Source organism: Capra hircus, chromosome 25 (genome assembly GCF_001704415.2).
Source record: "Capra hircus breed San Clemente chromosome 25, ASM170441v1, whole genome shotgun sequence".
Classification (NCBI taxonomy): domain Eukaryota; kingdom Metazoa; phylum Chordata; class Mammalia; order Artiodactyla; family Bovidae; genus Capra; species Capra hircus.
In genome coordinates, this window is record NC_030832.1 from 32,669,260 (window position 1) to 32,953,849 (window position 284,590).

Sequence of the window (284,590 nt, forward strand, 5' to 3'; positions counted from 1 at the left end):
GTGTAGAAGGAAACTTAAGACGGAAAAGCCATGGAAGGGCGAGCAGAAAACGTGATTTGCAGCCCGTTTTGTTCTGTCAACCGCTAAGCAATTTTCCTCAAACCCCACCCCCCCGGTGGGGTTTTTTTTTTTTTTTTTTTTGGCATCTCAACTTTCATTAGCTGGCGAATTTCGAAAATGATGATATTACTGTTCACCCCAAGTTAGAAGTTTAAAAAACTCGAGGCCAGAGATTTTAGATGTTTATGTAAAAACACAAAATCGGGTGATTATGTGATGTTTCTCCCTGCCGGAGATTCGGGCCACGCCGGCCATCCTCCCCCCACCCCCTCCTCCTCGGTAGGTGGCGACCACGGCGCTTTTTCCAGCCTTTGTCGCTCGCAAGAAAACTTTCCGAGCAGCTAGTCTTTTGATGTAGGGCCAAGACCTTTCCTTTGAATTTGGGTTCGCAGATTAGCCTTCCCCATCTTCTTCCGTAGACCGCACCCATAAAGCCTCATCTAGAATGTCCATGTTGGATTTCTTTTTAAACAGATGGAGAATTTAAAGATCCCTGCGAAGCAATCTGATTCCAGAAGACGTCTACATTTTCCCGATTTCCCCTGCAATCTTTTACTGTCATTTTGTCCTCGATTAATTCAATTAAGAATTTTTCTTTGTCAAGTTTCTGCACAGTGTTTAGTTTTTCATAAGAACAATTTTCTTTTTGCAGTCTTTCTTCATTAACATTTGAAATATTTAAACTCCATCTTCCCAATACCAAGTACAACTGACATACTTAGGGATAAACATTAACTCTTGAGAAGCCTAAACTTCAGCTGGTAATAGCAACCACCCCAGGAGCTGCAAACTCAGCTGCTGTGAGCATCAGTTGAGGATATTTTATGGAGGGATAGGAACCCTGAGGGCTTACCTGGTGGGTCAGAGGGCATAGAATCCTCCTGCAATGCAAGGGGGTCCAGGGTTTAATCCCTGGTTCAGGAAGATCCCTGGAGAAGGGAATGGCTACCCACTCCTGTATTCCTGCCTGGAGAATTCCATGGACAGAAAAGTCTGGTGAGCTTCAGTTCATGGGATTGCAAGGAGTCCAACACGACTGAGGGACTAACACAACTTTTTTTTTTTTTTTTTTTTGGTCTTGAACGGATTATTCAGAATACTGAGAAGTTGAAGACAGTGATGGGAGGATGCACTGGGTGTGGTGGAATAATGGAGGAGCTTTGGAAGGGTGTTAGGAAGTAAGACGAGTTCATTTAGTCACGATTACCCTTGTCATTGGAGAAGGCAATGGCAACCCACTCCAGTACTCTTGCCTGGAAAATCCCAGGGGCAGAGGAGCCTGGTGGGCTGCAGTCCATGGGGTCACTAAAAGTAGGAAACCACTGACTGACTTCACTTTCACTTTTCACTTTGATGCATTGGAGAAGGAAATGGCAACCCACTCCAGTGTTCTTGCAGGCAGAATCCCAGGGAGGGCGGAGCCTGGTGGGCTGCCGTCTATAGGGTCACACAGAGTCGGACACAACTGAAGCGACAGCAGCAGCAGCAGCACCCTTGTCATTAAAAACTTATGTGGGAGATAGCCCCCCCTTTTCTGAAGTTAACAGTTCCGTGTGGAATTTTGCTGCTACTTCATGAACAACTCCAGCTTCCTTGAGGTTGAGGTTGAACTATCGAACTGGTCTTAAAACTTTAGGTGGCTTTGAATTGCCTCTGGACAGAAAGCTGGCCCTTTGGGGACAATGAACAATGTATAGAAGTCAACCTTTTTTCCCCATGTACTGCTATTAGCAGGTTTAACCCTCAAATTGATACTTACAGTCGTAAATATCATACATGTTCAGTCTTAAGACCCGGCTCACCTTGGCTGTTGTGTTGGTTAACCAGTTTTTCCCTCACCTCATTGGTACAAGTGCTATGTTAATGGTGATCAGAATTACATGCCACTTGAGATACCAACTCAGCACAGCCAGCTGTTTTCCAACACAAGATTACACTGCTGTTTTAGGGGTTGAGCAACAAATGAAAAATACAAAAACAAAATTGATTTGTATATTTCAGAATGATTTCTTATGGAATCCTCCTTTGTTCAAATCACACTCAACTTTTGTTTAGAATCACATTCAACATAACACGATGTGTGTACCAAGACTGAGACTGCAGTCTGACTGCACCGTGCGGCACGTTGGATCTTAGTTCCCCAACCAGAGATCACACCTGTACCGCCTCCAGTGTAAGCTCAGAGTCCTAACCACTGAACTGCCAGGGAATTACCAGCTGGCAGAATCTTGCAGGTTATTTCAAATTATTTCATATATATCTCTTTTTATGTTTAACCTACCATATGCAGTCCTGCAGGTGACTGTCCAAAAACAGGACACTCCATTCTATTGCATACAGTAGCCCCTCCTTATCTATGAGGATAGTACTGAATTCTCTATATACTATCTTTTTTTCCTGTATGTACACACCTATAATAAAGTTCTTTGTTTTGGGGGTGTTTTTTGGCCATGCATGAGGATCTTATTTCCCTGGCCAGTGGTTGAACCCAAGTTCCCTGCAGTGGAAGCACAGAATCTTAACCATTGGACCACCAGGTTAGTCCCTTATAGCAAAGTTTAATTTATAAATTATGCAGAGTGAGAGATTAATGGGCTTTCCAGATGGCGCAGTGGTAAAGAATCCACCTAGCAATGCAGGAGACGCAGGTTCCATCCCTGGCTTGGAAAGACACCCTGAAGAAGAAAGTGGCAACCCATTCCAGTATTCTTGCCTGGAAAATCCACGGACAGAGGAGCCTGGTGGGCTACAGTCCAGGGGATCGCAGAGAGTTGGACACAATTGAGCCAACATACACAAGAGGTTAATAATAACTAAGAACAATATAACAATATGTATTGCAATAAAAGTTACGTGAATGTGGTGTCTCTCTCTAAATATCTTATTACACTATACTCACCCTTCTTATGATGAGGTGAGCTTCCAGGTATCACCAGAGCTAATCTGTTCTTCCGCGTTTTACGCCTTGGTGCCTCCTTTGCACTTTTATGAATAAAGGTTCTATTGGACATCTTCTTCCGGAAGAGCCCGGTTTCATCACAGTTGAAGACTCTCTTTGGATAACATCCTTTCTCCTTAATCAACTTCTTCACCTCCGCTGGAAACAGGGCAGCAGCTGCTTCCTCAGGAGGCACAGCCTGTCCAGTAATTTTTATATTTTTCAGTCCAAACCTATTCCTGAATCTGTATAGCCATCCCTTACTGGCAGTGAAGGGCTTGGTGTCACTCGTTTCAGGGACTCCCTGGCTGAAGTCCTCATACAGGGTCAGTGCTTTCTGACGCAACACGTTGCTGTCAATAGGAACACGCTTTCTGTTCATGTCTTCCACCCACAAATCTAAAGCCTCTTCCATCTTAACTATGCACTCATCACGGACTGTGGCTGTAACTTTTGCAGTTCGGGGCGCAACAGCAAAACTGGCACGAATTTCTTTTTCCTTCTTCATAATTTCACGGATAGAAGATTCGTTCTTACCGTAGATCTTAGCAACCTCAGCATAAGATTTTTTTTCTTTCCTTACTAAGTCGAGAACTTTCACTTTTTCAATCAAAGGAAGCATTTTACGGCTTCTCTTTGGCATATCTGAACCACCAGCATCACTACTCTTGCGCTTTGGAGCCATTATTAAGTAAAATAAGGGTTAACTTGAGCACAAGCACTGCTGATACCTCAGCAGTAGATCTGATAACCCAGGCAGCTACCAAGAGACTACCAGGCAGGATACGCTGGACAAAGAGATGATTCATGACCCTGGGCAGGACGGAGCAGGCGGGTGTGAAATTTAAAACTTATGAATTGTTTATTTCTGGAATTTTCCATCTGCAGCCAGCCCTCCATATCCGCGGGTTCTGCATCTGCGGATTCAACAAACCGTGGATGGAAAATATTCCAAAACAAACAAACAAAAAAATGCCAGAAACTTTCAAAAAAGCAGAACTTGCCTTTGCTGGGTGGGTGCCCAGCAACGATTTACATAGCATTTACATTGTATTTACAATGATTTACATAGCATTTATACTGTATTAGGTATTATAAATCCAGAGATCATTAAAAGTACAAGGGAGGGTGTGTGTATGCCGTATGTGAATCCTACAGCCATTTTATATAAGGGACTTAAGCTTCTGCAGATTTTGGCACCTGGGGGTTTTGGGAAGGTGAGTGGGGGAGCGTCCCTGGAACCAATCACCCTTCTAGACCAAGGGATGGCTGTAATGTTTTCCAAATGCCTGTAACTGAAACCGTGGAAAGTGAAACCACAGATAAGGGCGGGGAGGGGGGAGGGGGGGCTGCTGTCTGTGGGAGACAAAAGCCAAGTCAGAGGAGATTCAGAGATTCAGCCAGGCTAGAGATAGAACTAAACCAACTGTGAGCTCTTTCACCAACTTAAATGCATCTTCACACAATCTCCAAGCACACACAGCCTGTTAACTGCTTTCAAATAGCAAGTCACATGGCAATGTTGGAATGCCTTCACTAGTCCTGAAAAATCATCACCATCTTGGATTTTTAATACTGGTGTCAGGAATCTGCTTTCTCCATTATCACAGGACCCATCCCCCTATCAGCCACCTTTATGACAGAAATGCGCCTCCACCACTTGGTCAGGGTCACTGTGACTGAGTTTTTGTTTGATTTCTTTTTTTTCTTTTTTGGTTTGTTTGCACAGCTTGCAGGATTTTAGCTCCCACACCAGAGACAGAACCCAAGCCCTGTCAGTGAAAGCTCCAAGCCTAACCACTGGACTCCCAGGAAATTTCCTAGTGCTCCTTTTAAAAAGATGTTTGGTTGGAATCCAAACTGAATAATTAATCTTTTTGTGACCCTGTCCTATATTTTATATTGCCCCAAACCATAACTCTAGCAAAAGCTGAGACACTCTTGACATAACCCATTTTTCAAAGTAGATTCCATCTTTTGATGAACACTAAACAGAGGTCTTTTTCCCTTTAACTCTGCTTGATGCGGGACCAATAAATTTCAGGTCCAGTTTCTTGGGTGTTCTTTATGGTATCAGTTCAGTTTAGTCGCTCAGTCGAATCTGACTCTTTGCAACCCCACGGATTGAGCATACCAGGCTTCGCTGTCCATCACCAACTCCCGGAGCTTGCTGAAACTCATGTCCATTGAGTCAGTGATGCCACCCAACCATCTAGTACTTTTAGAGAGAATGGGATGAAAAATATATATCTTGATTAAAATAATAGTTTGAGCTTTTAGATCTGGGTTTAGTTAGGAACTGCATGCCTTGTCCAGATCACATGGGTAGGGCCAAAATGACATCTTTAGCTTTTGCCTGGGTATCTGCCCTCTAACAGATAAATCCTTTGTTATTATAAGGATGCTTTTTTAAGGACTGTTTATAAAACACTATTTGTGAACAGCTTTTTGTTTGGACCATTTGAATATTACAACTGTGGAAACAGTATCTTTGACAGAACTCTTCCAAAGGTGGAAAAATAAATAAACCCGTTATAATTTATTCATAATAATTAATAATGTAGATGTGACCAAATAGACCTTCTAGCTCTTGCTATGCCTTTTTGTGCAAACATCTGGCCTGTGCTGTGAATCTAATATTCATGTAACACCAACTGAAATAAATAGTTTTATGTGTTGGTTTGGTGGTGAGGTGGTAAAGAATCTGCCTGCAACATAAGAGACCTAGGTTTGATCCCTGGGTTGAGAAGATACTCTGGAGAAGGGAACAGCAACCTACTCCAGTATTCTGGCCTGGAGAATTCCATGGAGAGATCTTGGCAGGTTACAGTCCATGGGGTTGCACAGAGCTGGATTTAGATGAATGTTGGGTTTCCCTGGTGGCTCAGATGGTAAAGAATCTGCCTACAAAGCAGAAGACTTAAGTTCCAGAAGACCCCCTGGAGGAGGATCCAGAATTCTTCCCTGGAGAATCCTATGGAGAGAGGAGCCTGCCAGACTACACTCTAGGGGGTCACACAGAGTTGTTCACGACTGAAGTGACTTAGCATGCATGCATGCAGATGAGTGTTATCTTCTATTTAGTTATTATGTGACTTTTGCTGTAATTGTTGTGTAACTTCTTTTTTAAAACATAAAATCACTATATTTTCCCTGCCCCCCTCAAGGATTTGGGGGAATCAGGCAATATGTAAATGAAAATACTTTATAAAATCTTAGTTAAGTGTTCTATAAATATTAAGTGGTATAATTTAGCATTCAAAGCAGTATTTTTAAATATCTTAAGAACAAAATGTCCATGTTTCTTTTGTAACTACTTAAGGATTTTTTTAATGCTTTTTATTCTAAGATTTAGGAAAATATATTGACAGATACTTACACTTATCATTAAATATGATGAACATGAATTTGAGCAAAATCTGAGAGGTAGCAAAGGACAGGGAAGCCCGGCATGCTGCAGTCCACGGGGTTACAAAGGGTTAGACACAACTGAGTGACTAACAACAACACTTATTCAATTCAGTGAACCTGTAATCATATCTGACGGATCAGGTGATGCAACTAATGAAATAACCGGTATTATAAGCAGCACTTCCTTTTAGAATACTATCTCTGCCAGGAAGATTGTACTCAGAAACCTGTGAGTAAAAAATCCAATCAAATAAGTTATTTCTAAATAAAATGTATAATTGATAGCCTTGCAACGTATCATTTGTAAAATCAGTGTTGGATTCAATACTGAGAAAAAAATAGCCCCTTTCTTTCCTTTTTCTATTTTTGTTTCAAATATCAGCTTCACGTCTGGGTGCTTGATTCTTATCTTTGCATTTACCAGGCCTCTTTTTCTGGTGAATCAAAGCAATCTTTTTAACCCCCTCCTGAACCTGTGTTTATTATAATTAGGGCAAATACAATGGGTAAGTTTTCGTCTAAGAATAAAGGGAGTTCTGAGGAAGGAAATGGCAACCTACTCCAGTATTCTTGCCTGGAAAATCCTATGGACAAAGCAGACTAGTGGGCTTCAGTCCATGGGGTCGCGAGAGTCAGAACCAACTTAGCGACTAAACCGCCATCAAAGGGGGTTCTTCCCTGATGGACTAGTAGCTAAGACTCCCAACTCGGGGGCCCCAAGTTCAATCCTTGGTCAGGGAACTAAGATCCCACAAACCACAACTGAGAGTTTCCATGCCATGACTAAAGATCCCAGATGGAGTTGCTAAGACTGAAGATCCCATGTGCTGCAATAAGACCCCACACAGCCAAATAAATAAAATAAAAATAAAAAAATATTAAAAGAAATCAAGAATCAAAGGAAATTTATTAGCGGGGAAAGAAGCAGCCAAAAATGATACTGTTCAAATGTGAAGTTAGCCCATCAGCAGTGGGTCAAGTACGGCTTTAAGCTGTTTCCCCAGCAATGGAATGGCACACCGACCATTGTCTCTCTTTCCCCAGAATCTAAGGAGAGAGGTTAGCCAGGCTTTGGGTTGTACCTGGGATTTTTGACTTCCATTTTTTCCAGCAGACTGTGCAGTTCAATCCCAAATGAACTCAGACCGATCCCAAAGTGAGCAACAGCAAAGAGGCTGAGCACTGATTAAATTCTGGAAAGACTGAGACAAGGTTTCTGCCCTTCAGAAATGTATAATAAGGGGAAATACTTATTGAGCGTTCCCTCCATGCCACATGCTGTGCTCAGCAATTGAGATTACCTCACTACACTGACAACTACCCCCTGTGGTAGGTGCTTAGAACTTCCTCATATGCTAAAAAAGGCTCAGAAAGGTTAAATTACTTGGTTAATGATATACAGATGGCAAAATCCAGATTCTAAGCTAAATCAGCCTGTCTCCAAGTCTGGATTCTCCACTATTGATGTCTTTGCAGGCTAGAGTCATCTCAGCTGGGCTGATGTGATAAACGAATCAAATGCGGGGTACACTCAGATAAACACAATGAGACAGTACGAGATGGCTGGTGATAAAGCGAGCACCTTTATTTCATTTTTGGCTGCTCCTATAGGCCATGTGGGAGCTTAGTTCCCTGACCGGGGATTGAACCCTGGGCCACTGCAGTGGAAGCTCAGAGTCTTAATCACTGGACTGGCAGGGAAGCCCTGAAAGCAGGCAATTTTAAATAGAAGAGGCAGCGTTTGCAATGAATATTAAAAGATGAGTGGAGAGGGAAATGTCAACGCAATCCAGTATTCTTACCTGGGAAAGTCCATGCACAGAGGAGCCTGGCGGGCTGCAGTCCATGGAGTTATATGACTGAGGACGCATGCATGAGGGTGGAGGGAGACAGGTTGATAGCAATAAACTGGTAGAACTGAATAAAAAAAAAAAAAAGATGACTACTTTCCTGGCAGTCCAGTGGCTCCACCCTGCCAATGCAGGGAGTAGGGGGTTCAATCTCTGGTCAGGGAACTAACATCCCACATGAAGCAACTAAGAGTTCCCATGCTGCAACTAAAGATTCTGCATGCCACAACAAAGACCTGGTACAGCCAGATAAATAAATACTTAAAAAAAACAATAATTAAAATAAACACATATATCTCAAAAAAAAGAATTAAAAAAATAATATTTTTTTAATTGAGGAGAAACTCTCTTAGATTTCTGTGAAATAAAATCCATGCTTTATGGCAAGACAAGAAAAATGTAAACAGAAAAACTCTTCTCTCCCTTCCTCCTTCTCTGACCTCCTCTCTCTGCCCCCGGGGGTCTGTTGTATCTGCATTTTGCATCGACCACACCTCCCGCACCCCCAACACGCTCAACCGCAAAAAGCAACCTTCTCTCAGCATCAACAAGACAACTCCTTAAAAGATATCGTTCCTGAGGGATGGGTGGGAGTTTGGCTTAGTAGCTGCAAACTATTACATCAATACATAGGATGGCTAAACACCAAGGTCCTACTGTATAGCACAGGGAACTATATTCAATATCCTGTGATAAACCAGAATGGAAAAGAACATGAAAAAGGATGTACCTAAATGTATAATGAAATCACTCTGCTGTACAGCAGAAATTAACACAACATTACAAATCAACTATGCTTTAATAAAATCAGTTTTAAAAATCATACATCATTTGATGCACATTAATGAAATGTGCCGGAAAACTTCCGTAACTGTGCCTTGACTTCTAACAGGCAGACAGATCTCAGAGTTTTCTGAGATGCTCTTCCTGGGTTATAATCCTCAAATTTGGTTCGAATAAGTTTTCCATTTCTTTCTTAGATTGACTGCTTAAGTTTTCATTGACACTTCCCACACCTCTAATCAGAGGCATCCTGGGGGGTGGGGCAGGCAGGGAAACCTATAGTGGTATATTTGTTGTTGTTATTCAGCTGCTAAGGCATGTCCAGCTCTTTTGCGACCCCATGGACTGTAGCCTGCCAGGTTCCTCTGTCCATGGGATTTCCTAGGCAGGAATACTGGAGAGGGTTGCCATTTCCTCCTCCAGGGGATCTTCCTGACCCAGGGATCAAACCTACATCTCCCGCATCTCCTGCATTCCAGGCGGATTCTTTACCCTCTGAGCCATCAAGGAAGCCCACATGGAATACTATTCATTCTTTAAAAAGGAGAGTCTGCAGCATGCAACAACATGGATGAAACTTGAGGACATTATGCTAAGTGAAATCAGCCAGTCACAGAAAGACAAATTCAGCTCTTTTCACTAATGTGAGATATCTAAAATAGTGAGACTCGTAGACTCAGAGAGTAGAATGGTGGTTGTCAGGGGTTGAGGAAAAGGAGAAATGGGCAGATATTAATCAGCAGGGATAAAGTTCATTCAGCAAGGTGAACAGGTTCTAGAATTCTGCTGTAAATTACTGTACCTGTAGTCAACTAGAATATGCACTTGAAACTTTAACAGCACAGCTCTCACGTCACATATTCTTACAATAAAAATTTTAAATGATTTTTTAAATGTAAAAGAAAAATATCCATGCACCTAAAATTTTGATCCATATTGTGTATTATTGTGTTTACTCCCCAGATAGCACCACTATACATACGCAGTGTGAAAATGCCCATTTCCGCCACATCTGCCCACACTCAGTGAAAAGTAAAGATTTTTTAGTGGTTCTAATGTGCACATTGTGAACGAAGCTGGGCATCTTTTCATATTTTTACTATCCATTTGCAATTATGTTTTTGCAAACTAATCATTTGCATTTCACAATTAGGTCCTTTGGTCTCTTTTTTTCCCCTTTATTTCTTGCATGAGTGCTGTTTATTTATTTTTAATTGAGGTACGGTTGATTTACAACCTTGTGTTAGTTTCAGGTATACAGCAAAGTGGTTCAAATATAGACATTATATATATATAAATAAAATGTCTATTATTTTTCAAATTCTTTTCCCTTATAGGTTTTACAAAATATAGAGTTCCCCTGTGCCATAGGGAATTGTTCCTTGTCCTTGTTAATTATCTATTTTATACACAATATTGTATATATATTCATTCCAAACTTCTAATTTATCCCTCCCCCTTCCTTAACTACTTTTCTAAATGAAAGCAAATTTTGTGTTTAAGAGGTTACAGATATTTCCTCAGTTTGTTTTTGTGACCTTTTTTTTGTGTGTTGCTGTTGTACTGAGAAGTTTCATTTTTACGTGGTCCGTTATCCATTTTTCCCCCATGTCTTTGGTGTTAACCAACGGTAAGAAAATTTTCGCCCACACCAAGAGAGAAGAGAGAGAAAGAGGGGTGAGGGGAGGGAGAGAGCTGCCTGTATACACAAACACCCACATATTCTCCCCACAGCAAGATTTCTGTATTTCTATCTATCATCTTCATCCTCCTTTGCTTGGCCTGCCTGGGGCTTTCCAGTTCACCGCCCCATTTAAGGCTCTTCCTCTGGGTCCCCGCGGGTCCAGGTGGGGCGCGCGGACCGTCCTCGCCTGGGACCGCCTCCTGGGCTCCCAGACCCCGAAGGCTTCTTCACTTCCTTCGAAGCCCCGGGCCATCGTTTTCCAGGCGCGCGGCCGAGGAGACCTGCTGTTCCCCTCCGCTAGCACCACCGGCTGACCGGCTTCATCGGTGGCCCGCAGCGCGCTGAATCCGAGCATCCGTGCCAATCCCGGAAGCACGTGGCCGAAGGAACTGTTTCCTAGGGTACTTCGGTCCTGAATGCGGAGGCGGAAGAAAGGGCCGAGGGTACCGCTAAACCGTGCCGCAATCTCTCTGGCGGCTGCCAATCAGCGGGGAAATCCCCAGCCTGGCAGGGATTTCCCTTTCCGTACAGTTTGCAGGCAGAACATAAATAGCTTAGAACAAAAGCGCCTTTGGTCCATCACACGTTTCTGCTCCTCATTATAAACTGTGACTAGGTGAATAGGTATTCTGGCTTTTCTAGTTCAGTCTGCGCGAGCTTGTTTAGCGTGGGTTCGCCTCCTTAATCCTCATCCGAATCCTGTTCAGACAAACAGCATCATTACCTAAACAGTGAGAAAGATTTCCCTTTGACATGTCCTTTCAGTCTTTATAAGTAGCTGAAGAGTAAGTTTCAGTTTAATATGGATTTCAATTTTGTTTTATTGTAGTAAAATAGATATGTATAACATAAAATCTACCACTGAAATCATTTTAAGTGTACAATTCAGTGGTATTACGTGCATTCCTCATGTTGTGTAACCATCACCCTATTTCCAGAACTTTTGTCATCATCCCAAAAAGCTCCTAGTAAACTCTATTCTGTCTCTTTGACTTTGCTTATTGTATTTTTCTATATATTTATTTTTACTTATTTATTTGGTGGCACTGGGTCTTAGTTGCAGCTTGTGGGATCGAGTTCCCCATCCAGGGATCAAACCCGGGCTCCCTGCATTGGGAACACAGTATCATAGCCACTGGGCCACCAGAAAAGTCATTGGACTTGCCTACTTTGGATACCTCTTCAGAGTGGAATCATACAACACTTGTCCTTCTGTGACTGGCTTCAATCAACATATTTTTAAGATTACATGTTATATGCATCAGAAATCCATCCTTTTTATGGCTGAGTAATATTCCATTGTATGTATATACTGTGTTTGCTGTATCTATTCATTGGCTAGATCGTTGCCATCTATTGTAATGCTCAAAATTCTCCAAGCCAGGCTTCAACAATATGTGAACCGTGAACTTCCTGATGTTCAAACTGGATTTAGAAAAGGCAGAGGAACCAGAGATTAAATTGCCAACATCCTTTGGATCATCGAAAAAGCAAGAGAGTTCCAGAAAAACATCTATTTCTGCTTTCTTGACTATGCCAAAGCCTTAGACTGTGTGGATCACAATAAACTGTGGAAAATTCTGAAAGAGATGGAAATACCAGACCACCTGACCTGCTTCCTGAGAAACCTATATGCAGGTCAGGAAGCAACAGTTAGAACTGGACATGGAACAACAGACTGGTTCCAAATAGGAAAAGGAGTACGTCAAGGCTGTATATTGTCACTCTGCTTATTTAACTTCTGTGCAGAGTACATCATGAGAAACGCTGGGCTGGAAGAAGTACAAGCTGGAATCAAGATTGCCAGAGAAATATCAATAACCTCAGATATGCAGATGACACCACCCTTATGGCAGAATGTGAAGAGAAACTAAAGAGCCTCTTGATGAAAGTGAAAGAGGAGAGTGAAAAAGTTGGCTTAAAGGTCAACATTCAGAAAACTAAGATCATGGTGTCTGGTCCCATTACTTCACGGCAAATAGATGGGGAAACTGTGGAAACAGTGTCAGACTTTATTTTGGGGGCTACAAAATCACTGCAGATGGTGACTGCAGCCATGAAATTAAAAGACGCTTACTCCTTGGAAGAAAAGTTATGACCAACCTAGATAGCATATTGAAAAGCAGAGACATTACTTTGCCAACAAAGGTCCATCTAGTCAAGGCTATGGTCTTTCCAGTAGTCATGTATGGATTGTGAGGGTTGGACTATAAAGAAAGCTGAATGCTGAAGAATGGATGCTTTTGAACTGTGGTGTTGGAGAAGACTCCTGAGAGTCCCTTGGACTGCAAGGAGAGCCAACCAATCCATCCTAAAGGAGATCAGTCCTGAGTGTTCATTGGAAGGACTGATGTTGAAGCTGTAACTCTAATACTTTGGCCACCTGATGCAAAGAGCTGACTCATTTGAAAAGACCCTGATGCTGGGAAGGATTGAAGGTGGAAGGAGAAGGGGACGACAGAGGATGAGATGGTTGAATGGCATTACCAGCTCAATGGACATGCTTTTGGGTAAGCTCCAGAAGTTGGTAATGGACAGGGAGGACTGGTGTGATGCAGTCCATGGGGCCGCAAAGAGTCAGACATGACTGAGCGGCTGAACTGAACTGAACTGAACTGATTGGCTATGGGCTGCAGTCCATGGGGTTACATGACTGAGCATGGGTGCATGAGGGTGGAGGGAGATGGGTTGGTAGTAATAAACTGATAGAACTAAAAGAACAATAATAATGCTGCTATGGACATTCATGTGCAAGTATCTGTTTGAGTCCTTTTTTTCATTTTTTTTTAGATATAGACCTACAAGAGGAATTGTCCAGTCATATAGTAATTCTGTTTAACTTTATGAGGAATCATCAAACTGTTTTCCACAGGGACTGCCCCAGTTTACATTCCCACTTAACAATAATTTGAGGGTTCCAATTTTTCCACATCCACACTACCACTTGCAATTTTCTTTTTTTATTAGTGTGTGTGTCTGTGTTTGCCAGCTTTTAATACTAGTTATACTAGTGGGTGTGGGGGCTTCTCAGGTGGCACAGTGGTAAAGAATCTGCCAAGCAGGAGACATGGGTTCAATCTCTGAGTTGGGCAGATCCCCTGGAGGAGGAAATGGCAACCCTCTCCAGTATTCCTGCCTAGGAAATCCCATGGACAGAGGAGCCTGGCAGGGTACAGTCTGTGGGATCACAAACAGTTGGACACGACTTAGCAACTAAACAATAACAAACAAATATACTAAGTCACCACCACCACCAGTGATTATGAAGTGGTATCTTGTTGTGCTTGTTTAGATTTGTATTTCCCTAATGATGAATGAAGTTGTGCATCTTTTTAAGTGCTTATTGGCCATTTTTTAATCACTGGAGAAATTGAGTCCTTGGTCGATTTTTTTTTCTGATTATTTATTTACTTTTAGCTGCGCTGGGTCTTCAGTGCTGCTTGGGGCTTTCTCTGGTTGTGGTGAACGGGGGCTATTCTGCATTGCAGTACCTAGGCTTCTCATTGTGCGGCTTCTCTTGTTGCAGAGCGCGGGCTCGAGACTCTTGGACCTCAGCAGCTGCGGCACATGGGCTCAGCCATGGTGTAGGGCTTGGTTGCTCCATGGCCTGCGGGATCTTCCCGGACCAGGGATCAAAGCGATGTCCCCTGCACTGACAGGCGGATTCTTATCCGCCATACCACCAGGGCAGTCCAGGCCATTTTTCAACGAGGCTGTCTGTTTTGTCCTTGAGGTGTGGTGGTAGTTCTTTATATATTCTGGATATCAGTCTCTCATCAGATTTATTTATGCAAATATTTTCTCCCGTTCTGTGTGTTGCCTCTTCACTCTTTTTTCAAAAAAAGTTTTTGTTGGGATATAGTTGATTTACAATGTTGTGTTAGTTTCAAGTGCACAGCAAAGTGAATCAGTTATACATATATGTACTCCTTTTTAGATTCTTTTCTCATACAGGTCATTATACTGTAATGAGCAGAGTTCCTTGTGCTGTGCAGCAAGTTTTTAATAGTTACCTATTTTATATTGGTTTGGTCAAAAGTTCGTTCAAGTTCCATAGCACCTTACTGGAAAACCAAAACGAACTTTCTGGCCAGCGCAATATATAGTAGTGTGTATATTCCACTCCCAACATCCCAACTTATTCCTTTGCCCTCTTCAGTGGTGCAATCACATGTACTTGATGCACAAAATTTTAATTTTGATGAAGTCTAATTCACCTACTTATTTATTTGCCAGTGCTTTTGGTACCATATTTAAGAAACCATTGCTAAATCTCAGGCCACGAAGATATTCCCCTATGTTTTCTTGGAACACTTTCATAGTTTTAGCTCTTACCTTTAGGTCTGATCCATTGTGAGTTAGTTTTTGTATGCGGTTCAGGGTAAAGGTCTAATTTCATTCTCATGCATATGGATATTTAGTTTCCAGTTTCCCAGCACCATTCATTTTTCAGAAAGACTGCCTTTGCCCTGTGGAATAGCCTCGGGTTTATTTCTGGGCTCTCTCTTCTATTCTGTTCCATTGGTCTAAATGTCTGTCCTGCCATCGTCACTGCTTTGATTACTGTGGCTTTGCAGTAAGTTCTGAAACTCAGAAGTGTGCACCCTTCAACTTTTCTTTGTCGACCAGTTTCTGATTTCCACAGAAAAGCCGAAACCAGAAATAAATAAAAGTCATGAAAAATTAGTGAATGGAGTCATGACGTGCACAGACTGCTTTGTATTCTTTTTTTCTCTCAATATTGTGAGATTCATCCACGTTGTTCTAAGCAGCAATTCTTTGTTTCATCATAGCTTGATGATAGGTGTTTTTTGCTGTTTGTTTTGCTTTTCTGGCCATGCCTCGTGGCACTTGGGATCTTAGTTCCCTGACCTGGGATCAAACTGGTGCCCCCTGCAGTGGGAGCTCGGAGTCTTAACCCCTAGACCACCAAGGAAGTCCAAATAGGTTTAATTCTTATAAAAACATAAAGCAAAATATTGGTACTAATTTCTAAATTGCATTGTTCTGGGTGGGACCATGTATTAAGAGTAAAACAGCACAGTTTTTTCTGTTTCACCAATGAATTGGAAAGCAAGAGAAAACAAGTAACACTCAGCCCCAAATTAAAGGTTAACTTTGTTTTCAAGTAAAGTGAAATGATCTCTGAGCTATTTCCTGACATATTGCAGACAGACATAGGAAATGAAAGATATTTTTTTTTCTTTAGAACTCAGACTAAGAAAGTCCACTCTCTCAAAATCAAGTTTCAGCAAATGAAATGGACAAAAACTTCTTCATAACAAATATCTGCACATTTACTATATTTCATTGTTGTTCAAGGCCCCAGAAGAGCCCTTAAATGTATGAACTGATAGGAAAAGTTATGTTTGGCCCTTTACATGTGTGATGGCCACATATTCCAAATTCAGATTCTAGCAAAAATGCAAACAGTGCCGGCATAAACCTAGTTAATAAACCAACCAGATTTTTTTCTAATACAATACAAAACACAGCTGTGACTATAAGCCTACTAAAGAACTGCAAATCCATTAGTCCAAGCAATCCCTCAGATCCATAGCTGGCTGCATTTGAGAGGGGGTGTGCAAAGGTCCTCTGGTTTAGATTCCTCCAGGGTAGGGGTTGGGAGAGTCCGGAAGAAATGGGGCACAGCTGTATATATAGCTGCATGCTGGCGCAGAAAGCAAAAGGGGGAAAGGTAGCTTGTATTCATTCACTCACTCAGTGTTTCCATCCAGTATACATTTCCACTCTTCGTGAACTTTTCTCCTCTATGACCTTCATTTTTTAAAAATGCCTATTTATTTATTTTTGGCTGCATCAGGTCTTAATTGCGGTGTACAGGATCTTTGATCTTTCATTGTGGCGTGTGGGCTTAGTTGACCTGAGGCATGTGGGATCTAAGTTCCCTGACTAGGAATTGAACTGGTGTCCCCTGTGTTGGAAGGCAGATTGGTAACCACTGGACCACCAGGTAAGTCCCTCTATGAACTTCATTTATTGTCCCACCCTCTGGGCTTCCCTGGTGTCTCAAAATCCACCTGTGATGCAGGAGACCTGGGTTCAATCCCTGGGTTGGTAAGATTCTCTGGGGAAGAGCATGGCAACCCACTCCAGTATTCTCGCCTGAGAAATTCCCATGAACAGTGGAACCTGGTGGGCTATAGTCCATATGGTCGCACAGAGTCGGACATGACTGAGCGACTAAGCACAGCTGGGTTTAGGATGACAATGCCTCAGCACACAGTAGGCCTTTGGTGTTTGTTGACTGACTGAATGAAGGTAAAGCTCAGGCTCTGAAACCTTAGACTTAACTCCACCACACCTTGCCTCTGAGATATTCAGCATCCTTGCCTAAACTCTCTGAGCTACATGTCCTTATCTGCATGTTGGGGAGAATGCCATCTATTTCTTAGGGAGACTGTGAGAACTTATTTAGTTCTGCCATATTGCCTATATCTTTGCAACCGCATGGACTGTTGCCCACCAGACTCCTCTGTCCATGGAAGTTTCCAGGCAAGAATACTGGAGTGGGTTGCCATTTCCTACTCCAGGGAAATTTTCTAAGCCAGGGATCGAAACCAAGTCTCTTGTGTCTCCTGCAGTGATGGGCAGACTCTTTACCACTGTGCCACCTGGGAAGTCCTCCATATTGACTATTGAATGCTTTGGAGGATGCAGGGAGAAATACGGCCCCGTCCTCAGGGAGTCTACAGACTGGTGGGAGCACAGAGTCATAAAGAGGTCATCACACAGTATGTCTAACGCACTGTCAGGAGGCCCAGAAGAGAAAGGGAAGGGAAGGGACTCTTGAGTCAGGCTTTGAAGGACGCATGGAAGTTTCTAGCAAAGAAGATGGAGGGTGGAGGATATTAAAGGCAATGTGAAAGTGTTAGTTGCTCAGTTGTGTCCAACTCTTTGCAACTCCGTGGACTGTAGGGGTTCTCTGTCCCCAGGATTCTCTAGGCAAGAATACTGGAGTGGGTTGCCATGTCCTTCTCCGGGGGATCTCCCCGGCCCAGGGATTGAACCCAGGTTTCCCAAATTGCAGGCGGGTTCTTTACCACTGAGCCACCTGGGAAGGCAAAGAGAAGAGCATGTCAAAGGTACTGAAGTGTCAAGGTGCACAGCTCACAGAAGGGGTTGCAAACAGTCAGTGCCAGCTGGGACTCGGGGCCAGGAACAGACCAGGCTGCAGAGGGACTCACATCTGATGACAATGGGCCTTCTGTGCCGCCTAAGAAGTGTGTGCTGGACATGCTAGTCAGGATGCCTGTCATTCCAGCTGCTATTTCCAGGCGAAATTGTGCCACCCACTCAGGGAAACCGGACTAAGCCGCTCTAAACGAACAACAAAACATTCATTCAAGTATTTTATTTACATGGAATAAAATGATTCCTTTTTGTGTGTTTAGTTAAAGGAGTTTTGACAAATGTGTTTACCCTTGTAATCCCCTGCCACCATCAACATAAAGCACGTTTCTATCGCCCTAAAAAATTCCCCTCCAGCCCCCCTGCATGCATTGATCCCTTCCCCTGAACTCCAGGCCCGGCCTCACCTGATCTGCTTTCTGCCACTAGAGTGCCTCTTCCAGAATTTCATAGAAATTTGTATTTATTTTTATTGCAACAGTGGGATCTATTTCCCTGACCAGGGCTCGAACCCCGGGCCCCTTGCATTGGAAGCATGGAGTCTTAGCCACTGGACCAGTAGGGAAGTCCCCGCTATGTAGTTTTTGTGTCAGACTTATTCCCTTCACTCAGTCGAATGTTTTGGAGATGAATTCACGCTATTGTAGGTATTAGTAATCCGTTCCTCTTTACCGCTGGATACTAATCCTTTGTACAAATGTACCACTCACTGTTCATCCATGATGAACCTTTGGACGGTCTCTAGTTTGGGGTTATTATGGACAAAGCTGGATGTTCCTGTGTAAGCCTTTGTGTGGACATATTTTCACTTCTCTTGGATTAATAGCTGGAGGTAGAACTGTTGGGTGTTGAGGAAAATGTGTGTTTAACTTTTAAGAAGGTGCAGAACTGTGAGAGAAGAGGAAGGAAGTGGTGGGGGAGAGGGGCAGAGAGATGAGAGAGCAGAGAGGGACTTTCCTCCCGGCCCAGAGGTTAAGACTCTGCAGGGCACGTGGGTTCGATCCCTGGTTGGGGAGCAAAAAAAAAAAGAGAGAGAGGGAGAAAGAGTGAGCTTCCCTCAGGCCAGTGGGGGAATTAAGTTAGAATGCGATCCTTTGAGGGAGGGAGGCATCTGCAGGGCGGCCCTACAACACTCATTCACCTACGCTCATCTGTGTCCCGGCCGCACCGTCGTGGCTGCCGCAGCATCCCAAGGAAGCCAGGTCTCCTCCCAATCCATAAAAACACACGGAATATTACATGGAACCCTAGGCGCCCCCATGGAAGAGCCCCGGGCCGGTGCAGCCAGGAGTCCCTGGAAGCCGGAGGCCGAGTGCAGATTGGGGGCGGAGCCAGTCTAGAGCCCCGGGATCAAGGCCTCGGAAAGCAGGCAAGGTGGGACGTGGCAGGAGGTGGGCTGCCTGGAGAGGTGGCGCCCACTCGGCCTTGGCGAGGCCCTGGGCTTGAGGCTGGAGGCTGGGAGGCCCGAGGAGGGGCCTTTCCCATGAACTCACTTGGCAGGCCCGGGGGAGCCGCCTGTTCGGGCCCACTGGAGCGCTGGCGGCCAGCACAGGCGGCCAGTTCCTACAAGCCCTCTGGAAGAACTATCCAGATGGATTCACAGCGGAAAAGGGAGAGGGGAAGAGGAACAGCACAGAGCCCTCAGTGAAGGCCCCTTCCCACCCACAGGTCTGACATCCCTCCTGTGGGTGCGGGAGGAGCCACAGGCCAGGACCCCCAGACCGGGCCCCTGGCAGCGCGGGACACCCAGTCGGACGGCCTCTGTGGGGCCTAATCTGGCCCCGTCACCAACAGAGCAGCCAGCCATGGCTTCCACCCCTGAGCGAACTACCCAGAACCTTTCCTAAAGGAAGAACACAGTGGCTTTCAGCGTGAAGACAGTAAGAAGTGTTCCCCATGGGGCTTCCTGTTGCCATCCGCAGCGCACCTGCTCTCTGGTCTCTCCTGGATCTAGTCTGCCTTGACCCTGGGCCAAGTTGGCCTGGGAGATGCAAATCACATTGGGAGGCCTAGGAAGCCAGCCTCAAAGCCAAACCTGCAGAACCAGATGGAGCCCTCTGCGCAATTCCCAGGCCAGAGCTCTGAGCCCCAAGGCCTCTTTGCACACCTGGCCCTGGGTGTGATCTCGGAGGTGGATGCTGTTGCCTCTGGCGACTGGTTGCCTGTCAACTTTCAGCTCCAGGTTGTGTCCCAAGAACCTTCTCTGCAGGTCCGTTCTTGTGTAACTTGAAAGACCTTGACCCTTCCCAGCGCCCACAAGTACACCTTTATTTTCTGCTCACTCAGATGAAACACCTGGGGCAGCAGGTTTGCACAACAGCCCTTCGATGGCCCCCACAGATGGACTCTGTCCCAAGCTCAGGGCTGTGGGAAGCGTGTGGTCTGCAGTCTGTGTGTATGTGTGTAAATCTATTTTACATATTTACAAAGTTCAAGTTTTCTGATTGTCTGCCCTCTGGCTGTGAACTGGATGGGACACAATTATAGTTCAAAACATTTGCCTGAAAAAAAAATTAAAAACAAAACCAAACAAACATTTGCTTGCACAAAAAAGACGAATACTGTATGATTCCACTTGTATGCAGTACTTAGAGTAGTGGCATTCACAGAGACAGAACATAGAATGATGGTTGCCAGGGACTGAGAGATGGGGGGAAAAGAGGGGTTGTTGGATGGGTTTTCAGTTTTGCAAGATGGAAAGAGTTCTGGAACTGGATTGCACAACACCATCAATATACTTAGCACTACTGAACTGTACAGTTAAAAATGGTTATGAGGGCATGTCTGATGTTATGTTCACTTGACCACAACTGAAACAGTTTGCGGGGGTAAGGAAGAGAAGGATTGGGAGTTTAGGATTAGCAGCTACAAGCTATTATGTATGGGATGGATAAACCACAAGGTCCTATTGTATATGGCACAGGGAACTGTATTCAACATCCTGTAATAAAGCGCAATAGAAAAGAATATGAAAAAATATATTTACGTATAACTGAATCACTTTGCTGTACAGCAGAAATTAATGCAACATTGGAAACCAACGATACAAAATTTTTTTAATTTACTTTCTCTGCAGAAGGTCATGACTGTTTTATGGCTTTGTAAGACTCACAGAGGATGACTTTATGTGTGGGGATAGTTGTCAAAAATAAGCACTTTGTAGGCACAGAGTATGAAGGAGAAGTTAGGATGCTGGGGGGAGAGGGAGTAAAACTGGTGAAGGGGATTAAGGGTTATGAGCCTCCAGTTATAAAGTGAATCAGCCACAGGGATGTAAAATAGCATAAGGGATATAGTCAATAATATTGTAATAACCTTGTTATTACAAAGGGGCAGACTTTGTCGGCAGACTAAGTCTATTACTAGATGTATCATGGTGATCACTTTATGCTGTATGCAAATGCTGAATTACTGGGAAGTCCACCTGAAACGAGGGCTTCCCAGTGGCTCACCTGCCAACGCAAGAGACACGCGAGATGCAGGTTCGATCGCTGGGTTAGGAAGACCCCCTGGAAAAGGAAATGGCAACCCACTCTAGTATTCTTGCCTGGAAAATTCCCATGGACAGAGGAGCCTGGCGGGCTACAGTCCATGTGGTCTCAAAGAGTCAGACTGAGCAACTGAGGACATACGCACATCTAAAGCATAAAAGAGAGCATCGGCTTAAAGTAAAAAATGAAAGAAGTAGCGAGGCTGGGCCAAGGATGCGGTTAGGACGATATAACAAAGGCGCTACAGACACGCAGTATGGCTGCACCCCAGTGGATGTGTGGCCTGTAATAGAGAAATACCTGGACCCCAGCAGCCTCAGTTCTGCTTTTGGCCAGAAGTTGCTGATTTTCCTTGGTTTCCAAGGCTGCAAGACACTGTTGATTCTGAAGAGGGGATGTTCAATGCACATTTATTGTCTACCAGGACATTTCAGGACCACATTTTACAAGAAGGCCTTGTTTCATTTGCTGTTAGTCCTGGGAAGTTATATGAAGCTTTTTGTTTTATTACAGAATAGTGTTGTTTTTTTTAAATTTAGGACTTATTTTGAAAAATAATGAGTTTGATTCAAATGTATGCAGATACCTTCCAGAGAAAGGTAATATAGCAGATTAATCTTGATCAGATAGTATGGAAAATATTTCTGGAGGTTTTTTTTTTTTGGTCATGCTGAACAGCAGGTAGAATCTTAGTTCCCTGACTATGTGTGGAACCTGGACGCCCTGCATTGGAAGTGTGCAGTCTTAACCACTCACTGGACTGCCAGGGAATTTCCTGGAATATTTATATTTGATGACTTTATTAATTAATGCCTCTGACTTAAAACTAACCAAAAAACTGCTAATATTTTCACTAGAGGGACTTACTAAACCTGGTCACAATAAATGAAGTACTTAAAATTAGTTAAAAGCTCTGAATCTAAGCATCATTTTGAAGAAGAGATGAGGAGTGGAGGAAGGTGTTGAAATCAAGTATCGTGGTAGTCATCTAGTGCCTTTGGTTATTTGGACATTAATTTCAGAATTGTCCCTATAATTATCTTAAATTAAAGATCTCTCAAATTACAGGCCACAGATATGCACTTTCAATGTTGAATAATTCTATAAAAGTGCTAGTTAAAATGCTGCTGTAAACTAGAATGAAAGGACGTCCATTTAACTCAGTGAGGTCAGGCCGGCTTTAGCCCCCAAGGGATCTGTTAGGTTGAATCTGAAGCAGCTGTTTAAGAGATTCATTTAAGCAAAAGCTTTGGTTTCTTGGCTGGCAGTGTCCTCAGCAGGGAAACCATGTGACCACCCGGGGTAAGGCCAAGTCCCGTCAAGGACATTCAGAGGTTTATGAAGTGGCTGCTTCAAGTCCACACCCCACCCCAGAAGGACTGTGTCCATTGCCCCGGGCTGGGGTGAGGGCTCCCAGTGACTCTGATGCGCAGCCAGGGAGGAAAACCAGCCAAGAATTGATTGACAGGAGGGTGATGACTTTGGTTTTACTTCCATTGTCTGTCCTGGATGGGAGTCCCACAGATTAAAAAAAGCCAGTGGGTAAAAATATTTTAGTGACCTGGTAAATGGCTGCTCTAAGTCCAGCTAACGCGCATAGCACATGAAACATGTAAACTGTTTTCAAGGATGTTCTCTGCTTTGGAGGCTTCCCTGGTGACCCTGCAGCAAAGAATCTGCTTGCAATGCAGGCGACCCGGGTTTGATCCCTGGGTCAGGCAGATCCCCTGGAGAAGGAAATGGCAACCCACTCCAGTAGTCCTGCCTGGGAGATCTCATGGACAGAGGAGCTTAGCGGGCTATAGTCCATGGGGTCGCAAAGAGTCCGACACCACTTAGCGACTAAAAAACAACAACAACAACTCCGCTTTGCTCTCTACAATCCTGTGAATAGATATCCTTGTCATTATGTGTGTGGTTGAATAAAGCTGGTTTAGAGAGATCAGGTGAGGGGCCCAGCTGGCAAGGGGCGGAGCCAGGGCTCAGACTGGCTTAATCCATCTGTCCCTTTGTTCTGAGACTGAAACAATTCTCTTCTGTAAGGGCCCATCCATTCTACCTTTTGTTCTCCGCTGCAATTCAGCCAGCTTGGTTCTTTTCTTATTCTTTCTTTACGTGTAAATTGAGATCAGTGTAATTGCCGAGAAACCAGGAATTAAGAGGGCAGCCATCCTGAGAGTGAAAAGTAAGGGACACAGTTGGTCAGTCTTGAAGCATGAAACACTTCCAGATGCCAAAATCACTTACCGCCTGCTTCACTTTGTTTGGCAAGGCTAAAATTAAATACTGCTTTCCAGTAGCTGCGGTGGGAATTGAATTTTTGCATCTTTTGTTAGACACTTTGGAAATGACCTTGAGAGAGAGGAGAACCTCAATTCATGGTCCTTGGGAAAAAATACCGTCAAGAGAAGAGCGGTGACACTTGAAAACAGTTTCCATTTTTTTAAATCAAAGGACTCGTAAATCACAGATTTTATTTCAAGGCAGGCAAGATTCAAGCGCAGGAAAGGGAGCACTTCATTGGTAAAAATGTTTTTAAAAATTTCAAGCAAGATTATTTTCTACAACTACTTGAAGAACTACTGCCACCTCATGGAAAATTTTGATAAACTTCCAGTTCAGTGGAGAATACACATTTGCTGTCTTCCAGGACCTTCTAGTCACCGGTACTGGGACCAAAACCTCTGGAAATCTTTGATCTGCAAACTGAAACTTTTATTTATTTTTTGTTATTTTTATTTCTTCTTCTTATTTTTAAAGAGTTTTTTGATGTGGACCATTTTTAAAGTCTTTGTTGAATTTGTTATAATATTGTTTCTGTTTTATGTTTTGATCTTTTTTGGCCATGAGGTGTCTGTGGAGGGACCTCACCCCCTTACCCCCCACCCCAACAGGGATGGACCTTTAACCCCTGCATTAGAAGGCAAAGTCCTAACCCCTGGATCTCCAAGACTGTTCCTGAAGCTTTTATGTCCTTGGAGGTCACTTCAAAAATGGTTAGCATGTCATAGAATCAATGGGATTAGCTATTAAGTAACAATACTTATTTTCAAAACATTTTAAATGAAAAAAAGTTTTAAAATTTAAATAGTTACTTTTAAAATAAAGAAACATGATTTAATTGCAATTGAAATGAGCAGAGAGGACCTAATGATGAACTGTGTTCCCTTAAGCCCTTCATCTTTAATATTTTAAGAACACTTCTGGAACAAAGAGACCAATGCTAGCTAAACAGGGCCAACCCCTTCACACCTGCCTGGTCTCGTCCACGCATGAAACGACCTTCCCACCACTGGGTTCAGGGGAATTCTTTTCCCAAAGCTCCGCTAAGACTATGGCTGCTTCCTGGAAACATCCTTCAGCCCATCCAGGCAGAGTGGGTCGTGTTTCCTCTTTGTTCCTGCAGGAAACTCTGCCCACTGTTAGGGTCATATTTACTCTTACTGTATTTACTGTTCTGGTGCCTTATTACTATTCCTTTTACTGTAATAGTTTTGTAGAGAGAATGAATAGTGTGAGAGCTGGGAGTTCCCACTCGAGTTCAAATGCTGGCTTTGCCTATTACTAGTTTATAGCCTTGAGCAAGTTTTCTCTGACGCATAGGGGAGATAATAATAGTCTTACCTCAAAGGGTTATTATAAGCTTTCAATGAGCTAGTATCTATTGGGTGCTTAGAGCAGGGCCTGGCACAGAGGCAACCCTCTGGAAGTGTGACCTCTCATTGCTACTGTCCGCATTTTTTTTTAATTTATTTTTTAATTGGAGGGAAATCACTTTACAATGTTTGTGTTGGTTTCTGCCATACAACAACACCGATCAGCCATAATCGTACATATATCGCCTTCCTCTTGAACCTCCCTCCCCTCCCCTCATCTCCCCTATCTAGGTCATCACAGAGCACCAGGCTGGGTCCCTGTGTTATCTAGCAACTTCTCACCCTTCATCTCCCCCCGTCTAGGTCATCACAGAGCACCAGGCTGGGCTCCCTGTGTTATATAGCAACTTCTTACCAGTGTCCACATTTGTTTTTTGAATTTTGGCTGCACCATGCAGCATGTGGGATCTTAGTTCCCTGACAAGGGATCAAACCCAGGCCCCTGCATTGGAAGCACAGCATCTTAACCACTGGACCACCAGGGACGACCGGACTGTCCACATTCTCATACCCCATGTGCAGGTCTGTCTCTCCCTAGGACGGGCCTTTTTCATCTGATTCCTCCATTTAGAACAAAGTGGGTCAACCAGTTGTGTTTAGTGAATGCAGGCATACACAAACCGAGGTGCTTAAAAGCTCATTTTCCACGCAAATACTGTCCCAGTAGTGATCTCTGACAGTGTGTGTGTGCTGGGACCAGAGCCCTCTTGCCCCTGCCCTGGCATGTTCCAGCTCCACACTCCAAGTCCAGTTCTAACATGTACATGTTACACCGGGCTCCAGGCTGCCCTGGGCACCAAAGTAGACAACAGAAAACATGTAGTCCAGAACTGAACCTGTTACCATGATGGTAACGCATCTGGGCCAGAAGCCCAGCGTGGGAACCGAGCTTTCCTTTCCAGATCCTGAGCTATAGACACCCCTGGCTGCCCCCAATATGTCCGTCTTCCCCTCTTAGTTTTTTTTTCTTTCTTTTTTTTAAAAAATGTTGTATATGAATCACTGGTGACTCAAGACAGTGAAGAAACTGCCTGCAATGCAAGAGTCCCAAGTTTGATCCCTGAGTCAAGGAAGATCCCCTGGAGAAGGGAATGGCTACCCACTCCAGTACTCTTGCCTGGAAAGTTCCATGGAGCTTGTCGGGCTACAGTCCATAGGGTCGCAAAGAGTCATACACGACTGAGCAACTAACACATTGTTTCACTTTATAAGTGCAATGAAATAGTATATATACACAAATGCAAATATATATATTTAATATATAAATATAAATGTTTGGATGTCTATCATTCAGTCTTTATTCAAATTCAATAAAAAAAGATCTTTATTGAGTTTGTTACCATGTTGTTTCTCTTTTACGTTTTGGAGTTTTGACCACGAGGCATATGGGATCCTAGCTCCCCAACTGTGGATCAAACCCACATCCCCTGCATTGGAAGGCGACGTCTTAACCACTGGACCACCAGGGAAGTCCCTCTTAGTTATTGTGTTAACCTCCTCGGGCTGCCAGGATAAAGTAAACTAAACTAAAAATAAAAACATCAGAAATGTATTGTCTCATAGTTCTGGAGATTAGAAGTCCAAGATCAAGGGACCAGCAGGGGGGGTTCCTTCTAAGGGTGGGAGGGAGCGCCTCCTCCAGGTCTCTCTTCCTTGGCTTCCAGTGGTTTATCAGTGGTCTTTGGAATTCCTTTGCCTTCACGTGGCATTCTCCCTGTGTCTCTTCACATCGTCTTCCCCAGGGCTTGTCAGTTTCTGTGTCCAAATTCCCCCCTTTATTTGTGCATTTAGGGTCTTCATTGCTGCGAGGGGGCTTTCTCTAGTTGTGGTGAGCGGGGGCTACTCTTCATTGCCCTGCATGAGCGTCTCCTTGCAGTGGCTTCTCTCGTTGCAGAGCACAGGCTCTAGGCTCAAGAGTTTCAGCAGCTGCGTCCCGAGGGTTGTAGAGCGCAGGCTCAGTGGTTGTGGCGCACAGGCTTAATTGCCCTGAGGGGAAGCTGGGCCAAGGGAAGCTGGGGCCAGGGGATGCAAAGCAGGAGCCTTGACCTGTAACCTAGCAGGGCTGGTGGAATGTAGCGTCGGCCCCGGGCTCCCAAGTGATCCTGGCTTTCAGGAGCAGGGCTCAGTTACTGCGCCTGCTCTGGGGGTGGGGTGGGGCTTGACTTGCAGCTGGATCCCACCGTACCTGCAGCTGAGCAGGGCTGCAGCACACAGGATCCAGGTGTCCAGACCAAATCACAGACAAAATCATGCCACTGATCTATGGCTTTCCAGCGAGTCTTCAATTTCTGGAGGTTTCACGCTCCCCACTCTGTGCCACCGAGGGGTGGGGGTGTGGGACACAGGGGTTCTGTCCTGGCCCCGCCTCCTCCAGCGCTTCCTCCTGGCTCCAATTTCCTCTCTGTGGCAGCCAGGGGCTTCCTGTCCTCTCTGGCTGTCTGAACAACTTCCTCATCTTGCAGCAGGTGTCTGGATTGCTTCTGAGAAATGCAGACAGGCTGGGAGCAAGCAGAGAGCCTCTGGGATTGTTCAAAGGTGCTCCCTGGAAGGAACAACAGCTCAGCTTGATGGGGGCTTGCTAGGCTCAGCCATGGGTAGCGGGGGAGCTGAACTGAGCCTGTCTGCTCTGCTTCTTCCTCCATCTCCCCCAACTCAAAGACCACCTTCTCTTTGCAGATTAACAGAGTCTGGCTGCCAAGGTAAGGTTGCCAGAAAAATACAGGAATTTGAATTTCAGATCAACAACAAATAATTATTTTTAGTATAAGTTCTATCTCAAATGTTGCGCAAGACTAAAGAATGATTGGGTGTTGATCTGAAAGTCACATTTAACAGAGCATCACAAATTTTCATTTGCTAAATCTTAGCATGAGATGCTTCTGGCTTTCAGTGTTCAAATCAGATTTCTCAGAAAGAGAACAAAAGAAAAGAAAAAAAAAACCATCTGGTGGAGAGAGTAGTGTCTGACAACAGCTGCCCCTGCTCAGGGTCTGAGGGTGGAGCGACCTCTTCCCAGTGGGGGGCACCCCCGAGATATGGAGAGAAGCCCAGACTGGGAGTGGGCACCCAGGTTCAATTGTGACTCAGCCACCAACTTCCTGTGGGTCACCCTGGGCAGGGGGTGGCCCTGCCTGGCTCCCAACATGCTGTCTGTGGCCTCAAGCATCCACTTATTCATCCCACTGGTCCCAAGAAACCCTTCCGTGTGTCAGACTCAGGCTTGGGAGAGGAGCATGCCTCCTGGACCTTTGAGCAGCTGGCCAGCAGTTGGTATGTGTAAGATGGAGAAACAAAAAAGGATCCTGGGACTTCCGTGGTGGTCCAGGGGTTAAGACTTTGCGCTTCCAATGGAGGGAGTGAGAGTTCAATCCCTTTTTTGGGAGACTAAGATCCCACATGCTGTAAAGTGTGGCCAAAAAAAAAATTTTTTTTTTAATGAAAAAGGATCCCCATGATCCAAGGAGATAGAATTTCCTCTTCCCTCCTCCAGACAGAGAGTTATTCAGCTCCCACTGGGCCCTGAACCATTCTTTTACTGGTGCCCGTGGCCTCTCAGTGATCTACAGGGGCTGCATCTTGGTGGCATCACCTACCGTGGCATTTAGAGTGCTTAGCACTGGCACTGCCATCACCAGCAAAAAGCCCTCTCGGCAGGTACTTTTTCTTTACAAGGAGGGAGTTTCAAGATGCTCTGGAGGGACTTGCAGGATTGGGTTGGATCAACACAAGCTTGAGTCTCCCAGACACCCACCTGTAAGTGTCTATGGGCTTCTGATCACCTGGGTTTGGGCCAGGGAATCTTTGATGGCAAGCTGAGGATGGTATGGTCAATATTACATGCTTTTCCCAGCATGGATGGATGGTAGGAAAAATGGTCTTGTGTGTGTCCGTCGCTCAGTCATGTCTGACTCTTTGCGATCCCATGGACTGCAACCCACCAGGCTCCTCTGTCCATGGGATTCTTCAGGCAAGAATACTGGAGTTGGTTGTCATTTCCTCCTCTAGGGGATCTTCTCAACCCAGGGACTGAACCGGCGTCTCTTATATCTCCTGCATTGGCAGGCGGGTTCTTTACCACTAGGGCCACCTGGGAAGCCCAGATGATGAGGTACAGAGAGCCAGATCCAGAAGGGTCCAGAGCGCAGGGACTTCTGTCCCAGTGGAGTTTGAGGTGTGCTAACCTCCTGGCATGTGGAGGCATTCTGGCTCATCCACTCGGAAGCTCTCTGAACCTGTACCGCAGGGATTTTTGTGATGACTCCATTATGCAAGCAAGACTGATGAAATCATTGGCTACTGGTGAATAGTCAAATCCAGTCTAAGGTTTGTTCACCTGTCAACCAGCCCCCTTCCTTAGGGGCGGTCCAAAAGTCACCTCATTAACATAACATAAGATATGTTTCAAGGGCTTGTTATGAACTACAAAAGACATTTTGTTGTTTCATCAGGAAATCCCAAGGATTTTAGGAGCTGATACTGGGAAAACAGATTAAAGCCAAAATATATATTTCTTCTCATACAGCAATATCACACTGGTTGCATGATAATTTTATACTTAACTTTTTGAGAAACCCACAGAACCTTCACCATTTCACATTCCCAGCAGCAATGAAGGAAGATTCCAATTTCTCCACATCCTCATCAACCCTTGCTATTTTCTGTTTTATTTTTTATAATAGCCTTCTTTGGTTCACAGGTCAAGAATCTACTTGAAATGCAGGAGACCCGGGTTTGATCCCTAGGTTGGGAAGATCCCCTAGAGAAGGGAATGGCAACCCACTCTGATATTCTTGCCTGGAAAATTCCATGGACAGAGAAGCCTGGAGGGCTACAGTCCATGGGGTTGAAAAGAGTCAAACACGACTGAGTGAGGTACACAGCTAGAAGGTGGTACCTCACTGTGGTTTTGATTTGCATTTCCGTAATGATTAATGATGTTGAGTAGCTTTTGATGACTTGATGGGCCATTTGCATATCTTCTTTGGAGAAATAGCCACCCAAGTCTTCTGCCCATTTTTCAGCTGGGTCGTATGTGTTTTCTGTTGAGTTGTTAGAGTTCTTTAGATTCTCCCCACAGCAACCAGAGTGAGTTTTTAAAAAGCATCAATGGGATGGTATTGCTCCCCTGACGAAATGAAACTCTTTGGCAGTAGCCAGGGGACTGTGGATGAAGTCTCGCCCCCCCAGCCCCATCTCACGCTCTCTCCCCTTCACCCATCGCTCACCCCACAGACAGCAGCCCGCATCCTCCCCACTCCCCTCCCCAGAGCCCCACGCCCTGCTCCCTCTCTCTTGAGGCATTTGCCTGCCTTCTGCTCTTGCTTGGCTGACTCCTACTGACCTTTAAGGGCTCAGTTTCATCCTTGTCTCTTCCCTGGCCAACTTCAGCCTTGGTTCCTTATATCTTGTTCATTTTCTTCACAGCTCTGGTCTTGTAGTTACATGTTGGCTGTTTTTTTTTTTTTTTTTAATCAGAGGTGAGATGGTTAGATGACATCACCGTCTCAATGGACATGAATTTGTGCAAACTCTGGGAGAGAGTGGAGGACAGAGGAACCTGGCATGCTACAGTCCATGGGGTTGGAAAGAGTCAGACATGACTCAATGACTGAACAACAATTTATTTATTTATTTGGCTCTGCCAGGCCTTAGTTGTGGCACATAGGATCTTTTAGTTGCTGAGCAGGGCAAGCTCTTGGAGAAGGAAAGAGTGTTAGAGACCTCCCTCCCCCTCAAAATGAGGCTTCAACAACCTATCAAATGGGAGAAACTATTTGCAAATCATACAGTTGATAAGGGGTTAATGTGGTACTAGTGGTAAAGAATCCTCCACCTGCCAGTGCAAGAGACATAAGAGATTCCGATTTGATCCCAGGGCTGGGAAGATCCCCTGGAGGAAGAAGTGGCAACCCACTCCAGGATTCTTCTCTGGAAAATTCCATGGACAGAGGAGCCTGGCAGGCTACACTCTATAACGTCGTAAAGAATCAGACACAACTGAGCGACTTAACACATACAACACACATCCAAGACGTATAAAGAACTCAAAAGTTAATAGCAAAAGTAAACAATCTGATTTAAAAATGGGCAGAGGGGGGATTCCTGGTGGTCCAGAGGTTAGAACTCCATGCTGAGGGTCTAGGTTCAGTCTCTGGTTGGGAAATTAAAATCCTATAAGCCACGAGGGGGCAGGCCAAAAAAAAAAAAAGAGGACAGAGGAAGTAAGACAGAGAAAGACAAACATCATATGATATCACTTAAATATAGAATCAAATAAAAATGATACCAATGAACTTCTTTTCTAAAATGGAAACAGAGTCACAGATCTCAAAATCTTTAGAAAATTGGCATGAACATATATACACTACTGGGGACTTGCCTGGCAGTCCAGTGGTCAAGATTTTGCCTTCTAATACAGGGGGCATAAGTTCAATCCGGACTCCTCATTCTCACTGTGGGGCTTCCCTGGTGGTTCAGATAGTAAAGAATCTGCCTGCAATGCGGAAGACCCAGGTTCAATCCCTGGGTTGGGAAGACCCTGGAGAAGGAAATGGCAGGCTACAATCCACGGGGTCGCCAAGAGTCAGACATGACTGTGCAACTATCACTTCACTTCACTCTCACTGTGGAGGGCTTGGGTTCAAGCCCTGGTCAGGGAACTGATTCCGCAAGCTGTGTAGTATTGCCGAAACACTCCCCCAAAGCAAAACACATATACACAGTACTATACAGAGAATAGATAACTAGCAAGGACCTACTGGATAGTGTAGGGAACTCTACTCAATATTCTGTAATAACCTAAAGGAGAAAATATATAAATATATACACACACACAGTGGATTATCAACCACAAAAAAAGAATGAAATCCAAATATTTTCTACAACGTGGATGGACTTAGATGGTATTGTTCTTGTTGACAAGTCGTGTCTGACTCTTTGCAACCCTATGGACTGCAGCACTCCAGACTCTTCTGTCCTTCACTGTCTCCTGCAGTTTGCTCAAGTTCATGTCCATTGAGTCGGTGATGCTATCTAATCATCTCATTCTCCGCTGCTGGACGCAGAGTCGGACACGTCTAAAGGGATTGAGCACACATGCACATTTAGGAGATGTTAGGAGCTACTGTTTCAGGCCGTGTGTTCAATAAGCTCTTTTTTCTTCCCCCCAGAGGACAATAGCACATTGTGCGGTGTCTTCTGAGAGCACCTGCTGGGCCAGGACTGCCTGGGGAGGCTGTACAGGAAGAGGATCTTCCTGCTGGACCGCAGAGTGGGGCAGACCCTTGTCAAGCAAAGCAAAGGGGGCAGGCCAGCCAAGCTGAAAGCTGGGACAGAGGCGTGGAGGTATGTGAGCCTCTAGAATGTTCTGAGAACAGCGAGGACATGGTTTGGCTGGAGCCCAAGGCACACTGGGAGATACAGAAGGAGCTGTGGGGGGCTGGGCCCCAGATGCCAGAGCCAGGCCGGAGGATTTCCTCCCGGGGCAGCGCGGGCGGGAGTGTTCAGAGCTGTGGTTGAGGAAGGTTCCTCTCTGCGGCACTTTCTCAGATGCCAATCCCAACATCTGTGAGCCAAGGACTCGCTATAATTGGGGATTGTGACAACACGTCTAATTAACAGTTTTAAAAATATGTGTATGAGCCCGCGTGTGAATGTGTAGACGTGTGAGTGTATGTGTTGTGTTTTCTCTAGTCCTTCCAGCTGTGGCCTCCTGTTCATGTCCCTTTCCTGTGGACTGAGAAGAGTGTCTTAGCAACTTTTCTGGGCAAGCCTTGAACTGGCTGGTACCCACTTTCCCCCCCGGCTCTTTTTAAATGTACCTCTGTTCTTCATCAGACAAGGAGGAAATCAGAAGAGAACCCTCCCAGTTGGAGGTTGCCCACTGCTTTTCCATCCGGAGTTGGGGAGGATCAGCTCCATGTAGGACCCACCCTGGGGCAGTGCTTGGTGGCCTGAATTCTCTGAGTCAGCCAGGCTTAGTTTTGAATCCTGGCTCAGTGCTCAATTTTTCCTAGTTGTGTAACCCCAGATAATAGCCCTTGATCTTCTATGAACCTCAAATTCTTCATCTGGAAGAGGAAGAAGGAATATTTACTTTGCAGGGCTGTGAGGATTAACATTGCACACAAAAGGTCTTACCTAATGGCTCTGACATTGTAGACGGTTAGCACAGAGTGGTTATTTTATTATTATCTGCAAGAGTGTAAGCCAGGTGGAATGTTTTTGGTACCTCTTGTAGCACCGAGTGTTTATCCTGGCTCCCATTTCCTGCATCTTAAGTGGGTGTTTCAGGGACACGGATATTGAAACAGTGGGCTTCTGGAGTCCAAACACTTGACTAGAATTCAAGCAAGCAGGCTTTCATGGTGGAAAAATGGGCAGAGGCACCTGTCATGGTTCCCCAGAGACGGACTTGGGGAAGGGTGGTGGGGGCAAGCTTATTGGATTCACTAGGAAGGAGGATTTAGAGTTACAGGAGAGGAATTTCCTTGCGGTCCAGTGGTTAGGGCTCCATGCTGAGGGCGCAGGTTCGATCCCTGGTAGGGGAACTGAGATCCTGCAAGCAGTGAGGTGCAGCCAAAAAAAAGTTAAGGGAAGAATCATAATACATGTTTTTTGTTTGTTTTCTTTTTCTTTTTCTTTCTTTTTTTTTTTTTTAAAGGAGATGAAATGTAAAACTTATGAAGTAGAGAGTATCTGATTTAGACTAGGTGGTCTGGAGAGGCCCCCAAGGAGGGGACATTTCAGTGACAGGTAAAACGGGGAAGGCGCAGCTATGTGAGCTGGGAAGGAAGAGAGAGGTTGCTTTGTGATAGAAAGGCGGTGCTGGGGAGACGGCCAGGGAGACAAGATCAAGGGGGCACAGAGGACAAATCAGCCAAAGAGAGTCTTGGGGATTCTGGGGTCTGCTTTAATCCACATCTCAACTACCACCTATCTTTCCACTCCTGCATCCTCCAGTCTCGATCACCCAGAAACAAACGCCAGCAAGAACCCGCCCCTTCCTGAGACCATCAGCCTCTAGCCCTGCTCCTTCCCTGTCTTCATGCTTCAGTTTCCTCATTGAAAAATCCTGAAGACCATTTCCCCCAAAGAGCACCGACCTCTTATCCAGCCACTAACACAAGGCTTCAAAGAGGTGCTACAGTCCATCTTTTCTTTCTTCTCTGCCGGGGCCAGGTGGAAAGGAGGAGACCTTCTACCTTGGAGGTCAGTAGACAACCCTCAATAAAACTTGGACTTTTTTTTTTTTTAATGTATTTTGGCTGCTCAGTAATTGCAGCAGGCAGGCTCTTAGTTCCCTGACCAGGGATCAAACTCAGGCCCCCTGCATTGGGAACCTGGAGTCTTATTCACCGGACCACCAGGGAAGTCCCCTGGCTCCTTATTTAAAGAAGTATCTGGAAGGGCTGTTGTGAAGCCCCTGCCAGCAGAGCTCACCTTCCTCTTTTCAGTAGAAGCGGGGCAGCCGGCCAGGTGAGGGAAGCTCCCTGCAGGGGAGCAGGTGTATGGAACTGCTGCCCTTCCCCCCTCCAGCCTCACCCTCGCTTTGTCCCTGCTCCGATGATGATTGCTTTATTACTGTTTTCAGTCTGATATAATTCTGGCATTTTCCATAATCTTGATCTTTTCATTGATACCAGATTTCTATACAAAGTTTTGTATATAACATGATTATGTACCCACCAGAATACATTCCCCAGCAATTAGAACGTTTAAGATGCAGCTCCTAATGTTGCTTCTGCACATTCCTCATTTATTACTTTTGAAAGTGTTTTGTGATTTTTTTTTTTTTTTGGTGCATGTGTTTACACATTCAATAACAATTCTCATTTAGAGTTGCAAAACACGAAGCCAATTTTGAACCCAGACAGATGGCAGCCAAATGAAGTTTAATTAAAGAATGAGTGCTTTGAATCAAATCACTTTAAAAAAGTACAGTACACTGAAATTCTGGGGAGGTTGCATAAACAGCATCTGGGCTCTCTTGCGGAAAGCAGGGCCTGCTGGCAGATCTGGGGGGCGGGGGAAGGGCTGGGTGGGCACATTCCGGACTAAGCAAGCAGGCCGGGTAGCGGGTGGAGGGGAGGCGGCCAGAGGCCCCTAAGCACATCCTCGGTACTCAGCCCGGACACATCTCCTAAAGCCCTGAGCCCCCGGGACGGGAAGGAAAACGGATATAGGTGGCCTCTTTGTTCAAAAGCTTTGACTTGGGAAGGGGGATCCCCTTTATTTCTGCAATGAAGCCTGGCACCAAGGCACAAAGTTTCGCTGCACCAATCCGCCTATTTGCATGCGTCCGAAGGATGACAAAGGCGGAGAGTCCTGCCTTTAGGGGTTTTAGCGGCCTTCCCCAGGGCTCCCCGCCTCTCCGCGCAGCCGCCGGCTGCACCGTCTGGAGCACGCAAAGCCCCGCCCGCTCCGGGCAGGAGCCACTTCCGGCTCTGGCCGCAGATCTGAGCGCGGGGGCGGGGCGGCCTGGACCGGTCTAGACAACCGGGCGGCGCCAGCCCGGCGGCTGGGGCGCCAGGTGGGCCCGAGCCACGGGCCGGCCGGGCTACAGGGACGCAGGCCAGTGGCCAGGCTGGAGGCGCGCTCACTGCCTGGTGGCTGCTGTGGAGAAGAAAAGGGCACAGATCGGTGGGGTGGGAGGCAGAGGAGGGAGACAGAGGGAGGGCCGGGCACTGAATGGTGCAGGGGAGGGAACGCAGTGGGGGCTTTTTAATGCAGGGAGAGCCAGGATTAGATGGAGGAAGGCTGAGTGCCAGGAGAGAGGGTCTGATGGCAAGGTGGCAGTTACCATGCGGTCCTTGATCTCCTAGGCAGTTGATGCCTTGAGGGCAGTGGGTGGTCAATGGTAGGGGGTCGCCCCTCCCCTGATCCTGGAGATTAAAGGCGGACTGGGTTTAAAGCCAGGGAACTGAAGATGGAGTGGAGGGCCCCGGCAGGTCCTGGGGCCACTGGAATGTGGCAGAGAGAGGAAAAGTCTGGGTGGGGGCATGCCAAGCTTGTGGTTCCGGCTTCTTGTGTCTTTCCAGGAGGAAGTCTGGAAGGCTGGGACAGGACCTTGCCTCTCGGCTCTGGGCACTGGGCTGACCCAGAGGGCTGGCGGGAGCTCCTGGCCTGTTTGGATTGTGTACTTAGCTGACTTAGGACTCAGTTCCTCCACATCGCAGGCTTCCTGCTGGACCCTGGCTGGACGCCGCAGTCCACCCTGACCCCTCCACGCCCCAGCACTGGCGTCTAACTGACCTCCAAGTCCTGTTGGCTGACCTCCTTGTTATTCTTCACCTGGCCCAAACCCCCACCAGCTCTGGCTGGAACAACAGCAAGAGCCTCCCACATGGACTCCGGCTTCTCTCTCCTCTGCGGGGGGAAGGCATGCCCTTCCAAAATGTGCAGACCTGGTCTTGGTTCTCCCCTGGTACTCCGTGCTGTAGCTCTCCCCAGCGTCCCTCCTCACCTCTGCCCAGCCCTCAAGGTCTTCCACCAGGACCCGGGGGAAAAGGATACAATGTAGCTGCAGAGCAGCAGGCTGGGCCAGCAGAGCCCACACTGCATTTCTGCCGGGGTTCACCCCTCATCATAGTACCACATGCAGGGCACAGCCTGTGGACCACCCCTGCCCACCTTTCCATCTCACTTCCAGCCACTCTCCTCCCTTCCCCTGCTCCAGCGACTCCTTCTTGTTCCTAGAATGCCCAGGTTCTCAGTCCAGTCTCCCTGCCTTTACACATGTGGCTCTTCCCCACGACAGTGTCTAGCCCCAGCCCTCCCTATTTGTCCTGCCAACTCCTAAGACCCTGATGCTGGAAAAATTGAAGGCAGGAGAAGGGGGCGACCGAGGTCGTGGTGGTTGGATGGCATCACTGACTCAATGGACGTGAGTCTGAGCAAGCTCTGGGAGATAGTGAAGGATGGGGAAGCCTGGTGGGCTGCAGTCCGTGGGGTCGCAGAGTTGGACATGACTGAGCAACTGAACAGCAGCATGCTTCAAGGACCGTTTCTTGAGTCTGTGCTAGGTAAAGGCACCCTGCCATGTGCTTCCAGGGCGTCCTGTCCTTCCCCGGCTTCCCCATCAGGACTGAAGGAGTGGCCAGTATGGCAAGCCTGAATGACTGCCAGACCCTTTGGACTTGTTTTCTGAAGTTCAGTCTCATCACTTCCTTCACCTTTCCACCTGTCACCAAACTGGTCTTTCTGACCAGTAGCTGTGACCCACCACTTTGCTTAAATACCCTGAGCTCTAGCAAAAACCTGGGGCTTCCCAGGTGGTTCAGCTGTAAAGAATCTGCCTGCAAATGCAGGAGACATGGGTTCGATCCTTAAGTTGGAGGGTTCCCTTGGGAGAGGAAATGGCAACCCACTCCAGTATTCTTGCTTGTAAGATTCCATAGACAGAGGAGCCTGATGGGCTACAGCCCATGGGGTTGAAAAGAGTCAGACACGACTGAGCGACTGAGCTTGTGCACACAGTAGCCAAAACCCGCCTCAGGGACTTCCCGAGCAGTCTGTGGTTGAGACTCGATGCTTTCAAAGCAAGGGGTGCAGGTTCAATCCCTGGTCTGGGAACTAAGATCCCACGTGCCGCACAGCGTGGCCAAAAAATAAAAAAAAAAAAGAGCCATGTCACCTTTCCGGGCCCAACCCAAACGGCCTGTCTCCAAGATGTCTTCTGTCTAGCTATGGAGATTCCATGTCTCCTTATCATATCTGACCTTGACTGCACCTGTTATTGGGGCCAGGACAAGATGACCCTCCACCACACGGCACGCTCCCTGAGGCCAGGGGCTCGGCCCTGCACTTCACCTTCTTCTGGTACTGCGTCCTGAGGTCATGTGACCCCAGCAGCAGCAAATGAATGAAGCCTGTACCCAGGGCCCTGTGGTCAGGGCCGTGGCCTCTGTTCTTGGCAAAGACGGAAGGCCTGGGCAGGCCAGCTGAGCCAAACTTCCTGACCTCATTCCAGGGACGGCAGCTGCAGCCACAAATTCCAAAAGAGAACAAGTAACAGTTAGGAACAGAGGCAATGCTTTTTTTTTTCTTTTTTCTTTTTACTTATTTAAAAAGGCCTTGGTGGCAGGAATATAGTGTAAAAATCATTGGAAAAACTAAAAGGCATCGATACATATCCGAATATACACTTTGTACATAAATTACATTTCCTTTAGTCTTTCTGAGTGAGGTCCTGATTCAGCACTGAGGTCTAGTAATTCAGAGGTCCCGGGAGTTGCACGTTCAGGCCGGCATAGTCCACCATGTACATTGGCCATTGCTAGAGAGAGGGGGGACAGACAGCCTGGGTTAGGACTCCAGGTGGCTCCGAGAGCCCCCCGGGACGATTTCTGAAGGACTTCCTCGGATGCTATTTATTTTGAGGCTGTGGGAGGCCCAGAGAGGGGGGTGTGACCTAAGATCTCACGGTTCACCAGTGACTGTGGGGCCAGGGCTGGAGCTTTCTGACCTGTTCCCACCTGTGTCCCAGGGACCAACCGTGTGGGCAAACGTGGGGAAGAAATTGGGGATCGCTCAGAACAGGTGGCCTGAGCCCCATAAACTTAGCCCCCTCCAGGCCTCAGGCTCCAGAGCAAGCCTTCCTGTCTCTCTGCGTGGCGGGAGGGTTGAAGGACCCTCTGTGAGCACCCTGGCAGGGACAGAGGCAAAGCCTGAACTGCTGTGCATTTTGGGAAGGGGTCCGAGCATAAACAAATCCTAAAGTCATTTTCAATTGGCTTCCAATTATTCTCCCCATTTGGACTTGGGATTCCAAAGCTGATATTTTGAAATCAGAAAGAACCCTTGGATTGTGCCTTTAATGAAGCTTTCCCCTCGAGAGGAGCCACGTGACAGAGCAGGTGGTGCTCTGGAGGTGGGGCGTCCATCCACCACTGGCCAGCGTGAGGCTGCAGAGTTAATGGGCTTCTGTCCCCGGTTTTCCTCATCTACATATTGTGGGTAACACCCATGCCTCGCAGCCCTGTGGCTCAGAGCATGTGATGTGAGCACAGAGATTAGGCTAGCATCCGACTGCCCTGGGAACCCGGGAATCTGCACAAGGTCCTATCGAGTGGGAGGAGGTGTCAAGTCCCTTCCCACTCTGAGGCCTCAGCTTGCCCATCTGCACAGTGGGCCTGTGAATTCCTTCCCTGGGGTGCCTGTGAGTGTCTGATGAGAGGAGAGGTGGACTAGTTCACGGGTGGGGCAGGCAGTTGAGTCTGCAGACCCTGCTCAGCACCCAGCGTCTCCCCGCACCCTGGACCCACGCCCCAGCGTAGACGACCCTGCCCGAGTGCCGGCTGAAAGCCAGAGGGAAGAGCAGTCAGGTCCTGTTCTGCGCAACTTTACCACGAGTGAGATCTGGTTGGTGGATGCTACCGACTCCGGGTTAGAGGAGGAGGAAGAGGAAGACGAGGAGGAGGAGGAGGAGACGGAGTTTCCTTCGGAGACCCGCTTTCTCTTGCGCTTGGGAATGCTGCTGTCTTTGGCTGGTGGGAGAAAGGGTTGCTGATGCTGGGTGCCAGGGCCACTGTGTCTCGCCTTCCTGACTCCTCCTTGGAGAAGGCCTTATTGGCAGGTTTGAAGTCCCCTTCTCAGCACTCAAGGTTCCTGATCCCCCAGCGGCTGAGGCCCATCTCCGCAGCCACCTTCCCTGAGCAGCCCCCATGCCCGACTTGCCCACTGTCCTCCTCCCGCCCACTGTCTGCTTTGCTGACACTATGGCCTCCTCCTCCAGGGAGGCTTCCCCAGCAGGCTCAGCTCAGGCCCAGGGTTTCCTTATACCCTTCTCGGACCAGGCAGAATCCAAGGTCCCAGGCTCCCCAGAACTCCCAGACTCAGAGCCATACAGCCTTGGGTCTCAGGGAGAGTCACTTAATGGCCTTGTACCTTCAGTTCTGTCGCAGGTAAAATGTGAGTGAGATTCTGCAGGTTTGCTGGGAGCATCTCATGAGATAATGTACCTGGTCCCCAGTAAATACTCAACAACTGAGAACTGCTATCAGTATGGTTGCTACTGTTACCGCCGACGTGTGATGGCCCAGATCTGACAATGCTGTGGCAAACGACAGGTCACAGGCCCTGGTGGACAGGCAGCGTCCCAGTGGAGAGAAAGCCTAGTTTAGAGCCAGAAGCCCGAAGTTCAAACTCCATAGCTGCCACTTACTAGCTGTGTGACCCTGGGAAAATGATGAACCTCTCTGAGCCAAAAGGGGGAAACTGTATGATACGAGACTCAAAGGAGACTAAGAGTTTGAAGGAACCCAGTACTAAGCCCAGCGCAGAGCAGGACCAGCAGGGGTTGTGCTGTTACTGAATCCAATTCATGTGATTATGAAAGACTTAGCAAAAAGATTTGCAGTTATGTGTGGGGGACTTCCCTGATGGGCCAGGGGTTAAGAATCCGCCTGACAATGCAGGGGACACGGGTTCGATCCCTGGTCCGAGGAGATTCCACATGCTGGGGGGCAATGAAGCCCGTGTGTCCGCACACCCCAGAGCCTGTGCTCCTCAACAAGAGAAGCCACCGTGATAAGGCGCCCTCGCACGGCAACCAAGAGGAGCCCCTGCTCGCCACAACTAGGGAAAGCCCGCCCAGGGCAATGAAGGCCTAGTGCAGCCAAAAATTAAAAAAATTAAGATTCGCAGCGGTGTATTGGGAACTTCCCTGGTGGTCCAGTGCCAGGACTTCACGCTTTCACTGCAGGAGCTACCAGTTCCACCCCTGGTCAGGGAACTAAGATCTCCCTGCACGGTGTGGCTCCTCCCCAAATATTTGCAGCTGTGTGCTATGTAAGTGGAGATTTGGGCTTGACTGAGTGGATACAGCTTACTGACACAGCCCACGGAAAGGTCTTAATGACACGGATGAGGGCATGCTGGGCCTGGGTGGGCAACTGTCTAGCTGGTGAAGCAAAGCCAGAGGCTGGGGTCTGGATGCGGTATGAGTGGAGATCCTGGGAAAAAGAAGACTGTGGAGGCAGAAGGAACCCAGGCTGTGAGCCAGGGAGGAGGGATTTTTGCAGGAGGCTCCACGTGCAGACAACTCAGAGGTGCTCACCCTGGGCTGTGGCCACCGTGGGGGTCACTGTAAGACCCTAAAGATGGCCATGGTGGGGGGCAGTGGATATGTCTCTGATAAAGTGAAAGTGTTAGTTGCTCAGTCGTGTCTGATTCTTTGTGATCCCACGGACTGCAGTCCACCAGGCTCCTCCATCCATGGGGATTCTCCAGGCAAGAATACTGGAGTGGGTAGCCATTCCCTTCTCCAGGGGATCTTCCAGGCCCAGGGATCAAACCCAGGTCTCCTGCATTGGCGGGCGGATTTTTTTTTACCGTCTGAGCCACCAGGGAAGCCCGTTAAGTCTCTGATAATTTGTCCCAAACTCTCCTCCTGGAGGCCTCCATGGGGCCTTCTGCATGTTCGCCTCTGACTTGGGAGCAGCTCCCAAACCTAGTCACCTCCCTATCCCATACCATGCCCTTGGCATCAGCACATGCTAGAAGGCTGTGGCATTCCAGGGGAACTCTGACCATTTGGAGTTAGGACCTTAAGTCTCAGGCTGGGGTGGGGTAGCCTCGTTGAATCCTGTCACTGTCCCCACTGAACAGCCACGCTGGGGCCTCCAGTCCACGGTGGCCTGTGGTTCCGATGGATGGTCAGCACACCAGGCTCGAGGAGGCCACCAGCTCACTGTGTGGCCTTGCTAAGTCCCTTCCCCTCCCTGGGCCTCAGTTTCCCAGCTGTACCATGAGAGGTGGGACTAGATCAGCGCTGTTGTTTTTTAGCCTTGGCATGTGGCCTGTGAGATCTTAGTTGCCCAAACAGGGATTGAACCTGGACCCTCAGTAGTGAGAGTCCAAAGTCCTAACCGCTGGACTGCTGGGGAATTCCCTGTGAATCAGTGTTCTTAATCAGAGGTGCGCCTTCCAATCCCTGGGCTCCAGCCTCTCGAGTCCTGTGACACACCTGCTTGATCAGAATCCCAGAGCTTCCCAGGTTCCAGGACCCCGAAAAGTTCTAGAAGACTAGGGTCTAGTGCAGGTGTTGCTCTGAAAGTGCAGGCAGAGTCCAGGGGCCCAGCCAGTCTTGGGCAGCGCCCACCTGCCTCACCCCTGCAGGGCATAGGTCACCCCCTCTCCCCACCCCAGGTGGCGTCCCCATCCTACCTGATGCCCCTTCCTGCTTGGCTCCTGCCTGCCCCTCCTTCTCTCTAGCTGATCTGCCAGGCTCAGCTCTCCATGGCAGGGCCTCTCTGAAGGGTACCTGTAGGCTTCCTGGGACCTTCTGGGGATACCGGCCTTGCAGAAGGTCTCAGGGTTCCTGGGGAAGTTCCAGGCAAGACGACTACACTTTCCTCTATCGTGTGCCCCATGGCCCAGCTGTGTCTGGTCCCCGAGAAGCACAAGGGTGGTCTCTTTAGCCTCTGACTCACCTGGCACCTTGGCGTCACTGCAGATTTCTGCAAAAGGTCTGAAAAAGAGAGAAATGAGGTGGCAGTCAGAACACCAGGTTGCCCCTCCCCCTCCTCACCTGCTCCCTGAATGTGGGCAACATTGTGAGATGAAGAGGCTGCCACCAATGCTGGAACGTTAGCCAGGAAAGACCCAGATGAAAGCGGTCAGCGTCCCCGCCCAGAGCAGGGGGGGTGATGGCAAGACTGGCACTGTCAGTGCCGAGCCACGTAGGTCACCCCTCTGACTGGTTTCCTCTAGAAAGCGAGGGTGTCGTCTGACCGAGTGATCTGAAGTGTGTGCCTACATTTATGTAAATGGATATACGAGATAGTACTATGTTTTAAATATATCTTTTTTTTTTTTAAAGGAACCTGGATTCTTTTTTTTTTTTCTTTTAATGTTTATTTTTATTTAGTGAGTTTTGGCTGTGCTGGGTCTTTGTTGCCCTCTCTAGTTGCGGCAAGTGGGGGCTACTCTCTAGCTACAGTTCCAGGGCTTCTCACTGTGGTGGCTTCTCTTGTTTCAAAGCATAGGCTCTAGGGCACGCGGGCTTCAGTACTTGTGGCGCCCAGGCTCTAGAGCACAAGCTTAGCAGTTGTGGCACACGGGCTTAGTTGCCGCGCGGCGTGTGGGATCTTCCTGGATCGGGGACTGAACTCTTGTCTCCTGCATTAGCAGGTGGTTTCTTTACCACTGAGTTATCACGGAAGCCCTACTATGTCTATAACTTTTTATTTTAATGATTATTTTACTTGCAGCATTATTATAAGAACCTCCCCAAATTAGCTGTAACCTAATTTACATATATATGAAACTCCAGTACTTTGGCCACCTCATGCAAAGAGTTGACTCATTGGAAAAGACTCTGATGCTGGGAGGGATTGGGGGCAGGAGGAAAAGGGGACGACAGAGGATGAGATGGCTGGATGGTATCACTGACTCAATGGACGTGAGTTTGAGTGAACTCCGGGAGATGGTGATGGACAGGGAGGCCTGGTGTGCTGCAGTTCATGGGGTCATAAAGAGTCGGACACGACTGAGCGACTGAACTGAACTGATATATGGGAAACATGGAAGGAAAACCCCAGAGTGTCTTCTCTCTGGCAGGTACACCTACTGGGGGTGGGTGGGCATTTTCTCCTATTTTCCAGAAGTTGCTTCAGGGGGTGAACATGCATGAGAAGGGAGGGAAACCTCTACTTTTGAGGCCCTGCTGAATAATATGGGGCTTCACTTGTGGCTCAGCTGGTAAAGAATCCGCCTGCAACGCAGGAAACCTGGGTTCCATCCCTGGGTTGGGAAGATCCCCCAGAGAAGGGGAAGGCTACCCACTCCAGTATTCTGGCCTGGAGAATTCCATGGACTCTATAGTCCATGGGGTCACAAAGAGTCAGACATAACTGAGCGACTTTCACTTTCACTGAATAATATGATTTCTCCCCACAGATCAATAGATATTTTACTGGATCTTTACCACGAGTCCAAACAGTCCTCTGGCACATTGCTGTTTCTGTAGCTGGACAACTCAGATCAGTTGAATGATACAATTTTTTTGACACAATTATTTTACTTTATATTATTTTATTAAAAAAAAAAAAAGTTTTGGCTGCCCCCTCCCCCCCCCAAAAAAGTTGTATTTTTAAAATAAAAAAGCCACAATATGTGTGGCTTGTGGAATCTTAGCTCCCTGACCAGGGATCAAACCCAGGCCACTGCAGGGAAAACGCTGAATCCTAATCACTGAACCGCCAGAAAGGTTGAGACTCTGCGCTTCCACTGTAGGCAGCGTGGGTTTGATCCCTGGTCAGGGAACTAGATCCCATATGCTGAAACTAAGCACAAGGACTTCAGCTACTGAGCCCGGGAGCTGCCATGAAGACCCAGCATAGCCAAAATAAATGAATGAGTGAATAAATAAATAAAAATTTAAAATAAAAAAACCCTCAAAAACAGGGAGTGTAAAACTGGAAAGAAAATATGGGAATAGAAGAGAAAGTCAAAGAAATGCACCACCAGTGTTAACTCTAAATAGGTGGGTTATGGGTTATCTTCCTTCCTTCTACCTTTTATATTTTCCAAGTTTGCTGTGCGTATTGTTTCTAAATCCGAAAAATAATCAAATAAACTACTGTATTTAAAAAAGTATATAGGGATATACAATAAAATACAGACAGTGGCTATTTCTAGGGTTGGGGGTACTGAATTACTGTTATTTTCTAAATACAGTAAAACAGGTAAAAATGAGTGGCATAGTAAAAAAAAATCAAGTTTAATTAAAATTGAAAAAATAAATACCTATGAATGCTGAGGCTATGTGTTTCAATTGAAAGGGGTTAGAATCAGGACATCTGGCACTATAGCCTAAGTGTTGGTATCCCCGAAGAATTCAAATGTGGAAAAATACCTAATTCCCAGTGTGATGATATTTGTTGGTGGCGCCTTTGAGAAGTGATTAGATATGGAGGGTAGAGCCCTCATGAACAGGATTAGTGTCTTTATATAAGAGGTCTCAGATTGCTCCCTCATCCCTTCCACCCTGTGAGGACAAAGTGAGAAGATGCTCACTCATGAACCAGGAAGAGCCTCGCCAGGGACCAAATCTGCTGACACGTTGATCTTGCCCTTCTCAGCCTCCATAATAGTGAGAAATAAAGTTCTGTTGTTTAAGCCACCTGGTCCGTGGTACGCTGTTACAGCAGCCTGCACAGACTAAGATGTCTGGGTCCAGAGCCCAGCTGACCCACTGTGACTTACACTGTCCCTTTCTCACTCTGGATATCTGTTTCCTCATCTTTTAGGAGGAGACTGCTGGGACTTCCCTGGCAGTCCAGTGGTTAGGACGTGGCCTTCCAGTGCAACAGGTTCAAGCCCTTGTCAAGGGAGTTAAGATCCCAAACACCTCGAGGCCAAAAAACCAAAAAATAAAACAGAAGCGATATTGTTAACAAATTCAATAAAGAGTTTAAAAATGGTCCACATCAAAAAAAAGAAAAGATGAAAGACAGCTAGGCTGCCTACCTGATTCTGTGCAAGTGAGAGTTTCCTCTCTCTCCTTTTCTCGCTGTTTCTGTTTTGGACTCCTGGCTGGGCCAGCTCTGAGGGTTCCCCTCCCAGATCCAGACAGCACCCTCCCTCCCCCGTGCCCCCCCATACCCCCTGCAGCAGGTGCCGGGGGCACTCACTGGAGCTGGTTGATGATGACCATGCGGACGTGCTCGCGGGCCTTCAGGATCTTCTCCAGCCGGTGGATGTCGTATGTGTTGGGGTTCCGGAAAGGGATGTCGTCAGGCAGGCCCGTGACCTCAACGGCGTCTGGGCTGTCCCGGATCAGTTTGTAAGGGACCAGCACGGGCCGGTTCAGGCCCAGAGCCTCACCTAGAGTGCACAGGGGGTCAGGGTGAGGGAAGATTCCCTGGTCTAAGGCGAGCTCTCTGGGGAAGGGCTGGGACCCAGCATGGCCCACTCGGTAGCCACTGTACCCCAGAGAGTTTGTAAGTCAACACACACACCACTGGTTTGTTTGTTTGAACCCAATTAGCAAAACTAAAAATCCAGGGGTGGGGGATGAGGAGGGAAGGATTGGGAGTTTGGGATTAGCAGGTACAAGCTATTATATATATAGATAGATAGATAGATAGATAGACAGGATGGATAAACACCAAGGTCCTACTGTATAGCACAGGAAACTGTATTTAATATCCTGTGATAAACCAGAATGGAAAAGAATATGAAAAAGAATATATATATATTTATAAAACTGAGTCACCTTGCTGTACAGCACAAATTAACACAGCATTGTAAATCAACTAGACTTCAATAAGTTAAAAAAAAAAAAAAGGAATTCCCTGGAGGTCCAGCGGTTAGGACTGCTTGCTTCCACTGCAGGGGGCATGGGTTTGATCCCTGCTTGGGGAACTAAGATCCTGCAAGGCCAAAAAAATATATAGAGAGATGCAAAATCTACTCCTGTTGTGTTAGAAAAAATAAAAGACCTTACTTAGGTATTTATGGACAAAATGACGGGATGTCTTAGGTTTGTTTTAAAGGACTAAAGCTAGGAAACCATGCCTATGGAATTCCGTCCATGGGATTCTCTATGGACAATACTGGAATTCTCTATGGAGAATTCTCTAAGCAAGAATACTGGAGTGGATTGCCATGCCCTCCACCAGGGGATCTTCCCAACCTAGGGACTGAACCTAAGTCTCCTGCATGGGCAGGTGGGTTCTTTACCACTAGTACCAACCCAGGAAGCCCAATGAACTGGGCTTAGATATAAGATTGGCTAAATGTCGATAAACACAGAAGCCAGGTCTGTGGATTACACGGTGGGTCACTGAGTCATTCTCTCTGCTTTGAAAGCTGATTTCAAAATAAAAAGTGAAAAAGCCACAGCAAACCACACAGCAGAGTCGCTTCCTGTTACTCTCAAAACGAAACCCCAAGTCCTGGCCTGCCCGCCTCTCTGCACTCATCGAGAGCCTCTCCCCCGCCGCACCTTCCCACTCCTGGCCCACCAGCCTTCTCACTGCTCCGCAGTCACTGAGCTGTTCCCTACGCCTGGCAAGCGTCCCTCTGTTTGTCCCCGGTGACATGCAAGTTCCTGCTCAAACGTCCCTTCTTCCAAGGAGCTTTCTTGTTCACTGATCCAGCCATGGCTACGCCCCCATTACCCCTGCCTCCTCATCACACTTCCACACTCTCCCGCTTTCCTTCGTCACTCTCTGAAACTCTTTAAAAAAAAAATCGTCTTCTAACTCTCAACTACAATACAAAGTAGATAATACTGCTAAATTCATCACAAACAAAACGTATACAGAGCTGCCCAAGAGGCAAGAGGTGCAAGCAACAGGTGTCTTTCAGTGGATGAGTGGACAGACAAAATCTAATACAGATGCTGCTGCTGCTGCTGCTAAGTCGCTTCAGTCGTGTCTGACTCTGTGCGACCCCACAGAGGGCACATACTAGGGAATCTTATTCACCCTTTAAGAGGAAGAAAATTCTGACACAAGCTGCAACATGGATGAACCCCAAACACTGTATCTTTTCACTTATGTGAGGTCTGAGAGTACTCAAATTCATAGAAACAGAAAGGAGGAGGGGAAAATGGTGAGCTGTTATTTAATGGGTGTGAGTTTCAGTTTTGCAAAATTAAAAAGTGGTGGAAAAAAAAATGTATACAGAGCACCTAGTGTTGCCTGACATTCAGTAATCTAGAAACTGCTCCGCTGGTGGTGGCTGTATTATCAACTGTGCCATCCTGGTTCTTCCCTGGCACCTGGATGCCTTCTGCAGGGGACTTGGCACTTTGCATCTACTCCATGGCCAGTTCCCTCCCCACATTGAGCCCCCTTGATGGCGGGATCAGACTCCTTCCTCTAGATTCTCAGGGCTGAGAGTGTGCCGGGCAGACAAGTGTCTGTGTGAAGAGGCGCTTGGCCGTGGCCCACGGCCTCTGCCACACAGCCCAGCCCTAGAGGCGCTTGAGGCTGACCGCTATCCCAGCTGTGTGTACCGCTGACTGTTTCCTCTCCCCAGCCGCTTTCTTGGTTGGGGGTGAGAATGAGGAGTCAGCTCCCATCAGTCACAGTGCAACTATGTCCCCAGGGAGCAGACAGGCCAGCTGGGGACAACTGGAGGCCAGGCTGGCTGCAGAGGCAGGGGGACCCCAAGGAAGGCTGCCCCACAGCCCTGCCCTCCCTCCCTCGCTAGGCACTGACCGTATTTCTCGTTGAAGAGCTCCTTCACCTGCTCCCGGAGGATCACCTTCTCCCCGAGCCTGTTGGCATCATCTTCATCTATGAGAGGAAGGCAAGGGAGCGTGAGGGTCCCCACGGGCTCGGCCCCGGGACCTGACCTGCTCCTTCTCCCACGTGGCGGTCCAGACCCGTGCTGGCTGGCACAGGCTCTCCAGGGCCCGCCCACTCCCCTGCAGCCTGTTGCTGGCCTCAGCCATCTGTCCATATATCCATCCACCCATCCCGCATTCTCTGAACAGCTTCCCCAGCGCAGGCCTCGCATCAGGCACACAGGACCCCGAGGAGAAGGAGGCCAGGAGCCTCCTCCCAGGGACTCACAGCCTAGCAAGGTTGACAGCCAGGCTGCGTGCCCCCCCAGAAGTGTGACCGGGGACACCCCCGAGGAGATGGGAGAGGGGGCATGTTCAAGGGGGGGTGGTCTCTTGGAAGGCAGGATGGAGTGCGTGTGGGGAAAGACACCCCAGGTGTAGGATCAGCCCCCTGCACGGGCATCGAAAGGTGAAAGGTCAGTGTGCTGGCTGCAGCTGAAGCACAGGGTGGGGCCAGGGGAAGGGGATGAGGTGGGTTGGGGGGCGGGGAGGTGGGGGGGGCTTGTGCCAGCCTGACTGAGCTGGGCTTGCAGGAAGTCATCACCTGGCTGCCTCACAGACCCAGAGCCCAAAGCTTGCGACCAGGCAGGTTTGGGGGTTGTAGAGCTGCACACGTTTCCTGGTCAGTGTCCGGGGGGGCCCTTGGTGGGGCACCTTCTGCCCGGACCCTGTGCTCCCCTCCCTCAGCCCTCTCCTTGGCCTGGAAGAGCAGCTGGGGTCAGTGGAGCCCCCAGAGACAGGCCTGGGCTGGGCCAGAGAGAAGCGGGGCATGGACGGTGTAGAGGAGGTCCTGGCAGAGCGGCCGTGGGCATGTGTCCCAGGAGCGGGTGTTCCAGGAAGGGCCCCAGGGCACCCTGGCACAGTTCACCACACGGGCTGGGCCTCGGGGGGTGGGGGCGGGGAGCTGGAAGCCGGCAGGAAGCCAGGGCCTGGGAGGTGAGGGGCAGAGCAGACAGAATGGGTCGGCGAAGAAAAACAACTCCTGTTCTAATCTGGAAAAATCTCACAGAACTCAGTTCCATTTGGGAGGCCCAGGGCTCCGTGCCACTCAGACTGTCTGCTGCCCCCGCCTGCACTTCACACCCCGGGCACGAGGCCCAGCCTTTCCCTGGCTCCACCACCAGGGAGGAGCCTTGCCTGCCCAGCCCTGCAGGGCATAGAGCTTCCCACACCGCCTGACACCCCTCCTTCCCTCCTCCGTCACCCACTGCCCTCCCAGTCCTCCTCCCCCCAACCCACTGTAGCCCTGTCTGGTCCAGTTCATGCCCACGCTCCTGATTCTAGCATCCAGATATCCGAATCTCAGAGTTCCGGGATCTCTCTCTCTTCAAGCACGACCAGCCAGCCACCTGGGTGCCAGGAGGCACTGCCAGCATCAGACATCCCAGATAACATCTTCCTCCTGCGTCCCCATCTCGGGGAGTGATGGCTGCACCTGGCCACAGAGACCCCAAACTCTGCACCCGGGAGCCCTCGCACCTTCCCACACACCCCATCAGAGCCCTTCCCCATGGTTTTCAGGATCCCAGAGGTGGCAGCATCAACCTGACCTTCGTCCACGTCAGCAGACAATTAGGACAGAGTCCTGGATCCTGGGGCCACCTCGAGCCTGCATGGAGGTGGAAGACAGTCTCTATCCAGCTACTCCCCCTGCCACCAGGGACGGCTCCGGGACTCTGCATGGAGCCAGGGAAAGATCAACCTGGATCCACCCAACGTGCACCAGACACTCCGCTGGCAGCTTTCCCAGACACGGTCATGGCCGTTGCTCACCACAGTCAAGGCCACAAAGGTTCAGAGAGGTTAAGTAACCTGCCCAAGGTCACACAGCCGCACAGGGCCAGGAATACCCTATTTGACCCAGGAGGTCTTTCGCTCTACCAGGCACACTGGGTTTCCTGAATTTTCAGTTTCCCATCTCTAGAAAGCAGGGTTGATCTTTAAGGTGTTTCCTCTAAATCTCTCGTTCTATCAGCTCATAGTTCCACGCTTCTGTCTCCTCTCAAGCCCAGGGCAGGGACGGGACCCAGTCGGTATATGACAAAGCCTTCTGGATTAAAAGGAAGTAGACAGCGGACTTCCCTGGTGGTCCAGCGGTTAAGAATCCGCCTGCCAGTGGAGGGGACGTAGGTTCGATCCCTGGTCAGGGAAGATCCCACATGCTGCAGGGCAGCCAAGCTGGTGCGCCACTACTACTGAAGCCCAAAAGAAGCCACCACAATGAGAAGCCTGGCACTGCAGCTAGGTCATCCCCGCTCGCTGCAACTAGAGAAAGCCTGTGTGCAGCTACTAAGGCTCAGCGCAGCCATAAATAACAAACTAACAAAAGGAAGTCAACAGCACCTCAAAGACAAGCCCGCAAGCTCAGGTTCTCGTGGTTGCTGGATGTGACTGTCACCTGGGCACGTGGGTGTGTCTGGGAGCGTGGGGCTCACTCACCCACCCCGCCTTCCCCTGCAGACCCCTGCTGCTCCGCTGCCAGTGGGTGGAGAGAGACACAGGGCGGCCCTGAGCATCACACTGCCCGCACCTTGGGGGAGAGGCAACACCAGGCTCCGGGAGGGCAAAGAACTTGGAGTCGAAAACCTAGGCTTGTGTTGGTTCAGTCACGGGTGGGTCGTGTCACCTCTCAGCATTTCTGCTCACTGTCCTGAAACAATATTTGTCTTGGACAAATATTTCACAAGCACGGTCCCATGGGGATGCAGTGCTGACCTTGCGTCAGAGTACAGAAAACAGTCTGAGATGAGGCAGGCGACAGTGAGGAACACGGGGTGACCCTTCGGGCTTGAGAACTGTCAGTGAGAGCCTGGTGGAAGCACGGGGGGCGAGGGGGACCCCCCACCCAGGGGATCATGGAGGGCTTCTCGGAGGGGGTGACAGCTCTGTCCCCCAAGGCCCTGTGGGACTCAGCCCGATTGGCGCACGTCGGGGCTCCAGGCACTCCATGAATGCTCAACAGATGTCTTGCGAGTGTGTGTGCGCGTGCTCAGTTGTGTCCGACCCTTTGCGACCCCACGGATTGTAGCCTGCCAGGCTCCTTTGTCGTTCATTATCTCCCAGTTCACTCAAACTCATGTCCATTGAGTCGGTGATGCCATCCAACCATCTCATCCTCTGTTGCCTCCTTCTCCTCCTGCCCTCAATCCTTCCCAGCATCAAAGTCTTTTCCAGTGAGTCAGTTCTTTGCTTCAGGTGGCCAAAGTATTGGAGCTTCAGCATCAGTCTTTCCAATGAATATTCAGGGTTGATTTCCTTTAGGATGGATTGGTTCGATCTCCTTGCAGGGACTCTCCAAGTCCCTGGTTTGATTTCCTCCAAGGGACTCTGTGTACTTGGAGGAAAAAGGAGGGAAGCCCTCGTGGGATGAGGGCTAAGGAGGGACCCAATATTTGGGAGGTTGAACTTGAACCACAGGTGCCCTCACTTTACCTCCAGCCTTGCAGGGGGGGGGATGAACACACTCGGGTCCGGGCTCAGAGATGCCTAGGACAGAGCTGGTCTGCTGTGACGTGAATTGTGGTCACCGTCCCCAGCTGGCCTCCACAAGTCCTGGCGAGCCCCGGACATGGGGGAGGAAGGCCACGCTCCCTGCTAGCCTGCATGGCTCAGCCCAACGGGCCTCTTGGCAGGCTGTGGGTCGGTCACCTCCTTCCTGACACTGCCAGGCTCCTGCCACCACCATCATACGCCCACTGCCTGGAGAGGCGGCAGCCAGGCCGGTGGTCACCAGGGACCTCCCCAAGGACAGCCGTGGGCAGGGCGGGGCGGCCCTGGCAACCATCACCACTGAGTCTGGTCTGCTAATGAGCAAAACGAGGATCAGAGAACATGAGAGAGAGAGAGTGTGTGTGTTGGGGGGCATGGTGGTGGTGAGGCACAATTCCTGGGGCCCGTGTGGTTTCGGCCAGAATCCCCATGGTCTTTCATAGACTGAGGTACAGCCTTGTTGCTGGAATTTAAGACCAGTTAAGAACACACGCTCTGAAGTTTGGCTGCCTGGTCTCAAGTCTCGGCTGTTATCAGCTCATGATCTTGGGTCACCACTGCATTTCCTTGTTTGGAAAGTTGCTACAATGACCACATGGAGCTGAGGACATCCCGCCCGTGCCTGGTGTGGTCTCGGGCTAATTGTCATTACTCTTCTTCCCCAGGAGGACCTGACGGAGTGTCTGCAAACCCAGGCTGGCTGTAAGGACCCCGATGGTTGCAAACGTTTCAGAATGTTCTCCATTTGGAAACATCACAGGGCTCCATCCAGAGGCTGTGTAGCCTCCAGGTACCTGCTTGAATGCCTATGGACAGTGGGGAGAAAGGGCATCCCCAGGGCCAGTGACAGCAGATTCCAAGGCAATCTTGACTGCACCCCCTAATGCTGTGTGGTGTTTGGAAAAGCACTCAACCTCTCTGAGTCAGTTCTGACATCTCTCCAATGGGAATCCTGACCTGTTAGGGAGGGATTTAATGATATTACATTAAAAAAAAAAGTAAAGTAAGATCTTATACCATCAATGTCCAGTCATCACTGATATGATTACCAGACCACTGCCTCAGTCATCTCACGTACTCTCAGGAAATGAAATCTTACCTAGGAAACTCTTCCAGAAAATGGAAGTTTAATTTCTTTTAAGTCTCTGGGTTTGCTTGACTCATTTAGGGGAGGACGTTTTCTAAAACTCATCAAGCGGGCTTCCTCGGTGACTCAGTGGTAAAGAATCCGCCTGCCAATGCAGGAGACCTGATTTCGATCCCTGATCCAGGAAGATCCCACGTACTTTGGGGCAACTAAGCCCGTGTGCCACAACTACTGAGCCTGCACCCTGGGGCCCGGAAGCTGCAACAACTGAGCCCGCGTGCCCTAGAGCCCATGCCCACGACAAGAGAGGCCACCATAACGAGAAGGCCGTGCACCGCAACGAGAGAACGGCCCCCTCTCGCCACAACTAGAGAGAGCAACGAAGACCCAGTACAGCCAGCAATGAATAAAAATAAACATTAACAAAAACCCCACACCAAGTACCCCTTTCTAATTAAGCACACAGTTTGGGGGTAGGAGGAGGTCACCCTCATGACCGGAACCCCAGTGCCATCCAGAAAGTGCTGCTGAACTTGCCCAGGCTGCACTGACCCGTCCCCCACTGCCCTGGGCTGGCATTTCTCCTGCCCAGTTTTGCTTTTTCCAGTTTTCTGGGTTCTCTCTCTATGGTCTGCCCCAGGAGCTCTCATCTTGTCCTTTCTAATCGGCTGTCTGTTAGCCCAAGGATTAACTGAATTTTGCCTGAGGGAAAGCAAGCAACCAAGCTTATTAAATCACAGCCATGCTGGGTACATAGTTTTAAGCCAGGCAGCTCAGGGTGACGCCTGGGGTGGCCCCACAACGCTCTCCAGGGGCAAAGTACAAGAGCCCGGAGCAGCCTGGCCTTTCTGCGCCTAGTCTGAGGTGCCCAGCTCAGGTTGATGACTGTGTGCTGGGAATCACATTCCAAAATGACACAGAGGCAGCCAGCAGCGAGAGAGGGGACAGGCCAATCTCTGGGGGAAAAATATAATAACTATTTCTCCTCTCTCCTCTCAAAGCAGCCTCTCCTCTCTGCCAGGCTTGGACTGGGCGATCCAGCCATAAACCAGACCCGTGGACTTCCCTGGTGGTGCAGCGCCTGCCAATGGCAGGTGACCCAGGTTCAATCCCTGTTCCAGGAAGATCTAACATGTGGCGGGGCAACTAAGCCCATGTGCCCTAAATCCTGAAATAAGAGAAGCGACTGCAATGAGAAGCCCGCACACTGCAACTAGAGAAAGCCCATACACAGCAACAAAGACCCAGGGCAGCCAAAAATAGATAAACTCACTAAAATAATACCGATTGTTTTTAATTGTTATTTTTGACTGTCACCTGGCTTCCCAGGTGGTGCTAGTGGTAAAGAGTCCACCTGCTGATACAGGAGACGCAAGAGATGCAGGTTTGATCCCTGGGTCGGGAAGATCCCCTGGAGAAGGAAACGGCAACCCACTCCAGTATTCTTGCCTGGAGAATCTCATGAACAGAGGAGCCTGGTGGGCTACAGTTCATGGGGTTGCAAAGAGCACACACACACAGAATTATTTTAAAGTTAAAAAGTAGACCCAAGTGTCTACTTGGCCTGGCTCTCAAGAGGCCAGAAGATGGATATCCATAGGCACCCCACCTTGGTGGAATAGCTGCCTTGTGCAGGGAGCAGGGGTCACTCAGATAGGGGACAAGCCACACCTTTCCCTGGGCCCCTGTGACTTGTAGGATACTGCACTTTCCTGGCACCAGGCCTTCGCCAGGATGAAAGGATGCACTCAGTTCACCTCTTAACCCTTTCCAGCATCTGTATGTAGGGGCAGCAGGAGTTCCATCATCTGTTTTGCAGATGGACTAACTGAGGCTCAGAGAGGGGACAGCCGTGCTTCAGTGGGGTGGAAGCCCTCGCCCTCGCCCGTGATCTCATGTACCCAAGAGAATCTTTCGTATGTGTGCCAAAGGAAACATGCTCAGGCGGGCTGCAGAGCACTCTTAGTAGCAGCAAGTAACAGCAAGACCCAGACAGCCTAAGACAGGAAAATGAATGAATTGATCGTGGTATAGTCAGTACAGTGGAATATTACTGAGCCCTGAAAAAAACAGCTATGGCGACACATTTTAATGCTATGTTATGTCTTGTAATGAGACAGAAGCAAGTTCCAAACTTTCTATAATAGGATACCTTGGGGACTTCCCCGGTGGTCCAGAGGTTAAGAATCTGCCTTCCAGTGCTGGGGACGCAGGTTTGATCCCTGGTCAGGGAACTAAGATTCCACATGCGACAAGACCCCATATGCCGCTGAGCAACTAAGCTGGCAATGAGGAGCGCAAAAGCCACAACTAAGACCCTATGCAGCCAAAAATAGATAGATATATAAATTTAAAACAAATTCTAAAAAAAAAAGTTAAAAAAAAAGCAAAATGAAACAATTTTGGTTTAAGCAAGTATTTTATGCAATAGACATTAAAAAAAAAAAAACTCATGAGCAGTGATTAAATCACAGGGGATGACACCATCAAAGATATTTCTGGGAATCTGAATACAAACTGTATACTAGATGAGAGGGAGTTAGCAAGTTTCATAAGTGTGGCAACGGTATTATGGGTCTGCAAAAAAGAAGAGCATTGTTCTGGAGAGATGTGTGTTGAAATATTTAGGCGTGAAGAGTCAAGACGTGCCTGCAAGTTACTTTGATGGAGAAAGAGGCAGAGACAGAAACCAATGGGGATGGGGTCTGTGGGTGGGAGAGAGACAAGGAGGGAGGGAGGGAAGGAATTTGGCAAAATGTTAAGAATTAATGTGCTGTGTTTAGTCGCTCAGTCGTGTCCGACTCTGCAACCTCATGGACTGCAGCCTGCCAGGCTCCTCTGTCCATGGGATTCTCCAGGCAAGAATACTGGAGTAGGTTGTCATGCCCTCCTCCTGGGGATCTTCCTGACCCAGGGATCGAACCCAGGTCTCCTGCACTGCAGGTGGATTCTTTACCGTCTGAACCACCAGCTCCCAATGACTCCAGGAAATTCCCTGGCAGTCTAGTGGTTAGGACTCCGCTCTTTCACTGCAGAAGGCCCAGGTTCAACCCCTGGTTTGGGGAACTAAGATCCTGTAAGACGAGAGTCTTGGCCAAAAAAAAAAAAAAAAAGAATTAGTGAATTCAGCAAAAGAATATACTGACAGGCATTATACTATTCTATTCTTTTTTGCCTGTAGTTTTGCAATTTTGCAAGAAATAAAAACCCCCAAGAGAATGAGACACATAAAATTCAGAATATTTGTTCCCGGGAGAGAGGCAGACAAAATGAAGGACAGTATGTGGGTGGGTATGTTACTGGCACTGTTCTGATTCTTAGATGGGTTGTGGGTTCACAGGTGTTCACTGCAGTATTTATTAACAAGCGCCCAAACAAGTGTGTATGCATACGAATGAAAGAATAAAAATAAATGAATACTCAATGCAGTGTGGTATCTCGCATTGGGTCTGGAATGTGAAGAGGATATCAATGGAAAAACTGAAGAAATCTAGCCTGTAGTTTAGTCCATTGCAGGTACCATCTAATGTTGAATTTTGACAAGTGGACCATGGTTCTACAAGATGTTAGCGTCCTACAGGGGTCAGACCGTATTTAGGAATTCTGTACTATCTTTGCAAGTATTTGTAAATTAAAAATTATTTCAAAATAAAAAGTTACAGCCATCAATCAATTGATTGCTTGTTACATGCAGGGATGGATGGCAGGGTGAGTCATGTGCTGGGGACTATGATGGAGCTGATCAGTACATGGTGTTCCCTGGGTCAGGGGAGGGAAGAAGGCATGCCTTCTTTCCCAGGGTTCTCTAGGGCTGGGCTCTGTGCCTCCATCAATCCATCTCCCTTCCCCGGGATGGAGGTGGGTGGTGGGTGGACCACAACCTGCCTGGGCAGGTGATCCAGGTTCCTCTTAGAGCCCAGCTGCCTGGCCTCCAGCTGACACACTGCAACAAGAGCCTGAAACGATGGCCAATGGAGGGCTGTTTGGCCGGGGCCTCCCCTTCTGGGGCTCCTCCAGGCCCTCCCCTCTGCCAAACACTAGCATGCAAGCTCTCCATCGGCTAACGACACATACCTGGCGGAGACAGAACCTGGCGATTTACACAGTGATGCTCTTTACTCCTCACAACAAGCCTGACCTCTAGGTGTTATGATCCCCATTTTACAGATAAGGAACCTGAGGCTCAGAGGAGTCAAGGTGCCTGGCCACAGTCGCCAAGGCCACATGGTTTGCGACGGGTGGCACTAAGGCTCAAACCAAGGTCTCTCTGACCCCTGGGTGCCATTTTCCCACCTGAGAACAGCCCAGTAGCTCGGCAGAGGGCTTCCTCCCAAATTCTCTTGCTGCTGCTGCTGCTGCTAAGTAGCGTCAGTTGTGCCCAACTCTGTGCGACCCCATAGACAGCAGCCCACCAGGCTCCTCTGTCCCTGGGATTCCCCAGGCAAGAACCCTGGAGTGGGTTGCCATTTCCTTCTCCAAAGCATGAAAGTGAAAAGTGAAAGTGAAGTCTCTCAGTTGTGTCTGACTCTTAGCGACCCCATGGACTGCAGCCTACCAGGCTCCTCCGTCTATGGGATTTTCCAGGCAAGAGTACTAGAGTGGGGTGCCATTGCCTTCTCCAAATTCTCTTGCAGCTCCATTTAATTGTAAATTAAAAATCGCTTGCAGCTTGAACCTGCAAGCCAGGCTAGGCAGAGCAAACGTCAGGTTTTCTTGGGGGAGTGGGGGTCTATCCCGGATGGACGGTCCCGGGAGCGGACATACTCATGGCCCTTCCCAAGGGAAGTTACCTCCTTCCCTCTCCCCTCCCTTCCCTCCTTCACGGTCCCAACAAGGCCTAGGCTGACCTGTGAACTGTGGCCACAACCAGCCAGGTGCAGAAAGCCGCCCACTAAGTGTGATTGGCAGGGCATCAGCGCCCAACTTGGGCAAGGTGGGCAGAGGCAGTCAGCTGACCACACAGGCTGGGGCTCCGCTGTGCCAGGGGCCAGGGAGAATGGAAGTATTCTGAGGCCACGACCCTTACCCTACAACAGCGATGAACCCTGCAGCCAGGGGCCTGAGAACAGATGTTCCCTGTGGGCCGAGCGTGTGGTCTGTCTGCACGTGTTCACGATTACAGCCCCAGCACCCACAGCAACGCCCGACACATCACAAGCACTCGGCAGATAACTGTCCAAGAAATTAAACTCCCATGTGCCAGGCACTCTTCCTGGACCTCGGCAGGCATTCATTCACTTAATCCTTCCGACAACACTAGGAAGTCGGTCCTAGGAGTATCTCCCTGCTGCAGATGGGGGGACCAAGGCACAGAGAGAAAGCCACCTGCCCAGGTGACACAGGGAGTGAGCAGGAGAGCCACGATTCATCCCAGATCACTGACCAGCTGGCAGTACAGCCTCTCCGCCGAGGCTGCGAGGACAGGTAGAGGGTCTGAAATCGTACTGAAGGCTCATCATGACTCAGTTTCTGCACGTGCGGAGGAACCAGATCTTCCTTCTACCCCGTCCAGCTCTCTCTACACCCATAACCCCAAACCCATGTTTCCACCTGCCTCCCGAACACCTTTGTTCTGTACATCCCCCACCAGTCTCTCAAACCTGTCAAACCCAGGCCTCCCTCAAACCTGTCCCTCCTTCATCTCGTGGGTCCCTGACCCCACCCTCTCACACGGTTACTCAGGAGGGAAACCTCAGCTGAATAGTGGCCCCCAAAGCTGTCCATCCCCTAATCCTTGGAGCCTGTTTCTTCACGTGGCAGAAGGGACTATGCTGCTATGCCTAAGGATCTTGAGATGGGGAGATGATGCAGGATTATTCGAGTGGGCCCCAAATGTAATCACAAGAGTCCCTGGAAGAAGGAGGCAAGGTCAAAAGCAGGAGAGGGGACACCAGAGGTTGGATGGATATGCTCTGAAGATGGAGGAAGGGCCACAAGCCAAGGAAGGTAGGCAGCTTCCAGAAGATGGAAGAGACACGGAAACAGGTTCCCCCGAAGAGCCCTTCGAAGGAGCCCGCCCCGTGCACACCCTGACTACTCCTGCAAGGAAACGAACCTGCGCTGCTTTCAGCCGCTGAGTTCCTGCAGCCACAGGAAACTCCACCCCTCTGCACCCCTTTGCCTCCAGCTACATTCTTTCCAGGTTGTCCCAGGTGGTAAAGAACCCATCTTCCAATACAGGAGACAGAAGAGATGTGGGTTCGATCCCTGGGTTGGGAAGATCTCCTGGAGGAAGAAATGGCAACCTATTCTTGCCTGGAGAATCCCTTGGACAGAGGAGCCTGGCAGGCTACAGTCTATTGGGTTGCAAAGAGTCAGACACAACTGAAATGACAGCACAAGTGCACGCATGGTTTTTCAAGTAATCATGTACGGATGTGAGAGATGGACCATAAAGAAGGCTGAGGGCCAAAGAATCGATGCTTTCACACTGCGGTGTTGGAGAAGACTCTTGAGAATCCCTTGGACAGCAAGGAGATCAAACCAGTCAATCCTAAAGGAGATCAGTCCTGAATATTCACTGGAAAGACGGATGCTGAAGCGGAAGCTCCAATACTTTGGCCACCTGATGAGAAGAGCTGATTCACTGGAAAAGATCCTGATGCTGGGAAAGACTGAAGGCGAAAGGAGAGGGGGTCGGCGGAGGATGAGATGGTTAGGTAGTGTCACTGACTCAATGGACATGAGTTTGAGCAAACTCCGGAAGATAATGGAGGATGGAGGAGCCTGGCAGGCTACAGTCCATGAGGTTGGGAAGAATCAAACACGACTTAGTGACCAAACAACAACAAAACCCAGGTACATCCTGTCACCTTTGATGCAGCAAGAACTTCTCGGCTGGCCTCCCTGATTCCACCCTCCGCTCTGCAAGCCACTCAGATTTATCTAAACAGTCTGTCTGACCATGATCTTCTGTTGCTTTAAACTCGCTGAGGGCCTCTGTTGTTTGTGAGGCAAACCCATCCTCCTTCCCCTGGTGAACAAGACCCTCTGCTGGATTTTCACCCAGCCTTGCACTCCCCGGGTCCCCACTTGAGAGGTCATGGGGAACCTGCTGTTTCATGAAACAGACAACGGAAACCCGGGGCTCCTCTACTTTGTGGGGCGGAGAGGAAGCCTCTTCCCGCCCACCTTGTGGGGCATCTATAATCCGAAGCTATGGGGACTGGGGCCTGTTGAGAAGCCATCATCGCTCAGGGCCTGACCTCTGATGTCCCTGCAAGATGCTCAGCTACGTCTCTGGGCCGTGGGAGCCTCAGGGTCACAAGGGGAGAAGGGCCTCCCCCTAGGGAGAAGGGGGTTCTTCCACTCACCCCCAGGAGACCACCCCCTCTTGGCTCCTCCCGGTTTTTCCCTGACCTGCAAAGACTGAAGGTACCAGGGTCCTGACCCGCTGACTCCACTCATTCCTGATGATCCCATTCTGTTTGGGCTTTATTTATGTATTTTTATTTTTTGGCCTCACTAAGCTGCACGTGGGATCTTTGTTCCCGGACGATGGATGTGCCCCCCTGAATTGGAAGTGCAGAGTCTTAACCATTGGACCACGAGGGAAGTCCCCATTTGGGCTTCAAATATTACCAGCAGTGCACTTGTGATTCTCCAAATGACACTTCAAGTCTGGAGCCCCCTGCTTGTACGTCAAACTGCTCTTGGAGATGTGTGCGCATGCTTAGTCATGTCCGACCCTTTGCGACTCCAAGAACTGCAGCCCGCCAGGTCTTCTGTCCTTGGGATTCTCCAGGCAAGATCACTGGAGGGGGTTGCCATTTCCTCCTCCAGGGGATCTTCCTGACCCAGGATCAAACCTGCGTCTCCTGTGTCTCCTGCACTGGAGGGCAGGTTCCTTACCGCTGAGGCACCTGGGAAGCCCCCAGACTTAATAAGCCACAAACATGCCTGAGGCCTCTCCCACTCCCCACCCCAGCACCTCTTCCTGCATCTTCCGAATCTCAGCTACCTACCGGCACCTCCATCCCTGCAGAAGCTCATTCCAAATCCCTGAGGTCAAGCTCGACTCCCCCCACCTATCCTCTTGCTCTCAGCCCCCACCAGCAAGCAAACTGTTGGATTTAGCTACAAACTCTGCCCAGAGTCAAAAACTCACCATGGCTGTGGCCACCCCCGGGGCCTCGCTTGCATTGCTATGACCACCTCCTTACATCACCCTCCCTCCCTTGCTGCCTCCCTGTGTGTCCTCACCAGCAGCCTGAAGGGTCCTGTTAGATCCTAAACTGGATTCTGTCTCTCCTCTGCTCTGAAGGCTGCACTGGCTCCCAGCTCCCTTGGAATAAGGGTCAGCATCTTGATCCAGCCCCCACAATCAGCCTTCTCTCCCATTTCCACCCCACCTCCCACCCGGGCAGGGGACCTCAGGGTCTCTGCAGTCTGTACTTGGCCTGCAAGGTTCTTCCCTGCGCACCCCTGGCTCACTACTGCCCTCTTCAGGCCTTTGCTCACGGGCTTTCCCTGGCCACCCCCATATCAACCCACTGCGACTCCCTAAAAATAAACACAACCTCTCCCATCTGCTTCTCAGCCCTCAACATCTGGTACCCTTGATCCTTTGCACATCGTCTCTTCTCTGCAACCACACCAGAATGTAAAATCCCAGGAGGCAGCGTGAAGAAAGTGAAGGCATCAGTCACTCAGTCGTGTCCGACTCTTTGCAGCCCCATGGACTGCAGCCCTCCAGGCTCCTCTGTCCAAGGGATTCTCCAGGCAAGAATACTGGAGTGGGCTGCCATTCCCTTCTCCAGGGGATCTTCCCTACCCAGGGATCAAGCCCTGGTCTCCTGCATTGCAGGCAGATTCTTTACCGTCTGAGCCACCAGGCAAGCCTGGTCCAGCAGACACTTCGGGACTGTTCACGGACTAAGTAACTGGCCCTTTTTTCCCAAACTTGAAGGGGTCCCTTCTGCAGGCTGTGTTGTCCTGTCCCCAAGCCTGCAGAGGGACTGCAGAGGGCTAGGGCTGTGTCCCCATCCCCACCTTCCACCACCACGAGGTCTCTTTTGCCACCAGACCCTGGAGGTGGCTCAGACGGCAAAGAATCTGCCTGCAATATAGGAGACCTGGGTTCGATCCCTGGTTCAAGAAGATCTTCTGGAGGAGGAAATGGCAACACACTCCAGTGTTCTTGCGTGGAGAATCCATGGACAGAGGAGCCTGGTGGGCTATAGTCCATGGAATCGCAATGAGTCGGACACGACTGAGGGACTAACACTTTTACTTTCTTTCTTGGAGGTTGGGAAGAGCCAGTCCATCCAGGAAATCACGTGTGCTGAGCCATCCTTTGTGCCCCAGGCCTCCACTTTCTGTGGCTCAAAGACGCATTTATCAGCCAGAGAGCTTCGGTTGGGCACGAGGTGCCTGGTGACCCCAGAGCTGATCCCAATCCAGCCCAAATAAAGGCATTGATTATTCCCATCTGCTTGGGTGGTCCCAGCTGGGGAACTAGTTTCAGTGAGGTTTTCTGGAATGCTGCACAAGAGTTTGAAGCCCCTCACTGTTCCCTTCTGGGGCCCGAGCCCCCTGCCTAACAACTGCTGGGGACCTTAGGGTAGCCCTCCCCTCACCTGGCAGAGCTTGGGGAGGACAGGGCTGGGACCACCACCGAGCACCCCAGGGGCAGGGTAGGGGGCAGCCTGCGACCCCCGCTGGGCCTCCACAGGCCAGGAAAGGGTGGGGCCTCCTGACACCACATTGTTCCACGGCCCACGGGGCCGCCTCGCCTGGAAGAAAGGAGGCAGCCAGCCAATTCTGGGCCTGGCAGCCAGTCATCTGCCCACAAAGGCCTCCGGGCCCCACCCAGCAGATGCCAGCTCCTCCAGGGATGGCAGAAGGGAGATCATTACTGGAGCCTAATTAACAAAGAAAAGCAGAGATAATTAAGTGGAGAAACATGTGGCTGGCTCTGGAATTGTGGTATCTTTAGAAACTTGAGAAAGGACGATCTTATTTTGAGCTCTCAAGAGCCTGACGGAATTGGAAGGGTGGAGAGGGGGTGGGGTAGGGAAGAGAGAAAGGGTGTGTGTGTGTGTGACAAGGCTGGAGGGTGGACCACAGAGGCTGTCCCTGCTCCATGTGACCTCAAGGCCAAGAGATAGCAAGTTTACTTTCCCAGGTTAAAGACAGTACGTTAATTCATCCAAGGTCACAGACAGGAAATCCAAGGTCACCTAGCTCCTGAGTGGGGCCAGCAGGGGACTTTCCCCTGTTCCTATTCAGTCCCTTCCCCAGTACCCTCTGCTGAGGTCAACGTCAGGCCCTTTTCGGGAAAGCCCACCCCTCCCAGCACCCAATGAGTGGCAGGAGAGCTAGAAGAGGCCCCAGTGGGGACAATGACAAGAGGTGCCACGAGGGGCTGGGGCCATTCCTTCCTCATGGGAAGTGAAAGTAGTAGTCGCTCGGTCCCGTCTCACTCTTTGCAACCCCATAGACTGTGGCCCACCAGGCTCCTCCCTCCATGGGATTCTCCGGGCAAGAATACTGGAGTGGGCTGCCATGCCCTCCTCCAGGGGATCTTCCCCGTGGAGGGATGGGACCTGCATCTCCTGCATTGGCAGGCAGATTCTTTCCCGTCTGAGCCACCAGGGACCCTCTCCGCAAAAGGGATCACAGCCCTCCCCTTGGCAGACCCTTCACCCAGAGCAGAGCTTCTCAAACTGGGCCTCAGGCAACACTGGGGTGGGAAGTAGGTCAAATGGGATGCCAGCAAGTCATATTTTCTCAGCAGAATATAATCTGACAGAGTTCCTTAAATGAAAAGCCAAGTGGAGGGTTTATGGAGCGGGGCCCTTCCGAGGTAAAGCTGGGGCCGAGCAGAGCGTGGACCCTGGCCTGCGGGGATGCTCGGGATCTGGCCGTGGAGATGTCAGCGGAAGGGCTTGCCAAGGCCGGGTCTGCAGGGTCCAGTCCACGCTGCAAAGCCAGGCCTTCCAGGCCCTCCACGCTCCGGCCTAACTGGCCTCTTGGCCTTGCCTGCCCGCCCAAACACGACAGGCCATTTGTCACTCTTCTTCCTGCCTTGCTAGGGCACCCAGGACAGCCCTGGTTTGGCTGGGGATTTGTCCCACTCTCCAAGTAGGGAAAGGACCCAGAGGTCCAGGGGTGGTGCAGGTCAAGGGCAAAATCGGGCTTGCTAGCCTTACAGAGGAAGTCGGCAGCTCTGCTCTGACTATGGGGTCCCTAGCCCCTTTTCTCGGGTGGTGAGTGGGAGTAGGGGGGTGCCTGGCTGCTCACCACTGAGTTCCCTCAAGCTGGCAGGGAGAATGAGCTGCTGGAGACCAAAGAACCCAACCAAAAGAAGAGGAAGCTGGCTGAGGCCTAGGGGAACTGTGTGCTTGGCCAGAAGACAGCCAGGGCAGCCAGCTGTGAGCAGGGCAGCAGGGGTGGCAGCGGGTGGGGCGGCCCCTGGGTCTGCACCCTCCCTGGTTCCAAAGGGCTGGGGCTCTGGGCAGATAGGCATGGCATGCACAAGCCAGAGGTGGCTGCAATGGGTAAAGCCTTCCCCCGTCTCCTGCAGCGACCCGAGGTGAGTGGCTGCTTGGATGCCTCCAGTGGCAGGGAACTCACTACCTAACAAGAGTTTTTTTCTTTTTTTTAAACTTCTGTGCTTCAAGATCGGTTCTAGAATATTCACTTCCTTGATCCCTCTGGGGTCGCCTAGGCCTCCGCTGTCATCTGAGACCTGCAAAGAGCTGCCTGACTCAGCTCTTCTGACCTGCAAATCCCTCCACCTCCTTCCCTCGGGCTCCACCTCCTCTGTGCCTTCACAGGCTCCTCACCCTCAAGGTTCCGTGCAGGGCAGTGAGCTCCCGGGCTCTGCCCTGGGACCTCTCTGCCTGCTCCACGCTATCCAGAGTTTGCGGTTCCAGCTGCCACCTTCACCCAGGCTGGGCCCAGCCCCAGTGCCACCCTGCAGGCTCTGGGCACCACTTGGATCCTGCCAACTGCACAGGTGCTCCTGGGTTTCTCACAGCCCTACAGATCCCGCCCTGAAGAAGGACACTACCATCACCCTTCTGGAACCTTCTGCCCTCTCTCCCTCCTCACTCCCCACTGCCACCTCTAGATCCTAATTCCACCCACCCCTGGGTCCTGCAGCCCACGCTGCCCCAGTTTTGCCTTCTCCCATCTACCTTGGTGGGTAGAAGAGTGGTTACCATGGTAATGATAAGACAAGACAAATCCAACCCTATCATTTCCTTGACAGAAAAAGCTTCCAGTGCTATGGGAGAAAGCTTGAGTCACCAGCGTTTACGTCAAGGCCGGGTATGATTCCGGCCTCACCCTGGTGCTGCTGTCTACCCCCGCTGCCCAATGCCACTGGCCCAGTCTCCAGAATGGAACGGCCCTGAGCACGATTGCGGCCCTGTGTTAACCACCTGACTGCTTCCTTCAGCCTCAGTGTGGTCAGCGGCTAAATGGGAACGAAGAGAGTACCGACGTTGCAGGCTTGCTGTGAAGACACCACAAGCCTCGGGTCAAAGGCCCAGGGCCAGGCATGCTGTGGGGGCTCAGCGAGGCACTGAACTTCCCCGGGGCTCGGGAAACCCAGGCTGCGGCCGTCCTGCTTCCTGGGGATCAACCTGCTGGCAGAAATGCCTTCTGAGCCCCTGACCTTCCCTGTCCTGGCGACCTCTCCTCCCTCCAGCCACATCTAAACCTCTTGGTCATCAACAGTGGTGGCCTCTCCACAGTGTCCAGGTCATACATTCTTCTGGGACTGGTCCTTCCCATCTCCCCAGTCCTTCCCCTAGGACCCTGACTCCAATAATCCTTCCTCCCACACCCCTCCCCCCCAAGACAGTCTTCTGTCCCTATCACCCTTCCCCTGTCCCTCTCTGGGCAGAGGGCTCTGTCTGGCACGTGGTCTCAGCATCCCCCAAACCCTTCCTGTTCTCAGGGGGATGCCCCTCCTCTGGCCACCTCCCCATCCGCCCTGCCACTAGGTCACTCATTCCTCTAAAAATCACCCCATCACTATTCAATCTCCAAATCCCTCTGCTAAATCCCATTTCACCCTGCAGCTCCTACCCCATTTCTCCCGTGACCCTGCTGAGTTCCACGTCTTTTCTCTCGTTCTCCCCCAGAGCTCACGACTCCAATCAGGTCCCCTGCCCTCCTTGACACTGCTCTTGACCGCGCCGCCCCTGGACCCCTGGGCTGCTCCATCCCACGGCCCATCTCAGGTGCGCACCCGGCCTTGCAGCAGCTCTGGCCCCGGGTGATCTGTTTCCTTCTTCAACGGTTTGTCACTCACACCCTCTGGGGGGGGTTCACTTATCTCTCCTCTGCTCTCAAAGGGCCCCAGGGTTCATCCTCGGAGCCCTCATGACTGTCCATGCCCAACACCACTATGATCCAGCTTCAGGACTGACATACACGTGTCTCCAGTGGGACTCTCTGCAGCTGAATGCTCTGCCCCTGAGTCACACGCTCCCCCCAAATGGGACTCTCTCTTGCTTACAGATCCAACTGCCTTCCCAACCTATCCACTTGGGTGTCAAATCTGCCCACCACGCAGATCCTACCTCCCCTTCTCCTCCAAAGTCTTGACGCCATCTTTGATCTTTCTTTCCCACACCCCTCATCCACACTCAGAAATCCTGCTGGGGGACTTCCCTGGTGGTCCAATAATTAAGACTTCGCACTTCCAAGTTCAATCCCTGGAACTAAGATCCTGCATACAGTGAGGCTTGGCCAAAAAAAAAAAGCAATCCTGTTGACCCTACTTTCAAAATATGTCCAGGGCCCCAGCGCCTTTGCACTGATGGACTCTTCTCCCTGGATGTCTTGACCTAGACTTCTACGCGGCTTATACCCTCTCTTCATTCAGGCCTTTCCTCCTGGTAGCCTCTAAAACTGTGCTCTTGAAAGAAAGGCCTATTTTTGCATCTGTCTCCATAGTACTCACCACTACTGAATATATTATTTGTCCTTAGTTATCTGCCTCCCTGACTGGAATATAAGCACCATGATGGCAGAGTTGTTTTTTCCTATTTTGTATTCCCAGATATCGCTTGGCATAGAGAAGGCAGACATTCAATTATGTTTTGTTGTTGTGCAAACAAGTGAGCTCAGAGGACTGTGAGCCTAAAGGGTTAGACAGGACTAATGTTATAGATGCTGATAACCAGAAGGGGGCAGCAAAGACCTGCCTAGTGTGAATGGGGGGGTGCGGTGGGAAGAGCCTGGGAGTGGGCTGTGTGACCGCCAGTGAGCTCCTTAACCTCTCTGAGCCTGTTTCCTCCTGTAGGTTTGGTTATGGGGACAGGGAGGAGGTCAAATGTGTTGGTATGGGAAGGCTTGGTAGCCGGCAGACCATCGGATGAGCGGATGTTAGGTGGCCATGGTGTGAGGAGTTGCCCGTTGTCCACTCTTGGGGGACAGGGCTCTCATTTGACTACAATGCACCTCGATGACAGAGCATTATAAAGTGATTTAAAGAGATAGGAAAATGCTTATGTTTTAAGCATATGTGTTTGTAAGTTTATAGAAAGCACAAGATATACAATTAATAAGCTTGGGGGGAAATCTGGAAGAAATGTATCATCATAAAAGTGAACAGCCATTTATGGATGTCCCCGGTGGTCCAGTGGTTAAGAATCCGCCTGTCAATGCAGGGGACACGGGTTCTATTTCTGGTCCGGGAAGATTCTACATGCTGCAGGGCAACTGAGTCCACGCACCACAAGGTGATTGAGCCCGAGGTGTGGACCCTCGAGCGACAACTACCGAAGTCCGTTCGCCTAAAGCCTGTGCTCCACAAGAGAAGCCACCACATCCCAATGAAGAGCAGCCTCTGCTCGCCACAAATAGAGAAAGCCCACGCACAGCAAATAAAGACCCAGCACAGCAAAATAAAAGAAGAGAGAGAGAGAGAGAACCTCCTCCAGGAAGCCTTCCTGACCCCCTGGAATAACAAAATTGCCTGCCAACCCCACTGGCCGAGCCCTTCCCATCGCAGCTGGTCCAGACCTGGCAGCTTTACAAATACTTCTCTGAATCATCAGCAGGGGGAAACCATCCTCCACGGCTGACCCACCGCTGCCCACCACTCAGCTACCCAGATCACCTGGGGAAGCAGGTATGACCAACTCCATCTCACTGAAGAGGAAGTAGAGGCTTGGAGATGAGAAATAAGGATCCCAGGGTCACATGGTTAGTAAGAGGGGTCCGGGCTTGCAGCCTGGGTCTGTCTGTGTGCCAGCCTGCGCTCTCCCACGGCCCCCACACCGCCTCGGCCCCCAACCCCAAAACACATTATCTGCCACCCCTCCATGTGCCGGGCTCCTGCCTCTGGTACAGCCCCGGTTCCTCCAGGCTCTGGCGCCTGCTGCCGTTCCGCCTTCCCTCGAGACGCGATCTCCTGCTCCCATTCCCCTGGGAACCCCGGGAGCTGGCCCGTACCAGGCTTCCGTGACTGTCCGACAGTCTGGGAACAGCCCTTTCTGGGGCAGGAGCGGCACCCAGTGACCTCTGGTGAACCCTTGGAGGCCCCTGGGAGCCTGGACACCTTCCCAGCCCAGTGTGACGAGTGGCATGAGTAAGCGCAGGCTGACACCTGGCCCAGGGAGTCAATGCCTGGAAAGGCGCTGGCAGTCCCCTCTCCGAGGCCTGGGGCCAGCGCCACATTCCCATCTCCTCTTCCAGGCAGTCTGCCATCCTCTCCTGTACCATGTGGGCAGAGAAAGCATTTCCCAGGGGCTTCCCTGGTGGCTTAGACGGTAAAGAATCTGTCTGCAATGCAGAAGACCCGAGTTTGATCCTGGGTTGATAAGATACCCTTGGAGAAGGAAATGACAACCCACTCCAGTATTCTTGCCTGGAAAATTCCACGGACAGAGGAGCCTGGCGGGCTACAGTCCATGGTATTGCAAAGAGTTGGACACAACTGAGTGACTAACACTCATTTTCTCTACACACGCAGGGGCTATGGGGAAGGCTGATGGGCAGGTGGGCAGACTGGCACAGAGAAATGGGGGTCAGGTGGCTGCCACGGGATAAAGGCTGGGATTCAAGAAGCTGCTCAAACAGGAAGATGTACCATCAATACCCCCTTGCAGGAGGGCGAGCCGTGGTCAGTGGAACAGGTCACCCCCAGAAGGAGGCGAAGGCTGAAGGCTGCCTCTCTGCCCTCAGCGTTTCTCCCCAAACCCCGACTTGCCACTATTTGGTGGCTGCTCTGAATGACGTGCTACCTGCCTGGCATCAGATGGAGCAGGGAGCCAGGTGTGGGGTCAATGCTTCCTCCCCTAACGGGTTTGGCATCCCCGGAAAGTCACCGATGTTCCCTCGGCCTATTTCTTCATCCATAAAAAACGGACAGAAGGATTTTCCTGGTGGTACAGTGGATAAAAAATCTGCCTGCCAATGCGGGGGACACGGGTTCGATCCCTGGTCAGGGAAAATTCCACACGCCGCGGAGCAACCAAGCCTGCGTACCACAACTCCCGAGCCTGCACGCCGCAACTACTGAAGCCCACGAGCCCTAGAGGCTGTGCTCCACAAGAGAAGCCACTGCAATGAGAAGCCTGCGCACCACAGAGGCCCTGTTCGCTGCAACTAGAGAAAGCTCATGCGCAGCAGTGAAGACCCAGCGCATTAAAAAAAAAAAGGCAGGGGGCAGGCAAGGGACAGAAAAAGGTAACTGGGCCAAGCGCTGAACTTGTAGTCCAGCACACATCAGGGGTCAGAAATGACGTTTTCTTGTTTCATTTTCAAACTCAATAAAACACATGCATGCTCCCGGAGCTGCTGTATTTTCAGGCCTCTACAGGGCCTGGGTAGGAAGCCCTGGGCAGCACAGGGCGTGCAGCGGGGAGGCCAATGGACTGGCTCGCCGTGTTTCTCCAGCAGAGGGAGGCCTGCCCACTCCCACGGCCGCCGCTCGCAAGAGCAGGACAGACACTGCCCAGCACGGACACCTAACGGGCAGAAACGGAAGTCGGGGCGGGCAGCGGCTTGAAGCTGACTCAGTGGTACAAGTGCTGACAGGGTTGCGGGGCCCCTGCTTCGGGGCAGGCGAGTGGACCACAGGCCACCAGCCACGGCCCTGGAGCCAGGCAGGTCCACAGCCAGCTGGGCGGCCTGTCACAGGGCAGGGATGGGCCTGGGAATGTGATGAGAAGGGGATCCACAGGCCTGTGATGTCCTCACGAGCACCTGGGCCCTCCTTTCCGTGTTCTGTCCTGCAGACCCCGGCAGCCACAGGCCCCACCTCCCCGTGGGGGCGACCGGCTGCAGATCACAGGCCCAGAAGCCAGCCGGGCCACCTGCTGGCCGCGTGATGCAGGCACTTCGCTAAGATGCGAGTCTCAGTTTCCCCCTAAAAGATGGGCTTTTGTGCCAAACTCCCAGATGGAAGGAGTAAACGAGATGCCCCCTGTGTGTGTCCACTGCTGTAACCACGGTACTCAGAACACTGCCTGGCAATGGCAGGAAAGACCTCTAGAAACACGTGTAAAACGGACCCAGGTGAAGCGGTCTGCACTTGGTCTGATGCCCAGAAACGTCTTGGCAAGGTTTCCTCCAGGGCCACTGTCTCTACCTTACTGACATCATCTGATGGCACCTCTGAGAGTTCTAGAAAAACACCTTGGGCGTGGGCCTTGGACCCCTCCTACTCACCCATCCGACCACCTGCTTCTCCTTCCCTCTCCTCCTGGCTCTCCAGTCCGGCTCTCCTGAGGCCCCATCAAAGCCTTCCTCTCCCGAAACCCTCTCCGAGCACCCCTCCCTCTGCTTCTCCTCCTGGCGGTCCCTGCAGCCAATGGCAGCTGCCACATCACTATACGCCTTGTGAGTCTGACCCCTCCAGGTCACCCCCTCCCAGAAGCCCACCAAGCCAGGCCGGGGTGCAGGGAACAGGCCCAGGCAAGAGGGTCAGGGTGCACAGAGACGGGTGATGAGTGACGTGGCCAGAGCCGTAACATCAAATTCCGGTTGCTGTTTAGTCACTAAGTCGTGTCTGACTCTTTTGTGACCCCATGGACTGTAACCCACCAGGTTCCTCTGTCCGCGGAATTCTCCAGGCAAGAATACTGGAGTGGGTAGCCAGTCCCTTTTCCAGGGGATCTTCCTGGCCCAGGAATCGAACCCACATCTCTTGCACTGCAGGCGGGTTCTTTACCACTGAGCCAACAGAGAAGCCCTCAGATTCCTGTACTGCAGGCTCTTTATGTTCCCAGCACAGCCTCCCCAAGGGCCTGGGGCTGCCAGTGGCTCTGCGTAGGAGAGGAGAGGCAGCAAGGCTCTGGGCTCAGCACAGGCAGCCACCTCCTTGGAGGCCTGGGCCATCCCTAGGGGCTGATCGGGGGGTCATGTCACCTGTGTGGGGACAGCCTCTGCTTATTCAGGGTTTGGGAGGGCCAGGACATAGCCTGGGGGAGGATGGATGGGAGTGGATGCATTTTACAAAGTGGGTAAACGCTTACCCACATCTCACCACCAAGCTCACAGGTTCCCACGCAGGAACCCACCTGCCATCAACCTTATCTGCTCAGCAAGGCCCCTCATGGGGGAAATTGGGGGTCACTGACCCAGCGGGGCCCTTCCCTCCTGAATCCTGGCTGGGTGAAGCTTAAAAGTCACCTGTGTCCCACCACCATCCCTTTTTGCGTCACAGGAACCGGGTCCCGGTTCTAACTTGACCTTCCTTCCTGCTTCCCCCACCCCGGGGCCAGTTCCCAGGGCAGACATGGCGGGACTCCTGCTCCAGGGGCCCAGAAGCTGCGCCCCACAGTGAGCTTCACTCTGGCCTCTGCCCCTAGCACCGTGGCCCGCCCCTGCCCCCTACACCAAGTGGCCCTCCCATAGCCAGCGCCTCTTACCAGGCTTCGGGATGAGTCCTTGGAAAGGCCTGGAAAAGAAATAGAGACAGGAGTGTCAGGGGAGAGCCTGGGAGCTTGCAAGGAATGTGTGGGGCCTGCCCTGGACCAGCTAAACCAGTATCTGCAATTTTGGGCGGGGAGTGGGCTGCATGGTGTGGCCTGTGGGATCTTAGTTCCCTGACCTGGGATCAAACCCGGAGCCTGGCAGTGAGAACACCGAGTCCTAATTCCCGGACGGCCAGGGAATTCCCCAGAAATTGCAGTTAACAGGATGTCTGGGGCCCTGTGCGCACGGGCCCCTGGGACACCGGGACAGTCAGCAGGGCTGCTGTGCGCCAGGTGAGCAGGGTCTCCCGCTGGCGCCGCCCTGCCGGCTCCTCAGCACCATGCATATCTCTTGTCTCTGTCTCCTCCCCGACATGGGCCAAAGGTCTCTCTCCCGGAGGAACAGGAGTGCAGCGAGCAGCCACCGAGGCAGGGAGACGGGGGCCATGAAGGCTGCCCCTGCTATGGTGTATGGGGGGGCGGGGGACCTAGTCTCATCTCTGTGGGGCTCTCTGCACCCCAGCTGGCCTGCAGGGCCCCCTCCTCTAACCTTCAGGATCCAGGTGTTGCTGGGAAAGGATCCAGGTGGTGCTGGGAAAGCCGCCTTGTCCCACCGGAAGGGCAGGATCACCCGAAGGCCAGGCCAAGGGCCCGTGACGCGAGGCCCCGCCTGGCCCTTGCCTCCTCTCTCTTCCCCTGTCTCCTGAGTACCTGGTGACGGTGAACTTGATCTTGTCAGCCACTGCAAGGATCCTCTCCAGGTTCTGGGAGCCAAAGGTGCAGGGCTTTCGGAACGGGATCCCCGGGGGCAGCCCCTCGATGATGACCGAGCCAGGGTTACTCTTGATCCGCTTGTAGGGCACCTGGACAGGGTACTTGATACCCAAGGCCTCCCCTGCGGAGGAGAGGGACGGAGAAGTGTTGTCAGGAGCCACAGGCAGGGCTGGTGTGTTGTCAGCAGCCAGGGGTGCTCCGCATATACGTGTGATACACCCCTGCACATGGGGGCATGGGGGGTATCGTGCAGCGCTACAGACAGGCACCATCAGTAGGGGACCGGGAAGTGGGGGGCCTAGGGGGCTGGGGGAGTGGGTCTGTGCCCAAGCCGGGCTGAGGAACAGGCAGGGGATGTGTGGCTACGGTTGCTGGGGAGAAGACCGCTCCTAATGTGTCAGCCTCACAGCTCGAGAATCTGAAAGCCATCTTGCAGATGGTACGTTGTGGGCACACCTGGTCCTTCCCTACAATGCCTGACCCTCCTCCCGCAGTGAGGTTCCGCCTCACCCTGGCTCTGGACCGGCCTGGCCCGAGAGGGCAGATCGCATGTAGAAGCAGGGAAGCCAGCCAGGGTGTGGCTCAGACCTCAGGGCCCTCTTTCCGTATCCGGGGCTCAGCCTCACTCCCGCTGCCCACCTTCTGCAGAGGGCAGGGGCATGTCCATCCCAGGGCCTGTACTTTGTCCTACAGCCTGGGGGCTGTCCTGAGCCCACTGCTGACCCACGCTGAGCTGCTGTCTGCCGTCAGGCTAACATGAACATCCACGGCTCCCTGGCTAGGCAGGGTGCACCACGGAAGCATCCTCCTGGACCAAGCTTTGGACACCGCTCAGTGTCCCAGGTAGCCCGCTTATGAAGACAAGCCTGCAGAATCTCCCACGTCTTGGACAAGGAGAAATAGCTGAACTTTTTCTGGGCAATAAACTAATTTTTATCTCGTGGACACTGAGAATGGTATCCAGTTCCAATTCAGTCACTCAGTCATGTCTGACTCTTTGCGACTCCATGAACCGTAGCACGCCAGGCCTCCCTGTCTATCACCAACTCCCAGAGTCTACCCAGACCCATGTCCATTGAGTCAGTGATGCCATTCCCTGTCATCCCCTTCTCCTCCTGCTCTCAATCTTTCCCAGCATCAGGGTCTTTTCAAATGAGTCAGCTCTTTGCATCAGAATGGTATAACTGGTCTCATTTCCCTTTTTGCTCTGGCTCCTAGGAAACTCAGAGCCCCACATTCATTAAGGATAGAACTGCTGAGTCTTCATGTCACCCCTGGTTTGCGCCACTGCTTCAGCTTGTCTGTTCAGTGTTACTGAGGCACAATTCACATCTCATAACGTTTACCATCTTGAATTATCCAATGGTTTTATTATTAGCAGTAGTAGCAGTAGTAGTGATATTTGGCCACATCCATGGCACGTGCGGTCTTAGTTCCCTGACCAGGGATTGAACCTGAGGCCCCTGCATTGGAAGTGTGGCGTCTTAACCACTGGATTGCCAGGGAAGTCCCAGTGCTCAAGAAATGTTTGCATGCGGGTTGAGCGGTCTTCCCAGAGGAGACCAAGGCCCCACCTCTCTTCCTTTCTGGCTGGGGCACCCTGGGGCTCACCATATTTCTTATTGAACAGATCCTGAACTTGCTCCCTCAGCGTGTTGGCAATGTCGATCCGCGAGAGTCTGGCGTCATAATTTTCTGCCAAGTGAAAAACAATTACGGATTTGGGCTGTTAAATGAAAAGGCACTTGATGACTTTCACAGAATATGATTTTCTAATTATGGGAAACTCCTTCTTGGGCAATTATCAGCTCCTTGGAGGGGCCCCTCGGAGAACTCCAGCACTAACATCTTGACGGGGACGTGTGTTTGCTCCTGAAGGATGCACGCTGTTGCGACAACAGCAATGAGTCGGAAATTAACTGTTGACATTTGAAAACCACACCAATAAGCCAGACCTGGAGGGGCGAGACCCCACGAAGGGGAGCATCCCTGCATCGCGATGAGTGGAATGGGGCCTCGGTCAGGGCCAGCAGGGAGACAGGAGGCTAAGCAGGGACCTGAGGTCACTGACCATGACCCCGTGGAGCCAGGGAGCCAGCCTGGCAGTTCCCACGGTCACTCGCTCACTCACCCGGAGGGTATTTGCTAAGAAGCCCATGTGTCCACCTGCCACGAGGCCCCCGGATGTTGGGGGAGTTTAGAGCCTGACACTGCCTTGTGGGCAAAGAGAGGTGGGGGGAGGCTGGAGGGAGGGGATGGGTCTCTGGGTAGTTGGACCCCAGTTTGCTGAAAGGGCTGAGTATGAACAGCCATGGGGTAAGGTGAGAGACTCGACTCTCCCATCACAGAAAGTTCTGGCCTGGGGAGGAGAGAGAGGCTTGGTGGTAAGCAGGCGCCGCTCTGGGATTTGGGGCTCAGGTCCCCAGGCTCCTCCACCCCCAGGGGCCGGCCCTTCTTGTCTCTGGTCTGGCTGACCCCACTTTCTCCTTAGGGTCACAGGGCCCATCTGGGGAACACCCACCCTGGGGGACTTCTAGCCACTCTCCAGAGCTGGTCTGACGTGCACGTGCAGAGCCGCTCTCAGTCACAGCAGCCCCCACTGATGCTACACACACACACGCACACACGCACACACACACACACACACACACACACACGCATGATCAGTCATGGTCAACTCTTTGAGACCCTGTGTACTGTACATAGCCCACCAGGCTCCTCTGTCCATGGGATTTCCCAGGCAAGAAAACTGGCGTGGGTTGCCGTTTCCTCCTCCAGGGGATCTTCCTGACCTGAGAGTGAATCTGCGTTCACTGCATTGACAGGCGGAGTCCTTACCGCTGAGCCACCTGGGCAGCCCACTGATTTGATCTCAACCCAAAGGCAGAGTAGTCCTACCAGACCCTACTGTTGGGAGGGATGGGACGGAGCCTCCCCGACCCTCTGTTTCTTACCCAGGGTCCCCCCTTCAGCCCTGAGCTCAGGCTTTGCCCCATCCTCCACCCCTCTCCCTCCACACTCATGTCCTTCCACCCCTCCTCGGCCAGGCCACAATCCTCCCTTTCAGGAGAATCTTCCTTGCCCTTGGCAACTCCTCTCCTCTGATTTCAAAGCACGAAGGGCATGGCCAGCTGCCTAACACGAAGCGGGCAGGTTAGCTGCCTCCCCAGACTGACAGCGAGCGGCTCCTTCACCCCGCACCCCACCGTCCCCTGAATCCCTAGATGCCTGGCGGAGATTCTCCCTAGAGCTTATACACTACAGCCCTGCCTGGCTGCCCTCCCACCTGGCTCAGACCACCCCCCTCGGGGGGCCCTGAGGTTGGCAGCCAGCCCCTCCCACCCCCAGCCTGGCCCTCCAAGGCCAGGTCAAGGTCATGGCACTGGGACAGGGGACCCCATCCTGAGCTGCAACCTTACCTTGAAAGCCCTGTCTCTTCAGGCTCTCGTCCACAAGAGGGTCCCCGGAATCCCTCTCTGGGGGCGTTGGGGGAGGGGAGAGAAGCCAGGGTGAGCGGGTAGCTCCTGGGACCCGGGACAGAGGTGGCATCTGGTGGGGACAAACTTGGTGGGGAGGGTGGTGGGGGAATGCCAGGGGAGACGGAACCAGGAAGGAGGAAGCAGGAGGAGGGGTGGTGGCAGACGCCTGGGACCCTTCCCAAGCCCAGCCCGTGACCCTGGGCAGGGTACCTTGGCTGTCCGAGAGGGGCTCTTTGACTCCTTCCGTGAGCAGCTCAGGCCTGTGAAACACAAGAGGGGCTATCACTAAGGTCCCTCGAGGCCCCCCACCTCTGCCCTCTGGGCCTCAGTCTGCACATCTGTACAATGGGCCCTCTTGATTCTGGACAGTCCAGGTCTGGGGTCCCTGTGCCCAGGCAGGGTCCTGCCGACAGATCTGGGGATGTGAGATCCGGCAGCTGTGCTGGACTCTGAGGATCCAGCCAGGAGCGAGATCTTAGTTCCCCAACCAGGAATTGAACCCGTGCGCCCTGCATTGGAAGTTCAGAGTCTTAACCAGGGGACACCAGGGAAGTCCCAGGTTTTAGTATATTCACCAAAGTTGTTTATGCAGCCATGCTTGCATGCAGGCTAAGTTGCTTCAGTCGTGCCCGACTCTTTGTGACCCCATGGACTGCAGCCCACCAGGCTCCTCTGTCCATGGTTTTTTCCAGGCAAGAATACTGGAGTGGATTGCCCTCCCCTTCTCCAGGGGATCTCCCCGACCCAGGGACTGAACCCACATCTCTCACGTCTCCTTCATTGGCAGGGTGTTTCTTTACCACGAGCACCAACGGGGAAGCTAATTTCAGAACATTTACATCTCCATCCAAAATGTACTCTTTTTAAAAGTAAGATCACTAAGAAGTGGCTTTTTTTTTTTTTTTACTAATATTCTCAATAGTATTCTTAGTTAATTTTTCAAAAGGAGGAATACCAAAATAAAATAAATATATTCAAGTGCTCAATCTCTCTCTTCCAATTATCTCCTACAATCACCCCAACTAGTCCTTAATCCTAACATCCCAAAGGTTCCACTGGACAAAGTTAATCACTCTTTTCTAATTGAATCATTTTTTTCACTTGGCATTCAGGAAACTGGGATTACTTAAATTCATTTAAAAATCTGGTATATATATATATATATTTATTTTAAGAAATGAACTCCTGATACTGGCAACCATATGAATGAGTCTCAAAAGCTGAGTGAAAGAAGGCAGACCCAGTGAGATGCACAGTGCATGATGCCATTTATATGACATTCTGGAAAAGGCAAAATGACAGAAAACTGATCAGTGGTTGCCAGGAGCTGTGGTAGCCGGCAAAGGGGCACAAGGGAAGCTTCTGTATCTTTTTAAACATTTTTATTTGATTTTTAAATCTTTTGCTTATGTCACAGAGCATGTGGGATCTTAGTTTCCCAACCAGGGCTCAAACCTGCGCCCTCTGTGTTGGTAGCATGGAGTCTTAACCGCTGGACCACCGGGGAAGTCCTGCTTTGTATTTTGAGGGTAGTCATGTGACTGTATGAGCTTGCCAAAAATCAAAGAGCTGTACATTGAAAAAGGGTAAAATTAAACTTCAATAAATCTGAGACTAAAAAAACAAACAAACCCCAAAAAACTCCAAACCACCTTAACTGTGACAAGCCCTTTGCTAAGCTTTGACCTTCAGGGCCACCCTATAAACGGTACAGTGTGTCCCACCTGACACCTGAGCAACCTGCCCAAGGTCAAGGGGAGGAACAGGAAGAGCCAGACTCAGACCCAGGAGTGTGGGAGCCACCCAAGTGCTTCCGGTTCTCAGTTTGAGGGGATGGATGAGGCAAGTGGCGCCCCCACGTGTTATGTTCCTCCTGGATGCTGACAACTTCCCACGTTCTGTCTGCCCCCCGACCTCTCCCTTGTGTCTGAGCCCTGTAATCCACCTGCCATCCCTCTCTGCAAGGTTCCCCCACACTGCAAACATAACAAAAGTCAGATCCAACTCTTACGTTTTTTAAAAAAATGTTTTGGCCATGCCGTGTGGCATGTGGAATCTTAGTTTCCAGACCAGTGATCAAACCAGTGCCCCCTGCATCAGAAGTGTGGAGTCTCAACCACTGGACTGCAGGGAAAGTCCCTCAGCTCTTGACTCTGACCTCCAACCTCATCATCGGCATCTTGGACAACGGTATCACCAGCATCCTAGCTGCTCAGTCCCCCACCTTCAGTCATTCAGCCCCTCTTCCTCTCACACTGCGTCATATACACTGGCAAATTCTACCAGCTCCACCTTCAAAACATTGCCTGAATCTGATGACTTCTCACCATTGCACCTTTACTGAGTCCAAGATGCCACTGTGTCTTCAGGGCCAGGTACAGCCTCCTTACTGGTCCCACCCTTCTCAAAACTGTCCAATGAGTTCTCATTACATTTGAAATAAAATCCAAACCCTTTACGCCAGCCCAAGACCCTGTATAATCCAGCTCTTTCCACCTCTTGTGCCTCGCCACTCACACTCTTCTCTCGCTCAATCCGCACCAGTCACAGCGGCACCTGGCTAGACTTGAAACGCACAAGCATGTCCCTGGCTCAGGCCTTTGCACCTGTCATTCCCACTGCTTCCGTGCTCTTCCACCAGATATCTGCAAGGCTTGCTTCATTAGGTCTCTGCTCTGATGTCCCCTCCACTGACTGGTTCTTCCTGCCCCTCTCTGCCCCTTTAACCTGCATTACAGCATTTATCTCTACCTGATATTATATTGGGATTTTATTTGATGAGGTCAGCCAACTCAACAGCAGGACTCAGGGGCATTCACTGATGAATCCCTGCTGGCACATGGTGGGCACTCAAGGTGTATTTGTAGAAGGAAAGAACCACATATTCATATCTGTACCTGGAGTACCACCCTCCTGCTTAACCTGGTGCAAGCCAGGCTCCACAAGAGAGCTCCTTACCCGGCACCCCAATGCCAGCCTGCCACTCCAGGCATGAAGGACACCCTGAGTCTCCCAATTTGGGGGCCATCTACTACCCTGGGCAGAGCAAAGCTTTAAATATCCCCTCTTTCTTGTTACTTTCAACCAAACCAGACCTAAGTTTACAAGACACCCCCGTAACACAGAGAAGAGCAAAACAGGTCACCCCCAGGCCCTCCCTCCTCTTTAAAAAATTCAATAGCTGCCTTCATCTCCTCCAGAGGGACTTTATATCTCAGTTGGGCACACAGGCTGGATACAATGGAGCTCTCTAGGTCCTCACTGATGAAAACTAGATGCTTGAGGAAACAGAAGAAACCTGAAATGCCAACGCCTGATTTTCCAATCCAGGAAAAATGGGGCATTGTCAATTCAGATGCCTCCAACCCCCAGAGGACGCTCAGAATGGTCCAGGAGAGCAAGCTAGTAGGCATATCCCTGTCTTATATCCAGGCAAGCTGGGGACTGCTCTCCTGGGGACTGAGAGGGCATCAATCTGGTTGCTTTAGGTCCTTCAGGCCTCAGCTGGGGCTGGGCAAACTTGTACCTGCACAGCTGAGGCCAAACTTCATCTAGTGCCCTATCATCCAAAAAAAAAAAAAAAAAAAAAGGCACCTTCCCCAATCTAGAGGAAAATAGCTACTTGGTACTTCTCCTTGGTGCTGGGCAAGCCTGAAGCGGCTTCTGTGGACCCTGCCGGGCCTTACCTCTTGATGACAAACTGGATGCTGTTGCTGGCTTCCAGGATCTTCCGGAGCTTGGCGATCCCAAAGCAGTTGGGCCTGCGGAGGGAGATGCCTTCAGGCAGCCCCACCACAAACAGCTCCTCTGGGTACATCAGGAACTTGGAGTAGGGCACCTTGACAGGCTCCGAGATGCCAATGGCCTTGGCTGCAGAGATACGGCTGCTGTAGGGCCATCCAGATCTACGGGGCCACGAGCCTCGATTCCCACCTCCCATGTCTGCATGGGGGGGCCGGAGCCCTTTTGAAACTTAGCTCTCAGCTGAACCTTCCTGACCCTCCTGAGAGGTTAAGTACCGTCAGCCTCAGTCTTTTGGGTAAGCGTCCCAGAGCCCAGAGAGGTGACTTGTCTCAGGTCCCAGGGTCCCTCAGGTCCCGGGGATGGGAATCCAAGTCAGTGGGACCCTCAATCTTACGTTCAGTCTATGCCCTCATGCTCTGGCAGTGCAGGAGACTGGTACCAGCTCCACCCAAGTCCACTTGCCAGAAAGGCCCTCTGGAAGGTCCCCCTACCACCATAAATAACCCTAACCCCCTGTGTGGTCCAACGCCACACCTCAGGAACTGGAGAGATCTGAGGCCCAGGCCAGGCACTACCACTCACTAGTCATGGGGCCTCAGACAAGCCATGGCACTTCCCCAGGCCTCGATTTTCCACATCTGTAAAATGGGCATTAGGACACAGGGATTTTGTGAGACAGGATGGGAGAAGGTGTGTAAAGCACCTTGCCAGCGCCTGGCCAACCACAGGGGCTGAATGAAGAGCAGGCTTCTCCCCTGCCTTTCTAGCAGGAAAGATCTTGTCATGCGTGCATCCTCCTGAGGACCCTGAATGAGGGTGTCTGTGGGGGACAGAGGGGCAGTTACAGCTGACACAGCAGCCTCTCCAAGCTGAGGCTAAGGCAGGCCGTGAGTGTGAGTGTGTTGATGGAGGAGACAGCGGTGCTGTGTTTCAGAGGGTGGGGTTCTCCAGCAGTGCCTCAGTCTTCCCAGGCAGGATGTCTGGAGCTGAGGAGGGGGCTGGGCAGCAGCACCTGCAGTGCTCCAGCCCCCGCAGCTCCTCCCTGTTCAGGGAGCAGCTGGGATGGGGGGGTCAGTCCCTCTGATAACAGGGCAGCTGGAGGGAGACCCAGATACCCCCAACCCTGCCTGGCTCCTCGCTCACCGTATCGCGTGTTGAAAAGCAGCTCCACCTGCTTCCGCAGAGGCCGGATCACGTCGCCGTGACTGTCTGGAAGGCAAAGGGCAGTTTGCTGAGCCTCCCCAGCGGCAGCAGGACCCTGCTTCTCAGCTCGTGTCCCAGCTCTGCTGGCACCAAGGATGCCCTACGCTGAGACCTTGGAAAGGGGAAGGGTGGTGATGGCAGGTAACCTATTTCCTCAGAAGTGGCCTCTCTGCAGACAGGTCCACAATTCCTGGGCTCAAATATCTGCTTGTGAAATCGGGTCTGGGGCATAACCAGGCCTGAGTGGAAGGTTCTGAGGCCTAAGGATAACCATGGGACTTTCTATGTGAATGCCACTCTAGACTAGCACGGTGACTTATGTATGTATGTACGTATGCTCAGTCATGCCCGACTCTTTGTACCCCCTCGGCTGTAGCCCACCAGGTTCCTCTGTCCATGGGATGTTTCAGGCAAGAATACTGAAGTGGGTTGCCATTTCCTCTCCAGGGGACCTTCCTGACCCAGGGATTGAACCTGCATCTCCTGCATCGGCAGGTGGATTCTTGACCACTGAGCCACCTGGGAAGTCGACTTGATCACAGTGACTTGACCAGTGTGTGTACACTAGGCCTGCAAATTGAGTGTTCTGCCACCAGGTGGCAGTAGATCTCTGTTAAAATTTTATAGTCACACTCCCCACGTTTGGGATTGGGAGAGACACTCCTCTCCTCTGACACCCAGCCATTCCATCTCAGGGGCAGACACAGCCCCATCCTCACCTTGACCTCCCTGTCTGTCCTACTCGCACTCTTTGCAAGCTGGGAATGAGCCATGTTCCTGAGATTGAACATGTCTATTGGACCCAAAGCCAATTTTGTGCTTTCAGGCCTCAGTTTGACGTGTTCAGGAAGACTAGGCTCAGACCTCAGCCTTAAAAGCTTTCTGGAAAGAAGTAGGGTGTATATAGAACAAAATAATAAAGTCTTACAGTTTCTCTTACCAGGAACAGCTGCTCCTACCTCTGACCACATACTTCCTAGTTCTAGAAAACAGGTCTATAAACCTCCCAATTCAAGTAGCCTATAGGACACCCACCCCCAAACCCAGTGTCTGGAAGAGACAAAAAGGGAGCTGTCGGATGGGGAGGGGAGGAGGCCTGGGTAGGGAGGGAGAGAGAAGTGGGAAGCGGACAGTGCCTCACCCTCCACTGGCCTCTCCTCGGGCCGAGGGTCCTCTCCGGGGCCTTTGTCTGAAAGAGAAGAGGGAGCCGTGCAGCCACAGTCATCATCTCTGCACCTCCGAAGTGAGGTCAGACAGGCAGGGAGTGCAGGCCGAGTCCTGAGCATGGCACGGTGACCCCCAGACGGGATGAGGGACCCCAGTTATGTACAAGCACCCACCCTCGCCTCCATGTGAGCTTTCGAGACCGGACACCTTTGGGATGCGTGGCCTGGAGACCAGCCCACGCCACCCCATCTTTCCTCCCACTGCCTCCAGGCTCTGCTCCAGGAACAGAGGAAACGCAGCAATAAGACAACGCCTGTCCTCCTGGCACAACGCCAGACGCAACACGTCATGTCAGACAGCAGCGACGCCATAAAGACAGACAGAGGCACAGGGCTTTCCTGGGGGTTCAGTGGTTAAGACTTTGCCTTCCAAGCAGGGGTTGTGGGTTCGATCCCTGATCAGGGAGCCCACACGGCTCATGGCCAAAAATCCAAAACATAAAACAGTAGCAATATTATAACAAGTTCAGTAAAGGTTTTAAAATGGTCTGTATAAAAAAAAAATCTTAAAAATGGAGACGGATAAGGGGATGGGGATGTGAAGCTATCTAAGGTCATAAGGTTCCGGGGCCTCTGACAAGGTGACTTGACCCTGGCAAGGACTCAACCTTGTCCCCAGATGTGGGTCCAACAGGCAGCAAAGACACAGCACAGGGAACAATATGGGAGGTTAGGGCTTAGGCTGTAAGGGGGAGGGGGGAGATTGCCCTTGGGGAGCCGAGGAGAGGAATACGTGGGTCGGATCCAAGTGTCCAGGAAGGAGAGGGACATAGGCAGGGAGAGGGGAGCTGTGTGTGTGGGAAGGGTGGCTGCAAACTCAAGAGATGACAGATTTTGGCAGGAAGATGAGATACAAGTGCAGACAGGAGTGGGGTGCCGGGGTGGGACCTCCATCAGCAGCGACTCTTTCGTGCCAGCACTGGAGGAAGGCACCGGGGTTTGCAACACTTGAAACAGCCAGAAGGGAACTGCGGCTTAGGAAGCTTGCCCTGTGTTGCCAAGGGGCCAGCCCTCGGACGGCCCTTTTCAGCCCACAAGGCTGGGCCGAGGAGGAGGGGTGGAGGAGGTGGATCCTGGGTCTGCTCTCGGCCAGCTGGTGGAGAGGATGCTCGATGAGAACGGGTGCAGGGACTCTCATGACAGGGAGAGCTCCCATGACGTGGTCAAGGCCCCACTCTCTTGATGCGGGACAAAGGGAGCCTGCTTTTCGGATCCAGACGAGCTGGAGCCTTGGGGCTCAACCCCGAAGGTTCTGGAAGGTTTCATCTCTGCTCAGCCCCTGATTTTAAAAGGGCCAGAGCTTTAGGACTAAACTTGTCGTCAGGGAAACAGGTACATTGTGGGCAGTGGATGCTGGGCCCACCTGACTCCACCTAGACAGGCAGTTCCGAGGGCTGACATCAATTCCTGGAAACAGTGATGGAGGGTGACCAGGTGGATCACCAGCCCAGCCCCCAGCTCCACACACACAGCTCCCTGCTTCCTGCCTTCTCCCTTGTCCCCTCCCCTGCTTCTGTTCCCAGCCTTACCCAGGTGCTGATCCCAAGGGCAGCCCCTAAAAAACACCCCACACGCTAGGCTCCATCTCAGAGATTGGTCCTCAGTGGACGCAACCCACAACACACATCCTGGGGCTGTGACTTTGTCCTGTGCGTTTCAGTGCAGTGTTCCAGTCTGTCAAGGCCACGGGGAACATCATTCTTGGATGGATGGACCATTCCTCCCCCGGGATCTGCAATCTGCATAGTCCTGCTGCCTAAGGTCTCACTGATACACGTTCAGGGAAGGACCGAGCCCTCCAGCACACTGGGGGAAATCTTCCCCATGTGGAGGCTGGGATCCGCCTGGAGCCCCGTTTTCTGGCTTGAAATTCAAATAACTTTTTTTTTTTTTTTTTCAGTGCTGAGTAGCATGTGGGATCTCAGTTCCCCAGCCAGGGGTCAACCCCGTGCCCCTTGCACTGAGAGTGGGGAGTCTCAACTACTGAACTGCCAGGGAAGTCCTCAACTACCTTCATTTAAACTGAAAACACTGCTTAAAACTGTTTAGAGTCGAAATCCTTTTGTTTATAAAAGTCATAAGGAGCTTCTCCAGCCAGCCCAGGGTCAGTTGGAAATGTTGATGGCATAATGAGTCAACCCACTCCTGTGGCTGGCCCCACAGGGGGGCCTTTCTGAGGGCTCACAGTTGCCCATGTAGACATCCGCCCCGGAACTGTGCCTGGTACAAAGGCACAGTCCACCTGTCTTCGCTTTGGGCAAAGCGTCATCTCCAAGTCTGCTGTCAGCCCATCTTTGTCCGCCGTGACTTCTCACATCCTACAGACAGTGCATCGCGGGTATTACCTGAAGACCCATTCACCCACAGCAGACCTGGGGACCCGCGATGCCTCCTTCCTGCTCTGGACTCTTCCCTGTTTCCATCCCGTTCTTCCCGAGAGGGAAGATGGAAGCAGACGAGCAGCAGAGACGCCCTGCCTTTGTTCTGCCACCACCCATCTGGGCCTGTAGGAAACCTTATTTGTTTTTCTAGTCGTTTGTTTATTTTTGGTAGGGGAAAATTAAAAAGTGCAGTAAGGCATACAGAGCATGGTAACCAACTCTCATGGAGCCACCAGCCGGAATGAGTATATGTGAGCATTTTGTCATATTTGCACATGATTTTTTAAAATATTAATAAAACATTTGCGATACTATTTTTACATTTCAAATTTGGAAAACTGCTATACTGTCCGTATCTTTCTGCACTTGCTTCTCACACTGAACATGATGAGCTTTTTGTTTGCACTGTTCATTGAAATACACCTACTATACTTTTGCATGGTGTCCTTAAGTAACATCCCCCTCCACCCCATCCCCCCATCAAGCCCACACTAGACATCACACGCAAGGGTAACATAACAAACTCCAGCCCTCTTCCTAAAGTTTCCTGCCCTGGCCCTATAGCCCTTATTACAGAGTTTTCCAAACTCAAATCATGGAAGGACTAATATAATTTTCCACCAGATCTGCAAACCTTGTATAATTTACTATTTGTCTTTCTAATGACTTACTTTTCAAAAATGTTAACTATGTATCATTCTTTTTTTTTAATTTAAAAAATTTTGGATATACTGCATGGCACGTGGGATCTTAGTTCCCTGACCAGGGATTGAGCCCACAGCCTATGCAATTGGAAGTGTGCAGTTTTAACCACTGCACCACTGAAGAAGTTCAAATTCCTATTTCTTATTACCTGTGATAACATCTGTTGATAATGGCTGGAGCTGAGTGTGTGAGATTCATTGAATTATTCTCAACTTTTTGTGGTTTTGACCATTTTCAAAAAAACAAAACGTGGAGAACTCTGCCGTCCCCCTGCTAATCTCCACCTGCCCAGTCATTCCTCTTGTCTAAATCACCACAAGTGTCTGTCTTTCTCTCCAGCCCTCTAGCATCTATTCTCAGCTCCCACAGTCGGAGTGGGTGAGTGTGCGTGCTCAGTCATGTCTGGCTTTTCACGACCCCATGGCCTGCAGCCCGACAGTTTCCTCTATGCGTGGACTTCTCCAGGCAAGGGAGTGGGTTGCCATTCCCTTCTCCAGGGGATCTTCCTGACCCAGGGATCGAATCTGAGTCCCCCGCACTGCAGGCAGATTCTTTACTGTCTGAGCCACCAGGGGAGCCCAGTCCATCTCTTACCAGTCAGCATCTCCATCCCGTAACCAGAATCTTCCGAGGGCAGATGTCCAGGCATCGAGTCTGTCATTTCCTCAGAGGCTGGGGAAGGGTCTGGAGGCAGAACTCCACATGTTGACAGCACCTTCTGTCTGTCCCACCCTGCCATGGTCCCCAGGGACCCCCAGCCCTGCACACCCTTAGAGCAGGAAGCCTCCCCTTGGACTCTGGGAGGGTAGCTGTGCCAGGGGTCAGCGGGGCCTGAGGGGCCTAGAGCCCTGGGTTTACCCCATACTGCACCTCCAGAGGCCAAGGACATGCCCCACTTCACAGATGTGGAAACTGAGGCTCAGAGGGATCCAGGTCTGGAGTCAAACTCAAATCTTCTTATTTCAATGACCTTCTCTTTTTTCTTTTTTTAAAATTCTTTTCATTCTATTTACTTTTTGGCTGTGTGGCACATAGGACCTTAGTTTCCTGACCAGGGATTGGACCTGTGCCCCCTGCACTGGCAGCGTGGCGTCGTAACCACTGGGCCCCAGGGAAGACCCTCTGATGACCTTTGCTTCTCTCCACTCTGCCTCGCAAATCCCAGGGAATCCAGGCCAGAGAGGTGATGGCTGTGGGGACCTTAAGGAAGGTCAGAGCAGAGACCTGACTCCCAGCCCAGAGGGCAGGGATGGCTGCAGAAAGCACCTAGAACGCTGCACCCTTTCACGGTCAGACCAGACCGAGAAACAGCGGCCTGGAGACACCTTCTTGGCCGGGGCAGGTGCTCGGGAGACAGAGTGGGTCAGCCCAGGAGGGGACATGTTGGTTGCGGCGGTTCCAGGGCCCCCGTTTTGGGAGCTGCTCCATCTCTGAACGTTCAGATGTGGGCGGCAGGATCAGCCCTTACCTGGGACGGTGACCTGGATGATATCCGGATCCTCTGGCTCAATTTTGATGGGTCTCAGCCCACCCAGCTCCCCGGAGGTTCCTGCGAAACGAGGAGCAGATGAGGAATCCAGTCAGGTGGGGGCATGAACTTGGCCCGGTAAGGTAGGTCACTCCTGAACACTCCCCTGTCTGGGACTCGTTAGTAGCGCCAGAGAAAGTCAAGTCAGCTTTGGTGTCTGATCTATAGACAGAAGCAACGTATAGACCTGGCCACTGAGTCCAGAATCGCCAAGGATGAGGAGGCAGTGGTAGAATCCTACACAAAGCCACCGCATCCCACGTGCCCCTCCCTGGTCCCCAGCCTGCTCTGCAGCTGGGAAGGGGGAACAGTGGGGAGCAGAGGAAATTCCTTAGTCCTCCGGCAAAGACTGACGGCAGGAGGAGAAGGGGACGACAGAGGATGAGACGGCTGGATGGCATCACCGACTCGATGGACATGAGTCTGAGTAAACTCCAGGAGTTGGTGACAGGGAGGCCTGGCGTGCTGCAGTCCAGGCAGTTGCAAAGAGTCAGACACCACTAAGCGACTGAACTGAACTGAACCGGGCTCACGGTCTGAGCCTGCTTCCTGCCCAAGGCACCCACTGCCCTAGACACACACAGTGGGTTCCAGCTCCTCACCTGGCCCGCAGTCTTCGGAGAGACCACTCTTGTCTGACCTGTGGGAAGGAAGTCGAGAAACGACATGGCATCAGCCCCCGTTCTCGCCCTTCAAGCAGTCAGGGGGCCTTGGCGGCTGCCAATCCAAAACATACCCCCTGACCGCACCGGCTCCCACCCCAGCAAGACTCCCAGGGTCCCGTCGCCCAGGACAACAGTCTCCCGGCTGCCCTGGCCAAGGCCCTGCTCCCTCTCCTGGGGTGACCTTCCAGGTGCCCACCTTGCCCACCAGCTGGCAGCTCTGAGGCCTGGGTCTGGCCAGTCTAGGAGCCCCACAGCTTAGCATGGGGCGGGGGTGTGATCAGGGCTTGCTGGGCGGGACTGAGAGCTGTAGGGACCAGCAGCCTGGAGGGGGTTGGGGGCCCTGGGGAAGGGGAAAGTGAAGCTGGGGAGGGCCCTGGGTTGGATGATTCGGCGTCAGGGCAGAACCGGACCGGACGGGGGGACTCCGGGACAGATGGCCCATCCCTGGCGCCCAGGAGCCCAGGGCCTCCGTGGGGACATTGGTGAAGGGTGACCAGGCCATGAGTGGAGTGCAGGGCCCTGTGGCCACGCAGGGCAGACGGCGGTCTAGTCTGGGTGGCAGGGAAGGTTTCTTAGATCCCAAGGGGTGACGAGCATCCTCTGAATGGAAGAAAATTGGCGGAGTCTCTGTGCTCCTTCTGGGTCCCTGTAGAGTCTCCCTGGCCCGCACACGGTGTCTGTGTGGGACGGCCCCGTGCGGGGCGTCCAGGTGGAGGGAGCTGGCCTGTCCCTGCTCCTCCCCGCGGAGCTGGGGTGGGGATGGCGAATGGCCTTACCGGGCGGTCCCAGCCAGATCCAGGACGGCAGCACGGGCCACCTCCGTAGAGGCGTCCTCTGGCGGGCTGGCCGGCTCCAGCTTCGTGGGGTCTTTGGTAAACTTGTTCCCTGGTGGGGAGAGCCAGGGAGGGGTAGGGCAGTCAGGGAGAAGGCTCACCAGCCTTCTCGGCCTGGGGGGCGCCTCTCACGTGTGGCCTGGCCTCCGCCCCTCCCTGTGGTCTCCGTATCCAGCCGAGCTGGGAAGGGGTCCAGGGAGAGAGACCCCTCCTGGGACGAGGAGCAAGGATGGCAAGGATCTCAGAGGACTGGGCAGGAAGAAGAAGCTGGAAATGACCGCCCTGACTGCACATGTGCTACTGGGGCTCAGGGAGCCCTTGGGAAAGGGGCCAAGTCTCCCCAAGGATGTACCACGGGACCACCCTCTACATTCAGTTATTCCAGGAACCCAGAACACCAGCCCAGAGGATGGACCTCTTACCATTTCACGGATGTGGAAACTGAGGCCCATATGACCTTGCCCAAGGTCACAAAGCAGGGGGGAGGTAGGGACCCCGATACACTGCCCCCCAAGATGCGAGCTCCCTTTGCTGTGCCCAGCAGAGCCCACCTCTTCTTCGTGAGAGGCAAGAAGAGGCTCACCTCTTCTGGATGCAAACTTGGGTTGACCCCGGAGCTCACTAGCTGGACTTCAGGGAAAAGAACGGAACCCACTTAGGAGACCATTGAAAACTAAAGTTTAAAATGCTAACAGCTGAGCAGAGGACCTCCCACACGTTCGCATTTGACAACATCTGGGGCTGGGTGTCCTCATAGTCTGTCTGCACCTGGGAGCTGGGGGCCCCCATGTCTGCCCCAGAATGCAGAAGCCACCACCAGGCTCCGCTCCCACCCAAGGGTCCGGTGTGATGGCAGCTCAGGCACTCAGGGGCATCAGCTTGGCGGCTTTAGCACGAACTGGACGGTCCCCATACATACCTGTGAAAATTCGCTCGTCGAACATCCTGGGGAGAGAGGAGAGACGGGCATGAGAGGGGAGCCGGGCTCAGGTCCCTTCCGTGACGGTCACTCTAGTCCCACATGCAGGCTGCAGCTGCAGACCTGGGCACCGGGCTGGCCACATATGGGGGCAGGAGAGGGCACGGTCCAGAAGAGCCAGATACCCGCCAACAGCCAGACACCCCAAACCATTTCCCCACAGTCAGGGGAGGCATTGATTGGCCAGGCCCTGGGGGGTCCCAGAGGGTCCAACCTATTCATCACGACACCCGAGGGTGTGGGGGAGCTTCCTACAGACCCCAGTTCTCCTTGGCCACAGTTGGAGATAACTCACACTTCTTTCCCACCAGCACTCCGCAGCTTTTACCCACCAACACCTGGGTCTCAGTGACAGGAGACCCCGATCCCCCAGCACAGGCCGGGCTAGTCCCAGATTGTAGCCTCGTAGGGTGACGCATGGGACCTCTCAGGGGTGTCTCAGAAGCCTAAGGGACCCAAGCAGGGAGGGGGTCGGAAAAGACTTCCTGGAGTTAAGGATGAGGAGCTCAGGTGAGAGGCCTGAGAGGTGGGCCAGGTAGAGACACGGGGGAGGGCTGGCAGTTCCACCAGAGGTGTCCCGTGGGAGGTGACCAGCCTGCAGCACTGTGCCCCGGCAGGTGATCTCTACCCATGGGCAAAGGGAGCCTCCAGGAGGGCATGGCACCCTTGGATCACTCCATCAGCACATAGAGAGCGACTGCAGCGGGGATGGCTGATGGCCCAGGGGCCACGCAGGGACTCCTGAGTCATTCTGATAAGACACCTGTAATTCTTATTCCAGGAAACAAGGATGGAATAAAGGTCAGCAAGGCTAGCCGCCTGCCTCCAGGGCTGCTGTTCTCTCTGCTTTGCTCCCAGCCCCCACCAGGTGGCCCCCAGCAGGCTGAGGAGCTTCATGCAGCTGGTTGGGGGACAGGGGTGCGGCTGCAGTACAGCCTGTGTGCCAAGGGGCGGCTGGACAAGGGGCCAGGGCCTGGGTACTAAGCTCAGGCTGCAGAGGTGACTTGGGACAAATGAAGGGATGTATGTGTGTGTTAGTGGCTCACTCGTGTCTGACACTTTGCAGCCCCATGGACTGTATAGCCTGCCAGGCTCCTCCTTCCATGGGATTCTCCAGGCAAGAACATTGGAGTAGGTTGCCATGCCCCTCTACAGGGGAATCTTCCCAACCCAGGGGTTGAACCCAGGTCTCCCGCACTGCAGGTGGATTCTTTACCTTCTGAGCCACCAGGGAAGCCCCCAAGAGGAAGGGATGTCTGAGTCGAAATACAACAGGACCCGATAGTGCCCAAGGCAGACCCAGAGGGAAATTCAAACAGAGGCAAAAAGGTTGGTGACACAAGGCAGAGCCTGGGTGGCCGGGGCAGTGAGCCTCGAAGCAAGATAGATGCCTTCTCTTATTCTGAGAGGCCTCTGGCTCCTCCGATGCCCCGGAGGCTCATACTTGTCGGGGTCCCCCGAGGCTGAGCAGCAGCTGCAGGGAGGAATTCTGGGGACACCTGCCTTCTTCTCTGAACCACTTCCTCAGCCCCGCCCAGCGATGGGAGGCCGCCAGCGTTAATGGCAGTTTTATGATCTACGGTCACATTTACTTATCAGGGAGCACAGAGGAGGGGGCTCGAGACCTCGGCCTGCAGTTCCTGGTAGAACTGGAGGCAGCGGGCAGATGACAGGGAGAAGGTCTGACGTGGGAAGCCCCTAGGCCCCTTACTCACATCTATTTAGTCTCCAATCAGTGTTATGAGGCTTGAACAATCATCGGCCCCATTTTACAGATGAGGCAAGTGAGGCACGGAGCAGTTCAGTAACTTGCCCAAGGACACACAGCTGGGAAATGGTAGGGCCATTCAAACCTAGGTTGTCGGCACTGATATGCTCAAGTACTCTTCTATGTGGAGGGAGATGAGGTCAGGGGAAAGGCCTTGTATTTGCTGAGCAGCTACTACAGGCCAGGTATATTACATCCACCTCCTCATTTTAGGATGAGAAAAACCTGAAAGGTGGGGCATCATTTAAAAAAAAAAATATTTATTTGGCTGGGCCGGAACTTAGTTGCGGCATGTGGGATCTTTAGTCGTGCATGCAAATTCTTACTTGTGGCATGCGGGATCTAGTTCCCTGACCAGGGCCCCCTGCGTTGGGAACGTAGTGTCTTAGCCACTGGACTATGTCATTGGGGGGTGCGGGCACCATTATCTCTGTTTTTACAAATGAAGACACTGAGGCTTAGAAGAGAAGTGCTATTCAAGGTTATCACACAGAGTGCGATTTCAAGCCCGGTCTGCCTGAGTCCAAGCCTCCTCCTCCGGGAAGTCCCACAGGCTTGCTGCTCTGATGTCACCGAGTCTGCACCTGAAAACATGTTGTTTTGATTCTCCCAGGACTCATCACAGGAGTGACCATCACTCCTGGGGGCAGGTGAGGACTGTTTCATATTGTTTCATGAGGTCCTCAGTAGAGCTCAGTGAAGGGCTCGGCCTTCAGGAGGCGCCTGGCAAATACTAGTGAAGGGTTAAATGAACTACAGTTTGGATAGAGGGAGATGAAGGTGAGTCACAGCGAGGACGCAAATACCATGGTCAGGCATGTAAAGAGTCACTGCAATGTCCTTGCTGCTTTCTGCACCCCCTCTCTCGCTGCCAGGAGTCAACTGAAGGCAAAGGACCTAGGCAGCAGCAAGAGAGATTTAAGCTAGACAACAGTAGGCACTTCCTGAAAGAAGGGTGCTTGATTTCAATTCACCTCCAGAGTGATTTATCAATGGGATCCCCGCCCCGGGGAAGGGGTTCAGAGGGCACAAGAGGAGGCTCAGAGGTGGTCCCACTGCCACCGTGTGATGGCGGGCTCGAGGGGGCACTGATGGGGGGAAGAAGCCACCTGCTGCCGGAGGGGTAAATTCTTTCTGAGTGAGGACAAGGGACGGCTTCCAGGCAGGAAAGGGAGCCTTGAAAGACAAGACAGGTGGGAAGGAGGGTGGGGAGCAGTGCCAGGGAGAGGGAAGGGTTTCAGAAAGGGTGGAGACAGGTGAGGCAGCAGGAGCTCAGAGAACCAGGAGCAAAGGTGGAGAGAAAGCGAGGTGTGTATGGAGGTGGCTGACAGATGACGGCCTGGCACCCTGGGAGCAGCCACATGGTGAAGGGTTCTGAGATGGGGTCCCCCACTGTTAGAGCTGGCTTTCAGAGTCACCACCCCCAGTGGTGGCGAGATGCCTGCCCAGCTCTGGGCCATGCTCAGCCTCCTCTGCTGGCGACCCCTCCTCCTCCCGACCCCAGCCTCTAACATGGGGATCCCAGGGTCCAATGTGGGCCCTCTTCTCTTCTCACCTCTATTTCTCTACTCTGCCCTGTGATCCCTTCCTGGACCACACTGCCAACTCTCAAAATTTCTTATAGTTTTTTTTTTTTTGGCCATGCTGCGCGGCATGAGGGATCTTAGTTCCCTGACCAGGGATTGAATCCAAGCCCCCTGCACCAGGAGCGTGAAGTCTTAACCACTGGACCTCCAGGGAAGCCTGCAACTCTCAGACTTCTATCTCCAACTCAGACCTGAGCTTCCGACCTCTCAGTGGGGCTTCTGAAAATTTCATCTTCTAAGCATCTCCAAGATGAACTCAAGCAGCCATGTGGGGGTGATCCTTCTTTCCTGCCCCCCACCTCACTTCCACGGTCTACCCACCAGCACACGCCATGGGCATCACCGCTCAGATTCGATCCCCAATCCAGCCACTTCTCTCCCTCTGCGCATCATGCCAACCAGGCCTGAGGCCACAGCCACCAACTCACACCAGTCTCTCCCAGCAGCCAGGCTGGCATCCAGCAACCCTACAGAGGTCCTTCCCAAAGCTCCAGAATAATTCCACGCTCTCAAAGATAATCCCCACCCTCTGGAACCCCGGGCGTCTGGGCTGCTCACTGAGGTCAATTCTTTTGCCCAGATACTGCTTAGCTGGGTGCGGGTGGCCCTTCTCAGCCTCCAGGTCTGGCTTAACCGATGGGACCTTCAGAGGCCCGGTGACCACCTTCAACAGGTATTCAGCCCCCCTCCACCACCATTTTTCCTTTCTCCCAAGACCCTGTTTATTTCCTTCGCTCTAAGAAATCAGATGGCACGAGTCCAAATTTGGACAAGCACTTCCTTCATCCATCCATCCATCCATCCATCCATCCTTCCATCTGTTCCACAGATAGGTATTGGCATCTCGCACATACCAGGGACTGCTATGGGTGCTGGGCATTCGGCAATGAGCCACAGCCCCAGCTTACAGTCTAGCGCATCAAACATGCAAGCAGGCACGTGAGTCCACGCAAACGGTGGGAGCGCGTCCCCAGAGAGCTCCCGGAACAGATGCCTGGGAGGGGGCCGATGCAATCAGTGCCGCTGGAGGCAGGGGCTGGACAGAATGGCCTCTGGCCCCATCCCTTTCATCTCTAACTATTTAGGAGGAAGCATCCCGAGAAGTCTGGCCTTGCCTGGAGACGCAGGCTCGGCAGTAAGTTGATCCGGATGTGAGGGCAAGGTCCCCTGCGGGAGTTGGGAGACAAGGTGGGGATCGGGGATGGAGGGGCGAGAGGTAGGTCTAGGTCTAGAAGGCAGGGGCTGCCATTCTGGAGTCCGTTGTGCCTGCCCTCTCCCACCCACCTGCACCCGGGAAACTGATCACCTGGAAGAGCAGGAAAGGCAGACAAACTACCAGCAGGCAGGGCCACCCAATGGGAGGCCAGAAGGCGAGAGGCTGGCCCATCCCACCGGAGCTCAGGGGGGCTCCCCTCTGAAGGCAGTTAAGGGCAAAGGCCTCAGCTCTCCTTCACTGTTGCTGTTTAGATACACAGTCGTGTCCAGCTCTTCTGTGACCCCACAGACTGTAGCCTGCCAGGCTCCTCTGTCCATGGGATTTCCCAGGCAAGAATACTGGAGTGGGTGCCCTTTTCTCCTCCAGGGGATCTTCCTGACCCAGGGATGGAACCTGCGTCTCCTGCATTGGCAGTTGGATTCTTCACCACCGCACCACCGTGAAACCCTCGGGTCTTCTTTAGGGGCAGGAAAACACCTCTGAGAACTTAGCAAGTGCCCACTTGGGCCAAGCACTGTGCCTCCATTTTTCCATTTCATTCTCACAAGAGGCCAGAAGGAGGAGGCCACACAACTGTCAGGGAATCCCTTCGTTCACCCCAACCCCTTGTCACTGCCCCAGGGCCCCGCCTCATGCCTGTTGTTCCCCCCTGCCCCGCTCTGCCACCCCGGTACCCGAGCCCAGGCTCCGCTGCTCCCCGCCCCTACCTCTTAATGACAAAGTGGATGCTGTGTCGCTCCTCCAGGATCCGCTTCAGCTTGGGGACTCCATAGGTGCAGGGGCGCTTGAAGGGGATCTTGTCTGGGATGCCCACGATCTCCACAGCCTCTGGGTCGCAGGCGATCTTCCTATAGGGGACGGGGACCATGTGGTCCAGGCCCAGGGCTTCCGCTGGAAGGGCAACGGCAAGGCTGAACGCGGGACGGAGGCTGCAGGACAGGCGGGGCCCCAGGGCCTGGTCATCACCACCTCCCACCTCCCAGGTACCAACCACTCTGGCCACACAGCAGCCAGAGGGGATCCTCCTGAAATATGTCACTCTGCCCTTTAAAAAATGCCCATAGTCTCCCATCTCACTCAGCAACAGCCAAAGTCCCACAAAGCCCTATGTGACCAGAACCTCAGACCTTACCTCCCTCCTTTCACCACTCTCTGCTTGCTCGCCCTAGTCTCCCCAGCTTTCTTTTTTTTTCGTCATGTGAGATCTTAGTTCCCCGATCAGGAATTGGAGGGCGAAGTCTTAATCACTGGACCGCCAGGGAAGTCCCTCTCCAGCCTACCTGTTGCTTCCGTAACACGCCAGGCACACACTCACCCCAGGGCCTTTGCATGTGCTCTTCGGTCTACTCAGACACTCTTCTCCCAGATCACAATAGCCTTCCTTCCCTCTCTCTCTCCATTCAAGCATCCTCTCAGCTGTCACCGTACCAGCCTAAAGCAGCCCCCTCCATCCCTTCCTAGCCCACTCTGCTTTGTTTTTCATCCCACGTTTATCATAACCTGATGTTACAAACATATTTATCTGTGCGTTGGTTCAGTCTGGGACGGAACTAGGGCAGGACACACAGTAGCTGCTCCCTGTGTATCTGGGAGTCAATTTGCGGCTTCAGGAAGCTTCCAGGCTCATGCTGGGCTCTTGGCAAGATGCTTCCGGTCATACAGGTATGCCCTTTCCTCCAGGGAGGGGCCCAGTAGGCTGCTCACTCGTTGGTGACATAGATGAGACACCGCTGGAAGCTGGCAGCTTTGCCAACAGCAGTGTACATGGAATCTGAGCTTGGGAAGCGGTTCCTTGTTTTTTTCTTCCAGACCATTCGGTGTGGTCCTACCATTTCAGTCGCTCTTACACCCCAGCTTCTCCTTTCTGCTCTTTTTTAGTATTTTAAAATTTTAATTAACTAATTCGTCTGCATCGGGTCTTAGTTGTGGCACGCAGGATCTTTCCTTGTGATGCGTGGGCTCAGTAGTTGAGACGTACGGGCTTAGCTGCGCCATGGCACGTGGGATCTTAGTTCCCCAACCAGGGATCGAACCCACGTTCCCTGAATCACAAGGTGGATTCTTAACCACTGGGCCATCAGGGAAGTCCCTTAGCCCCTCCTTTCCATTTATTCTCTCACCCAGTGGTTTTGAATGACTAGTATATGCTTGATGGTGCTATCATAGGGCCCCGAAGCCTGGGAGACAAAGCTGGGCTGGGTGTCCACTTCACTTGTGCCTTGCCCAAGGGTGTCTCCAGCCTGTCCCAAGGCCCCGCCAGCTCCCCTCTGCCCCTCAAGCCACTCTCCATCCTGGCCTGGCTCCTTGGGTCACGCCAGGCTTCATCTGCATCCAGACAAGTGCCAGCCCAGACCTGGACCGTCTTTCCTGCCGTCAGCCACGCCGGGACCCAGGCAGGGCAGAGTCTCCATCCAGGACGCTCCCTGGGGCGCCGCCAAGACTGTTTCTCTGTTGACGCAGCCCAGGTCTGCGTGGGCGGCTTTGGCAGCCAGATCCCACTGTGAAGATCACACTTGGCTCGCTGTCTAATTAAACCCTCGAAATCTCAGCAGCTGTCAAACCATTTCTCCGCCCCCCCCCCCAACTGGTTCCCGAGCATCACCAGCCATCCCCCCAGCCTCGGCACTTGAGTGATGGGTTCTTGGGTTTTTCGAGTCCATGTGAATCCAACTCCGCTTGGGTTCATCTGACTTACTGGGCCTGTCCTGCCACCAGCCCGGACAGAGATCTGGTTTGCAGAAGCCCCAGCTGCTGACTGCTCGGAAGGGGAGGATGGAGCCCCCATGTACAATCCTTGGGCCCTTGTGTCATTTCACCCTCTCCTCAGTGGTAGAGACGTTGAGGCTTCCTGAAGGCTGGGGTCCCCTCATTCCTTTTCTGTTGTTTTCTGTTTGAAGCCCCAGCCCCATCACCGGCCCACTTCACCCGGAGCTGGGAGCTGAAACGGCCGGGGTGAGGACCAGGAACAAGATCTGCAAGTCCTGGGTCTGAGGGATGCTCAGGTGTCCAGCCAACGTCCCCACCCACCCAGAGGGTCTCCCAACACTCACAGAGGGGGCAGCTTCTCCCCTGGGGAGCCGAAGGGACAGCTCAGAGGGAGCCCTGGCCTGAAAAGGAACAAGGACTGAACCACTTTAACCCCAACACTCCTCCTTGGATTTGGCCACGGTGGTGGGCCCAGGTGCTGGCCTCGGGGACAGGTGCAACATTCTGGAAACATCCAGCACACACAACAGGCTAAAGACTGGCACCTGCCGTGCCTGCGTGGTGAGGGCAGAACCCACCCACTGCAAATGGAGCCAGCCTTCACCAGCTACCCTCTCCCTGCTCCCCCATCCAGCTCACACCTGCCTGGGGAGCAAGGGGAGAAACTCAGGTGCTGACAGCCTTCTGCAGTACACAGCCTCGCTCAGACCCACCCCAACCCACCAGCCCATCAAGCCCACGTGACTTAAGTCTCCCCACCCCCAGGGTGGATCAAAGAACACCTCCTCCAGGAAGCCGCCCCTGACTCCCCAAGCCTGGCTCTGAGTCATCTTCCCTTTCTAAAGCGCCGCCCCCCCGCCCCCCGCACGCTACTACACACCAGCACGTACTACCGTATACCACCGGGTACCACCGCAGACACATCTTTAGGCACCTGCTGAAGCACCTTGAGACCAGAGCTGCTCTGAGTGCCTGGCACAAGGTCAGGGCCTCAAAACGCACGACTGAGAAGTGAGCCAACAGATCAATGAGTGAGAGCAAAAATGAAGGGAAGAAAGGGGGCTTCCCTGAAGGTTCAGTGGTGAAGAATCCACCTGCAGTGCAGGAGACATGGGCTCAGTCTCTGATGTGGGAAGATCCCACACGCCTCGGGGCAACTAAGCCCGTGCCCCACAGCTACTGGGTCTGGGCCCTGGAGCCTGTGCTCGCAACAAGAGAAGCCCCCACACCACAGCTAGAGAGCAGCCCCCGAGCCTCGCAACTAGAGCAAAGCCTGTGCAGCAGCAAAGACCCCGCACAGACAAACTAAATGAAAATTAAAAAAAGGGAAGAAGCAAGTGTGGTATGTGATACAGTAAGGACACATGTGATCTTCAACTCTGGTGTGTGTGTGTGTGTGTGCGTGTGTGCACGTGCATGTGTGTGTGTGTGCGCGTGCGTATACTTAGTCCTTTCAGTTGTGTCTGACTCTCTGGGACCACATGGACTATAGCCCGCCTGGCTTCTCTGTGATAATACTGGAGTGGGCTCCCATTTCTCCTCCAGGGATCTCCCCGAACCCAGGGATCAAACCCGTATCTCCTGCGCCTCCTGCACTGGCAAGTGGATGCCTCGCCGTGAGCCACCTGGGAATCCTTCTGGCAAATTGCCAAATCCCTGGAGGGGGTCGTGGGAACTGCAGATGGGTAGACAAGTTGGACAGAGGTGTGGGGACCCTGGGGACCCATTACTTGCGAACGGCGTCTGAAGTAGGGGTGCGGTCTTGGGGGACTGAACCCTTAACCTGGGGGGGGCGTCTGTAACTACAGGGAGTTAGGGTCAGAATTAAAACAAGATGTAAGGCCCCCAGCTGGTATTCACAGAGAACTGCAGGGTTGCATGGCGGAACACTGATTTCCGCTGTCAGAAGTGTTGTGAGCAGAGAAAGAGGGGTTTTTTCAGCCAAGCAGCGGGGGAGAGGAGCCGGCCAGGTGGCTCAGCGGTCATGAATCCACCTGCCAAGCAGGAGACTCGGGTTTGATCCCTGGGTCGGGAAGAGCCCCTGCAGGAGGAAATGGCAACCCACTCCAGTATTCTTGCCTGGAGAATCCCATGGAAGGAGGAGCCTGGAGGGCTACAGTCCATGGGGCCGCAAAAGAGTCAGACACGACTTAGTGACTGAACAACAGCAAGGAGGGGAGGGAGGGCAGTGGAGCTGTCTTGATTTGGGGCTGGTCTGGTTATGGTGAGAAGGTCAAGGTTAGGGAGGACGGGGCAACTCCAGGGCACCTGGCAGGTGGCTGTGGACTCCCAGGGCAGTGCTCTCCCTGGCCCCACAGGTGCAACAGTTCCCCTGGCCCCAGACCCTCCTCTCTGTCCCTGCAGCTCTGGGTGGTGCCCCCTGCTTCGGTCTCCTTATGCAGAGGGACCACTCCCCGGGGGGCTGCACGATGCCGGTGAGTTCAGTGACATCACAGCTGCGAGCCAAGTGATCTGGGAGTACCTGCGTCACCTCACCCCACCCTGGCCAGGGCCACACTGCATCTGATCAGAGTGGGGCGCACAGGCAGAGCTCCACAGAGGCTGAGCCAGTCAGTGAGGGTGAGACGCGACTGCTGATGGGACAAAGGTGTGGGAGGGGACTTGGGGATCCCAGGTCTCAGTGTGAGTTTACAGGTCTGGCCCCTGCCTCCGAGCCAACCAGTGGCTGCCCTGCACACTTGGCTGAAGCACCACCATGTGGAAGACCCCCGACCCTGGCCCTGGGTACCACCTGTGTCTGTGTCCTGGAATACCGTGAGCCGACATGTGCTCTGAGCCCGGCTCTGGCCCCTCACGGGGACAGATACAGACATGGTACATCAAACATGCGGCACGGAACAGAGAGGAAACCATCAGGCTTTTAAGGGCCCAGACTGAGTTTTGAAGAACAAGCGAAGAGTCTCGTCTGAAAAACCTGCCAAGGGCTCGCCAGGCAGGGGGCATGCCAGGAAGGGGGCACAAATGAGGTGGCGGGATACGGCACAGTGCCACAGGGAACTTGTGGGCATGTGAGGCCGACAAACAATTTTCTGGATGGTCCCCTAGATGGGCAGTCGCCCCACCAGGCTTCCGGCCCGCCTCCCACAGGTGAGTCAACGTCTGGGGCTATGCCATCAGTCCCGCCCCCCACTACCTCGGGGAATCTGGAAGGGAAATATTGACACAACCACCCCCTCCCCAGACAGGAGATGACATTCGCGTTGACGGCGCGCGGGTACCAGCATATGGCTCCTGCTGTCATGTTGGGGAACACGAGTGACTGCCACATAATGAGCTGCTCAGCACGCTGCCGGGGCCACCCCACGGCCCGCGCCGCCCACTCACCATATCTGCTGTTAAACAGGATCTGCACGCACTCCCGCAGCGTGTTGATGTCCTCGGTCTCCTTTATGAAGGCGTCCCATTTCTCTATCAAAACACAGGAGGGACAAGTGAGGCCCATCCGAGCAGGGACCCCACGGTCTGGAGGCTGCTGGCCTCTGTCCACCCACCGCATGGGTGTGCGCAGTTTCTGGGGTCCTGCCTGACTCTGTGCGGCCCCATGGACTGCAGCACGCCAGGCCCTCCATCCACAGGATTCTCCAGGCAAGAATCCTGGAGTCGATTACCACGCCCTCCTCCTGCAGGGGGTCGTCCCGACCCAGGGATCGTCCCGACCCAGGGATCGAACTCATGTCTCCTGCATTACAGGTGGATTCTTTACCCACTGAGCCACCTGGGAAACCCCTTGTCTGCCCCATGAGCAGTGTGTATTATGCAGGCACAGCCAGTCCATCCTGGGCCTCTCCTGAGTCCTGACCTTCAAAATCTAACCCGTCACGTCTGGTGCATCTGGGTTCTCACCCAGCTTTGGCCTTGTCGCTGTCCCCTCGAACCCACAGCCCTGCTGGCCTCTCCCACAAAGCCAAAGTCTCTGCCTCAATTTAGCGTGAGTCACTAAAGAGATATTTGGTTCATTAAAATTATAAAAGGAACGTCTTTAATTTATTAAGTGGTTATCTGGGCTAAGTACTTTATACATATGTAACATCCTAGCTGGGGCTTCCCAGGTGGCGCTAGTGGTAAAGAACCCTCCTGCCAGCCTGGGAGATGTAGGAGATGCGGGTTCAATCCCTGGGTCGGGAAGATCCCCTGGAGGAGGGCATGGCAACCCACTCCAGTATTCTTGCCTGGAGAATCCCACGGACAGAGAAGCCTGGCAGGCTACAGCCCATGGGGTTGCAAACAGCTGGACATGACAGAAGCAATTTAGCACGTAGTATCCTAATTAATCCCTCAGAACAATTTGTAAACATAGATAGCAAACGCAGCATTATTTCCATTTTGTATGTGGGAAAACTGAGTCTCAGAGAGGCTGAGTAACTTGTCTGAGATCACCCCACTAGTACCTGGTTTCTTAACGAACCTCTCACCAAAGTGAGGCTGAGACCTCCACAAGGCAAAGTTGCTGCAAAGGCTTACTTCATCCTTTTTTTTTTGGTATAAATGAATCCCACATTCTCCTGTCCCCTATACTGCGTGGTACTTAAAAAATGTGTTCACAGAACTTCCCTGGTGGTCCAGGGGCTAAGACTCTGGACTCGCAAAGTAGGGGGCCTGGGGTTGATCCCTGGTCGGGGAACCAGATCCCACAAGCCGCAACTAAGAGTTCACGAGCCCCAATTGAAGATCCTGCGTGCTGCAACGAAGACTCGCAGAGCCGAACAAACAAATAAATATATTCTTAAGAAGCCTCTCCCTTGCTTGAAAGGGCTGAAATTAAAACAAAAAATATCTATCCATCTGGCCACATATTTCTTGGACACTTGTTCTTTCACGAGGTGGAGTTTATTTCCTCTCTCTCTGTTTTGAGTATGAACTGGATGAAGTTCTTGGCTCCTTTTTTTCTTTATGGCCATGCCATGCAGCTTGCAGGGTCTTAGTTCCCTGACCAGGGACTGAAGCTGCGCCCCTGCAGCGGAAGCATGGAGTCCTAACCACTGGACCGCCAGGAAAGTCCCAAATTCCTGGCTTCTAATGGGTAGAACCGGAGAAGGCAATGGCACCCCACTCCAGTACTCTTGCCTGGAGAATCCCAGGGACGGGGGAGCCTGGTGGGCTGCCGTCCATGGGGTCGCACAGAGTCAGACACGACTGAGCGACTTCACTTTCACTTTTCACTTTCATGCACTGGAGAAGGAAACGGCAACCCACTCCAGTGTTCTTGCCTGGAGAATCCCAGGGATGGGGGAGCCTGGTGGGCTGCCGTCCATGGGGTCGCACAGAGTCAGACATGACTGAAGCGACTTAGCAGCAGCAATGGGTAGAACATGGCAGAAGTGATAAGTCATTTCTGAGGCTGGGTCATAAAAGATGTGTGGCTCCCTCCTTACTCTCTCAGATCACCAATTCCAGGAAGCCAGCTGCCACATTGTGAGGGTACGCAAGCAGCCTGTAGAGGCCCACGTAGTAAGGAATACGAATCCTGCCGACAGCCACACGGGCGAGCTTGAGGTGGATCCTCCAGCCCCAGCTGACATCTTGATCAACAGCCTCATGAGAGATACCAAAACCATAGGCGCCTGGCTACACTGCTCCTGAATTCCTGACCCACAGAAACCATAAGGCATCAAGGCCTGGCGTTTTAAATTTTGGGGCAATTTGTTACGCAGCACTGTGTAACTATTACATGTTGGTTTTATGCACAAGTCCCTTGTGCAGTGCTGGTCCTCCTACCTCTCACAAAGACTCAGGGGACACACATCCATGTCGGGAAGCACCACCCCAGTCCTGGATCCCCACTCTGGACAGGGTGCTGCCACGGGCACTGCCCTACCTGACTTGTCATGGACGATGGAGAAGAGGATCCGCTTAGAGGCATGGACATTCTGAATGAGAGGACCGCCAGGACCAGTGGGCTTCTGTCCTGGACAAGGGAGCGGAAAGGTACAGGTTCAAGGTGGGTCCCAAGAGGCGTTCCCCTAGATCTTGCTTGGGTGCAGAGGTCGGGGCTCTGGGGTAACATCTCCCCCACCAGTGAGAACCCAGAACTGAGCCCCGTGATCAAGAACTCAAGGCAGCTTCGCTGACCAGAGGCCTGAGACATTCGGTAGCAGAGTCTGCTCTCTGGATGGCACACAGAGAAAGGCAGAATCCCAGGTCACCTTTTACAGGTGGGGACGCTTGTTTCAGGCATATAAGCCCTGTCCTCCTGCTCAGCCCACATGTCTGTGGAGGGGAGGGTGGACTCCCTTTTTCTCCTTCTCGTGACTTATAAGCACCCACTCTGTGCCAAGCATTGCACTCAGGGCTGTAGCACAGTGGTTCTCAAACTTGAGCACGCACTGGAGCCACCTGGCACACTTGTCAGTTTGCAGGTGGCTGGGTCCCACCCCTAGTGTGCTGGATTCAGCAGGCCTACAGCTGGGCCCGAGAATGTGCACTGCCAGCGTGCTCTGCCATTTCTTCACGACGACAACCCAGCTGGACAGGTACTCTCAGCATCTCCATTTTACAGAGGAGGAGACTGAGGCTCAGAGAGGCAGAGAGATTTGCCCTGGGACACACAGCCACTATGTCGAGGGGCCAAAATAAGGATACAGGTCTTTCTCATGCCCAGTTCTCCCTTATGTTTCCAGTACCCCTAATTCCACACTGGGTATGAAGTAGGTGCTCATTAAATGCAAGGACCTGATTGGTATGCCTACTCCCCCCCTCCAGAGACTCCCCCGGGGATCCTCTTGGGCATCTCTTGTCCCAAGTCACAGATGACTGGGCGGAGGCTGGGGTCTGACTGAGTCCAAGCCAGGATGCCAGCTGCCCCACCCCAGCCCCTGGCTCTGAGACGCCTCCTGTAGCCCTGAGCACCCTGACCTCCCCTGGGAAGCTGCCCCTGCAGGAGTGACCTCTGTCCCACTCCCAGACTCAGGAGCCCCGGAAGCAGCTTACCACAGCAGTCCGGGAAGTCCTGGGCAGCGGGGGCCTTGGGCTCCGGCCCGGGCCGGCCGAGGCCCAGGTCACTGGGGCCAAGCGGGCAGGCGGGTGCTTCCTGCTTGAGCTCCCGCACGGTGTGGTTGGGGAGGGCCGTGCTATACAGGAAGCTGGCCACGGACGAGGAGGTGGCGGTGGGGGGCAGGTCCTGGGGTGGCCCCTTGGGGGTCTGGCCGTGCAGGCCACAGTCCCGAGCCCCCTTGGCTAGCAGAGAGACGCCATTCAGCTCCACCAGGGCCTTTGAGTCCCGCCCGCCATCCTCAAGCGGCCTGGGTGAAGCAAAGGACACGTGATGGCTGTGCACCCCCGTCCAGCCAGGGCTACGTCTGCCCCCAGCCCTCCCTGCAGAGAGCACGACAGCCTATGAGGCACACGGGATGGGAGCGAATCCTCATTTACAGGCGGGGGTGCAGGCCTGGGTGGGGGTGTGACATGTGCAGGGCCCCATGCCTGGGCTCTCCCCAAGAACCACCCATCGCATCCTTTCAGCTGCAGCCAATCGGCTTTCATCTCCTAACGCATCCCTCCTCCCTGGCCGCGGTGCCCTAGCCCCGATGGGTGACTCAGGCTGCTTCCCGGCTGACCGGGCAATCGGTACCCTCCCCTGCCCACCAGCTCCTAATGGAACCCTTGCTTGACAAGCCCAAGGAGCACCACGATGTGGCTTCCCGCCTCCACACAGGCTGTTCCTGATACCTGCAGGGCTGCCGCTGCTATTTCTTCCCCAGCTGAGCCTCTCTACACACAGAAGTCCCCAGGGAAGACTTCTGTGACCACACCTGGCTTGGAGCATGCTCTGTGCTTGCGTTTCTGCCTCACTCCTGCCATCAGACTGGAAGCTCTTACAAGCAGGGACCCCGGTTGGGAATCTGAAGTCCCCTCCCCTCCAGCTGGGCCAGTGGCCGCAGCACGGAAGCAAGTCATCGTCCGGCCCAGACCCCACGGTCCGGTCACTGGCTCTCGGCCACTCCCAGGCTGGCGGCCTCACTCACCTCTTGAGCTTGAAGCGGATCCGGTGGCTGTGCTCCAGGATGGCCATGAGGGCCTTGGGGTCGTACTCGGTCGGCCTCCGGAAGGCCAGGCCCTCAGGCAGCCCCTGCACGGCCAGCAGCCCCGGCTCCCGGAGCAGCCGCTCGTAGGGCAGTGGCACCACGCTGGCCCTGCCCAGGGCCTCGCCTGTGGGCACGGGGGGTGGAGGAGAGAGGCCTGATGAGAGGGCAGCCAGGACAGGGCGGGGGCCAGGTGCGCCCCAGAGCTGGGGCTGTGCTGAGCCACTCCCTACGGTGCCGGGCCCCCAGGAGACTGGATCCCACAGGCCCCTTCGCCTGCCAACCTCACACAGACTGACCCCCCTGCAGGTGGAGCAGGCGGGGGCTGTGGACAGCCCCCCTGCGGCCGAGGGCCACGGCTGCCCATCAACAGGGCCTCCTGGCTCCCCTGCCACTCTCTTCTCCGGGCATCTGGGTGGAAGGGAAAGCAGGGCCGGGGGCTCAGGCAGGAGGTGAGGAGGGCGTGGTGAGAGACAGAGAACACGCAGAGGAAGGGCAACTGCCGGCGGGAGGAAGCAGAAAGGATGAGAGAGGGGAGGGCAGGGGAGGAAGAGAGGGATGGAGAGGAAGCGAGAGACAGAACAGACAGACAGGCTGAGAAGATGGGCAAGAGCTTCCCTGGTGGGCCCGTGGTTAAGACTCTGCACTCCCTATGCAGGGGCGCAAGTACCCCCCTACCCTGGCTGGGGTACTAAGTAAGATCCCACACTCCACATGCTGTGGCCAAAAAAAAAGATGGCGAGCATGAGGGAAGCGGGGAAGGAAGGGGTGGCCAAGGGGCCTGGGCTCACGGGCTTCTGCCACCCCCCACCAGGAGCCAGAGGGCTTCCCAGGTGGCGCTAGTGGTAAAGAACCCGCCTGCCAATGCAGGAGACGTAAGAGGTGCAGGCTCGATCCCTGGGTCGGGAAAATCCCCTGGAGGAGGAAATGGCAGCCCACTCCAGTATTCCTGCCTGGAGGATCCCATGGACAGAGGAGCCTGCTGGGCTACAGTCTGTGTGTGTGTGTGTGTGCCGAGTCGCTTCAGTTATGTCCGACTCTTTGCAACCTGTGGACTATGGCCTGCCAGGCTCCTATGTCCTTGGGATTCTCCAGGGAAGAATACTGGAGTGGGCTGCCCTAATCTCCTCCAGGGGAACTTCCCAACTCAGGGATCGAACCCGAATCTCCGATGTCTCTTGCACTGCATGTGGGTTCTTTACCACTGGTGCCACCTGGGAAGCCCAGGGGGCTAAGGTCCATGGGGTTGCAAAGAGTTGGACACGGCTGAAGCGACTGATGCACGGCACCAGGAGCCAGAAGGAAGCTGTGCCCCTAGTAGCCACACCTGACTCTGCCTGAAGCAGGCAGGCAGAGTCGGGGTGCAGTGAGCAGGGGCACAGGGGCTCTGGGCATGTGTCCTGTATCTGGCAAGAGTGTCTGCAGTGAAACAGCCCACCACGCGTGACCATCCTCCCATCCCAGGGGGCCCCCGTGCCCACCAGGGCCTCCAGACCCTGACTCTTCTTGGTTTCCTTCTACTGACATCTAGAGTCCAGCAGGGTTTCCCCACTCGCCCAGACCTCTGCTCCAGAAAGCCAAAGGCTGCAGGAGGGGAAGGAATAACGCAAAGGAGAAATAATGGGGGGCCCTCAGGGATGGAAGGGACCCGCCTGAGATCACCCAGGGAGCGTGGAGGTCACCACTGGGCTGGACGCCTGGCGGCAACCTGACATGTCCTGAGGGAGGCCAGGCCTGCTCATCCCTTCCCCTTCTCCCACTCCAGGGGAACGACTTAGATGGCCAGTTAGCCTTCATTCAGTCATTCAACAAACACCCCCTGGGCTTCTGCTGTTGCTGGGTTCTGAAACTGCAGGCTAAGAACAGCAGAAAGTACAAGCAGGTCCCGGATCCTGGAGAGCAGCTGGGCGAGGCCACAGGGCACAGCGGTGCCCACAGGGGACCCTAACCCAGCTCGGAGCTGGGGGCTTCCTGGAGCTGAGCCTCAGAGAGCAATGCCGTGTCCACCAGACAGAGGGGAGGGCCGGCCCGACAGGCGCAGCAGAGCAAAGGTGAGGAGGTGTGAAATGAAGCCGCAGTGAGTGGGAGAAGAGGAAGGGGGTCAGAAGGGCTGGAGGGGGGGTTGGCGGGCTGCGGTGGCGGCTGATGCCACGTCCAGGGTGACAGGGAGCCCAAGAAGGGAGCAGAGGAAAGAGCTCTGTGGTCAGACCTGTGCTTTAGGAAGATGCCTGGCACAGGGCAGGTGGGGGAGCGGTAGGGAGCTGGAGGTTAGATCAGGGCAGGGATGGTGGTTCAAGGAAATGGGGCTGGGCATGGAGATCCATGCCTGGGGATGCAGAATGGGGGAGAGCTGGGGGGTGAAGGGGAGAAGGCCCCCATGCCTTGAGGTTTTGCCCACGGCCTGCAATGGCGGGAGCGGGGCCTCCTCAGCTGGAGAAGGTGGGGCCGGGGGCTCCCACCCACCTGGGGGCCCCAAATGGAATGAGGAAGGATCTTACTATAAAGAACATCAAACACCTCCTCTACCATCTTCCGCAGAAGGTACACGTCCGAGCCATGTTCCAGGGCAGACCGTGGGACGTTCCGGCCGCCACCCTCACCCCGTGGCACCTTCTTGGGGTGCTCTGCCTCCGGCTCCTTCCACGGGGGCCCTCCTGCAGGACACAGAGCATGTGAGGCCGTGGTGAGTTCTCATCTCACCACCAGCCCAGTGAGCGGGGATGTCCCTGGCTTGGGTTGAGCCCTGCAGCTGGGCACGCAACACGGAGTGCCCACGGAGGAATGAATGAAGGATTAATGAGTGAGTGAGGTCTGCCCCAGCCACCCTGCCTAGGGCCAGGCTGGTCATCTGAGTGCCCAGTGCCCAGCACAGGGCCCTCAACCCTGCTTACCTCTAACTCACCAGCTGACCCTGGGTAAGTCCCTTCCCTCTCCGGGCCTCAGTCTGTGAGCTCTCATCCAGGAGACTAGCTGGCCTGGGGCAAAACTGGGGTTCAACGAATGTCCGGTCCAGCACCCCTTTCTGTCTTAACCAGTCGAGGTCCTACCTCTGTGCTCTGCCAAATGGGGAGATGATGGGGACCCCAGCAGGAGGCTGAAGGGGGCTGTGAAGCACTTCATGCCAGGCTGGGCCAGGGTGGGGGCCTGGGAGCCTGGGGAGGATGCTAGAAACTTCGTTGGAAAGAGAATGAGAGGAGGGCCCGGGGGCCGCCCCCTCTCAGCTTGGAGTCTGCTCTCCTTGGGGACCTGTGAAGCTTGAAATAAACCAGCCAAGTTCCCGGCGCTATAATTAGCGGCTCTGCCCGGCTCTGGGAAGCCAGGTGCACCTTCCCCAGGCTCCACGCTGGCTCCCAGCCTGGCCCACTAGGGCCAGACCCCGCCACTGCCCACCCTGCCCAGGCCCAGGTCTCCTGCCCAAGCCTGGAGAGGGGACAGGTTCTGAGAGCCGGGTGGGAGAGGGGTTTGGCTGGGGAAGCAGCTGGACCCTAGTAAGGATACCATGATGTGTCCCAGCACCGGGGGTCAGCCTTCCCAGAAATGGCTAACCCCAGAGTCCAGGACCTGGGGTGGGGTAATGAAAGGGCTACTGACAGCGAGGCAAACAATGGCTGGCGTTTACTGGGCATGAACTACGTGCCCGGCACTGTTCTAGGTGCTTGCCATGTATTATCCGTTTAATCCTCAGCTTGACCCAGGAGAGGGTAGTACCGTGGTCCCCTTTCACAGATGAGGAGACTAAGGCCCAGCAGGTGGCAGGGCTGGGACGCGGCCCCAGGCGTCTGGCTCCAGGGCCTGATTCTTAGCCCCAAGAATTCTGAGTCTCCCAAACCATGGGCTTGCATGCCCATGTGGGCTCTAACCTCCCAAAAGGGGAAGCCAACCCCCCTCCCTGGGGAGCTCACCACCAAGCTGGGGCACCAGGCGTGCAGATGGAAGTTGTGGGCACAGGAGGAGTGCATGGAGTGGGCTTGGGGCAGCCACAGCCTGGGCGCTAGGTGGAGGGGCATGGATGAGGCCGGGAGGGGTGTGAGTCTGAAGGATGGGGGGCATCTGCCAGGCACAGGGGGGTGGGAGGGCCTGTCAGGAGGGGGGAACAGGAGGGACGGAGGTGGCAGTGAGCAGGGACACGTACAGAGCCGGGGATGTGCGCTTGGGCACCAGGGATGCAGGGAGGAGAGAACGCAGAGGCCCGGCCTGCTTCTGAGGAGCCCTAGAAGCCCAGGCGGCACTGAAGAGTTGGGGGCTTCAGAGTGACCCCTCCGGATCGAGGCTACTGGCTCACAGCTCGGAGGGCTCATCTCTTCTGGGAGCAACAGGGGCCCTTGGCAGGGGTTCTAGAGGGTGCACAGGCTGCACCCCCCATTTAGAAAGGGCAGACCCCACCTCCATCACCCGTTGGCTGCGTTTCACACCCCCACCACCGTCCCCGGATACGTTCACTGCATCTCACGTTCTCATCTGTAGACTGGGGGCAACTGTCCCCTGGGCCCACTGGGAACTGCAGAGAGCTCCAGCGCCCAGCACTCTTCATCACTTCATCCCTAACTGCTCCCGTTTCTAGAGCATTCTCTACGTGCGGGACAAGTCCCCAGTCACTTCATCCCCAGGGGCCTCCAGGAGGCGGTTCCAAGATTCTGTTACCGTGACAGGGTCAGCGCCAGCCTCCCAGGGCTGATGTCAGGATGAAGGAGTTAGTGCTTCAAGGGTGTTGCATGCAGCAGGCGCTCAATAACTATTAGCTGAGCACGTGGACTCAGTCACCGCGTCAGGGATGCACAGGAATGGGGCCACAGCACTGGGCCTCAGTGTCCCCTTCTGTCCCTGAGCGGATGGAGGCGGCCGCATCTGGACTGCCCGGGGCTGGGTCAGCTTGTCTCTCTTGCCCGAGGGACTGCAGTGTGATTCCACCCCGACAATGCCACGTTGGGAAGCCTGCACCCACCCTGCTTGCCCCGTGTCTCCCCCGACACAGGACGGTCACCTGGTGTTGTGTCAGGGACCCAGTGAGGGGCCAGCTCTCCCATCCTCCAGGATAGCGGGCCCCGGCCCTCTGGAGCCCCGAGTACTCACGGCAGAACCTGAGGAAGTCTGACTGCAGCTCCTTGCGTGCGTTCAGGAACATTCTCCCCTTTTCGGTGCCAACCACGAAGGCGCTTTCATCATGCACGGCGACACAGGCCACCTCGGCATTCAGCTTGGACAGCGCTGAGCACTGCGCGGGGAGCAGGGATGTGAGCCCGGGAAAGGGCCCCCAACTCCGGACACCCCCAGGGCCAGATCTGGGGGGATGAGAGCTGAGGCCCCAGCTGCCTGAGATCCCCGTTGCAGCTCAATGTCTTGGGTCTTAGATGCTGCAGTGGGAATTAATGAATGACCCCCATAGAACTTGGCCAAGGTCGGGGAAGAGGACAGGTTATGGTTTCTGGAGGAGGACAAAGGCACACAAGGTCTGTGTCCCACCCCCAGGCCCTTCTGCTCTGGTGGGCTTCTGGCCTCAGGCCTGGCCCCAGCCCAGAGGCGATCCTGTCCTGGGCTCTAAGTCCCCGACGAGGAGGTGGGACGGGTCCTAGGAGAATCAAGGCTAGATTTAGGCTTTAATCCTGCACCAGCTTCTTTCTAAAAGTCATGCCCTCCTCTGGGCCTCAGTTTCTCAGTCTGTAAAATGGAGACAAACCATCCAGCTCCCAGAGGTGCAATGGCCTTGTACTGGGGATTCAGTGGGGCCTGGCTGGTGGGAATGAATCTCTAAATCAGGGCAGCCAGTGCAGGGATGAGGCAAAGAGGTTCTTTCTACAGCCCCAGAGTTGAGACTGGTGGGCCTAGGGCACAGGAAGTCCTAACACGGAGGCCCTGCAACCAAGACCACCAGCATCTCAGGCCTCTGACCCACCTCACTGGGAAAGCCTGCCGGCAAAGCTCGTGGCATGCAGTAGTCAGTCAGTCAGTTCAGTCGCTCAGTCGTGTCCGACTCTTTGCGACCCCATGGACTGCAGTACACCAGGCTTCCCTGTCCATCATCAACTCCCGCAGCTTGCTCAAACTCACGTCCATTGAGTCGGTGATGCCATCCAACCATCTCATCCTTGATCACCCCCTTCTCCTTCTGCCCTCAATCTTTCCCAGCATCAAGGTCTTTTCCAATGAGTCAATTCTTTGCATCAGATGGCCAAAGTCCTGGAGCTTTAGCTTCAGCATCAGTCCCTCCAATGAATATTCAGGACTGATTTCTTAGCGACTTAGCAGCAGCAGCAGCAGCAGCAGCAGCAGCAGCAGCAGCGTCTGATAGTGTCGGTTTTTATCTCAGTTAGCGCTCTGTGGACAGTCAGAAGTCTGGCTTCTAATCACAATTCCGCTGCTATGTGATCTAAGCCAGGTTCTAGATTTAAGAGCCTAGATCTGATAGAGTGCCTGATGAACTATGGAATGAGGTTTGTGACATTGTACAGGAGACAGGGATCAAGACCATCCCCATGGAAAAGCAATGCAAAAAAGCAAAATGGCTGTCTGGGGAGGCCTTACAAATAGCTATGAAAAGAAGAGAGGCGAAAAGCAAAGGAGAAAAGGAAAGATATAAGCACCTGAATGCAGAGTTCCAAAGAATAGCAAGAAGAGATAAGAAAGCCTTCTTCAGCGATCAACGCAAAGAAATAGAGGAAAACAACAGAATGGGAAAGACTAGAGATCTCTTCAAGAAAATGAGAGATACCAAGGGAACATGCAAAGATGGGCTCGATAAAGGACAGAAATGGTATGGACCTAACAGAAGCAGAAGGTATTAAGAAGAGGTGGCAAGAATACACAGAACTATACAAAAGATCTTCACAACAAAGATAATCATGATGGTGTGATCACTCACCTAGAGCCAGACATCCTGGAATGTGAAGTCAAGTGGGCCTTAGAAAGCATCACTACGAACAAAGCTAGTGGAGGTGATGGAATTCCAGTTGAGCTGTTTCAAATCCTGGAAGATGATGCTGTGAAAGTGCTGCACTCAATATGCCAGCAAATTAGGAAAACTCAGCAGTGGCCACAGGACTGGAAAAGGTCAGTCTTCATTCCAATTCCAAAGAAAGGCAATGCCAAAGAATGCTCAAACTACCACACAATTGCATTTATCTCACATGCTAGTAAAGTAATGCTCAAAATTCTCCAAGCCAGGCTTCAGCAGTACATGAACCGTGAACTTCCTGATGTTCAAGCTGGTTTTAGAAAAGGCAGAGGAACCAGAGATCTAATTGCCAACATCCGCTGAACCATGGAAAAAGCAAGAGAGTTCCAGAAAAACATCTATTTCTGCTTTATTGACTATGCCAAAGCCTTTGACTGTGTGGATCACAATCAACTGTGGAAAATTCTGAAAGAGATGGGAATACCAGACCACCTGACCTGCCTCTTGAGAAATCTGTATGCAGGTCAGGAAGCAACAGTTAGAACTGGACATGGAACAACAGACTGGTTCCAAATAGGAAAAGGAGTACGTCAAGGCTGTATACTGTCACCCTGCTTATTTAACTTATATGCAGAGCACATCATGAGAAACGCTGGACTGGAAGAAACACAAGCTGGAATCAAGATTGCCGGGAGAAATATCAATAAACTCAGATATGCAGATGACACCACCCTTATGGTAGAAAGTGAAGAGGAACTAAAAAGCCTCTTGATGAAAGTGAAAGTGGAGAGTGAAAAAGTTGGCTTAAAGGTCAACATTCAGAAAACGAAGATCATGGCATCCGGTCCCATCACTTCATGGGAAACAGATGGGGAAACAGTGTCAGACTTTATTTTTCTGGGCTCCAAAATCACTGCAGATGGTGACTGCAGCCATGAAATTAAAAGACGCTTCCTCCTTGGAAGAAAAGTTATGACCAACCTAGATAGCATATTCAAAAGCAGAGACATTACTTCGCCGACTAAGGTCCATCTAGTCAAGGCTCTGGTTTTTCCAGTAGTCATGTATGGATGTGAGAGTTGGACTGTGAAGAAGGCTGAGTGCCGAAGAATTGATGCTTTTGAACTGCGGTGTTGGAGAAGACTCTTGAGAGTCCCTTGGACTGCAAGGATATCCAACCAGTCTATTCTGAAGGAGATCAGCCCTGGGATTTCTTTGGAAGGAATGATGCTAAAGCTGAAACTCCAGTACTTTGGCCACCTCATGCGAAGAATTGACTCATTGGAAAAGACTCTGATGCTGGGAGGGATTGGGGGCAGGATGAGAAGGGGATGACAGAGGATGAGATGGCTGGATGGCATCACGGACTCAATGGACGTGAGTTTGAGTGAACTCTGGAGTTGGTGATGGACAGGGAGGCCTGACGTGCTGCAATTGATGGGGTCGCAAAGAGTTGGACACGACTGAGCGACTGAACTGAACTGACAGTCTCTCTGGGCCATGATCATGCCTTGAGTGGCAGCTCCAGCCGGGAGTCGCCCTGGTGAGGAAGCTGGAGACATCTCAGGGCTAGCAAGACTGTCCCCTGGGGCAGGGATGGTGTTCATTTCCTCTCTCTAAGATTAAAACCAAACCCTGCCGATTCTTTTCCCCGAGGCAACATGGTAAAACAAACAAACAAACAGATTCAGCTGTCTCCAAGGGGAGGCCACCAGGGCTGGAGGCGAGCCTCTGCTATGTGGTCACTTCACAGCCGAAGAAGGTGAGGTCACTGCGGGGACTGGATTCACCAGAGGCACAGAGAACGGGGGTCACAAGGAAGCTTCTGGAAAAGGGTCACAGACTGGATGGGGGGAGGTGATGAGCAGACAGCACTTTGCCCCCTGACCCCCTGCACTGCAGACTGCCTGAGGACCTGGCTCAAGGGCTGGAGGGTGCCAGCAGAGTTAAGGCACTGTCAATCAAGTGCCACTGCCATCCACGAGGGTCCCTCAGGACACCTGTAAAGGCCTCGTTGCAGGGCGGTGGGGGAGTCTGTCCTGGTCATGGCACGAGGACAGAGGGCCATCAGCTCCTCCAAGGAGCCTCTGAAACACCCTCCACGGCAGCACTGCCAGCCATACTCCGTCATGTCCGACTCTGTGACCCCGCGGACTGTAGCCCACCAGGCTCCTCTGTCCATGGGATTCTCCAGGCAAGAATAGTGGAGCAGGTTGCCATTCCCTTCTCCAGGGGATCTTTCAAACCCAGGTCTCTGGCACTGCAGGCCGATTCTTTGACGCTGAGCCATTGGAGATGGTCCCCTAGAATTTCTGCAGTGATGGAGATGTTCTATTTCTACACTGTCTGATAACATGACCACTAGCCACATGTGGGCCCCCCAAGCTCCAGAAATGATGCTTAGTGTAATGGAGTCACTGAAATAGTTTATCTGGTTATTCATAAACATTTATTTGGCTGCTCCGGGTCTTAGCTATGGCACAAGGGATCTGTGATCTTGGCTGCAGCGTGTGGGATCTTTAGTTCCCTGACCAGGGATTGAACCCGAGCCCCCTGCATTGGGAGCATAGTCCTACCCACTGGACCACCAGGGAGGCACCAGGGAGGGACACTTGTGACCATCCCAGGGATGGGACTTGAAGTGCGAGAGGTGACGAAACGAAGACAAAGGGTGAGGGGACGAGGGCTGACGTTTCACAGGCTTGATCTCACTTAAGTCTCCTGCCTGCTTGGAAGGGCAGAGGCCTTGGGGCAGGTGGGGGACACTGAGGCCTAGATCGGCGGGGCTCCTGTGAGCACCCGAGTTACGAAGGCCAGCTGTCCCACTGCCCCCCGGGGCACTCACCATGGAATCTAAGGCAGACACGAGGCTGGTGATGATCTCGTCTTTGCGGGTGAAGGCGGAGGTCCAGCGGTCAGGCCCGCAGCCGTTGGCGGGGATGTCACAGCGCTTTCCCAGCAAGGCCATGGTTGCCTGGATGGATGGAAGGAGGGAGGCGGGGAGCAGGCGGAGGTGGGCGGGGCGGGACACACATAGCGTCTGTCCCCCCCATAACCCGCCAAGCCCCCAAGACCATCTCCACCTCCCAGGTGGGATGAGTCGAGGACTGGTCTTCTCCTCCCCCAAGGGTCTTCCATGCATGAAGGACTCTGAGCTCTAACAGGCCTGGAGCCGCTGCAACCTGCACGGTGCGCACAGGTGTGGGAGACAGGCGGCAGAGTAACCAAGGGCTTGTCTCCCCAAGTCTGCACCCCGGAGCCAAGCCCAGTGTCAGGAGCAGTCTGCCTGGCAGGCCCTAAATGCCAGCTCTCCCTCCTCACACTGCTCTGGCGTGGCCCGCCCTTGCTCACACAGCCTCCATAGCTCCCTACTACCCACGCTAGCTCTCGACTCCTCAGCTTGGTATTCCAGGTTCCAGACTTGTCCCTTGCCTCAGCTCCTCCTTATACCCCCATGCTCTGAGTCCTCTAAATGTCACCATCCTCCAGACATATGCCCACCCTTTATGGGTCTTCAGCTGTCACTGGTTCTATTGTCCAAATGCCCTCCCTGGCCCCTTTGGCATCCATTGACTGCCTCCTTAGCTTTAAAAAAAAAATTATTATTTTTTTTAGTATTTGGTCACGCTGCACAGCATGGTGGTGGCGGGGGTTGGGGGGGGGGGCCCGTCTTAGATCTCTTACCAGGGATTGAATCCCTGCCCCCTGAATTGGAAACTGGAGTTTTAACCACTGGACCGTCAGGGAAATCCCTGCCCCCTTAGCTTTCAATTGTCACCTCTGCTGGGAAGGCTCCCTGGATTGCCCCCTCTCCTACCCCTTCCTCCCCATGATGGGCCAGGCATCACTGGTCTCCCCTCTGTCCCTAAGCGACCCCATCACAGTTCCCAGGGGCAAGGCTGCTGCTGCCCCAAGGCTGTGGAACTTCAGTCTACTTCCTGGCTGTCAGGACTGAGTCTCAGGGGTGCAGAGAGATACAGCAGGACAGAGGCCCCTTCATCCCAGAGGAGGTTTCCCCAAGACAGGACTTTGCCCCTTGTCATGAGACTTCTGGAGGAAAGAGCTGGGGTGCCCTCAGATCAGGGCCCCATATCGGGGCTGCACCTGGCGGGGACAGGCCTGCTGGTCCTAAATCACCCGGCCAGGCCAGGGCCCCACTAGATAACAAAGGTCAGCCTCCCTTGTCCCCTCCCCACCCCCCATCCACCCTGCCCCTCCCTTTCCTGATCGCAGGAATCAGGTCCGAGGATCCCTCCCCCAGAATGCCCCAGTGCCAGCATCTTCCTATGGGCCACCTGCCCCCTCGTCAGTCCAAGCAAAGGAGAGAGCAGAGAGCAGAGACAGGGACCCTCGATCCCCTGCCCAGGCTCAGGCCTTCTAGTGCTCTGTACAGAGGCCCCAGGTGGCCAGTTCCAGTGAGGGAGGAGGAAGCAGAGCTGCAAGCGTCAGAGGGAGTCTGAGTCCTACCCTGTTGGCTTCCTGGCGGGGCGGGCGTCTGTGCACAAAACTGGGGCCGGGGGTTGGAGAGCCCCAGCAGGTGACAGCTGGGCCTGCTGCCTTGGTGCTAAGTCCAGAGCGTCTTCTGCCACCAGAGCTGCCCACCCACCAGGCCATAACCTCTATGAGGGCAGGGACTGGTCAGCCAATTCCTGCTGCACCCCAAGGACCCAGCTCAGTGTGGTCCAAACCACAGACTGTGGCCTTTTAGTGGGTCGTGAAATCGATGACACAGAACAGCAAATGTCAGAGCCTGTCACACGTGACATGGTGAGACGTGTCCAACTTCAATGATGGAAACATTCAAAGGAATCAGGGATGTGCTAGAGCTTTTCTCACGAAATTAAGACGCTTGCTCCTTGGAAGAAAAGCTATGACAAACCTAGACACCATATTAAAAAGCAGAGACATCGCTTTGCCGACAAAGGTTCATACAGTCAAAGCTATGGTTTTTCTAGTAGTCATCTAGGGATGTGAGAGCTGGACCATAAAGAAGGCTGAGCGCTGAAGAATGGATGCTTTTGAATTGTGGTGTTGGAGAAGACTCTTGAGAGTCCCTTGGACTGCAAGGAGATCAAACCAGTCAATCCTAAAGGAAAGCAACCCTGAATATTTATTGGAAGGACTGATGCTGAGGCTGAAGCTCCAATACTTTGGCCACCTGATGTGAAGAGCCGACTCACTGGAAAAGATCCCGATGCTGGGAAAGACTGAAGGCAGGAAGAGAAAGAGGTGACAGAGGATGAGATGGTTGGATGTCATCAACTCAATGGACCTGAGTTTGAGAAAACTCTGGGAGAAAGTGAAGGACGGGGAAGCCTGGCGTGCTGCAGTCCATGGGGGTCACAAAGAGTCGGACACAACTTAGTGACGGAACAACAAGAGCTTGGCTCTGGACACTGTCCTGGCCCAAGCTGGCTACTTAGTTGTAGATGAATATTAATTTTAATAACTGGCCAGGTCAGCAGTTGCCCTAAGTGAGTATGGGTTCACGTCTAAATGTTTATGAAATGTATTTATTCTCCTAGGTTGTCTTACCTAAGGGGGAAAAAAATCCACAATTACAGTCAAATGTTTTAATATCCCATTATCAGTAACTTTGATAACAAGCAGACAGGAAAGCTATGGAACATTTGAAATACACTATCAACCATCTTTTTTTTTTTTTGGCCGCATGGCATGTAGGATCTTAGTTCCCCAAGCAGGGATTGCACTCACACCCCTTGCAGTAGATGTGAGGCATATTACCCACTGCACAAGTTCTTGCCTTATTTTTTAATAAAAGCTTGAAACTGGTAGCATTCAGGGATGCTGAGGGTTATGCCAGGCCCTGGATAGGACATGCTAATGGACCAAACAGCAGCCAGGGGCTTTCTGCGACACAAAGCCTAATCTGGGGGTATTGCAAGAGCAGCTGAAAGGGTGGCCTGACTGGGGTGCATGGAGCCTTGCCCCCTCCCCTCAGCCACCCCCCTGCCCTCCCCAGTCCCTTCAGCCACATCCAGAAAGGCCTCAGGCTGCCAGCCTCCCAGCTGCTGGGGCGCAAATCAAATCAGGGCAAAGCAGGAGGCACCAGACAGTGCTCCAGGCCTGGCCTCCGGGTCGCCCCAGACGGCTGCCGGCTCCTTCCGGCAAAGGTCCTAATCCGTTTAGGAAGGAGCCAGGGACTCAGGGAAGGAGGAGGGGAGTGCGGAGGGGGCTGGGCTGTGGGTCGTCCCCTGATTCCTTGTCCATCATGCTTCCAGGACAGAGAAGATTCTCCTGAGCTCCTGAGAGGGGCAGGTTCCTGTGGCTTGAGCTGCTGCCAGTGGAAGAGGGGTCGCCTAGAGTGCTGGAACAGGCTGGGAGCTATGAGCCTGGAACCATGCATATGTGGTGAGACCTAGCCCTGGGGCTGCCAGAACCACACGGTGAGGGGGGGGGGGCGCGGTCAACCATTGAAAGCCCCTATTTTCTCATATGCAAGGTGGAAAAAGTGAAAGTGAAGTCGCTCAGTAGTGTCCCACTCTTTGCGACCCCATGGATTGTAGCCTGCCAGGCTCTTCTGTCCATAGGATTCTCCAGGCAAGAATACTAGGGTGGGTTGACATTCCCTTCTCCAGGGGATCTTCCCGACCCAAGGATCGAACCCAGGTCTCCCGCATTGCAGGCGAGACTCTTCACCATCTGAGACACCAGGGAATCCCAATGTAAGGTATAAGGTGAGAAATGTGTCAGGTGGGGCTACTTCTAATCTGAAAATGAGGGAGAAGAAAACCATCCAATAAGATGAACAGACTGCACAGAACAGAGAGCACGGAGTATGCTAGCTGAGCAGGAGTACGGAGCTGTACAGGAGACGGTCCCCGGGGGGAACGGATGGGAGGCCAACGTCTGAGCCACGACACAGGTCACATGCCAGCGAGGATGGGGACACGATGAGGCTGGAGCAGCTAAGGGCTGCTCTATGTCACCCAGAGAGGCCATCAGAAGTGACATCCCCAGTGACCGGCTCCCAACCTGGGGCACAAGTAGCAAGGAAGCCCTGAATGACAAGGGACTTCCACTCACGCCCAGGTTCCTTGGGGGACAAGGTCTGCGGGGGCCGAGAGGCAGCAGTGGGGCTGTGATCATCCCACCACAAACATTTCTCCCAGGGTACCAGGGCCACACACCTGGCTTCTCCACCAGAGGCCCTCTCCCCGCCCCTGTCCCATTCCCTCCCTGGCCGGGAGGCAAGTCCATGGAATTCTCCAGGCCAGAATACTGGAGTGGGTAGCCTTTCCATTCTCCAGGGGATCTTCCCAACCAAGGGATCGAACCCAGGTCTCCCACACTGCAGACGGATTCTTTACCAGCTAAGTCACCAGGGAAGCCCAAGAATACTGGGGTGGGTAGCCTATCCCTTCTCCAGCAGATCTTCCCAACCCAGGGATTGAACCTGGGTCTCCTGCATTGCAGGCGGATTCTTTACCAGCTGAACTATCAGGGAAGCCCATTCCCTTGTGGCTCAACTGATAAAGAGCTATAATTACAGAAAAGTCGTTCAGTCGTGTCCGACTCTTTGCGACCCCATGGACAGTAGCCTACCAGGCTCCTTCATCCATGGTATTTTCCAGGCAAGAATACTGGAGTGGGTTGCCATTTCCTTCTCCAGGCAACTAGTAAAGAATCCTCCTGCAATGCAGGAGACTTAGGTTCGATCCCCTGGAGAAGGGATAGGCTACCCACTCCAGTATTCTGGCCTAGAGAGTTCCATGGACTGTGTAGTCCATGGGGTCGCAAAGAGTGGGCCATGACTGAGCAACTTTCACTTTCTTTCGGCTTACACATCATCTATTCGCTAGTGCTTCTCCACCTCTCTCCCTCCTCTCCTGAGATGCTGTCTCCTCCACGTCAACTGTTCAGTGCCCAACAAGCAATCCAAACACAACACAGCCCACATTCCCCACTCAGATCCTCTCCTCTCCCGCCATCAGCTCAGATGCAGCTGGACACCGAGGGACCTCATCCCCGAGTCCCACCTCTCTCACCCCTGAAACGATCCGGGGTTGGGGGCAGGGAGTCCCGCAAGCTCAGCTGTGGAACGCACCCAGGTCTGCCTGCTTCTCGCCGCCTCCCCGTCCAGGCCGCCCTCCTCGCTCACCCACTCCGTGGCAATGGCCTCTCACGGGTCTCCCTGACCACCTCCTGCCTCCACAGGCCCCCTGCAAACAGCAGCCACATCATCTCACGTGGCTTTCCCGCTAAGAAGCTTCCAGGGGGTTCCCACCACTGGCAGAAGGTCACCTCCCGGAGCGGTAGGCCCGTGGGCCCCAGGCCCGTCTGCCCCTTTCCTCGCCGCTCCAGCCCCACTGTACTGGGCTCCAGCGCCACTCTCTTTCCGTTACCCAGACACACCGTGTGCGCCCCTCGGGGGCCTTGGACTCGGCTCTTCCAGAAGAGAAGGTTCTGGCAGGTCCCTATGTTCTCCCGTTGCCCCCTTCGCTCCATCAGCTCCCTGACCCAGCAGCCACATGGCAGCCCACCCCCATCTCTTCATTCATTTCCTTCATAGTGTCTGAAGCGACCTGCTCACGTGCTTCCTGCCAGATTTCCCCAACTGGAACTCGGCTCCGGGAGATGGGAGGGTGTCTGCTTTACTGTATTTTCACTGCCTCAAACGCCTGGCTGAGTTTTCAAGGACACTCAACGAATATTAGGGGAGTTAGGGACTTCCCTAGCTCCAGGGTCCAGGGGTTAGGACCCTGAGCTCCCACTGTATGAGTTCGATCCCCGACTGGGGAACTAAGATCCAGCAAACTGCATGGGGTAATAACAAATGCGATGGTCAGCCACTTTGGCTGGGAGCCAGGATGTTCAAAAGCTATTGTCCAGCAATGACAGGCTTGCCTGGCTCCCAACAGGTCATCTGGGGGATTGCAACTTTGAATGTATTTGGATCACGGAGGAGGAATGGTCCAGAAACTGAAAGTGAGGGACCTGACAGGCGTCCTGTACAGGCGCTCCTGCCAGTGTGGTCCCAGGACTGGCAGCATCAGCACCACCTCAACGCTTGTCAGAACGTCCAGGGTGGCTCACCCGCCCACGTGAGCATCCTTCCTTGCTACATCAGCCTTCCATCACAGAGACTCGCCTAAGGCCCCAGTCAGTGGGTAGTGAGGATGAGGCCTGTCCATCTGTCTCTCTGACCCCAAACCTGGTCCTTTCCCCTCGACGTGCGCCGTGAGGACTCTACTGCTCACACCTGCCAGGATGCAGGAAGCAGGAAGATCAGCTGATGGAATCGACAGCTGATGCTCAGCCAGACTGACCAGCTCGCCCCGATTTGCCTGGGACTGTCCCGGTTTTAGCACAGAATCCCCTTAGTCCCAGGCAGAGTGGTCTCCCCAGGACACAGGCATCAGGAAGACCAGGAGCCCAGACACCCCTCTTGGCCACTGAGAACAAGGACAGACACCAAACAAAGGAGACAAAGCCACGGACAATAGGTCCTGCCTTTGGGTCCAAAATACCCAACTTCATCTAGAGATGAGAGAGGGTCTGGGGAGCTCCCCAGGGGAGGGGACAAAAGGGGGGTCTCCCAGAGGAGGGGGGGGCTGCTTCATCCAGGAGATCACAGCAACGGGGAGGAAGCCACTCTCCTGATGCGCTTGAAGGCCACATGGGTAGCAGACAGGACAACCTTTGGGGCTTTCATGAAGCCCCACAGAGCAGATCGGGCTTCCCTGGTGGCTCAGAGGTAAAGAATCCACTTGCTATTGCAGGAGACTCGGGTTCAGTCCCTGGGTGGGGAAAGGAGGGCACGGCAGCCCACTCCCGCATTCTTGCCTGGAGAATGTCATGGACAGAGGAGCCTGGCGGGCTACAGTCCACGGGCAGGCAACAAAAGGCAGAGTTGGGGGACCCTGGGTCCTTGGTCTGCAGGGATACTGCTGTGTGACACCGTCCCCGTCACCCGGTTTCCCAGCCTTGCTCTGCCCACCTGTGAGTGAGGAGGGCAGGCAGCCCGGCTGCCACCCACACCTGCCAGTCCGGCTTCCTAGACCCCGCTCCCAGAAGCCCCGAGGTCTGCCTTAAACTCAGGACACTGTACGTTTCAGTGCTCCAGGGATTCTGACACGCAATCGGGTACTGGCCCTGGATAATCTCCGGGGAAGTTTCCAAGCATCTCTGCTTTTCCTGCCCGCTGCCCGCCTCCCACACTTGCCCAGGATTCCTGGCCCAGACAGTGGCAGCTTTGCTGGCCACCGACAACTGGAGGCCTGCCCAGTGTCGGAGCCAAAGCTTGGCTGAGTGCTGTGTCCACGGCTGAGTCACGGCTGCCCTGATTCAAGGCAGACTTGCCCCTGGGAGGGAGGCCCCCACGGGAGCCGGGCCCAGAAAGACCACTCTGTCTGGCCCTGGGGCAAGGGCGAGGGCAAGGAGACGGAACTTCCGCAGGGGTTTCCAGTCCTAAACGCCCCACACTGGGCGCTTGGGCCAGCTGGAAGGCTGGGGGTGGGGGGCTGTCCTTGACCTTGTCCTCCCTGCTGTGCACGACCTGGGTGCTTGGGAAGACCTCACTCTGGTGGGAACCAGACCTCCAGCAACAGGTGGCCCCTTCGTCCAGGGGTTCAACACCCCAGTACTTTGGCCACCTGATGCGAAGAGCAGATTCATTTGAAAAGACCCCGATGCTGGGAAAGATTAAGCAGGAGGAGAAGGGGACAACAGAGGATGAGATGGTTGGATGGCATCACTGACTCAATGCCCATGAGTTTGGGTAAACTCCGGTGATGATGGACAGGGAGCCCTGGCGTGCTGCAGTTCATGGGGTCACAAAGAGTGGGACACGACTGAACGACTGAACTGAACTGCACCCTCCTTGCCCTGCTTCCCCCTCCAGCTCCCTCCTCCTCTCTTTGTCCACCTCCCCTGGGAGTGCCCATTTACCAGCAAGCTGACAGCTATGACCTCCATCCCTGGAGTGCAGCAGGGCCCATTCTTTCTTAAATTAGCCACTTTAAAAACATTTTATTTGTTTTGGGCTGTGCTGGGTCTTCACTGCCGTGCGAGCAGGGGTTACTGTCTGATTGTGGCGCCTGGGCTTTTTACTTCAGTGGCTTCTCTTTTTGCAGAGCACGGGCGCTAGGGTGCACGGGCTTCGGTATTTGTGGCATGTGGGCTCCTTAGTTGCGGTTCCCGGGGTTTAGAGTACAGGCTCACTAACTGTGGCACGTTGGGCTCAGCTGCTCCGAGGCATGGGGGATCTTCCTGGACCCGGGATCGAACCTGTGTCTCCGGCACTGGCAGGCAGATTCTTTACCACTGAGCCACCAGCTCAGCTCAGTCCAGTCCAGCCGCTCAGTCGTGTCCGACTCTTTGCGACCCCATGAATCGCAGCACGCCAGGCCTCCCCGTCCATCACCAACTCCCGGAGTTCACTCAGACTCACGTCCATCGAGTCAGTGATGCCATCCAGCCATCTCATCCTCTGTCGTCCCCTTCTCCTCCCGCCCCCAATCCCTCCCAGCATCAGAGTCTTTTCCAATGAGTCAACTCTTCGCATGAGGTGGCCAAAGTACTGGAGTTTCAGCTTTAGCATCATTCCTTCCAAAGAAATCCCAGGGCTGATGTCCTTCAGAATGGACTGGTTGGATCTCCTTGCAGTCCAAGGGACTCTCAAGAGTCTTCTCCAACACCACCGAAAGCATCAGTTCTTCGGCGCTCAGCTTTCTTCACAGTCCAACTCTCACATCCATACATGACCACTGGAAAAACCAGAGCCTTGACTAGACGGACCTTTGTTGGCAAAGTAATGTCTCTGCTTTTCAATATGCTATCTAGGTTGGTCATAAATTTCCTTCGAAGGAGTAAGCATCTTTTAATTTCATGGCTGCAGTCACCATCTGCAGTGATTTTGGAGGCCTCAAAAATAAAGTCTGACACTGTTTCCACTGTTTCCCCATCTATTTCCCATGAAGTGATGGGACCAGATGCCCTGATCTTCGTTTTCTGAATGTTGAGCTTTAAGCCAACTTTTTCACTCTCCTCTTCCACCTTCATCAAGAGGCTTTTTAGTTCCTCTTCACTTTCTGCCATAAGGGTGGTGTCATCTGCATATCTGAGGTTATTGATATTTCTCCCGGCAATCTTGATTCCAGCTTGTGCTTCTTCCAGCCCAGCGTTTCTCATGATGTACTCTGCATATAAGTTAAATAAGCAGGGTGACAGTATACAGCCTTGATGTACTCCTTTTCCTATTTGGAACCAGTCTGTTGTTCCATGCCCAGTTCTAACTGTTGCTTCCTGACCTGCATATAGGTTTCTCAAGAGCCACCAGGAAAGCCCTTTAATATTTATTTATTTGGCTGTGCCAGGTCTTGGTTTTGGCATGGCGGGATCTTTAGTTGTGGTGTCTAATTCCCTGAACAGGGATTGAACCCGGGCCCCCTGTATTAGAAGCATGGAGTCTTAGCTACTGAATCACTAGGGAAGTCCCCTGGGCCCATCTTAAAGGTGGAAGAAAACCAAGCCCCAGAGGGATGACATTTTTGCTAAAAGCGAGTGGCGAAGTCAGGACGAGATTCGGGACATCTGACACACAGTCTGTCCTCTTGCTGTGCCTCCCTGGGGCAGGACCCTAATTCAGAGGAACCTCAGGCACAGGGACAGCCCAGCTGGGTGGCTGGCTGATGAGACCGGTGGGCTGGCCCTGCTCATGGCTGGAGGCAGGCAGGCGAGAACCAGGTCAGGGCTTATGAACTTGACTGAAGGAGCCCGGGTGCCAGTCTTCCATGCCATGAGGGACCTGGGACACCAGCAGGGGACACACAGAGGGGGCCAGAGTCAGAGCAGGGGGTGCCCGGCGGGGAGGGGGAGAGCCACAGGGCTGCTTCTCAGGTCCCAGGACTGGGTTAGTCCCCAAAGCACTTAATTCTGACAACCATCCTCATTTTTTCCCCCTTTTCTTTTTTTCCCAGTCCTTACACTATCTTCATCTTTTTTTGGAACTTTTTAGGTTGTATTGGGGTATACGCTACGTCGCTTCAGTCGTGTCTGACTCTTTGCGACGCTATGGACTGAAGCCCACCAGGCTCCTCTGTCCGTGGGGATTCTCCAGGCAAGAATACTGGAGTGAGTAGCCACTCCCCCCTTCAGAGGATCTTTCCGATCTGGGGATTGAACCCCTGTCTCTTACGTCTCTTGCCTTGGCAGGCGGGATCTTTACCACCAGCGTCACCTGGGAAAACCAAATAGCTGATTAATAACGTTGTGATAGTTTCAGGTGAACAGCGACGGGACTCAGCCATACATACACATGGATCCGTTCTCCCCCAAAGGGCCTTCCCTGGTGACGCAGATGGTAAAGAATCGCCTGCTATGCAGGAGACGTGTGTTCGATCCTTGGGTCAGGAAGATCCCCTGGAAAAGAGAATGGCTACCCACTCCAGTATTCTTGCCTGGAGAATTCCATGGACAGAAGAGCCTGGCAGGCGACAGTCCATGGGGTCGCAGAGTCAGACACGACTGAGCGACTACGCGTGCACGTACTCATTCTCCCCCAAACCCCCCTCCCACCCAGGCTGCCACATAACACCGAGCAGAGTTCCCTGTGCTCTGCAGTAGGTCCTTGTTGGTGATCCACTTTAAATATAGCAGTACAACTGTCCTCATTCCACACAGAAGGATTTCAAGGCTTGAGCGTCCCAAAGCCAGGATGCAGCAAAGCCAGGGCCTGAGTCCAGATCACGCCGGCTAAGCCCGGTTCCTTCCACCCCACGATTGAGCCTTCAACTCACTTCCCCCTGGAGCAGTGAAAGATCTGTGGGCTTGGCTGGCTGGCAGAGAGGGGGCCCACCTGGCACCCTGCTTCCTCATCTGTGAGACCCCAGTGCAGGTGCAGGTGAGGAGACCCCTGGGCAGATGGTCTGTTTCTCCCTCCTGGGCTTGCAGGAAGTGAGCTTGTCCCCAGAACTCAGGGCCACTTTGGCGGAGGCCTTCCCTGGCCAGTGGCCCAACTGGGAATCCCCAGACCTTCAAAGTCAACCCAGAGCTTGAAGGGTGTGTCCTTAAAGAGGTGGAGGTGAGTGAGCTTCTGCGTTCAAAAGGGGATGGGTTAAAAAAAGAGAGAGAGAGAGACGGTGTGTACATAAGACACACAGAACAAGAGCAGCCCTCAGCCAGAGTGAGACAGAGAGGCTGGACCTCACCAGGCTGGGGACGGTCACCTGTCCCTCTGGCTTAGGAGTGAACCAAGATACAAACGCCACCAGCCCTCCTGCAAACAGCCTGTCCAGGGCAGTGATGAGTGACGAGCCACCCGCGGGCTGGGTGTGCAGCAGCCTAAGCCCTCCTCCCACGTGCCTACGTGTCCGGGTTCCCCCGTATCAAGGGCACGTGTGGTGGGCGCCCCTCCTTCCCTTCCATACACCGTTGTTGAACTCCGAGGTCTACACTGGGTGCTCGGCGGTCACGCAGCGAAGCCACAGCGGGAGAGAACAGAGAGCATACCCACCCGGCCATCAGTTGGGACGCAGTCCCCAGGCGGTGCGCTGTTGGGGGATCGGGGGCAGCCTGCAGCAGCTTGACAGAAGCTGGAGGCCTGGCTACTACTGTGGGGAGGCCCCAGGGGAGATGCTTCCTGGCCCTCCCTTCACCCCCATTCATTTACTGCACAGCTCCTAGAAGCACTCCCTGCTGGCCCAGACAATAGGGTTTGACACGAGGAAAAAAGGACTCTCTCTCTTTCATTTAAATAATTTGTTTGTTTAGCCTTAGGAGAGTCAGGGTTTCCAAACAAGGTTTCCCTGAGTTGACGACTGTTGAAAGGATTTTGAAGGGTGAGTACGAGTTCTCTGAGAACAGGAGTGGATAGATGGTATTGTCATTTCTGTGGAGAGAGGCATAGGCGACAAGCTTGGCTTGGAGATATACAGCCCTCATTCTATGAGTCAAGGGAAGTGTTTGGGATTGGTTGGTTTGTTCATTTATTTGGCTGTGCCAGGTTTTAACCACAGCACACAGGATCTTTTTAGTTGTGGCATGCAAACTCTCAAGGGTGGCATGTGGGATTTAGTGCTCTGACCAGCAAACGAACCTGGGCCCCCGGCACTGGAGGCACAGAGTCTTAGCAGTGGACCACCAGGGAAGTTCCCCCAACTATCTTTTGACCATAATTGCAGGAGAAACCCCAAGCAAGAGCCATCTTGCTGAGTCTAGTCAAAACCCACAGTGTGTGAAACTAAAATGAGAAACGACTGTTGTTTGATATTGCTAAGTTTGGGGCTATTTGTTATGCAGTGACAAGTAACTGACACACCCAAGGGCAGAGTATGAAGATGCAGGTGCATCCCCAGGGGGCAGCTGTTTGGGAGAATGGACAGAACTCGAATATATACTTAGAAGTCCACAGGCACGTGGGCAAGGCCACGCCAGTGTGGGGCAGAGCTGAGCTGGGAAGAGAAGTGAGGTTGCTGGGAATTTCCACCCCCTCCTTCTTCCTGCTGCTGCTGCTAAGTCGCTTCAGTTGCGTCTGACTCTGTATGACCCCATAGACAGCAGCCTACCAGGCTCCCCCGTCCCTGGGATTCTCCAGGCAAGAACACTGGAGTGGGTTGCCATTTCCTTCTCCAATGCATGAAAGTGAAAAGTGAAAGCGAAGGCGCTCAGTCGTGTCTGACTCCTTCTTCCTAGTTGGTATATATTACCAGAGAGTCCTTATAAGAATGGCTGCTCAAATTTGCCCTTAAGGACCTGTGGTAGGTCCCCCGAACAGTCATGTCTGAAGCCTGAAATGTCACCTTATATGGAAAAATCATTTTTGCAGATATGATTAAGTTAATGACCTTGAGATGCAGGGATTATCCTGGATTATCTGGGTGGGCCCTGAATGCCATTACATGTAAACTTTTTTAAATTAATTTTAAAAATATTTATTTATTTAATTTGGCTACTCTAGAGCTTAGTTGCAGCACGAAGGATCTTTTTGTTTTTAGTTTGGGCATGGAGGATAGTTTATAGTTAAAGTTGCTCAGTCAAGTCCGACTCTTTGTGACCCCATCCACTATAGCCCACCAGGCTCCTCTGTCCATGGGCTTCTCAGAGTAAGAATACTGGAGTGGGTAGCCATTCCCTTCTCCAAGGGATCCTCCCCACTGAGGGATGGAACCTGGGTCTCCTGTATTGTAGGCAGATTCCTCACCATCTGAGCCACCAGGGAAGCCCTGAGATCTTACAGTTGCAGCACTCACTCTCAGTTGAAGCGTGTGGGATCTAGTTCCCTGACCAGGGATGGAACCCAGGCCCCCTGTGTAGGCAGCGTGGAGTCTTAGCCACTGGACCACCAGGGAAGTCCCCATGCATCTCGATACAGCGACATAAGCAGGTGCAACAAACCCAGAAGGTCACGTGAAAACAAAGCAGAGAGATGGGAAGATGCTGGCCTTGAGGACCAGAGTGAGGTGGCCGCAGCCATGACACGCCAACAGCCACCGGAAACCAGAAGGCGAGTAACAGATGCGCCCCGAGAGCCGCTAAAGGGAGCACGGGTTTTGGCTGAGTGGTGCAGATTCAGTTCTGTCCTCCAGATCGGCGAGAGAATAAATTCGGGTTGTCTCAAGGCACCAAGTTTACAGTAATCCATTATAGGAGCCTCCGGAATGAATCCAGGACCCTTCACTCACCATGAAGTGTCTGACTCTTTGCAACCCCATACAGTCCATGGAATTCTCCAGGCCAGAATACCGGAGTGGGGAGCCTTTCCCTTCTCCAGGGGATCTTTCCAACCCAGGGATCGAACCCTGGTCTCTGGCATTGCAGGCAGATTCTTTACCAGCTGAGCCACCAGGGAAGCCCAAGAATACTGGAGTGGGTAGCCTATCCCTTCTCCAACAGATCTTCCCAACCCAGGAATCCAGCCAGGGTCTCCTGCATGGCAGGCAGATTCTTCACCAACTGAGCTAGCAGGGAAGTGTACGTTAGTTGCAAAGAGTCAGACGCAACTGAACAACTGACTCTCTGCGACCGCATGGGCTGTAGCCCGCCAGGCTCCTCTGTCCATGGGATTCTCCAGGCAAGAATACTGGAGTGGGTTGCCATTCCCTTCTCCAGGGGATCTTCCCAACTAAGGGACTGAACCCAGGTCTCCTGCATTACAGGCAGCTTCTTTACCACTGAGCCACCACATCCCCCCTCACAAATTCTGGGCCCCATCCTCGACCTCCTGGACACACATTCCTCAGCTCAGACCTCTACAAAGCTCAGACCTGGGTTTGCTGGAAACTTCTGCCATCCCTTCCCTATGGGAAATGCCAGAAGCCACTGCTGGGAAGAGCTAAAATTCTTCCAGATGCCGGGGAGCACCTGACTGAAGTCTCACTGCCCGATGTACCAGCTGGGCACTAGAGCCCGTGGGAAAAAAAAAATACTATCACCACGCAAAAGGCAAAGGCAAGAGCAGATATACCACCCAAACACGGCCCCCGCACCATCCGCTGCCATATGCCTGTGTTTCTTGAAAAAGAAGCTTGAGAGAACAAACAAAAAGTATTTTCTCCCTTCCTGGGGTGGGGGGGGGCAATCCCTTCCCCCACCCCCTCCCCAGCAGCCCTACTCTCCACTGCATATCCTGTCCCAGGGGCTCCCCAGTGGGGAAGGAATTACCTGGGCCCCTGAGTTCTCGCCCCCTCCCCACTGCCCACCCATCGCTGCAGCTGGCAGAGAACAAAAGAGGCCACAGCCCTGACTTCCACTATCGTCTGCCCAGGCTGGCTTGACTCGGGCAGCTGGAGCTGGGGGTCTTAGAGTGGCTGCTGTACTATGAAAGACAGTCCGGATTTTTAAAATTTAATTAACTGTATTTATTTATGGCTGCACCGGGTCTTCGTTGCTACACGCGGGCTTTCTCTAGTTGCAGCGAGTGGTGGGGCTACGCTTGCTTGCAGTACGCGGGCGTCTCACCGCAGTAGCTTCTCTTGTTGCAGAGCACGGGCTTCAGAAGCTGTGGCTTGCAGGCTCTCAGGTTGTGGCGCGCGGGCTTCGCTGCCCTGAGGCACGCGGGATCTTCCCAGAGTAGAGATGGAACCTGTGTCTCCTGCACTGGTAGGCGGATTCCTAACCTCTAGGCCGCCAGGGGTGTCCAGCCCAGATTTCTGGTTGAGACACCTGAATCACGGTCCCACCTCTGACCCCTAGTCCTTTCTCTCCTCCCTGCTGAGAGAGTGTCCACTGTGTCCTGCCACCTAAGGGCAGGTGCCCAGGGCGGGGAATTTTGGTGATGCTGAGGCTGAGATCAAGGCGATCCCAATCCCTCTCCTGGGACTGGTTTAAAGAGAAGCACAGAACCCACTTCTGGCCACTGAGACACGAAGCGCGTAGCCAAGTTTCCCCTGCTCCAGTACTCTTGCCTGGAAAATCCCATGGACGGAGAAGCCTGGTAGGCTGCAGTCCATGGGGTCGCTAAGAGTCAGACACGACTGAGCGTCTTCACTTTCACTTTTCACTTTCATGCCTTGGAGAAGGAAATGGCAACCCACTCCTGGAGAATCCCAGGGACGGGGGAGCCTGGTGGGCTGCCATCTACGGGGTCGCACGGAGTCAGACGCGACTTAGCAGCAGCAGCAGCTCTTAGAAAGGGACTGAAGTGAGGATGTCTGGATGGTCTGAAAGTGACACCTCCAACCATGACAGCCATCTGAGGACCGCGAGAGGCGCCACCCAGGAGGTGGAGCCATCACGCGGAGGGCGGCAGAGTTCACTGGTAGGGAAACCGGGACCCCTGGGACTCAGGATCCACCACCTCCAGGCTTCAAGCTGGATGATGAAAGTCTGTGTTTTGTAAGCTGCGTTCAATGCAAGTTTCTCCTCCTTGCAGCGAAAAGCATCCTAGTTGAATCAACCTTTACTTTTTGCTGTTTAGTCCGTAAGTCGTGCCTGACTCTTTCTGACCCTGTGGACTGTAGCCTGCTAGGCTCCTTCCTCTGTCTGTGGGATTGCCCAATCAACCTTTACCAGTTGTAAAAAAAGAAAAAAACACTCGCTGAATTCTCTGGCAGTCCAGTGGTTAGGACTTGGTGCTTTCACTGCCGGGACCCCAGGTTCGAGTCCCAGTCGAGGAACTAAGATCCTACAAGTCACAGCCCCCCAAAAAAATGATCCATTCGTTTTTGTCTCCTGGTGTATTATATAACAGACCAACACTCCCTTTCCAACTGACCACTAGAGAGTGGCCATCCCATTGGTGATTAATGAACAGGAAGAATCTAGGGTTCTGGGGCCGCTGGTGCAGCCGGCTCACTCAGCCCCTACCTGATGCTCTTCTCTCCTGCCCACGGAGCAGGCACTGACTGTCCCAGCCGTCCCCCTGCTGCCCGATGGCCCGCACTCCCTTGAGGCCAGGATGACCAAAGCCACCACCTAGGATGGAAGAGCCAGGGCAGGGAAGGCACTGCTCTCCCTGAAGTCGCAGAAGGCTGCCCCAGGGCTGGGCCACCGCCTCCAGACTCCTCATTACAGGAGAAAACAAACCCCTCATTTCTCAAGCCTCTGTTTATCACATTACCTACAATCAATCCCAATGCTAACGGAAACGGATTCCACGGCATGCATTTTCATCAAATTCAGATTCACTTCTGCTTCCGCGTTAGGATACAGCTCTTGTGTTACTGTCTTCTTTCTACCATCTTCCTATATAGTTTTTATTTCTTTATCAGGCTTTCAAATCACTTCTGAAATAAGGCGGGATATAAAGCAATGAAAATAAATCCATCCATTAATCCTCTTGTTTCTTTGGCTGCGCGAGTTCTTATTGTGATGCATGGACTTTCTCTAGTTACGGCGTGGGTGGCTTCTCTAGTTGGGATGTGTGGCTTTAGTTGCCCCGGGGCACGTGGGATCTTAGTTCCTGGACAAGGGATCAAGCCAGCGTCCTCTGCACTGCAAGGCGGATTCTCAACCACTGGACCACCAGGGAAGTCCCCCAATAACTTTTAGAAAGCCCTGATCCTGGGCACTGTTCCAGGAGAGAAAAGCCCTGCCTTGCAGGAAGTAAGTTATTTCACCTCCCTAAACCTTGCTCCCAATGCAGCAGGCCCAGGCTCGATCCCTGGTCAGGGAACTAGATCCCACATGCTGCAACTGAGAGTTTGCAAGACACAACTAAAGATCTCACGTGCCACAACTAAGACCCGCTGAAGCCAAAAAAAAAAAAAGACCACACACACACACACAACAAAAATCTCAACTAAAACAAAAGTAATAACATTAACAGCAGCAGCTACCATTTACCGAGCACTAGCAAGGGAGCCCATGATGCAGGCCTGGTGATGCCCATCGTCCCCCCAGTCCTTGGTTCCGTGACTGGTTCCTGTAGCCCCACGCCAGTACAGGGCACTGACATCACTCTGGTGGAGGGTACAGGGACACAGGCTTTGACTCTATACAGGAAGTGCTTCCCCACGGGGAGGGCTGTTCCCAAACGGTGGGCCCAGGGGCTCCCCATCCCTGGGGGTTTTCCAGTGAAAGCTGCCCACTTACCAAGCCCTCTTAGAGACTCGGGTCTGTGGATGTTTTTAAAGAACAGATGGGTACCACCTGCAAAGATCCTTCCGTCAAGTCACCTGGCCTGGGGGTAACGAGGGCAGAGATCAAGGACCGTTCACGTCCGCTTTATGTAGAAAGTGAAGCAAGTGGGACTTCCCTGGTGGTCTAGTGGCTAAGACTTCACGCTCCCAATACGGGGGGCCCGGGTTTGATCCCTGGTCAGGGAACTAGATCCTGCACAGCCAAATGAAGACTGAAGATCCCCTGTGCAACTAAGACCCGGTGCAGACAAATAAATATTTTTTTTTTAAAGGGAAGCAAGCTGGTCAACAGGACCACAGGAGCAAACTTCACCCAATAAGAAAAGCACTCTTAGTGTCTCTAAGGGTATAGAGTCCTAGCATTCAGGGCAGGATGGACTCTCATCCTGCCACCTCCATGTATCTCTGGGGAAACCAAGATCCAGAGGGCACAGACTGTACCCCGATCCCTGCACACCCGGCGCACGGTCGCCCCAGAGCATGGCATGCTCTCCCCTGAGCTTAAGTGCTGCACTGGTTGCAGAGTCCTTCCTATTCATCGGAGCAGGGCCTTTATGGAAACAGCACTTCATGTCTTTGAAAACAGTCAATAATTCAGACGGTATCTTGTTTTCAGCGTAGTGATCACATGCTTGTCTTCACTGCGTTCTCTCTGGTGCCTGGTCTGTTGAAAAAGACATCAGACGTATGAACTAACCACAGCGACAGGCCACGCCACGGCTGAAATCTCTCCAATATGATGAAGGAATCCAGGCGCGAAAGATCAGGCTGTAGGAGCCCCTTTACATTCATCTCAAACACAGGCTGAACTCCGATGTTACAGGTCAGGATGGTGGTCATGTTGGCAGGAAGGCAGGGTGGAGTGATTGATGGAAGAGGGCATAATAGAGGCTTCTGGGGAGCTTGGATTGCTCTGAGCTTGATCTGGGTGGTAATCTGGGTGACTTGGTTTCTAACATTCATCGAGTTGCTGATTTATATATAGCTTTTATTTTTCCCCTTAATCTCCTGGCCACAGATTTAGGATCCCCAGTTACACAGCAAAGTTGTCTTGGACTTCCCTGGTGGTTCAGTGATTAAGAATCCACCTGTCAATGCAGAGGACACGGGTTCAATCCCTGGTCCGGGAAGAGTCCCAGGCCAAGAGGTAACTCAGCCCGTGTGCCACAACTACTGAAGCCCACATTCTGGAGCCTCTGGTCGGCAACAGGAGAAGCTACAGCAGCGAGAGGCCCATGCACCACAACGAGTGGCCCTGCTCGCCATGACTAGAGAAAGCCCACGTGCAGCAACGAGCACCCAGCACCGCCGCAAACAAACATAAATAACTTCTTAAACACCTTAAGAAAAAACCCAGAAAGAAAGAAAGTTGTCTTGATAAGTCTCCAGAGCTTTAACCAAGTTGCCACCCTTTGATCCAACCCTGAATATTCACTGGAAGGACTGATGCTGAGGATGAAGCTCCGATACTCTGGCCACCTGATTCAAAAAGCCGATTCATTGGAGAAGACCCTGATGCTGGGAAAGACTGAGGGCAAGAGAAGCGGACAACAAAGGATGGGATGGTTGGATGGCATTACTGACTCTTCGGACACGAGTTTGAGCAAGCTCTGGGAGATGGTGAAGGACAGGGAAGCCTGGTGTGCAGCAGTCCACAGGGTCCCAGAGTCAGACACAATTGAGAGATTGAACAACAATCCTTTGACCTAGTCCTTTTCTCAATTTAGACTCTTTTTTCCTGGCCACACCACTTGTAGGATCTTGTCTCCCTGACCAGGGATTGAACCCAGACTCAGCAGTGAAAGCTCACAGTTCTAACCCCCTGGATCATCAGGAAATTCCCTATCAGTGTATCCTGAGAAAATTACGCAAAACACGAAGATTTATGTACAAGATGTTTCACCCAAGCAGGTTTGACCTCTGTAAATAAACACACCAGCACACAAGAATGAGAAATGGCAGGCAACCTAAGTGCCCCACGGGGGCTGAAAACCAGCTTCGTACAGACAGACGATCTCATGGAAAAGCCTAGATGGAGATTCTAGACGTTTTATCTCCAATGGGCGGCATCCACAAATGGCCTTCTCCCCTCTACTGTTCTGCAGTTTTGTGGTCTGAGATGAGGAGTATGACTTTTTGCCATTTGGAAAGAAGTAACAGAAAACATATTCTTAAAAAGTTGTTGTTGTTGTTGTTTTTTTAAATAACCAACCCACTTGCCGCCCCATGCCCAGCACAGGAAAGCCGCCCAGGCCAGGGCAAAGCACAGACTCAGGGACACACGTGCATCACGCCACTTCCTGGGAAAACCACAGAGGCCTTCCCCATTCCTGGAGGAGGAGATGGGGCTTGGCCAAGCAAAGCCCCGTCTCCGATGAGCCCTGGGTCCTGGAAGGCAGGGCTTTACCCCTCCCAGGTGGGGAAGGGGACTCATGATGGTGTTCTCTTCTCACATGGGGCCCCCCAGGACCAGGCTAGGGCCATGCCTGTGCTCTGGGCACTAAGACAAGGAAGGGAAACCCTCAAACCCAGGCTGTGCCCCAGAGGAGACGGGGCGGGTGCTGTTGGCAGCGTTGAGTGTCTGGGTCACCCTCGGGCCTGCCCCAGCAGGAGGGGAGGCCGGGCTCTCGTGGGCAGACAGCTCCCCAGGGTCAGGTTTCCACTTCGTTATTTAAAGCCCGGCTCCGGCTCCTGGCGGGCAGGCAGGGGCGGCCACCGCCTGCGTGACCAGGATGAGCAATCGCGATCCTGACTCGGGCCCGCGTGCCTATGGCAACTGGCCTTGTGGCCTTGGAGACTAATCTCCAGGCTGCCAGCCGGTAGGGGCCTCTCCGGGCGGGGCGGCGGCTCCCTGTGGAGGCCCCGGGCCGGGGAGCAGGATCAGGCCCTCTCCCAGCCAAGGATGGGGCATCTGGCCTTGCAGCAGGGCCAGGCTCTAAATGCACAGGTTCCCACAGCCCCTGCCGTGCTCCACCTCTAAGGCACGATCATGCACGTGGGGACGTGACCACACGCACACACACACACCAGAACCATCACACTTCCTTCCAGAGAGCAGAGACAGACAGCAGGCGCTCCTGCTCTGGAAGAGAGTCCCAGGCTGGGAGTTGAAAGGACAGTTAAAACAGGTTCAGAAAGAAGAGATTAAAACAGGATAACACTTCTTGATTTGAGTGCTGGTTACATGGGGTACTGGAGAAGGGAATGGCAGCCCACTCCAATATTCTTGCCTGGAGAATTCCATGGCCAGAGGAGCCTGGTGGCCTATAGTCCATGTGGTTGAAATGACCTGGACATGACTGAATGACTAACACATACTTGGTGGGGTTATATACATAGGTCAAGGGCTTCCCTGGCGGCTCCGATGGTAAAGAATACACCTGCAACGTGGGAGACTCTGGTTCGACTCTTGAGTTGGGAAGATCCCCTGAAGGAGGGACTGGCTACCTACTCCACTATTCTTGCCTGGAGAATTCCATGGACAGAGGAGCCTGGTGGGCTACCGTCCATGGGGTTGGAACAAGGAGGACATGACCAAGTGACTAACACACATATACAGCTGAAAATTCATCACACTGGATACTTAAGATTCATGCATTTTACTGTAAGTAAATTATACTTTCATCAAAGGTAAAAATGAGTGACACGCAAGAAGCACGGGATGGCAGGAGGCGGAATCAGGGACGGCTCCTTGAAGGAGGTGACACCCAACCCAAGTGCAGGGTCATGTCACAGGGGAGCAGGGGTTTGCGGGGGAGGGCAGAGCCAGGGGAGCGATACCCAGGCACTGTTCAACAAGGGGGACCACTGCCCTGCCCCCTGCTGGGCCCACCTCCTTGGAATCAAATGCTGAGCAAATACGGCAGGACTGTTTGAAGGAGAGCCAAATTACCGGCTGCCCGGGAAACCCAACCAGCCCGAGCAGAGCAGTGGATGGGGTGGGGAACCAGCCAGGCTCCCCACGGCTGGAACATTCAGGGCAGGGCAGGAAGCGGTGGGTGAAGATATGGGCACGGCCACTGGGGTCAGGCTAAGGACCTCAGAAGGGCATCATCCTTTAGGGCAGCGGTCCCCAACCTTTTTGGCATGGGGCACTGGTTTCGTGGAAGACAATTTTTCCACGGATTGGGGGTGAGGATGGTTTCAGGCGGAAATGCACGCGATGGGGAGTGGCAGACGAAGCTTCACTCGCTCACCTGCTGTGCAGCCCAGTTCTTAAGTTCCCCGGACAGGTACCACAGGTTGGGGATCCAGCTCCAGGGCATGGGAACCACCAGTGGGTTGGGAAGTTCAGGGGGGTCCTGGCAGGTGAACTTTAGGGGGCAGGACCAGAGATGGGGAAGTGGCAGCTATCAAGCTTCTGCAACAGTCCGGGCCTGAGATGGCCACATCTCAGGGCGAGGTGGGGGTGTGGGAGGGGGCGGGTTTGGCAAAGGAGTGGATGGATGTGATTTGGCCAGCAAGCAAGGCAGAGTTCCGCAGTTGAGGGGTTGGGGGTAGCAGTGGGGCTGAGGAAGCCTAAGGAGATACTGGAGTGACACCTGGGTTTCTAAGCCTGCTGATGGAGTGGATGACGTGCCCCCAGCTGAGCAGGGAACAGAAGGAAAAGGCTGGACAGGAGGCCGAGGGGGCGGGCCTGGTATCCCCAGGGATGACCACAACCCAGGGTTGATCAGGGCTTGACTGGGAGCCCTGGGCGGGAGGGACAAGATCTGATACGGGGTAGGAAGGGTGGCAGCCAAGGCCGTGCCTGGACTGGCATGCCTGGGAGAACACAGTGGGAGAAATCAGGGAAACCGGGACTAGAGAGGGTCAGAGTCAGGGGAAGGGAGAAGGGTAGAGGTCAGAGGTCAGGGGGCTGGGCAAGGAGCCTAGAGGACCACAAGGTGGGCGGGCAGCAAATGGGTGGGCTGAGGGGAGTGGAGGCAAAGAGCTGAGTGGAAGAGGGTGGAGGCTGGTGGGGTCCATGTCAGAAAGGAGGTGCACAAAGTGCTGCTGCTAAGTCGCTTCAGTCGAAGCCAACTCTGTGCGACCCCAGAGACAGCAGCCCACCAGGCTCCCCCGTCCCTGGGATTCTCCAGGCAAGAACACTGGAGTGGGTTGCCATTTCCTTCTCCAATGCATGAAAGTGAAAGTGAAGTTGCTCAGTCGTGTCATGACCCCCATGGACTGCAGCCTACCAGGGTCCTCTGCCCACGAGATTTTCCAGGCAAGAGTACTAGAGTGGGTTGCCATTGCCTTCTCCAACGGAAAGTGAGGTGGGCTCAAAAGGGCTTCACTCTTTTTTTCTTAATTTATTTGGCTGTGCTGGGTCTTAGTTGAGGCACGCAGGATCGTAAGCTGAGGCACGTGAGATCTTTCAGTCGAAGCGTGTGGGATCTTCAGTCACAGCATGCAGGATCTCAGTTGAGGCATATGGGATCTAGTTCCCTGACCAAGGATCGAACCCCAGCCCCCTGCATTGGGAGAGCAGAGTCTTAGCCACTGGCCCACGACGGAACTCCCAGGGCTTCCTTCTTTAGGATGAGATAACTGACCCGAAGGGGAGGAAAGGACTCTCAAGGCTCAGTTAACAGCGAGATAGAGGCTTCCCAGGTGGCTCACTGGTAAAGAATCCACCTGCTAAGCAAGAGACTCGAGACACAGGTTTGATCCCTAGGTCAGGAAGATCCCCTGGAGGAGGGCATGGCAACCCACTCCAGTATTCTTGCCTGGAGAATCCCCATGTGCAGAGGAGCCTGGCGGGCTACAGTCCACAGGACTGCAAAGAGTCGGACACGACTGGGCAACCAGACAGCAGCAGCAACCCAGACAGAACCAGTGCAGCTGGAAGGAAACAAAGTCTCCGCTGGGGACCAAGCCTCCCAGGTCCTTCCAGATGGACCCAAACCCTCTAAGTTCTGGAACCAGACGGAAGAACCCTTATACCAAGCCCTCCACCAATCCAGGACAACGGAGCATCCCGATCCCACAGCCGCTTCATTCCATTGGACGGGAAGGTGTGTGTGGGCAGGCGGAGGCTGGATCGGAAGGCCAGCCCGGGAGGCAGAGAAAGTGGTGGTTTCTCCAGTCTCCCAAACAGGACATGCACGCGTGGGGAGGGGATTTTTTTTTTTTAATATTTGGCTGCACCAGGTCTTAGTTCTGGCACACGGGATCTTCGCTGAGGCAGGCAGAGTCTGTTTAGTTGCAGCATGTGAGATCTAGTTCCCTGACCAGGGATTGAACATGGGTCCCCTGCTTGGGAACGTGAAGTCTTAGTCACCGGACTGCCAGGGAAGTCCCGAGGAGGGGATTTTGGTTTGCCCATGGCTGTCCCCCATAACCACAGCAGGCAGTCCATAATACTTGCTGGGTGGATGAATGAGTTGCTAAAAGGAAGCAGAAGTCTGAGAGTGAGGGAAAGGCAAAAACCAGGCTGAGCCAAACTCTGCCACCCTTGGCATCCGAGGCCCTCCCCCGGCACGTCCAACCCCGTCCCACGTGCATCAGGCTGGCTGGCCTGAGTCCCCGTGCGGTCCTGTCTGCCCCTCTCAGTGTGAGGAGGTGGGGGGAAATGCCTGGGCTTCAGGGTGCACCAAAGCTGGGGTCTGGTATCCCCCCAGCTATCACCGGCCTGTGACTCCCACTGGGCACCCAAACTCTCCATGCCTGTTTCCTCCTGAGCAAAACGGCACCACCACATCCACTGGGGACCATGTGTGAGCTAAGATGTGAAAAAGTGTCTGCCTCCAGCCTGGAGATGATTCAGGCTCTTTGAAGAAGCGGCTGGGATGGTGGTGACGACTTCACATTGACGTCACCTGCTGAGTGGCTGTCTCTCCCGACATCACCTGTCTCATCAGCTCCAGGTGAGCTCACCCAGGGCTCCTGACGGGCAGCACAAGGGCCCTTCTGTTCCCCTAAGTGCTGGGTGGAAGGGAAACGAAGGCCTGGCACTCAGCTGCCCTGGGCAGCTCAGGGTGTACCATTTGCACTGGTTCTCGGGCATGTGTAGAGCTGGGGGGCTGGGTGTCTGGAGACGGTGGGGAGAAGCCGGCACTGGGGTGGTGCCAGCCCCCGCGGCGACCGCGTCTCCCAAGAGCCCCCTCGCCAGACGTAAACAGGACTTCTCAGAAGGATGTGGACGAGGAGCCTCAGGCCTTTTCTTGTTAGGAAAAGACTGAGCCAAAAAAACAAAAAAGCTAATCACTTGTGGGTGAGCTAATCCCCTGGGCTGGCACCCAGGCTCCCAGCCCCCACAGGCAACCTGGCCCCGCCCACCGGCTCCCTCCTTCCTCCTGTTTATGGGTCGCACTCCACCCACCGCCCTGACCTCTGAGCCAGCAGGGGAGGAGCGCTAAGGTCCCAGGGAAGGGACCTGGCTTCTTACTTGATGACACCCTGAAGTGGAGCCTGGGCACCACCCCCCCTCCCTGAGCCTCAGTTTCCCCATCGGGAAGGCAAGTCCTTGGGCGTGAAGTTCTCAGATCCAGATGGAAGGTGCATCACCGCCCCGCCCAGCCACCCGCCCCAGAGCACCCACCAGAGTCACTCGCTCCTCACTGCTGGCCTGTCCACAGGCCTCGACCCCCCCAACTTGGATGCTCTCCCCGTCACCTCTTGTTCCTGCTCATTTTACTTATTTTTTAAAAATATTTTATTTGGCTGCGCCACATCTTAGTCGTGGCACATGGGATCTTCAGTCTTCGTTGCAGTGTGTGACATCTTCAGTTGCAGCCTGCTAACTCTTAGATGTGACATGCGGGATCTAGTTCTCAGTTTGAACTCAGGACCCGTTCATTGGAAGCTTGCCACCAGGGAAGTCCCTGTTCATGCTTTTTTAAATCCTGACACTACACCCCGCCCCCAGGACCCTTTCTTGTTGACCTCCCCATTCCGGGAGCTCCCCCAGTCACAGTCCTGTCCACTCTCCTGAGCCTCACATCCACCAAAAGGATACCGTGGGATTCTGACTGATATGGCTGTTCTCAGTCGTGTCCCACTCTTTGCAACCCTGTGGATTGTAGCCCACTAGGCCCCTCTGTCCGTAGGATTTCTCAGGCAAGAGTACTGGAGTGGGTTGCCATTTCCTTCTCCGGGGGATCTTTCCGACCCAGGGATAGAAGCCGCGTCTCCTGCATTGGCAGGCAGGTTCTTTACCACTGAGCCACCAGGAAGCCCCGGGACTCTTAACTGCATGGTATCTTCATGGCACCTGCTGTGAGCGGGACCCAGAACTGGGATGGATCAGGCCCAGTTCCCACCCCAGAGCTCCCAGGTGAAGAAAGAGAAGCCAAAGGTTATAAGTGGTGACCCACACATGAGAGGAGGTGACCACCATCCAGATGTCCGTTTAACAGGTATGTTAACTGCACCTGCCACCTCCCCAGCGTGTGTACACACACCCTCTGTCTACACACGTACACACGTCTTAGCCAACACTTGCCAATGCCCCAAGTCCCATCCATTCCTTTCACAATTATTTAAGTACCACCTGCACACCCACTGTGTGCTCTAGATGAGGAAGGCCATCAAACAAGGAGACACAGGGGTGTCGGTTGCTCACACAGTTGTGTCCCACTCTTTGTGACCCCATGGACTGTAGCCCGCCAGGCTCCTCTGTCCATGAGATTCTCCAGGCAAGACTACTAGAGTGGGTTGCCATCTCCTTCTCCAAGGTATCTTCCTGACACAGAGATCAAATCCACGTCCCTTGTGTCCCCTGTGGATTTTTTTTACCACTGAGCCATCTGGGAATAACCAGATCCCCAGGGGGGTGACATGCATTTTGTGGCTGGATGCTCACAGACCCCAACACACCAGTGCCCACCCACCACCCTTCTCCAGCCACGGCTTACACATACCATCACGTCTGAGGGCCCAGCACCATGGGAGGGAGGCACGATCTAAACCATCATCCGCCCTATGCTGGATGGCTGAGGCCCAGCATGTAGGTGACCTGCCCTGTATCACACAAGCCAGCGAGAGCCAGGGCTCCCAGCCTCCTTCTGGCTCCTCTTCCTGGCCCGCCTCCTGAGTATACTCAGACTCATGCAGACACCACTTCCTTCTCCAAACTCGTCGCCCCCATCTCTACCCTCACTCAGGTAAGGTGAGGTGAGCCTGGCTACCTTGATCCACCAGGGACAACCCAGGTCTCCCCTCAAGCTCTAGCCAGGTGATGTGATCCAATAAAGTGACCCGTGTCTGTTCTCGCCCAACCCCAGAGTCAGGGAGAGCATGGAGGAGCCCAGCTCAGGTCACACCATCCCCTCCTTAGGTCCTGATCACTGCTGATGGGCAGACCCCCATCAGCCCATGGTCTCAGGAACGTGCAGGGGTCCAGCCCCTGGGAGATCTGGGTCCAGCTGAGGCGCCACCACCCACCAGGAAAGTGATGTTGGCAACCTGCTCTCCCCCTCTGGGCCTCAGTCTCCCCCTGCCAGGTAAAGACATCCATGGCACCCTATTCCTTCCCCCCTCAGAGAGCAATGGTGGGAGGTTAAGAGCCAGGCCCCCACAGAGCTGTTCGTCCAAATCCCACCTTGGCCTCGGGTCTGGCTGAACTCCACGAAACCGGAGTCACATCATCAGCAACCCCGTGTGGCCACCCAGTGCCGTGCTGTTAGCATCTCTCTCTCAGTTCCCCACAGCCAGCCTCCAAGCACAAAGCCTCTCCCCATCTGACAGATGAGAACAGGGATGCTCAGAAAGGCTGAGTAACTTTCCTGAGGGCACACAGCGCAAGCCTTAGGGACCAACTCAAAGCAAAGCCTGTCAGAGGAGCAAATATGCGCCTGACCCCCCCCCCCAACCCTTCCCCTGAGCAGCGCCCCCCAGCACGACCCACTGCCCAGTGACGTGTGTAGATGTTTGTAGAAAGGGCTGAGTGGTTCTCCCAGGGTTCAACATTCCGAACTATCTTTTCTGCCTCCCTTCAGAGAGCAAGGGGCTTCGGGGCAGGGGCTGGGCCTCCTTTCTGGGCTCACAGGGAGGCCCAGGGTGGGCTTCCCGGAGTTGTTGGGGGTCCTGACCACCAGAAGGGACCCCAGAGATACAGAGATGTCATCCTCTGAGCCAAAAACAGGGCAGAGGGCTCTGCCAAGGTCATGGGGCTTCCAGGATGTTTGGGGGCGGGGGGTGGCATGGAGAGAGCAGAGAATTCTGGGAGCTGCCAGCCCTCCAAGTGGTCCCCAGGCTCTGGGTCACCCAGTCTGCACCCTCATGTCTGAAGCTGTACATGCCGAGCCAAGAAAAGAGAGCAACGAGGCACTGGTTCATGCTCTAAAAGCAACCTGTCTGGAGCCGGGCATGAGAAAACCACTCCTCTCTGGTCCCAGCAGAGGGGCAGGTCAGCGTCCCAGACGGTGCCCCTGGCAACCGTATGTCCCCTCCCACTGGGCTCCCAGGTCCCACTCCCCCACCCCCGACCAAGGCCTGCAGAGAAGCCTCCTGGTGGGGCTGACATAGCTCTGAACTGGCTCCCCAAGGTGGGCAGCAGGCCCCTGGACGTGAGCCAGCTTGATGCCATGCCTACCTGCCCACCACCCCCAGAGTCTGAGCGGCGCCGTGAGGATGAGCATGGTCCACATGGGCAGTGACTCAACATCACACCAGATAAATGCAGGGCCCGTCTCACCGAGACTGGGTCCCCCTCCCCTGGGAGCCTCACCACCCCCAAGACTCCATCTGCCCACCCCCTACCCCGGGCTCCAGGGGGCTCTCCTGAAGGTGGTTCTTCCAGTTCGTCAGCCCCACCCTACAGACCCCAAGGACTGCCTCTCCTGGGATATACCTGTGCACGTAATGAGGCTTGAGGGTTCCCCGAGGTGACACCACGGGCTCCCGGGGGGCAGAAACCGGAGCCCCTCTCTCCTGCCTGGTCCCAGGGGCCATCAGCCTACAGTCCATTGCATCAACTTACTGAGCAGCCTCTTGCCTCAAGGCAGAATCCACAGTCACCGAGTCCCACTGGGGACTCTCCTCTCATCTGGGGGTGTTTCCAAAGCCCTGATTGCTCTCACCCCTCTACTGCCCCCCGATTCACCATGGTCTGCTCCCAAACCTCCCACCAGCTGTTCTGCTTCCAAGTGCCCGCCCAGCCTCCTGGATCAGGCAGCCAGGGGAGGCTCCCGGGCACCTGCAGTGGGGCAGGGAGCCCCAGACTGAGGGTCATGAGACGTGGTTTCAGATCCTGATTTTTGTAACTCTGGGACCTTAGCCATGGTGTCTTCCCAGCTCAGGGTCTCAGCTTCCCCATCTGAAAAGGAAAAGAGGTCAAAGTACTCCTAGGTACCCACCCCCACCCAGGAGGCTCAGGAGTGGAGAAGGGTGCCTGAGGGAGGTGGCAGGGGGACCCCCACAGAAGCCCTGGGCCCCAGCCCTGGGCAGAAGCACATCAGCCATCCTGACAGACAGACCCCAACCAGCTGCCAGGGGATGGGTGTGTGTGTACGAGCGTCTCTGTGTGTGCGTCTACTTGATGGGTCGGGATTCTCTTTGGGTGATGAAATGCTCTGAACTTAGACCATGGTGAACGCTGCACAACTCGGGGAAGACACGGAAACACTGAAGTGTACCTCCCACTTTTTATCGGCCATGCCAAGTGGCACGTGGGCTCTAGTTCCCCCATCAGGGATCAAACCGGTGCCCCTGCACTAGAAGCGCAGAGCCTTACCCACTGGACCACCAGAAAGTCCTGAAGAGGATGTGTTAAAGGAAATAATTTTCAAATAAACTAAAAGAAAAACCCAACAATGCTAGAGAAGAAAAGAACAAAGTCCCCGAAGGCACGGCTGAGCCCCTACGCAAGGCTCTGAGGACCAACCTACAGGCTTTTTCCTGGGAAGAGTACATAAACTCACTTTTTTAAAAAACTATTTATTTTTATCTAATTTATCTGACCGCACCAGATCATAGCTGCGAGACATGAGATCTCCAAACTTCACTGCGGCATGTGGGATCAGGTTCCCTGATCAGGGATCGAACCCAGGCCACCTGCATTGGGAGCGTGGAGTCTTAGCCACTGGACCACCAGGGAAGGCCCAAACCCCTCCTTCGGGGGTTTATGCCTCTACACTCGGGTCTTCTATTATGTGGGGCCAAACATCCTCCTGACTGATGTTCTGTGCCACCTGCCAGGACTAGAGGGGGCCCCACACACTTGGCACTCGGTGTCTAAGGCTGGTGGTCAGGATTCAGCCAAACGTCAAGTTACTGGGCACCATCTACCAGCCGCAGCCTCTGGATCACCACACAGCCATGCACACAGGCACACACACACGTGCACGCACAAAAGCGTGTGTCTAAATAGCCCAGGGGATTAACTGTTCTGAGGCTTCACACTTGTGCACTCTCCACACACACCACCTGCCCTTCACGGAGGGGGGAACCCCCCCAAACTGGGCTGCACCCAGCCCAGGGAGACAAGGTGCCCCCCACCACCATCACCCTCTAGATCCCTCTGAGAATCACAGCCAGGCTGGGAGTGGCAGCAACTGGGGATGGTGGAGCAGGCCAGTCAGAGTTGTGATCGAAGGGTGGAAAAGCCTCTTGCCCTTCCAAGGCCCTGCTGTGAATGTCCCAGCACTCAGCTTGCTTCTAATTCACTTAACAAGTTGGTCCAGGACACTCGCTGTGTCAAGCAGGGGGAGCTGGGGGCAGGGGTGCAGAGGGACAAGAAGCATGGCCCCAACCCCTTGGAGGGGGACAGACAAGTAAAAGGGCAGCTGGAACACAGCAAGTAAGGAAGGCTGGGCAGTAGGAATGCAGCGCAGGGGTGCCTAACACAGACCTGGGAGGAGGTTATCAGGGAGGGCTTCCAGAGGGAGGTGACATCCAGGCTGAGACCTGCAAGAATGAGCCCAGAGAGATGGACGGGCAGCAGAAAAACCTGTTCCAAGGAGAAGCAACAGCACGCTGGGAAGCAAGCTGGAATGCAATATGTTCTAGAAAACGATGGAGCTCAGCATGGCCATCACAGAAAGAGGCAGGGCCTGGCAGGGAGGGAGGCAGTCAGATGAAGGTCCTTGCCTGGACCTGAAAGGAGGTCCCGAGTGTCCCCATGGAAGGTCTTGCCACATCTGGAGTCCCACTTCCCGGCTCTGGACCCTTTCTTACACTGCTCACTCCCCACCCCTGATGCCCACCCCAGCCTACTCCTGGGTCAGAATCCCACCCACCCTCCAGTCACCTCCTGCAGGCTGCCCTCAGCAAGCTGAGGAGCAGGTGTGTCTCCAAAACCCAACCACAGGGCCCACAGCCAGGCACCGAGGTAGGGCTTGGCATCTGGGACGTCTGATCACCCACTCCAAGGGGCTGAAGGGTGGACAGGCCGCGGGGACTAAGCGCTTCAGCCTCTGGACTTTTCCCAGCCTGCACAAACTCAGGCACTGCACCACCCATGCTCCATGAGCAGAGTAGCTAAGAGCAGAACAGGACAGTGGTGTCCAGCTCCTCTCGGGGCAGGCCTGGGGCTCTCCAAGGGCCAGCCTCTGGGACCAGTATCTGACCAAGTGGAGAAAACATTCTTCTCTGGGATGAGGACCAGCTTCCCCTAACTGAACACGCAGATCCTCCTAAGAACCCGGCCATGCAGGGGTAACCACACTCCTTTGTTCAGATGAGGCTCAGAGAGGTAAAGTCACTTGCCTGAAGCCACACAGCTGGCGAGTAGTAGAAGCGGGACTCAAACCCTTGCCTGTCTGGTTTCAAAGGCACCCTGCTGGAAAGCGGGGAAGCTCTGGCATAGTGAAAGGAGCCCACCCCCAAGGAGGGACACTGGTCTTCCACCCAGGGCAACCAAGAGCATCTCTCTCCCGGATAGGCTGAGAACGGAGTGTCTCGGGCAGTGACTGGCCCCAGGCGGGTGGGTGGTGGACCAGAATCAGAGGGAAGATGTGGTTAGCTCACCTGCCCGGAGGGCTGCACCCCCAGCTGGAAGCCAGGTACACGTGGAGAACAGGGGCAACCAGCTCCCTCCCAAAGGCCCTCCCTCTCCGGAGCTGGGCCTCTCTGCTGAAAGCGGCCACACCTGAAAAACCAGCTCCTGGATCAACATGAAAGCCACCAGCCTCGTCACAAGACCCCCTCGGAGCCCAAAAGGACCACCTTGGAGCTGGCTGGCTGGCTGGGCGGGCAGCGGTCCTGCCTGCTCCAGGGAGCCACCCAGGGGCACCTGAGAGCCCTTCTGCACAGGCCCTCCACCACGTACAGCCCAAGGGTGCCTCTGGCCTTTGAGGACACGGGGGAGGGGGCAATGGTGGAAAGGTGGGGGCAGCTCATCAGGAAAAGTCCATGACCTCCTCACAAGAAACGACGCTAAAACCTCCAATCTCATGCTGCTGTCTCCCACGGTGCTCCCTTCCCTTAGGGAGCCATGACCCCTGGGGCACCCCCAAGCGCCTACTGGGTACTTGCTTCACTCAGGCGCTGCCATTCATGAGCCCACAGGCAGAGCTGTGTCCATTTCCTAGAGGGACAAACTGAGGCTCGGCCGGTTAGGCAGCTGTCCAAGCCACGCACAGTGGGCGGGCAGCAGACCTGGAATCGGCCTGACTAGTCTGTGACCAACCAAAGTCTCAGCGCCGCTGCCCACGCGAGCATTCAGGAGAGCAGCCATGGCCAGCCATGGACCTCAGGGTTTGTCAATCAAGTTTTATTTAGGGCCCTGACAGGTAACTCTTCTCCTGGGTCAGGAAGATCTCCTGGAGGAGGAAAGAGCAACACACTCCAGTATTCTTGCCTGGAGAATCCCATGGCCTGGCAGGCAGTCCATGGGGTTGCAAAGAATCGGATGCGACTGAGCAATTTTAATTTTTTGAAACTGAATTTTTGAAACTTTTCAACAGGTAACTAGAACAGAAGTGGCCCCAGCGCAGAGGCGGACACCAGTCACTGGAGGCCCACATGGCCCCACCTCTGTCCCCTGGATGGGGTCCCGTGCCCTCCAGGGCTCTGGGGAAGTCCAGGGGCTAGTGGGACCCCAAGAGTCTCACACTCGCCCTGGAAACCAAGGGCTGTTCTCTTGTTCACAGATGACTACCCCAAAGCACAGAGACACAGGGTAACTCACTGAAGGTCACACAGCCCGGCTGAAGTGAACGTGAAAGTCACTCAGTCGTGTCCGACTCTTTGCAACCCCATGGACTATACAGTCTGTAGAATTCTCCAGGCCAGAATACTGGAGTGGGGAGCCTTTCCCTCTTCCAGGGGATCTTCCAACCCAGGGATCAAACCCAGGTCTCCTGCATTGCAGGCGGATTCTTTACCAGCTGACCCACCAGGGAAGCCCAAGAATACTGGAGTGGGTAGCCTATCCCTTCTTCAGGGGATCTTCTCGACCCAGGAACCAGGGCCTCCTGCACAGCCCCATTGTTTGACCCTAAATCATGCTCCCGTTTGCTCGCCTTCCCTACCCCCTTGTTTCAGGAAAACACAGAATATGTATCCCAAACTGCACAGCCACAGAAGGGGAGACCAGGGACTCACGGCAGGGACTCCCAGGCTCCCTGGGGAGGGGGGCACGCGGAGATGGCTGAGACACCTCCAGGCCCGCCCTCTGCCCCCACCCAGAGCATCCGCTGTTCCCAGAGCCCACCTGCACTACGGGTGGGTGGAGGACCACAGCCCTGAGGGCGGCCGCAGGCAGGTGTAATTTCATCAGGAGCCTCCCGTCTGTGCAAGTCACCAGAAACGGAGGATGAAATTCCAGCTCTGCGGACAGAGACGTGCAGCGATCCTGGCTCAGGGTCGGCTCTCAGTGGGGGTGGGGGCACGGATGGGGTGCCTCTGTGAACATGATGGAAAAGGCACGCCTTTTGCTGGGCGGCCCCAAGCCAGGTAAGGGCTCAGCAAGCTGGGAGGGCCTGATCTCCATCACGAGAGCAGCAGGGCTCTGTGCTACAGCCGTGGTGTGGAATATTACTCAGTCACCAAAAGGACCAGTTCCGGGTGCCCAGACCAGGCATCATGCAGAGTGAAGAAGCTAGACGCAGGCTGCATCCTGTGTGATGGCGTGTATGCGATGCACTGCGGATAAAGCAAAGCTGTACAGACAGAAATCCAACCAGCGGTTGCCAGGGGCTGGGGGAAAGGAGCGGGCTGCCTGTGTACAGGCTTGAGGGGACTTTTGGGGGGTGATGGAATGTTCCATGTCTTGACAGGGGCTGGGCTGTGTGAATGCAGACAATGGTTGAGCTCCTTGGATGGCACACTTGAGACCTGGGCCTTTCACCAGCTATTCCTCACCCCTCGACAATATATATGGGAACACGTGGGGTGGGCCCTTCCTATGTGCCAGCCTGGGGCTGGATGCCAGGACCTGAGCCATATGCTTTTCCAAGTTTCTCACCAGCCTGCAGAGGGACCGATGAATGGATGGACAGATACACACACCCCATATGGTAGTAGTTTTGCCAGTTGTCAGAAAACGTACCTTGATACCCCACCAGCAAACAGGCCTGGCCCTGCCCAAGCCTCCAGGAGAGAAGCAGCCTGGAGGGTCTCTTCCAGCTGCAGTCCAGGAAGGGACATGGCCCCGGCTGTCCCCAGCTCAGAGCTGGCCCTCCTCCCCCAGCCACACAGCCTGGCCAGGCATCTACAAGCTGCCCAGGACCCCAACTCCTCAGACTGGGGCCTCTCATCTCCGGCTTTCCACCCCATCTCCACTTCGGACCTGCACTGGTGTGACCCACTACCTCACTGGAGAGCCCCCAGCATGTACCACCAAGCGCCCAACTCAACCCACAGGGCCAGCCTAGGGCTTCAGCAGAAGGGGGGGGGCATCAATGCCATCTTATGTATGAGCACACAGCCCAGACAGGTGGCGGGGGCCCCCCCAGAGACAATATCCCCAGCCTCAACGGGGGAGCATCAGAGAAACAGCCTCCCAGTGCTGGGGGTTGGCTCTGTGAATCTTGGGACCACAAATCCTAATTTGGTATCTAATAGGATGTCCCTAGCAAGTTCCTGCTCCTCCCAACAAACTCTTTTTTCAAACTTTTTATATCAGAGTTGTTGTTCAGTCACTAAGGTGTGCCCAACTCTTCACGACCCCATGGACTACAGCATGCCAGGCTTCCCTGTCCTTCACCATCTCCCGGAGCTTGCTCAAACTCACGTCCATGGGGTCGATGTTGATTAACAATGCCATGTTAGCCTCGGTGTACAGCGAAGTGACTCAGCCACACACAGAGGTGCATCCATTCTTTCTCAAACTCCCCTCACATCTAGGCTGCCATGTAACACTCAGCAGAGTTCCCTGGGCTACACAGGGAACTCCTCTTAATACCCCATATGGACCACAGTTCTCGAGAAGGAAACAGCAACCCACTCCAGGATTCTTGCCTAGAGAATCCTGGGGACGGAGGAGCCTGGTGGGCTGCCGTCTATGGGGTCGCTCAGAGTTGGACATGACTGAAGCGACGTAGCAGCAGCAGCAGCATGGACCACAGTGGCACGGAAGGTTCTGAAACACAAGGCCTCCCAGACTGGGGGTCCCTGAGCTCCCCCTGCCACACCACCCAGGTCTAATAGATCTGGATCCTTGAACCCCAGACTGGAGAACCGAGCAAATCACACACAGCACCACCTGATTCAATCTCACTCTAGACCATCCCCGGAGCCTCAGGGTGAGGCCCCAACCTAGGCCCCAGCCACACCCGAGTCCCCCCGACCCCAATCGTCTCCCAGAGGCCGCAGGGGGAGAGTTACCAGATAAAACACAAGACCGCCAGTTCAGTCTACACTTCAGCTAAACAAGCAAATCTCCACGGGCTTCCCAGGAGGCGCCAATGCAGGAGATGTAAGAGACGCGAGTTCGATCCCTGAGTTGGGAAGATCCCCTGGAGGAGGGCATGGCAACCCACTCCAGTATTCTTGCCTGGAAAATCCCATGGACAAGAGGAGCCTGGCAGGCTCCAGTCCATGGAGTCACAAACACTCAGACATGACTGAAGTGATTTAGTACGGACGCACATAGCCCCCATACTGCATTATCCGTCAGTTAACCAAAATCCAAATTTAACCGGACGTCCCTATTTTAACTGGCTAAATCAGGCCACCCGGAGCAGGTGGTCCTGAAGGAGGGAGACAGGTGGGCACACAAATAGCTCTGGGGCAGCCAGGCCCAGCTCGGGACCAAGAGGAAGGGTGTCTGGAATGAGAGTTTTGTTCCCTGCCTGACACACCCCCAGCGGTCACCCCCAGCCAGCGCCTGGACAAAGCACAGCCTCCCCCAGCTCATTCAGGACACCTAACTCACCCCAAAGTGAAGAAGGGCGGTGCCCTGGATGCCATCCTCCCCCAGGGCTCTGAGCCGCTTTGCTGTCATCGAACATAACCCCTGGCCCTGCAGCTGAAATGACAAACTATCAGAAATTCCCTGGAGGTCCAGGGGTTAAGACTCTGGGCTTCCACTGCAAAGAGCAAGGGTCGGCTCCCTGGTCCAGACACTGAGATCCCACACGCTATGTGGGAAAAACCTCAAATGCAAAAAAACACTTGAAATGACAAACTATTGACCCCAGTGAGACGGTCCCAGCCAGACACCCCTGCCCGTGAGGAACCTGGGTGCCCACTGAAGCTGGCTCCCCTTGGGACTCAGCTGGACAACTCAACACTTACGCCCAGAAGTCTCTCTTGTCATCCTGTCACCAACAGGGTGACTTGCCTCTGTTTTCTGACCAGGTTCGTCTCCTTCACCTCTCCCACAGAAAACAATCCTTCCACCTTCCGGCCTCCATAAGGGTTTGTATCTCATGGGCCCCACATACACCCCTGGGAGATCCTGAGCCCTAGGTCCTCGGCACTCTGCTCGCCAGGACTAGCGAATTAACCCTGCGGGTCCTGTTCCTGGTGCCCCCCAAGGCCTCCACAGACCCCCTGGAGCTGGGCGCACACTGCTGGTCTGTCCCAAGGAACGTGACTGTGTCCCTGGTTGCCGGGCATCAAAGAGAGAGATGCCCACAAATGGCACAGACCGAGAGAAACTGCATGGACGACACTCGGGGAGCAGAGCCCCTGGCTCAGGTCTGGGGTAATGGGAGGAGGAACGTCCCAGAGGATGTAGGGCAGGAAGCCTGGGGAAAGACCCTCGAGGGGGTCTTTCCTACCCCAGAGATGGAAGCTCAGGAACAACACGAGAGAGCCTGCTTAGCTATTCAGACCCTGGGGCAGGATTTCATTCATTCATTCATTCACTTAGTAGGTATTTGGGGAGCAGCCCTGGAGCTCCAACACTTTGGCCACCTGATGCGAAAAGCCGACTCACTGGAAAACACCCCGATGCTGGGAAAGAGTGAAGGCAAAAAGAGAAGGGAGCGGAAGAGGATGAGATGGGTAGTGTCACTGACTCAAGTGACACTGAGCACTTGAATCTGAGCAAACTCCGGGAGACAGCGGAGGAAAGGGGAGCTTGGCAATGCTGCAGTCCGTGGGGTCACAGAGTCTGACACCGACTTAGCAACTGAACAACAACCCAGGGCACCATGGACCAAAAGCAAGCCTCGGTCCCTGTCCTATCCCCAGTATAATCGGGGACGTGTAACTCTTGAGTGAGATCAATACCGGGATGGGGAAGGACAGGATGTCATGGGGACACAGAGGTAGCACCTTGGCCAGTCCGGGGGACGTTCCTGGGCAGGTTTCCAGCCCAAGGACCTGAGAGCCAGCTGAGTCCTGACAGAGGAGGGGAGAAAGGCAAATTCTACAGCCCCTACCCACCTTCATCCTAAGAAGGGAGGGCCATTCAAGGAAGCCCCGCCCCCTCAGGTGGGAAGAAGCCGAGGTTCCGACGAATAGCAGGAGCAAAGGCCTTTCAGGAAAGGTGCAGTTTTCAAAGAGCGGGCCCAGGAGGCAGTGGGGGGCCAGAGGAGAGCCAGAGGACTCGAACCAGAACCCAGAATGAGGATGGACCGGCAGATCCGGTCTTCGGTTCCAAGGTCAGGCTGAGGACACGAGAGCCTCAAGCTGTCACCCACCACATCACCTGGGGTCTCCAACAACAGGCCGTTACCAAACTGGGGACACCCCAGCTGTCAGGGAGACGGGGAGGCTGCACAAACAGGTGCCTCCCGGACCCCTATCATGATGTCTGCCTTCCCGACTATCTGCAAGCATCAGATGCTGACAACTGGCAGCTCGCGGAGGCTGCCTGAAATGAACAAATGAAGCACACTTGCAAATACATGACCCTTCCTCCGGCATCCAGAAAACAGTCCTCCTAAGTAGGTTAAGCCTGCCCCTCCAGTGCTATCTTCCAGACCCAGTTTTGCAAGCTTTCTCCCCAGGTCCTCCCACATTTTGAAAGAGCGGGCACCCTCGTCTCCTCCGCTGGGGTCCTCTGGGACCCTCTGAGTCAGAGCCACAACTTTCTAGGTCACCCTCAGAGCAGGCTACAGGATGGGGTGTGGTCTGAAGCTCCCCATATCCCCAAAGCAGATTGAGGATTCCGACATCCTGTCCTCTCACGGCCAGGCCTGTCCCTTGGTCCACAGGTCCCTGTTCAGAAGAAGGTAGAGGGTGACTTCCACCCTCCTGGGCCCCCGCTCCTGACCTGATGGCCCCCATCTTTGCTGCCCTTGTGCCCGGCCCCTCCCTGCCAGCAGCCACCAGCCTTCCTGCCACCACTGCCTTCCTCTCACGCTGAATAAATAATCGATGCTTATGCCCTTTCCCTTTGGGAATGACGCTGCTGAAATAAATGGGTTGCTCCGAGGCACCTCCCCAGTCCCAAGACCCCGAGTCAGTAGCAGGGAGCAGCAGTCCTCCCCACGGGTGCAACCGAACACATGAGGGAGACGAGGGCCAGCGGGGTCGGGGCGGCTTCTGGCCACCTCTTCCTTCTGCTGTGAGCAGGAAGAGGAGCCCCTGCAAATGCCCACTCCTCGAGAAGCCGTCCGGGCCTGCCCACCTCAGCAGCAACATACTCCATTCGTGACCTGGCGAGGGGACCCCTACATGCCGGGCCCCCTCACTCGGGCTGTGACTGGGACCCGGGAGCCTCCCACCCCAGGTCTAGTCCTGGGAGCCTGGGTCCCAGGGCCGGATGTCCAGGGCTTGAGCCCCTCTCCAGCAAGGCCAGGAGGGCAGAACTCTCAGAGGCACGGTCCCCCTCTGTCCTGGGCCCAGGCCAGGGAACCTTCCCTTTTCCTGGCCACAGGCTGGGGCACCCAGGACCCTTCATTCCCAGAGACTCAGGATGGTGGTGGTGGTGGTGGGAGGCATCTAGCCGGCTCCAGGGGCCTCCCCACCTATCTGTGGGAACTCAAGAGACCACCCACAGACAGGGCATCCCCAACTTGCTCCTCGGAAACCTTTGTGATCCCCTACTGCCATCCTCTGAGCCTCCTTCCCTTGAACTGGATCAGGAGCCCAGCGGCCACCACTCAGACCAGCCCCTCCTCCCCAGGGACCCCAGCAGGAACCACTGAGTTGGAGCAGTACTGGCTGTATGGGACTCAGCCTGTGAGTGGGGGGGGGTGGGGCACCGGCCAGGAGATCGGCTCGGCCCCAGCCAGGCGGAGGTAGGGGAGAGTTGGGGGGGCGGGGGCCCGCGGCCTGCCCAGCCCCCCTCGGCTCCCACACTGGCGCCCGCCGCCGCCCGGGTAGCACAACTGACCTCGTTCGCCAACTGCAGCAGCCTGCGGGCGCCCGCTGCCCGTCCGGGGTGGCCCCCCACCTCCGGAAGGGCCCCGAGGTGGTGGGGGGTCGGGGGCGGCGGCGGTGACAGCTCCCGGCTCCCCCTCTCGGCAGGTGGGGGCAGCCGTCCCTCCCCGCCCCCGGCCCGAATTATAATCCCGGTCACGTGCCTCCCGAGGCACCCAAAAGCCGGACCCAGATTCTGGAACACCTGGAGGGGGAGGGGCGGGCCCCCCCCCCCGAGGGTGGGAGGAGAAGGGGAGAAGGGCCTCGGCGCCCGCCCTCCCCTCCACCCCCCGCAAAAGTTTCTCCTACCTTGGAGGATCCTCAAGCGCTCCTGCCAGCGGCGCCCCGGCCCCGGCCCGCGGCCAGGACTCAGCCTCCTGCCGCTGCCTCCTTAATTAATCCGGGAGAATGGGGGAAGGAGAGGCGGAGGGAGGCGCGGAGCGGCGGCGGGGGCGGGCGGGAGGCGAGCGGGGCGCGGGGCGGGGAGGGGGCCCGGCGGGGGCTCTCGGGCCGGCCGGGGGGCTGGCGCTCGGCGGCCCCCACCCCCGGCGCGGGCTGCGGCGGAGGGCGGGGCGCGGCGCGGGGAGCCGAGCCGAGAGCGGGAGCGCAGGGAGGCTCTTTGTTCTGTAATCCCAGTAAGATTGCCAGCCATTCGCCCCGGCCCTAATCCCAGCCCCGCGCAACACCACCCTCCATTGGCTGCCATTTACATACGGGATTAGCCCGCCCCGCGCCCCGGCCTGGGCACCGCGGGGGGAGCGCCGCGCCCCCCGCCCCGCGCCGGGCGCCCCGAGCGCGCGCCGCCCCAGCGCCCGCCGCCAGGGGGGCCCGCAGGAGGGGCGGCCCCGGCGCCCCCTGGCTGCCCGCGGCGCCCCTCCGCCTCCCTAGAGCCCCGCCGCCCCGACGGATTAGAAAGCCAGGACTCGTCCCCGGAGACCCCCCTCACCCCCGCCCCGGGCGCGGGAGCCGGGCCCAGAGGGTCAAGGTCACTCAGCGGGCGCCGGGAGGATCCCCGGAGACGCCAGGGCCCGCGCGCTGGGGAAACTGTAGTGGCAGCGGCTGGTCACCTCTGCCGTGCCCAGGTTATTTCCCCCCGTGGCGTGGCCCGGGTGCCTCTTTCAGCCTTTGTCCCCTGGGATGGGAAGGAAGGCAGTGACAAGCCCAAGGTCGCAGCTGATCCGATTGGACATGCCAGGTCCCATCTTGTCTGGGCAGCGCTCCTTCCCAGGCTTCTGCCACCCCTTTCCCCTCCATACCAGCCTCCCTACGGAGTCAGAAGCACACCTCCCATCTTCTGCAGAGCATGCATCTTAAATCGTTGGGAGGAGCCTGGAGATTCACCACAGTGTCCTGAGCCCTGTGCTAGACCCTGGCTATGCTGGACACAGTGAGGAGGGACAGGCAGGCCGCCACCCCAGGAAGCGCCTGGCCTACAGGGAGAGAGCCAGACTGAGAATCTACGAGGTCCTAGCAAAGCCCGCTCGCCCTTCTGGGCGCACAACTGGCGCTTGGTAAAGGCTAACCTTGGCTGGTCTGGTTTCCCCCTGGCCAGCCCACCAGACAGAGCTTCTCCCTGGCAGGGCCATGTCCACTGTGCCCAACCCAAAGTGAAAGAAAGTGAAGTCACTCAGTCGTGTCTGACTCAGTGACCCTACGGACTGTAGCCCACCAGGCTCCTCCATCCTTGGGATTTTCCAGGCAAGAATACTGGAGTGGGTTGCCATTTCCTTTTCCAGGAGATTTTCCCAACCCAGGGATCAAACCCAGGTCTCCTGCATTGTAGGCAGATGCTTTACCGTCTGAGCCACCAGTGAAGTCCGTAAGGACCAAGCCAAGAGGGGCCCTTGTGCCCATCAAACACTTTGCCCACAGAAGGTATTGGCCATAGCAGGGGATTGGGAATGAGGCCACAGATGCCCCTCCATCCCATGCCACCCCTGCCCTCTTGGGGACACCTGCCATCCCCCTTGTCACCCTGACGCCTGGGGATACTTCGAGGCACCCTGTCTTGTGGTCCCCCTCAGATGCACATCCCTACCCACCCTGTGCTGGCCCTGGTGTGGCAGAGTGTCTAAGTGGAAGGGCCAGGGTCTGGAGCCTGACTGTGTGGGCTCAAATCCTGGCTCTTCCTCTTAGCACCTGTGCCCTTGGGCAAGGCAGTTCACCCCTCAGAGCCTCGATTTTCTCCCCTTCCCACAGCCCCTGAGTCAACCACAGAGTTGCCTCTGTGGATAACAGTGATGATGGTGAGAGAGTCATTTCCTAGGCAGGTTGATAAGCAGTCTAGGGGTCCCCAAGGAGAGAGGGGTCTGGAATTCTCAAGGAGGAAGAAAGAACAAACTTTTTTTTCTTCTGCATTCCTTAGGGTTATATAACAATAATGTATTCTGCCTGAGGACAGTCTTTGGATTAAACCTTCTGGCTAAACCTGTTATCTTAAAATGTAAATTATGGGAGTAGGTCTGGTGAGGTCTTTACAAGGATTATATAACAATAATGTATCCTGCCTGAGGACAGTCTCTGGGTTAAACCTTCTGGCTAATTCTGTTATCTTAAAATGTAAATTATGGGAGTAGGTCTGGTGAGGTCTTTACAACCTCCAGACATTCTTTTGATTCACTGGAGAGTATATAACTCCACTGCTAACACTAGCAAGGGGATACTCTTTCTGCCCCCTTCTGATGCCTATATCAGAAGCTTTCTCTATCTCCTTTATACTTTAATAAAACTTTATTGCACAAAATCTCTGAGCAATCAAGCCTCATCTCTGGCCTTGGATTAAATTCCTCTCCTCCGGGGTCCAAGAATCCCAGCATCTTTTCGTGGTTCAGCAACAACCTCTCAAAGGGCATGCTAGTTAAGGGTCTACTAGGCATATTACCTAGGTGTCTGGTCCTGACCTGAACCCTGCAAGGGCTGTCCTGTTGGCCTCATTTCACGATGAGCTGAAGTGATTGTTTCCGGACATACAGCATGTGAGTGCCATTGCTGCGTCTGGCTCCTTAGCCCTTGTTCCACTGACTAATGCTCCCTCCATTACCAAGAGGATTTGGGGGTTAGGCATGGCTTCAGTGGGCCCAGCTGGGGGAAGCTGGTCCCAGGAAGGAAGGGCTGGCTGGTTGGGCTGTTGGTTTCTGGACAGAACGCTTGCTGGACCTGAAGTCCAGGGACAGAGTGCCAGAAACCTCTGGACCCCAGGGCTTAAAGGAACTGAAGCCAGGGGCGTGCTCAGGCCTGCCCTCTGCAGGCAGAATCAGGAGCGGCGGACACGTAAGTGAAGTGCTGGGAGGGAAAGGTGCCCTCTTGCCTCTGGCCTCTGGGCTGCTCCTCCCAGAGGCAACAGCCTGCCTGCCCCCAAGCTCACCCAGGCCGATACTGGGGGCAGAAGACCTTGGCCTACCATGTCCAGGTCCCACTCAGTAGGGTATGACTGGGGTCTGACCGCTGGCTCCACGTTCACTGGCTGTGTGACCTAGGCCCAGTTGGTTGGCCTCTCTGGGCCTCAGCTTCCTCACCTGTAAAATGGAGCCAAGGTAGTCCTTTCTTCACATGATTGCGATGAGGATTAAATGACATATTATACAGGAAAACGTTTACCAAAGAGCCTGGTGTGTAGCAGGTGCTTAATAAAGGGCGAGTCCCTCTTTTTCTTTTCTTGGCAGCACCCTGTGGCTTGCAGGATCTCAGTCCCCCTTCAAGGGATCAAACTGGTACCCCCTGCAGTGGAAGCGCAGAGTCTTAACCCCTGGACTGCCAAGAAATTTCCAAAGACAGTTCTCATTTTTAAAATTTGTTGGTTTCATCTAGGGGCAAAGTCAGACTTGGAGTTTTTGCTGAACTGCTCTTCATGAGGAGGTGGGATTCTAAGGACAAGGTTAGGGACATTCACATTTCTGTCAAGTTCAATTCCTTCTCCTGGGAAGGGCAGCAACAGCTGTTTAAGCAGAGGGGAGTTTGTTTGAGAAGTCCTTGCCAGTGGCTACCTCCCGCCTACAGGAAGGTATCCTGCTGGCTTTATGAAGCTCATTTGCACTGGCCCTGCCCCATCCTTGCCCTGGCCTGGTCAGGTCCCCCTTCTATGTATGTAGATATGGAAACCAGGGTTCTTCTCTCCTCCTTCCTCCTAACTCCCTCACAGCCCCAGGGTTGGGACTTACCAGGTGGTCCAATGGTTAAGACTTCACCTTCCAGTTCAGGGGGTGGAGGTTAGACCTCTGGTCAAGGAGCTGAGATCCCACATGCCTCCTGGCCAAAAAAGGAAAACAGAAAATGGAAACAATATTGTAACAAATTAAATTGTAAACTGTTAAAATGGTCCACATCAAAAAATCTTTAAAAAGCAACAACAAAAAAAACCCCAAGATTACTCCCATTACAAAGCCCTTTCTACACCTTCTTTCACTTAACCAGGTGGGCCCGCCGGTCCCCTTTCCACAGGTGGGAATATAGAACGGTGGGTCATGTGTTGAAGTGACAGGGCATCTGGGCGTCCTGTCCCCCCATTAGCCCAGGAGCTCCCAGGCCCAGCATGTGTGGCCCAGGGTCTCTGACCAGCAGGCAGGCCACCGGAGTGAACTGCCCTGTGAACTCTGCCCTCTGCTCCCCTGGGGTTTGGGCCCAGCCTGGATCCCTACCTTCTTGCACAGTTTCCTTTCCCATCATTCTGGGCCACTTCTGGCTCCTTGTTCCTTGGAATGGAGACTCTCTGGGGTAGGAGGGGATGTGGATAGAAGGACAGCCCAGCCATCTCCATCAAAGCATCTCTTCTTTGACCCTGGGGCAAGTCCAGAGGAAGCCAGGGGCTTGGCTGCCCTGGATGTGACCACAGGGACCAAAGCTGAGGACGGTGAGCCCAATGCCCTCATGTTACAGGTAAGCATCCCTCAGTACCGAGCCGGGCAGCACTGACCCACAGCAGCCCCGCGGTGAGTGATGGGGTGGACTTCAAGGTCTCCCAGTCCCCCACCTGCCATTCTTTTCTGCCATCTCCTTGGCTTTCTTTGGATTTCCAGGATGATGATTTTATCTGATAATTACTATTTAGCCTTTAAAAGTGAGACTTGAATGGTTTCTGGATTTAACTACTCCAATTTCTCTTCTGAGTCACCTATCTCTTATTCCATCTTGGAAACCAAAGGGAAAAGAGATTCAATGTATGGAAATGTGCTTTCGAGGCAGCATGCAGGATCCATGAAACAAGGTCAAGCAAGGTGAGCAGAGAATCTGTAAGTCTAGATGTTAAATGTTATCCCTACCAGCTAGGGGGGCTTCCCCTGTGGCTCAGCAGTAAAAAAAATCTGCCTGCAGTGCAGGGGACAGAGGAAATGCAGGAGACATGGGTTTGATCCTTGGGTCAGCAGGATCCCTTGGAGGAGGCCATGGCAACCCACTTCAGTATTCTTGCCTGGAGAATCCCATGGATGGAGGAGCCTGGCAGGCTACAGTCCATAGGGTCGCAAAGAGTTGGACACAACTGAAGCAACTGAGCACTCACAGAGCTAGGGTGCTCAGATGGTTTGAGGGCTGTGAAGGGACAAAGGGTTGGTGATGGGCTTGCTTGAGGTTCCCAAGTTTGTAACCCAGATTTCCAACCCCCTCCACCAACAAAGGACCATTCCCCAGGCCTCCGGGCATCTCCTTTCATCCCCTGCCTGGGCCCCATCCTCCCAGATTTTTGTTCCCTGGCTCACCCAAACTGTTCAGGGTAGAAACCATTTCCCTCACTGGGGCATCTGAGCAGAAGAGGAACCTACTAGAATGTTACAGACCCCCAGAAGTGAAGCCCTAGTCCTGGGATTTCAGGCACTCTGGCAAGCTGGGGTGGACACCTGGCAAGCTGGGGTGGACACCGGGATGCAAGGAGTTCTTCTGTTCACAACACAAGCAGGTAGATCTGCAACCCCAGCTCCCAGGCCCCAGGGTTTGGCTCTGGTGTATAGTCTATGGCAGCCCAGGCCAACAGAAATAGGACGTGAGCCACAAACACACACCCCGGAGGAAATTTTAAATTTCCTAGTAGCCGCGTTAAAAGAATAAAAGAACTAGGTGAAATGCATTTTAGTCATTTATTGGATTTAACCCAGTGATCTCCAGTGGCTCAGTGATAAAGAATCTGCCTGCCAATGCAGGAGATGAGGGTTCAATCCCTGGGTCGGGAAGATCCCTGGAAGAAGGAAATGGCAACCCACTCGAGTATTCTTGCCTGGAGAATTTCATGGACAGAGGAGCCTGGTGGGCTACAGTTCATGGGGTCACAAAGAGGCAGACACGAGTGACTTAACAACAAAGACAACCCAAAATGTGTTCATTTCAGCATGTAATATTGTTTAAAATTGAGACTTTTTTGGAGACACTTTAAATTCTTTTTCTTGTACTAAAGTCTTTGAAATCAATGTCAATTTCACACTTATACCGGCAATCCAGTGGTTGGGACTTGGTGCTTTCACTGCCATGGGCCTGGGTTCAACCCCTGGTCAGGGAACCAAAATCCTGTAAACCAAAAAAACAAAACCAGAAACCAGTAACTTTCATTTACTGAATGCTTACTGTAAGCCAGTATGTGTGCTAAGTCGCTTCAGTCATGTCTGACCCTTTGCGACCTACACAGCCCTCCAGGCCCCTCCATGGGATTCTCCAGGCAAGAATCCTGGAGTGGGCTGCCATGCCCTCCTCCAGATCTCCTCCCCCGGATTTTCCTGACCCGGGGATTGAACCCGCATCTTTTATAATGCCTACATGGGTAGGCAGGTTCTTTACCACTAGCACCACCTGGGAAGCCCACAGTAAGCCAGGCATGGTGCTAAACATCTTCCATCGTGCTCATTCCTTCCGTGGAAGACACAGGCTCAGGGAGGTCCCTGAGAAACACGGTCAAGTTCACCATTCCATCTTCCCACCCAGAAGCCAGTCTTCCACGAGCTCAGTTTGAAGGAGCTGGAACAAGGCGGGCGGGGGGGGGGGGGGGCGCCTTTGCCCCTCGTGTCATCCCCAACATGGGGCCCCTGCTTCTTAGGTCCTGGCATGCCAGCCTCCCACCATCACCCAGACCCCGGCCCCCAGCAGGAAACAGCAGTACCAGGCCGCTGCTCTGCTAAGCAAATTTAGAGTTATAAATTAGTGAAGATTTTTAACAACTTCAGGGCCAGAAGAGGAAAAAACAAGGGGAAAACACACTTCAAAGCAACTTCCCCAGACACTATAGGAAAAGAGCAAAGTCAGTAGAAAAGCTTCAGGGGACTTCCGCTCTGCACATGTGTCCATGGAGGGTGGTGTGGAGGGGGACTGCTGCTAAGTTGCTGCTGGGCTCTCCACCCCACCCCCACCCCACGCTGCTGGTCTTGATCACAGCAAGATCAGAAACTCAGCTGCTTCATTTGGGTAGCTTCTTTTCTCCAAGCTTCAGTTTTCTCATCTGCAGAAGGGGTTTCTACCACACCCCAAGGCCTTCGGTGAGTTCAGCCCCAGCCCCGTGGTTGACACAAGGGCGGGGCCCAGGTGCGGCAAGTGGATGAGCTGGAACTGGGGGTTGGTGGCGTGACATCTTCTGTCTGAGCTCGGCTCAGATGGATGGGGGGGGCCTCAGCCTCAATTTCCCCCTTTTGAGTCTTATTAAAAGCGCAGGTCCAGGGGCTTCCCTGGAGGCCAGGTGGTTAAGAATCCACCTTCCAATGCAGGAGACGCGGGTTCCATCCCTGATGGAGCAACCAAGATCCCACAAGCTGTAGGGAGGGGCACCTAAGCCAACGCACCACAGCTAGAGAAGATGGCGCGCTGCAGCGAAAGATCCCGCGTGCCGCAACTAAGATCTGATGCAGCCAAATGAATAAATAAATATATATATTTTTAAAGCACAGGCTTAGACCCCTTTCCAGAGGTGGGTTGGCTCAGACACTGGAGGGGTCAGAATTTTTTCCTCAGCTCTTTCTGATACACATTCAAGTTTGAGGAGCGTTAGCTTTCATGTTCTCCAAGGGTTGTCTTTTGCTTTGGAGCTGTGGTGTTGGAGAAGACTCTTGAGAATCCCTGGGACAGCAAGGAGATCCAACCAGTCCATCCTAAAGGAAATCAGTCCTGAATATTCATTGGAAGGACTGATGCTGAAGCTGAAACTCTAATACTTTGGCCACCTGATGCAAAGATCTGACTCATTTGAAAAGATCCTGATGCTGGGAAAGATTGAAAGCAGGATAAGGGAACGACAGAGGATGAGATGGTTGGGTGGCATCACCGACTCAATGGACATGAGTTTGAGTAAACTCCGGGAGTTGGTGATGGACAGGGAGGCCTGGCGTGTTACAGTCCATGGGGTCGCAAAGAGTCGGACACCGACTGAGCGACTGAACTGAACTGAACTGAAGGGTCGTCTGGGCTCCGGCATCTGTGGTTTAACCACTCTCAGCCCCGCGGGTCCAGTCCACAGCTGCGTCCCTTGTGCCACATGGCACTCCGCACGGGCTCCTCTATCGCAGACTGCCAGTGCCCAGCCCAGGAGCCAGGCAGGCCTGACATATCAGGCCTGCGATGGGGGATTCCACACGGAAACACCCTGTGTGTAGCAGGCATCCTGTAGACCCAGTTGCCAGTGGCCCCTGGGAGCTCTGGGCCAGGCATGAGCGCACAGCGTGGGCTGTGAAGCAAGAAGCAGCCCTGGGCACTGGAGCCAGGGGGTCACCCAGCTCAGCCTGAAGAGGAATGGGTTGCCGAGGCCGTGTCCTCCGGCCCTATGGGAAATAGTGAACCAAGAGCACAGCCCCCTCTGGCCTCCACTCCATGGGCCCACTGGTCCAGGGCTTCAGCAGGTGCTAAAACAGTCCTTTTTGCCCCAGGATTTTCTGCTGCATCCCCTCCACTCCAGGAAAAGGCATGACATAGGGTCTCCCTGTCTCACCTACCATCCTTCCATACCACCCCATCCTCTGAGTGGAGGTCTGGTCCAGGCCTTGAAGCCAAGTCTTTGCTTGTGCATCAGCGCTTGCAGGCAGGTCTTTGCACACACAGTCCTTCTAAACCCAGCGCCCTACCTGCCCCACTAGGTCAGCTTGCCCTCCTCCAGATCTCAGTCTTCCTGACTGCACTGACCTGGGCCCCATCCCACCAAGGCTTTCGGAGCCCCTCAGGAAAGAGCAGGGGGAAACTCTGGCTCCAGTTGGAATTGTATGTTGGGTGCGTAATGATTGGAGCCCTGTCCGATTCACCCATTAAACTCATGTGAGGGTGGACGTGGGGAGGGGTCCTGGTGTGCCTCCGGGGTCCCCCGCACCCAAGCTGCCACTGTAGAGCTCTACAAACGTTTGCTGAATGAATGAATGGATGGATGGATGGATGAATGAAAAGGGCTTCATCTGTCTGCTGTTACGTGACTTGCTGGTCTCTTTTCTCTCTTGCTCTCTCGGTTACTCTCCGTCTGTTGCTGTCTTTTCGTGAAGTTCTCTCCAGCAAAATGTGCGTGTGAGTCTGTTTCTCTGTCCTTGTGCCTGCCCTGGCCTCTGTCTCTCCTTCTCCCTCCTCATCTCCGTCTCTCTCTGCCTCTGTGTCCATCTCTCTGTGCCCATCAGCTCCTTCGTGGGATGCTCCCTGGCCTCTCTGTCCCTCCCCAAGCCTGTATCTCTCCCAGTTCGCCCGGGGCCTGTCACTTCTCTCTGTCTCTGCGTCTCTGTGTTTCTGTCTCTCTGTCTGTGGGGGTCCTCGCGTCCCTTGCTCTCTGCAGCTCTCCTTGCGCCTCGGTCTCTGCCGTCTCTGCTCTCTGCCTCCTCCTCTGACTCTCCTCCGCTGGAATCTTTCAAGAACAGAGAGAGGCATGTAATTGAGCTGGGGCCGTCTCCATGGTTGCAGCTGCAGAGTAACTGAAAGATCAATTTGGAACGACCGTCTCTGTAATAATTGCACCGTAATAGTTTCTGGGAGACAGAGTGGGGCTTGGAGTGAGGTGGCCAGGATGGTCGGGGACCCTGGGGGGAAAGGGCCACTTGCAGCCACCAGTACCACAGGGCCAGGCTACGGAGGGAACGCTTGGCCTTGGCCAGAAACAAGAGAGGAGTGGGTGAGTGTCCCAATCTCAGCTCCCACACGCCCTGGCTCAGTGGTGTCGCTGCCTCCCTGTGCCTCCCGCTGGGCCCTGCTCCTGTTTATAATTTATGCTTATGATCGGAATTATCAGCAATAATGATAACATGATTATAATTGCCGAGCTGCCTGGCTCGATTGCAGCACTGTTGGTAAATATTATGCTAGAGAGTAGCATGAGGTCACTGCCTCCCAGAGCGTGAGGATGGGGTGGGGAACAGGGAGTCACAAGGGGTTAGGTGGTCCCCACCCCGCAGCCGCTCCCAGCCAAACCGATCTGCCCCTCCCCAGACAACTTCTGCTTGGCCATTTGCTGATCTCTTTTAACCCCAACGATCCTCCCCATACCTGCCTTGAATCATTCCTGCTTTAGGCTCAGCGGTAAGCATTTGGAAGCCCACAGGGTGTCGCCCCACCAGTAGAGGGCTCTGCAGAACTCTCACCTGGGAGGTGAGTGTTAAGGGTTAGTTGCTCAGTTGCGTCTGACCCTTTGTGACGCTATGGACTGCAGCCTGCCTGGCTCCTCTGTCCATGGGATTCTCTGGGCAAGCAGATTGGAGTAGGTAGCCATTCCCTTCTCCAGGGGATCTTCCCTACCCAGGGATCCAACTGAGTCTCCTGTGTGGCAGGATGATTCTTTATCCATCTGAGCCACCGGGGAAGCTCTTGGGAGGTGAGGGGAGACAGGAAGGAAGGTCCTTCCACTCCCAAGTTGGGTTTGACTGGCGACAGTCCCGCAGGACTTGGGGGTGATCTGAGGGGTCTTGGCAGAGGGTTGAGGGGCAGGACAGAGCCACCGCCCCAAGCACAGTCCCCGGGGACAGGGGACATTTCTGGCATCCAGAGGAGAGGACTGCCTTTCTACCCAGGGGAAATGAGGCTGGAGGCTCAGGGTGGGAACAAGAACAGGAACTGCCTCCTGCCTTCGACGTAAGAACAGCCATTTTAAGGAGCCCGCCCGGATCATCCAAGTACAGGGAGGAGATGTGCCCATGCAGCCACCCAGCAGTCCATTCTGAGCTGAGCCCACTTGGTCTTGGTGGGGCCAGGCTCTCCCTAAGCCTACAGCCTCCAGCAGCGTGGAATGACCGTCCGTCTCTGATGCTATTAAGCGCATGGTTAGAAAAGACAGGGATTCCCTGGTAGCTCAGCTGTGAAATAATCTGCCTGCAATGCAGGAGACCTGGGTTCGATCCATCGGTTGGGAAGATCCCCTGGAGAAGGGGGAGGCTACTCACTCCAGTATTCTGGCCAGGAGAATTCATGGACACGACTGAGCACCTTTCACTAGGAAAGACAGGTGGACTCTGAGAGTCAGAGTGAGGCCATGAATGAGCACAGCGGAGATCCAGGAGAGGGCCAGGGCGGGGGCAAGGACAGACCACCTACGCACCGCCTTGTGGGTGGCAGGGCGAGGCCCAGCACTCCTGTCTTACAGCTGGGGCCTCGGAGGCTCAGAGACACTTTCCAAATACACAGGGCAGCAAGGGGGCACAGCCAGGAGGTGCCCTGGGCCTGCCATCTGTGGCGACTTGGAGCCTTCCCGGACAGGACAGGACGCAGCGGCCCGGCCCCCAGCCCCCACCCCCCGTGTGCTACATTATTCATGAGTCCCACATTCCCCCGGGGATAAACATTCAGAAGGAGCGTTGCAAATCCACTTTCCTGCTCTGAAAATAAATAAATGAGCAGAGAATGCCAGCGCACACGGAGGCCGTGGGCTGAGACTCCTTTGTGCCCTGGGAAAGCTCACAGATGGCCTATTTCTGTCCCCTCACTCGGGGCCCCTGACCGGCAGGCCCTGAGACCCACATGCTTGGCAAGCTGGGTCGAGCCCAGAGGAGCCTCTGTGGCCAGAGGCCCCTCTCTGCCAGCTTTGCCTGCCCCAGCCGAGGGAGAGTCCATCCCGCCCCCAATCCAGGTAACCCAGGTGACTCTCTGGTCCTTGGCACTTCTTGGGTCCCAGGCAGTTGGCACAATCTTGGGATCCTCCAGGGACTGGAAGCTGGCCCGACCCGGAGGAACGACCTTGGCCTGTTGCCAGGGTCATGCTGAACACATACTCAACTGGTGCTTTTGTGGCCTGAAGAATGAATAAAAGAAGCAGCGCTCTCCTCCTGTCTCCACCGCCTGGAAGATGCTCCCGCAACCCCCACCCTCCAAGTTTCCTCTGCCCTTCCCCACCATCCCCTCGGGAAAAAAATGTCACCCAGGAGGCCCTGGGCCCAGAACTCAGGGTGGACCCTTCCCAGAAAGTGCATCGAAGATGGAAATGTTAATTCAATTGAACCCATGTCGATGGTAATTAAGAAAAGGAGGTCAGTGCTCTAAGCCAAGGTCGAAGAAAATGGACTTGGCTTCAGGAGCAAGGTGGTAAATGGAGCACTGCCCATTGGAAGTTCAAGTGGAGACCTTGCATAGTCGGAGACCTGCAGGAGCTGTATCTTCAGGGCTGGGCTGATGGACGAGGGAGGGCAGGGCAAAGCCATCCGGGGAGCAAATTCGAAGGAATACGTTCAACAAACTCATCAGCTCTGGCCCCCAAGGAAGGCAGAGCTGTGGGTGGAACGTGTGTTCTTGTTGTTCAGGAGACGAGGGGGATACACAGACCCAGGGAGCCAGGGTCTCACCCTCAGAATCTCCCCTCGCATCCCCATAACCAGGGTCCCACTCCAGGGCTGCACCCTGCTGCCAGCAAGCTGAGTGCGGGTGAGATCTCAGCCTCCTCCTCCCCCGTCAGCACAGACTGCTCAGTCTTGGAGTTCTCATCTCCCAGGTCCCGGGAGGCTGAGGGATACTTTGAGATCTCAAAAGGGAAGTATCCTTTGGGTGCCAGCACGGGACTGTTGGCTCTGCTCTGGAGTAGGAAGTCAGGAATTGCTGTGCTACTGCAGGCAAGTTCCTTTCCCTCTCTGAACCTGCTTTCTTTTTTTTCAAAATAGGAGGAGTTATCTAACACTCGAATGGATTCCCCTGGGCTTCATCCAAAATGATCTAAAAAGGGCCATCTAAGCCAGAACCTAAGGGATCCAAGAGATAAAGAGAAAGAGATTGTTGAGATTGATGGTTAACAGTGCAAATCCTAGCTGCGGCCCTTGCTAGCTGTGTGTCTTTGGGCAAATAACCTCACCTCTCTGTGCATCAATGACCACACTGATCAAATGAGGATGAGGAGCTTGCCCACCGCAAGGCGGTGCTGTAGGAAGGAGGGCAATGAGTCAGTGCATCTGAACGATCAGCACTCTGTCTGGCACGTGCAAGCCTCCATGGCGTCATCTACAAGTGCCCCCCACCTCCAGCTCTGAAGGGCCCTCTGGGGGAGGCAGGCCAGGGACCTGGTAGGACAGACACACTGGAGGTCTACACCTACCGAGCCAGGCCTGGGTGGTTGGACAGGGTATGAGCAGGTGACCAGGGCTGATGCCTAGGCCACCCTCAGCTCACCCGGGCTCAGTGGTGTGAGGTTGCTTCCACGGTCAACTCATCACGCTTAGCGCCCAGCATAGCATCTGCCCAAAGCAGAGCCATGGTCTCACATGTTTGGAGGCAACCAGTCCCTGCCCTCTGGGCCCTCCTGAGGGGCAACTCTCGACACCTGTGGAATCTGGGTCACCTGCCCAAGCTCCTGGAAAACAATGTCTGGTTCTTTTTATGGTCATGCTATGCAGCATGTGGAATCTTCCTTGACCAGGGATTGAACCTGCATTGAGAGCCTGCGGTCTTAACCACTGGACCATCAGAGAAGTCCCACAGCTTCCTATTCTGAGATCCAGCTCATCCAGCATGGACCTGGAGCTTCCTGTTGCCACCGTTGGCTAAGACCATCTTTCCCTAAGCTCTCTCTCTTTTTAAAAAGTAAATTTATGTATTTATTTATTGGCTATACTCAGTCTTCGCTGCTGTGCACCAGCTTCTCTCTAGTTGTGAGCGGAGTTGCAGTACCTGGGCCTCTTGCTGCGGCCGCTTTTCTTGTGGCTGAGCACTTTAGGGTGGGCGGGCTTCAGTAGTTGCAGTTCTGGGCTCAGTAGTTGTGATGCCCAGGCTTAGTTGTGGTGCCCAGGCTTAGTTGTGGCACCCAGGCCTAGCTGTGGTGCCCAGGCTTAGTTGTGGTGCCCAGGCTTAGTTGTGGCACCCAGGCTTAGTTGCTCTGTGGCATGTGGGATCTTCCCAGCCCAGGGATCAAACCCAGGTCTCCTGCATTGGTGGGTGGATTCTTTAACCATTGAGCCACCGTGGAAGCCCTCCCCAGGCTCTTGATCATTTCCGATCAGCTGTCCCCACGCATCTAGTCTGTGCCATCTTCTGCGCTGTGTCTTGCACCGGGAATGCTGCCAGCAGCGCAGTAGGTGTACATTCACTGAATGAGGAGTGGCTGAATCTAGGTAGGGCAGGGGCCTGTGGGGCTGGGGCCCCCATCCCTGGGACACCGTCTTCCAGCTTGCCTTATGATGGGTCCTCAGGGGTCAGTGCCAGGCTGTTTGCAGCTCCCACTCAGGTGGACACACGTGCCAGAGCCAGGCACTCAGAGACCCCCAAGGCTCCGAGGTGGGTGGCCACTTGGCGTCCTCAAAGCCCCTTGTCTGCCTGCCAGCCTTCTGTTCACCTCTCCTGGCTCAGCTCTCATGTCACTGCCTCCAGGAAGGAGTCCCTGATCTCAAGTGGGTCAGCGGCCCCTCTGGGCCCCCATGGACCCACAGCACTCTGACCCTGCTCAGTAAGGTTTGCAGAGACTTGAATAAAGAAAAAGAAAGCCACACAGCACATACCTCTCTTCCTCCCTCACCCAGGTCTGGGGCCAGCGACAGAATTTCAGAATGAAGACAGAGGCGTGGGGTGGCATGTGCTGCTCGACAAGCAGGAAAAATTGTGTCCTTAAGAGTTCTAACATATGAAACTTTTTCCTTTCTTCCGCAGTCTCTCCTTCAACTTATCATGGTGTTTAAAAACATTTGCTGTTTAATGTCATTCTAAGAAAATGTTAAATGATTAGCATTGTGCCACTTTGTTCTTTACCATTCGTCTTTATCTTGTTCAATGCCAGTTTTAAATGCAGCTGAAAGGGAGAATCTCCTGGCGGTCCAGTGGTTAAGAGTCTACGCTTCCTCTGCGGGGGGCTCGGGTTCGATCCCTGGTTGGGGAACTCAGATGTTGCATGCTGAGAGGCATGGCCAAAAAATTAAAGAGTAAGTAAATAAAACTTTAAGTGCAGCTGTAAGAACATTTAACTCATATGTGGGATCTCCTTGAAGTTACACAGTTTATATCATGCTTTGTACATGCCTGTATATTTTATTCTGACTCCAATAGTGGAAACACAAGGCCAAACCAGCTCAACTCTCTTAATTTTCGATATACACACATTCAACCAACTCCCTTGACCTTTGGCTTTATGATGTGTAAGGAAGGACCAAAAGGAAAAGACACTCTGAGTTGCCCTATCTTTTCTTTTCCTTCCAACTCATGCTAAAAATGTCATCATTTTTAGCATGAGTTGTTGGCTCACTCAGGGAAGTAAGAAAGGATATGTTAGGGTTCCCCGGTTCTTTGTGATTCTTGGAACGTCATTGCCTTTGGACTTCTCTGATGGTCCAGTGGTTAAGAATCTGCCTGCCAATGCAGGGGACATGGGTTCGATTCCTGGTCCAGGAAGATTTCACATGCCTTGGGACAACTAAACCTGTGCATAGCAATGAAGATGCGGCAGAGCCATAAATAAATAAGTAACTGGGGGAAAAAAAAAGCCATTGTCTTCTTTTTGCACTCGAAACAAGTTCTGGTTTGAACAGAAGGCAGACTTCTCCCGGTCGTCAGCAGCCCCCTCATCTGGCATGCTCACCTCGCTCTTGCTTCGAGTGGATCCCCTGGAACTTCACGCCCAAGTGGAAGGGTACCCGCTCTGTTCCCACTCATGCTCATTTTCCCATTGGATTTCACTTACAACACACGCACACATCCAAAGATAGAACTATTAAGAATTTCAAGATGGCAACAACCGAGCATTTAACTGAGCGAGGGGCCCTTCTGAGCTCAGGGCCCCGCGTGGCCCAGGATGTGGGTCCCGCCGAAGGGAGCAAGGTTTGGGTCCTATGCCTGCTGACACAGCATCAGTGCCCACCTGCAGTTCATTTTGGTGTCCAAAGGGAGTCTGCAGAGCCCCGGGGGTTTGCCTGAAGCCCCAACCCCGAGGCTGGTCAAAGGCATCATCTTTACTGGATCCTGCTCATGGACCCAAACTTTGGTTTCAGGAGCCCGTTTTCTGCTCCCTTCACCCTCCCCACAGCCCCCACCCCCAGGCTGGTCCTCCTTCCCAGAAACCAGAGACCTGCCTCCCCACCTCGGCTTCTCACGAGCTGTGCATCCTTGAGTAGGGTCCCTCCCCTCTCTGGGTCTCATTTTCCCTGGGGTGAGATGAGAGCTGAGAGCTGTGATGACGTGGCTGCTTCCTGGACTTGCCATCAGCCAGGCTGGCGGGGAGGGGGGAGGTGTCCTTCTCTCTTGCCCACCTCTTTGTCTGACGTGGGGACGCGTTTAAGGAACTGTTGGTGTTGAAGGTCAGTCAGGCGGCCAGGCCCCCTTCCTGGGGTGGGGTTGGGAATGTTCATCCCCAAGGGCATTGGTTTCCTACCAATTGGAGTTTCTGCTGACACCGCTGTATTTTCAGCACTGGCATTGTGCTTGTATTTAGGTCAGGCCTATTTTAATTCCACTGGGACCAGGGCTGGGCTGAGACCGCCTTCCAGGCCTGACCCAGAGAAGTACTGGGCTGGTTCAGCTGGACTGGGCTGCTGAGGGTTCTGGGAGGTGGCGAGGGGAGGAGCCGGGAGGTGTGGAGGAAGATGGGACTCGACAGGTGGCCCTGGCCCCCAGACCCTGGCCCACCTGGAGCCCCTCCATCCTGGTTGGATCCCCCACCACATGCACTTAGCTGTTGAGGAGGAGAGAGACTCCTGGACGGAGCATCCAGGGACAAGGTTTCGATCCCACCAACGTGCAGTATGAGTTTGGCAAGTGATGCCCTCTCCTGCCTCAGTTTCCCCACCTGTGCGACCAGGGGACTCTTGATGACCCTAGCCAGCATCACAGGGGCATGCTAGGTCCTCGCGTCCCTGTGCTTAAGAGTCCTGACTGGTGTCCTCATGCGGCCACTTGCTAGCTGTGTGACCTTGTCAAGTTACGAGACCTCTCTGTGCCCGAATGGCCCCAGCTGAAAAAGGGAGATAAAAATAGAACCAATCTCACGAGGCTGGAGGGAGTGAAATGACAGAAAGCACATAAAAGCGGTCACGTGGGCCCTGCCTGGAACTTGGGAAACTCGGCAGGAGGGAACTGGCAGTGGGGGGTTATTTTCATCACTGACGTCCACCCATGGTGCCCCTCAGCTCCCAGCCCCCCGCCTCAGCTCAGGCCCGAGCCATGGAGGCTGGGCGTTCATTGACATTCTGACCGCCAGCATCCTTACCTGGCCTGAGTCAACCTACCCCACATCTATCACTAGATCAGGTAATTAAATACCCTTGATGGTTTTTTATTGGAATGAGGCAGGACCTACATATGACTTGCTTTTTAATTAATAACCAGCCTCTCTCCTCTCTCCCCTCTCCCCTCACTGCTGTCCTTGAAGACAGGCCAGGGTGGAGGACCCAAAGTCAACCCAGGTCTGTTTGGCCAGCTCTGAAGGGAGGCGTGCAGTCATTTCTGACACCCCTCTACCCCCCCAAAACATGCTCTGTGCAGAAGAGCCGCCTCTGGGCGGGGCCAGGTCCAAAGGAGGCCCCTCCGACTTTGGGGAGCATGTAGCGCCCCGGGGTGTTTAGACCCACAGATGCATCCATTCTAAGGCAGACTCTAAAGGAGAAGTCTCTGGAAGAGCGGAGACAGACAGCCAGCCTGGCTGGCCTGGAGGCGCCGAGAAGGTGCCTTTGAGCCGCTAAAGTGAAAGATGACGTAGCTCTCCTGGTGGGAAGGAGGAGAAGCGGCTCCCGCAGGAGCAGGAGCGGCCCGTGCAAAGGCTCTGAGTGCAGGCGCAGAGGCTGTTGCTATGCAGTCGTTCAGTCATGTCCGATTCTTTGTGACCCCGTGGCCTGCAGCACGCCAAGCCTCTCCTGTCCTTCACCATCTCCTGGCGTTTGCTTGCAGAGGTGATGATCAGGAAGGATGGTCCCTGGGCCGGAGCTCCAGGGAGCCCTGAGGATTTGGTGGGAGGAGTCTGAGAGAGCAGGCAGGACAGGACTTGAGCGCAGGACTGAGGGTAAGTCTCAGGGCAACAGACAGCCACAGCAGGTTGTATACAGAAGAGCAATGGGGTCAGATCTGATATTTAGAATCATCGCTTGGGTGTCCAGTGTGCAAAAGGGGTTTGTGGGCGGGGACTTCCCTGGTGGTCCAGTGGTTAAGATTCCATGCTGCCAATTCAGGGGGTGCAGCTTCGATTCCTGGTCCAGGAGCTAAGAATCCCACAGGCTACACCATGCTGCCAAACCATTAAAAAACAAAGACTCATGGGAGTCCAACTGCAGTGGGGACCCCAGGCTGTCAGAGCTGGGCCCAGGGTCTGAAGCCTGGATGCCCTACCAGGGACCCAGGAGCCTGGAGCCCCGCAAGGCACAGGGCCTGCTGCCCTCCTCCAACTGCAAAGCTAATTCATCCTGCTATTTTTAACATAGAACCTTGTTGAGGTTCAGATAAGCATCTCTGAGCCGGGCTCCTTTGCATAATGCCCCTCAGTGAACATTTCTAAGGTACCAAAGAAGAAGATAGCTCACACACCCCCAAGTGGGGACCCCCCTGGCTTGGGGAGGAACCCCACTTTGCTGGTTAGGAGCTCATTGCCATCATCCTAAAAACTCAGGCCCAGATGGGGTCTCACTGAGCCTGACAGAGGACCCTCTGCCTCTCCGGGACTCAGTTTCCCCTTTGTGAAATGAGAGGGCTGGTGGTGTGACCGCTAAGGAGTTTTGCCTTCTCCTGGCTCAGAAACCACAAATTGTCTCCTTTCCTCCCAGCAAACCTTGGGCGATGAGTGTGATGAACCTATTTAACAGATGAGAACACTGAGACCCAGAGAAAGGGAAGGATTTATTCACCATCACTCAGGGCTTCAACATCCTTGCATCTCATGCTGTAGGGCCTCCTGAGGAGGCTCTGTGAGTCCCCAGGGAATCTGGGGAGACCAGGCCTTCACAGGAAAATGAGGAAAGGAAAACTGAGGCAAGAAAAGGCCATGGTTCCTGAGGGCTGGGGCAGCCAGAAACCCTTCCTTTTTGTTCTCCATATCTCATCCCCAACTCACCTCCTCCCAGAAGTCTTCCTGGATCTCTCACTTCTCTGAGCTACGTCATCCTCGACTGCCCAGGTTGCCCACTGACACCTGATCCTCCAAGTGGTCCTCTTCTCCCAGGCTGCCCTGGTGTCCTCAATGGACCACGTCTTCACTGAGGGCAAGGAGGGATGCCTAGGTTTCCGGGCTTCCTGCAACCCAGTGCCACAGGTGGCTGAGCAAACAGGGCTTGGTTTGCTTGCTTGCTTGCTCAGTCATGTCCAACTCTTTGCAACCCTTTGGACAGTAGCCCACCAAGCTCCTCTATCTATGGGATTTTTCAGGCAAGAATAAGGCAGAGTACTGTCATTTCCTTCTCCAGGGGATCTTCCCAACCCAGGGATCGAAACTGAGTCTTCCGAGTCTCCTGTACTGGCAGGTGGATTCTTTAACCTGCTGAGCCATTGAGGAAACCTGGTTTGGTCATCCTCAAATGCCTGCATTCCCAACACATGGCAGGACTCCCCAGTGTGCTCTGGACACGTGAATGAGTGCCAGTCCTCAGGCACTGACACGGGTCACTCTTTCCATGGCTGGACTGGACACTCCTGGAGGGCAGGGACAAAGTGGTCACCTCTCTTTGATCAACAAGTCCTACCCCAGGATTTCCATGTACGCAGCTCAGTTTATGGGCTTCCCATGGCTCAGTGGGTAAAGAACCCACCTGCCAAGGTAGGAGACATAAGAGACGCAGGTTGGATCCCTGGGTTGGGAAGATCCCCTGGAGGAGGGCGTGGCAACCCACTCCAGGATTTTTGCCTGGAGAATCCCCATGGACCCTGTGGACTGGGGGCTACAGTCCATAGGGTTGCAGAGTCAGACACGACTGCAGGACTGAGCAGCACGCACGACTCAGCTTACTGTTGGTGCTCCGTAAGGCTTTTGGGATTTAAGTCACTTTGCTTCTCAGGTCCGCATCTCCGTCGGCAAAGTGAGAGTCCTTGAGCATTCCATGTACATCTGCTATGTGCAGAGCCCAGTGATGGACCCTGGGACCCACAGAGGAAGCGGCTCTGGCCATCCGTGTCCTCTTGGAGCCCAAGGCTGGCTGGGGAGACAGGACATCCAGGAATAAATATGGGGCAGTTGGATGGACGCTCTCAGGAGGGCAAGTAACAGGCTGTAGGGATGAGAGATAGATCAAGAGAAGGGGTTGGGGACATACACTAGCTTCTGCTGCTGCTGCTGCTGCTATGTCGCGTCAGTCGTGTCCGACTCTGTGCGACCCCATAGACGGAAACCCACCAGGCTCCTCTGTCCCTGGGATTCTCCAGGCAAGAACACTGGAGTGGGTTGCCATTTCCTTCTCCAATGCATGAAAGTGAAAAGTGAAAGTGAAGTCGCTCAGTCGTGTCCGACTCTGTGCGACCCCATGGACTGCAGCCCACCAAGCTCCTCCGTCCATGGGATTTCCCAGGCAAGAGTACTGGAGTGGGGTGCCATTGCCTTCTCCGCACTAGCTTCTGAGCTGGACCTAAATGATGGGAGAGGAGAGAGGACAGATCAGGAGAAGGAAAGGCCTGAGGACAACCCAGGAGGCAGAGACAGTGGAGGAAGCATCAGAAATGGTGAGTTGCCCAGCTTGACCCAAATGTGGGAGAGAAGAGAGGATGTGGCAGGCTTACTGGGAAGAGCCCTGCAGGCGGGGGCAGGGGTGGACCACAGGCCTGCTGTTGGGAGGACACGGTGCTGTTGGTGACGCTTTTGCTGTTGGTGTCCTCCCCATATACGTTTGTTTGGTTTTGACTGCTCTGGGTGTTTGTCGCTGCACTCTGGCTTTTCTCCAGTTGCAGCAAGCAGGGGCTACTCTCGAGTTGCGGTGCAGGGGCTACTCATTGCCGTGGCTTCTCTTGTGGCAGATCACGGGCTTTAGGGTGCTCAAGCTCAGTAGTTGCAGCCAAGGTGCTCGTCGTCCTACAGCATGTGGAATCTTCCCGGACCAGGGATCGAACCCTGGTCCCCTGCGTTGGCAGGTGGATTCTTAACCACTGGACCACGAGGGAAGTCCCTCTCCATATACCCTTGACCCACCTGGCATCAACTGCAAATAGCATCCTGTGACTCCACCTGAAGGTAGTGTCTGGCTCCAGGTACTACCTGGAGGTAGGGGGTCGGGGGGGACCGTAAATCATTGAGAGGCACAGTTGGAAGGTGACCGTCCCAGCTGCCCCTGCTTGATGGGACGATCCTGGGGCATGAAGCCAGCCACAGAGCTCAGAATGTTCTAAGCCCCAGTAACCCCCAAACTCACCTGCTCACTGACACACTCTTGACTCTTGACTGGCTCTTCTCCCTGTCCCACCCCATCACGGTCACCCTTCCCAATCACTTGTACCCAAATCCTTGGGGAACATGAGCAAAGACGGCCAGAATCTCCCATTTCTCTCAAATTGACTCCTATTTAGGAAGCATCTGAGGAGGGTGGAAATGGCAACCCACTCCAGTATTCTTGCCTGGAGAATCCCATGGACAGAGGAGCCTGGTGGGCTACAGTCCAGGGGGTTGAAAAGGGTCGGATACAACTGAGTAACTGTCACTGAGAAGGGTGGGGCTACGAAGGCCCAGGGAAGAGGGATGTCTGAAATGATGATGAGACCCCCAGCAGTGAGCATCTGTGGTAAAAGGTTGCATCTTCACCCTTTCATTTATTCAGTTATCTCAACTGTACCTCAGTTCAGAGAAGATTTAAGGCCACTTTCAACAACACGTGTGTAACACTTATGTCAGTTGGGTCACCCCAAGCCTTGTCAAATGACATAGTGCCTTTGCAGTGGCTTGGACCTTAAGGCATCACTTCTCTCTCCAGCGGTGTATTCTGGGGCTCAGTGTGAACCTTGCTGGTTTGCCTTGAACACCCCTGCTCAGACAAAACACATCCTTTCTGGTCTTTGTTAGGTACATGAGGGTAAGTTTCATATACTGGGTTTTAATCTTTTTCTTATTGACTTGTAGGAATTCTTTATATATGATAGATCTCAATGCTTTTGTGTAAAATTTTAAAATGTGTAGCTATATGCACTGCAAATCTTTCCCCAAACTGAGTTAATGTTCACTTCTTTTCAATATTTATTTACTGAAATAATTTCATTGTTTATTAGAAGTTTTATATTTTAATTAAGTCATAGTTGTCAATATTTTCCTTTAACATTTGTACCGCTTACTTTTTTTTTTTTTTTTCAGAAAAAATGTCCTATGGCTGATTGTGTTGGTGGCCCTCCAATATTAATTCTATCCTTCTGCCTTAGTAACAGAATTCCAGTTTTTAGCTGGACATATTGCCACTCAGCCTAAAGACTACATTTCCAGTCCTTCTCCTGGTTGGGTGTGGCCATTAGACTGATATCTGGCTGATGGTATGAGAGTGAAAGCATTTTGTGGGACTTCTGGGACATTTCCCTTCCTTACTTTCTTCATCTTGCCATCTAGAGTGAAGATGTGATGTCTGGAGCTCCAGAAGCTGTTTTGGACTTTGAGGCAACCTCAGAATGGAAGCAACATACTGAATACGCGAGGGTAAAAGTTAGAAGCCTAATTCTTGGTATCACTGTGAATCAGTCATAACAGTTTTTATGCTCTTGTTTAGTTTTGTTTCATTGCCTATGTCTAGAGTGATTATACCTGAGATATAAATGATATTAAATAAGAGAGAGCTTACTTAAGCCATTGTTGCTTTGGGTTTTTCAAATTGAATACACTTCCCTATCCTACATTTTCTTTTAAAAGTTTCACAACTCTACTTTCCACACATACTTCTTTAACTTGTCTGCAGTTGATTTTTGCTTATGTGGGAGGTGGGAATCTAATTTTATTCTTTTTCCATATGGACAGCTAATTGTCCTAGCATCATTTATTGAGTAGTTCAAAACAAAGTAAAAGGTGTTTTGGAATACATTTAGTAAAAAGTTACTCAAGACCCACATAGATAGCATTGTAAAATTAACTTTGGGACACAAATAAAATAAAAAACACTTAAATACAGGGGCTTCCCTGGTGGTCCAGGGATTAAGAATCCTCACCTGCACTGCAGGGGGAAAGGGTTCAATCCCTGATTAGGGAACTAAGATCTCGCAGCCCTTGAAGCTTGGCCAAAACAAACTGACAAAAAACACTTTGATAAATGGAAAGATACACCATGCATACAGAATGGAAGGATACCCCATGGATTGGATGGTAATTCTCCCCTCAACTAATTTGTAAATTCAACGCCACCCCTAATCAAATCCTAATGTAGGTTTTTCAAGTTATATTTGCAAAGATAAACAAAAGCAGGTTAGGAAATTAGGGAAAATAAGAAAAAACCAGAGGTGACGGCTCTTGCAGTTGTCAGAGACGGGCCACAATTTCCCTGTGAATTTTTTGGCGTCCGATACACGGCGGGAAACATCTATTTTTATCCCAAAGGTAAAAGCAGACCGCTTCCAAGCAGGAGATGCGGATTCAGCGCTTGGCTCGGGAAGATCCCCTGGAGGAGGAAACGGCAGCTGCCTCCAGTATTCTTGCTGGGAGAATCCCACGGACAGAAGAGCCTGGCAGGCTATAGCCCATGGGGTTGCAAAGATCTGGACACGACTGAGTGAGTAAGCAACAATAATAACAAGGTAAATGCCATTGTTCCTGGGAACAGTGGAGACATTTAGGGGGTGACCGCTCAGTGGCACAGGGTTTCTTTGGGGGGTGATGAAAATGTTCTAAAATTGGTTGTGATGAGTCACACAACTCTGCAACTATATGAAAAACCATAGCACTTTAAATGGATGAGCTGTATGGTATATGAAATATATCTCAACAAAGCTGTTAAAAAAAATAAAAAGAGAACAAAGAAAAACACACAGTAAGGTGTCATACATGCGTGGGTGTGAGCCCTGAGGCTCCCAGGCTCTAAATAAGACCCCGAATTCAGAGGGGTGACTTGCAGAAATGGGTTGTTATCTAAAAGCCTTTAAAAACCCAGAGCATCTCCCAGAGTCGTGACCTGGGATGGTAGGTCTGAGCCCTCTGACTGCGATAATTAGCGGGCTGGCCGCCAGAACTGGTCTAGGCCCCTGGGAACGTTACATCCTGTGCCTGCAGGAGAATGCTTCCTTTTTGGCTTTTTTTTAAGAAAAAATTTAGGGGCTTCCCTTGTGGTTCAGTGGTTAAGACTTCTCCTTCCAATGCAGAATGTTTGGGTTTGATTCCTGGTTGGGAAGCTAAGATCCCACATGACTCTTGGTCAAAAAAAAAAAAACAAAAAACCAAAACACTGAAAAAAAAAAAAAAAAAAAGCAATGTTGTAACGACTTCAATAAAGGCTTTACAAATTCTTTAACATTTTTCTTGAGGTATCGCATACAGAAAAGTACACACGACAGTGTGCAACATATTGGATTTCACAAACTGAATGAGCGCGCGTAACCAGCACTCAGGGGGAGAAACAGAGCTTTCCAGGCCCCCAGAAGTCCCCCACACCTCCCGCTAGCCACACCCTGACCTCCAGCAGCATCGGTTATTGTTGCAGGTTTTATTCTGTAAACAAATGGGATTGTACAATACGGGCTGTTTTGCCTGGCACCTTTTAACAGATCTGCTCCTTTTTTTTTTTTTAAACTGCCTACTATGCTCCTGTTCTTTGTTGCTGGGGGTGAAGGGTAGGAAGGAGGTGAGACAAGCCTAAGGAATGAACATTCTAAGGGATCCTGGTGACCAGTGTTGGTCCTGGCAGGAAAGGGCTGGGGATGAGGAGGTAATCTAAGGGTGGCCTAAATCATGAACCCCAAAGATGATCTCTGTTCACAATAAATTCTGAGAGAGTCAGCTGCTCCTTGACCCTTGGCCCACCAGGGGGACCTTCACACAGCATCTCTGCGCGGGACTACATGAATAGCGCCCCCTGGAGCCGTGTAACACGGTGGCTTGGCTTTCAAGCAGCCTTTTCAGAGAACAAGACTGGACCATCTGGGAAATGAGTGTGTCAGGGCAGCCTGGCGTAAAGCTGAGCCAGGTTCCTGGTGAAGACACTGTCTTGCCCCCATCACCAGCTACTGGACCCCAGCATCAGTCCCCACTGAAGACCAGGGGGCATGGGTGGGTCCTCCCACCCAGCATGGCCCCTGGGTCCAGCCATTCTCCTGGCAGAATCTGTCCTGACTCCGATGCATCAGGGACTGCAGATTCTAAAGCATGCAGGCCCTTAATGAAAGCTGGGTGGCCTGGCTTGAGATCTGAGGCAACCACATGCTTCAGTAAATCAAGGTGACATTTGCAAAGAGGCTAGGGAGTCTCTCGAGTCTCTTGAAACCAGGTTTTGGGAAAAAGCAGCAGTGAACGGGGAGGGAGATGCAACGGGCTGCCTGAGGGGGCCTGCAGAACAGTCAGGGGAACGAGACAGTGAGTAGGGCCACGTGGACTCTTGGGGTGAAGCAGAGGCCGGAGCCAGAAGTGGGGGAAGCAGAAAGTGAGAGCCTGGACTCGGCCATGTGGCCCGGGTGGGTCATCCCTCCGCCACTCAGGTCACTCGTATGACCTCCAGCAACCGTTTATTCTCCTTGCATCTCATCTGCTCACCTTTCAAACAGGGTTATGACAAACCTCGAACACCAGTGGCATAGGGTTTAATGAGGACGAAAGCCGAGAAGATGAAGAAAACATAATCCCTGAGAAAAATGATGATTTTACACTGAGACAATCAAAAGCCAATGAAGACGTAGAGCATTTTTTGAAATGAAAAAGAAAATGAAGATGACAGCTTTAAATTGTGTATATATAACACAGAGTTGTAATCAACCAGGAAATCGGGCTTAAAGTTTACCCTTAACGAGAGATGAAAGTTAAGAGGTTTAAAATTATGCTAAAATAAAGTGACAAAATGAATGTGATTTAAGATCGAAGATCAAAGCCTAAAGTCTGAGATTAAAAGATTAAGCTTGGGAAAGGTAAAGAGGTAAAGAGTTTCAGAAGATGCAAACGACCGAAACGAACACCCACGAGATAAAGAGGGTTTTTTCAAGGGGACGGGACCCTGGATGAAGTTGTGACTTTAAGAATGAAGACAGTGCTGTTTACCTTCTAAACAAGAAGTAAACTTGAAAGAGCACTAAGAGAAAAACCTTTTTAAAGGGAATAACATCAAAAAGCTTGGAGAAGATTACAGACGTAGAAAATAAACTGAGATTTCAAGTGAGAGAGAACAAATAAAGAGACTTTTAAGTGGCTACATTTTTAATTTTTTTAAACACCTATATGCACAATTGTCTGGAGAAGGAAATGGCAACCCACTCCAGTATTCTTGCTCGGAGAACCCCATGGACAGAGGAGCCTGGCAGGCTATAGTCCCATGGGGTTGCAAAGAGTCAGACAAGACTTAGCTACAGAACCACAACAACGCACAATTGTACATTTATTTTTACTTGTTTATTTATAGTTGCCTGAGCGGGATCTCCACTGCTGCATGTAGGCTTTCTCTAGTTGTGGAGTGTGGGGGCTACTCTTCGTTACTGTGCGAGGCCTTCTCACTGCAGGGGCTTCTCGTGTTGTGCAGCGAGGGCTCTAGAATCTGAGGGCTCGGGAGTTGCAGCACTCGGGCTTAGTTGCCCGGCAGCAGGTGGGATCTTGCCAGATCAGGCATCAGGAACCCATGTCCCCTGCATCGGCAGGTGGATTCTTAACCACTGGCCGCCAGGGAAGTCCCAAGGGAAACATGTGTTTAGAACGGAGGGCAAACCTGGGAATGTCTGGAGCTCAAGGAAGACGACCGAGAGGAGGGAGAGGTTAAAGATTTAGGCGTGTGTCTCAGGGTGGGGATAGAGCCATTCGACAACTGTTTACTGAGCACCTGCTATGTACAGGCACGGGGCTAAAAGTGAGGGAGATGGCTGAGCAATACATGCGGCCTGCCTCTGGGAGAGGCAAGTGACACACAAGTTCAGACTGTGGTCTCTGCCATGAGGGGGTGGGGAGTGTGCAGGGGGAGAAAAACATGTGTGTGTGTGTGTGTGTGTGTGTGTGTGTGTGTGTGCTTGGAATGGTTTCTCAAAGGCTGTGGGGTTTGAGCCAGGATCTGAGGGCTGAACCCGGATGAGGGTGACGGGTACCAGGGGGAGGGCCATGCAGGACTGAGGGATGAAGGATAAGAAGGGATGGACCTAATGACGTCTATGGATGCACACCCGGCTAGAGGGAAGATGAAGATGCCCCTGGTCAGTTTCAGGCTCGAGGCTTCTGGGAAATCAGAGGCAAAGTGGTCTGCGTAGGTCAGAGGCCAGGGTGGCTGATGCAACCTGGAGAGGGAGGCTGTGACGGGCGTCTAGATGGGTGTTGGGGAAGCCCTGGAGGCAGTGGGTCCTTCTCTCTGCTGGGATACCCGAGGGAAAGAGGAGAAAGCTTTGCCCAAGTTTCCAGAGGAGATTATAGAACTAAGTCTCCTGTTATTCGCTCCATGCCATATTGTCTCCTAAATTTACACTGGGCCCCAAACTTCTTAATTAAGGCATTTTCAGCCCTTCTTGGGGAGTAGGAGGGGGAACAGAAAAAGTACCCCGAGTTGGGGCTGGCCAGGGGGACAGGATGAAAAAGTTGAGGATTCTCGGTCTAGGAGGCAGTTCCACAGAGTGGGGTAGGGCCTAGAGTGAGGAGGGGCACACTGAGACCCTAGGTCCTGCAGAGTGGGGAGGCCACAGTGATGCGAGGAGGGGATGGGTCAGCTCCTGGTCTGCAGGGTCCTGGTGATGGAATGAACGTCCACCCCGAGCTGGCCTTGGTTCCACATAGATACTCGCAGAGAGGCTGGAAGCAAGACCGGGAGGCCACAGGGGCAGAGAGCTGTAGGGCCACACGTTGGGACGTCTGGGCCCGCATTCGGTTCTGGTTTGTGAGTGTGGCCATGTGCTTCGGTACTCGGCCTCAGTCTCCTCCCCGTTAGGTAGTGGATTGATAGGCGGCGGTGAGAGGGCCGAGGGCGACACCTGGTGGTGACTGAGAAGTATCGCAGACTAGGCCGGTAGAATGAGTCCCCAGGCAGTCAGGGGTGTGTGTTTCATCCATAGGTCAGTTTCACCCCCAGTTCCCTCTGGAAGAGACGGCCAAGACCTCCCAAACGACCTCGAGGGTCTGGCTGATGTCTCCCCAGGGCAGGCAGAGTAAAGAGAGAAAGTGGGACAAGAGAAATCCCAGTTCCTGAGACCTGCTTCCTCCAGGAGACAGACCTTGTGTTGGGGGGAGAGGATGTCACATTTGATCGTCACAGCAACCCCATGTGATGTATTCCACTGTCCCTACCAAAGAGAGAGGGAAAACGTGGCTCTGCAAGGTTTAGGGGTATGGCGAAGGTTATAAACCTGGTAAGTGACTGAAATTCAAAATCAGACCATCCAATTCTTTTTGTTTGTTTGGGGATTTTTTTTGGCCATGCTTCACAGTATTCTTGCCTGGAGAACCCATGGACAGAGAAGCCTGATGGGCTACAGTCCATGGGGTCGCAAAGAGTCAGACACAACTGAGCGACTAAGGCATATTGCGGCTTGTGGGATCTTAGTTCCCTTATCAGGGATCGAACCTGGGCCCTCGGCAGTGAAAGCAGAGTCTTAACCACTGGACCGCCAGAGAATTCCCCACACCGTCCAATACTTAAGCCTGCTCAGGTTCTTTGCACATCCCTGGGAGCCACTCTCCAAGGGCCAGTACTGTGAACAGCAGGGCAGAGGTGTCGTGGGGACACCCCGCTCCTGTCTGCAGTCCTCAGGGGGCTTAGTCCCACACCCCAGACACTGCTGCTCCAAGTCTTAATCTTCCCAAAGATTAATGGCCCCCAGGAGGAGGGACCCAGAGAAATGCTCCCCCCACCCCTGCCCAACTCACCATTCCCAGCCTTTCCCTTTGTGACCCTGACTCCTCACACTGAGGACTGTTCTCCCCATGTACAGATAAGGACACTGAGGCCTTGCCCAGAGCTGCAGGCAAGCTGGGGGGCCAACAAAAGGCACTCCCAGTGGCAGGGCTAGGACAATGTGAACAACAAAGTAAATAGCAATTGTATTGGATAGTAACACAAAGGACAGAATAATTATCTATGAGTCCACGAAGTGAAGTGAAAGTCGCTCAGTTGTGTCCAACTCTTTGCGACCCCATGGACTATACGGTCCGTGGAATTCTCCAGGCCAGAATACTGAAGTGGGTAGCCTTTCCCTTCTCCAGGGAATCTTCCCAACCCAGGGATTGAACCCAGGTCTCCCACACTGCAGGCGGATTCTTTACCAGCTGAGCCACAAGCAAAGCCCAAGGATACAGGAGTGGGTAGCCTATCCCTTCTCCAGCAGATCTTCCTGACCCAGGAATCAAACTGGGGTCTCCTGCATTGCAGGTGGATTCTTTACCAACTGAGCTATTAGGGAAGCCCTATGAGTCCATAGCAAAATAAATAAATAGATAAATGGGAGAGGAGAAACAACTCTTTCTTAAGGAAGAATTCTAGTCAATAAGTGGAGACAGAATAAATGGAGAACTAGAAAACCATTACTAGAATAACCACGACTAGTAATAATTACAGCAGGCAAGCTCTGCACACAGACGCAAAAATCAGTGGTGAGGGAATTCCCTGGAGGTTCAGTGGTCCCAACTCCGAGCTTTCACTGCCAAGGGTGCAAGTTTGATCCCTGGTCAGGGAGCTAAGATGCCACAAGCTGTGCAGCATGGCCAAAAAATAAAAAGAAAAGAATCAGAGGTGAAACTTTAAGAAGAAAGGGGGGCATTTGCATAATCTCAAAGCATTTCCTCCAAAACAGTTATGAATTATAAATGGACAAAAGAATAAGTTGATGGTGGAGAATCTTAGCACACATTACCTTAACCAAGTGATCCAAGCTAACCCTCACTGGTAATAAGACAGATGAAATCAGGTACCCCTGATATGGTGCCCCAACAGGGCACAACACCTTGGGGCTCCATCTAATTCTGAGAAAACACCAAAGTGGGGGACATTGGGCGAGATAACTGTTGAGTGTTCTTCAAATGTGTCAAGGTCGTGAAAGACCAGGAAAGTCTGAGAAACTACAGACTGGATGATGAATCCATGCCCAGTGGGATCCTAGTTGGAATTCCGGAACAGAACAGGGATATTTAGAAGAAAAACCAGTGAAATTCAAATAAAGTCTGTACTTGAGTTCACAGTACCCTACCAATGTCAGTGATCCAACAAGAAGTTAACAGGAGAGGAAGCTGGTGAAGGGCGTGTGGGAACTCTACCTACAATTCTGCACAGCTGACATTATCTTAACACTTCAAAGTCAGGAAAGTCGACCCAGGGGTGGTGTGGAGACACCCTCTGTCTGGAGTGGCAGGTTCCCACCCACTCCCACCGTACCCGAGACCTGGCCCTGGGGAAGCACTCTTGCTGCCTCTGAACTAGACTGTCCAGGGGCCCAGCAAGCCAGGGGTGGGGGCTCCCAGAGGCAGATGGAGAAGGAGCAACTTTTCTGCTTGGATGGGAGAGTACAGGAAACCACTGGGTGTAGCCTTTAACCTAAGGGCTTCTGTGGACTCGCTCAGCCTCCACAGTGCACAAGATTGGTTTTATGGTCTCCATTTTACAGATGAAAACACTGAGGCTCACGGAAGTGAAGCAACGCGCCTGGCCCGCAGTCAGAGGGTGGTGGGCTGGGCTCAACCCCAAGGGAGTCCAAGGCTTGGTCTCTTCCAGGGTGATGCGGTCAGAGATCATTCCCCCTTCCCCGTGCCCCCGCCCTCCACCAGCTGAAGGGTTCCAGGCTCTCTCTTGGGCTTTGACTTTGTAGCCACCTCTCTGAAGCTGCCCACCCCCCACAGCTGCAGCCCTGGGGCTTCCTACCCACCTGCCCAGGCTCTGAGCACCCTGTGAGAAGGGCTCTGTGTGGCAGACTGTTGTCACCGCTTCACACCTGGTGGAGGGCCCCTCACCCTGCTTCAGGTGCCCTCCTTCCATCCTCCACCTTCTGGATGCCAAGCCCTGGGCAGACAAGGACTCAGGAAGCTCCTTTCGTGAGATTCAAGCCCTTGTTCACCCAGCCTCAGGTCCCATGCACTCTCTGGTGCAGTAAGGGCCAGAGACACCAGGCCCCTCTCCCTCCCCATGACAGTCCCTGTCTGCCCCCTCTTCCTTCCTCCCTGCCACTCCTTACATCCTTTCTTCATAGCAGTTATCGTGGGGTTCCAATGACTGCTGGCCTGGGACCCATGAGTGGGTGGAGATCTCACTCTTCTTTGACCATGAGCCCCCAGCGTTTCCACCAAAGGATAAACTAGTCCCTGAAATGCTTTACCCTGGGGAGGGTGACCCATTCAGTGTAATGGGGACAGGGGACAGGGCCAACCCAGTGCCTTGGGTAAAATGGGGAAAAAACACATAGGTCACAGTGGTGTTTGGTCTCAGAGGAAAGAATCTTTCTGCAGAAGCTCTCTGAATTTCAAAATACTGGGATGATGAATTCTGGAAAAATAGAGACCATTTCTATTAGAGGCAGCGGAAGCCTAAGAATTGGGTGCTGTTTAAATCCAGCCCCAGGACTTCCCTGGTGGTCCAGCGGTTAGGACTCTGAGCCTCCACTGCAAGGAGCTGGGGTCGGCTCCTTGGTCAGGGATCCCAGGGACATGCAAAGAACCTGAGCAGGTTTAAGAATTGGATGGTCTGGGGAATTCTCTGGTTGTCCAGTGTTTAAGACTCTGTGCTTTCACTGCCGAGGGCCTGAGTTCGATCCCTAGTAGGGGAACTAAGGTCCCACAAGGTGTGAAGCATGGTCAGAGCAAAGAAAACCAAAAAGAAAAAAGAATTGGACGGTCTGGTTTTGAATTTCCGTCACCAAACACCTCATGGTGCTGCACAGCAAAACAAACAAACAAAAAAACAACAAAGAAACAAAAACAAAACCCAAAGACAACAAAACTCACTCCCAATCTGTCTTTGGTGAACACTGTGTCGACTGCGCGGCTTTAGTCCCCACCTGGCCTCCCCATCTCCAGCCTGGCTGTGCTCCCAGGGAATGACCTACACAGCCTCCAATAGGCTACCTTGCCTTGGGTTCAGCCAATGGGAGGGGCCGGCAGGGCTTCAGCCAATGGGAGGGGTCGGCAGAAGGCAGGGGCGGGAGTTGAGAGAGAGGCAGCTGCTTCCTCGGGCTTCCATGATAGCTGTTGGTAAAGAATCCACCTGCGATGCAGAAGACCCTTGTTCGATTCTTGGGTCGGGATGATCCCCTGGAGAAGGGATAGGCTACCCACCCCAATATTCTTGGGCTTCGCTCGTGACTCAACTGGTAAAGAATCCGCCCGCAGTGCGGGAGACCTGGGTTTGATCCCTGGATTGGGAAGATCCCCTGGAGAAGAGAAAGGCTACCCACTCCAGTGTCCTGGCCTGGAGAGTTCCATGGGGGGTCACAAAGAGTCGGACACGACTTTCACTTTCTTTTTTTCTCCTTCCCTACCGGGCCACACTGCCCGCTGGAGTTCTGTCGGCAGTTGAGTCCCTCGTGGGTCCCCGTCCACACCTGAGAACACAGGCCCTCCTTTTAAACTCTCATTCCCCCACTGCACAGTCTCACTGCTTCCTCCAGGACTCCGCTAACGCAGTGCCCAACAAAGGGCACAGAGCTGGACACATTCAGCTGTTAACCTCAAGAGGCTTGTTTGGTCTCTATGGAGAGGGGTGGGGGGTGGGGGGGACCCTCAATTGCCAGCCTGCAAAATGAGTATAAAGCTGGCAAAACAGTGACTACGTGATCTAAAGACATCTTACTGCAGGAGGCAGCATTAGCTATCTTAAGCGTTCTCACTGAACTCATCAGATTTGTTAGCTGATTCATCACTATTCTGTACAGGGGAGACTTCGATTTTTCCTTGTGGGCCCACTTACATCTCCAACCGATTCAAATCCAAACCCTCATGCCTCTCTGGCAGCCTTGCCCGGCTTCCACTGCTGCCCCCTTTCTCTGGTTCTCTGCCGCTTTTGTTGAGCTCCCTCTTCTCAGACAAGGCAGCTCAGTTCCACACTTGTTCCACACCAGGCCCCCTGAGGTCTTTATCAGCCATTCACATTTGAGTAAGAATTAGCTATCAGTCCACCAGGAGAACAGGATCAAGTCAGACTCCTGGCACCTGGGTGTTCATGAGCTAGGAGACATTGGGGGGAGGCCAGGAGGCCCACAGAGAGAGAAGCAGAAACTGCAGGGGTCCTGGACCTCAGTCACAAGCTTTATTGTCTCGAGCACGGACTTGCCACACTTCAACAATTCCACTTTGGGGAAGGAAAGGGGAGGGTGCAGGAGGGCTTGAGGAGGGGCACGGCTGAGCACACACTGGGCAGGCGCAGATGTTCATGGGGAAAGCGCTTGCCACCTGCCAGCCCATCCCCGGGGGCTCAGCTCCTCTCAGAGTGGGCTTTTGGCTGTTAGTAAGACTAATCAGTGCCTCCAGTGGGCAGGGCAGCTGCCTGATTTTGCTGGAAAGAGTAGTATTTGACTCTGGGTTAAGCCACTACAGCATTGCTTCTAGACTGTTGTTAATGAAACCGCATGCAAGAGCTACCGAAAGCCAACAGGGAGCGAGGAGGGGCCGACAGGACTAACTGGCTGCCCCCGGGGTGGGCTGCTTTGGGGCAAGGACGTGAAGACCACCCACCTGTACCTGGGAGCACTCAGGGGTGACCTGGGCACCACCTGCATACCTGTCCTGGTGCAACTGGGGAACACCATGCTGGCCCATCGGGCATCCCCTCTACCCCTAAGGGGAGAGGCCTGTAAGCTGGGGGAGGGGGGGCAGGCCTCCATGGAGACGCAGCAGTGCAAGGCAACCACCTGTAGGTCTCCAGGCTCTAGAGGTGGGGCTTCGGGCAGACGCTGGCTTTCCCATCACAAACGAGGCTGGAGTAATTTGGCAGGCTTGAGGGGAGGTGGGAGATTTTTCTTCCCCAATCAATCCTTGGCTACAGGAGACAGGACTTAAAATGCCCAGGCAGACGCCTCGTACCACTGAAAGGGGGTTGTTGGGCTGTGTGTTCAGTTACATGTGCATGGCCACGCCTCCCTGAAGGCTCAGCCACATGTACCTGGCTGATTCCATGCTCGACGAGGCTGCAGGCACGTTTGTAGTGTGTGCAACTGCAGCCCTGCCAGGCCTGGGGCTCCATCCTGGAGCCCGAGGGTGAGCATCCATGTGGTCCGAGCATGACTGACTGCAAAGGTCCCACCCACATGGCATGTGTGCATGCGTGACCCCTCTGAGTGCCTGTGCCAAGGTCAGAAGGTGTATACGTCGGGGTCTGCATGGGGGAATCTGCCAGTAGGAGGCCGGTTTCAGAACATCGAGTCAACCCGGGGACAGCATATGACCTACCAGTCAAAGGGCTGGTTTGGGGCCTCCCTGTGACCTTCCTGCCCCAGCTCCAAGCCAGGTCTCTGGGGATGGGTGGGAGAAGGAAAGGGGCTTCCAGACTTTCCTCATACTGTGGCTCCTGGCCTTGGGGACCACCCTCCAGACAGCAGCAGCTTGGAGCTGCGTGTGCGCTGGGGTCGGAACGAAGGGCCTACCTCCCAGCACTTTGAACCTGGGGCCTTGCTGGGCAGACGGGCTGAGGGGAACTTGTACCACTGTTTGCAAGAGGCTCAGTGTGTGGGGATAAGCCCTGGGGACTGCCTTAGTCTGGAAGAGGCTGCAGAAAAGGGGGTCTCCTCTTGCCTCCAAATGACCGGATTTCTCTCCTTGGTGCCTGAAGGGGAAGCTGGGGCCCTCCTCTGGCCCCTTCCTGGGACAATGGCTCTCGGGGATCTGAGAGGGACCCCCAGGAGAAGGAGGGGAAGAAAGGGAGTGGGGACATGCCCAGGGGCCAAGACGGTCCTCAGGGCAGCGCCTCCTGGGGAGAGGGGCCTGTTTGGATCACCCCAGCCTTCCCGAGCCAACTCCAGAAACTGCCGAGTGTCCAGGGCGTCCAGGCTGCAGGTCCCGGGGGGCCAGGCCAGGGCTGTACCGCTCTCCGTCGAAGGTCGTGCTTGAGGAAGCCTTCTGGTCTGGCAAGGGGTCGGGGGTGGGGGATTGTCCATGGCCGTGGGTACATCATTGTTACAAACACTGTTCTCGTCTTCAAAGCGACAGTCCTGCCCCCTGAGTGGAGGGGGCGCCGCTGGGGCAGGCTGGAGGGGCTCTGGTCCGGACTGGGCCGCTCCATGGTGTCCCTTAGGGTCAGTGCTTGTCCTGCAGAGAGCAAGGGCTTGGTCAGCAAGGGTCTCAGGAGGCCCAGGGGCAAGGGGCAGAGGGGGTGGGGCAGGGGTGGGGGAGGAGAGCTGGCTGGTGCCAGGTGGTGGGAAGAACAGCATGTGCAAAGGCCCTGAGCAGGAGCACTCTGTGCTGAGTGTTTGGGGCACAGCGAGACAGCAAGCGGGGTGGGAACAGTTTATGGGAAGTTGAAGGGAAGAGGCAAGAGTGGCAGGATTTACAAAGAGCTCCGAGGGCCTGTGTGGAGGCTGGATCCGAGGAAAGGAAAACTTGTGCTGAGACTCCAAGCCTCAGTTTTCACATCTGTAAACTGGGATGAACCCCGTGTGCCTCGCAGGACAAAGCCACACAAAGGTCTGGACATCAACTCCCAAGGGGCCCGGTACGGGTGGCTCCTCTGCAGACACAACCCTGACAGGTCCTGCTATAGCTTCCTGCTTCCACCCTGCTCTCAAGTCTGGTGCGGGCTCCCCACCTCCCCACATCCATCTCTCTCTGCTTCTCCCCTCAAGGCCAGGCCCTCGGCAGATGCTGCAGCCAGGGTTCTCTGGTCTCCACGTGAGTGCCTGCAGCCATGGCTCCATCGGCTGAGTTGGAAGGACAAGCCTTTCTTCCAGCCCAAGGTCGCACTGGCGCAAGGTCACACAAGGAGCCAGGGACAGAGCCTAATTGGGCTGGCACCTGGGCCCCAGGTGGGCTCTCTAACACTGCAGGCGAATGACAGGAGCTAACTGTGGGGTGTGGGCCACCAGACACCCCCTTAATATAGAACCCAGCAAAACACATTCCCAGCAAGGGAGTCAGGCCCATGAAAATCCTGGGAAACGAATTTTCCGCCCACAATTTTATAAAACCTAGACTTTACAGAGACTGCTTAAGAAAGAGAGAAGATGCTACATTTAAAATATTCCATTGAAAAAAACCAGGAGGTGAAATTGAATACTAGAGCCTGCTTTGTTGTTGTTCAGCCGATAAGTTGCATCCGACTCTTGTGACCCCGTGGACTGCAGCGCAACAGGCTTCCGTGTCCTTCACCATCTCCCGGAATTTGCTCAAACTCACATCCATTGAGTTGGAGCATGCTATCTACTCCATTACATAATTTAGGGACTTTCCTAGCACTCCAGTGGTTAGGATTCCACCCTTCCACTGCAGGGGGCCAGGTTAGATCCCTGGTTGGAGAACCAAGATCCCACAAGCAGTGTGGTATGGCCAAAAAATTGAAATGAAATAATTTACGTGCTACTTTGCAACCATCACAATAAAGAGCTCAGGCAAGATTCCCAGACCGATGATGAATCCAGGGGGCATTTGAGTCAGGAACTGAGAATTCACAAGGTCTTCCAGGGTCTCCACTGAATATTCATTCAGAAAGAACCGGTAACCATACAGTAGGGGTCAGACAACACCTTGACCAGGTGATTAAGATTCACACCTGGAATGAAGGGCAGATGGACATCACGTGCCCCAGTCGTGATGCCTGGAGAAGAACATGACCTTGACCGAGTATTTCAGCCTGAATTGCAGAACCCGGCTCTAATCACCCCAAAGGACAGTCAAACCTCAAAGGAGGAATCTTCTATTAAACAAAGAGGGAGGGATTGTGTTTCAAAAATGCCAATGTCATCAAAATCCAAGCGAAATGGAGGATATGTTCCAGAGGCAAGGAGGCTAAAGAAGACGTAACAAGTAAACGAAACGAGCCTCATTAACCTTAGGTTGGATCGTGGACTGGGGCAGGGAGAGAGCCATGAAGACACGCCAGGGTCAACTGAAGAAAACAGGTAGGGAGTATGATCGGCTCTATTATCAAATCTCACAACAGCATGACATTTGCTGAGACTGATAACTGTACTGTGTTTATATAAAATCACACCCTGTTTCGGGGAATGCAGACTGAATATGCAATTACTCAAATGGTTCAGAAAAATATTGTATGCATATAACACACATCTACACACAGGGAACAAAACGTAAAGCAAATGGGGCAAAATTTTAACCACGTGCTATGGGGGAAAGGAGAGCTGATGCTCTAGGTGCCGTTTACTTTCAGTTTCTATCTGTGTATAGGTATTTATGGGTTTCCCTGCTGGCTCAGCGGTAAAGAATCCGCCGGTAAGGCAGGAGATGCAGGTTCGATTCTTGGGTCAGGAAGATCCACTGGAGGAGGGCATGGCAACCCACTCCAGTATTCTTGCCTGGAGAATCCCCATGGACAGAGGAGCCTGGCGGGCTGCAGCCCATGGGGTCGCAAAGAGTCAGACACAACTGAGCGAGTAACACTGTCACTTGCATAGTTAGTTATTTATCTGGCTGCACCAGGTCTTAGTTGCAGCACGAGGGACCTTAAGTCGTCATTGTAGCCTGTGGGGTTCTCTAACTGTGGCTTGTGGGATCTAGTTCCCCAACCAGGGATTGAACCGGGGCCCCCTGCACTAGGAGCTTGGAGTCTTTGCCACTGGACCACCAGGAAAGTCCATCTAGGTGTTTTTTTAAATTCTTGTAACTTTTTTGTCTATTAAAAATTATTTCTAAATAATTATTTAAATTATCTAAATTATAATTTTAAATGATTTCTAAAAGAATGTATAGGGACTTCTCTTTTGCCTTCCAATGCAGGAGGTAACAGGTTCAATTCCTGGGTAGGAAGCTAAGATTCCACATGGTTCAGGGCCAAAAAACCAAAACATAAAACAGAAGCGATATTGTAACAAATTCAATAAAGACTTTACAAATGGTCACATTAAAAAAAAATCTTAAAAATACAATTGTAAAAAAAAGCATGTATATATGTCAACTATATGTATCAGTCTCTCAGTCATGTCTGACTCTTTGCGCCCCATGGACTGTAGCCCGCCAGGCTCCTCTGTCCACGGAATTCTCCAGGCAAGAAAACTGGAGTGGGTTGCTATTTCCTTCTCCAGGGGATCTTCCCGACTGGGGATCGAACTTGGGTCTCCTGCGTTGGCAGGCAGATTCTTTACTGTCTGAGCCACCAGGAATAAAAAATTAAAAAAAAAATTAACGTGTACATAGATTTACAGACATATATACACACACATAACAATCTTCGTTATTTACAGGAGTTTTGTTCTATAGCATCAGACTGTCATGGAACCAGCAAAAACTGAACCATTGCTCTCAGTGGAAATACAAGGTTCCTGCAAATCTCTGATCTGACGCTCATCAATCGATCAACAGGTAACCATGTTTCATGCGTGCTTCTGTTTAAAACATTTCACTGAATACGTGTTGTTGACTCATTAATAATGAACTCAAGGCCGGCAGCACTATAACTCATGCCTGAGTGGAGCTTCTCTAAAGTATTTTCTGGAAGGCACTTGCAGCCTTCCTGCACTTAGGAACACTAGACGGCTCTTCTAGAACACAAGATGACGCTTGGGGGCCATTTTAAATAGTGGAAATCACCAAGAAAAAAAGCATGAAAATGTGAGAAACGTGTCACTAAATAGACCATGAAAAGGACACTTGTTGGCAGAATGTTTGTACAAGCACGCTGCGTTGTACAAGCTCATCTGGGAACATGCCATGTCTCAGGCGATTACACTTTTCTCTACTCTGCATGTGTCCCTGAATGACCACAAAAGTGCTGTCAGTGTGGAGTGTGGGGTTACAGATACATGTTACCAAGCAGGTGAGTTTGCAAACGGCATAGTTCGGACTGGCTGTACATGTGGACATACATACACACACACACACACGCATGCTTAGCAAAGTAATGTCAGCTTTGCTCATCTCTGGGTAGAAGAGCTTCTGGTGAGGGTTTTTTCCTGGCCACGCTGCACAGCTCGTGGGATTTTAGTTCCCTGACAAGAGATCAAACCTGTACCCCTTGGAGTGGACGTGCAGCCCTAACCACTGGACCACCAGGGGGATGTCCAGTGTTCTCTTCCGTATGTATTTTTGAGTTTTTTCCCCAAAGTTTCCCCATATTATTTTATAATAAAAGGTTTTTGGAAAGGGGAACAAGGTTAAAAAAGCAGGATGGGAACTGAACCAAGTTTGGCTCTGCGACACCCGCCCCTCCACCCCGGCTCCCCGCCATGAGTAGCCCAAAGGCTCTTGCAATATGTGTCTGTACTTTTGCTGCCTATTCCAAGTTTCCTCTCCAGAGAAGTCAGCCTGTACGCGAGGGCCGTGGGAGTGACAGAGCAAATCCCCCCGGGGACAGGGTGCCCTTACCTCTTGTTTGTGGGCCTTGTCTTGCTGGTGGATGCCGTTTGCAGAACCGGAATTGCCAATGGCCTGTTAAGAGTCAAGGGCGGGAGGCTGAGCGAGGTGCCCCAGCCAGCATTTCCCGGTTTGTCCACTAGATGGTGCGGTCTTCCCGACGGGACCATCGCAGGCTCTGAATTCTGAGTGTGCGTTTGTGAGGGCTAAGTCACTTTAGTTGTGTCCGCATGGACCATAGCCCGCCAGGCTCCTCTGTCCATGGGATTTCCCAGGCAAGAATACTGAAGTGGGTTGCCATGCCCTCCTCTAGGGGATATTCCCTACCCAGGCATCGAACCTGTGTCTCTGGGTCTCCTGCATTGCAGCTGGGTTCTTTACCACCAGCCCCACCTGGGAAGCCCGGCACTCTGAGCAGACCCCATCAAAATGGGGAAATCTAAGCTCTCGGGGCAAGGCTGCATCTCCGCCCTTTGTCTGAGCTCCTCGGGATAAAGCCATGGACCCCTCGGGCTGGGACTTCCAGGGGGCAAGGCTGAGGCTCTCCCCCCAGACCCGGGGGGGCCCCAGCTCACCTGGGACTTGTCGGGGCAGCTCCTCATGGCCTCCACGAGCCTCTCCACCTGCTGAGCCTGGTCCAGCGCGTCCCTCAGCACGTCCTCCGTGCTTATCAGCTGGTGCTGCAGCCGCAGGAGCTCCGGTGCCGAGGATGAGGACGGGTCGATGAGGGAGTATCGCCTCTGATCCGATAGGGACTTCTCTTTGTCCTGGAAGCAGCAGGAGAGAGGACGAGCGTGTGTGTGTGTGTGTGTGCGTGCGTGTGTAGACAGGAAGAGTGTGTGTGTCTGCGCGTGCATGCATAAGTGTGTGTGTGCGTGTATGTGCTGCGGGAGGGTGACCTCTTCTCTGGCAGGAAACTCATCTGTCCCACGTCATCTCTGGGTCAGGCCTGGGCATCACCAGGATGCCCCTCAAGCCTCCTTCCCTCACCTGAAGGTCCCTACAGAAGCATCTTTCCTGTTCCCTGCCCTGGATTCCCAGGTTCTATCAAATGCTCCATGTTTTCCAAGTTTCCAAACCTAGGACCCCTCCCTCTCCTCTTTCCTTCCGGTATCCCCCCAACTCCCTCCACACTGTCTTACATGGGTCCTTCCTCTTCAGCCCTAGACCACCCACAGCCTCAGGCCCTGAACCCCTCCTCAGAACCCCCCACTGCCCTCAATAGGACATCCCTTCCCTTCCCTTCCAAACGCTCTGCAGCTGACCCCGCCCACCACGGTACCAGAGATGGGCAGACCACAAACCCTCCCTGCACTGCCCTCCTTGGGCGGGTGCTTCTAGGTCCTTCTGCTCTGCTCTGATCCTCTACCCAAGCCTCCCGCTCCATCCGAACCTCCCTCACTTCAGGAAGTTTCTAACCACCAAGCCCATCCCTAGTTCGCTGTGGTGCTGGGGACGGTACAGGGGGGACAGGGGAGAGGCTGGTCACGTGTAAACTTGACCAGCTTGTGGTTCATGGAGAAGGCGTGGCTCCGCCCCCTCCATGCAGCTCTGGGAAAGTCTTGGAATCAGAACTCCCAAGGCCCCACCAGCCCCGGGGTCTTGGTTTCCAAGTTACACCCAGGCTCACAGCACCATGAGGACCACAGAGGGGTCTGTAACCACTCTCTGCTGGGCAGACTTACCAGGACTGAAAGGCTGCAGGGCAGCTGGGCCCAGTGGTCCCCATGCCCACAATCTCGGTGCAGACAGAATAATGGACATCCCCCTCCCTTAACCCTGCAGGTCTAAGGCTGCTCCCGTGGCAGCAGGCGGGTCCTGGGCTCTCCTCCTGCCTGTGAGGCCCCTCTTCTCCCGTCTCCTCCACTGTGGCTGAACTGTGGCTGGGCGGGTGGGCAGTGAGGGGCTTTGGAGCAGCTTCCCCTGACAGCAAGCCTGTCCTCCTGGACCTAACCTGTCCACATCCTGGAGTTGACCAGGCCTAGGAACCAGCCACAGGCTAGTCTTGAATGCTGACCAGTGGGTGATGGAGTGGGATGATTCTGTTCTGCGCTACGAGCCTACCCCACCTGCACTTCTGGGGACTCCGCTCAGTCAGGCCTCTGTTCCCCTCTCGTCCCTGAGATGGATGCATGAATCGCCACTGCAGGACCCTGAACGAGGAGCTGGCTTCTTGTTGATTACTTCCCTGGATGGGGAGCTCACCACCTGACGGTAGGCCACTGCACCTCTGGACTGGTCAGATTCTTGGGGAATCTTCTTTTGCATCGCATTACCCAGACAGCCACACAACCAGCCATGATGTCTCCAAAAGGGGCCTCCCGTGGCCCTTCCACCAGCCACACTGCTGACCCTGCCAGTGGTTCTAGGGGATTTTGAACCCTCACTGTGACTTGGTAGTCCCTGGGGTGGCTCCAGGAGGTCACCAGTCTCCAAGGCCTGAACAGCAGGTTGCCCCAGCCCCTCCCTGGTGTCCCCTATCCCCAGGCCGCCCCCTTCCCCACGCACCAGCCCGGTCAGCTTTTCCCGCAGGCTTCGGATGTCATCCTTGAGTTTCTGCTCCTTGATCCGCCACTCAGCCTTGTGGACCTCCCGGCTCAGGTCCCTCTCAGGCCCCGGGGAGTGGCGATTGGCCTCCAGCAGCAATACCCGCAGTTCGTTCAGACTCCTGTAGGGGGCGGGGGTGTACAGAACAGCAGTCAGTCTGGGTCCCTCAGCTCTCACGCTCCACAGTTAGCCAGGTGCCTGAGACTGGCCATCCCGAGGGGGCTACTGGCTACCAAGACACGGCATCTGTGCCGGGAGGGTCCACAGAGGAAACACGAGGCTTGAAACCATCGGACCACAGCTGGAACCCGACAGTCAAGAAGACTCAGCCTTAGAATTTTTTTGAAGTTTTAATTTTTTTAAAGAGAATATAATATTTGTTTAATTAAAAATAGTACAGAAGTAGAAATATAATGTTGTATACACAAAACTTATATAATGTTATAAATAAATGTAACTTCCACAACATACTTTTTATTTACTTATTTTAAAAAATATTTATATTTTTATTTGGCTGCATCAGGTCTTAGCTGTGGCCCACAGGCTTAGTGGTTGCAGCACACAGGCTTAGCTGCTGTGCGGTTTATGGGATCTTAGTTCCCCAACTAGGGATTAAACCTGTGTCCCCTGCACTGCAAGGCAGATTCTTAACCACTAGACCACCAGGTAAATCCCAATAAAATACATTTTTAAGATAATAATAAATTAACTTAAATAAAAAATAAAGCATTTTTCCAAGAGAGCTCATGGGGCAAGACATTTTAAATACCTGATATCAAATAAGTTTTATTTCCTACGTCAACTCTTAATTAACTGGCAGTAGCTGCCTGGAATACTGTGGTGAGACTGATTCTGAGGTCACATCTGGACTTTGCAGAAAAAGAGTGCAGTGATCAGTTAGCAATGTCTCCCATGGGCAGAGGCTGGGAGAAAAGGACAAACCCCTTTTAAGTTCTTCCCCTTGCCAGAATCTACTTTAGAGGAGGGGAAAACTCCCTCTCTAGGTGGCCATGGGTAGTTAAAAGAATAAAGTAAAAGTTTGCTGGCACTGATCCTTTCCCTTTCTTCCTGCTCTGAATGATGGCACGTGATGGCTGGAGCTTCAGCAGCCACCCTGCAACCATGAGGAAGACTCTAACAGAACCCAAGAGAGCAAAGGTGTTGGCATTGGTACCTTGAGCCACTGAACCAAATGCCAGCTGTAGCTACCTCCAGATTTCTTGTTATGTGAGGAAAATAAATCTCTACTCGTTTAATCTGCCAATACATTTCTAGCTATCTCCCACTTCCATCCTAAGTACCAAAGAGGCAAGGAGTGGCTCATGGTAGCCTACATCAACCAAGGAGGGCTTCAGGGAAGAGGAAGTGGGAATCCTCAATAATTTTTAAGAGTTTCTAGGGGTCCCCAAGACTAAGATATTTGGGAATCACTAATCTTTCCTATGAGCTCTGCTTGGAGAACTGTGTTAAGAAGGATTCTGAGGCTTCGCTAGAGCTTAGCAGCAGACAGTATGGTGATCTCTGGTGATGCCAGTCACCTGTCTATGCCTCCAAAAAAGACTGGGTACTATTAACTGGGTGGAGTGAGGGTCACGCTGGTCGAATCACCGCCCACGGCTGACTCACCGCTCCTTCCGGAGCAGCTCCTGGCTGATGAGGACCAGCTGGCCGGAGGCATCATGGGTCTTCCGGGACACGGCCTCCAGCTCCGCCTCCAAGCGCCGCTTCTCTTTCTGGAGGGTGTCCACCTTCTTCTCGCCCGATCTGCACTTGCTCTCCAGTGCTGAGGCCAGCCAGCAGGGCAAGAAGGGAGAGGGTTGGGATCGCCACAGGAACCTGTTCCACCCAGGGGCCAAGGCCCAGGCAGGCAGCAGGCTTTCCCGGGGAGAGGGGGGTGTTAACAGGGACACACTCCACTGAGCGGACCTCCCTCATCCTGCAGGGCCAGGCAGCGAGGGGCCGAGAAGAGCTACTTAGGAAAAGCAGCCACGGCCCCCACACAGCAGCCAGGCCCTCTGGTGTCAGGAAAGCAGTCCAGCCATCAAGAGACAGGGGCGTTTACACTGTTACCTGGACAAGGGAAATTTACTTCACCTTGGCCCTGGAGGACCCTGAGGTCAACTGACCTTTGCAGGACCCATTAAGCCATGTGAATGTGATGGGGAGTGGAGAGAAGGGGGGGGTGAGAACCGTTTCCCAGGATGGGGGCCGGCTCCCGGGCACCACCACTGGCATTCTGGTGGACAAGAAGCACGGCCAGTTTGTCACCAAGTCACAGATTCCTGGTCCCCTACCACTCCCCCCGCCCCACCAGGCTACCCTCTGGCTTCATCCCCATTTCCCTTGGGCCTTGGCTTTTGCTGCAGCCAAAGTCCTTCCCCTTCCAATTCTGAAATCCTGGTATTTCTTCCAGGGGCTGGTGCCCAAATACTATACCAAAAGGCAGAGAGATTGAAACCCAGGGGTCTTCAAGCCCAGAAAGAGAGACGTTATGATGCAATTGCAGAACACAGGGAACAGAGGCCTGGCTCTGGGGAGAGAAGGTGGCTGGGGTCCCCCATTTGTTTTTTTGTGTCTGTGCCATTCAGCCTATGGGATCTTAGTTCCCCCACCATGGATCAAACTACTGACGCCTGCATTGGAAGCGCAGAGTCCTAACCACTGAACCACCAGGGAAATCCCTGGGGCCCCCACTTATATTACGGATGAAGCGTGGGCGACCGCTCCCCCCTCACTGCTGCCCAGGTGGAAGTCCAGTGCAGGCCACCCGGGCCAGGCTGACTTCTCAAGGCAGAGTGGGGAAGGGTACCCTGACCAGCGTCCTCTCCCCCTCCCCCGCTGGACTGGCACGTGGCCCAGTGAAAGCCCCTGCATCTGCCCGTAAGGAGGGAGACTTACCACTTACTTGGGCCCTGAGCATCTCGGTCTGAGATGTTAAGGCTGTCACCTCTTTGTCCCTCTTGTTCAGCTTGTCCTGCAGGCCTGGGGAGAAGGGAGAGATGAGGGGCCATCAGTACCCCAGAGCCAACACTGCAATCTGGGCCCTCCCATCCAAACCCTAAAATGACATCACATTTGGCCTCCAGAGTCTAAGTTCTTTCTCAAGACAGTCGACCTTCTGGGTGAAGTGAAAGTCGCTCAGTCGTGTCTGACTCTTTGCGACCCCATGGACTATACAGTCCATGGAATTCTCCAGGCCAGAATACTGGAGTGCATAGCCTTTCCCTTCTCCAGGGGATCTTCCCAACCCCAGGATCTAATCCAGGTCTCCTACATTGCAGGCAGATTCTTTACCAGCTGAGCCACAAGGGAAGCCTGGGTAACCCACCCTGAAGAAGAGGTGCCAGAGTTGTATGGTCTTGAGCAACTTAACTCTCAGACTCTCAACTTCCTCAAGTGAAAAATGGGGCTAATAAAGGTGCTCACGTCACCTGGCCACATGCATTCACTACTGGATAGCCCAGGACAGTCATGAAAAAGATGCAAGGAAAGTTCTGGAAATGTATTAATTTTATGTATGTTAATTCATAAATTCAATGTGATGCCAGTAAAAATGCCAGCCAGACTGTAATTTTTGTGGAACTAGATAAACTAATTCTAAAATCAATTGGAAAAAAATTTTTTTAATAAGTAAATAAAAATTTTAAAAAAGGAAAAATATTTAAATAAAAATAAACAAAGTCATTTGGAAAAATAAGCAAGATCAGCCAAGAGAATTTGTCCAAAAAAAAAAAAATCTTCAAATAATTAAATACACAATTTCCACGGGTATGCGTGCTCAGTTGCTGAGTCGTGTTTGACTCTTTGTGACCCCATGGACAGTATCCCAGCAGGTTCCTCTGTCCTTGCAATTTTCTAGGCAAGAATACTGGAGAGGGTTGCCATTCCCTTCTCCAGGGGATCTTCCGATCTAAGGATCGAACCTGAGTCTCCTGCATTAGCAGGCGGATTCTTTACCTCTGCACGACCAGGGAAGCCTGCAATTACTATATAATTTAACAATTCCCCTCCCAAGTATACACCCTCAAAGAGTTGAAAACAGGAACTCAAGAAGTATCCCCACATGCACACTTACAGCAGCACTATTCACAACAGCTGAAAGGTGGAAGCAACCCAACTGTCCATTGACAGGTGAATGGATAACAAAATTGGGCGTATGCATACGATGGCCTATTGGTCCCACATGGGAATGAAGAACTGACCTGTGCTATAATGTGGATGAACCTTGAATATATTATGCAAAGTGAAATAAGCCAGACATAAAAGGCCACATGTTATATGATGCTATCTATATGAAACATCCAGAAGAGGCAAATCCATAGAGACAGAAAGCAGATTAGCAGTTGTCAGCAGCTGCAACGAGGGGAAAATAAGGGAATGACTGATAATGCATATGGGGCTTGCTCATGGAGTGATGAAAAAGTTTTGGAACTAGACAGAAGAGATGATTGCACAACACTCTGAATATATCAAAGCCCCTGAATGGTTTGTTTTAAAATGGTTGATTTTACTTAAATTATATCTCAATTAAAAAAAGGTGGGAGGGGGGACTTCCCTAGTTGTCCAGTGGCCAAGACTCCATGCTCCCAAGGCAGGACACCTGGGTTCGACGCCTAGTCAGGGAATTAGATCCCATATGCTGCAACTAAGACCCAGCAAAGCCAAATAAATTAAAAAAGAATGGCCGAGAGAATTTTGGAAAAAAAAAAAAAAAAAACAGAGCGGAAGACCAGCCTTGCCAGTAACTGAAATATAAACGAAGCTTCAAAATACTGTAAAAGTGGTGCATGAACAGACAGATGGGTCACTGGGAAGGAATAGAAAATCTAAAGAATCAATTACCTGATGGAATTTAAAGACGGTGAGTTTGGTTCATGCAAATCAGTGGAGACAGGGAGATGAGGTTTTCAAAAATGGTGCTGGGGGAAGTGGGCACTCTTGGGGAAAAAAATAAACATGGATCCTTACCTCACACCTGGAGTAAGAATTCTACATGAATCAGAGATTTACACAGAAAAAGAACAAACCCAAGATCCCAAAAACAAAGATTGATTTTTAAAAATCTGCATGGCAAGGGACTTCCCTGGTGGTCCAATGGTTAAGACTTTGCTTTCCAATGCAGGGTGTGTGGGTTCGATGCCTGGTTGGGGAGCTATATTGTAAAACTTTTTAAGTGGTCCACATCAAAAAAATATCTTGAAAAAAAGAAAAATAACAACACCAAACACACAATCAAGTTCTCAATAAACAGCCTTCGCCCTCCTCCTATGGGGGGTGAGTGGTTGGTGCATGTGGCAGGCAGCTCTTGCATGTGTGTGCTAAGTCACTTCAGTCATGTCCAACTCTTTGCGATTCTATGACTGTAGCCCGCCAGGCTCCTCTGTCTATGGGATTGTCCAGGTAAGAATACAGGAGTGGGTTGCCATCCCCTCCTCCTGTAGATCTTCCCGATCCGGGGATTGAACCCATGTCTCTTACGTCTCCTGCATTGGATGGTGGATTCTTTACCACTAGTGCCACCCGGGAAGCCCAGGCAGCTGTCACCAAACACCAGATGACGCAAAACAAAGTCGAATGAGCTTGGAGGCAAAACCCACCAGCGTTTCCCCAAAGCCCCACATACCGCCCGGCCCAGTGGCCACTCACCCTCCACAGTCTCCTTCATCCTGATCTTCTCCCCTGAAATGTCGTTGGACTCAATCATCTGAAAGGAGAGCCCTGTAAGGGGGATGCTCGCCTCCCCATCTCAGCCCCCAGCCCCAGCCAGTCCACGTCTCTCCAGTTCAAGTAGACTTTCATGGACTTGCTGTAGCAGGGGGCACAGGTGTTCTAAGTCTCCTTCCCCGACAAGAGGACCCCCTCTCTGCTCCCAGGGGCCCCCAAGGCTGCTTACACAGCATCCATGTGATCACTGCCTGTCCTTTCCTGTTTGCAAATGTCTAATATAAACAGCTGTCTCCTTCCTGGGAGACAAAGATTGGTCCTGGGACTCTGTTTCCACCATCATCCAGAGGCAAGATTCCCAGCCTCGGTTTCCCATCCATAAAATAAGAATCGACTGCCACGGGGCAGCGCATGCAGAGCATGCTCAGAGATAGCTCCCAGAGGGACTTCAAGAAATGCTACTTTCTTTCTCTGTGTGCGTGCATGCGTGCTAAGTCATTTCAGTCATGTCTGACTCTGCACGACCCTATGGACTGTAGCCCACCAGGCTCCTCCCTCCATGGGATTCTCCAGGCAAGAATACTGGAGTTGGCTGCCATGCCCACCTCCAGGGGATCTAACACTTCCTTTAAAAAACAAACCCAGAAGCAAAGAAGCAAAAAATCAACTAAGAAAAAAAAATCTGTGTGGCAAACATCAACAGGCTCCTCCCTGCTTCTTTGCAGAATTTTCTGGCTTCCTGCACAAGCGAAACTGGCCGTCCCCTGAGCCTGCAGTTTGCCAGACCCTAGCACTGCTATCAGGGCAGCGCAGAGTCGAGCAGGCAGTCACCTCCATCCACCTGCCCCTCATACCTCCGCTCATATATCCCTAGCCCTGCTTCAGCCAGTCTGTTGTGATTAACAAAGCCACCTAGGTCTTTATTTATACACATTGTAGGGAAAACAAGGCATACATTAAACTTTTAAAAAAAAATTCCCGTACTTACACATGAGAACAAAAATCAAGTTGTCCTTGAACTTAAACCTTTGAATTTTGGAGGGCATGTGGGTCCAGACCAAGGTCCCACATGTGCAGAAATCAGTGGGCGTTTCTAAGGTCACCACCCACTCCCTGGGGTGCAGTCTGTGACAGAGAGGCAGCAGGCCATCCTGTGGAACCACAGCAACCGCCAACCTCCCTGCTAAGGGAGTCCAGGCCCTAGCGCCCCAGGCCTGACCCTCCTGCCCTGAGCAGCCAACCAGGCCATGTGCACACAGCTAACCTGGGGCTCTTCTTCTCCTCTCTGCCCAGCATCCTGGGAGGGCATTTGCTAACAGGGGCCCCCGCCTGGGAGAAGAGGGCAGATGGCGGGTGCAGTGGGGCCTCAAGGCATGACACAGGCAGGGCTCCTTTTACAAAAAAGGCACCCCCAGTATGGAGAACTTCTGAACACTGGTTGCTCAAACACTGAATTCTGGATTAAATGTACAAGGGGAACCAGAAGCTCAAGAACCACTGGGGCTGATAAAAAGGCAACCATCTTGGGATTTCCCTGGTGGTCCAGTGGTTAGGACTCCAAGCGTCTACTGCAGGGGCCCGGAGTTCAATCTCTGGTTGGGTAGCTAAGATCCTACAAGCCTCGAGGTGGGGGGCAGAGAGTGGGGGGAGGCAACGATTTTGCTGCACATTGTCCCTTCATATAAGACTTTGTCATTCCGGGTACTTCTCTGGCCCTTAGGCAGCGGGGTTCAACAGGAACTCTGCCACTGATGGGCAAGAAACTCTGGGAAAGCTACTCTGCCTTGGAATCTGGGTTTGCTCATCTATGAAATGGAGCCAACATGGACCCCAAGGGAGTCCAGGTCAGATGGGGCATCCTAGGGCCTGCACCCACGTGTGGTGCCCAGAACCGCTCACGAGGCCCTTCCTGGCCAGCGGGAACACCCGTCTGTGACACCTGGGGTCCCAGCCTCCCCAGCGTGCTCAGCTGGGACCTCTAGATTTGCAGCAAAGCTGATACGGGGGGCAGCAGTCTCCCCAGGGTCACACCCCTCTGGCCTTGCAGAGCCCACTCCCGGGACCACTCCCCTACTCCACCACTCCACTTAGGAAAGTGGCTGCAGACTGTGTTCCGTCTCGTCGGGACTGGCAAATAAGGGGCCACCCTCAGGTCCCCAAGGTTGGCACTCGGGTCAGAAATGGGACTCCCTTACCTCTGCCCAGTGGTGGGCAGGGTTTGCCTTCCACATCTCTGCCAGCCCAGTGCTGGAGCTCCCGGTACCAACACCCTGAGGAGGCCTGGGAGCCTGCACGGTGGGACGTGCCTGCCAGCTGGGGAGAAGGCTGCTGCCCAGGGACGCTCCTCTCCAGGCTGGCCTGTGGGGACCCAGCCAGGTCTGCTCAGACTGCTTGGGGGCCCCACGGTCACTCAGGCCTGCTGCCCTTCTGAGAGAGGGGCCAGGGGCTCCTCCTCTGAGCCAGGAGCCCTGCGATCTCAGACAGGTATGCTCCAGGTGGGACGGGCAACGGGGACGCTTCCCTGGGCTGCAAATAAAAGGTCAGTAGATGCCTGAACCCTCCCCCAGCCAGGCACTTGAGCCTGGGGCTGCTTGCCGCCCCATGGGCAGGAGGGGCGGCGGCCACCTACGTGGGTGTGCTGGGCTGAACACAGGGACTCGACAGCCTGGAGTCTGTTTTCGGTGACCAGAAGCTTCTCCCGCAGCCTCTCAGCCTCCTGCTTGCTCTGGGCTTCGGAACGCTGCAGCAGCTCATAGTCCAGCATTTTCTTCTCGGCCAGGGAGATCTGCTCCTTGAGGAACTCGATGGCCTGCGCCTGGCCCTGGTACTCCACGTCCAGCTTCTCCAGCTCGCGCACGCGCAGCTCAGCGTCGCGGCATTGGTCCTGGGCCTCCTGCAGCTCCAGCCGGTGCTGGCTGGCCTGCACCTCCAGCTGGGCACACCAGTGCTGCTGCACGGCGGCCAGCTCCTCCTGGGCCTCCTGCAGTTTCTGCCGCAGGCCCTCCTTCTCCTTCACGTGCATGGCTGTCTCGATGTCGTGCTTGGCCCTCAGGTTGCCCAGCTCCAGCTGGTGCTCCATCTTGATGCCCTCCATCACAGCCTTCAGCTCCCCGATCTCCTTCTGCTGGGCGCCGGGGCCTGAGTTCAGGGTGGCCTTGAGATCCTCCAGGGACTTCTGGTGGTCCGAGGCCAGCGAGTCCAGCTTGGACTTCCAGTTGTCCATGAGGCCCATGTTCTCGCTGGTGGCCTGCTGGACCTTGGCCTTCAGGTCCACCACCTCCTGCGCGTACTTCTCGTTGGCCGCCCGCAGCTTGTCCACCTCCGCCTGGTAGGCCCTCAGCGCCTTCTCGTACTTGTCCCTCAGCAGGCCGCTCTCCCGCTGGCGCTCCTTGCTGGCCGACAGCAGCCGCTCCCGCAGCCGCAGGGTCTCGGCGGCCTCGGGGTGGTCGGCGGGCGGCGGGCCGGAGTGGAGCAGGCACTGCTGCAGCTCCTCGATCTCCTCGCGACGCAGGCTGAGCTCCTCCTCCAGCTGCAGCACCCGCGACTTCTCGGCCACCGTGGTCAGCTGCCGGGAGAGAGGGAGACCGGGGTCAGCGGGCCGCCAGGTGAGGGGGCAGGGGGCGCGCAGGAGGACGCGACAGGGGAAGGTCACGGGAAGGACACCCCATCCCATCTGAGCACCGCCTCCTGCCTTGGGCCCCAGTGATTCGGGGACTCAACGGTCCCCACTGCCCTAGCCGGCTTGTGACAAATCCGTGGTTAAAAGAAACCATCTGGGGACTTCCCTGGTGGGTCCAGAGGTTAAGACTCCACGCCCCGGTGCTGGAGCTCCTGATGGGGGAGCTAAGATTCGGCGTGCTGCAGCCAAAAATAAATAGATAAAGCAGCCAAGGGAGAAACTGGTTGGGTGGCATCCTCGACTCACTGGACGTGAGTCTCAGGGAAGCCTGGCGCGCTGCAGTCCACAGGGTCGCAAAGAGGCGGACACGACTGAGCGACTGAACAACAACAAAGAGGGGAAAAAAAGGAAACCATCTATTTGAGGTTATGGTTTTCTTCAAGTTTAAGTTATTTTGAAAGGGTGGACATGACAGAGGGGATTTTGCACTATCCCGCTCTAGAAAAGTCTCAGCTAGAATGAGTGGACTCACAGAGAGGCTGTTTGGAGGGGGTGGCCAAAGAAGCGATTGCCCTTTTAATGCCTAACGCAGAAAAAAATAAATAAAAAAGGCCCAGACCCACTTTCTGATGGAAAACTCTGAGATCAGACGCTCCACCTGCCCAAATCCCACTTTGACCAAGTCGGTGGTCAGCGATTCGAAAATAATATATTTGAGAGTTTTAAATCTTTTATAAGCTTAAGGAATTTGCTTCTGAAGGTGACCTCTAGTTCAATAAACATGTTTTTGGTTTTTTAAGTTGGGTTGAACCCTTCCTGAGGGAGATGCCTCAGTGTAGAGGGCTTCAGCCTGTCAACTGTTTCTGCAAGCAGCCGCTGCGTATACACGTGTGTACCGCACACGCAGTCACCTGGCAACAGCCAGCATGCGGACAGGAACTGTGTGCACCTTCGGACACCCACAGGCGCAGGCATACTCACTCGTGTGCAGAGGCCAACCCGCAGAAACCGGTGGTCACCCGCCCCACACCCGCACGCTGTGTACAGTGGTTTGCGTCAATCACTGCCGGCTGTCTGTTTAACTCTATCACCAGGGGCCCTGCAGCTGGGCTGGCCAGCTGTTTGGAGGTGGACCTGCATAGGAGGCTGGCCCCTGGCATGCCTGGTGGGCAGGGAGGGGCCAGCAGGGTCTACAGACTGGATTCAGACCGTGCCCTGGGACTCCGGGGAGACTTCACTCTCACACAGAGCTTTCCCTGACGTAGGAACCACTCAGACCCTGGGGCTGATGGAGAATCATACACCCTGGGGACCCCCCACTCCCCCAAAGTCCCACCACTCCGTCGGCCCCAGGTCCTTCAGGCTGGCCCTTCGTGCCACCCTATTGAAGACCTCGGATCCCCAGTCCCCCTACCTCTGCCTTCCCCAGCCTGGGGAGAAGGGAGGGGTGGACAGGTCGTCCACACAAGGGGCGGAATGTTCCCAAGAGCCCCCAATTGCTGAACATGACAGAGCATTGTCTGGGCAAGGCACGGGTGAGGGGGTGGGAGAGGCTCTCACAGGACCTTCCCCAGGCAATAGGACCAGGAGCTGGGGCGCAAAGTCCCAGAGGACCAAGACCTCCCCCTCCTCCAACCAGCATCAGATGGCGGAGGAGCACAGAAGCACGTTCCTAAACCGGCACTGCCCTCCTAGAAGGGATGCAAAAGGGAAAAACAAAAACCCAACAAAACTGGGAGGAGAGCAGCCAGAGAGAGAGAGAAAATAATAAAACGGGGACGCTGACAGGGGCGCTGGCGGGCCGAGGCGCTGGCGGTGGCGGCGGTTACCCGGTTGTCGGCTAGTTCTCGGAGCAGCCGCTCGGCCTGCGCTTTCTCCAGTAGCAGGTTTTGCTCCAGCTCCCCGATGCGCGCGTGCTCCAGCTGCGTCTGGGTCTGTCCACCCGGGGCGGGTGGCGAGGTGGGGACAGGAGAGAGGAGCGCAGGCGAGAGGAAGCCGGAGGAAGAGAGAAAAAAGAGAGAGAGAAGCAGGTCATCTTCTGTGCGCAAGACAGGAGAGCAGGTGGAAGGAAGAGAGGAGGTCTGGGGAGGTGTCCGCCCCTCGCTGCCGATCTGTTTAAGGGCGGAGGACAGGCTGCAGCAACCTTGCCCAGCCACTGGATGGGGCGACCACGGGCACCCGGGTCCCTTCTGTCACCCCTATGTGGCCCTTCCTCTCGCAGCTCCTGGGGAAGAGCCCCGGCCTACTCCCCACCTCGCATCAGGGAGCCGAGAGCCCGTTTCTCACTTTAGGCACAGAAAGCGGCGCCCAGGAAACCCCCAGGATGGATGGATGAGTGAACGACCCCAGGACTCCTGGTCCCCAGGCCTGTCCTGAAGGTTGAACCAACTGAAAGGAAGGATTTCAAAGACACCCACACCATCATGACTTCCTCCAGCCAGGCTCCTAAGTGGAGGCCGGGCTGCGTCTCCCATTGCCCTGCCCCGAACCCAGCCCCTGTGATGCCCATTCCCCGGGGCCCCCCGCCGCGGACGCCTGGTCTCCCGAAAGCACAAGGGTGCTTTTGTCCCAGCTTCACAACACCCACTTCACATGCTAACAAAGCCCGACATTCTCAGGGCATCCAGGCTGGCATTTCGATTTTACCCCGACAGATCTGCGGGGGCAGCAGGAGGCTCAAGGCCCTGGGCATCCAGAAGGGTCTGGACCCCTTGTTCTCAGCAGGGAGAAGCCAGAGGGTTCGCTGCATCCTTCGGCTCAGTCCGTCATCACCGAGGAGAGACGAGGAGACAGCAGACCCGAGCAGCAGTCCTGGGGAGGCAGGCTGAGCACCACAGCACTGCTGTGTAAAACCCAAGAATACACAGCCAACACGAGCAAGGGGGACAGCGGCTGAGTAGACTGAGAGAATCGCCTCAGCAACTCTCATGCAGTTCATCAAGAGCTATAGAGACCTTATGGCCTTCGGCTCCCAATCTTACTCTTGTGAATTTTCCTAAAGGAACAAAGGTGTCTCTCTCCCTCAAGAGGGCAGCATGGCGCAGGGCTAAAAGACAGCCATGCCTGGTCTCTTTCGGAAAGTTAAGGGCTAAAGATGGTGACTCAACCCCAGCCTCGCAGGGGCCATGTTCTCCCCTGCTTCTCTCCCCTGACGGTGGGCACGGCAACCCTGCCCAGGACCCACACTAAATTGAAAAAAAAAAAAAAAAAGTGAAAGTGTTGCTAAGTCGTGTCCGACTCTTTGCGACCCCAGGCACTAGACAGAGCCTGATCGCAAATACCATATCGGTGCTCCCAAGGGCAAGATAAAGCTTCACAGTTTCAAGGTCTACTTCATTTGGTACCCCAACCGCCACAAAAGCCCCCTTCCTGTCACTTTCAGAACTCTCAGCCTCCTGTTCCCTGGGTTGGGGTCTACCTGTGGGCACAGGGGAACTCATGGGAGGTGCTTGGTTAATTTAATTAAGTTCAGTCCTAGGAGTCTGGGGCGGGAGAGCGCCTCTGAAGGCTAGATTTTAGTGAGATGGACAATCTGGCTTTTATTCTGCTCCAAGGACACTGCCCTGGGCGTGAGGAGCAGCAGCCACCACGGTTATCCGCAGGGCAATGTAAGAGTGGATTTAATTTTTGTCTCACACACCAACTTTAGAACCTACCCCATCCCGCGGTGTCTCGGCTGTCTCTCCAACTCACAGGAGAGAGAGGCCATGCCAGCAGGACAACCTCAGGCTCAGAATCACCCAGCAACCTGGGACAGCGTGAAGCCTAGAACTCAGATGTCTGGATTTCAGAACCAGGGCCCTTCCCCAAACCAAGCCTGACTCCACAGAGGGGAGACACGGACTTTTGGCAACAACATGGAGCAGTGATGGAGGCTCCAGCAGTGGGGACTCCTTGCGTCCCTGCCCCCATCCAAATCCTGGAAGCTAGGTGAAGCCTGGCCTGAGCCCTTGACCTACCGTTTTTTCTCTTCTCCTTGAATGCACAGTGTCTATCCTACTCCAAAGCACAAAGTCTCTGCCTTGGGACGCCCTTCAGGTAACAGAGGGCTGGTGTTATCAATCAATGGCGGGGAGCCGGCAGGGAGTTACCCCAACTGCACAAGGGGCTCCTGAAGGTCGTCATCCCTTTTCATCTCCCTCCAGGCCTCAAGCTGCATAGCCAGTTCCCAACAAACAGCGGATTCTGAGTTCCGTCCCTTCCCGTTACAGTGGGTGTTCCCAAGCCAATGAAAAATAACAGCGAGATGCTATTTAATCAACAGAACAATAACACAAGCCCCCTGGATGAGAAGTCCCCAAATTTCCTGTCTACTTCACAACCTCAGAAGGTGACCTTGACTTTGCACATGTAAACAGTTATGATGAAGTCATCCTGGATTAAGGTGGGCCTGATAACTTCCTTTTAAGGTCATGTGAAGAGACACAGGGACACACAGGGAGGAAGGTCACGTGACCACGGAGGCAGGGATGCCACAACAAACCGAGGAACACAAGCGGCTGCCAGCAATCCTACCAGAGTTGAGAGAGAGGCATGGAATTGACCCTGCCCATACCTCAACTTCAGACTTCTGACCTCCAGCACTGTGAGAGCATCGATGTGTGTTGTCTGGAGCCGCTGCTGAATTGTGAGTTTTTCCTTTTGCAGCCCCAGAAGGTGCTAGAAATACCTGTCACTTGCTCCTCCTGGTGGAGATATCCTGTGGGTGTGCTGGTGCGGAGTTTGGGGGAGGACCAAGGAAATCGTGGGCTTATAAAGGGCATTTAATGCCACAGACTGGACGCTCTCAGCGAGTGAAGCCAGAGACTGAGCCCCTGGACAGGCCGACAGTCAAGGTCAGAAAGGCGGTGAGAGGTAGTCATGGGACATCTCGCATAGTTGGGGGAGGGAGGACAAGCAGAGAAATGGTGTCACATAGCTGGAGGGGTCCTAGGAGGAGCTCAAGGAGGTGTTCTGGGGGCTTATTTTTGACTTTCATATGGGTGGGGATGAGAGGGACTTGGCTCCATGTGCCTTCCGGTTGCCATGAATATGGTCACAACAGAAACAGCAGCAACGGGACTCCACTGCCCTTGGACTGAACTAACTGTCCGTCACCGTTTGCCCCACCCCCCTCCTCTCTCAGCCAGGGCTGATTGGGTCTGGGGTGGGCACCCGATCCAAAGCAAGACAGCCCATTGGCTAGCCTTGGACCAATCAGATTCTCTCAAGAGGACAGCTGGGAGGCAGTAAGTGCTGGAGCCTAGGCGGGGCAGGGCAGGTGGATGTCAGGGCAGAAGGGAGATGTGTCAAGAGATCTGCAGACACAGTGAGAGACAGACAGACTGACCAGGAGTCACGAGAAGAGGGAGGCGAGTGAGGGGGAAGAGACTCCGTTTCTGATGCTGCTCCTCCTTCCAGTTCTCTGAACTGTCTGCCCTCGGTGCTGTGAGATTTCCCTGCAGCCTTTTAGTAACCCGCCCACTCACCCCCCACCCCCGTGATGACTGAAGTTAGCAGTTACCAGATGTCTTTGCAATCACAGGTGCTTTTCCTGTGATTTTGGGAGGGACCTCCACCCCCAATCCCTTCGGGAGGGCAGCCACCCCACAGAAGAGCTTGCCAAATGTCAACCACATAACTGGCCCCTTGGCTAAGTGACAAACTTATATTGGAACACCGGATGCCAGGCTGGGGTTCCTACACCAGGTTGTGCCCCAGTAGCCATTCTTTAAGCTCAGGCAGCAAAACCCATCCCAACAGGGACAGCCGTCAGTGACTCTAGATCACACACATCCCTCCCCAGCCAGGGTCATTCAGGGATAGGACAGCCATTTGTACAATTTTGCTGAATGCTGGAAGTCAGAGGGGTTTTAACACAGCTCTTTCACAAAATCAGAAACCGTAGTTTCCCGTCGGAGCTCAGAAAAGATCCGGTGCAGTGATTCCCAAAGTGTGGTTCCCAGGTCAGCATCACCTGGCAACTCATTAGAAATGCAAACCCTTGGATCGCACCCAGACCTACTGTATGGCCACTTGGGTCCAGAGTTCTGGGTCTGAACACACCTACTGGGTGACGAATTCTTAAGCTGGGAAATCACTGACCTGGTTCAACCTCCTCATTTAACAGAGGAGCAAATGGAGGTCCAGGGAGAGGAAACGGCTGCCCAAGACCAGTTAGGGTCAGGACTGGAATGTGCAGAGGGACTGAGCTGACTGCCCTCTGCCTCATCTGAGGGCTTGGGAGTCCACGTTTTCTGTCACCTCCCAGGGAGCAGGGAGGGTCATGGCAGAAAGGCATTCCTACCCACCCAACTGTGAGCAGGCCTAGTGAGCCCTGCAGACTCCAGGCGGTTTGGTGAGGAGGGCTGGTGTCTGTCTTGGGTGGCAGGGGTCCTTAGGTGCTTTATTAATTGAGTGAATGTCCTCCATCCCTCAGCTCAGAAAGGGTGGGTGGGATTGAAGAGGGAGAGTGAAATTCCACTAGTGCCCAGACCCCTTAGCCAGGTGGTGGGACTTCAAGAGGTGCTATCACTGGCCATCCTTACGGGCTACACTCGGGAGTCAGGAGTCCTGGGCCCTGGTCCCAGAGGCTGCTGAGGTGCGCCATGACTGGGTGAGTCCCTTCTGCCTTTCTGAGCCTGCCTTCCCATCTATAAATTCTGTGACTCTAGCACAAACTATTCCCAGCCAAAGTTTTAGCTGGAATTCAAGATGAACGGAGGGCCCAGGGAACACCTCTAGGGCTACTGCCCAAGAAAGAAGGGACAGGGAGCCCAGCCACCATGTCCTCAGGCCCAGCTCTGTGGATTCCCTGGGTCCTTCCCACCCAGCTGCTGACCCAGGAAGCGTGGCCCCTCTGGGGCTCCTGGAGCTGAGCCATTCGACTTCTGATGCCTGAGTCTCTTGTGACGGGGCCCCTCCCCATGCTCCCAGGGTATGACCTTTGACTCTTCCCCAGTTTGTCTACCTCACGGTCCCCATGGTCCCCTCCCACAGGGCTGAGTTGCTGCCTGGACCTCATGACGATTTTCCCTTTGAGGACTGATCCTGGGGTGCAAGCCTAGGGGGAAATTTGAGGGCCTTTGACCATTACCTCCAGGTCTCCCTTGGTGATGGACTCCTCTTCCACTCGGAACTGCAGGTCCTCCACCTTCCTGTGGAGGGGAGAGGGGGCTGAGCAGGCTTCACCCAGAGGGGTCCGTCCATTCTCCTGCTCAGTCGTGTATGACTCCTTGCGACCCCCTGGACTGTAGCCCACCAGGCTCCTCTGTCCATGGGATTCTCCAGGCAAGAATACTGGAGTGGGTTGTCAATTCCTCCTCCAGGGGATCTTCCTGACTCAGGCATTGAACCCATGTTTCCTGCATTGCAGGTGGATTCTTTACCTGCTGAGCCATCAGGGAAGCCCATAAGTGACCCCTACCCAGAGGGGTGGGCTTTGCCAAGTCAGCAATGCCAGAGAGAGCCAAGGCCACCAGAAGCTGCGAGTCCACATTCAGAGTACCCAGAAGGTACTGTCCCAGAGCCTCATGGCTGATGGGGGCGGAGCCTCCTGGAAACCCCCAGCCCTCCCAACTTCCTGGTCCAAGCTCTACACAGAGAACATGGACTTCTCTAAAATAGGAGTGCAAAGGAGACATTGCTTAAGGAAAAGATCCCCGGTGTTCTCCTTACTTGCTGCAAGTAATAAATCCTTTCTTCTCCTGCAAAATAGTTGTGTTTAATGCAGCACCTTTCCCCTCTAGGGTGGTTGTGGGGATAAATGATAGAATGGATAGTAAATGAAGCAGAATCAGCTCTGTTTTCATCATAGCAGGGAGCAGATAGGCTGCATGAAACAGTCTATGGGGAAGGAGGGAGGGTGGGCTTCTTCCCCTGCTGACCCCATCTTCACTCCCTCCACTCAGAATCAGGGCCCAAAGTTCCAGCCCCCACCACTTGGGCTGCTCCCTGATGTGGAGGGCCCCCAGGACTCTGCTGCAGGTGTGGGGCCCACCCTCAAGTACACTCACCCACCCACCCACCCACCCCCGAGAGAGCAGCGGGGAGAGACACAGGCATGTTACAGCTCACAAAGCGGCTGCTCCTGGGGCCTCGTGACGGCTCTCAGCACACAGAGGATGAAACTGAGGCTCAGAAAGGGCCAGTGACCTGCCCAAGGTCACACAGCAAGCACCGGGCAATGCTGGCCCTTGTACCCAGGACTTCCTGAACGCAACTCCCACGATGTCTCAGGGATCTGTTTTTGTTTGTTGGCATCAGGCGCATTGCCATGGGAACCAGTTGTGTGGGCCCTGCCGTCGGTCTCAGGCAGATATAAATAAGCCCTCCTCTCCCAGAGTCAGACAGTAACAACAGCCCCTGGAGCACATGCCTGGGCTGAAAGCCCAAGAGCAGACCCAAGTTGGGGGAGGTGGGGGGCTGGGGCTGGGGGCTGCCTACTGCACAGAAGGAGCAGAAGAAGCTGCAGAAATCTGTATGTCAGCAGCTCAGAGACAGAGAGGCTCCTGGACCAAAGGAAACCCTGGCCCTTGTGGGCTCTGAACCCCACCAGCTGTTCCAGGACCAAGTCAGCCCAGAGACCCCACACAGAGGGAACACAAACCCCACTCACCACTACGGCAGGTCACAAACAGCCAGGGGCACCACTAACAAGACTAGTGACCTCAGGTGAGTCCCTTCCCTGCTCTGAGCCTCAGTTTTCTCATCTGTGAGCTGGGGTCAATACCTCCCTGGGTTAATAGTAAGACAGAGGGACGGTGTAGGTAAAGCACCCAGCCCGGGGGCTGACCCCCAGGTGCAAGGTGTTTCCAGTGGCCTTTCCCTGCTGCTTCTGAGCCTCAGTTTCCTGACACATGAAATGGAAATGAAGCTTCAGGACACAGGCTGCACGCTCCACTGGCAGGACCTGCCTACAGCAGAGGCAGGTATTCCCTGTACTGAACTGGGTCACGGCGTGGGCACGTGGGGTACACATCTCCCTAGTGAGAGGTCCCCCGCAACTGCCCTCCCTGGGCGTTCTCATGATGGTGCACAAGCCAGGCAGGGCAGGAATGGTGACCCCCATGTCAGGAAGGAAAGCAGTGACAGACACGGTGTCTCCCACATGCTCAGAGCTGTTGTCTGGCGCGTCACTGGGGTTATCTTGCAAGTCCTCCCAACAGCCTGCAGAGGTGGGGGTCATTACCCCACTTTGCAGATGGGAGGACTGAGGCCCACCCGACTCGTGTCACCAGCCCAGGCGACACAGCCGGTGCACGGCAGGGAGGTGGGGTTTGGGCCTTCTGGTCCCGAGCCATCCTCAGCGAGGCTCTGGGAGTGTCCCCCCAGGACGGGGCCCGGGGCGCCACGCACCGCCTCTCCTCCTCCAGCTGGTTGGACAGGTCCACCTTCTCTTTCCGCACGCTCTCCACCAGGAGCCGGGCCCGCTGCAGCTTTTCTTCTGCTTCTGCAACATACTGGGCCCCAAGCCGAGGGCCCGGACAGGGTCGGCCTCCTCCTGGGGGATGGGGAGCCAGGGTGGGGAGGGATGGGGAGCGGCAGGGGAGACGCGAGGAGGCAGGCCTGGGATCCCAGCCACCCCTACTCCCCCTCCAGCCGAGTCAGGCAGGAACTGTGGGTCTAGATGTGAGGGCAGAGGGCCAGCCTCACCCAGCGGGAACCTCAGGCCCACCTGCCCCCAGGACCTGCCCTCTCCCTCCACCCTTGAGGGCCTATAAGACCTTCTGTCTTGTGAATGCCCCCATCACAGCACATACGTGAGCTTGGCCTTAATAATTCCAGAACCCGAGGGAAGATGGAGCCGGGCTCCAAATGGGGACAGGGGCCCAGGAGGGAGCTCCCAGGTAGAGGACAAGCGCCAGGAAAGAAGAGACGTGACGGCGCCAGAATCGAGGTGATTGATGGGTGACGCCTTCCTTCCCTCGAACCCAGCCCAGGAATCTGCTCAGAAACGCGGTCTGAAATGTGAACATCTGTGCCTCCCCCCCCAAAATTTAGTATTAGAAATTATTTAGAAAAAGTGAGGAATTGAAAAACCACGTGAACACCAGCAGGGAACAGGCCACGTGGGTAAGGACACAGCCTGTGATAGATGGCAATGCAGCCGTTCAAAAGGGGAAGAATTTTCCATGACCTAGAAATCATGCTCGGGCTATGTGTGTCAGTCGCTTCAGTCAGGTCCGACTCTTTGCGACTCCACGGACTGTAGCCCGCCAGGCTCCTCTGCCCTTGGGATTCTCCAGGCAAGAATTCTGGAGTGGGTTGCCATTCCCTTCTCCAGGGGATCTTGCTGAGGCTGGGATCGATCCCCGGTCTCCCACATTGCAGGCGGATTCTTTACCGTCTGAGCCACCAGGGAAGCCCTGTTCACACTATAGGAAGTGGGAAAAAGCAGGATACGCAAGTCTGTATCCAGGTTCTGCAGGAATGTGGACCTGCCACTGGAAGGAAAATCACCAGGAGGACGGGGGAGGTTGGTAACCCGCATCTCAGTGTCTTTTGCACACCCCGAGTTCTCCTCTCTGAGCGTGAGGGATGGACAAGACTGGCCCGAGGAGGCCGCTGGGGACCCCACTGCCCCAACCCGCCCGCCCACCTGCTCGTGCTGCGCCTTGAGCAGGGCGATCTCCTTCTCCACCTCGCAGATGTGGCTCGTGGCCTTGGCCACCTCGGCCCGCTCCAAGTCCCGTTCAGCCAGCAGCTGCTCTATGTGCTGCTGCTTCTCCTTCAGCGCCTCCTGCAAGGCCGTGGTGCCCGAGATCTTGCGGGCGTAGCGCGAGGAGGTCTCGGTGAGCTGCAGGGAGGCACCGGGCAGGCGGGACTCAGGGGTGTAGAGCTCCATCCAGACAACCTCCAGTTACCCCACAGGTTGGGGGACATGGGGGCCCAAGTGCCTGGACTCCTAGGGTCCGGCTCCTCCCCTTCCCAGGGCCCTAGACACTCTGCCTACTTAGGTGGAGGGAATCGTGACGTTTGAGATCCAGGGAACTCCCCGCTCCCGGGAAAGTTACAGCCCCTGGGGCTCCTCCCTACCTCATGGCAGGGAGGAGGTGGCCCTCACCTGGGCCACCTTCTCCTGGACTAGGAGGAGGCCGTGTAGACAGAGCTCTGCGTAGCAACCTCACCTTCTCTCCTCACCCCAGGTGAGGTACCAGCCTTTCTAAACTGCTTGCCCTCCACCTGTATTACCTGCTCTGCATTTGTATGACCTTCTTTAATTCCTAGGAAAGGGTTTTAGACTAGTGACACATCAGTAATAGAAAAATAACAATAAATGTAAATGGGTCAGTTTCTCTGTTACAAAAGTGTACACTTTCTTTTTAAAAAGCATTTATTTGTTGGTGGTGCTGGTTGTGGCACATGGGCGCTTGGTTGCTGCACGCGGGCTTTCTCTAGTTGTGGTGAGTGGGGGGCTACTCTCTAGTTGTGGCCTGTGGGCTCAGTGGTTGTGGCTCACGGATTTAATTGCCCTGTGACCTGTGGGAATCTTAGTTCCCGGACCAAGGATTGAACCCATGTCCCCTGCATTGGCAGGCAGATTCTTAACCACTGGTCCATCAGAGAAATCCTTACACTTTCTTTAAAAAAAAAAAAAATTATTTATTTCTTCATTTGACTGCACCAGGTCTTAGTTGCAGCATGTGGGATCTAGTTCCCTGACCAGGGATTGAACTTGGGGCCCCTGAATTGGGAGCCTGGAGTCTTAGCGACTGGTCCACCAGAGAAATCCTTACACTTTCATCTTTGTTAAAAACTCCAAACTTCTACTTTAGCACCTGAAATGTATATTTCAGTTTAAGAGCCTAAGTTACCAAGTTTCCATGTTCTTTTATAGAAACTTCTATTAAATATTTAAAGAAAAAAAAAAAACACCTCAAAACTGACAGATGCCTAGAACCAGAGCAAGTCAGAGGATGCCTGAATCTCTACGGCCCCACCCTCCACATCCCCATATACACACCAGGGTAGCCCTCCCCAGTCCCCCATGCTTACCAGGCCACTGCGGCTGGGCCGGCCGCCCACGGAGGAGGCCACGGAGCTGACGGAGCTGATGGAGGAGCTGCTGGGACTGTGGGTCAGCGCCGACACACCCATGGCCATGCGCTTGGTCTTCTTGGCCTTGGCCGGGCTGGTGGACGGGAAGCCAATGCGGATCACCTTGTGGATGGGTGCAAAGAGACCAAACTTGGGTGGGCACTGGAAGTACCTGGAGGGGCAGGAGAGACCACGCTGCCATTACCACCCCACAGCCTGGAGCCTGGCCTGCCTTCCCCACCTTGTCAGAGCCCAGCAAAGAGAGAGAGGTTCCTCCTTGGGGACCCATCACCCGTACCCTAAGACCAATAGACAGGACTCCCAGAAAAGGAACAGAGGTGAGGAGGGTCTGCTATTCTGCAAAGCCACTGGACATATTTCTGGGGAATGCGGGGATAACAATCGATGAACACCTACTCTATGCCAGTCCCTTTTCATAAATGCTCATTTCAATCCCCCAACCATTCTATTGTAATCCATTTTTCACAAATGAGATGTGGGCTCAGAGAGGTTAAGCAACCTGCCATAGTCACACAGCTGGTTAAATGGCAAAGTTGAGAGTGGATCCAGTGGACTCCAAAGCCCTCAGTGTTTTGGCTCCGCTCACACACCAGAGGCTCCCAGCCATATCTGCAGCCCTATTCTCACAGCTGCCCCTGGACCACTCCCAGAGCCAAGGCTCTCTGCCCATGGAGCTCCCTGCATGGAGAAGCAGAAATGGGAAGCAAGCACCTTAGGGGTGGGGTGGGGGATGCTGACCAACCTTCCTCTGAATTCTAAATGCAAGAGTAAGTTGAGAGAAACATTCGCCTTGAAAACAGGAAGGCAAGTGTTGTCATGGAAACTCTGGAGCATCTTCTCTCAAAACCTCTCTGGCAGCGGATTCCACACGGGACCAGGAACTAGTCCTGCACAGTTTCTGGCTCACCATGAAACTGCCACGCCATCCTGCCACTTCCTGCATTCAGGTCTTTGTTCAGGCTGACCCCCAGCCTAGCAGACCTTCCCTCTCAGAGCTGTCCCAGCCTCACTTGGAGCACAGAATCCAGCCCAGGGATAAAAACAGGCTCATGGGCCACCTCCACTTAGCCCCACACCCCAGACACTGCTCACTCATCACATCACCCTTCCCATCCCCAATGGGCCCAGGAACAGCCTTAGACCCTCTCGATCGAGAATTCCTGACAGTCAATTCCCTTTAATTAGAGATGCTGAGAAACCTGGGACCTAGCTGTGAGCCTAACCTTGACTGTAGAGCACCAAGCACTGATTATTTCCTGCGTCACCCAGGGCCTCTCCCAGAAGGCAGGGACCACTGCCTCTCCTTTTCTGGTACTCCCACTGCACTTAGCCAAGGCGGCATGGGGAAAGGGACACAGGGACAGATGACTCTCCTAGCACTTGCTCGTGACTCTCTGCGTGATCTTGAGAAACGCCCTCTCTGGCCTTGGTTATCTCATCTGTAAAATGGGAGTGACAGTCCCACCACCTGCTTCCATGAGCTGCTATGGCAGCACCTATACATGGTATCAGGCACAGCCACCAGATGCTCAACACTGGCATCCTCAGATGCCCAACCCCGTCCCCTGCACCCATCCCAGAAGAGGACGCCCCCCTTCCTCCTGCCCAGGGAAAGCCCACCATACCTGGTACCCGCCACCGCCCCATCGTTCTTCCCAAGGGGCTCGTCCAGCTCCACGCCACACCACTCGCCCTTGGCAAAGTCTGTCTCCCCCACATACCGCACCACGCCAGTCTTCGTCCCGCCAACCTGTTGGCACACAGAGAGACTCGGGTCCAGAGGATGCAGTGGGAAGAGCAGAGATGGCACTGGTACCCAGGCGCCCAGGCTCATCCCAACCCTCCCTTCCAGTATGCAAGGTTTAGGAGAGATGGAGGGAGCTCAAGGACAGCTGGGAGGGATACAGGTATAACCAGTGCTTCCCAAGGCTGTCCTGAGCAAGAGCTCTGGAGTCAGAAAGACTGACTTATATTCAAACGCTGCCACTTACAAGCTGTGTGAGCTTGGGCCAGTTACCTAACCTCTCTGAGCTTTAGCCCTGCTTCATCTGTCAAAAGGGCTCTGGTGAGGATTAAGTACTATTTGTGCAGTGTCTGGTACATACAAGAGCTCAATAAATGTTATCCTTAAAAAATGGCTTGAATGGGGGTTGCCAGGAGCTGGGTGGCAGGGGAAATGGGGTTATTGTTTAATGGGAATGAGTTTCAGTTTCACAAGATGAAAGAGATCTGTTGTACTACAACAACATGAATCTGTTACTTAACATCACTGAATTGTACTCAGAAATGGTTAAGAAGGTAAATGTTATATATATATATTTTTATTTTTAAAATTAATTTTTACTGGAGTACAGCTGCTTTTCAATGTGGTGTTAATTTCTGCTGTACAGCAAAGTGAGTCAGCTATACACATACATATATCTCCTCTGTTCTGGATTTCCTCCCCGTTTAGGTCAGCACAGAGCACAGAGTAGAGTTCCCTGTGCTGGACAGTAGGGTCTCAGTTTTCGATTTTATACATAGTAGTGTATAGTGTATATGTCAACCTCAATCTCCCAGTTCATCCCACCTGCCTATTGTGTGTATTTTATCACAGTTAAAAAGACTCATAGACCAGGCCAGTAATCAGGAATATTACTGTAAAAAATGGTTTAAAAAACTTTTAGTTAAGTTTACATAAATACATAAAGGGGCTTCCCTGGTGGCTCAGAGGGTAAAGAATCTGCCTGCAGTGCGAGAGACCTGGGTTCGATCCCTGGGTGGGGAAGATCCCCTGGAGAAGGAAATAGCAACCTACCCCAGTATTCTTGCCTGGGAAATCCCATGAACAGAGGAGCCTGGTGGGCTACAGTTCATGCAGTCACAAAGAGTTGGACACGATTGAGGGACTAACACACACATATACATAGGAAATACTTTCAAAGCCTTAAAAAGCCCCAGGAATTTCTCTACCTCCCCCAGAAGCACTTTAACTCTCTATGATGAAGTTTTTGGTGTTGACGGCATATTTCTAGTTGACATGCTTACGTTGCTACTTGTCAGTTGTTCAGTTTGGGGTGAAATCCATTGACTTCCCATCAAGGAAGGGGAGGCTGAACCCACCCCTACTGGCTCTCCACTCTTCCCACACATCAACAGCTTCATTTTGATCAGACTCCAGGCTGACGGTGCTGGGACTTAGGTAAACACTAGTCACAGACACGGATGGGTGGATACAGAAACTTTTCCTTCCCATGACCAAGCTTCCCTACAGATAACAACTGTCTTCTATGATTGTTTGTTAGGTTTTCACAGCAGGTTAACCCCAAACTCTCTCAGTCCTCTAAAATCTCCTGCCAAGACGTGCAGAGGCATTGAGAACTCTATCAGGTTCTTTCTGGAGAAGACTCTCCTGGAGCTGGGAGCCCCTCTGCTGGGTGGCCACCACTCCAAGGCCACCTGTCACCATCGCCCTGAGGAGTCCCTCTTCTTCCCTCCTAGGCTGGATTTCCCATTTCTTGGATGCAATATCTTCTTTTTTTCTTGGTTTATGCACTATTTTGGTAGAGCCTTCCATTGCTTTCTAAGAAGAGGTGTAAGAGGGAATAAAATATTTGAGCCTTTGCCTACCTGAAAAAAAAAAAATTTGCAGGATCTTAGTTCCTTGACCAGGGGTTGAAACTGGGCCAAGCCAGTGAAAGCACCAAATCTTACCCATTAGGCCACCAGAGAACTACTGAGTTAAGAAGTTTAGAATTCACATCTTCAGTGTGTCTGGTGCATAGCTGGTCCTTAAGAAATGGTGCGAATGAAGTGAGTTTTAATCATGGAGCTGGTTCCTTTGAGGGCACACACCTGAGGCATACTTAGGGGTGTCAGAGAAGGTAACCTTTAGAAAGTCCTGTTTTGGTTCATATAAATATGGTAGGGGCTTCCCTGGTGGCTCAGACGGCAAAGAATCTGCCTGCAACGCAGGAAGTCCCAGGTTTGATCCTTGGGTCGGGAAGATCCCCTGGAGAAGGGAATGCCTACCCACTCCACCATTCTTGCCTGGAGAATTCCATGGACAGAGCAGCCTGGCAAGCTACAGTCTGTGGGGCCGCATAACACCCAGACACAACTGGGCGACTAACACAAACGTGGTAGATAAATACACACATTTATTTTCACCCTTTCTTCAATTTGCACTAGAAAGACAGTGAAGAGACTTTTCTTTAAGGTATTAAGCTCCAAAGACAAAGAGAACAGGAGAAAAGATGGTAGCTATAGAGCTGGAAACCCAGGGCAACCAGGTCCACAGACAGCTGCAGGGAAAACAGAAAGCAATCAGTGTTTCTCTCAGAAGCCGCCTGAGGCAGATACTTTTATAATTATGGGATGATCTTTATATATATATATTTCTTTTTGGACCACGTCATGCGGCTTGCAGAATCTTAGTTCTCCAACCAGGGATCAAGCCTGGGCCCTCGGCAGTGAAAGAGTGACGTCCCAATCACTGGATTGCCCGGGAATTCCCAAGAAATATATGACACGTACCCACCATTACAGTATCATACAGAATAGTTTCATTGCCCTAAAAATTCTCTGTGTTCCCCAAAGACCTCGAATAGCCAAAGCAATCCTGAGAAAGAAAAACGAAGCTGGAGGAATCAGGTTCCCTGACTTCAGACTATGACAAAGTTACACTAATCTAGACGATACGGTACTGGCACAAAACAGAAATATAGATCAATAGAACAAGATAGAAAGCCCAGAGATAAACCCACACATCTGTGGTCATCTAATCTATGATAAAGGAAGCAAGAATATACAGTGGAGAGAGGGCAGTCTCTTCAATAAGTGGTGCTGGGAAAACTGAACAGCTACATGTAAAAGAATGAAATTAGAACACTCCCTAACACCATACACAAAGATAAACTCAAATTGGATTACTAATGTAAGGTTGGACACTATAAAACTCTTAAAGGAAAACACAGGCAGAACACTTTTTGACATAAATCACAGCAAGATCTTTTTTGATCCACCTTCTAGAACAACAGAAATAAAAACAAAAATAAACAAATGGGATCTAATTAAACTTACAAGCTTTTGCACAGCAAAGGAAACCATAAACAAAATGAAGACAATCCACAGAATGTAAATTGTACAACCATTATGGAGAAGAGTATGGAGGCTCCTTAAAAAACTAACTACAGGCCCAGAAAGGTTAAGACACTTGCCCAGGGTCACACAGCAACAGTCTCCAGGGCCCCCCACTTCTCTTGTCTCGCTGGTCCCTCTGTGGTTCTGACCAGGTGTGGGTGCCCCAGCCTGAACCCACCCGAGCCCCGTGGGTCCCCGTCCCTGCCCAGGGTGGGGAATCCAGCTCGCCCACGTGGGGTGGGGGCGGGGGCAGGGACTCACCAGCACGCGGTCTCCCAGGCGCAGGTCCTTGTCGCCTCGTTTCACGGAGCCGCTGTCCGAGAGGTTGGAGCCCGACTCGTTGCCGGTCTTGACCGAGCTGTTGAGGACGCTCTCCCGCAGGGGGATGACGCGGCTGGTGAGCGGCGGCGTGGCGGTGCCCGAGTGCAGCGACAGATTCTGGGCGGTCAGCGACTCGACCGAGTGGGCGTCGCTGCCCGAGCCCTCGGCGGCGGGCTGCCGCGTGAGCTTGGAGGGCCGCGTGAAGATGCCCTGCAGGGCCGGGCACTCGAAGTAGCGCACGCCGCCCACCGCGCCGTCGTTCTTGCCCACCGGCTCGTCCAGCACCACGCCCGCCCACTGGCCGGGCGCGAACTGCGTCTCCCCCAGGTACTGCACCACGCCCGGCTTCACGCCGTTCACCCACACGCGCTCGCCCACCACGAAGTCCCCGGCGAACTCGTCGCCCACCTCGGCCGCCTTGGCGCCGGGCTTCTCGGGGGCGGCGGGGGCCGCGGCCGGGGGCCCCGAAGCCTGCTTGTGCAGGGGGGAGCCTGTGGAGACAGGACAGAAGTGGCGGTTAGGGCTCGGGTCGGGGAGAGGGTGGTGGGCTGGACCTCGGCGCCCCCACAGAGCGCGGTCTGGCTGGGAGGGGGCCGGTGCCGGCCGACGGATGGGGAAACTGAGGCAGATGGGGCTGGGAGTGGGGCTTAGGGCGGGTCTCATGGCTCCTGGGCCGTGTGGGTATCCCCTACTCTGCCAACCCCTCTGGAAGATTCTAGGGATGGAATGCTCGGGACAGTGGCTCCTCAGAAGGCTTTCCACCCAAACTAAATAAGTAAATAAATAGAGTTATAGGGAGTTCCCTGGTGTCCCAGTGGTTAGGATTATGGCCTTTCACTGACAGGGCCCAGGTTCAATCTCTGGTGAGGAAACTGAGATCCTGTAAGCCCCATGGTGTGGTCCCCCCACGCCCCCGACCCGTTCCCCCAAAAAAAGTTACAGAGGACTTCTGGTGGCCCAGTGGTTAAGACTCCGCCTTCCAATGCAGGAGGTGCGGGTTCTGTCTCTGGGCAGAGAGCTAAGGTCTCCTGTGTGCTAAGTCGCTTCAGCTGTTTCCAACTCTTTGTGACCCCAAGGACTGTAGCCCACCAGGCTCCTTGTCCACGGGCTTCTCCAGGCAAGAATACCGGAGTGGGTTGTCCGTGCCCTCCTCCAGGGGATCTATCCGACCGAGGGATCAAACCCGCATCTCACATCTCCTGCTTTGGCAGGCAGGTTTTTTACCACTAGGGCCATCTGGGAAGTCCTAAGATCCTATAAGCCCCATGGTCAAAAAACCAAAACATAAAATACAAGAGCAGCAATATTGCAACAAATTCAATAAAGACTTTAAAAATGGCCCATATAAAAAATATTTCAAAAATTTAAAATCTTAAAAAATTCAAAAAAAAAAAAAGACTTTTCACTGCTTGGGGGTCACTCACAACTGAGGGCAGAATGAACCCATGATGGAGGGTTACAAGCTGATACTTCCTCACCATGGTGGGCTCAAGCCCTCAGCTGTTAATCTGAGACCACCCATGGCCCCATGTAGGACTCAGATCTTGTCGGGGGGATCTCTGTGCTCCCCACTTTCCTCCCCAGACAGTTCTGGGCTCCCAACTATTCCTGAATAGCTAGCCACAGACATCTCAGGACAAGGAAGGAGCCAGTAAACCCTCTTACTCCACTCCTGGTATCTTCCCCTCCTCCCCCACCGCCAAGCTGCAGCCCAAGCCTCAAGGTGCACAGACCAGGAAAAGAGGGGGTGAGGATGTGGGAAGTGGAAGCAAGCACTTAACCTCATTCCTGGACTGAACTGGGACCCCTGATTTTGCCCTTCTTTATAGAGAGAATGACCTGAGGCTCAGGCATGGGCCTTGCCCAAGGCCACACAGCAGAAATGGGGACAAAAACCCTCTCTGGGGGGCCTGACTCCCAGGCCTGGGCTCAGATGTGCTGTAAACGCAGGAAAATAGAACGGGGACAACCTGCTTGTATATGTGTGCATGCATGCCAAGTTGCTTCAGTCGTGTCCGACTCTTTATGACCCTATGGACTGTAGCCTACCAGGCTCCTCTGACCATGGGATTCTCCAGGCAGGAATACTGGAGTGAGTTGCCATACCCTCCTCCAGGGGATCTTCCCAACCCAGGGATGGAACCTGCATCTCATGTCTCCTGCATTGGCAGGCTTGGTCACTCACAAAAGGACAGAGCAGAGCTCAAACCCACCATGCTTCGTGCATGTCTGGCTCCTGGGTTTCATGCAGGGCCCTGTGTGCAAGTGGGTGTTTGGAAAGTCTGCCCATTTAAACCTCAAGGTTCGGAGGTTGCTCCTCCTTCCTGCCAGACAAAGTATCAGGCAGGGAAGGACTCATCCTTTTTCTCTTCTACTCCAGAGGCTGATGCACTTGTCAAACAGAGACGGGGACAGAAGGCAAGCAGCCACTGCCATGCCCCTATCAGAGATGCTTGTGTTTCTGGTTCTCTCCACAGGCAGCCAGTACAGGGGTCACAGGGGCAGCAGCTCCGCCAGCATCCTCCAGGTACCCAAGGTCAAGGAGGCCAGGGCCATAGGCCTGGCTACATGCTATCTCAAGGCTGCAAGGACAGAGCTCCTGGAGGATGAGGAACTCCAAGGCAGGATGCACATACGAGGCCCAGCAGGCAGGTATCCCTCTGGGGCACTAGTAGTGGTGGGAAAGCACATGACCACCCAGGGCCTAGACAGCCAGAATGGGGCTCTTACCTGAGGGGCAAGGGGCTCCCTCTCAACTGTGAGCTGGGCTCCTGGGAAATCTGTGAGCTTTGCTACTGAACTTGATTAACAACCACAGTGACTGTACCCATGAACTGATGCCCTGTGCTAAGAGGCGGACGTACAATAGCTCATACGACCCTCACGGTTAACTGTGTGAAGTGATTTTGTGATCCCGTTTTACAGATGAAGAAACTGAGGCTCAGAGACATCAGTTGTTTTATCTAGGGACTCAGGCAAGAGGCAGCAGAGCCAAGCTCCAACCAAAGGCCTCTGGCTCTTGGTGCAGGGCACTTCCATTCATGCAACAAATGTGTACAAAACACTCACCACGCCAAGCCCCAAACTACAACCACCCTAATCTTGGACTCCCCTGCATGGACCCATTTCCTAGATTCTGGCCAAACCCTACAGTTGCCTTCGAACAGGGAACAGTCTCATCTTGTACTCCTTCCTGGAGAGGGATGTGTCCTGTTTCTTATGGGACCCTGGGTGGGTGGGTCCCCAAGGTTCTTCTCTCCCAGCCCTGAGATCCCCAGAGGTAGAGGCTGTGGTGGCTAAGGAAGCAGACTCTCGAGCCCCACCTCAGTCTCCTTGCCTGGCCCCATCACAGGGCTGCTGAGCAATGAGGCACAGAAAGCCTTAGGAAGGGTGCCTGGGTCACACCAGTGAACAAGTGCCGACCATTGCAATAAGAATGACTAATACTCAAAAGAAAGGATTAGAAAAAAATAAAATCACAAAAGGCCCAGGGGGCAGAAGAAGGGCTTCCAGGGAGATTCTGGTGACCTTGGACCAAGCGCTCTGCCTCACCCCACCCTCTGGAGCAGCTGACTTCATCCTACTGTTCTCCACATCTAGGCCAAGCTCTGGGTCCCCTGTTCTCATCTAGGACCATCCTGTTACCAGGAACTTCTGCTGGGATCACACCCGTATGGGGACTGGGAACCCCGCAAGGTCAGGTGGGTCCCTTCCTTAGGAAAAAAAAAAAAAAAAAGCTGCCTCAAAAAGCAGTCATAGCGGGAGGAAGCCAGAAATCAGATGGAGCTCCAACCCCAGGTCCTGTATAGCACTGCCCAAGTAGCCCATGTGTCATGCTAATGAGAGGTCAAGGTTATCATCATTAAAACAGCAGCTACCATTCATGGAGTGCTGACCCCATGCCCTTGATGGACTGGGTGCTTTTAATATTCATATCTTGCAGATTAGGAAATGGAGTTAACAAAACTTGCTGAGAGTTACCCAGGCCGGCGTATTAAAAAGCAGAGACATCACTTTGCCGACAAAGGTTCACCTAGTCAAAGCGATGGTTTTTCCAGTAGTCATGTACGGATGTGAGAGCTGGACCGTTAAGAAGGCTGAGCACCAAAGAACTGATGCTTTCAAACTGTGGTGCTGGAGAAGACCCTTGAGAGTCCCTTGGACAGCAAGGAGGTCAAACTAGTCCATCCTAAAGGAAATCAACCTTGAACATTCTTTGGAAGGACTGATGCTGAAGCTGAAGGTCCAATATTTTGGCCACCTGATGGGAAGAGCTGACTCACTGGAGAAGACCCTGATGCTGGGAAAAACTGAAGGCAGAAGAAGGAGGTGACAGAAGATGAGATGGTTGGATGACATCATCAACTCAGTAGACGTGCGTTTCAACAAACTCTGGGAGACAGCGAAAGACAGGGAAGCCTGGCGGGCTGCAGTCCTCGGGGTCGCAAAGAGTAAGACACGACAGTGATTGAACAGCAACCCAGGCCAGAGCCGGGCCCAGCTGGTCCGGCTCAGAGCCTCCTGGTAAGGCAGGCCCCGCAGGGGCTCAGCAAGCATCAGTGCCTTTCCCATCTCTGCTTCCAGAACACTTCTGGAGCAGAGGGGCTCTGTGATGTCTGCTTAACTGACCAGCCATGGCCCAGGTGAGAGCCTACCTGTCGTCTGTGCTAAGAACACAACAGGGACCCCTGGTCGAGGGGCACCCAGGGTGGCTATTCTTGGCCAGAAGCTGCCTACTCAGCTGTCCTCCCAGCTGTCCCAGCCCACGCAGACCCCCAGGTAATCTCTATTCTTCCTCAACCCCACCCCTTCCAGGGGTCACAGGCCCAGGGACCAGTTGTTTCAACAGCTGCTAAAATCCAGGCCAGGAGCCAGGCAGCCGCACTTGGGTGTTCCACTGCGCTTTTCCTCTTTGGTGGCCCAGGCTGTCAGGCACAAACCTTCATCAAATCCTCCACTCACCCCAGGGCAGCTGGCAGCCGCCTGAGCTGGGGAAGGCATGGCAACCCCACAGAGCCCCCTTCCCTCCAGGGAGCCATCTGTCACAGCTGGCTGGGCCTGACCAAGCCCCTTCTCAGGTGTGGGCCTTGGTTTCCCCAGGGGACTATGAAGGGTGAGGTCAGAAATTGCTAGGGTTCTGGGAAGCATGGACATTCGAGCCTCACCTCTTCTCCCAGAGAAGCTGGCGTGTCGTCAAAGACCTGCCTGATGGGCTGAGCCTCTGGGGCGGTTCTGGAAGCTCCTTGAAGGCAGGGCCTGGGCCTCCCTGCCCTCTTAATTCCCTCAGGGACCAGCAGCAAAGCCCCAAGAAAGCAAAGAGCAGCGACAGACCTAAACCTCACACTAGCAGCTGATCCCTCCCCAGACAGCAGGCACAAAGGAACTGACTGCTGGTTTCAAGTTCAAAGTAGAGCTTCGATGAAAAGGGCTAAAGGATGTGATGTGGAGGGACAGCAGCTGGTGGTCTGGTCCAAGGTGGGGGGAGGGGTTGCCCAGATGAGAGTGCATCCTCGCCCTTTTCAGTGAAGTCTTTGGTCCCACCTTCCCCAGGCAGCCATTGCTGTTGTCCAATTGCTCAGTCGTGTCCAACTCTGCAACCCCATGAAATGCAGCACACCAGGCTTTCCTGTCCTCACTATCTCCCGGAGCTTGCTCAAACTCATGTCCGTTGAGTTGATGATGCTATCCAACCATCTCGTCCTCTGTCACTCCCTTCTCCTCCTGCCCTCAACCTTTCCCAGCACCAGGGTCTTTTCCAATGAGTCGGCTCTTCCCATCAGGTGGCCAAATTATTGGAGCTTCAGCTTCAGCTTCAGCATCAGTCCTTCCAGCGAATTCAAGGTTGATTTCTTTAGGATAGACTGGTTGGATCTCCTTGCTGTCCAAGGGACCCTCAAGGGCCTTCTCCAGCACCACAGTTCAAGAGCATCAACTTTTCTGTGCTCAGCCTTCTTTATGGTCCAATGGGCACAGGCATTTTTCACACCTGCTGAATCTCAGCCACCAGGTACCCCATTCGCTGAGCACCCAGTCAAATGCCAGCTCAGCCAGAGGAGTGGGGAACACCAGGACCTCAGCTACAACTCAATGCCTGGCACTCAGTGTCTGGCACTGCCAGACTTCCTGCCTGGCAAGAAGGCACCAAGGACATAGGGGCCTGGGATTGGGGAGAGAGGCTCACTATGAATGGGGGTAGAAGCACCTCCCTGAACCTCTGCCCCGACAGTCACCTGTTCATTCCCTTACCTCCCCCGAGAAGCCTTCCGTGACTGCTTCACGTAAAAGCCCACCTGCCTGCAGCACCCTTTACCTGCTTCATTCTTCTAGAGATCTATGCCATCTTCAGAAAGTGTGTCTGTCTTCCAGACTTAAATGAAGCTCATAACGTGCTGTGCTTCCACTCTCGCACCCAGGCCAGGATCCTACAGCAGGCCCTGAGTGCCAGCCACTCTGCATAGCCCGCACAGAACTGGGATCCACCTGGCTCTGTGCTGGGTGCATGAAATATTCACTTCCTGGGCTGCAGGGAGTCAGTCCAGGAATCTGAGGCTCACTCCAGGCACCTTCTGGTTCACCTGGTCTCCCTCCCGCCTTTGGACTTCCCTGAGCCCTTCCCATTTTCCCTGTGTTTTCAGAGGAAAGCTGAGAACCTCCTTCTCCTTTTAGAAGCAAACCTCCATCCCCCTTTGGTCTTCCCTGGGACCCACCTCCCCGCCACCTCTCTCCTCTCCCCACACCGGCCCTCCGACAGAGGACAGAGCCCACGTGCGGCATGCACACCCTCCTGGCCCACAAAACACCTTCCTTCAGCTCACCCCCTCCTGCTGTCGCCCGTTCTCCTTCCCAGAACAAGCTTTTCTCTATCTAAACGTTTATTACATGGATCACTCAGGTACACTGCAGAAAAAATTTTAAACGTGTAATAGTTACTGATTTTTAAAAAAGGACCTAGGGTTCCATCATATAAACATAATCACAGTTAACATCGGGGGCTTTGTTTTTCTAGGCTTTGTCCAGTGCACGTACGTGTGTGTGTGTACACACTGTACTTAAAAGTCCAGAACACCAGCCAGGATATAGTTAGATACTTATTACTCATAGCCAGGAGGGTGGCGGGCTACAGTCCTCTGCTCTTGTTGCAGTGCATGTTTTCCCATCCAGCAGCATCTAGAAGGCAGTGGTTCCATCCCCCGATAGGACTCGCTTCCTCACCCCTCACTGACCCTCAGCTCCTGACCCCCACCCGTGCCCCCTGGCTCTGGAAACTTCTGCAAGGATGCCCTGTCCTCCTCATTCACTGCAGGAGACCCTTCCCGGCCTTGTGGTGCCCGGCCCTGCTGTCCATGCCCCTCTCAAGGCTCCCTGCTCCCATGACAGGACTGGGTCCCCTCTGCCTCCACCACTCTAGCCCAACCCCAGTGGTCCTCTCCAATGGCGTGGTCTCCATCTATCTCTTTCCACTGATATTCTGGCCAGTGGTGTGCTGGGAAAGGCTTAACTGATTCTCCAAGAGAAAATAACAGTAATATTGGGTTGGCCAAAAAGTTCATCCTGGTTTTTCCGTAAGATGCTACAGAAAAAACCAAATGAACTTCTCGGCCAGCCCAATAATAATAATAATAACCCTGATTTTTAGCCTATGCCAATTCCCATAGTGTAAATTCTGCCCCCGTTGTCCATCTCAAGATGCCAGCATGATGCCACTGAACAGAGAGTTGGGAAGAGATTATATATAGTACTTCCAATATAGAGTGCTGCTGCTGCTGCTGCTGCTGCTAAGTCGCTTCAGTCGTGTCCGACTCTGTGCGACCCCAGAGACGGCGGCCCACCAGGCTCCCCCATCCCTGGGATTCTCCGGGCAATAACACTGGAACGGGTTGCCATTTCCTTCTCCAATGCAAGAAAGTGAAAAGTGAAAGTGAAGATGCTCAGTCGTGTCTGACTCTTAGCAACCCCATGGACTGCAGCCCTACCAGGCTCCTCCGTCCATGGGATTTTCCAGGCAAGAGTACTGGAGTGGGGTGCCATTGCCTTCTCCCCAGTATAGAATAAACAACCTCAAAAACGGGCTTCCCCGCTGGCTCAGCAGTAAAGAATTTGCCTACAATACAGGAGATGCAGAAAATGTGAGTTCGATCTCTGGATCAAGAAGATCCCCTGGAGGAGGGCTGGCAACTCACTCTACTATTCTTGCTGGGAAAATACCATAGACAGAGGAGGCTGGCAGGCTACAGTCCATGGAGGGGCAAAAAGTCAGACGCACTTAAGTGACTAAGCACGCATGCAACCTCAAAAACATAGATGCTAAAAATCTCACTAGGAGTAAACAGTAGTATTTTACCAATAAAACAACAGTAGTATTAGTGGTATAAATTAGTGGTATAAATGCTACTAGGAGTACTACTAGAAGTCATAAGTTTTGAATATTTATTGCTGCTAAGTCACTTCAGTTGTGTCTGACTCTGTGCGACCCCATAGACGGCAGCCCACCAGGCTCCCCCATCCCTGGGACTCTCCAGGCAAGAACACTGGAGTGGGTTGCCATTTCCTTCTCCAGTGCATGAAAGTGAAAAGGGAAAGTGAAGTCGCTCAGTTGTGTCCGACTCTTAGTGACACCATGGACTGCGGCCCACCAGGCTCCTCCGTCCATGGGATTTTCCAGGCAAGAGTGCTGGAGTGGGGTGCCATTGCCTTCTCAGGAATATTTATTACCTTAGTTTTTAATGGAATGTGCTTAATTTTAAGTTCACACACAATCTGATTGTTTAAATAAGGGCTGTGAATCTGGCTTGCAAAATTCCTGACCATTTCACAATTGGTTCTCATGAGCCAGCCTGGGCCAGCGCCAGCAACACCACTGGCCATGTCCCAGCCCACACCCTGGCGAGTGGCCCATCTGAGACCCATCTAAATTCTCTAGCCCCTGTGAATGAGAGACAGGAAGAGGAGCCAGAGAAGGACAAAGCCCCTGGCCTGTCTCCAGTGCTGGGAGCGGGTGGGCAGGACGCGAGAGGCAGGAAAACACTCCTCTTCTGTGGTCGGTACCTGGGAACCCTGCTGGGCACGATGCTCCCCTGTAATCTAACCCTCTCCTGCGCCTTTAGCTGCTGTTTATATGCTGCCATGTTTCTGCCTGTTTAAAAAAGACTTTAATAAATTCTCGTAAAAGATCCAAGCGATGTGGACACAGCAGGGGAAGGAGAGGTGGGACGAGTTGAGAGAGTCGCACTGAAGCATGCACATTACCACCTGTAAACTAGATGACTCATAGGAATTTGCTCCATGACACAGGGAGCTCAAACCTGGTGCTCTGCGACAACCTAGAGGATGGGGTGGGAGGGAGATTCAGGAGGAAGGGAACATGCGTATGCCTGTGGCTGACTCGTGTTAACGCACGGCAGAGACCAACACAATCAGTCTAGTTCAGTCGCTCAGTCGCGTCCGACTCTTTGCGACCCCATGGACTGCAGCACGCCAACACAATACTGTAAAGCAATTATCTTCCGATTAGAAATAAATAAAATTTTTTAAAAAGATCCAAGCGATATAAAAAGATGGAGAATGGGAAAAAAAAAAAAAGATGGAGAATGAAGTTGGACCTCAGTTGTTCTCCCCAGTCCAGATCCCCTCTCTGGCTGCCAGACGTGCCCTTCCAGCAGTTGCCTCCTCCTGGATGTCCTCCACGACTTCACACTTGACATTCTGAGCCATAGTGACCCCACCTCTGTCCTCCCTATCTCAGGAGTGCCCCCACCCACCCATTTTCTCAGGCCACGAACCCTCATTGCTCCTCCCCTTTCCCCCCACCTCTCCACTCCCAATACAGTTATTCACCAAGACCTGGAAATTTCACAGAAGAAATAACTCCTAAATCCATACCGCCCTCAAAGGTCTCAGAGACCCCTTCTGAGATTAAGTCCTTGAGATTTCACACCTTGCCCAGCAAAGAAGCTTCCAAAAGGGTTTCCCAGCCTCCAGTCTCCAGCCCCTAGCTTCAGGCCCTCTCCCACAGCCATCAGAGCAAGCTCCCTGAAGGCACACCCACCACATCCTCATTCCCCTTGATTCACTTAACTCTAGATTTGGGGATCACTTTTTATGTTAACCTTTGGCTTTGATGAGAAGCCCACGTTACTTGTGTAATAACGTGAATAATGTGCAATAAAAAATAAAACAGAATATTTGAGAAAGAAAATAATAAAATAGGGAATGTCATCTGCAGCCAATTCCACAAGGAAATCATTTAGGAAGAAAAAAACTGACTCAGTGTCTTGTCATTCACAAAACAAAACCCCCCAAATAGTCAGCAGTTATATAAATTATGATCAAGTCTTGCAGATTATTAAGTACTCTCTAAAAATAACTTAAAAATTTTTTTCTTTCAAGTGACATGGAAAAGTGTTGATGATGTGATATTTGGTTAGAAAGGGTTCAAGAGGGTCCCAAGGCAAAGTACATGGGCATGAATATCTAGGTGTGGGGGAAATGGGAACAGGGAACAGGATAAAAAGAAATCAACTTAAAAAAAATCGAGAGAGGCCTTGGAGGGACCCACAGTGGCAATATGACATGAACCAAGGGGCATGATGAAGCCAGCCCTCTGCCCATGAAGGCCAGAGGAGATAAAGCGTGTCTGTGAATGACCCACGGAGCTTCCCAGGTAGTTCTAGTTGTAAAGAGCCCACCTGTCAACGCAAGAGACATAGAAAGGACGCAGGTTCAATCCCTGGGTTGGGAAAAAACCCTGCAGGAAGGCATGGCAATTCACTCCAGTATGCTTGCCTGAAGAATCCCATGGACCAAATCCCTAGACAGAATCCCCGGCAGGCTATGGTCCATGGGGTCCCAAAGAGTCAGACATGACTAAAGCAACTTAACACATACATAAATATTCCATAGAACGTAGTTCCACACTGTGTTAATAGATCTCATGAAAACAAAACCTTAGTCTCAAAATCAAACAAACTTGAGAAGCAGGGGCTTAAGCAAAGTTAAGGTGACTCTGCTGCAGGACTTGTCAGAGCCTTCTATGGGCAAATGAGCAGTGTGATGACTTAGGAGGGGCAGTGATGAGGTGACTACATGATTTATCATCCAAAGCCAGACACTGTGGAGAGAAAGCCAGCGCTATGCATGCAGTATCATGCCGAGACTGCAAGCATAAGTCAGGGCTGTCCCAGGCAGTACCTGTCACTCTGACCTAAAATTACAGCCTTTTTCCTCTCTGTGTCACTTAAGGAAACCCTGCCTGCCCATCAGACCAGCTCCGGCATAGCTCATGGGTGCTGCCACGGAGCTCCATTCTGCCTCGGTCTGCACAGCCTGCCAGCCAAACTGGCAGGGTACACGTCTGCACTGCTCCACCCACAACACAAGTCCTGGAAGCAGGGGCCACACAGACCGCCTCTCCAGCCCGAGCCCCAGGACGGGGCTCAAATGCAGCCTGGCCAAGACCCTGACCTCCGCTCTGCGGTGAACCTGAAGCAACACACACAAATGCCCCACAAGCCCCACAGCAGCTTCCTGCTCCAAGACCCCTGCTCTCCCAGCAGGCACTCAGCACAAAGGTCGAAAGGAAGGGATGGGGTCTCCAGAGCATTCCACAACGGCGCCAACTTTCCCCTTGTCCGCTCCACCTCCCATCAGCTCCTTGACAGCACCCGCCCATATCGTCTCTGGAGAGACCCCTCCCAACCCACCCTGACCAAGGCAGGGCCCACCCTCTGTGGCCACCAAAAATGCCCGGCATCTCCCCGGCTATGCTGTCCCCAGCCATCCATCCCCTGAAGAAGGGATCCTCTACCAGCCCGCTAGGGGCGGGTTCCAGCCCTAGGGATCACTCAGCATCCTTCCTGAGCCCAAGGGAACTCAGCAGCCCCCCTTCCATTCCCCTTACTCCCAAACCAGGTGGACAGAGCACCCACCCAGCAGACTCGGCTGGGCCCCCAGGGAGACAAAAACATGGGAGGCTTACCCTGGAAAGAGCAGAGCCAGGTCCCCATGGAGAAGCCCTGCTATGGCCACGCCAGCCAGGCGGGCGGGCGCTGGCAGCTGGGCCCCTGCCCGCCCCTCCCTGCTCTCACCGCCCCACCATTCCCGATCGATTCTGGGAGCATTAGGAGGCTGCCCTGCCCCCCGCCCGTCCGCAGTCCAGCCACAGAAAAGCTCAGCTTGGCTTTCCCCATCCAGAGGGCATAAAAAAAGTTTAGGATGTGGTTAGGGGAGGAGAGCAAGAGCGTTGACCTTGAAGGGAGTGCGTGCCGCCTGGGGCAGTGCACCAGCAACGGCTGGAAGCTCCTGGTTCCGCCCAGGCTTGCACAGCATCTGGGACAAGTCAGTTAAAATGGGCATGATGCCACCTACCCTCCTAGGGGGGACTTCTCAGGTGGCGCTAGTGACAAAGAATCTGCCCGCAATGGAGGAGATGCAGGAGACTTGGGTTCGATCCTTGGGTTAGGCAGATCCCCTGGGGGAGGGCACGGCAACCCACTCCCGTATTCTTGCCGGGAGAATCCCGCGGACAGAGGAGCCTGGCGGGCTACAGTCCATGGGGTCACAGAGTGGGACACGACTGAAGTAACTGAGCACGCACGCACGCACACACACGCACGCGCACACACACACACAGACACACACACACACAGACACACACACGCACACACGCACACACACACACACACACACACACACCCTTCTCAGGAACAGGGGGACCGAGCTGAGAGACACAGACCTCCAGGGTGGAGTGGAGGGGGGTTGGTGTCTAGGACTAGAGGCCAGCCGTGAAGCTGTGTGAATGCCCCATCCTAGGCATGGCTGGTGCTCACGTCTGGAGCACCCACAGGGTGTAGGGGCACCCGGGCCCCAGCTCAATAAGCCAGACCTGAGAAGCTCTGTGCCGCTTGGGGGAGATCACAGAATAAGAGGTAGACCCTGTCCCGAGCGGGCACTCCTTGTGTGAAGGGAAAGGCCATGCACACCCGTCCTTGGTCTCCTGTCCCCGACGCTCCGAATGTGGAAAGGCCACAGGTCCACAGGTCACACAGATCTCATCCTAATGCAGACAGATGGCTCCGCCCACCCTGCCCACCAGCCCCAGGTCTGAGCAGAGCGTGGGACTGGACGCAGCACTCCACCCATCCCAGCCGCCTCACCCCTGGTAGGGGGCAGTGGGTGCCGGCAGCCTGAACCAGCTTTTTTTTTTTAATTTCTTTATATTTTTTTAGCTGCACTGGATCGTCGTTGCTGCGCTCAGGCTTTCTCTAGTTGCAGCGAGTGGCTACTCTCTAGTTGCAGTGTACAGGCTTCTCACTGCAGTGGCTTCTCTTGTTGCGGAGCACGGGCTCTAGAGAGCTTGGGCTTCAGCAGTTGTGGTGCATGGGCCCAGCCGCTCCACAGCATGTGGGATCTTCCGGACCAGGAATCGAACCCGTGTCCCCTGCATTGGCAGACGGACTCTCAACCACAAGCCCACCAGGGAGGTCTCCTGAGCTGGCTTTAGATGTGTCTCACAACCCCAGTCCTGCCACTCTCTGGCCCTGTAACTCGGGGCAACTCAGCTGAGAGCTCAAAGCCTCAGTTTTGTCACCTTTAAAATGGACAGAAGAGCAGTTCTTTTCACTGGCTAGTTAATGAGAAAGAGGCTTGAAAAGCCACCTGCTGCTGGGCTGGCTTGTAACAAAGCAAGTGTCAAACGCCATCCCCGCCAGATGGGACATCTCTGGGGCTGGACCACAGTGCAAGGGACGCGAGAGGGGAGAGACCCTCCAAGGACCCACCTGGCCCCAGTTGGGGGCAAGGGCAGAAGACCTCAACGGTGGTTTGTGGTCTGTCCCTTTGCTCAGCCGCCCTTGAGTCTCCTCCAGGTCCCCGCGGCCAGTCCTTCTTTTCCAGAGGGACACCCATGGCCTGGCCTGGCCTGCCCCCAACCTGAGGCTCAGAAGCGGACCCAGAAGGCCAAAGGGTCCTGTGCAAGCCCACTGTGGTCCCATCTTTCCCATGACGGCCCAGCAGTGTTGGACCAACCAGGGCTGCTCCTGACCCACAGTGAGGACCGTCACCAGCAGCATCTGGGGGCCTGGAGGCCTGAAATCCCCCCGTGTCTTCCTCAGGCCCAGGATAGAGCCCCAACCCCCCAGGGAAGCCCGGGTCTCAGCACCCCATCTCCCTTCCAGTCCTGCTCCTACCCTGGCCCACTCACAACCCTCCAAGGACCCCTCAAGCTGCTCTCCGTCCCTTCTAGTCCTCAGAGACTTCAAGACACAGAATCTTTCCAGGATGCCCTTCCCCTGACCTCAGCTGGGCAGCTTCCTGCTCGTCAGCTCAGATCTTCGCAGCCAGTGTCACCTCCTGAGCGAGGATCACCCCCTCGGCCCTCGCCTGATCTGAAGCAGCCTCCAGGGGTTCCATCCCATCTGGCTGGGCTCCCCTGACCTCGAGGCCCATCCAGGTCTTGGTCTACTGGTGGGCCCCAGACTGCCGTCCTATGCACCTGCCCTGACCACCTCTGGGCCACCTCCTGGTATGGGAGACCCCCTCCCACGTTCCCCTCCACCCAAGGCCATCCTCTCCTTGTGTGTCACCACTCTGGGAACCGACACAGGCTGGGGTGGGCTGGGGCATCAGTCCAGGCCCGGCCCTTGGCAGACCCTCTGCCCGGAGGCTGAGCTCATACTTTGGGAGGCTGCCACTGCCCTGATTCCCAGAGCAACTGCCCCCTCCAACCACCGCCAGGCTCCAGCTTCTGCCAGACCCTCTCTCGGCGCCCCAGTGCCTACCCCCAGAGTCCCAGTGTCCCTTGGGGACGGGCACCTTCAGCACCTTGGAGAGCTGATGGCCAGCTCCACCGCATGGGTGAGGGAGCCCACGGGCCAACAGGAGTTGGGGGCAGGCACCGTCCTCCCCTGCTGCGGCCCCCCATCCCAGCTCTGCGGGGACTCTTGTTATGAGACCTGGAGCTATGCCAAAAACGCCTCCCTCCCCCTCTCACAGGGTCCTCACCCTGGCCAACTACTCCCTCCCCCAGCCCAGGGTCTGTGTCTCTCTGACCTGCAAAGGCACCAGGTGGCAGCGCAGGAAGGAGGGCGGCACACAGCACAGCTGCCCCCTTTGGCCACCAGTGTGTCCCTTGGCGGGGGGCATGGCTCCTGATCGATCGAGCATTCACGGAGTGGCACCCCCTCTCCCCAGAACAAACCCCCCTGCAGAGTTGGGGTCCAGGCAGACCACCCAGGCCCCACCTCAGGGGCTCCCACACCAGGGAGACCAGGAGGCAACCAGCAGGCCCCACAGTGTGGTCTGATCCCCTTCCCTCCAGGGTCCACAACGATGGAGCCGTTCAAGACGAGACGGCAAAGATGACACTGCCTTAGCAGGGGGCACGTGCCACAGAAGGCAATGAAATGCCCAGCAGTCAGATGCAGGTTTGGATACAAACCATGCCTCGACTGCTTGAAACACCACGTGCAATAGGAAAGAAGACCAGAAGGAAATAGAGGACAATGGGTGTGTGGGGGTGTGATTGGGTTAAATGGAGGAGTAATGGGAGTTCCTTCTTTTATCACTCAGATCTTTCCATAATGAGATTATGGATGGTTGAAAGGAAAAGAAATTACTCTCTAATGAGCCTTGTGCCTGCAGGCACTTCACTTTTATTAACTCAGTTGATTCCATGAGAGAAATGTTATTATCCCATTTGCAGCTCTGAGAGGTCAAGTAACTCTTTCAAGGTCACACAGCAGGGGCAGAGCTAGGAGGGATGTGAGAGCTGGATCACAGCCAGAACTCAGGCCTCTCTAGATCTGAGCGGGGGCAAGGAGGAAATAATCTAGAAGGTGCTATGCGCTCTCTTGAAGAAGGAAGAGGGTCAGCAAGGGGCCTCTCTTGAGCCCTTCTCCAATCAGTGTGTGTGTGTGTGGACGCGCAAGCACTCAGTTGTGTCAGACTCTTTGCGACCCCATGAACTGCAGCCCACCAGGCTTCTCCGCCCATGGAATTTTCCAGGCAAGAGTACTGGAGCGGGCTGCCATTTCCTTCTCTAGGGGATCTTCCTGACCCAGGGATGGAACCCACATCTCCTGTGCCTCCTGCACTGGCAGGCGGGTTCTTCACCTGCTGAGCCATCACAGAAGCCCCTCCAATCAAGGGGCTACACAACTCCCACCCGCACTGGACCCAGCTCAGCCCGCTTGGTGCCTCTGTCCAGGCTCTTCCTCCAGGTCCCACGTCACCCGCCTTCACATTTACATTTCTCCAGCCTCCAGGCTGAGCTCACTCACGCTTCCTCCAGGAAGTCTTCCCTGCAGCCCACTCATGGTGGTCAGTCCCTTGACCTCTCACAGCCCTGGCAGTGAGTGCAAACATCCTCACCTGGGTGACCACACGCCTCCTCGCCTATCTCCTCCACCCTGTTCTTAACCCCTGCAACCCTCTCTCCTAGCTTGAAGGACGCTTGGCAACACCCAGATGTTCTCTGCTATAATAACATCTTCCAACAGGTCCAATCACAGTTAAAACAAACCCAGTCCCCCTGCCCTTCATCACCTGCCTCTGCCGCCCTCCTCAACCTCATACTCCTCATTTCCCAATTCCCTCTATCATATTCCTTTCAACTGAAAATTTCCCAGCAGCTTCCCACCGTCAGGATGGAAGTGAAACTCCCTGTATAACCCCAACTTGTCCCCCACAATCAGTCTACCCCTATCTCACCGGCACACTTCCCACTGGTCATATTGTAGCCACACTCACTTTTTTCGCCTCCCTTATACTCACCACGCTCTCTTCTGCCACTGGGCCTTTGCACGTCCTATTCCTTCTGCTTGGAATGCCTTCCCCTCCTCTTCTAGTAAACCATCACCCTCAGACCTCAGCTCACACGTGCCCTCCTCAGGGAAGGTTTTGTTGACCTTTGGGACCATGTCAGGCCCCGGTTAGAGGACCTCATGATACTTAGCACCCCGCCCCCCACCAGGCCGGCAATCCCCTAAGGGCTGGGACCACATCCAGTTTTGCTCAAAATGAGAGTCCAGTGGTTAGGACTGCGTCCACAGAGCAGGCCCTTGATTTATATTTGTTGAGTGAACAGGGTATCTACAGCCATTTATAAATGATGGACATGAGAGATTTTTAGTGACATGAACAAACCCACTTGATCATGTTAAAAGGGAAAAGCAGATTTTCAGGTTGTATTTGCAGCGTGATTGCAAACAGCTAAGAGAAAGGTGAAAAGGTAAAACCCAAAGTAATAATACCAGGCTGGCCAAAAAGTTTGTTTGGGTTTTACTCTTATATCGTATGGAAAAACCCGAATGAACTCTCTGGCCAACCCAACAGTTTCCTCTAGAGATGATGACTGGCAATTTTACCATCAAACTTTGACCAGTACACAGTGGACTATCTTACTTTTGTCACCAGAAAAAGGCAACAGCTAACAGCTGTCCTCAACCCATTTGCCTTCAGAGCTGGTGCCTCCAGCCAGAGCACCCAGCCTTAGCCCTGCCCTGCGGGCACCCTGTGCCCACCCACAGGAAGTTACATAAGCAAAGCAAGGTCAAGGGCATGGGTCTGAGTGGCACACAAGAAAGCTGGTGGGAAGATGGGGACCATCTCAGACCCCAGAAGGGGAATGAGTGGGCGCAGAGAGGTTGGCAGAGGTTGGAGCATGAATCGGGCTGTGTCTTCCAGGCTGAGTGATGTGGGCAAGGTACCATGCCTCCCCGGGCTTCCACTGTCTCGTCCCTAAGGGAAGGCAACAGTGGTACCTGCCTCCTGGAGCTGGAAGAGTGTCAAAAGGAACAACGAACCCAAAGCCTGTGTCACTGCCCATCACTAGTTAATTTTCAGAGGGATGTGGGCAGACATCAAGAAGAACTTCCCAGAACCACTGGCCTCCAGCCTGGTCAGGAAGCGGCTCAAGTCCTTTCAGCTCTTCCAGAAGAACCACTACCCACCACCCCCGTCCAGCCCCTCACCCCTCTACCCTCAGCCCTACGCACCTTCCTTAGAGCCAGTGGGCGCCACGGTGGTAGAGGCCGAGGCTGACCCAGTGGACGTCCGCCCCATGGGGCTTGAGTGCTTCCCCCCGCGGCCGGGGGGCTTCAGGCCGCTGGGCTTCTGCATGGTGGTGCCACTGGGTGGGCACAGAAGGTCCGCGCGGGTCACGTGCTCTCCGCCATGGCCATTCACCTGTGGGCAGACAACAGGAGGGATGACATCACGTCACCAGATGACATCACATCCCTGGCCCCGCGAAGCGGAGACCACGATCACCCCCATTTTCCAGATGGGGAAGCTGAGGCACAGAGAAGTGGTCACAGGTGGGGGCTGTGCACGGGCAGATGTCGGCACTTGAGTCCTGGTCTGCAGGGCTCTCAGTCCAGCTCGCTCTCTCTGCCCAGGTCCTGGGCCCAGGAGGTGAGAATCGAGAGTGAGCTGGCACGGGGGTCTGCAGCACTGGCTGTATTAACCCCAGATGCCCCAAAGCAGGACTACGTGGGTCATCACAGCCACCGACAGCTGAATGCGGCTCTTACCACCAGAGCACAGGCCGGCAGGTTCTGACATGCAGGGCAACCCAGTGGGTCACTCCCCAGTGAACCCCAGACCCTCTAGGACTAGCCAACAGCTCACATCCTTCTCGATGTGGGCAGACAAAGCAAGATCTAATTTAATCAACCTGCTTCACCACACAGGCCACATGCCAGCTATTGAGCCCAGCACCCACCCACCCCATCCCTAGTGCAGGGACACACCCACACCCAGAGAAGCTTATACCTGCCCCAACCTCGCACCAGGATGGACTCAGCATGCCCTCTGCCCGCCCTCCCACCGTTACAGCCCCTGTTTTTATGACTAAGCAGAGAAGAGTGCGATGCACACAGCTTGCAGGGCACTAGAGTCTGACAAAGGGGACTCCTGAGAGGGGAAGTCCCCGTATCCATGGTGATCAGTTCAGGGTACCAGGTGACAGCAAGATGGGCCTGGCTGCGGTGGGGGTTGGGGGAGCAGAAAGGACGGGCCCACTACTCTACCCCCACTGCACTGTGCGCGCTCCCTCTCTTTTATGAGGTGTCCGTGGAGGACTCACCACCCGCTGGGCCCTGTCCTGCCCCCAGAGCCGCCGGCAGGATGTGCTCTGTGCCTTGGAGGGCACACTGTCCAGTGGGGAGAGGGAATACAGAGCACCACGGATGGATAGAGGATTTGGGGAGAAAGCATCAACCCCCCAGGGGCGCCGTATCTCATCCCAATCTTGGACATAGAACACTATTCATTTTTAGAGAACATTTTTCTCCATTCTTTTTTTCCCCCAATTTAAAAATTTTATGATTTATTTTTTATTTTTGGCTGCACTGGGTCTTCATTACTGCACTCGGGCTTTTCTCTAGTTGTGGCGAGGGGGGGCCTTCTCTCCAGTTACAACGTTCAGGCTTCTCTTGTCGTGGAGCACAGGCTCTAGGGCACCCGGGCTCAGCAGTGGCAGCTCCCGGGCTCAGCAGTGGCGGCTCCCGGGCTCGGCAGTGGCAGCTCCCAGGCTCTGGAGCACAGGCTCAATAGTTGTGGTGCATGGGCTTAGTTGCTCCAAAGCATGTGGGATCCTCCCAGACCAGGAATCAAATCGGTGTCCCTGCACTGCCAGGTGGATTCTTTGCCACAGAGCCGCCGGGGCGATCCCCTTTTCTCCATTCTTGATGCATTTTGATCTATGTGTGCACACTAAGTCGTTCCAGTTGTGTCTGGCTCTGTACAACCCCATGGACTGCAGCCTACCAGGCTCCTCTGTCCACGGGATTCTCCAGACGAGAGTACTGGAGCAGGCTGCCATGCCCTCCTGCAGGGAAATCTTCCTGAACCAGGGATCGAACCTGCATCTCTTATGTCTCCTGCTTGGCAGGTGCGTTCTTTACCACTAGTGCCACCTGGGAAGCCCCATTTGCCTTATGTGAGCTGACCCCAAACCCCCACACCTAGAGTGGACACATGACCCAGGCCTGGCCAGAGCCCCATGGTTAGCTGAAGGAAGGTGGTGTGACCCAAGGAGCATCAGGGCCCGGACTCTGGTTGGAAGCTTTGGGAAGAGGTGCTCTTCTTGTTCTGGGGCTGCCTGGCTGTGGGATGAAAGCCAGGAGCTGCAGGGATACCACATGGCAGAGCCTGCCAGGGAGCAGCGCCAGCACAGAGAAAGCAGAGCCGAGTCCCAGGATTCAGAGGGCCTGGATCCAGCTGAACCTGAAGGTGGTCCCTTGAGCCCTTCACTCACATTAGCCAACAAATCCTCACAGACACACAGGCATTGTTGTATCTTTTTGCCTAATTCTCTTTGAGGGACACCTGCAATTGACTTCCCAGGTGAGGCAGTGGTAAAGAATCTACCTGCCAATGCAAGTGACGTGGGTTCGATCCCTGGGTCTGGAAGATCCCCTGGAGGTGGGCATGGTAACCCACTCCAGTATTCTTGTCTGCATGGACAGAGATGCCTGGCAGGCTACAGTCCACGGGGTTGGAAAGAGTCAGACACAACTTAGCCACTGAGCATACATGCACATCACTCACAGTCAAATAAATTCTGACTAATACAGAAGCCAACCCACAGTGCTCCCAGCAGGAATATGCAAAGTGTTCCCAGAACGGCTCTCAGGCCAGCAAGATGAGCCAGCAACACTACTACCCACCCTGGCACAGCCATGGGAAGAGTCAGCTCCCCATACAGGGCGGCTAGACATCAGAGCAGAGGAAAATGACCTCCCCTAAGCCACACAATGGTGGCACCTACACGCCCAAGTGGGCTGATGGGAGCAAGGCATACGTGCTAGCCTTGACCTGCCCGGCCCCCCAGAATCCACCAAATCCAGCATTCTAACCACCTGCTGCTGCTGCTAAGTCGCTTCAGTGGTGTCTGACTCTGTGCGACCCCATAGATGGCAGCCCACCAGGCTCCCCCGTCCCTGGGATTCTTCAGGCAAGAACACTGGAGTGGGTTGCCATTTCCTTCTCCAATGCATGAAAGTGAAAAGGGAAAGTGAAGTCGCTCAGTCGTGTCCAACTCTTAGCGACCTCATGGACTGCGGCCCACCAGGCTCCTCTGTCCATGGGATTTTCCAGGCAAGAGTACTGGAGTGGGGTGCCACTGCCTTCTCCGTCTAACTGCCTGACCAACTACCTAATATCCCAGGAATTCTGGGGCCCAGGAGTCACTTGCTGTTAGGCATGGGTCAAGCTACAAATCATGTATCTAATAAATGTCACCCATCACCAACATACAAAGAACGTTTGGACTCCCGGTGGTCTAGTGGTTGAGGATCCACCTGCCAATGCAGGGGACACTGGTTCGATCCCTAGTCCAAGAAGATTCTACCCACAACTAGTGAAGCCCGCGTGCCCTAGAGCCTGTGCTCCGCAGCAAGAGAAGCCGCCGCAATGAGAAGCCCTCGCACCACAACTAGAGAAAAGCCCCACGTGCAGCAACAGACCCAGGGCAACCACAAATAATTAATAGATGACTTTTAAAAAGAGAACACTTGACAGCTTACTAACAAGGCCTAATAAACAAAATGAACAAAAGAGCTGAATACCCACTTCACCAACGAAGATGTGCAAACAGCAACAAGCACGTGGAAAGATGGCCAACGTCCTCAGTCACGAGGGTAATACGGATCAAAACCACAATGTGATACCACTTCACGCCGACTGGAGTGGCTAACATCAGAAAAACTGGCAATATCCAGTGCTGATGACGATGTGGAATAATCAGAACAGATTGTTGGGAGAAATGAAAGTGGTGCAGACTGCATCTGCCTCTGAGTGCAGATGCAGAACCCAACTGTACTTTTTTTGGGCCATGCCATATGGCATGGCCACCAGGGCTTCCCCGGTGGCTCAAAACAGTAAAGAATCTGCCTGCAATGCGGCAGACCCGAGTTTGACCCCTGGGTTGGGAAGATCCCTTGGAGAAGGGAATGGCAACCCACTCCAGTGTTCTTGCCTGGAGAATTCCATGGACAGAGGAGCCTGGCAGGCTACAGTCCATAGGGTTGTGGAATCGGACACAACTGAGCGACTGACATTTCCACTTTCCTGCAGCATGTAGGACCTTATTTCCCCAATCAGGGATTGAATACACACCCCCTTCATTGGAAGGCAGAGTCTTCACCACTGAACCACCAGGGAAGTCCTTGACTACAGATATAGGCAACAATATTGAATGAGCCTCCAGAAACACTATGCCAAGTGAAAGAAACCAGACACAAAACTACATGTTGTTTGAAATCTGAAAACTATAGACACAGAAAGATCAGCAGTTGCTGGGCGTTGGGCAGGGACTGACTCCAAATAGGCACAAGAGAACATTCTGGGTGGTAGAAATATTCTAACCCTGAACTGTGGTGATGGCTGCCCACCCGTATGTTTATACTAAAAGTCATCAAACTACATTTAAAATGGATAGATTTAATGGTAGGTAAATTAGATCTCAACTTTTAAAATCCATTAAAAAAAAAAAATTCCTGAAGACTCCCCACAGAAATTAGTGCAAATAGCCCTCAAGGTCCTCCTCACGCCCTACATGGCCCTCTCTCACCCACTCCACTCCAGCCACACTTGCTCACGCTAAGCATGTCCTGGCCTCAGGGCCTTTGCACATGCTGTTGCCGCTGCCTGGAGTGCTTTTCCCTCAGATAATGCAGAGTGCTGCTCATCTCCTTCAAGCACCTGCTCCAATGTCCCCTTGTAAGAGTACAAGCCCACCCCGCGCCGCCCCTGCTTTGTATTTCTCTACTGCCTGAGGATAGGACTTGAGCCCGTTTTGTTTCCTGTGGTATCCTTGGTCCTGATGCAGGCCTGGTGCCTACAGGTGCTCGGTGAATCACCTGAATGGTTAATGACCCCGGCTTATAGCAATGAAAGGCCCAGGAGGCTCCCCTCACCTCCCCAGCGCCCAGCTTTCAGGACTGAGTGGCTTGTAATGATCAACCCAGCTGGTTGTCTGACACCGCAGCTTTTCAGGCAGCTGGTCCACTGACTATCTTGCCTGCCCTCTGAGACTAGGACCAGGCGTCAAAACTGTGTCTGGCATTCCAGCCTCCCCAGCCAGCCTCACTGACGATGACCCTGCATTTCCTCACCACTCGCCTGACACTCCCGCACGTCCCAGACTCTTCCTGTGCCTTTTTTCCCCACCTGCTTCACTTCACACATTCCAGCCACATATGAAACACTTGGCCCAATGCCTCCTCCTCCAGGAAGTCCCCCAGGACCTTTGACCCACAGAGGCTTGAGGATCACACACTGAGCCAAGGAGAGAGGATACTGTTCTCTTATTTCCATCTGCCTCCTAGGAGCCCTCCTGTGGCCCAGGTGGGGCCACAGTCTCCTCTCTGGGAATCCCAGCTTCAGCACAGTACCTGGCACAGAGCTCGTGATTCAGAAACCCCATAGGACAGCACATTTGCTGTGGCTCAGAGGACAACAAATCTCCAGGGATACTGCTCTCAGGGGAGGCTTCCAGAGGCTCCTCTGCCCTCCTGCCCTCCCAGGCCCTGATGACCCAGGAGCATCCAGTATGAGGAACCTACTATGTGCCAGACCATATCCCCTGGTGAGGCAGTGGGCATCCTACAAGTGAACATCTGATGCGCAGGAAAGTCAGAAGATGCACCTAAAGCCACAGACCGCTCAGCAGCTCGGCGGGAGTCAGACCCAGGTCCAGCCCCGCCTCCCCGCGCTGCCTGGACCAGGCCTGGAATAACATTTGTGAGACCCCTGGCCTCTGGGGAGGGCGCCCACGTGCCTCACTGACAAAGGAGACCGGAAGAGAGCAGAACCCAGGCAGTGTAACCCAGTCCCGAGAGGGCTGGGGCCAGGGGAGGAGAGGCCCGCCGCCCACCCCCAGCCCCACCCCAGCCCCCGTGCAGGGCTCCAGCGCTGGGGGAGCATGGCGAGGGGGAAATGGAACAGGAAGAGGGGGAGGAGGGCCCTTTATGACTCAGGCCCGCTCGTGGGATACAGGAAGAGAGGGGTTTCTTGGAAAAAGCTGGGCCGTGGGGACACGCTGGCCTCTGACCACGCTGCGGCCGATGGGGGAGGCCTGGGAGGAAGTATTGCTTTCAGTCTCACGGAGCCCAAACTCTAGACCCATCACGAATAGCTGTACGGCCCTGGCCGGGTGTCAGCCTCAGCGTCATCACCTGTAAAATGGGAGGGAACACTGCTGCCACGTGGGGAGCACGGACGTGCAAGGCCGCGGAGGCAGCCCCACGAGGCTGCCTCTGTGCCCAGCACACAGGCTGTGCAGAAGGGGCAGCATCTCTACGATCCGGTCTGTTATGTTCTCCACAGGCCTGGAACGCATACGCCGCCTCCCCCTGGGACCCGGGGCCAACAAGAAGGCAGGCATCGCAGAGGCGGGCGAGGGTGGGCAGCATTCAGACTAACAGGCCCCCTTTGTGGCGCCTTCAATCGCCATTGACCGAAGACAAACCGGGCTGCATTTCAGGGTTTCCATTTCAGCTGTCCCCGGGGGTGGCGGGCAGCAGTTTGCGGGGCAGGGGTTGGGGGGGGGATGGGGCCCAAGAACTTTCTGCCAATCGGAGGCCCAGGGTGCAGCCCGGCAGATGGGGGAAAGGTGCCAAATAGGACAGTGGAAAGCCCATGCCCTCGTGCCAGCATTGCCCAAAGGGCGCGGGAGGCGGCACCAGGAAGTGGGCTCCCAGGACCAGACCTCAGCTCAGCCATCAGCTGCACCCTGGGCTCTCCTGCTGGAGGGCAGCCCTCCCCTCCGCCCAACAGAGGGGGCTCTTGGGGTGGGGTGGGGGCACGGGGGAGGGGCTGCGCCCCCTCCCCACCCCCACGGATCCCCGCGGCCAGGGTGCCCAAGCTCCCCCTGCTCCTCTGAGCCACGTGGCAGCCAGAGGTGTACTCAGTGTGGCCCCCTGCCCAAAGGCTGGGGACCACAACAGTGCCATGGGTGGGGTGGGGGAGGGGAGGAAGAGTGTGGTAACCAGGAGAACCGGGTGGGGGCTGCCAGACCCCACCCTGTCAAGTCGACCAAACAGCTGAGGATTTAGAGTGGGGCGGGGGTGGGGGGGGTATCCAGGGACTGAAAGGGACGCTTGGCTGGCTGGGGGTTGGGTGAGAGTCTCCCAGTGGTGCCTAGACATTGGGATGGGGTGGGGATAAAGCGCCAGGGAAGACATCGAGCAAAGAATCCAACAGTTTGCATGGGCCTTTTTTTCTCTTGGAAAACACAAAGAAATCAGCTTTATTATGTCAAGTATGTATATATGTTGTAGAGAATTTCTAATCAAATCCTTTCAAGTTTTTTGCTGTTTCATTTTTCTACACCTCTGAAGAATGTTTAATGTTTTAAAAAACCGTATTATTGGAGTATAACTGCTTGATGATGGGCTAGTTTCCGCTGTACAACAAAGGAAAGGATACACACAGGCTCTCCCTCTTGAACCTCCCGCCCCTGCCAATCCCACCCCTCTAGGCCCGCACAGACCCCGGGCGGTGTTCCCTGTGCTATACAGCAGCTTCCCACCAGCTATTCATTTTGACTCTTTGATTTTATTTGGAGACAATTACCTTACAACATTGTGATGGCCATCCACCGATATGCGTTGGTCACAGGCGTCCCTGTGTCCCCCCCATCCGGAAGCCCCCTCCCCAGCTGCTTTACACTCGGCAGGGTGTACGTGTCAGCGCTACAGCCCCAATCTGCCCCAGACTCCCCTGCCCCCCTTGGCCACATGTCCACTCTCCAGGTCTGCGTTTCTACTCCTACCCTACAGATAGCTTCGTCTGTACCATTTTTCTAGATTCCATATATATGTGCGTTAATATACGATATTTTTTTTTCTTTTTGACTCACTTCCCTGTGTGTCCAGATGAGCATTTTAGCGAAACCTCCAGGACCCGCTGAGGATGAGGGGGATGGGGGCTGCTGCGACAGACAGGGACTCCAGGAGGCCTGAACTGAGACAGAGGCAGGGGCTGGAGGGGACAGAGAGGGGACAGACGCTGAGCAGGTGGCAAACAGCGGTGGGGGGGGTGGGAGGAGGCGGGGTAGGGAGGGCTAAGGAAAGGATGGCGGGAGAGTCAATGCCAGGAGGGACCTGGGAGAAGGGAGGGGCTGGGGCGGCGGGGGGGCTCATTTAGGTGGGAAGTGACGGGGGTCTGGGGCGCCCACCCGGTGTGCAGGGTCAGGGGCTGGAGGGGAAGAAGAAAGGGACCCCGGGCACCAAGCTGAGGGCCCCTGATGACAGCAGGGCGTGAGCAGGCCAGCTTTTGAGGAGACACGTGGGGCATCCCGGTTGCAGGGAAATGCAAATCCAACCCGCCAGGAGATCCTGTTTCCCACCCAATCAGATGGGCGCAAAGTCAAAGAGCCAGGTGATACCAAGTTGCTGGAAAGGCCTCAGGGTAGAGGTCACCAGTGGGCACCGGGAAGGGAGGGGGCAAGGAGCCGTGCGGGTGCAGAGGACACCCAACCACGGACCTTGGCCGAGCGTCCAGGAGGCACCTCCATGGTGCTAATCCACAGCACCCCCAGCAAATGTGGCTTGATGGATGGGGCTGGGGCGGGGCACGTGGGGGCTTCATTTCTATGTTTTTTAATGCAGGAGGCCTGGGCACGATCCTTGGGTTGGGAAGATCCCCTGGAGAAGGGAATGGCTACCCACTCCGGTATTCTTGCCTGGAGAATCCCCATGAACAGAGGAGCCTGGTGGGCTACAGTCCGTAGCGTCGCAAAGAGCCTGACGTGACTGAGCAAGTAACACTTTCACTTTTCATTATTTATTTGGCTGAGCTGGGTCTTTGATGCAGCACTCTCAATCTTCAATTTTCCTTGTGGCATGCGGGATCTCCTTAGCTGAGCATGCGGGACCTAGTTCCCTGACCAGGGATCGAACTTGGGCCCCCCTGCATTGGGAGTGCAGAGTCTTAGCCACTGGACCGCCACACACAAGCCCTGCTTCATTAGTAAGAGTTGCTTCTTTCAGTCCTGCATGCTCTACATGGGAGTTCACTGTGCCCTGTCTATTCTTCTGAGTGCCTAAAATATTTCAAAACATTAAAATTTTATTTTTATTTATTTTTAGGCTGCCTGGTGAGGCATGCAGAATTTCATTCCCCAGCCCAGGATCGAACCCGTGCCCCCTCCAATAAAAGTGTGGATTCTTAACCACTGGTCTGCTAGAGAAGTCCCTCAAAATAGTTTTTAAATTAAAAAAACATTTTTTTTAAAGATAGACATAAGGAGAGAGGGAGAGAAAAGTTTCCCTCTCCCATGTACACCCACCAAGAGGAACGGGGGGCAGGCCCCAGAGTGAACCCCAGGTGCTGACCCTAGGCTCCAAATGGTGGGCCCTTATACAAGCATAGTATGGGTGCCCCCAGCCCTGGCCCACTGGGCACCCCAATACTCACACCTGCACTAGAACCCCAGTGCTACCCAACCCCCAAATCCAGTGTGACCACCGCCCCCATGAGCCTCCACCCAGCTGGCACCCACTGCCTGTCCCATCCTGCTGGGGAAGGAGGCCATTTGTTTGCATGTGACTGAGGCTCAGGAAATTTCAGCCAGCGGTGAAGCTGGAATCCCCAGAGGCAAGTGGAGAGTGGGGCACCCTCCCTGTGAGCCCTGCCAGCTCAGAGCAGCCGCCCCTGAGGCCTGGGAGGGCTGGGGCGGTGGGGCCTGTCTGCCTGTGCCCCCAGCTCCACACCCGCCCCTGCTCTCACCCAGTGGGGAGACCACAGGGCAGAATGTGTCAGCCCAACATTCACACAGCTGCCGGCTAGCAGCAGGACACTCCAGGAAGCATGGGGCAGCAGTGGGCCCCGTCTGGGGTCCGAGTTGCCCTGGGGATGCCTGGCAACCATTCAAAACCTGTGGAAGGGACCTGGCCCAAGCCTCACGGCTGCGCTAGGGCGGGAACCCAGGCTCCACCAGCTGATGTGGCTTCCAGGAGCGGGGAGAGGACGAAGCTGGGGAGATGACAGGGCAGGCGCGCCCACAGGACTGAGGAGGGAAGGACAGGTGGACCCAAGAACCCTGGTCGACTCCGCATCTCCCCAGCACCTGCAGGGGGACCCGCGAGCAGGGCTGAGTCCGGAAGGCTGGGATGTAGTCCCGCCTGCTTGCCATCCTGCCATCCTCACAGCCCCTGAGCTTGGGGCTGCGGTTCTTAACTTATAAGTCAGTATCTTCCTTGTCCTGCCCACTGCCAGGGTGACTGCAGAGCTCTAGGAACGGCCAGCTGTCAGTCCTCCCTGAGCTGGACAGACTGGAGTGTGGCCATCCTTCCTTGGGCTGGGAGTTCAGATCCTGTCTCCCAGCAAAGGGGATCAGGGCTTCCCCTCCCTGCCCTGCCAGTCCAGCGAGGGGAAGGAATGTGGATAGACTTCTGTGCATTACACACACACACACAGCTGGCATGCTCAGAACCAGGGCACAGCCATGGCCCCAGAGCCCCCGCCCTAGCTGTGCGGCCACGCCTTAGACTCAGTGACCGGACAGCTGGGATCTTCCCACCACTGGTCCAGGACACTGGCCAGGCATCAGCCTGACTCTGCTGGATGGGGTCCCCCATTAGGCCTAAAGAGAAGGGCTAGTTGCCCCTGACCCACCTTTATTCCCATTTCATGGGATGGGAAAACTGAGGCCGAGGGCAGAAATGTGAAACGAACAGGACAGTAAGAGACCACTGCCCAGATGAAGAAGAGCTGGGCTGGGCAAGAAGGTCCTTGAGACCAGACAGAATTGGAGTCACAGGGAAGGGCGGGGCTGCTGAGGTCACCCAGCCATCAGGGCAACAGGAAGGAACGGGCTCTGGTATCCTGCCTCCCTGGCCAGGATGCTTAGCCAGTCGTCTTTCACTACTGCCTCCCTCCCTTCTGGTTTCCACGGCAGCTCCATCTAACCCGTCCAGGCCAGCACAGCTGCAGGAGGGTCACCCATCTCCTGGGTTCTCCTCCCCACCCCAGCATGCTGGGCCTCCTCCCTAGGGTTGGGATTTGCACAAGCAACTCAAAAAGACCCTTGAGCAAAGGGAGAGTCTTTACAATAAGTGGTGCTGGATCAAATGGATAGCCAAGAGGGAAAAAAAAACAAAACCCCCAAAACACCCCATGATCTTTTCTGTGACTGGCAGAATAATGGCTTCCTCCTGGTCCTTGTGAATTTGTCAGTTTACGTGGCAAAAGGGAATTAAGGCTGCAGATAGAACTAAGCTGCTAATCAGCTGACCTGAGAGGAAAAGATTATTCTGAATGCTCCAGGCAGACTCAATGTAATTACGAGGGTCCTTATAGGTGGAAAAGGGAGGCAGGAGAGACAGAGGCAGAGAGACGACTGCCTGCAAAGGACCCGGTCTGACATTGCTGGCTTTGAGGATGGAGGCAGGGGCTGACAGCCAAAGAATGCAAGTGGCCTCTAAGAAGCTGGAAAAGGTTTCCAGAAACAGATTTTCCCTTAGAATTCCTAGAAGGAACGTAGCCCTGCTGACATCTTGATTTCAGCCTGCCGAGATCCATGTCAGACTTCTGACCTCCAGAAGTGTAAGATAATACATCTGTGTTGTTTTAAACCACTAAGTTTGTGGTCATTTGTTATAAGAGCTACAGGAAACTAACACGCTTGCTTCACGTCATACACGACAATCAGCTGCAGACAGAGGGCAGGATCTAGACGTGAAAGGTAAAACAATACAGCTTTTAGAAGACAGGAAAGAGGATCTGCCTAACGCTGGAGGCAGAGACTTCAACACAGGAGTGCTGAACGGGAAGAGATGGACAAACTGGACCATATGCTTCTGTGACCCAAATGATTCCACTGGGGCTGGGGGGAAGGAGAGACAGAGAGAATGAATTTGTAATTCCTGTATCCTGCAAAGGATTCCTATTCAGAATACGGGAAAAAACTCAACACATCAGGTGAGAAAAAACACAGCAAGACTTGAACAAGCACTTCACCCCAGAAAAGGGCAGTCAAACGACCCATAAACAGATGAAAAGAAGTTCACCTTCATTAGTCACCATGACAACACTACGTCCCCGGAATGTACAGAAGGAAGCATGGACCCCAGGTGTGGGTGAGGATGCGGAATATCCAGAACACTCACGCACTGCTAGCACGAGCGGCAAGTGTAAGCAACGTGGAAAACAGTCTGGCGTTGCACACTGCAGCTGAGCGTGACCCTGCAGTCCCACTCCTAGCCACATGTGCATGGTGCTCAGAGTCACTTCAGTCGTGTCCCACTCTTTGTGACCCCCATGGACTGTGGCCCGCCAGGCCCCTCTGTCCATGGGGATTCTCCAGAGAAGAATACTGGAATGGGTTGCCATGCCCTACTGCCGGGGATCTTCCCGACCCAGGGACTGGACCCGCATCTCTTATGTCCTCTGTATTGGCTCTTTACCACTAGAGCCACCCGAAGAGCCCCTCCTGAGCAATGTCGCCACAGAAAAGTGCACATACATGCACCGGGAGACAGGGGCTATTCCTAATATCCTCGAACCGAAAGTAACCCCAATATCCAGCACCCTCAGAGTGAGCAAGCAAGTGGTGGTTCATTCACACAACGATGAGAATGGGTGAACTACAACCACATGCAACAATACGTGTGAATCTCGAGTGAAAGAAGGCAGCTGTGAAACTGCTTACAGTTTGATTGTATGCTTCCTTTGAAAAGAAGGTCAGGGATTTCCCTGGTGGTCCAGTGGTTAAGAATCCCCCTTGCAATGCAGAGTCGGAACTCTGGTCCAGGAAGATCCCACATACTGCATGGCAACTGAGCTTGTGAGCTGCAGCTACCGAAGGCTGCATGCGCCAGGGCCCGTGCTCTGCAAGAGGCCACGGCAAAGAGAAGTCCGCGCACCACGACGCGAGCGTAGCCCCCGCTCGCCGCCACAACTAGAGAAGAAAGCCCGCACACAGCAACGAAGACCCAGTGCCGCCAAAAATAAACAAAGTTTTTAAAGATAAAAAGAAGCTCAAAGGCAGGCGAAAATTTATTGATGGTGCCAGAAATCAGGGAAGGGGTCACCCTTGGGTCAGGGGTGTAGACTGGAAGGAAAAACAAGAGGGGCTCTGGGGGAGCTAGTGGGTTCTGATTCTGGATTTGAGTGCCACACAGATATTTCAGTTTGAGAAAAGTCGACAAAATACTACACTCATGATACACACACTTGTCCGTATGGACGCTGTACTTCAACAAAAAGGCTTTTTGTTGTTGTTTTTCTAATTCCCTGGGCTTGGGGGCAGTGGCAGCAGGAGTAGAGGAGGCAGGGCAGGCCCAGATCATTGCGCCAGGCGTGGTCCCTGCTGCTCTGGGGCCTCCCCCACCCTGCAGGTGACCCCAGCCAGCACCTAGCCACGTGGACCCACTGATGCATCCGACTCCCCCAAGGGTCTGTGCACTGCCCACAGGCAGGCTCAAGCCCCACGGGGCTCCAGCTCCCAGGACCTGGCACAGAGGGTTCTGTGCTCACCGAACAGCCTTCCAGCCCCAGCTTTCCTCCCTAAAGAAGGCCTGCTGACTCCCACCCCAGAGTCCTCTCACTCCCACGGCTTCCCCTGCAGGCAGTGGGTAGGGGGAGGCTGAGCCCGCTGAGGTCAGAGCCTGGCTCCTCACCCACATGAGAGGAGGGGACACCAATCAGGGCCCACGATGAATGGCCAGGATGTGGGTGGCGTGGAGAAGGGATGAACCAGCCAGGGTCCATGGGTACCACCTACACCTCTGAAGGGCCAGCCAGGACGGCTGGCGGGGCACGGAGGGTGGTGCAAAGGAACGGGGGAGGCAGGGCAGAATTTAGTGGCCCCAGGGCTGAGGTCAGTGACTAACAAGCCCTCAAAGTCTGTATTTTCTGTTATTGCTTCCAGGAAGGCACTCCCCATCAATGCCCCCCAGTCACCAAATTCTGGCCGAATATCGCCAACGCCCAGGCACAGCCACGCACAGTCTGCCACATCTCCAGGCCTTTGCACACTCTGTCCCTTCTGCTAGAACCCCTTCCTCTCATCCACCGGCAGGACCCCTGGCCTCTCTCACCGAGAACAGCTTCAAAGGGCAGGTTCTTAGAGTATCTTGTTCGTCGCAGGGCTCTTGGTACCTAGGACAGCGCCCAACCCACAGTGGAGCTCCAAAGATGTTTAAGGAATACATGAGTGAATAAAACACCCTCCTCTGCCTTCATCAGCCTCCCAGGTGGCACCAGTGGTAAACAACCCGCCTGCCACTGCAAGAGACATAAGAGATGCAGGTTTGATCCCTGGGTCGGGAAGATCTGGATGAGGGCACGCAACCCACTCCAGTATTCTTGCCTGGAGAACGCCATGGACAGAGGAGCCCGGCGGGCTACGGTCCATACGGTTGCAAAGAGTTGGACACGACTGAAGTGACCTAGCATGCACACATGCCTGCCTCCAACATCCTTCTCATGTCGAGCTGGAGGCCCATGGCAGCTTGTCACACCCCATGGGCACACTCACTGGCCAGCTTGGCGTGATCTCTGGAAAGGAGAGAGAGGAGTAACTCAACATTCAACCAACTCACATTCTTCTAGAATCCCAGTGCCAAGCACACCTGGCACAGAGCCACTGCTCACCAGTGAGTCCAACAAGCAAAGAATCAGGTAGTGAGCCCCCTGTCACTGGGGGGTAATCAAGCAAAGACTGAAGCCTACTCTCAGAATGGGTTCTTGCCTCAGTTCCTGCTGCCCTGAGAGGCTCTTGTAAGCTGGCAAGGCTATTATCACTGTCAATAACAACATCAAACAGAACTTGCTGAGCATCTCCCCCAGTCCAGGGCTGGGCCACCACAGCTGTGCTCTGCACAGAGCCTGACTGAGCCTGGGTGGTGTACCAGGTGCAGGAGTCTGGGCTGGGATGGCACTGTATCCCCCACCAAGCTGTTTCAGTGCAAGGAATCACAGACCTCTAACACTCATTCTGCTGCAGGCATGTCTAAGCCCTTCATAGATATTAACCTGTCCAGTGTGCACAGCAACCCTGTGAAGATGCTGTCATGAGCTCCACTTACTAACCAGGAAACTGAGGCCCAGAGCCAGCAGGTTGCTTGCTGGGGATGACACAACTGAGCGGTGGCAGGTAGGATTCCCGCTCAGGTCCGCTGGCCATGGAGTTCACATTCTTAAACTCTGCTCTTTTTAAAAACTTACTCATTTGGGGCCATGCTGCACAGCATGTGGGATCTTGGTTCCCCAACCAGGGATCGAACTTGTGCCCCCTGCACTAAAAGCATGGGGTCTTAACCACTGGACCACCAGGAAAGTCAGCCTTAAGCACCACTCTTTACTTCCTCAGAACTGAGAGCAGTGCTCCTCCAGGCACCAGGCTGGGAGAACAAGGGCAGAGTTTAAAGCAAGAGGTCAGGAGGGCACCCCATGGCCCTGGGTGCCGAGACCACAGTCCTTAGCGTGTCTGCCAGCTCCCTCCTGCTTCTGGCCTGTTTCCTGGGCCCCTTCCACCCAGTGCCCTGAGCTCCAACTTCCCTGAGCTTCTCCCTGCTCCTGAAGACAGCCCAGCCAGTTGCCTGCTATGCCGGAATGCCTTCACCCCTCTCCTGTGTGCGTGCTAAGTCGCTTTAGTCGTGTCCGACTCTGTGCAGCCCTATAGACTGTAGCCCGCCAGGCTCCTCTGTCCAGAGGATTCTCCAGGCAAGAATACTGGAGTGGGTTGCCATGCCCTCCTCCAGGGGATCTTCTAGACCCAGGGATCGAACCGCATCTCACGTCTCCTGCACCAGAGGTGAGTTCTTTACCACTAGCGCCATCTGGGAAGCCCTTCACCCCTCTTCTATCCTTTAGCCAAGTCCTGGGGCCCAGTGGGTGTGTCCGGAGCTCTCTGCACATCCCTGTATCACAGACCCCCCAGCATCCTTGCAGGATGGGGATTCTCCGGCAGGGACCAGTTGGGCTCCTAGTTCCCGGGGTCTCACCCCTTCCCCGTCAGGCCCTCGTGGAGGGGACTGGCTGTGAGATCCAGCCCCAGCTCTCGGCTCCCCTGCAGCTGCTGCTAAGAAGCCTCCGGGAGGAGGGTTATTAAGATCACAAGGCGGCCGCAGTCCTCCCTTCCCCCTGCCAGGGACCCCCTCCCAGGACCTGCTGCCCCTCACTCAGACTTTCATGTTATATATAGCAGGGGCTTACACAAGACAGCGTGACAATGAGAAGCCGCTCCAAACTCCTTACGCCCCCTGGATCTGGCTGCTGGAAAGCTGGGTCAAGTCACCACCAACAGAAGGTGCTGCAGCCCCTCCGGCTTCATCTGCTGTTTGCTACCCTGGCTCCTCCTGCCCCGATTGTCTCACGTCTTTCCCACCTCCTTAGACTGCGTTTATCTTTGTAAATCACCTCAGGTCCTTTCTGGAATTGGACGAAAAACACAGGAGACCCTTCTGGGCATCTTCTCTCCTCTGCTCTGCGTTCCCAGTGCCCAGCGCAGCCCTCGGTCAGAGAGAAGCTGAATGCGGGCTGAGTGGAGTGAACCTACAAGCAGATGAACTCCGGCAGGGAAGTCGACAGCATAAGAGGGACCAGCAGGAGCGAGATCAGGATATGGGCCACGCATGCGTGTGTATGCCAAGCCGCTTCAGCCGTGTCCGACTCTGATCCTATGGACTATAGCCTGCCAGGCTCCTGTCCATGGGATTCTCCAGGCAAGAATGCTGGAGTGGGTGGTCATGACCTCCTCCAGGAGATCTTCCCGACCCTGGGATCAAACCTGCATCTCTTATGTCTCCTGCATTGGCAGGCGGATTCTCTACCACTAGCGCCACCTGGGAAGTCCCCAAAATCAGGATACAAGGCAGCAAAAAAAAAATCAGAAAACACCTCATGTCATTTCCTCCTTCATCGCAGGGAGGGGCCTACAACCAGGTGCCTGACCTCACAGCGGGCCTGGAAGAATGGTGGGCTCCATGCTGAGCGCCACTGCCCCCAAACTTCACTTTTCTCTGTGCCCCTCAGGAAGGCACGCCTTATCGACCTCGAGTCCGCCCATCCTCAGGACACAGCGCAGTCCTGTTTCCCCCCGAGAGCCCTCTCGGCCATCCCACCCACGCCGTGCCCTGCCTCTGAGTCTTCCTCGGGGACTTGAACCATTGTCGGGGGCAGTGACCCCACTGGGCATGGAGGCTCTTCTACTCTGGCCTTAAAATGTTCCTCAAAGATACTGATGTCATTAATACTTTCAAGAAGGGGGCTTATGTCTTCCTGATTCAGCAAACACCTCTTGAAGGTGGGGTCTGAAACTAAGGTATCCACTGCTCTGTCCACGCTGAAGGGCTCAGCCATCACCCACTCCCACCCACCACGCTGGATGCTGGAGAGTGAGGCTGGGGTACCCCGGGTGGAGCCGAGGCCAGGCTGGGGGCGAGGAGGAGCAGATCGGCCCTGCATCACCTCCTTTAGGGATGAGAGATTGGAAAACCAGGCCCTCATCATGAGTCCCAAATTTCCCCTCTCCCGATGAAGAGACCAAAAAGGCGAAGATGGAAGTGAATGAGGGGCGGGCGTCTCCCTGGGCTATGGCTGGAGTCAGAGGCACGTTCCAGGGTCGGAGCCAGGGTGCTCCGTGAGGCCGGAAGCCGGTAAGTGGACGTGGCCCCAAACTCATGCCTCGTTAATCAAAACCACCTGCTATGCTCTACTTTCTATTCAGAGGGGAAATGTTTCATTAGCGTTCCGAAGCATTTCCTCTGAAAACATGAGCTCTGTGTTACCGTTTCTGTATGCCTGGCAAGGAAAGGAGAGGTGGGATGGGGTGGGTCCCCTGCTGGCACCGCCCCTCCCCGACCCCAGTCCCTTGGTGCTGAAGGGGAGCCCGTCCTGGGCCCCAAGCCTGGTGGGGAGGCCTGCAGTGGGCTCCCAGAGATGGTGAGCCCCAACTCCCCTGTCCAGCCCGCAGCCCACACACTCCACATCATAACCCCATACCAGCTGTGCCCAGCCCTGTCCCCCACCTGCAGACCCAGAGATGGTGTGGCCTGCCCTCCACCAGCCCAGCAGATGGGGTGGGCGCCCTCACCCAAGCTGGGCCCATCCGGCTGTCCAGCACCCAGAGACTGAGGGGAGTGCCCCTGGGTGGTCCTGTGGCCTCCAGCTGAAGCCACCCTTCGGGGCGGCCACGCAAGAGACAGGAGCCGCAACAGAGGCACCAGGAGAGGACAGCAGATGAAGCCGGAGTCCAGAGAGAGGAAGGCCGGAGGAGGGGCTGCCTGCTGGCTTCCCGGGTCCTGGGGGAGCCAGGCCGCCTGTAACTGTTTCCTGCAAAGTTCCTTTCCTCTCAACTCCCCTTTCACTTAACCTAATTGGAGGCAGTCCCTGTTCGCAGCAACAGAATAAACCAAAGAGAGGTGGGGGGGGGGAGGGGGGCCCTCCCCCTTCTCCCATCAAGCCTTCCCCTCAAGGCTTGCCCGTCAAGCCTAGGTCACTAGACAGTTTATAAAAGGTGAGGCCCTGGGTATATAAAAGGCAGGGCCCTGCCAGCTGGGAGCGGCCCCTGAAAGCCAAAGGGGGTCTGGACTTTGAACTTGAGCCTGCGGGCTGGAGGCGTCTGAGGAAGGAATGGCCAAAACCTTGCTTTCTGGAAGTGAACCAGATGGGCAAGTGGGATGGTGGAAGGACCTTATGTCGTCCAGGCACAGTAGGTGCTCAATAAATGCATGGAGGGACTTCCCTGGTGGTCCAGTGGCTAAGACTCCGAGCTGACAATGCAGAGGGGTCGGGTTTGATCCCTGGTCAGGGAACTAAAGAGCTCGCTTGCTGAAACTAAGACCCAGAGCAGCCAAAATAAACAAATAAATGTAAATGCTTGGGGGGCAAACAGGGAAACCTCTCCACTCCTTGAATTCCTCATGCATAAAATATAAGCAATGTTATCAAGATATCCACAAACTAAGACATGCGTTCAAAGAGCTTAAAACAGATCCTGGCAGAGTAAGCACTCAGTAGGCATTGTTGTTGCTGCTTTTTAAACAAAGGCTGACATTCTCCCCAAAGACCTCTGGGCAGAGGCTTTGGTCTGGAGGTGCCCTCCCTCCTCCAGCTTCATAAGTTGAAATCCTACCCCCCAGGGAGACAGTATGAGGAGGTGGGGCCTTTGGGGTGATTAGGTCAGGAGGGTGGCGTGCTCATGAATGGGATTAGTGCCCTTGTAAAAGAGACCCCACAGAGCTCCAAGCCCCTCTACAGCTTGAGAACACAAAAATAAGTGTGACTCGGAAAAGGGTCCTCACCCAACCATGCTGACACGTGGACCTCAGCCTTCCAGCCTCCAGAGATGTGAGGAGTAAATGGGCTGTTTAAAGCCACCCAGTCTGCAGTCATTTGTTAGAACCGCTCAGACTAAGGTAACAGGGAACTGGGAGGGTCAAGAATACAGCTTCTCTCCTCTGGGTGCTGAAGCACAGGTCGGGGGAGATGGCATCAAGAGGGCAGGATCAATCTTTAGGGTGGCAGCTCTAGGGACAGAAAGGTCAAGAGGAAACTGTCCCCCACCTCGTGGGCTGGAGCAGAGGGAGCAAGAATGGCATCACCAAGGGAGGCTGGACCAGGACAGAGAACAGCCCAGGGAGGAGGCTGCACTGAGGCAGAGAACAGCAGGGCCTCGGGCGAGGCTAACCGGCAGGACTGCCTGACAGGGGACAAACAGCTCGGGAGGGGACAGGACAGGCCACTCGTGGGTGTAGATGGAGGCTGAAGGGCCACAAACCTACAGGGCACTCTCTCCACTGCAGCACACACGCTCCGCACACATTTATCTATTCATTCAGTTCTCTCAACAACCCTAAAAGGCGACACCTTGAGTATTCTCACGTTACAGATGGGAAAACTGAAGCGGAGAGAGGTATCATGACTTGTCTGAGGTCACACAACTAGTAAGTGGCAGGGCTGGGCTTTGAACCCAGGCTGTCAGGCTCCAGCAGTCAAACTTAATTGCCAGAGGGGAGAGCAGATGCTGAAAAAGGATTGCTGCCTCTGCGAGTGGGTTCCTCGCTTGGGACTTCAGGCTCTGGGTACGGAATTCCAGGCACCTCCTTCCCAGCCTTCTGGCTGCACCTGGGGACCCACAGGTGCACAGTCCTGCTTCCTAAGGCTCCCCCCAGGTCTCCTCTGCCAGACTCTTCTGCCTTTGAAACTTCCCTCCAGCCCATCCCCCTTCACCAGTCCCACCATCCCTCCCAGGCCAGGACTGCAGATGCCAACACATTCTGGGCTTATGGAGAAGGGCATCATGCCCCAGTCACCCAAATCCTTTGCTGGCCTTCTGATCCACCAGCCACCCGGTCTCTTGCCTCTTTTTCTGACTCCCACCCCTTGCCCACGCTATGTCCTCTCCCTCCAGCCCCTCTTTTGGGATGCTGGCAGCAAACTTCTATGCTCAGGCTCTGTCAAGCTTCCCGCTCCACCCCATCCTCCAGGTGTGCTCCCAGCTCCCCCATCACTGTGCTCCACTGATGCTGCTGGGCTGTGCTCCATGGGGGCAGTGAAGCACCAGCCCTGCATACCTGCCCCTGCCGGCCCCTGGCAGTGCTGGGCCAGGTGACAGCAGCTGGATGAATGAAGGGCTCATTGTTTACGTTACAACTGGTGCGGAGTCTTGCCCCCACGTGGTCCTCCCAGCACCCTCCCCCTCCTCTGCCTGCTATCCCTAGACCAGCACCATCCCCCACAAGCCTCCCTCGGGCATCTCACAGCAGCGAGAGCAGCCCCCCCAAACTGGACCTCCCACTTCTCACCCAAAAGGGAAGAGGAGGCAAATCAGAGGTTGGGGGATTCGCAGCTGGGTGGATGACTTCCCTCCAGGTGCCCCCTCTTATCCAGGGTAGGGCTGGGGCTTGCGTGGCAGTGCCCAGTGGGCACCCTGCCCCGCCCAGGCCCCGCCTAAAGGACCCAAACGGGCGGGCCCTGGAGGCCCAGCTGTAGCATCCTCGGGGCGGCCAGGGCCCCTCCCCGTAGGGAGGGCAGAAAATGTGCTGCCTCACCAGCCACCAGCGCCAGCTTGAGGTGGGGGGGGGCACCCCTGCGGGAAGACGCCCCACCTCATCCGTCTATTCCCCCTGCGCCATGCACTTTAACCAAGTTTTGCAAAGGGCATTGGCCAAGCGACCACAGCCTGGGGCAGGGGCTCCGCGTCCTCCCAGACCCCGGGTCTGGAGGAGGGCTGCGTGGCCGCGCCCACCAGGCTCAGCTCCCCCCATCCCCCGCGCGGGGCCTGGGAGCCCAGAGCCCTGCGGCGCGTCCAGCCGCCCAGCGCTGCCCTTGGAAGGAGCGTCGGGAGGCTCCCTAGCATCTGTGCCGAACCCCCGTTAGGGGCACCGAAAGCGCTGGGGATGCCTCCACCGAGGGGACCCGCAGCTCTGGAAGCGTTCCCCAACGCCGGCAGCAGCCCCTCCTCGCCTGCAGGCGACGGGGAAGTTGGGGCGGGGGTGCACCCAGAAAGAGCTCCCGCTCACGCCCACCCGCCGGGCCCCGACCCCTTCGGCCTCCCCTCACTCCCCGACAATGCCTCCGGGTCGGCCGCCCGGCTCCGGACCAGGCCCGGGACTACCGCCGCCTCCCGCAATCCCTCGGTCCTTTGTTGCCCGGCGAGCCCCCTCCCTCGGGGTTCGTCCGGCTGTTCCTACCTTCGCCCCTCCAGCAGCAGGCGGAGCGGCGGGCGGCGGGGGCGCCCGACCCCCGTCCTCTCCCGGCGCCGGGGCACCGGCGGGGGCAGAGGATGCTGCGGGCCCCCTCCCCGCGCGCCGCTGCCCACAGCCTGCAGCCCCTCCCGGCGCCGGGGTTCCGCGTTCGCGCTCCGGGTCCGGGCCTCGCGCGCCGCGTGTGCGGCCGGCGGCAGGAAAGCGGGTAGGCGCTGAGCCGGGGAGCCCTAGCCGCCGCCTGCTCTCCCGGCGGCGGAGCCCGAGCCGAGCCGAGCGGGAGCGGAGCGAGCGGCCCGGCTCCGGGAGGGAACAAAAGGGGCCGGCGCTGGGGCGGGCGCGGGAGGGCGGGGCCTGGCGCGGCGGGGGTCAGGCGGGCGCTCGCGCGGCCTCGCGTTTCTCAGGCTGCGGCGCTGAGCCGCAAGGGGGCGGGCGGGCGGAAAACGCCCCGGCACCTCGTCCACCAGCTCCTAGAGGCGGTCAGTGGGTAGGCGTCCGAACCCCCCACTTTGGCGCCGGGCACCTATCGGCGCTTCCATCGCGTGTGACGGAAGAGAGCATCCTTCAGCCTTGCTCGGCTCACAAGGATGTCCCAGACCCCTGAGAGAGGTGGAAGCTGCGGAGAGGGCTGGGGAGGTTCCTGGAGTTTCCGGGAAGGCTTCACTGGGGAGGTGACGTTTGAACTGGACAGGATGAGGAGGCGACAGTGTAGCGGAGCTGCAAACTCCAGGTCTTCCTGGACGGTCTTGAGGCCAAAACGGATGGGGACAGCCGGCACGGGAGTCTTGGTGACTTGCTCCCAACGCTTGTTTGGAAAAAGTGGTCCCCAAGATACAGTTTGAACCCTGCACCATCCTCCCAAGGCAGGAGCTGTCTCCCGGAATATCAGAGGACTGAATCGGCTATCCGCCTACCCCTCCTCCCCAGGGGAAGTCGAGGGCAGAGGCTAAGTGGCAGCCGAGGGGTGAGAAGGACCTGGGTCCCAGCACCCATAGGTGCCCGGCTGTGGTTGGTGGCTGTGCTTTTGCTCTCCTCTTCTTTTCCCCTCGGTGAGCTAACCTCAGTGCCTTTGCCCCTTGCTGGTTCCTCCCCACTTGCTCTGTCTGACAAGTCATCTTTCCCCTTGAAGCCCGCCTTCAGTTCACCTCCCCCTTACTGTATGGGAGTGCGGGTGTTGGGGGAGGTGTGGTCAGTGCAGTAGAGCTCTGGGGAGGGCAGGTACCAGGCCCAGGCTTGTTTATATGCCCTAAGGCACCCAGTGCGGAGCTTGGCCGAGCAAGCCTTTTAGGGCACATAATGACACCTGTTGAGATGGGCTTCCCCGGTGGCTCAGCAGTAAAGAATTCGCCTGCAGTGCCGGAGATGAAGGTTTGATCTATGGTGGCTCAGATGGTAAGCTGCTGCTGCTAAGTCGCTTCAGTCGTGTCCGACTCTGTGCGACCCCATAGAGGGATGGTAAGGAGTCTGTCCAAATGCAGAAGACCCAGGAAGACCCCTTGGAGAAGGGAATGGCTACCCACTTCAGAATTCTTGCCTGGAGAATTCCATGGACAGAGGAGCCTGGTTCCCTACAGTCCACGGGGTCCCAAAGAGTTAGACATGACTGAGCACACACATACACACACTCCCTCCACTGGAATCCATAATCTTTGAGAAATGAGTTAATTTCTTTAAATATATAGGCCACATGGGACTTCCTGGTGGTCCAGTGGCTAAGACTCTAAGCTTCCAATGCAGGGGGCCAGGGTTTGATCCCTGATCAGGGAACTAGATCCCTCATGACGCAAGGAAGGTGGGAGATTCTGTACACCGTCACTAAGACCCAGCGTAGCCTAAATAAGTACATATATTTTTAATTTTCAGCTGTGCCACATGGCATGCAGGATCTTAGTTACCCAATCAAGAATTGAACCCGTGTCCCCTGCAGTAGAGTCTTTACCACTGGACCAGCAAGGAAGTCCTCTTAACCTCTTAAACTCAGTTTGCCGCTGCGGCTGCTAAGTCGCTTCAGTCGTGTCCGACTCTGTGCGACCCCATAGACGGCAGCCCACCAGGCTCCCCCGTCCCTGGGATTCTCCAGGCAAGAACACTGGAGTGGGTTGCCATTTCCTTCTCCAATGCAGGAAAGTGAAAAGGGAAAGTGAAGTCACTCAGTTGTGTCCGACTCTTTGCGACCCCGTGGACGGCAGCCTACCAGGCTCCTCTGTCCATGGGATTTTCCAGGCAAGAGTACTGGAGTGGGGTGCCATTGCCTTCTCCTAAACTCAGTTTACCCACTAATAAATTGGGAATAGTGTTTCCCTTCACCTCAGCAAACCAGTCGTGGTATTGATGATGAAGGCTGGATCACTGGACCAGCCTTGAGAAGGTCCTCGGCTGGTTGGGAGAGCCAGACCTGGAGACCAGACCAGAGCCCGGTGACCAGCTTCTGGAGGACATCTCCACATGATGGGAAGGACATGGAGAGGGCTGTGCTCGGGAAACATGGAGTGAATTGTTCCACGTGGCTGGGACAAACGGTCTTGCTACTAAGAAATAAGACCCTGGGCAAAGTGCAGTGATAAGAATCCAGCTCCATCACCTACCAGCTAGTGGGCAGTCTTTTCTGGGCCTCAGTTTCCTCTGTCTGTAAAATGGTCTAGCGACGCACTTATCTGCGAGGGCCGGCAGTTATCAAGCTTGAATACATTAATTTAGGTGAAGTGCTAAGAATGAATAGTGCCTACAGTCATGAAATGTGACCCTTTTTTTCCAAAGGGCAAGGTTAGAAAAGGACTTGAGTGCTTATTGTGAGCAGTGCCCTCCCACAGCTACCCAGTAGTCGATGCCATCCTTAAACTTGGGCTTCCCTGGTGTCTCAGATGGTAAAGGATCTGCCTGCAATGCAGGAGACCTGGGTTGGGAAGATTCCCCTGGAGAAGGGAATGTCTACCTACTCCAGTATGCTTGCCTGGAGAATCCCGTGGACAGAGGAGCCTGGCGTGCTCCCGTCCACTGGGTTACAAAGAGTCAGACACAACTTAGTGACTAACCAACAACAACAACAGCAACAGGACGGGAGCCCAGGATGATCACGGAGGCCAGGGGGCTCCTGATGACGGACAGTAGGTAGGACCCAATCAGAAGCAACTCAGAAAGTTCTCCGGGCAGCTTGTGGGGGCAGACTGAAGCCCTGAGAGACCGGCTGGAAGGCTGGGGGGCTCCAGGCTAGAGCTGGGGGGCTGGGAAGCTGTGGGGGAGGAGGACAGCACAGGGACGGGCCAACCAGGGGCTCTTACACGTCTTTAGGGTCACACATGCCTTGGAACTCTGAAATCCATGGAGACTCTCCTCAGAAACACGCGATATGCTTACCCGCCTACATGTGTTCACACATGCGCACACACGCACACACAGAGAGTCTTGCAGGCAGGTTCAGGCCATTCACAGACGCTGGAAGCCCACCTGGTCTGTGCACCCAGGTTCTAGGGTGGTAGAGAGAGCTCAGAACAGACGGGTCAGTAGGATGTAACAGAAAGTGTGATTTGTCCAAATTAGGGCGGTGGGGGTAGGGGGGAAGGAAGTGACCCAGATCAAAGGACACCTGGGCCCTGGGGGAACCTCACCCTTCTGTGATATCCAAGGCTTCCGGCACCAGAAAATTGGCCAAAGTTCCCAGGACCTCAGCCCATAAGGGATGGAGTAAGAAGTTTAAGTTTCCTTGCTGGAAATGAAACCACCATTTAGTCCTGGCCCCTCTATGCACAGGTGGGGAAACCAAGGTCTAAAGAGAGGCAAGGGTTCTTCCCTGGGGGTTCAGCGTTTAAGACTCTGCGCTCCCAGTGCTGAAGGTATGGGTTCGATCCCTAGTCGGGGAATTAAGATCCCACATGGCAAAAAATAAAAAAACAGAGGCGAGGGTTTACCCAAGTGCCACCGCAGTACACCTGAGCTCACCTGTGCCGCCCCAGCAGGTTCAGTCACCGCCTCCTCCCACCTCAGCCCCCACCAGCCCCCTCCTCACTGACAGCCCCACCCCCAGATATTCAGAGCAGCAAGACACACCCCAGGGTACCAGCTTCCCCTCACCTGAATGGTGTGGGCGACTCACCCGAGAGCGAACCAGCCAGGCTTGTTCCAGATGAGCAAGGAGACCCGATTCTACCCTGATGAAGCTCGGATCGGCGTTTTCTGCTGTGGATGTGGACGGTGCAGCTGGGCACGATGCCCTGGGCATCAGACCTGGGGAGGGGGGCTGGGGGGTTGGGGGAGGGGGGCTGGGGGGTTGGGGGAGGGGCTCTCCCTGCAGACCTCTCACCCAGCCCTTTTGTCTCCACAGAAAGTGCTGACTTGCCCATTTTCTTGCTGACAAGGGCAGTGGCTGGCAGCCCCACAAGAGGTGGGGGGGTTTCATGGGAAGAGCCTGTAGGGAATAACTGGCCAGCCACGGCAAAGCTCCCTGGGGAGGGGGGGTGCTTGTGGGGGGTGGGGCAGTCCCTCTCCTGGGACACTTGTTATTGTTTAATTTGTTAGGACCAACGGGACACTGCTGTTCACAAGGAATTAGTAATAAACGACCTGAGAAACGCACCTGGATTTCTGTCAAATGAAAAAAGCATAGCATGAAATTGTGGTCCAGTTGAATCTCAAGCTGGTAACCCATCGAGAGGGGAACTTGTAATCGTGGTGACCTTTGGGTGGGGAGAGCCAATGGGACTTTTCCCTTTTCTGCCTTTTCCAACAAAAGAAATGTAAACCGAATCCCATTTCTGTTCAAACCAACTGCTTGGATGTTGTGCCTCTGTTAAAAACACAAAAAAATGATTGTTTGGATGTTGTCATGGCCTTGGACTGGCAGTGACATCACCATGGAGACGTCAGCTGAGGCCGCCTCACTCTGAAAGCCACACCCTTACTTTCAAACACAAGGACGTTGCCTGAGCCCCGTTCTTCCTCTAGAGGAAGCCGTGCCCGCTCCCTCCGGTGGATACAGGGTTGATAACAGCCCATACGGCTCGATGAGTGACCCAACGCTGGCATTTGAGTCATTACTGCAGGGTGAAAGTGAAAGTCACTCAGTCATATCCGCCTCTTTGCGACCCCATGGACTATACAGTCCATGGACTTCTCCAGGCCAGAATACTGGGGTGGGTTGCTGTTCCTTTCTCCAGGGGATCTTCCCAACCCAGGGATCGAACCCAGGTCTCATGCATTGCAGGCAGATTCTTCACCAGCTGAGCCACCAGGGAGGCCCTTATTACAAGGTAGGGTATGGACTGTGGAAATCCACAAAGACCACCCAGAGGAGAAACAGCAAAGGCTGTTTGTTCAGTGCTTGCTCTAGCAGGGGAGTCAGAAGCATCACTTGCCTTTGGCAGAGACTCATGGGCCTCCAGGGAGTGGGAGTGCTTCAGAGAGGACCTGAGGGAAGGCACAGGGATGTCTCTTTTTTCCAACCGTGCCGAGTCTTAGTTGTAGCCAGAACGTCAATCTTCACTGTGGCATACAGGATCTTTTATATTTTTTATTAGTTTCAGCATGCAAGGTCTAGTTCCCTGACCAGGGGTCAAACCTGGGCCCCCTGCATTGGGAGTGCAGAGTCTTAGCCGCTGGACCAACAGGGGAGCCCTTCAGGTGTGCCTTGATGGGAGGCTGTTGGCCAGAGAGGCTGGAGGCCATGCAAACTAAATCACCTCTGTGATTGGTGAGGCAGGCCTATGTGGGTTTGGAATTGGTCCTAAGCTGGTAGTAGAAGCAAAAACTTCAGAAGCCAGCCGTAATTATGAGGTCATTTTAGGATAAAGGAAATCAAGTCACAGAGAGGTTAAGGGACATGCCCAAGGTCACACAGCTTGTGAGGGCAAGATTAGCCAGGCTCCCTGACTTCAGGGGGCTTCTCTGATGGCTCAGCAGTAAACGATCTGGTCCCTGGGTCAGGAAGAGCCACTGGAGGAGGGCATGGCAGCCCACTGCAGTGTTCTTGCCTGGAGAACCCCATGGACAGAGGAGCCTAGCGGGCCACAGTCCGTGGGGTCGCAGAAGAGACGTGGCTGAGCAACTACGCACGCGTGTATGCCAGGCTTCGGAGCTGGGCTCCCTCCTGCCAGTAAGGAGAGAGCAGGGAGAGCCACGCCATCTTAAACTCCAGTCTGAGGGACTTCCCTGGGGGTCCGATGGTTAAGACTCTGCACTTTCACTGCAAGGGGCTCAGGTTCAGCCCCCGGTTGGGGCACTAAGATCCTCTGTGCTGCAAAGCCAAAAAAAAAAAAGAAAAAATTTCTGAACGGAATAAAAATGAAAACACAGCACAACAACTTAAAAAATTTTATTAAAAAAAATAACAACTCCAGTCCGAGCTCCGCTTGCTCCCAGCTTTGTGACCCTGGGCAGGTGACACAGGAGTCTCGCCTCCCCCACAGGGCGCTTGTGAAAGTGCCAGCTCCACGTGCACACGTTGAGTGCCTACTGTATGCTGCATTGATTAGTCGCTGTAGGCCAGCACCTGAGATTCCGTAAGCTCACATCCTCCTCAGGACGCCCCAGGAGCAGGGGCCATACCTGCCCCATCTACGGGTGAGGGTCTGAAACTCACAGGCAGTAGGGAGCAATGCCATGTGGGATCCAGGCCTCCCGGAGCCAGAGTCTGTTCTTTTCTGAGTTTTGCTTTTGGCTGCGCTGGGGCTCCGTTGCTGTGCGGAGGCTTTCTCCAGTTGCGGTGAGCAGGGCCTCCTCTTCGTTGCGGCCCACGGGGTTCAGTCCTTGTGGGACACGGCCTTAGGTGCCCCGTGGCATGTAGGGTGATCTTCCTGCACGAGGGATTGAACCCATGTCGCTAGCTTTGGCAAGCGGATTCTTAACCACTGGGCCGCCAGGGAGGTCCCCAGAGTCCATGTTTTAATCCCTACAGGTCCTGCGTCTCGGGGGGATGCAGTGGCTGTGAGAATGCAGCAGGGGGGCACCTGCGAGGAGGGAACAGGGGACCTTAGATCCTCAGCTGAGGCCTCTTTGTGGGGCACTTTTCCTGGGGCGACTCCTGTGTGAGCTCCTTCAACAGGGAGCGTTGGAGATGGGGGACTATGGAGGGAAGACACCAGCCCCTCTGTGGGTGGACCACGCCCCCACTCGCTGAGCATCAGGCGAGGTGTGTCTACAGACTTTGCTGCCCCCGTGGTTCCCGCTGGGGTGGTCCCTCTGGGTGGAAATCAGCCTCTCTGAGAAGAGGCCTTAGGCCCCTGTGCCGGCCGCACCCCCTGGGCTACCTCCTCCCTGGATCCCCGGCTGGGCCACAAGCACCCAGCCTCCCCTGGCCCAGGGAGATCTCCGGAAGGGGCTGTCTGCCAGGCCCATCTGCTGTCCAGCCTGAGCCGGCCCCCCTCCCCAGCTGCTGTTCCTCATCCCTCTCCACGTCCCCAAGTTTGCACATCTGTGCATTGCATCATCGGCCGAGGTGGTGACACAGCCTGGAATCATGTTTACTCCGTTTCTGGGAGCCTCTTGCCCGGGGAGCCTGCCAGTGTCTTCCTGCCCAGGACGCTGGCCGCGGGCCCCTGCCCCCTCCAGTGGCGCCTGCCCTGCACGGCTGCACCCTCTCTGCAGCCCCCACCGAAGGGCACATCTCTCTGGCCTCCTGTGTCCTTCTGAGAAGTCATGCCAATTAACAGTCACCCTCCCCACTAGAAACACAAAACTCAAAACTGGCAGAAGGTTACCTGTTTGTGATTTTACCTTGAAAAGACACTAGTGAAGGAAAAAAAAAAAAAAAACCAAACCAGCAACTGGGCCATCATCATCATTTCCTGCAAGAAAGGACATTTTAGCACCAGAAAAAGATAAGAGTATCGTTTTGGAATAACGGACAGCCCTTTGAATGAAGTAAATCCAGGTTTCTGGAAAATTTTTGTTTTGTTCACTTCGAGGCAGATAGAGGTCCAGATTGGCAGTTACTCCTGGAACGTTTGGGAACCAGTGTCCTAAGGAGGCTCACTCTGGCCTCCAGGCCCGGGTGGTGACTTTCCTGGTCCCACCCACTCCTGGCGCGCTCAGTCACCCTGGTTGCCTTACCAAATTGCTCTGCCTGATCTGGCTTTTCTCAGATCCACCCACACACCCTTCCATCCTCCCCATTCCCACCTTCTGGCGCCCCCTGAGCCTTACTGTCCTTCTACCCCAGTGTCTATGGGCCAGATGTTTGGGGAGAAGCTAGGAGGTCATTTGTCCAACCCCTGATGCTTTTCAGCAGGAAAGATGGAGAACAATTAGACAAAACATCACTAGGAAAACCAGGAGCCCTCGTCAAACAGCAGCCTCCTTTCTCTAAAGCTTACCCCTGTGGCTTCATCATTCATAAACTGGTCCCTCATCCCACAGAAGAGGTCCATGTGTGCATAACAGACAACAGCTAGAACTCATATTCAAACTTCTAGTGTCCCAGCCACAAAATCCTTTACTGCTTTTGAATACTTCGCCACTTTTCTGCCCAATGTGTGTCTACAAAATTGCTTTGAAAAGATTTAGGCACAGATACCTCAGTATAAAGCTGATGAGAGCTCTGATGAAGTTGCAGGCAGAATGCTTTGGGCCACATCGAATTCTTGATGCATGGAGCCAAGGGCAGCTTCCTAGAGGAGCAGACAGCCCAGAAGTGTCTGAAAGAATAAGTGTGTGGCAGGCAGGGGGAGCAGCGCAAAAGTGAAGGAGGAAGTTCAAAGGGCTCCACCCAGAAGCAGCAGGGAACTGGGACTGAGGTGAGGGTGGAGGGGCAGCCTCAGTCTCCTCTTCTGCAAAATGGGAACAACAGGCTCTGACTCCACCCACGCAGACAGATGGACAGACAGAATTCAAAGCCTGAGTGCTCTGAAGGAGGCATGGCCAGGCTGCCTGGGGTCACGTCTACCTCTCAATTGTGGGGCTATGAAGTCAGGTCGTGTGCTGGGGGATTTAGGGCAGTGGGGCTGTGGCCTTAAAGCATTTGCATGCCTGTCTTTTCCTGTTGGCTGGACAAGGAGAGGCAGAGTGGGCAGCTCTGAGCAAGATTTAGCAGGGAAGAGAGGAGGAGGAGGAGCCTTTTTTTGTCTTTGGCAGGAGGGAGGGTGTCTGTGAATGTCATCAGCGAGCTGGTTCCTCTCCTCCTCCCCCAGCCTGGGGAGCTAAAAGCAGCTTACACACAAACCTTCCACAGGGCTCCGAGCAAGACCCCTAAGAGCTCCCTGACTCAGTTTCCCCATCACACACAGAAGAGCTCTTTCTCCTGGCTAAGCTCTCCCAGCCTTCCCCGCAAAGTCCCAGAGCTGGTGCTGGTGCGGGGCAGGGTGGTGAGGGGAGCCGTGTCCAGAAGCCCACCCCCGCCATGTGCTTCTTTTCTCTCCCAGCCAATGCCCTGAAGTGTCCAGAGGCCCCAGAGCAAGTCAGAGGGGCCGCCACGGATGAAGGTGTCATCAGGACTTCCTGGTGGTCCAGTGGTTAAGAATCTGCCTTCCAATGCAGGAGACGTGGGTTCGATCCCTGGTTGGGGAGCTAGGATCCCAAATGCTGTTGGGCAACTGAGCCCGCCTACCACCACTAAAGAAGCCTGAATGTCACAACAAAGAGCCCACACACACCCTCTCCGCCTTCTCTGGTGGCTTGGATGGTAAAGAATCTGCGTGCCGTGCAGGGAACCAGGTTCAATCCCTGGGTCGGGAAGAGCCCCTGGAGGAGCGCATGGCTACCCACTCCAGTGTTCTTGCCTGGAGAATCCTGTGGACAGAGGAGCCTGGTGGGCTACAGTCCATGGGGTTGCAAAGAGTCAGACATGCCTGAGTGACTTAACATTTTCACTTTCATAGCGAACTAAATAAATAAATATTAAAGAAAGGGGATGACCTGCTTCAGCTGCTGAAGGTCACTCAGCATCATCTACCAAAGGGCCTCCATCTCTCAAATCATGGGGTGCCCGCACACACCCAGCCTTCAGCTGCAGTCTCCCCTAGTTGTTGCCTCAGCCCTGTGTGTTTTTCAAGGCCACCCCTCCCCACTGTCGTGCGTGCCAGCTCCCCATGAGCGCGGGTGCCTTGGGGACAGTTCACCAGCTGGGGACTGATTGCCCTCTGGCCCCTTTGCCCCAGGTCAGCACACTGACCCTGGTCTCCTCCCTGGAACCTCGTGGAAACACCTGGATCAGAGCCATAGCAAGGCCTGTAGACCAGAGGAGGGGAGAGGTGAGGGGTGGGTAGGAGTGACAGGGTCCCTACACAAGAGTGGGGATGGGGTAGTGGAATCTCCAGATCAGGCTGCTAATGGGTGGGTATAAAATAATATAAAGAATATACTGGTCTCTGTCCTCCCAGTCCGCAGCACAGAACTCCTAAAATTCTTACAGTTCCCTGAGTGAGAAGAGTGCCACCAGCATCTTTTGCTCCGATACTTGGTCTTTGACCCCTGGTTCGTGACACAGGGCTCCTGAAACCCTTGGAGTTTCCTGGGTGACAGGAGTGTCTTCCGGTCTAATGAGCCAGCTCTGGGTGGGCTCCTGGATGGGAGCTGGTCACCAGAAAGACCAAGCCATGATAAGGGCTTAGAACTTTTAGCCCCACCCTCCAAGAAGGGGAGAGTGGTTGGAAATGGAATTAATGATCAGTGGTGCCTACATGATGAAGGCTCCATACAAACCCACAAAGTATGGAATTCAGGGAGCTTCCAGGTGGGAGAACTCACCCTTGTGCCTGGAGAGTGATGCACCCCAACTCTATGAGGATGGAAGCCTCTACACTGGGACCCCTCTGTCCTCCTCTAGGTATTTCTTCATATGACAAGCCATCTTTTCAAAAAATATGTATTTATTTATTTGGACGTGCTATTCATATGGGTCTTAGTTGCAGCATGTAGAATCTTTGACCTTCGTGGCAGCATGCGAGATCTTTAGTTGCAGTGATGAAATCTAGTTCCCTGACCAGGAGTCAGGAGGTCCCTACACTGGGAGCACGGAGTCTTAGCCACTGGACCCCCAGGGAAGTCCCTGGCCATTCATCTTTATTCTTTATCATATCCTGTTAGTTGGGGTCAGTCACTCAGTCATATCTGACTCTTTGCGACCCCATGGGCGGCAGCACGCCAGGCTTCCCTGTCCATCCCCAGCTCCCAGAACTTGCTCAAACTCATGTCCATCGAGTTGGTGAAGCCAGCCAACCATCTCATCCTCTGTTATATAATAAACCAGTAAATATAAGTGTTTGCCTGAGTTCTGTGAGCTCGTCTAGCAAATGACTGAACCCAAGGTAGGGGGGGATGTGTGGGAAGATCCAATCTACAGTCAGTTGATCAGAACCACGGATAACAACCTGGACTTATGACTAGCGTCTCGGTGGCGGGGTATGTAGAGGGGTCTGGAACAGTCTTGTGGGACTCAACCCTTAATCTATGGGTTCAGTGCTAACTCCAGGTAGAGAGTGTCAGAACTGAGTTAAATTGTACGACCCCTGGGAATTCCCTGGTGGTCCAGTGGGTGGTTAGGATCCTGCACTTCCACTGCCTGAGGACCAGGGGTTCAATCCCTGGTGGAGCCTTGCGGTACAACAGAAAAAGCGGAACCCAAAATTGGTGGGCCATGTGAGTCTCCTCCACAGTGAAATAGCTATCCATGCACAGGTTTGTATTCTATGGGGTGGTTTGTCTTTTCTCGTAATGATCTGTAGGATTATTCACACTTGACAAGGCTGGCAAAGAAAGTCTTTTAAAGAGAAGGCATCAGATTATTCATGAATTAACAAGCTGTCTCCTAGTTTGTGTCTTGTCACTCAACTCTGTTTATCATGTCTGAGAAGGGACAGAAGTTTTAAATATGTTTCCAGGTGGCCTGCCAATGGAAAAGAACCCGCCTGCCGATGCAGGAGACGAAGGAGACCTGGAGTTCGAGCCCTTGGAGGAGGGCATGGCAATCCACTCCAGTACGCTTGCCTAGAGAATCCCACAGACAGAGGAGCCTGGTGGGCTAGGGTCCATGGGGCCGCAAAGATTCCTACATGACTGAAGTGACTTAGCGCCCACCCGTGTGCAGGCACACACACAGTTAAATTTATCATCAAATTTATCAGGGGCCCAAGACACAGTGGGAGAGAATGACTCCAGAGCCTTGCAAGGGTCCACCCAGGCCTAGACAGGCAGGTTCTCCAAACGACCCCCAAGGTTGATTCATCACCCCATCAGCCCTGCCCCAACCCCCCCCAGGGCCCCTTCCCCCATCCCCCGTGCAGATGGGGCAGCCACGGTTCGTTCCTGCCTTTCCGGCTTCTCTCCCAGCGAGCCTAGGGCTTCAGTCCAGATGTCGCCCACCCCCTCCTTGACTCCTGACCCCCCGAGCCCCGTGGGAAGGCAGATCCGGCCCTGGCTGTTTGCAGTCGGGAGCCCCTCGCCCCTCTCCTCTGGGCCCAGGGTGAAGCTTGCATCCTGGCCCACGGCAGGGCCAGATTCTAGCAGATTCATAGATGATCGCTGAAGCCAGGAATGCTTGACTTCCTGTTTTGTTTTCCGTCAGCAGTTCTAAACCGAACTTTCTTTCCCACAAGAAGTATTTCCTCAGGTTAGGAACACTGTTGCCCCACTCTGAAACGAGGGGAAACTTGGGAGACTTTTTATTTGGATCCAAATTAAAATTAAGGCCATCCAAGGAAGCAGTGAGCACAGAAGAATTGATGCTTTCGAACTGTGGTGCTGCAGGAAGACTCTTGAGAATCCCTTGGACAGCAAGGAGATCCAAGTAGTCAATCCTAAAGGAAATCAACCCTCAATATGCATTAGAAGGACTGAAGCTGAAGCTCCAATACTTTGGCCACCTGATGCGAAGAGCCTATTCACTGGAAAAGACTCTGATGTGGGAAAGATTGAGGGCAGGAGGAGAAGGGGGTGACAGAGGATGAGATGGTTGGATGGCATCACCGACTCAATGGACATGAGTTTGAGCAAACCCTGGGAGATAGTGGAGGACAGAGAAGCCTGGTGTGCTGCAGTCACAGGGTCGCAAAAGAGTTGGACGCGATTTAAGCGACTGAACAACAACAACGGAAGCAGTGAAAGTTTAGAGCCTGGATCTACCTGGGTTCAAACACTGCCCCACCTTCCAGGCATTTGCTGGCTGCCTGGCTTTGGGTTAATGGATCAAGAACCTGTTTGGTTCTCTCCTGTATAAAAATAGGAAGAAGGATTTCTTTGCTACAAACTTGTAGAGATTAAATAAAAGGTCGCAGGAAATAGCACTGAGCCTGGCATAGGAAAAACAGTCCATGTCCAAAAAAACAAAACTTCTCCCAACTGAGGTCTTGTACAGAAGTCGAAACTGAGAACAAGACCACGTAAGAGGCGAAAATTCATGACAAGACAGGCTGGTGAAGAAATTCTTTTTAAAGAGGAGGCATCAGAAAGACAAGGGAGAAAAATTGCTGAGGCTCAAAGACGCAAGTCCAGGTACCAACCTGAATTTATCTCTATAATTAAGGGAGAACTTTGTGTCATTTTCCAGGAATTTCCACATCTTTGAAAGGAGCAAAGAATGTGAAATATTCAGTCAATCTATAACATCTCTATCACTCCCGCGTGCTTGCATGCTAAGTCGATTCAGTTGTGTCTGACTTTTTGTGACCCTATGGATTGTAGCCCATCCAGCTCCTCTGTCCATGAATTCTTCAGGCAAGAATACTGGAGCGGTTTGCCCTTTCCTTCTCCAGGGGATCTTTTTGACTCAGAGATCAAACGGGCATCTCTTATGTCTCCTGCATCGGCAGGCAGATACTTTACCACTCACGCCACCTGGAAAGCCCATATATATCGCTTATGGCCACAGGAAAGAGCCAATCTGAAAAGGCTATATACTGTGTGATCCCAATTATAGGACATTCTGGAAAAGGCAAAACCATGGCAAAAGCAAAAGGAAGAGTGATTACCTGCGACTGGGAGGGAGGAGGACGGAACAGGTGGGGCACAGGTGATTTCTAGATACCGGAACTATTGTGTCTGCTACTGTCATCGTGAATACATCCACGACCTCACATCTTTGTCAAAATCCATAAACCGATGAACATAAAGAGTGAACCTTGGGAATTCCCTGGTGGTCCAGTGTTAGAACTTGCGCCTTCACTGCCAAGGGCCCAGGCTCAAACCCTCTTTGGGGAACTAAGATCCCACAAGCCCCGTTGTGCAGCAAAAAAAAAAAAAAGAAAGAAACTTAATGTAGACTATGGGCTTTAGTTAATAATAAGGTATCAACGTCGGTTCACTAATTGTAATTAAGGCACCATACTAAAGCAAGATGTTAATAATAAGGGAAGCTCAGCCCCCAGGAATTGGGTTATAGGGGAACTCTGTATTATCTACTTAATTTTCTGAAAATCTAAAACTGTTCTGAAGAACACAGTAATAATTTTAAATTTTTGTGTGATGCAGTGGAAAGAACTAAGCGACAGGGAAGTGGGACAGATTATCACCAATCAGCTGAATTGGTCTGAGCAAGTCCTTTGCCCTCTGAGCCTGTTTCCGCCTCTTTAAAATAGGACACTGCGCTAGATTTTCTCTAAACACCCTCTCCAACTCTAAGATACTCTGACTTTAACATTTCTGAAGGATAAACCAGAGTGTTAAGTTTCTCAGGGAACAGCCCTATGAAAAAAGTTCAGGGTACATGCGCTGCAAGGGTTAGATCCAGGAACCCTCAGATAGTATAGAAAAAGCCCAATCTCCCGCCCCGGGTCACCTTGACCCGGCCAATTCAAATTTCCTCCAAATACCACGCAGGCGGCGACAGCAACCAAAACGCTAAACTGCCTCTGGTCCCTACCAGCTGGCGGGGGTTTCTTCCCCTTCTTGGCTGGGCCTGGAAACTCATCTTTTATTCATGAGAATTGAGGCCCTAGGAGGCCTCGGCATAAACAGGATGTAAATATTTGCGGCTGGTTGGGGAGCGGTGGCATTTGATCGGGGACAGTCCAGAGTGGCGGCCGCCTGGACAATGCTTATTTGGGACCCGCCCACCTCCATCTCCTCTATAGGTTGGGTTTGGGGGGCATGTGCAGGCTCTCCCTCCTGATTGGAGACCGGGTTTGGGACTCCTGTGCCCTCCAAGTCAGACCGGATGCCGCTTAACCCTCGGGGCATCCCGTTCTCCTAGTCGTCAGCTCCCTTCATCCGCATTCCTCGGTGTGGGACGGGATTGGCTTTCTGGCCCTCACAGAAGTGCCTGGTCTCCTCTCCAGCCCCTCACCTGCGCTTCCTGCAGCCGGGCATCCTTTGTCTCCGCTACATAGAGCGCTCCTAACACCCCTTCTCCCTCGCCCTTCATTCCCCCGAACTGTACCTTCTCAAGTCGCTGTCCCTTTGCTTCTTCCAATTGCTCCACCGGGTGTGAACTCACCTCTGTGAACTTCAACTGTTCTCCGAGCCCCCCCCCACCCCAGATGTTTGCACGGACATCTTTCCTGGTACCCAGGGCCGCCCATCTCGGGGTGGAGCGGGGCGACGTGGTTGGGGGAAGGTGCTTCCCCAAGAGAATAACTCCCTCTTAGCTCTCACGGTCTGCCGGAGTGTCACTTCCTCCAAAGAACCATCCTGATGCTTCCTCCAAATCTAGGTTCAGAGTCTCCCTCCCCGCATCCCAGACTTGGGATTTTCCCTTATTAGAGCACCTTCTACTGAGCCAAAGCCCATCCTCATCCATATCCCACACTTCAATAGGGCTTAGTCTCTGGCCCTGTTCACTAAAGAAATAAATTATTGAATAAATGAATGGATGGAAGGAGAGATGTATGGATGGATGGGGGAAGGGATGGATAGATGGATGGATGGATGGAGGGAAGGATGGATGGATGAAGAGATCGAGCCATGGATAGATAGATGGATGGATAGATGCATGGACAGATGGATAGATGAATGAATGGATGGAGGGATGGATAGATACATGGATGGATGGAGGGATGGGTGAATAGATGAATGGGTGGATGGATGGATAGATGCATGGATGGATGGATGGATGGAGAAAGGGAGGGAGGGAAGGAGGGAAGGAGGGAAGGAATGGATGGATAAATGGATGGATGGATGGATGAAGACGTGACTTAATTACCAACTTTGTCTGTGGCCATCTCTTCTTGTTCCCACCCTCAGATGGAACCCTTCACTCCCACACATCTGCTCCACGGACATCAGACCCTACTCTTTTAGGGCCTCACACACACTGTGACCTTACACTTCCTGTGTCTCCTCACGTCCCCCCCCCCGCTCCCCCCACCTCCCCCACCCCACCCCCCTGCCTGTGTACCACGCATCTCTGCACCCAGGACACTTCCTGGATCCTAAGAGGCTGTGGTCTTGCCTGGAATCTGGCTGGGCAGGAGGCACCCAGCTGCCTCAGGTAGGAAGTAAACATTTCCATCTGTGAGACATTCTTCTTGGAAATGATGCCCTCGGGGCTTCCCAGGGAATGTGGCAGGCTGGTGTGAGCCTGAATGGGCATGCTGGGACTCAGCTTTGTTTAAAATGTTTAGCATGCCTTCTTCAGATGAGATCTATGCTTTGCCATGTCTGGGATTAGGGCAGACATCAAATATACCTCCTCAAATTGGGGCACCGGCTAGCCAGACTGGACCCATGTGAATCATTTGCAGAGGAGGTGGTACGGAAAAGAGTGGACTTGAGAAATAATGTCCTGGGGAAATTGCTTTGAGAGGAATGTCAAACTGCTTAAATGGGGGTTTTTGAATGCAATTAATCAACCCCTAATTGATCCTGTGAGGACACACAGGACCTTTTTTCCCCCCTTTCTTTGGCCATGCAGCTTGTGGGATCTTAGTTCCCTGACCAGGGATTGAACTCACACTCTAGGCAGTGAAAGCACAGAGTCCTAACTACTGGACCACTAGAGGATTCCCGTGGGCTTCCTGATCTGGCAGTCCAAATACCCCACGCCACAGAGTACTAACAGGAAGGGAAAAACCAACAGAACCCACAGATCAGCTGGCCCCTGGCTCTGACGTTCTTGTTGGGAGTGTCCCCCTCTCTCCCGATCTACACTGATGCCCCTGCATTTATTGACATTTTAGCAGGGGTTCAGCCTGGCTGCATGCCCAGGCTCCCAGACCTATTAAATCAGAACCTCTGGAGTGGATTCGAACCTCTGCGTTTATGTAAAATCTCTAGGTGATTCTCTGCAGCTGGGCTTAAGCAAAAACCTGCTCTCTTAGCAATCATCCTCATAGCGTTAAAATGTAGTCATTTTAACCTTACCGATAGGGAGAGAGTAATGGGACAAAGTAGGTGCTTAAACAGTTAATCCCACTAGGAGATCGTAAGTAAAGGAAAAAGTAGGGGAGAAGCTGTCAGTTAATGATCACTCAAGAAAGCAGGTTTGCCCAACCACTAACCAAGCAGGCTTGCTGAGCCAAAAAACCACACAGCAGGAGCATGAGGCATGCCCCCAAACAATGAAACAATGATGGCATTAGAGCCACATTCTGCCCAGTGAGCTCAGTAAGGTACTAACCCCTAGGACATGCTTCTCGGGGCCCATGCAAGACAAAAATATAAGGGAACGGTGACATACTGAAACTTGGGATGATTTACTACCCTCTTTTTGCTCTTTTCCATTGCACCCTGACAGTCTTGGCTTGACCATGTAGGGACAGGAAACCTCCTCCATGCAATGCGGAGGAGGAGCTGTTGATGGAAACTTGAGGTCTACTCAACAATGAGAAAGAGGGCTTCCCTGGTGGCTCGGTGATAAAGAATCTGCCTGCCAATGCAGGAGACTCAGGTTTGAACCCTGCTGCAGGAAGATTCCACATGCCTTGGAGCAACTAAGCCCATGCGCCATAACGGCTGAGCCCAAGCTCTAGAGCCCGGAAGCCACAACTGCCGAAGCCTGTGTGCCTAGAGCCTGTGCTCAGCAAGAGAGGCCACACGATGAGAGGCCCGAGCCCCAAACCTGCCGAAGCCTGGACGTCCTAGGGCCTGTGTCCAAAGCTGAGAAAAGCCTGCGCGTAACAAAGACCAAGAACAGCCAAATAACATTTTCAAAAAAGAATGAAGAAAGTGGTCTTCTCCCCCCTCCCCACTTTTCCTTTGATTGTAAAACTGTTCAGTTCAGTTCAGTTCAGTCGCTCAGTCGTGTCCAACTCTTTGCGACCCCATGAATCCCAGCACGCCAGACCTCCCTGTCCATCACCAACTCCCGGAGTTCACTCAGACTCACGTCCATCGAGTCAGTGATGCCATCCAGCCATCTCATCCTCGGTCGTCCCCTTCTCCTCCTGCCCCCAATCCCTCTCAGCATCACAGTATTTTCCAATAAGTCAACTCTTCGCATGAGGTGGCCAAAGTACTGGAGTTTCAGCTTTAGCATCATTCCTTCCAAAGAATCCCAGGGCTGATCTCCTTCAGAATGGACTGGTTGGATCTCCTTGCAGTCCAAGGGACTCTCAAGAGTCTTCTCCAACACCACAGTTCAAAAGCATCAATTCTTCGGCGCTCAACCTTCTTCACAGTCCAACTCTCACATCCATACATGACCACTGGGAAAACCATAGCCTTGACTAGATGGACCTTTGTTGGCAAAGTAATGTCTCTGCTTTTGAATATGCTATCTAGGTTGGTCATAACTTTTCTTCCAAGGAGTAAGCGTCTTTTAATTTCATGGCTGCAGTCACCATCTGCAGTGATTTTGGAGCCCCCAAAAATAAAGTCTGACACTGTTTCCACTGTTTCCCCGTCTATTTGCCATGAAGTGATGGGACCAGATGCCATGATCTTCGTTTTCTGAATGTTGAGCTTTAAGCCAACTTTTTCACTCTCCACTTTCACTTTCATCAAGAGGCTTTTTAGTTCCTCTTCACTTTCTGCCATAAGGGTGGTGTCATCTGCATGTCTGAGGTTATTGATATTTCTCCCGGCAATCTTGATTCCAGCTTTTAAAACTGTAGCCCACTAAATTCTCGAGGTGGAACGCCCTTACCTGCCCACTTGTACCTCTCACAAGCGTCCTATACAAATAAACCGCTTTCCCTACTTGTCACTCCGCCTCTCCCTAAATTCTTTCCAGGCCAGGACAGAAGAACCTACACTCTACTGAGTACTGAGATGCGTTCTGCCGGTTTCATTATTAGTGGAGGGATTCCTGGGACGCTGCCTTTCTAACCTGTTTCTGGCTGGTACTGCTGCTGCTGGACCCTGGACCACACCTGAAGTGGTGAGACTTTAGACAAAATACATGAGTGCTAAGTCGCTCCAGTCATGTCTGACTCTTTGTGACCCAATGGACTCCTCTGTCCATGGGATTCTCCAGGCAAGAATACTGGCCCGGGTTGCTATGCACTCTTTCAGAGGATGGTCCCAACCCAGGGATCAAACCAGAGTCTGCATTGCAGGCAGATCCTTTACCATCTGAGCCCACTGGAGATAGCTAGGATGAAACCGAACAAACTTTAAGCTCTACTGTGGCATCCAGACCAGATTTGAGAGGTAGTCACACGGAGGCCAGGGCAGACACGCTGACTGAGAGCAGGAAGTGGGGAGAGCTTGGATAGATAAACAAAACAGAATAAAACGAGAAGCAAAAAAAATCCAAACAGACCGATGATCTGGGCTCTCAAACGTGGAGGCAAATGGTCTGGCAGACCCGGCAGCCCTGGGGTTGGCAGCCTACCCTGTTTCTACCTCCCACCTCCTCACAGTGCACAAGTCAGGCGGCCCCTGTTGTGAAAGCTCTAAGGCATGGGGAAACATTTGTCCTGGTTTAAGAAGGCCAGGAAGTGCGTAAAGCAGTTTTCAAATTTTCCCAAGCGAAAAACTTTGCATACAAAAGCCACTGAACTGAAACTGCATTTGTGTAGACTAGCTGGTTCTCTGGGAGGGTTCTCAAAGGATCTTTACTCAGGTGTGTGCGTTAAGTCGCTAAATCGTTTTCAGTCGTGTCTGACTCTGTGTGACCCCATAGACTGTAGCCCACCAGGCTCCTCTGTCCATGGGATTCTCCAGGCAAGAATACTGGAGTAGGTTGCCATGCCCTCTTCCAGGGGATCCTCTCAACCCAGGGACTAATCCTGAGTCTCTTAGTCTCCTGCATTTGTAGGTGGGTTCCTAACCACCCAAGACAGGTGCTCTGAAATCCCCAGCCCCACCCCTTCTAAAACGCTACCTTGCAAGGGAAAACGAAGGCTTTTTAGAAGGTGCATCTCAGGGTCCTATGGAGGAAATTCGCCCCTGACCCTCTAAACGGAGGTGTCTGGGGGCTGGGACCTGAGCTTTTCCACTGAGGGGTGTAGACTTTTAAAAATCACGCATCCTCTGGACACTTTTGCTCTGGAATGTCGATTTAAACTTGACCTGTGCTTCCTTTTTTTAAATGATTTGTCTTCATGATAATTTTATTTGTTTGTTTATTCTTGGCCAGGCACTATGCAGGATCTTAGTTCCCCCACCAGGGATTGAACCTGTGCTCCCTGTACTGGAAGCTCAGAGTCTTAACCACTGGACCGCCAGGTAAGTCCCAGGCTGGGCTTCCTTTCACAGCTGAGCTCGAAGGTCGTTGATTCCTGGATTGGGAAGGTTCCCCTGGAGAAAGGAATGGTAACCCACTCCAGTATTCTTGCCTGGAGAATTCCACGGACAAAGGAGCCCGGTGGGCTCCAGTCCATAGGGTCGCAGAGTCAGGCACGACTGAGCAACTAACCCTTGCACTTTTCACCAGTCATCTCTCCATGGGGCCTGGGCCACTCCAGCCACCAGTGACCCTTCCCTCCCCATGCTCTTCAGGCGCGAGGAACTTTGGATCACAGGCTTCTCATGGGACTTGGTTTTGTATCTCTCACTGTGGTCAGATCACAGAGCTCACTCAGGGCTGGTCCTTCGTGGACTGACCATGCGAACATCATGTCCTGGATAGAGAGCCAGGACTGTCCTGGTCAATGGACTGCCTTCTCTGGGACTCCTGGGAGAGAGCCGACAGAGGTCACTCTGTGACCTCGTCATCCAGAATGACAGGAGCAGGCCACATCCCCAGAGACGCCAGATTCAGGGAGAGACACCGAGACAGGCCGAGACAGGCATGGAAGGAGGGCCTTTCAGGTGGCTGGTGCGCCTTCTCTGAGACCAAACTGACCCTAACCCCAGGTCATCAAGGCTCTCAGGGAGGTCCCGGAGAGGTCGCGGTGACCTCAGAGACACAGACTGAATCTCAGTGACCCTCGGCTCTCTCATCTGCAGGGATAACAGGACTGGAGCTTTGAAGAGCACTTTTTTAAAAAATTGCCTCCTGGTGCTGCGGTAGGACGGAGGAGCCCGGCAGGCTGCAGTCTGTAGGGTCACAGAGGAACACGGCCGAAGCGACTTAGCACATGCACCGCGGTAGGAGAGTGGCTACAACGCTGTGGACACAGTGTCACCACTCAGGGGACATGTGGGGATTCTGGTGGGCCCGGAGACAATTTTTCTGCGTTGCAAAGTTTACTTGGAAAATTACTAAGATTTCTTTGGTGAAATTTCCACGTTTGAAAACCCTTGTCCCTTCCTCAAGCTTTCTAGTTCATTTTACAAATCTTATTTTCCTTTTCATCACTGTAGCTAATTTTTTTTTTCTTAATTTAGACATACCTCGAGGCTTGCTGAATCTCAGTTCCCCCAACCAGGGAGAGAACCCGGGTCACAGAACCCTAATCTAACTGCTAGACCACCAGGGAACTCCCCCCATAACATTTTCTTTCTTTCTTTTTAAAGGAGGCAAAACTTTAACTTCTGTCTTAGTAGTGAGTCCATGAAGGTTGATATTATTTTCAGTATATTTGAAACGCTTTACAATTTACAATTCAGAAATTAAGAGAGCACACAAAATAATTCTGCACACATTTCCTCCACACGTACCCTTGCCTCCCTCCAGACTGCTTGATGCATGGCCACCAGAACGATCGAAACAGTAACTGGGTCGTGTGGCTTTTACCCAACCTCCTCCAGGGGCCCCTGCTCTTGTCCTGCACAATCTGACCCCTGCAGGCCTCATCTCTCTCCTATCCCGACATCCACGCACCCCAGACTGATCAGCCTCTCTCGCTCTCAGGCATTCATCCCTTCAGGACAAATGGAACCTCCACTCCAGGCCAGTGCTACGGGCAATGGGGAGAAGGGGTGACCAGGACGGAGTGTTTGTTCTTAACAAGCTGTCATTCTAGGAGGGGAAACAAACAATAAACAAGG

General features: G+C 53.5%; 2 protein-coding genes across 5 annotated transcripts; both read right to left on the reverse strand.

Annotated features, from left to right (window-relative positions):
* Positions 38,078-154,384, reverse strand: GTF2IRD1 (GTF2I repeat domain containing 1). 3 transcript variants are annotated; one of them, XM_018040881.1, is made up of 27 exons: positions 153,985-154,384; positions 114,354-114,482; positions 109,690-109,831; positions 107,118-107,273; positions 104,563-104,746; positions 103,529-103,839; positions 102,417-102,506; positions 99,926-100,009; positions 94,582-94,765; positions 89,245-89,270; positions 88,269-88,377; positions 87,430-87,467; positions 86,768-86,848; positions 85,894-85,983; positions 82,129-82,176; positions 80,928-80,993; positions 79,727-79,910; positions 76,251-76,300; positions 75,981-76,037; positions 74,173-74,256; positions 72,499-72,682; positions 71,743-71,771; positions 48,200-48,277; positions 45,662-45,854; positions 42,458-42,495; positions 39,372-39,511; positions 38,078-38,301 (listed from the first exon to the last, which is right to left on the reverse strand). In XM_018040881.1, exons 2-27 carry the CDS (start codon positions 114,474-114,476, stop codon positions 38,233-38,235), a joined length of 2,838 nt encoding a protein of 945 aa, XP_017896370.1. In that variant the 5' UTR covers positions 114,477-114,482; positions 153,985-154,384; the 3' UTR covers positions 38,078-38,232. The 3 variants fall into 3 exon arrangements, with proteins under 3 accessions (XP_017896370.1, XP_017896371.1, XP_017896373.1); XM_018040882.1 differs by lacking the exon at positions 82,129-82,176 and having other exon boundaries at positions 153,985-154,103; XM_018040884.1 differs by lacking the exons at positions 75,981-76,037; positions 153,985-154,384 and having other exon boundaries at positions 114,354-114,476.
* On the reverse strand, positions 187,223-262,510 carry CLIP2 (CAP-Gly domain containing linker protein 2). Of its 2 annotated transcripts, XM_018040770.1 has the most exons (17): positions 262,406-262,510; positions 240,752-240,941; positions 222,702-223,252; positions 218,945-219,069; positions 217,257-217,470; positions 215,860-216,057; positions 214,617-214,720; positions 212,356-212,416; positions 207,110-207,214; positions 204,291-205,226; positions 201,644-201,701; positions 198,896-198,979; positions 197,624-197,780; positions 195,959-196,118; positions 194,026-194,217; positions 193,463-193,525; positions 187,223-189,238 (listed from the first exon to the last, which is right to left on the reverse strand). In XM_018040770.1, the coding sequence occupies exons 2-17, from the start codon at positions 240,873-240,875 to the stop codon at positions 189,227-189,229; spliced, it is 3,144 nt and encodes a 1,047-aa protein (XP_017896259.1). In that variant the 5' UTR covers positions 240,876-240,941; positions 262,406-262,510; the 3' UTR covers positions 187,223-189,226. The 2 variants fall into 2 exon arrangements, with proteins under 2 accessions (XP_017896259.1, XP_017896260.1); XM_018040771.1 differs by lacking the exon at positions 207,110-207,214 and having other exon boundaries at positions 262,406-262,509.

Bases quoted from the DNA above. Each gene is read 5' to 3' on its own strand.
- CLIP2 (XM_018040770.1), bottom strand. From the start codon at position 240,875: ATGCAGAAGCCCAGCGGCCTGAAGCCCCCCGGCCGCGGGGGGAAGCAC. The intron at 216,058-217,256 runs GTAAGCATGGGG...GCCTCCCTGCAG, and splicing joins GGCCCAGCCGCAGTGGCCTG to CTCACCGAGACCTCCTCGCG. The intron at 194,218-195,958 runs GTGCGTGGGGAA...TGCTGCTTCCAG, and splicing joins GGGAAAAGCTGACCGGGCTG to GACAAAGAGAAGTCCCTATC.
- GTF2IRD1 (XM_018040881.1), bottom strand. From the start codon at position 114,476: ATGGCCTTGCTGGGAAAGCGCTGTGACATCCCCGCCAACGGCTGCGGG. The intron at 82,177-85,893 runs GTAAGAGATGGA...CTTCTCTTTCAG, and splicing joins CGGGATGGAGATGCTGACTG to ACAAAGGCCCCGGAGAGGAC. The intron at 72,683-74,172 runs GTGAGCCCCAGG...TCTCCTCCGCAG, and splicing joins TCTGTTCAATAAGAAATATG to GGGAGGCCTTGGGTATCAAG.